Genomic DNA, 269,457 nt, shown 5'->3' on the forward strand with positions numbered 1-269,457 from the left:
GAGAAAATAACAAACACCCGAGTATCTGCAACCTAGAAGTGGGTTCTCACCAGAACTTGACCATATTGGCAACCTGATCTTAGATATCCAGCCTCCAGAACTATGAAAAATAAATTTTTTGTGTTTGTAAGCCACCCATTCTATATGATACCTTGATATAGAAGCCTGAATTGATTAAGACACTGTCAATATAAGAATGACCAAACCTGAAGAGAATTTTTATGAGTTTATTTGAACCAAAACTATTGCCAGGAAGCAAGATTTCAAATGCTCCTGTTACAGAATTTACCAGGTGACCGAAAAATACACAGGAGCACTTGGAGGTCCAGGGCAAACCCATTGACTGTCAGAGGTTTCACATGCCCGAGTGCAGTGACTCAGGGGCCAGTTCTCCAGATCCTGAGTCAGCCAGTATGGAGGAGGCTTTCTCTTTATACCTTCGGTTTCCTTGTTTCTGACCTGTTTCCTAACTACCAGGCTTTAGTGGTGGCTTCCACAGCCCCTCCTGAGTCAGTCAGAATGGGGAAGTTAGGTTGCATCTAAATGCCTGGTCTGGGTGGCACCAGTGACCTCCCCTGGAGCTAAGCTGTTACATTCTTTGTTTATGGCCCTTTGTAAATTGAGAGTAATTAGGAAAACAGATCTTGCTAGACCAGATTGTGGAGAAAGGGGCAGTGACTTAAGTATGGGCTGTCAAGAATGCACATCAGGTTACTGGCACAGATTTAGATTGCTAGCCCCCCAAAATGCCTGCTTTTCCCCATCACTCCATAGAATTACAGTTTTTCAGGTTTTTTTTAATGCATTTGAAATTAAGAAGGGACCATTAAAAAGATTATATGAAGATGGTAGAAAACAAGGTGGGAATTGAATTACAGGATAGTTAATAAGATTATGTGCTCCTTGGAGTGTGGTTAGCTTATTTCAAAGGTGTGTTAACCTAGATGCACAGAAACAATGGATAGGTCTTGCTTAAGGCAAAGATAAACCTTTTACTAAAAATGTTATATGCCCAAGGTGTAACTACTCACTATGACCTGCCCAGTTAGTAATTTATGATCAGGTAACCTTGTGAGGTTACTTTCCATAAAATTCATTTTTCATCAATTCCCCTTTTAGTCATAAATCAATCTGAAGGATGCATTGATGACCCACCTTTGGTTGGATAGAGTGATCTCACAGCTCTAGGAAGGCTCATTCCTAGTTAAGTCTCAGTATGGATGTTGTCTCATTGAAATAGTAGACATTGAAATTGGCACAATACTATATTCATGGAATGTGAGTTAAGACCAAATTTTTCCCAGGAGCAGAGGAGCAGGTAAATGAAAGGCAGTCAAGTATTATGGCCTTCACTGTGAACAACATACTGGATCATTTCTATCTTCTGAACTATCATGATGCAAGTTTTGCTGTCTTATTTTTCTGTATTTTGCATCTAGTATAACATTTACATAAGCCATAAAAAGAGGATCAATGGTCATACATTTTCAGTAATCATAAACAGTTCGGCTATATGGAGAAACCCAAAGAAGAGGTATAACAATTATTATGACTAATATCATTAGCAGAGAGGTAAAGACAATAAAATAATTTATTTCTGAGTTAAACATCAATCTGTAGGTAAACAGGCCTTGCCAATGTCTTGGGAAAACTGCTACCTCTCAGCTCAGTAGCTTCTCACCCTGGAGGCTTTGATGCCTGTTGTAGGTGAAGGTGACTGTTCCTTCCAAAAAACAACATTTCCAGGTAGCAGTCAATGATCACTAAAGTCTTTGTCTCCTTGGAGCTTGTTGGGAAAGGTAGTGATTACCAATTTGGCATTTTCTTTAAGTGACTTTATACAACCTTGGCAATTGTGTAAGATATCTCTCAATAATTTTAGCTCATAAATTCCTTCATCTGAATTAAGTCCAGCTTAAATGCACTATGATGCCTGAAAGAATACACAGGCCAAAAATGGGGTTTACCAAGAAACCTGGAAACACCAAGTGACCATCTTGGTGAAGAGACAGAAGGGCTAGGTAATCAGGGATGGGACCATAGGAGGAGGAAGTAGAACTGGGGAACCCAGCTAGGCAGGATTGCTAAGGCAACCCAGCTGGGTGGGGAAAGAAGAGTACCCATGGGAGACATGAGCTTTAAAATATATGGATGTTGCTAAAACAGGCAGATTGCAGATAACCAATCATAAGGCAGTGAGGCATATAACCAATCCCAAGGATGTTATTAAGGCAGAATTCTTTGAAATGACCAATCAGGAACTAGCAAAGTATATATCTACCCCTAAACAAAGAAGCACACTCTCTTCTCTGGTGCACTGGGTTCTTGGGTCTCCTGTAGCAGGGGATATGCTCCCGTGACCACGTGGCTTATGACCACATGGAATTTATGAGACCATATGGGATTCCACACATGGACTGATGGATTTTCATTAGCTTGGATGATGAACTACTACACCTGGCTGCAACAGGGAGCGGAAGCTCTAGACCAGTGGTTCTAAACCTTGGCTGCACATTAGAATCAACTAGGAATCTTTTTAAAATCCTGATTCCTGGGCCTCATCCTCCAGAAATTCTGTTTCTTTGTTACTAATGTTGTGGCCCCACCCCATAAGAAAGAAACAGAATTTCCGGAGGATGAGACCCAGAAATCAGGATTTTAAGAAGATTCCCAGGTGATTCTAATGTGCAGCCAAGGTTGAGAACCATTGCTCTAGACACTGGCCTGTTTTTGAAACCTCAAGCTGCACCTTTTCCAGGACTGGCTTCTCTCAATGAACTTTGCTTCTGCTAACCATATTTGTCCACAAATTTATTTGTCAATTTTACAAGGCAATGAACTTGAACCCAAACACCACATTTTGGTTTCACTGGATTGACCATAGCTTCAACTATTTGTTTAATTTACAACCACTGTTTACCCATTTGACATACTCTAGAGATTTTTCATGGCTTATTTTACAACTAGAGGCCTGGTGCACAAAATTTGTGCGGGGGGGCGGGGGGCTTCCCTCAGCCCAGCCTACACTCTCTTGCAATCCAGGACATCACTCTCATAATCTGGGACTGCTGGCTCCTAATTGCTCTCCTGCCTGCCTGCCTGATCACCCCTAACTGCTTGTCTGCCTACCTGATCACCCCTAACCACCTCTGCCTCAGCCCCTGCACAAAGGACCCAGGCTTCCCTCTTCTGGACAGTCCCAGGCACCTGGGACCCGGGACCCGGGCTGGCTTCGCCCGGGCCCTGGCTTAGTCAGGAAGGATGTCTGGAATGACTTCTGGAAGATGTCCAGTCTATCCGGTCTAATTAGCATATTACCCTTTTATTAGTATAGATGCTTCCCATGTAATAGAAACAAGTTAAGTGCTTCCAAAATGCAATGGTGGAATAGAGATAGGATAGGGATTCCCATTCCAAAAATGGAGAAATAAAGAAGAAGAAAGGGGGGATAGATCCCAAGCAAGTCCAAAACTTCCCAAACCAAGCTCCATGAGATCTTAAGGCTTAAGGATAAACTTTGGCTCAATGTTCTGCCCTCCAGACATAATGAGATAGCAGAGTCACCCCACACATTGGTGGGATAATGGTCATGCTGTAGCTCTCTGCAGTGGCCCCACCCACCCACATCACAGCTTTCCATTGCAGTGAGGGTCACACCTCCAGGTCTCTGCTGACTGGCCCCATCCCCATGTCTCTGCTGGTAATTGAAGCTGTCAGAGTATGCACTTAGTTGGTTATTAACAAAAGAGAAGGGAGCAAACCTGATTAAGTCAGGAAACAGCAGTTTCACAGGCACCCAGGGTTTAACCGGCATTGTTCTGAACAACATCCTGCCTAGTCAACTAGGCAGGAAAGACAGCTTTACAGCCACCTGGGTGGTAAACAGGTAACCAGCATTGTTCTGCCAGCTTTACAGGGAGAGGGGAAAAGGTCAAGGGGGGATGCCTTCCACTGAGTGCATGTGCAGTAGAAGCCAAGATGGTGCAGAGGGATTCTTTTTACTAAGCACGTGCAGTAGAAACCAAATGAGGAAGTAGAACTATGAGGCATGTGCAATAGGAGACAAAATGGCGAACGTAAATGGGGGAGGACACTTGCTTGGGAAAGTCTGTGAAAAGGATCAGATTGGAGAAAGGCACAAGCCCCCACAAAATCCAGGAAACATATTGGATAAGGGGAGGACACAAGCACACGCTCTGGAAAAGCCAGGAAAGAGATTGGGTAGTTTGAAAGAAAGCTTGCTCTTTCCTGAACCCAAGGAAGTATATGGCAGGTAAGGTAGGCAAAGTGGTGTATTGTACCCCACAAATCACACAAGGATGCCTCAAGAAGTCGAATTAAGGAGCCACATTTATTTCAAAGCCGGGACTATGAGGGGGCAATGCTCTCCAAATCTCGTAGTGCCCTCTTGGCCGAAGCATCAGACTTATATAGGCAAATATCACAAAGGTATTGATTACTTCTTGAGGTTTAGAATGAGGAACCTAGCTTGCAAAAAGCAGTTTGTTACTGAAGTTTAGATTGAGCAGATTAGTTATCTTACAAGGATTAATTATAGTTTCGGGTCTTGGGACCACTGAGTCAACAGAAACACATTATCTGGAGCCATAAGGTCCTGGGACCACTGAGTCAATGGAAACACATTATCTGGAGTCACTGAGGCCATTTAGAGTAATTGTGCTGTCATGGTCTCCAGGTGCAGAGGATTGTGTTTTGAAAGACCAGTGAGATCACTACCAATGGGGGGTATTCAAACCACAATCAATGGAGTATTCAATCGAACGGGATAACTTATATAAGTTCAGAAAATCAAAATAACTTTTCTATTATTTTAGCAAGCAAATAATTACAGAAGCCCAAATCAGCAGGGTTAACATATTAAACAGCAATTTTTACCCAAGCATGGTTGATACCATGCTTCAAAAGAACCCAGCGTGCACCTTCCTTGGAGCATGTGCATGCCCTTCCTTCCCTCGGGCACGTAAGTACTTTTTGCCTTTTTTCTCCTAAACTCTAAGGGTTCTCATGAAACTTGCATGCAGGGAAGTAGCAAGCAGTGGTAGAGGACTCTCCTTTTGCCTCTGTAACTTACTTTCTTGAGTCCATGCAGCCACCAACCTACAGCCTGTCTGCTCTCTCTGCTTCACCAAGAGTGTACTGTCACTTGTCATTTTTTGCTCCAATAAATCTTGCCACTATCACTAGACTACTCTGTGAGCGTCCCTGAAATTCTTTTCCTGCAACATTGCAGAAGAACTGCAGCCTCTGGTAATGTAACCTCACTTTGTAATTGAAGTAGCAGCAGGCAGCCCTAATGATCTCTGAATTACCTCTGGATACTTCTTCTCTTGTTTTGCAGAATATTACATGCTGACAGCAGAATAGTTTTATGGTCCTGTCCTTTAAGTCTAAGAAGTATGACAGTCTTCCTTCACTTTGCTCCTTTTCCTTTATGTTATTTATTTTCAGCTGCAAGTGTCTCCAATAGTATAATTTCATCTCTATTTCTGGCTTTTTTAAGATGGTTGATTAAGAACATGGTTCACGTCTATACTACTATAATAAAACTGTAACTCAGCCACATCCTTAATGTCCTCTTCCAAACATGCTTTCTCATTGTTTTGGTAACAGGCATGTTGAAAATGTCTAAATTATTAAATTCTGGTTTCTTTTTGCTCAACAGCCGCATCTTTAAGTCACTTCTCTCTCCTTACATTTTACTATAAGTAGTCAGGTGGGGACAAGCTAAACCTTTAACACTTTTCTTAGAAATCTCTTCAGTTAAATATCCAATTTCATCTCTTACAAATGCAACATTCCACAAAACACTGCAACACAAACACAATCCAGCCTAATTCTTTCCCACTTTATTACAAGATTTGCCTTTCCTTCAGTTTCTAATAACATATTCCTCATTTCCATCTCAGACCTCATTAGAATGGACTTTACCACATATTTCTACCAACTTCATCTTCATGACCATTTAGGTATTTAAGATTGAGGATTCTATACAGCTCTCTTCTTTCTGAGTCTGCAGGAAAATCCCCTTTAAAAGTCTATTTAAGGCAAAGAAAGCTTTTTCTAATATGCACCTCAAAACTCTTCCAGCTCTATGCATTACTCAGGCCCAAAACCACTTCCTCATTTTTAGGTATTGTTATAAAGCATCTCCATTTCTCAGTACCAAATTCTGTCTTTGTCACTTCAGGCTGCTATATCAAAGTACTATACACTAGGCTGGCTTATAAACAACAACAAATTATTTCTCACAGTGCTGGAAGCTAGACATTTGAGATCAGCATGCCAGCATCATTGAATTGTGCTCCCTCCTGAGCTACAGACTACCAACTTCTCATTGTATTCTCACATGTTGGAGTACATAATAAGGGGATATTAGCAGTTTAGTGGCTCTAATAAGGGTATTCCTTCCTTTAATGAGGTCTCTACCCTCATGTACTCATTTAATTCCAATTACCTCTCAAAGGACCCACCTCCTAACTCTATCACATTGGCCTATAGGGTTTTAACATATGAGTTTTGGGGATATAAAAAAATTTCAGTCCATAACAAATAGAAAAACTTAATTTATTCAGAATGTTACTTTTTCCCAATTTATAGATTCCATGCAATCCCAAACAAAATACCAACAAGTTATTTTGTGATTATTGACAAACTGATTCTGAAGTCTATATAGAGAACCTGCAGACTCAGAATAACAAGCACAATATTGAAGAAAAACAAAGTCAAAGACCTGAAATTACAATGCTTTAACATTTTCTATAAAACCATAGTAATCAAGACAGTGTGCTTCTGATGAAAGAATAGAAAAGTGGATCAATGCAACACAATAAAGAGCCCAGAAACAGACCTACATAAATGTAATTAACTGCTCTTTCACAAAGGAACAAAATCAATATAACAGAGAACAACAATAACAATATATTTTAAAATGAAATATATATATATATATATATATATATATATATATATATATATAATCAGAGAAAACACAGCATTTTCAACAATGGTATTGGGACAACTGGACATTCATGTGCAAATAATGAATCTAGACACAAACTTTATACCCTTTACAAAAATGTAAAAATTGATCATAGACCTAAATGTAAAATGTAAAACTATAAATCTCCTACAAAGTAACATGAGAGAAAATCTATGTGATTTGGGGTATGGTGATGCCTTTTCAGATATAAAACCAAAGGCACAATCCATGAAAAATACAATTGATCATCTGGAATCTTTTAAAATTTAAAACTCATGTTTTGTAAAAGTCACTGTTAAAAAAATTAAAGACAGGTCTCATAATTTCAGAAAATATTTGCATAAGACACCTGATGAAGGACTTTTATTCAAAATATACACAGAACTCTTAAAAGTAATAAGAAAATGAACAACCCAAATTTTTTTAAAATGAACAAAAACTTGAACAAAAACCTCATTGAAGACGACATACAGACAGCAAATAAACATAAAAAATTCAACAACATATGTCATTAGAGAGTTGGATATTAAGACAACCATGTGATACCATTAAACACTTATTAAAATGGCCAAATTCCTAAGGACTAACAACACCAAATTTTTACAAGAATTTACAGCAGGTAAAATTCTCATTCTTTGCTCATGGGCATGGAAAATGATACAGGTACTCTGGTAGACAGTTTCCTACAAAACTAAACAAACACTCTTACTACATGATCCAGCAATCATGCTTCTTAGCATTTACCCAACAGAGTTGAAGACTATGTCCACACTAAAACCTGCACATAGTTTATTATAGCAACCTTATTCATAACTGCCAATATTTGGAAACAACCAAAATGTGCTTCAGGAGGTAAATGGATAAAAAAAATAGTGGTAGAACCAGATGATTAAATATCATTTAGCAGTAATAAAAATAAATGAGCTATTGAGCTATGAAAAGACATAGAAGAAACTTAAATGCATATTACTAATTTTTAAATAAGTCTATCTAAAAAGTCTTCACCCCTTATGATTAAACTAAATGACATCTTGGAAAAGGGAAACTATGGAAACTATGAAAGGATCAATGGTGCCCAGGGATTGAGGGGAAGGAGGGATGAATCAGTAGAGCACAGCAGATTTTTAAGTCATTGAACCTGTTGTGTATAATACTATATTGGTAACTACATGTCATTATACATTTGTCAAAACCCATAGAATATACAACACCAAGTGTGAACCATAATTTGAACTATGGACTTTGGATATAATGCTGTAAACCTAAAATTGTTATAAAAAAAAAACAAGTCTATGAAAAAGTGAAGGCAAAATTAAAATGTTTGTATTCAATAAAAATTAAGCTCATGCAATAGCAGGAAATTCACATTCAAACAATAATAAAAACAATCTTTTAATCAGAAGAAAAATAATTTCAGGTAGAAGCATAAAGAATCATAATGGAAGAACAACGAAAATAGCAAATATATGCTGTTGTGTGCTGAATTGTTTTGTTTTGTTTTTTTCAAAATTTATATGTTAAAGTCCTAGCCCCAAACACCTTAGAATGTGACTATATTTGAAGATAGGGTTTTTACAAAGGTTATTAAGTTAAAATGGGTTTGTTAGACTGTCAGTTGGAATTTAAAAAAATAGAAATATATGCTTCTCACAAGAAGAGTATCTTAAATATAAAGATACAAAAAATAAAAAAGCTGTAAAAAGATACATTGTATAAACACAAAAAAGAAAAATGCATATTTACTCAGATAGGTATGTGCAAAGTAGTATTTAAGGAAAGTAACATTACTAAAAGTAGATATTTAATAATAATAAAATATTTAGAATTAAAAAGATTTAATGGTATGAAATTTGTCTTCACCAAAAGATATACACTCAAGATTTATAAAGCTAAAATAAACAGAACTAAGAGGAAAACTTAAAATTTAGTTTCATATTTTAACACAAATCTCTAAGCTAATAGAACAAGAGTAAAAATATGAGTGGGATACAGAACACATTTACCAAACTTGATACTTGATGTACATAGAATACTTTATCCATCAACTGGAGAATACATTTTTTGTTCAATGTGGAACATTTTGAAGTTGAAAATCTACTGATATTGCCCCAGTGTTAGGCCAAAAAGAAAGTATCTGCTGCTTTGGGGTGAAATGCTCTGAAGATGTTAATTAAATCCATGTGATCTAGTGTGTCATTTAAGGCCACCATTTCCTTGTTTTTTGTTGTGGTGGGGTTTTTTTTGTATGGAAGATTTATCTATTGATGCCAATGGGGTGTTAAAATCCCTTACTATGACTGTATGATTGTCAACCTCTCCCTTTATGCTCATCAAGATTTGTTTATATATTTAGGTGCTCAAGAAGACTTGACTTGGGGTGATACACACACAATATAATATACAGCTGATATATTGTAGAACTGTATACCTGAAACCTGTATAATTTTATTAACCAATGTCTCCCCAATAAATTAAAAAAGAAAGTGTTCACAAACTCTTACAATGCATTTCTAAATAATCACTTATCAAAGGGAAAAAATTAATAAAAATTGAAAAATATTTTAAAATGAAAAACAATAAAAAGGAACATATCAATATTTGCAGTGCAACTAAATCTGTTCAGTGACATTTACCACTTTAAATATATATATGTGTAAAGGGGAAAATAGTAAAAATCAGTTACTTGTTAATTTATCTCAAGAAGTTAGAAAAATATACATAAAGTTAAGCTCAAAGAAAGTAGAAAAAAGAAAATAAGTTAAGAGCAGATATTATAATGGGAAAAAGTATAATAAACTATTAAAGCAAAAGTTTGTTATTTGAGAAGAATAACAAAATTGATAAAAAGTTTTTTAAATGATTTATTAAGAATATAGAGAAAAGGAACATATAACTCTTTTGTTAAAAAACCTTCCTACACTTTCAGGATTTAATAGTTTATTCACTAAAATTTTACAAACTTCTAAATAAAAAGTTACATTAGTCTTATACAAACATCTCCAAAGATTAGAAATAGACATTTTCCAGCTTGTTTTATGAGACAAAAATAAACTTGAGCCCTAGCTGGCTTGGCTCAGTGGATAGAGTGTCGGCCTGCGGACTGAAAGGTCCCAGGTTTTATTCTCAGTCAAGGGCACATGCTTGTGTTGTGGGCTTGATCCCCAGTGTGGGGCGTGCAGGAGGCAGCCAGTCAAGGATTCTCTCTCATCATTGATGTTTCTATCTCTCCCTCTCCCTTCTTCTTTGAAATCAATAAAATAAATATATGAAAAAAATAAACTTGATATAGAAAATTTACAAAAATATTACAGGAAAGAAAATTATAGACCAATCTTTCTTATAAGCATAGATACAAACAACCTAATAAATATTAGGCAATAAAATTCAGGGATAATAAAAGAAAAATACAATAATTAAATGTTAGCATGAAATAAAAGTACTATTCTTTATAGGACACAATTGTGTATGTACAAAATTCTGAATAATCTACAGTTAACTGCTGGAATTAATAAATGCATTTGGTGAGATCACTGAATATAAGGTTAATATAAAATAACTTATATACCAGCAACAATTTAAAAATAACATTAAACAACAGTATCTTTGGGAGTGATGTCAAAAATTCTCTTAGAAAACAATCTTAAAAAAATGATGTGCAAACCTTCTACACACACAAAAAAAAAAATATTATTAAAAGAAATTGAGGAAGACTTAAAACACCAGAGAATATACCATGTACATAGATTGTAAGCATCAATCATGTAAAAATGCCAATTTTACCTAAATTTGATTATATATTTAATGCTATTCAAATAAAAATTCCATAAAGTGTGTTTTTCTTTTTAGAAATTAAGAAGCTGTTTCTAAAATTTATATGAAATATAAAGGATGCAGTGTAGTCATGGCAATCTCAAAGAAAAACAATGTGAAAGACCTCATATTACTCGAGATCAAGAAATTTTAAATGTTACTATGATTGAAATAAAGTGTTAACATTTCAAGAATAGACAAAAAAGGGAGCCAGAATAGGAGTCCAGAAACTGTAATGCTTGCATTATGACAAAGGTGGTATTGCAGAACAATGGACAAAGAAAGAGTCTTTCCATGAAAAGATTTGGAGTAATCTGACTATCTATAAGAAAAAAAACAGATTTTACCTCCATCTCAAACCACACCCAGAAATTAATTTTTGATTTAAATGCGAAAGAAGAAATAGTTAGCATATAGAATACTAGAGGCCCGGTGCACAAAAATTTGTGCACTCGGGGGGTGGGGGGGGGGTCCCTCAGCCCAGCCTGTGCCCTCTTGCAGTCAGGGACCCCTCTGGAGATAATGACCTGCTGGCTTAGGCCTGCTCCCGGGTGGCAGAGGGCAGACTTAATCCCTAGGTGCAGCCCCTGGTCGGGCCCAGAAGAGGGCTGATTGGGGAGTTGGGGCGCCACCCCCTGTCATGCACAGAGCAGGGCGGATTGGGAGGTTGCAATACCACCCTCAGTCACGCTCAGGGTAGGGCCAATTTGGGGGTTGGGGCACCGCCCCCTGTCACACTCAAGGCAGGGTTGATGGGGAGGTTGCGGCGCCACCCCCTGTCACGCACAGAGCAGGCCCAATCAGGGGGGTTGGGGAGCTGCCCCCTGTCACGCACAGAGCAGGGCCGATCAGGGGGTTGGGGCGCCGCCCTCTATCACCCACAGAGCAGGGCCGATCAGGGGGTTGGGGCGCTACCACTCTCACACTCAGGGCAGGGCCAATGGGGAGGTTATGGCTCTACCCCGTCACACACAGAGAGCAGGCCCATGGGATGGGGGGGTTGGGGCGCCGCACCCTGTCACACACAGAGCCGCAGGGCGATCAAGAGGTTGGGGAGCTCCCCCATATCAGGCACAGAGCAGGGCCGATCAGGGGGTTGGGGCGCCTTCCCCTGTCAGCAACAGAGCAGGGCCTATAGGGAGGTTGTGGCCCTGCCCCCTGTCACACACAGAGCCACAGGGAGGCGATCAGGGTGTTTGGGTGCTGCCCCCTGTCATGCTGATCCCGGTGCTGGGAGACCTCGCGGCTCTGCTGATCCCGGTGCTGAGAGGCATATTACCCTTTTACTATATAGAATAGAGGCCTGGTGCATGGGTGGGGGCTGGCTGGTTTGCCCTGAAGGGTGTCCTGGATCAGGGTGGGGTTCCCCACTGGGGTGCCTGGCCAGCCAGCCTGGCTGAGGGGATGATGGCTGTTTGCAACTGGTCACACACCCTTCAGGGTGGGGGTCCCCACTGGGGTGCCTGGCCAGTCTGGGTGAGGGGCTGAGGGCTGTTTTCAGGCTGGGACTGAAGCTCCCAGCTGCTCCTTTTTTATTTTTTTTATTTTTATTCTGAGCCAGCTTTAGCTCTGAGGCTCCAGCTCTTAGGGCTCTGCTCCTGAAAGCAGATATCTGGTTTGTTTCGGTTCTACAATCGGAACTCTGTATCAACTCCAGGTTTGAGATCCCTGCTAGCTGAAAGCTGGTTTCTGGGGTTTTGTTTTGCTTCTATTTTTTGTAACTATGTTTCAAACTGCCAGCTCAGAGGCCTGCAGCGGCAGGCGGGGAACATTGGAGTCCTCCGTCACTGAAGCAAGCAAGCCTCATGTTAGTTTCAAGCTGCCTGGCTGCAGGCCGCCATCTTGGCTGACAGTTAATTTGCATACCACCATGATTAGCCAATGGGAAGGGTAGCGGTCGGACGCCAATTACAATGTTTCTCTTTTATTAGATAGGATAACATAAGACATTATCTTTATGCTTATAGGATAGGAAGATTTCTAAAACTGTATGCAAAAGCATCAGTGATTAATGGGGAAATAATAATAAATTCAGCCACATTAAAATTAGTAACTGTTCAGCTAAGACATCAATAAGGAGTGAAGAGAGAAAAACCATAGAACATTATATCTATATAAATATATCCATATATCTGATAGGGGAAGGGTACATAATAAGAACAGAACCACAGTTGTTTAATGATTATTCACCTTACTAACAATAGATAAGAAGTTTTCTTACAGACCCTGGGAAGCTGGAGGATGAAACAGGGCTGTAAAAAAAAAGACACCTTAGAGCCCAGATGGGTCCATTACTCAGAAAAGAAATACATTTTGAGAACAGACCAAGGATAGGACACACTTTGATTTGGTGGCTGTGCCTGGACCCTGACACCCTTAGGTAGATTTTCTCCAGAACGCTGACCATTCTCTGGTTCCAGGAATGGGCTGAACTGTTTGTAACATCATAGAAGATTAACCACTTAGTTATCGGACTTTGAGCTCCTGAAGGCCAGAATGAGGACACTAGCCCCCTCCTTTCTCTGTTACCCTTGCAGGTCACAGCTGCACAATAGTTATCCTCTCCCTCAACCATATATAATCAGGCAACTGGCAAGGGAGGGTCAGAACAGAATTTCCAGATGACTGACTGCTCTCCCCATACTGCCGGCATTTTTGGAATAAACACTCATATATGATTAATGCTGTTTCTGCTTAATTTGGCTCAAGTAGTGACAGGCAACCTCAGACCTGTTTAGTGTCTGGTATCATATCTACATATATCTAAGTATATTCAGTTGACCCTTGAAAAACATGGATTTGAACTGCACAGGTATTTTCTTTTCCTTGTCATTTTCTTAATAACATTTTCTATAACTTTATTGTAAGAATATAATATTTAATATATGTAATGTACACAATGTCTGCTAGTTGATGGTTTAGGTTATCAATAAGGCTTCTGGTTAATGGTAGGCTATTAGTATTTAAGTTTTTGGGGAGTGAAAAGATATATGCAGATATTTTACTGCATGAGAGATTGGTACTCCTACCCCCTGCATTGCTCAAGGATCAACTATATATAGTTATATCTGCCTAGGTGGAGAGAGAAAATAAATATTATATATTCAGAACAAATATGAGTATAGAAAGAACTCTTCCTAACCAGTAAACTAAAGGCAGACAATTCAATTAAAAAAAAAAAGAAAGAAGACCCAAACAACTACTTCAAATACGAGGATCAGTGTTGCTATTAAACTTATGAAAAGTTTGCCATTTTCATTATTTACCAAAATTGCAAACTAAATCTATAATTATACGTTATTATGGCTAAAATTTATAATGCTAACAATAAAAACATTAATGAAGAGATGAAATAACTGGAAATCTCAAATACTTTTGAAGGTGTCAAAGTTGCTACAATCAAGGAAACTTTTTGCCAATATGTATTAAAGCAGGTATCTTATAATTTTAAGCTCTACAAATATGTATGTTCCCAAAAGAAATTCATCCATATGTCCATAAAATTTGTGTAAATGTTCATAGCTTCAAATTGGAAACAATAAAAATGCACATTAATAGTAGTATAGATGAGCAGATTGTGACATAGTCATAGAACTGAGTGCTACACAGCAGTGACAATGAGCAAAATCTTGCTGCACTCAACAGCAGAGTGAAATGATCCTGAATGACAGAAGCCAGAAATAAATCATTACATGATGCTTTATTCTATTGATATGAATTCCAGAGCAAGCAAAATTAATCTGTGGAGGAGAGGACTGAAAAGAAGGCAAACTTTTCTGGATTACTGATAATGAATGTGTTCATTGTGATGATTCATCAAGTTGTCATCTATACATATAAATGTGCAATATGCTAATCCACCAGACAGTGGAATGACCAGTAGGCTTTGATGTGCACTAACCACCAGGGGGCAGACACTGAACACAGAAGCTGCCCCCAGGCTCCGATCTCCGATGGGGAACGGGGAGCTGGGGATGGGCGGCAGCAGACACTGGTGGCGCCAGGGCCCCAATTGTCCCTCTGGTCGCCCCACACACAGAGTGCAAAAGGTGGCTGCCAGAAGCTGGGGAATATCAGCCCTGATCACAGGCCTAGGACCCTAGCCATGCGTGCATGGGGCTTCTAGTCTTATAATAAAAACTAGAGGCCTGGGTCCCTAGGCTTGGCCTGCAAGATAGGGCTGAAACCAGTTCTCCAACATCCCCTGAGGAGTCCCAGATTGTGAGAAGGTGCAGGCCAGGCCTAGGGACCCCACTGGTGCACAATCGGGGCCGGGGAGGAACGCAGGAGGTTGGCCAGTGGGGAGGGACTGCAGGAGGGCTCCAGGGCATGTTTGACCTGTCTCAGTCCGGATTGGCCGGACCCCAGCAGCAAGCTAACCTACTGGTAGGAGCGTCTACTCCCTGGTAATCAGTGCATGTCATAGTGAGCAGTTGATCGGCCTTAGATATCATTAGCATATTATGCTTTGATTGGTTGAATGACCGACCTGTCGACGGGACACTTAACATATTAGGCTTTTGTCATATAAGATAATTAACTGACAAGGTGAAATGGAATGATGTTGCTCATTTAGTTAAGAACATGTTTTAAAAGGAATTTGGTTTATTTATGTTAGTAAATTGGTCTGCTGTTTGTTAGTAAAGAATTCAGATATTGAGTTCATACTTTCACAAATTCATTTTATAATAAACCTTTATTGAACATCTACTATGTGAACAGTGTTAAATGTTATTTCATTTAATTCTTTCAATAATTCTATAACATGGGCCACATTATTATTTTTAACCATACTTCAGAAAGCTGAAGTATAGTTATTTCAAAACTAGGCTTCTTAGAATCAAAGTTTGGACATTTTATATTTCATGACTAACACGCCCAGGATAATAAGAAGTATAAGAAATAACTGTGAACATTAGTTAAAAGATACTAATATTAACTGAATAATTTGTGAGAGAAAAATATTAAAATGTACTAGATTAATTAATAATTTTATTTACCATTTTAGAGTAAAATGAATAATTAAGTTGAAAACAAACTAATGAAAGGTATAATACAAGGAAAAGTGCAGCCTCTTTCACAGATATCTCTAATTTAGAGAAAACAATCTCTTTATTAACATATTTAGATTTAAGAATTTGATCTTCTGACTAGGGACATAAGATATTAACTAAAGTTTCTCTGAAATGTGTGTGTGTGTGTTTTTATAATCCCAATTTCTGAAGAAAAGAGTTCAATAATGTAACTTTTGAAAGGGAGCTATTGACACTACTTGAGTTATACTGAGACTAAATATTTATAAATGTAAAGGAAATTTGCACATTGGAGGTAAATGTAAAAAGACTTAAGAAAACTGGAATGCTGGAACAGAGTGGCAAGGGTAGAAAAAGAGGATGTAGAGATCCCTCTGTTTCAATCCTCAATACCTACTTAGTCTGTCAAAAGTCTAATACCACTAACACCAAGAAACACTGTCTTAAATAGACTCAAATCCTTCTAAATATATATATCAAATTCTACAGGAAATGAATTTAAATAATTCATTTAGGATTAAGACATGAAAACAACCAACATCCATTTATGATAAAAACTCTAAGAAAACTAGGAATAGAGCTGAACTTCCTCAAATTAATGAAGAATATTTACAAAAAAAAACCCCAAAGCTTACCTCATTCTTAATGGTGAGAGACTGAATGCTTTCTTATTGAGATCATGATGCCCCTTCTCACCACTCCTATTCAGCACTCTGAAAGTTCGAGTTCATGAGATAAGACAAGAAAAGGAAATAAAAGACATATATATATGAAAAAATTTTAAATTGTCTTTGTTTACATATGACACAATTGTATATATAGGAAATTCTAAAGAATCAACAGAAAATATATTGTACTAATGAGCAAATAAAACAATGTTGAAGAATACAAGATTACTATAAAAAGTTATTTCTTTTTGTACATGCCAACAATAAACATTGACATTTAAAATAAAAATATACCATTTACATTAGCACCAAAACCATGAAATAGGTCTATAGCTAACAAAATATGTGAAAGTTCTATATAAGGAAGATGGCAAATCTCTAATGAAGGAAATAAAAGACTTAAGTAAATGGAGAGATATTCCACATTCATAAATAGGAACACTCAGTTATTGAAGATATCAGTTCTTTCCAACTGCATATATAGATTAAAAAATTTTAATTAAATTTTTGGGATGACATTGGTTAATGACAATATTTAGGCTTCAAGTGTACATTTCTATGATACATGATCTGTATATTGCATTGTGTGCGCACCACCCCTAGGCAAATAATCTTCTGTCACTATATATTGACTTCCTTTACCCTTTGTTACTCCCCCACCCATCTCCCCTCTGGCAATCACCACACTGTTTTATTTGTTTTCCTTGTTCATTCATTTGTTGCTTTCAGTTTTATATCCCACATATGAATGAAATCGTGTAGTTCTTATTTTTCTTCTGAGTTATTATGTTTAGCAGGATGTTTTCAAGGCCCATCCATGTTGTTGCAAATGGAAGTATTTCATCTTTTTCTTATGGCTAAGCAGTATTCCATTTTATATATGTACCACATCTTCTTTATCCAATCATCTATCAAAGGACACTTCAGTTATTTCCATGTCTTGGCTACATGAATATTGCTGCAATGATCAGAGATGTGCATATATCTTGGCAAATAAACGTTTTCAATTTTTTTGGATACCCGGAAGAGAGTTTGCTGGGTCAGATTCAATACAATGATCATCAAAATCCCAGAAAAATACCAAAACAATAGCAAAAACAATCTTGAAAAATAGCAGCCAATTTGAAGCTATTACTGATTTTAAAACATATTACACAACTATTGCATTTAAAACAGCTGTGATGGCATAAAAATAGAAACACAGACTAAAAGACTAAAGAGAGAACCAGAAATGAACTCTTGCAATATGTGTGCAAATGATCTTAAACAAAGGTGCTAACACCATACATTTGGGAAAGGAAAGTCTCTTTATTAACCTAAAAATAAAAGGCCAAAGTGAGAGACAACAAACATTTATTTGAGATCAATATGAATAGCTATTTGGGAATCACTGATTCAGGCAAATACCCAATTAGTGTTCAAATTAGGAGACAAAGGCAAATGGTATTTATGAGAAAGACAAGGAAAACAATCCTATATAATAAAAGTGTAATATGCAAATTGACCAAACGGTGGAACAACCAGTTGGGGGAGGGGGCGTGGGACGAGCAAGCCGGTGAGCAAGGGTGCCAGGCCAGACAAGGCACATGCCAGTGGGCAGAGGGAGGGGATGTCGATGTGGGAGAGGGGGGGAGGCGGCAGCGACCAGTGGCGGCGGAGGGGCAATGGGGGAGGGGGCAGAGCTGCGCCACCGCAGATGCTGTCCCCTGTTTGGCCACCTGGTCACCTCCTACAGAGGGAGGCCAGACTGCAGCCTAGGAGGCCGTCAGTAGGACATCCCCTGACGTCTCCCAGATTGTGAGAGGATGCAGGCCAGTCTGAGGGACACCTCCCGAGTGCATGAAATTTCATGCCCCAGGCCTCTAGTTACATCAATAAAGGTAAGGCATTTCTATTGGTGCAGATAAACTAACATAATGGGACAAATTTTAAATGTTTTCAATTTTCGGTCCTGCAGTAATCAGTCTGTTAGTCATAATATCTGTTTTATTTCTATCTTTGTGAATAGATTATTTGAGACTTAATGTTACTTTAAGCCCAGCCCAAAGGTTATTTTTCCCTCTTTAAATATTCCAAAGACTTGAGGCATAAGTCATGCAAGGCATTTCCTCTGGCATGGTATCTCCAACTTCATTTTAACAGTGGTTCTGTTCATATTATTTTTTATGTCTTTAACAAATGGTGCTGGAAAAACTGCATATCCACTTGTCAAAGATTGCACCTTACATCATGCACAAAATTAAATCAAAATACATTAAAGACCTAAACATTACTGTAGACCTAAAACTATAAAACTCCTACAAAAACAAAAAATCAAACAACAACAACAAAAAAAACCAGAAAAATGCTTCGTGGCATTAACTTACCAAAGATTTATTGCCCATGGCACCAAAAGCAAAAATAGGATGACATCAAATTAAAAAACTTTTGTGCATTAATCAACAGAGTGAAAAGGCAGCCAGTGGAAGGGGAGAGAGTATTTGAAAATCATATATCTGATAAAAGATTAATATTTAAAATATATGGAAGCTCTCACAATTCAACAACAATAACAAAAACAACCCCCAAAAATAAATGGACAAAAACTCAAATTTATTCAAATAAGATATACAATTCATTAAAAGGCATATAAAAAGATGCTCAACATCACTAATCTATAAAGAGATGAAAATAAAAACCACCATAAAATATTACATTATACCCATTAGAATAGCCAATTAACATAAAAACAGAAAATAAGTGTTGGCAAAGATGTAGAGAAATTATAACTCTTGTGTATTGTTGTTGAGATTGTAAAATGATGTAGTCACTATGGAAAGCATTATGGAGGTTTCTAAAAAAAATTAAAAATTAAATTACCATATGACCCAGAAATCCCACTTCTGTGTGTATCTCTGAGAGAATTGAAAGTAGGATCTGGAAGAGATATTTACATATCATGTTCACTGAAATATGATTCAAAATAGCCAAGAAGTGGAAGCAATTCAAATGTCCATCTTGGTGTATGCATACAATGGAATGTTATTCAGCCTTTAAAAACTAGGAAATCCTTTCACATGTTACACCATGGACAAACCTTGAGAACATTATGCTAACTGAAATAAGCCAATCACATAAAGATAAAATATTATATTATTCTACTTATATGAGGTAGTCAAACTCACAGAAAAAGACATTAAAATAGTGGTTTCCTGGAACTAGGGGGAGAGGCATTGTGTAATGGGTATAGAATTGCAGTTTTACAAGATGAAAAAGTTCTGGAGATCTGTTAGACAATAATGTAAATGCACTTAGCATTACTGAACTGTATACTTAAATTTTTTTGAAGGGCAGCATTTAGATGAGCAGGAGAGATGGAGGCGGGGCCTCACTCAAAAATAGAACTCATTCCAGGAGTAGAGGTCTACACTTGGAAGAGATCTAAAAAATACAAAACTTTTTCCTGAGCAGCAAGGGGTTTATGCTTCACATCAGGAAACCACAGCCCTTAGATTCTGCACAGGAGAAACCTTCAAAATGCCTGGCTAAAAACCAATGGAGATTATATCCAGGTAAATCATAGAAATGTGAGAAATGGAGAACCCACTCTTATAGAGCTCATACACAGACCCACCTACCCCAGGACCCAGTGCAAAAACATGTATTTGAAAAACATCTAGACCACATGTAAAGGAAGCCTACTTAGTAACCTTAAGGCATCTGCAACAAGGTGAGAAACTGTTGAAAATCTCTTTAGACACAGAAACACTGGCAGGTGACATTTTGTGATCTTATTCTATTTTGCTAATGCTGATGCTGATGGCACCAATTTGGAAAAATTTTTCTAATCAGCTAGAGCTAGTGGGATTGCCTCACTGAGAGCTTCGACCATCCCCACAACACAGAAGCTATGTACATCACAGCCTATTCTGGTGACAGCCTAACCAATCCTCACACTGCGGCTGTGGCATCTCCACTGCAGGCAGGTGCTCACAGGCCACACAGGGGATTCCTCTTGAGCACCTAGCTCTAGTGGCCAGGGGGTATTGTGCTGCTGGCTCCCATGTGACATCTCCTACATAAGGCTGTTTCTTCAAGACTGGAAGACATAGTAGATGTGCCTACTACATGGAGAGCTGGTCAAAATAAGGAAACAAGAGAATATGTTTCAAATGAAACAACAAGAAAAAGCCTCAGAAAGAGACATTAATGAAATGGAGGTAATCAGTTATCTTCCTGATAAAGATTTCAAAGTAATGGTCATAAAGATACTCACCAAATTCAAGAGAAGAATGAATGAGTGAATACATGAATGAATAAACAAGGTGATATCTTTAACAAACAGAAAATATAAGAAAGTTCCAAACAAATGTTACAAAGCTGAAGAACATGGTAACTAAGCTAAAAAAGTAAATTCAGGGGTTCAATAGAATACTTGATGAAGCTGGAGAACGAATCAGTGATCTGGAAAACAAAGTAGTGGAACTCATTCAAAGAAGTAAAAAAAGGAAACTCTGAAGCAACATTGAGTGGATAAACTTCTACATTATAGGTTTCCAAGAAGAATAAGAATAAGAATAAGAATAAGAATAAGAATAAGAATAAGAATAAGAATAAGAATAAGAATAAGAATAAGAATACTGCAAAGGGCCAGAAAACTTATTTGGAGAAATAATGGCTGAAAACTTCCTTAGTCAGGGGAAGGAAACAGCCATCCAGGTCCAGGAAGCCCCTAAAGTTTCAAATAAGATGAATTAATGAAATCAAATATTGGTTGGTTTATATTTTAAGTTACTTTGAAATATTAATATTTGGTATAATGTATTTAGCAAAATAATTTAGTACTAATAAAAAAACCATTGATTACAAAAAAGTTCACACCAAGACACATCATAATTAAAATTGAAAAAATTAAAAAAAAAATAAAGAGAAAATCTCAAAATCAAAAGGAAACAACTTGTTACATACAAGGTATATTCTATAAGGCTATGAGCAGATTTTTTTTAGCATAAATTTTTCAGGCTAGAAGGGAATAGCCAACATATTTCAAGTGCTGGAAGATCAAAACTTTGAATCAAGAGTTCTCTACCAAGCAAGGCTCCTGTTTAGAATTGAAAGAGATTAAGAATTTTCCAGATAAGCAAAAGCTAAAGGAGTTCATCACCTCTTAACTGGCCTTATAAAAAACTAGAGGCCCAGTGGGGTGGGGGTTAGGGGGTCCTCAGTCTGGCCTGTGCCCTCTCACTGTCTGGGACCCCTCGCTCCTTACCGCCCTCCTGCAATGGAGGCAGAAGAGGCTCCTGCCATTGCTGCTGTGCTCGCCAGCTGTGAGCCCGACTTCTGGCTGAGCTGTGCTTCCCCTGTGGGAGCACACTGACCACCAGGGGCAGCTCCTGAATTAAGCATCTGCTCCCTGGTGGTCAGTGCACGTCATAGCAAACGGTCGTTTCACTGTTTGGTTGATTTGCATATTACCCTTTTATTATATAGGGTATTTTAAAAACAAACATAAAAATGTTTTTAAGTGGAAATGAAATGGCACTACTTAAAAACAAGAAAATATATAAAGGGAAAAAATCTCCCTAGAAAAGGTAAATATATAGGAAAGGTAGTAGGTAAATCACTTATAAAGGATGTATAAACCTTAAAATTCAAAAGTAGTAAAATGAACCAAAACTATAATAATTACTTAAGGATTGCATAAAATAAGATGTAAAAAGTGACATAAAAATGTAAAATGTGGGGCAGTGTGTAAAAATTTAAAGTTGTGGAATGTGTTAAAATTTAAGTTGTCATCAACTTAAAACAGACAGTTATATACATTGGGTGCTATATGAGAACCTCACAGTAACTACAAAGTAAAAACGTATAATACACAAAAAAAATGATAAAGGAGTCTAAACATAACACTTAAGTAAGCCATTAAACCACAAAAGAAGAGAGAAAAGGACAAAGAAAGAAACAGAGAGGAACTATAAAAACAGTAAGAAAACAATTAACAAAATGACAATGAGCACATACCTTTCAATAATTACTTTAAATGTTAATTAATTAAATTCACTATTAAAAAGACATAGAGTAGTTGAATGGATTAAAAAACAAGATCTACCTATATGCTGCCTATAAGAGACTCACTTCAGAAGTAAGAATACATATGAACTGATAGTGAAAAGATAAAGATATTTGATGCAAAAAAGCTGGTATAAGTATAATAACATAAAAAATAGACTTTAACACAAAGACTATAATAAAAGACTAAAAGGGCATTATGTAATAATAAAGTGGTCAATACAGCAAGAAGATGTAACATTTATATATTTAGATGTATACAACATAGAGGCACTAGAATACATAAAGCAGATAATAACATGCCTAAAGGGGAAATTGACAATATTACAATAATAAGAGACTTAAACACCCTACTTACATCAATGGGTACAAAAGCAGCAAAATACACATTCTTCTCAAGTACACATAGAACATTCTCCAGGATAGATCCAATGTTAGTTCAGAAGACATCTCAATAAATTAAAAATGATTGAAGTCATATCAAGCATTTCTCTGAACACTCAATGGTATAAAACTGGAAATTAATTAGAAAAAAACTCGAAAAACAACAATATTGTGGAGATTCAACTACAATTCTGAGCAATCAATGTGTCAACAAAGTAATCAAAGAAAAAAAGAGACCAAGGAAAATCCCCAGAAATATGATATAAAATTTAAAGGATGCAGCAAAAGCAGTTCTAAGAGGGAAGTTCATAACAATATAAACCTAACTCAAGAAACAAGAAAATGTTTAAATAAATAAATTTTACATTAAAAAACTAGAAAAGGAACAAATAGAAATCAATGTTAGTATAAAGAAGGAAATAACATGCATACCTCATTTTATTGTGCTTTGTTTTGTTGCACTCTTCAGATATTGCATTTTTTATAAACGGAAAGTTTATAGCAATTCTGCATTCAGCAAGTCTAACAGTGCCATTTTCCCAACAGCATCTGCATACTTTGTGTCTCTGTGCCATATTTTGGTTATTCTCACAATATTTCAAACTTTTTCATCATTATTATACTTGTTATGGTGATCTGTGATCAGTAATTTTTGATGTTACTATTGTAATTGTTTTGGGATACCACAAACCATCCCCATATAATACATCAAATTTAATAGATAAATGTCATATATGTTGTGAATCTTCTACCAACTGGCCATCCTCCCATCTTTCTCCCTCTCCCTGGGCTTCCCAAATCACCGAGATACAACAATATTGAAATTAGGCCAATTAATAACCCTACAATGGCCTCTAAGTGTTCCAGTAAAAGTTGATCATCTCTCACGTGATATCCAAAGCTAGAAATGATTAAGCTCCGTGAGGAAGACATGTTGACAGCTGAGATAGGCTGAAAGCTAGGCTTCATGCCAAACAGTTAACCAAGTTGTGAATGCAAAGGAAAATTTCTTGAAGGAAGGAAATTAAAAGTGCTACTCGAGTGAACACATGTATGATAAGAGAGCAAAACAGCCTTATTGCTGATATGGAGAAAGTTTTAGTGGTCTGGATAGATCCAACCAGCTACATTTTCTTACGCTAATACCTAATCCAGATCAAGGCTCTAACTCTTCAATTTTATGAAGGCTGCAGAAGAAAAGTTTCAAGCAGGCAGAGGTTGATTCATGAGATTTAAGAAAAGAAGCCATCTACATAACACAAGTTCAAGGTGAAGCAGCAAGTGCTGCTAGAGAAGCTGCAACAAATTATTCAGAACATTTCGCTAAGATAATTAATGAAGGTAGCTGCACTAAACAACAGTTTTTCACTGTAGACAAAATAGCTTTATATTAGAACAATATGCCATTTTGACTTCCATAGCTAGAAAGGAGAAGTCAATGCCTAACTTTTAAGCTTCAGAGGACAAGGCTGACTGACTCTCTTGTTAGGGGCTAATGCACCTGGTTACTTTAAGTTGAAACCAACACTCATTTACCATTCTGAAAATCCTAGAGCCCTTAAAATTGTGCTAAATCTACTCTGCGTGTGCTGTTTAATAGAACAACATAGCATGGATGATAGCACATACAAAGGTTTGCTGAATATTTTAAACCCATTCTTGAGACCTACTTCAAAATAGTACTGTTCATTGACAATACAACTTGTTACCCAAGAGCTCTGATGGAGATCTACAAGATTAATGTTGTCTGTGACAGGACATCCATTCTGTAACCCGTAGATTAAGGAGTAATTTCAACTTTCTAGTTTTACTATTTACAAAATACATTTTGTAAAGCTATATCTGCCATTGACAGTGATTCCTTTGATGGATTTGAGCAAAAGAAATTGAAACCTTCTGGAAATGATTCACCAATCTAGATGCCATTAAGAATATTCATGATTTATGAGAAGAGGTCAAGATATAAACATTAGCAGGAGTTTTGAAGAAGTTGATTCCAACCCTCATGGATGACTTTGAGAGATTCAAGACTTTAGTGGAGGAGATAACTGTAGAAGTGTTAGAAATAGCAAAATAAATAAAATTAGAAGCAGAACCTGAAGATATGACTGAAATACTACAGTGTCATGATAAAATTTTAATAAATGAGAAGTGCCTTCCTATGAATGAGAAAAGAAAGAGGTTTCTTAAGATGGCATTCTCTGCTCATAAAGATACTGTGAAGATTGTTGAAATTATAAAATATTTACAATATATAAATTTAGTTTGTAAAGCAGTGGCAGGGTTTGATACATTGATTCCAATTTTGAAAGGAGTTTTACTGTGACTAAAGTGCTATCAAACAGCATCACATGCTATAGAGAAATAATTTATAAAAGGAAGAGTCAATTGGTGCAGCAAACATCATTATCTTATTTTAAGATTTATATGTGGAAAGAGAAATTTTATTTTGTCCTTTTAGAGAAAGAAGTAGCATTTTGGATCAGTTTATTGTCTGAGTAATGCTTTGAGTGTAATTTATGGAAAGCAAGCTATCTTCCTTTTGAAAATTTGACATCAAGAAAAACAAAATAGATAGCTGTAGCTAGCATATTTGTAGACTGAAGAAGAAAGGTTGGACAAAGGAGCAGTGCTTGAAGAGAGCAAATTGAACTTTGTCTCCTACTACCAGTAAATGGTTTCTCTCTGCACTAGTGTGAGCATCTTTGATTGTAGTGATGTTCCTAGGGAATTCATATAATATTTTCTATACATAAGCTTTCTTGAAACATTCATAATGTTACATAAATGGAGCAACCTGTCATTGATGTTTACCTAGTTCCCATCTTAGGGTTTTTCTTAGAGAATTTTTTTAAGTTCCAGAGACAAGCATTACTTAAAAAATTAGGAGGAATTTCTCATTCTGAAGTGTAACTTGGGGAAAGTAATTTTTCTGAGGCAAGGTGGGTAATGTCTATAGGAGTCTTCTTTTAAAAAAGTTAAAATCATTGAAATGCTAACCATATAGAAACACACAGAGAGAAATTAATAATAGTAAATAGTTTATCACTAGTGAAGAGTGCCCCTTTACTAAGGCGGTAAATTTGTGCCGGGAAAGAATGAATTTCACATCTATGGTTATGGTAGAGAGAGAAAAGCAGCAGAAGCTCATTGACCTTTAGAGTGAGCATCAAAACATGAAAGTTCTCATGATTTGTTATGTTTTTAAATTAGTAATGGAAAATTCATGTGATTGATTTGTCTACAGAACTAGCAAGGGAGTAGCACAATAGTAGGAGTTATATTGAAAAAAGAGAGAATAGAGAATGTTATAACATGCATTTGCAGAGAAAGTTGGTAAACACAAACCTAGATGAAGCAATATTTAAATACTTTCCATGATATTTTCACTGCCTTTCTTAATTCACTGTTGAATCATTTTGAAGTTGCTAATTCCCCTTCAGGGCTGGTATTTCTGTTTTGCTCACTTATAAGGCAGATCATGCTTGCCTGCCAAGGATGTCAGACTATGTGTTAGAATGTTAAATTGACATTTAAAAAATTATTTAAAAAATAATTAGCAAACTAACATATTTTGACACATCAGTTAAGAAAAGAGTCTTTTCTGGAAGGGGAGACAGCTCCTACTTAGGAAAATAATGAGATTTTTCAGTTTCACATTTTAATGCTATCCAATGTTCCTTTTAAATGACTTCAGCTTATCAATAAATGAGACTGTGATTCAAAAGAATCTACCATACAAATTTCAAACTTAGATAAGCATGCCATACAACAAGTGTAATAAAATTCAGTTAGAAAAAGATCAGGTGTTGCTGGGGGTTGGTAGAGGAAGGATGGAAAGCTGGGCACAGAAGATTTTTAGGGCAGTGAAATTCTGTATAATGCCATAATGGTGGATACATGTCTTATACCTTTGCCCAAACCCATAGAATGTGCATCAAGAGTGAACCCTAATGTAAACTATGGGCTCTGGGTGATAATGATGTGTCAATGTAGGTTCATAGATAATAACAAATGTACCACTGTGGTGGGGATGTTGATAATAGGGGAGGTTGTGCATGTGAGAGGCAGGGGGTCAATGGGGAATCTCTGTACCTTCTGCTCAATTTTGCTGTAAACCTAAAACTTCTCTAAAAATATAAAGTCTATTTAAAAAAAAAGGACGAGGGGCCTCAAGTCTCTTCTCCCCACCCCCACTTCTCTCCTCCCTTTGGAGGTCCTGATGCCACCAAACATCCTTCAAGGGCTGCATCGTGAACAGAATAAAAGCCACTGGCCCTCACAAGAGAACAATCTCTTCTGTGAATAACCCCAAAGCATCGTCTGAAGTCCACACCAGATGTGGGATGCAGCTCTCTTATAACCCTTCTGCATTTTTTCCCTTGCTCTTCTCCCCCCAAATACAGGATTCTATCTCCTAGAGAGGGACCCATCCAAGCATAGCCTCACCTGAAACCTCTCAGGTCATAAAGAGCTCACATCACTTGAATGTGCTGCAGCCTCAGGGTTCCTCCCCAGGTCCAGACAGTGGCCGGGCCCACCACTGCATGGGAAAAGGTGTCTAGAGACAGAACATGGCCAGAATGGCTTTGTTTGAGACCCAGAGTCCTACACCTTCCACACTTGGAAAGGAAAATGGAAGAGAAAGAATAAGGGAGTCATCTGGACTCCATCTCCCTATACTGCAGGCATTTTTATTTCATTTGAAGTTCTAAAATTCCCTTATCTCAGCAGTCAGTACAATGTGGGTCCCCAGGAGACATTTAACAAAGGCACATTGAATAAAGAATTGTGAGGCCTTCAGGGACAAAGCTTCCTCATTAGCTGGGAAGTCACTGAACGTGGTATAACAGTTACAATAAGTGATTCAAAAGCCAGGAGAGAGGAAATGTCTTCTGAGCCTCCTAAGCAATGACCCAGGGGTGAGAAATTGTCTGGGAGAAACTAGATTGAGGACACACTCCTTGTCGTTTGGAACCCTTGGGGGCTTCATAACCTCTTCTGGGTCCCAGGATAGCAATTGATAATCTGAGAAATATTTCCTACAACTTAATCTTATTCATCGGTATTACCAGTATTGGGGAGGGGGGCAGGCAATGGCTCAGAACATCTCAATTACTAATGTTTAGCTTTAAAGTGAGTTATACTCCCTGGATGGTTGTGACAAATAGAATATAGGAGAACAGAGGCTGCATCAATTCTGGCTAGAGGCTTACTGTTTCAGCAGTTTTCTTTTCCTGCCTCTTTGGAATGGTGTTCTCAAGACACTGCTACGCTGTCAGAAATTCACACCATGTGGAGAGGCCACATGTAGGTGCTTGGGTCCACAGCCCAGCCGAACCTCCTGTCAACTGACACTGTCAGCTGTGGCCATGAGGGCACCATTTTGGACATCCAGCCCAGTCGAGCCTTCAAATGACTCCAGTCCCAGCTATCATCTGAGAGATCCTGACAGAGAAGGGCCTACTGAGTCCAGTCAACCCACAGAAACGTAAGAGGTGTGTTCATTTGCTGGAGCTGCCTTATCCTAGTACCACAAACTGCGTGGCTTAAAGGGACAGAAATTCTCTCACAATTCTAGAGGTTAGAAGTCTGAAATTAAGGTGTAGGCAGGGCTACAATTCCTCTTAAATTTCTAGGAGAGGATCCTTCCTTATCTCTTCCAGCTTCTGATGGCCCCATGCATTCCTTTGTTTCATTGCAGCATCACTCTAATCTCTGCCTCCATTTTCACATGGCCTTCTTCCCTCTGCGTGTCTCTGTGTCCAAATTTTCCTCTTCCTTTAAGGACATCAGTTTTATTGGATCTGAGCCCACCCAAGTGAACGCATCTTAACTTGATGGCATCTGCAAAGATCTTATTTTCAAAATGTTATATTCATAGGTACTGGTGGTTAGGACATGTCTTTTGTGGGGGGACTCAATGTAACCCATAACAAGAGGTAATAATAAATTGTTGTAAGCTTCTTAGTTTTGGAGAAGTGTGTTCTGCATCAAGAGAAAACAGAACAGTGGTTGACACTCCTTCAGTACATACTTGGTACATAAGCTGGATGTTTAAGGGAAGCCAGTCTATGGTTAAAAAGAGGATATGAAAAAATATAAACAGATGTTTGTTTGACTTGGTTTTTAAAAAATTCAGTTAGAAAAATGGACACTTGACAGATGGTGGTATAGTTTCTGCAGAGTAATTTTCACTTTCCTTCCTGTCTGCTATTTAAATGGTATACTTTCTGAAAGCCCCATTGTGACAGCTTTACTTATCCATACTTTTTTTCTAAAAGAAATATTTCTATTTAGAATGCAGCCCTAGAAGAGTGGAGAATGAGAGCTCTTTGTTTTCCATTTGAAAAAAATTATTATTCACTTTTAAAAAGTGCACATTCTTTGCAACACTGTAAAGAATGATACAAAATTACCTCATTTATCATTAACAGAAAATATCTGAGAAAAATGATTAATATAGAAATAATGAAAATGCATCATATATTGACAACATAAATCCTTTATTTAGTAAAAGTGGCTGTGGGTAGAAATACTAAGTAGTTGGTATTCAGTCCTAACATGGTTCTCATTTTTGGTTATTGGGTTTAAATAATGAAAATAAAAATAAGCTAGAAAATTAAATTAGTTGCTTGGATACACCACAATTTTAGATGTTTTCCTTTGGGAGAAAGGCTAATTGAAAATTTTAACTTCTACTCTATTCCCAATACAGTCATTACTGGAACAAAATAACTAGCAATATTTTTATCTAATTAATAACCTAGATGAGCAAATAGAACTATTGCATTGAATGCACTCTTAAGTATAAAACATGGTTTTTTTTTCCATTTAGTTATGTTTATATAAATATCCTAAAGTATCAAGTAGTGTTTTTTTAATATATTTTATTGATTTTTTACAGAGAGGAAGGGAGAGGAATAAAGTTAGAAACATTGATGAGAGAGAAACATCGATCAGCTGCCTCCTGCACACCCCCTACTGGGATACATGCCCTTGACTGGAATCACAACCTGGGACCACAACCAAAGCACATGCCCTTGAGTGGAATCAAACCCGGGACCCTTCAGTCCGTAGGCAGACACTCTATCCACTGAGCCAAACCGGTCAGGGCTCAAGTAGTTTTGTAGGGCTATTAAATATTCCATCATCAAACAAAATGACAAAGACACAATTCAGGTAGGTATCCTATCTAATAAAAGAGAAACATAGTAATTAGCCATATGTCCGCTACCCTTCCCATTGTCTAATCAGGGCGATATGCAAATTAACTGCCAGCCAAGATGGCGGCCGGCAGCCAGGCAGCGTGAAGCAAACATGAGGCTTGCTTCCTTCAGTGACGGAGGACTCCAACGTTCCCTGCCTGTCGCTGCCGGCCTCTGAGCTTGCAGTTTGAAACATTGTTAAAAATATAGAAGCTAAACAAAACCCCAGAAACCTGCTTTTATCCAGCCGGGATCTCAGAGCTGGAGTTGAAACAGTGTTTCGATTATAGAACCCAAACAAACCAGATACCTGCTTTCAGCAGCTGAGGCCTAAGAGCTGGAGCCAAGCCTCAGAGCTAAAGCTGGCCCAGAATAAAAAAAAAAAAAGAAAGAAAAAAAGGAGCGGTGGGGAGCTTCACTCACCTGCCAGCCTGAAAATAGCCCTCAGCCCCTCACCCAGACTGGCCAGGCACACCAGTGGGGACCCCCACCCTGAAGGGTGTGTGACCAGCTGCAAACAGCCATCATCCCCTCAACCAGGCTGGCCAGGCACCCCAGTAGGGACCCCCATCCTGATCCAGGACACCCTTCAGGGCAAACCAGCCGGCCCCCACACATGCACCAGGCCTCTATCCTATATAGTAAAAGGGTAATATGTCTCCCAGCACCAGGATCAGCGGAGCCGCAAGACTTCCCGGCACCGGACCAGCGTGACAGGGGGCAGTGCCCAAACCCCCTGATCGCCCTGTGGCTCTGTGTGTGACAGGGGGCGGGGCCACAACCTCCCTATCCGCCCTGCTCTGTTCGTGACAGGAGAAGGCGCCTCAACCCCCTGATCAGCCCTGCTCTGTGCCAGATCGGTGGGTGCTCCCCAACCCCCTGATCGCCCTGTGGTTCTGTGGGTGATAGAGGGTGGTGCCCCAACTCCTCTATCGGCCCTACTCTGTGAGTGACGGGGGGAGCTCCCCAACCCCCTGAACGATCCTGTTCTGTGCCTGACAGGGTACGGAGCCCCAACCCCCCTGATGGGCCCTGCTCTGTGAGTGACAGGGGGCAGCACCCCAACCCCTTGATTGGCCCTGCTCTGTGCATGACAGGGGGTGGTGCCGCAACACCCCCATCGACCCTGCCTTGAGTGTGACAGGGGCCGGTGCCCCAAGCCCCCAATAGGCCCTACCCTGAGCATGACTGAGGGTGGCATCGCAACCTCCCAATCCGCCCTGCTCTGTGCATGACAGGGGGCGGTGCCCGAACTCCCCAGTCAGCCCTGCTCTGAGTCCGACCAGGGGCTGCGGGGCAGGCACCTAGGGATTGGGCTTGCCCTCTGCCACCTGGGAGCAGGCCTAAGCCAGCAGGTCCTTATCTCCCAAGATGGCACAGGCCAGACTGAGGGACGCCCCATTCCCCCCCGAGTGCACATATTTTTGTGCACCAGGCCTCTAGTCTATAATAATAAAAGCATAATATGCTAATTAGACTGGACATCCTTCAGGACGACCTTCTGGACAAAGCCAAGGCTGTGAGAGAAGCCTGGGTTCTGAGTGCCTGCCGGTGGCCAGAGGGAAGACCTTGTCCAGGGTGCCTGCTGGTGGCGAGATGGAAGCCCGGGTCCCACATGCCAGAGGGAAAGCAGCCCTCAGCTGGAGGAAGAAAGGCCTACTCTTGCATGAATTTTGTGCATTAGGCCTCTAGTTAGATTATATACTCACAGGAAAGAACCATCCTCTTACTTTTTTTCTTATGATCTGTTAATCTTATTTAAATTAAAATGTCTGCATATAGAGACAAAACACCCATAATCTGCACTGGAAATTGTTCTTGTTGACATCATGGGAGGAATGACTCAAGGATGTTAGGTTTGGTAATGAAGGTGATTGTCCTAGATGCATGTACTTATTACTAATACAAGGTTTTAGATACATGTTGAATGCTGTGTGGACAAAGCCACAGTGGGCAGGGGCTGCAGCAGAGAACCCCAGCCATGGCAGTGGCGGGCGGGTAACTGGGCCAAGGCCCTTCCACTAATTTCGTGCATTGGGCCTCTAGTCAATAATAAAAAACCACCCAACAAACAAAAGTCCAAGACCAGATGGCTTCACTTGTGAATTCTACCAAACATTCAAAGATGATATAACACCTATCTTTCTCAAACTCCTCCAAAATATTGAAGAGAAAGGAATGCTTCCAAACTCCCTTTATGAGGTTAGTGTTATTCTTGATAACAAAACCAGGCAAGGACACCACACAAAAAAAGGAAAATTATAGGCCAATATCCTTGATAAACATAAAAATCCTCAACAAAATATTAGCAAACCACATTTAACAAAACATTAAATGGACCATTTATCATGATCTAGTGCAATGTATTCCAGAATTGCATGTATGGTTCAGTATTCACAAATCAATCAATGTGATACACCACATTAACAAATGAAAGATAAAAATCATATGGCCATGAATAGATGCAGAAAAGACATTTGATAAAATTAAACATTCATTAATGATAAAAACTGTCATCAATGTAATAAAGGTCACAGCTAACATGATATGCAATAGTTAAAAGTTGAAAGGTGTTTTTTTCATGTTTTACTTTGACACCAGCAGTAGCAATAAGTTTTTGGATCTGCCTCTAAAATCAAAAATAAATGGGTGGAGCTACCTAAAACTAAAAAGCTTTTCAGAGCAAAGAAAACTACCAGAGTGAAAGACAATCTATTGAATGGGAAAATATTTACAAATAATATATGTAATAAGGGGTTAATATCCAAATTGTATAAAGACCTCATACAACTCAATAGCAAAAAGTAAACAAACAAACAAATAATCCAATTAAAAAATGGGCAGAAGATCTGAATAGACTTTTTTTTTAAAGAAAACATAAAGATGGCCACAATAAAAACATTAAAAAAAATGCTCAGCCTCACTAATTATCAGGAAAATACAAACTGCAATATGATTTCACCTCATACCTGTCAGAATGGCTATTATAAAAAAAGACACGAAACAGTGTGTTGGTGAGGATGTGGTAAAAAGAAAACCCTGCGGATTTTTTGATGGAAATGTAAATGGTAAAGTTACTATGAAAAACAGCATGGAGGTTCCTTAAAAAAATTAAACATAAAACTACAATATAATACAGTAATTCTACTTCTGTGTATTCATCTGGAGAAAACAAAAACATTAATTTGAAAAGGTATATGAACCCCTATGCTCATTGCAGCATTATTTACAATAGCCAAGATATGGAAACAACCTAAGTATACATCAATGGATGAATGGATAAAGAATATATGATAGGACCTGGGAGCTCACCTAGAAATGCAGCCCATCCTTTCTATTTGGAGCTGCCTTTTATCATGGAAAAGTTAAAAACTTTGCTGCTGAAACCAGAATTGCCAGCCCTTTGAAGATCCTCAGTTCTTTTGCATATCACTAAGCCCTTTGAAGATCCCCAGCCCTATGCTTACCTGTTTACTGCCCATTTGGCAAACCCTTTGGTTATTTCCCTATGTAATCTTTGTCCTTTTATCCAATACTAGAGGCCTGGTGCATGAAATTCATGCACAGGTGCAGTTGTTAGGCCTGGCCAGAAATTGAAGCTCAAGCATCTGGTGTGGAAGGGCAGGTCCAAGCTGACCTTTGGGCCCTGGGAAGCACCTGGGCCCCCAGGCCCCTGAGAAACCCCCTCTGCCTGAGTCACAGCCCCCAAGTCCCCATGCAAAGATGCAGTGGGTGTGGCCAGATGCTGCAGGTCAGGGCATAGCGAGGGCCTCTGGGCCACCCAGTGGTTCTGCATAGAAGCCAGGTGGGCAGCGCGCTCTCTCCTGGGCAGGCTTGCAGACCAACTCTTGCGTGAACCCACAGGAGCCTGACTGGCCTCTGCGGTGCTGGTGGCTGCGACCTGGCTCACCCAGAAGAGGCCATGCGGGTATGGGGCAGGTATCTCACAGGCACCTGGCACCTGTGTTTGGGGGCTTTCCCAGAGCACGAGCCCTGGCGTCCTGGAGAAGGGTAGCAGAAGGAGTGAGAGCGAGCTCAGTGGACACCCCACATTCTCACCACACCTTTGTCCCCATTACTCCCGCCACTAGGTTGCCTGCCAGAGGTCGCAGCCCCACAGCAGGGTGCTGCGGGACCTTGGTTGCCACCACCCACCCCTAATTCCCTGTCCCAGCCCAGGACCCAGCCCTTATCAGGTGATAAGCGCCTGCTGGCTGCTGGTCGCCATCTGCAGGAAGATCAATCAGGGCCGGGCCCCCATCCGGATCCCTGAGTCACCACCACTGCCGCTGGTCGCAGCTCGCACCCATCTTGGCCTGGTGCCACCCACTCACCTGCTCCATCATCCCTCTACAGTCCCACTCTCATCAGGACCCATCGGGGCCAGCAGTACCTCCACTGCCACCCACTGCCAGTGCCGCATCCTCGACACCCACCATGTTCTGTGCTACCCCCTTGGTCAGTGCACGTCATAATGAGCGGTTGAACTCTTGGTCAAACTCCTGGTTGAGGGGACAATTTGCATATTAGATTTTTATTATATAGGATAAGCAGCTGGTTTATGGAGGAATACAGAGCAGATTTTGGTGGATGACCTGCCACTCTTCTATATTACTGGCAGAATTGGAATAAATGCTCATATATGATTCAAAAAAATATGTTACAAAATTAACACCAATAAATCTATGGCCTTTTTATACACCAATAATGAACTCACAGAAAGAGAAACAAAAAAACCCCAATCCCATTTACCATTGCACCAAAAAAATTAAGATACCTAGGAATAAACTTAACTAAGGATGCAAAAGACCTGTATTCAGGAAACTACAGTACATTGAAAAAAAAGATAGAGGAAAACATAAACAAATGGAAGAAAATATCGTGTTCATGAATTGGTAGAATCAATATCATTAAAATGTCCATACTACCCAAAGCAATCTACAGATTCAATGCAATCCCCATTAAAATACCAATGGCATATTTCAAAGACCTAGAACGAACTCTCCAGAAATTCATCTGGAATAAAAAAAGACTCTGAATAGCCACAGCAATCCTGAGAAAGAAGAACAAAGTTGGAGGAATCACAATACCAAATATCAAGCTATATTTCCAAGCCACGGTTCTCAAAACTGCCTGGTTCTTGCACAAGAACAGACATATAGACCAATGGAACAGAACAGAGAACACAGAAATCGATCCAAGCCATTATGCTCAATAAATATTTAACAAAGTAGGCAAGAGCATACAATGGAGTCCAGACAGTCTCTTCAATAAATGGTGTTGGGAAATTTGGACAGATACATGCAAAAAAATGAAACTAGATCACCAACTTACACCATACACAAAAACAAACTCAAAATGGTTAGAGGACTTAAATGTAAGGAAACCATAAAAATCCTACAAGACTCCATAGGCAGCAAAATAGCAGACATATGTCATAGTAATATATTTACCAACACAGCTCCTAGGGCAATGGAGACTAAGAAAATAAACAAATGGGACTACATCAAAATAAAAAGCTTCTTCACAGCAAAAGAAACCATCAACAAAACAACAAGAAAGCCCACTACATGGGAGAACATATTTGCCAATGATATTTCCAATAAGGGTTTAATCTCCAAAATTTACAGGAAACTCATACAACTTAACAAAAGGAAGATAAATGATCCAATCAAAAAATGGGCAAAGGATCTAAATAGACACTTTTTGAAAGAGGACACACAGAAGTCCCAGAGACATACGAAAACATGCTCAAAGTCACTAATCATGCGAGAGATGCAAATCAAAACAACAATGAGATACTATCTTATAACTATCAGAATAGCTATCATCAACAAATTAACAAATGGCAAGTACTGGCTAGGATGTGGAGAAAAAGGATCCCTCCTGTACTGCTGGTGGGAATGCAGACTGATGCAGCCACTGTGGAAGACAGTATGGAGTTTCCTCAAAAAACTAAAAATGGAACTGCCATTTGACCCAGTGATTTCACTTCTAGGAATATATACCAAGAAACCAGAAACACCAATCAGAAAGGATACATGCACCCCTATGTCCATAGCAGCACAATTTACAATAGCTAAGATTTGTAAATATCCTAAGTGCCCATCAACAGATGAGTGGATTAAAAAATGGTGGTACATCTACACAATGGAATACTATGCTGCCATAAAAAAGAAGGAACTTTTACATTTGCAACAGCATGGATGGAATTGGAGAGCATTATGCTAAGCAAAATAAGCCAGTTGGAGAAAGATAAATATCACATGATCTCACTCATATGTGGGATATAATGATCAACATAATTTGATGAACAAGAATAGATCCAAAAACAAATGGCAGGGGATGAGGGAGTTAGAGAGCAACCAAAGGACTTGTATTCATGCATATTAGCATAACCAATGGACACAGACACTGGGGCGGTGGGGGCTTGCCCGTGATGGCAATGGCTTGAGGGGGGGGTCAACTGGGGGAAAAGGAGACTATGTAAAACTTTAGACAATAAAAATAAATCAATAAATCAATCAATAAATAAATGAAAAAAATTAGAAAAAAAGAATATGTGATAGATATAAATCACATATGCCACTAATATGTGATATATGAATACAGTATTACTAGCCATAAAAAAGAATGAAATCTTGCCTTTTGCAACAACCTGAATGGACCTTGATGGTATTATGCTTCATAAAATAAGTCAGACAGAAAAAGACAATACCAATACTGTATGATTTCACTTATATGTGGAATCTATAACACACACAAAAATAACAAACAAAATAGAATCAAACTCATAGATACAGAGAACATATTTGTAGTTGCCAGAGAACAGGGAATTTTGGGGTGGGTGAAATGTGTGAAGGGGGTCAAGAGGTACAAACTTGTAGTTATAAAATAAATGTCATAAGCATGTAATGTACTGCATACTGACTATAGTCAATAAAAGTACGTTGCATTCAGGGTGGGGAAAAAGAAGATTTATAGTTGTAAGTACAGAAAACACAGTTTATTTCTGTATAATTATTATTTCCCATACAAACATGCCAGAAGCCGGTCCATCCTTGCTGCTTGACACAGTCACTGCAGGAAAGAAACATCTGCACAGCATATATTTCAAGGGACCTGGCGTATATAGCATACTGTTCTTAATATGTTTGCTCCCCTTAGCACTGTGTGTTTTAACCAAGGTCACCTCTCCTAGAAAGGTTGTTTCCCCAGGTAGGAATTTTTCCCTGAAGTCAGGGAGGGGATGAAACTCCTTAACTAAGTGCCAGGCGGGTAGTTAATCACTACAAACAATCATGCTTAAGCTACATAACCTTTACTCCCTGGAATGGAGATAAGAAACGCCCTAGCCTTTGTAATAGAAATTGACAGGATTAAAATCAACTGGTATAAATACGGATGTAACAAGACAATAAACAGCAGAGCCTCTCTGGAGATCAAGACCAGAACTTGGCTGGAGATCCTGGCTAGGCTGCTGATCAACTGAACGCTGTCTCCGTGTCATTCCTTCTTCGCCGACTCCGTCCACACCTTTGGGGACCCCTGGACCTGCTGGGGTTGGACCCCGGCATCTGGCGCCCGAACAGGGTTCCCTTAGGTAAGTCCCCCTGTACTTGGGACAGATAGGACTGCACCGTAGGGTGCTTCAGACCCCCCCTATAGAGGATAAGTAGGGTAAGCGGGTAGTTAGTACAGAACTTAGATTGACAAGATGGGTCATACTGAGTCTAAAGAAAAAAGACTCTGTATTAATCTTTTAACGCATATGCTTACTAGCAGAATTGGAGTTGAGGTTACTCCCAGTGAGACAGAAAGTTTTATAGAAGAAGTATGTCAATGGCTTCCAGAGGATGGAACTGTTAATTTAAAAACTTGGGTTGAAGTAGGAAAGCAATTAAAGAAACACCATGGATCTGAGGAGGTCCTGCCATGTTTCTTTTCCCTCTGGGATTCAATCTGTGACACCTTGGCACCAGAGGCAAAAATGGTTGAACTTTCTCAAAATTTAAATAGTCCCTCGGCTCCACCCAAAGAGGATACATCATCATTGTCTTCAGCTCAATCTAAAAGCAATTTATCTATGCCTACTGATCGGGAGGAGAATAAATATCATAAACATGACCATTGGTCCTTTCCAGTCAGTAGAGAGGAGAGTGGCCCTCCCATTCAAAACAGGCTCCCCAAATTAGAAAGGAAGCCTAAACCAGGTCCTGTGGCTCCTAGGAGCTCCATGTCTAAATTTCAAAGGGCGATAAGAGAAGCTGAAGCTAATGGAGATCTTGAATTCTCACTCTGCTTCCCAGTTACATATGAGAATGAGTCTGGTGGGAATAGAAACCCCACCTTGGAGCCTATACCTTACAAAGTACTTAAAGAATTAAAATTGGCCTCCTCTGAATATGGACCTCTAGCTCCTTACACACAAACCTTGGTAGAAACCCTAGCCAGTAAATGGATGACTCCTTATGATTGGTCACAGGTTTGTAAATCCTGTCTCTCAGGAGGCGATTACTTATTATGGAAAACTGAATATGATGATCTTGCTAAGAAAGCTGTAGCCACTAGCGAAAAAACCAGAAAAGGAATAACCCTAGACATGATATTAGGAGAAGGTGATTTTAACACGGCTGAGGAGCAAATGAATATGCCCACAGAGGCACTTACCAAAGTAACCAGTTGTGCAGTAAGTGCCTGGAAATCCCTACCTTGTACAGCAGGAAAAACAACCACCCTTACAGAGGTTAAACAGAAGGTCGAGGAACCATATCAGGATTTCCTTTCTCGCCTCATGCAGGCAGTCAAGAGAGTAATCAATAACAAAGAGGCAGCCGATATCCTTTTTTTTTTTTTTTTAGCTTTTTCTTTTTATTTATTTATTTTTTTAATTAAATCTTTATTGTTCAGATTATTACATTTGTTCCTCTTTCCCCCCCCCCCCCATAACTCCCCTCCTCCCAGTTCCCACCCCACCCTCCGCCCTCACTCCCCACCCACTGTCTTCATCCATAGGTGCACGATTTTTGTCCAGTCTCTTCCCGAATCTCCCACACCCCTTTCCCCCGCAAGAATAGTCAGTCCATTCCCTTTCTATGTCCCTGATTCTATTATAATCACCAGTTCATTCTGTTCATCAGATTATTTATTCACTTGATTCTTAGATTCACTTGTTGATAGATGCATATTTGTTGTTCATAATTTGTATCTTTACCTTTTTCTTCCTCTTCCTCTTCTTAAAGGATACCTTTCAGCATTTCATATAATCCTGGTTTGCTGGTGATGAACTCCTTTAGCTTTTCCTTATCTGTGAAGCTCTTTATCTGACCTTCAATTCTGAATGATAGCTTTGCTGGATAAATTAATCTTGATTGTAGGTTCTTGGTATTCATCACTTTGAATATTTCTTGCCATTCCCTTCTGGCCTGCAAAGTTTCTGTTGAGAAATCAGCTGACAGTCGTATGGGTATTCCCTTGTAGGTAACTCGGTTTCTTTCTCTTGCTGCTTTTAAGATTCTCTCTTTGTCTTTTGCTCTTGGCATTTTAATTATGATGTGTCTTGGTGTGGTCCTCTTTGGATTCCTTTTGTTTGGGGTTCTCCGCGCTTCTTGGACCTGTAAGTCCATTTCTTTCACCAGGTGGGGGAAGTTTTCTGTCATTATTTCTTCAAATAGGTTTTCAATATCTTGCTCTCTCTCATCTTCTGGCACCCCTATAATTCTGATGTTGTTACGCTTGAAGCTGTCCCAGAGGCTCCTTACACTATCCTCGCATTTTTGGATTCTTTTTTCATTTTGCTTTTCTCGTTGGGTGTTTTTTGCTTCCTCGCATTTCAAATCATTGACTTGATTCTTGCACTCCTCTGGTCTGCTGTCGGGAGTCTGTATAATATTCGTTATTTCAGTCCGTGTATGCTTAATTTCTAGTTGGTTCCCCAATATAACATCGAGGGTCTTATTAGTTTTCTTGTAGATCTCATTAAGTTTATCGGCAGCTTCTAAACAGTTCTTGAGAGACCTTAAAAGTGTGGTTCTGAACTCTATATCTTCCTTTGACAATTTTGTCCTGTTTCTTTGTCTCCGCATTTTGTTATGCTTCCTTGGTGCACCCCCTAGTGGTCTTTGTTCGCAGTCTTATAGTTAAACCTTGATTGTTGTAGCTAATCCCAGGGAGGGTTTGACCTCCAGGCCAAGTGGCTATGAGAATCAGCTGTGTCAGCAGTGAGAGAACTTCTGTCCTCTAGGGAGGTGCTAATCTAGCCTTTGCCTGAGGCTATCCAGCAAATGCCTCTCTGCAGGGTTTGGGTAGGGCGGGTCGCACAGGATCAACAGGGTGGGCCGGAGAGAGCAGTTATGGCAGCTCTCAGTCCTGTCCCCAGGGGCTCTGCCTCTCTGAGTCCCAGCACCCGCTGCAAAGCTGGGAGAGAAAGCTGCACTCGCTTCTCCCGCTTCTCCCGTTTGAGTCTGGGTCCCTAAAGACTCGCCTGTATCTGGAGCTCAGAGTCTGCGACTCCCTCCCGATTGAAAAGGCCAACCGCGCCCTCCACCGCCAGCCTGCTCCGCACACTCCGCACCTCAGAATTTGACTTCAGCACTGCGCCTCCTCTGAGTGTCCGTATGCATTTCTCTTTCCTCCTAGTTGTAGGACTTCCACTCAGCCAGCGTTCCTGTGGTTCTGGGTGATGTCCCTTCCGTCTTTTAGTTTTACTTTTGAAGTAGTTGTTCAAAGCAGCAAACTCCGGCATTAACCTATGCCGCCATCTTGGTTCTCCGGCAGCCGATATCCTAATCAAACAACTGGCTTTTGAAAATGCTAATAATACCTGTCAGGCTTTATTAAGGCCGATTCGCAGAACAGGAACTATAAATGATTTTATAAAACAGTGTGCTGATGTAAGTCCAGCATTTATACAGGGTGTAGCTATAGCTGCAGCTCTCAAAGGGGAGACATACCCTCAATATGTACAGGCTATAGGACAAGCCAGCAATAATACAGGTAATAAAAGAAATATGAACTGCTACTCTTGTGGCTTATCTGGGCACTTTAGCAGAGAATGCCCAAATAAAAATAATAATAATACTCAGGCCAGATGGCAAGCTCCTCGACAGCCTGGAAATAGATTAGGGAATAATATTAATCCTCCAAAAACCGTTTGTCCCCGATGTCAGAAAGGATTCCATTGGGCAAAGGAATGTAGATCAAAATACCATAAAAATGGTCGGCCTTTAAACTCTACAAATAGCTCCCAAGGAGGTTATATCCCATCACCTCAATTGGGAAACTTGAGAAGGGGCCAGCCCCAGGCCCCTGCAATAATAGGGGCATCAACCTTCAACCGCTCTGCAAATTTCGATCAGTCAGTGACCTCTTCAGGGCAACCCCAGGCAGTGCAGGATTGGACCTCCACTCAACCACCCACGCAATACTAACCCCAGACTCGCCAGTAGCAGCCATTCCTACAGCAGTGTCTGGGCCGCTGCCTGAGGGAACCGTAGGTTTAATATTGGGGCGGAGCTCCACCTCCTTACAGGGGATCTTAGTCATCCCAGGAGTTGTTGATGCAGACTACACAGGAGAAATACAGATTTTACTTTCCCCACCCACCACAACTATACAGATTCAGCCCAACCAGAGAATTGCCCAATTAATCCTGTTACCAATACATAAAATAGGGACAGCTGTTACCCAGGAAGCTAGAGGGGCCGGAGGCTTTGGATCTAGCGATGCAGCATTTTGGATACAAGAAATCCATGCTACTAGACCTACAAAAATTTTACAAATTCAGGGAAAACCAATTGAAGGTCTTTTGGATACAGGAGCAGATGTTTCCTGCATAGCAGGGAAGGATTGGCCCTCTTCATGGCCCACGCACACCACCTCCACTTCCCTAGTAGGACTAGGCAAGGCATCTAATGTAAAAAAGAGTTCTCAGATTTTAACTTGGGCTGATGAAGATCAACATTCAGGAACATTCTGTCCCTATGTAATTACGACTATCCCCTTTACATTATGGGGAAGAGATATCTTGTCTCAAATGGGAGTTGTATTATATAGCCCCAGTGATAGAGTAACATCACATGCTAGACACGAGATTTAATCCAGGAAAGGGATTAGGAAAGGAAAGTAATACCTCACACTCCTCGACAGGATCTGTAATTGGGGCCATTGCCCTTAGGACTGCTGATCCCATAGTCTGGAAATCGTCACAACCAGTATGGGTTGAGCAATGGCCCTTAACATCTGAGAAAATATCAGCAGCCCGACAATTAATTGATCAGCAATTAGCAGAGGGACATATAGAGCCATCAAATAGTCCCTGGAACACACCGATATTTGTAATAAGAAAGAAATCAGGCAAGTGGAGACTTTTGCAAGATCTAAGAGCCATAAATGCCACCATGGAAGATATGGGCTCCTTACAACCTGGATTGCCCTCCCCTGTGGCAATTCCACAGGAGTATTGCGTTGTTGTTATTGACTTACAGGATTGTTTTTTCACTATACCTCTTCACCCAGCTGATTGTCAAAGATTCGCATTCAGCATACCATCAGAAAACTTTAAACAGCCTTATCAGAGATACCAATGGAAGGTTCTCCCACAAGGGATGAAAAATAGTCCTACAGTATGTCAAAAGTTTGTAGATCAGGCATTGCAAGTTATTAGAAAGAAATTTTCAGATCTATATCTTATTCATTATATGGATGATATTTTACTAGCTCATAAAGATCGGGCTACTTTACAGGAAATTCTTACTCAGACCATCCTTGCTTTAGAAGAACATGGTCTAAAAATAGCCCCAGAAAAGATTCAGACTGAACCTTCTTTTTCATACTTAGGCAGAATATTACATACCTCTACTATCACCCATCAGCCTCTACAATTAAGAAAAGATCATTTAAACACATTGAATGATTATCAGAAACTATTAGGTGATATCAACTGGGTCAGGCCATATCTAAAAATAACCACTCTTGACTTAAAACCTCTATTTGACATTTTAAAGGGAGATTCTAACCCTAAGTCTCCCCGACAATTAACTGTAGAAGGAGAAAAGGCTATAGCAAAAATAGAACAGGCCATCAATAAACAGCAACTACAGTATCTAGATTATTCCAAATCTTGGGCCTTAATTATTCTAGCCACTAAATATACTCCTACAGGATGCTTGTGGCAGGAAGGACCATTAGAATGGATACATTTACCTGTCACTCCTAGGAAGATTGTACCACCCTATCCCTCCCTAGTGGCCACTCTCATTATCAAAGGTAGACGACGCAGTATCGAACTCTTTGGAAGAGAAGTTACTGAGATAATAATACCTTATAAAAGAGAACAATTAGACACACTATTACAATTTGAAGAAGAGTGGCAAATAGCTATAGGTAACTTCCCAGGGCAAATTTTACATCATTTGCCAAGATCACCTATATTGCAATTTCTCTCCCTACATCCGTTCATATTTCCTATTAAATGTTCAAAAGAACCATTATCACCTCCTGCCTCCTTAGTATTCACAGATGGTTCCTCTAATGGTAGGGCAGTAACAATCATTGACTCAATAACCCATGTTCAACAAACTCTAGAGACGTCAGCTCAGAGAACAGAGCTTTTGGCAGTCATTTATGCTTTTGAACAATTGCAACAGGTTCCCTTTAACTTGTACACTGACTCTCAATATATAGTTAAATTATTTCCTCATATTGAGACCGCCTCTCTCCCACAAGGAAGAACAGCCATTTTCTCTTTGTTAACTCAGCTACAAACTTGCATTCACAAACGAGAAAAGGCTTTCTATATTGGACATATTAGAGCTCATTCCTGCCTACCAGGACCCTTAAGCGAAGGAAATTATCAGGCGGATTTACTAACTTGCCCAGTAGTTTGTACAGCTCTAGAAGAAGCCCGGCAGTCTCATGCCATTCACCATCAAAATGCTTCTGCTCTCCGTCTATATTATCGCATATCTAGAGAAGCTGCTCGAAGTATTGTGCGTGACTGTGGCCATTGTCCTACTCATTTTCCTAGCCCTGCTACTGGAGTTAATCCAAGAGGACTTAGACCCTGTGACTTATGGCAGATGGATATTACTCATGTCCCATCTTTTGGCAAACTTTGCTATGTGCATGTTTGTATTGATACCTTTTCTCATGTTATCCTTGCTTCTGCACGTACAGGAGAAGCCTTTAAAGATGTAAGTCAACATCTATTCCAATGCTTTTCCTACCTAGGAATACCAAGGGCACTTAAAACTGACAATGGGCCTGCCTATACCTCTAGAGCTTTTAAAAACTTATGCTCTACATTCGGCATCGCACATACTACAGGAATACCCTACAATCCTCAAGGCCAAGCAATAGTAGAAAGGGCTCACCAAACTTTAAAAACACAAATTAAAAAATTACAAGAAAATGAGTTTAAATATTCCTCTCCTCATCATGTTCTACAACATGCTCAATTTGTAATTAATATACTAAATGTAGATTCTGAGGGAAATTCCCCGATGTACAGGCATTGGAACCCTGATCTATCTAAACCTAAAGCCCTCGTCAAATGGAGACACTTGCTTACAGGAGCCTGGAAGGGACCTGATGTACTTTTAACCCAGGGGAGAGGATATGCTTGTATATTTCCACAGGACGCAGACTCACCTGTGTGGATTCCAGACCGTCTAGTCCAACCTTATGTCTCACCGCCCGCCATCTCTGCCTCATCATAGCACACCTGACCAGTGCCCGTCTGCAGCAGATGTGCAGCCCTGAGCTGGAACTATCTGTCCATTGGGAGGATCACATGTGCCTCCTTTTTGTCTTTCCACATGTCCCAGCTTTGCCCCACATCTTCCCTTTTTCCTTTTTTTAAAAATCTAACTACTTGTTTGCTGGTTCTTTGGCCTTTCTCCTTCTTTCCTGAACACAGCCTTTTCTAGAATCTCCCTACCCTACTGTTCCAGGAAGGGCACCTCCCTTTTCTGCCATGACTAGGGGGTGTCTAGTATATGTCCCATACATGGAGTTGTCTTGTGCCAAGAGCCTGACATCCTGGGCTGAGAAAGCCGTTCCAGGACTCTCCTTTGTCCTGTATTGGCGCCTCTTACCCTTGTGCCAAGAGGGACCCTCTTCTTACAATCCAATTGCCCATAAGCTGTTGCCTGAGCTCTCTGTTCATGCTGAGGTTGAAGCCTCATGGTGGCTGGTACCATGGATCTGTCTCTGGCCCAATGGCATAAGCTGGGCCCTCTCTAGAGAAGAAACCCGAGTTCCCTATGATCAATGCCAGAGCCCCGCCAGCAAGCGAGGGAATCCAAAGGCAGTTGCTGGGCATGGAGGCCAGAGGGACATAGGCTATCAAGGAGACAAAACTGAACCTCACATCACCCTACTTGGCCCAGAGATGGCTGGTAGTCAACGACGGGTAAGACTCCACAGGGTGGGGCAACCTAAGACAGGCACAGTCGGGGGCCAGTAGGAGAAAACTTGGGGTGCAACAAAGGTGGGGCACAGACCCCCCTCCCCAGTGGTGCAGGGGCTTGAACACTCGCCCCTTCTGAGGAAAGTCTCCTGTCCCCATGGCTGCTTCCTGCTTCCCATGCCCAGCTCAGATCGGGACCCAGGTAAAGACAGAGACTGGCTGACAGCAGCTGCCCTCTCACTGCAACAGGACTTGTTTCCCATTTCTACCTGGGACCACAGGGAAAGGGGAAGCTGAAGGAAAGGGCTGTGTCAGGATGCTGCCTTCTTCCCTTTCTTCTCCTTCTTTTTTCTAAACACTTCCATGCCTTGTAGTTCTTTTGCTTTCTCTTTTTCCACTACCCTCCATTTTCCATATCAGCTGGATCCAGAGGGCACAGCTTACTCCTCCTCGGACATCGACACCACCATCAACCACGGCCCTGATGGACCCTTTGATGCAGTCCTTCAACTTGCAGACGCTTCGGGAAGCCTGTCGCCAGTGACGCCGCCCGCTAGCCAGACCAACAAAGACAATCAAACCAATAACTTGAGGACAGCTGAAATCCCTTGACTGAAGAGGCTGGCAACCTTCTACAGGAATGGGGCTCCTTCTGCGCTCCATCCACTATGTTTATAGCTATGCTCACTATCATTGCTTGCCACTCTTCTTCCGAGACTTAAATGGCCCAATCTGAGAGGTGGCCACTGATTTGCATGTGTGAGCATTTAAAAAATAAAAAAGGGGGAATTTGCCGGAAGCCGGTCCATCCTTGCTGCTTGACACAGTCACTGCAGGAAAGAAACATCTGCACAGCATATGTTTCAAGGGACCTGGCGTATATAGCATACTGTTCTTAATATGTTTGCTCCCCTTAGCACTGTGTGTTTTAACCAAGGTCACCTCTCCTAGAAAGGTTGTTTCCCCAGGTAGGAATTTTCCCTGAAGTCAGGGAGGGGATGAAACTCCTTAACTAAGTGCCAGGCGGGTAGTTAATCACTACAAACAATCATGCTTAAGCTACATAATCTTTACTCCCTGGAATGGAGATAAGAAACGCCCTAGCCTTTGTAATAGAAATTGACAGGATTAAAATCAACAGGTATAAATACCGATGTAACAAGACAATAAACAGCAGACCCTCTCTGGAGATCGAGACCAGAACTTGGCTGGAGATCCTGGCTGGAGATCCTGGCTAGGCTGCTGATCAACTGAACGTTGTCTCTGTGTCATTCCTTCTTCGCCGACTCCGTCCACACCTTTGGGGACCCCTGGACCTGCTGGAGTTGGACCCCGGCACAAACAACTGTAAACCTATGTTTGTCCCATCCTGTATTTGAAAATTGCTCACATAGTAAATCTTAAAAGTTCTCATCATAAGAAAATCCTATCTAATAATAGACAAACATGGTAATTGACCATACCTTCGATACACCTCCAATTGGCTAATCAGCACACTATGCCTGCCCCAGGGCAGTATCCAGACCTGCCCTGTGTGGGGCGGGGTGGGTGGGGCGGGTGGCAGCACTATCTGAGTGGCCACCCAACCCAGCCCAGGATCCAGGCCTGCCATCTGCAACCGGGGGAGACGGGACAGACAGCACGGGATTGGGCGTGCCATCTGCCACCAGGGTAGTGGGCCTAAGCCAGCACATTGTTATCTCCTTAGGGGTTCCAGACTGTGAGAGGGCACAGGTTGGGCTGAGGGACCCCGCCTGCCAGTGCACAAATTATTGTGCACCAGGCTTCTAGTACAATTATAATTTCACTAGAGGCCCAGTGCAAGAATTTGTGCATGGGTGGGGTCCAGCTGGCCCACCAGGTTGGGAGGGGGGCGATCAGGGGCCTGGCCAGCCAGGGGAGAGGTTGGCCAGGCGGCCCCGCATCCCATCAGAGTGAGGGGCGTAGATTGAGGCTGGGCCAGCTGGGGGGAGGGGTTGCAGGAGGCTGGCCACTGTCCCCACCCCCAATCGGGCTGATTGGCTGGCCACAGTGAGCATCATAGCAACCAGTCATTCCTGCTGTTCCAGTCATTTCGGTCACTGGCTTTTTATATATGTAGATATGGTGACAGGTGATAACTAGACTTATTGTGATGTTCATTTTGCAGTATATACAAATATTGAATCACTAGAGGCCCGGTGAACAAAATTCATACATGGGGGAGGGTGTGTGTCCCTCAACCCAGCCTGCACCCTCTCCAATCTGGGACCCCTCGAGGGATGTCTGACTGCCCAGTTAGGGCCTAAATGGGCAGTCAGACATCCCTCTCACAACCCAGGACAGCTGGCTCCCAACTGCTCGCCTGCCTGCCTGCCTAGTTGCCTGCCCCCTTACCACTTCCCTGCCAGGCTGATCGACACCTAACTGCTCCCCCATCAGCCCGATTGCCCCCAACTGTCCTCCCCTGCTGGCCTGGTCACCCCTAACTGCCCTCCCCTGTCAGCCTGGTCGCCCCTAACTGCCCTCCCCTGTTGGCCTGGTCGCCGCTAACTGTCCTCTGTTGCAGGTCTATTCACCCCCAACTGCCCTCCCCTGCTGGCCTGGTCCCCCCCAACTGCCCTCCCCTGCTGGCCATCTTGTGGTGGCCATCTTGTGTCCACATGGGGGTGGCCATCTTGTGTGTTGGAGTGATGGTCAATTTGCATATTACCTCTTTATTATATAGGATATGTCATACAACTGGTATGTTATATGTCAATTGTATATCAATTTAAAAAGGAGAGAAAAAAACTTAAATATACAGGTATCCACACTTTTGTCATACAAATAAGGGAAGAGCAGTATTACACTACTGCATGAGACTAAGTACTAAGTAATGTTCAATTGAGAAATATAAACATAGAAACATTTATCTCCTGAAAAGATATCTGAAGGCAGAGGTTGGCTCAGCAGATGGAACATTGGCACAGCCTTTGACATTAAAACCATAGCAAAATAATCAGCAACTTGTATATTTTGTTCTCCTTTCCATCAAAATAACACAAAAGGAACTTTTGTTATCACTGAGCAGGTGAACCAAAGTCTTGAGCCACATTCCTCTAACCATTACATAAATAATGACAATAATTAACCTCTATTTTGTTTAAAAGAGTATCTATGGAAAAAATTGTTTGAAAGTTTTCCATTAATTTTTTGAGAGAGTGGGGGGGGGGGGGTGAGGAGACACAGAGAGAGAGAAACAATGAATCTAAAACCCAAGTAGGTGCCTTTGCTCTGGAATTGAACCCAAGACCCTTCAGTGTACTTGCCAATGCTTTAACCAGTAAGCCATGCTAGCCAAGGCAGATTGCTTGAATTTTGACTAAGAGTATTTTGAATTTATAGATTCAATTAAGGGAAAATTATATCTTAATATATAACCTATCCAATCCATAACCAAATATATCTTTCCATTTATTATATATATTTTTATTTCTTTTCAATATATTGTAGTTTTTATGCATACAGATCCAGCACATAATTTGTTAAATTTATAGTTAACAAATTTATTTTCTACATTATTGTAAGTGGTATTGATTTTTAAATTTTAAATTTAAATTGTTCATTGCTAATATAGAGAAAAACAGATAATTGACTTTTAAATATTGATTTTGTATTTTGGGATCTTGTTAAACTTACTTGTTAATTCAAGGATTTTTCTGTAGATTTTTTTTTCTACAAACAGAAATATATTATCTGTGAATAAAGTTGTTTTATTTCTTTCTAAGTTAAAAAACGAAATCTCTATTTAAACCTTTTGCCCTATTTTAATTGGGTTATTTGTCATTTTTTTTGGAGTTTATTATGCAGGATGTTTATTAAACAGTGCCCATGGGATAAACAGTTGTAGAGAAGAGAGGGTGGAAGCAGAAGTGATTAAAGAAGTTAACTTCAATGCAGGCCCAATAGTATGTGTGGCCAGCTCCATGGAGAGGTCTGGAGGATATAGGTCCCTGCTGGGGTCCAACCCCAGCAGGTCCAGGGGTCCCCAAAGGTGTGGACGGAGTCTGCGAAGACTATCCACCCTCTTCCTACAGTGGAGTCCTTTCCATCCCGAGAGTGGGGCTTACCTAGGGGTCCCTGTTCAGGCGCCAGATGCTGGGGTCCAACCCCAGCAGGTCCAGGGGTCCCCAAAGGTGTGGACAGAGTTGGCGAAGAAGGAATGACATGGAGACAGCATTCAGTTGATCAGCAGCCTAGCCAGGATCTCTAGCCAGGATCTCCAGCCAAGTTCTGGCCTGGATCTCCAGCGAAGTTCTGGTTAGGATCTCCAGCCAGGTTCTGTGTCCATGTTCTCTTGCTAGGTTCTCCAGGTTCTCCAGCCAGGTTCTGTAGCCATGTTCCCTCGCTAGGTTCTCCAGCCAGGTTCTGTCCAGGTTCTCCAGCCAGGTTCAGTCACCAGGTTCTAGTCAGGTTCTCTTGCCATGTTCTATCCAGGTTCTGTAGCCAGGTTCTGTCTCTAGGGTCTTCAGCCAGGTTCTCTCGCTAGGTTCTGTCTCTAGGTTCTGTTGCCAGTTTCTGTCCAGGATCTTTTGCCATGTTCTGTCTCTAGGTTCTGTCTCTAGGTTCTGTGTCCAGTTTCTGTCCAGGATCTTTTGCCATGTTCTCTCCAGCGAAGTTCCTCTGTCTCTAGGTTCTGTGTAGGTTCTGTGTCTAGGTTCTGTTGGTTGTCATTTTATTAGTGAGTTGTAATGTTTTTTTTATACATTATACATAAAAGTCCTTTATCAGATAAATGATTTGCAAATATTGTCCCCCATTCTCTGGATTATCTTTCAAATTTATTGATGTTAACATTTAAGACATAAAAAGTTTTAATTTTGATTAAGTACAATTAACCCTTTTCTCTTTTCTTTTGTAGTCTGTGCTTTTGGTGTTGTATCTAAAAAACTCTGCCTAATGCAAGATAATGAAGATTTCACTTATGGTTTCCTTCTAAGAGTTTTATATTTTAACCTTTTAAATTTAAGCCTTTTATCCATTTTGAGGGTTTTTTTTTTCTTGTGTGAAGAAAGGGTCCAATTTCATTATTTTGAAATACTTTATTATTTTATGAGTTCCAAGCACTGTTCTTTCCCACATTGAATATTCTTGACATCTTTGTTGATGACCAGTTGACTATAAATGCAAGGCTTTATATTTGAAATCCCAATTCTATATCCAGATGTCTATATGGCTATATATCTATATAAGTCTACATATATCTATATATCTATACATCTATATGTATACATCTATATATCTATACATCTATATAATCTGTCTAATATATATATAGTCCATTCACTTGACACATAAATTAACCATCACAAGTTCATCCTTTGTCAACTTTAAACACATATACATCTCTTTAACAACAGTTAATCTCCAAAAAAGACAATAACTTGTTTATAATTACATCTTACATGATACAATTATAGTACATGCAACCAAAAATGTTCTAAATCCTTCCTGAGAAGAAGAAGGAAAGTTCTTTACTAATATTACTCTTTTCTTTGATATGAAATACCTTAAATACTGTGATGTAAAATAAACAATACTTAAATACTAAGATATAGAATCAACATGTCCTACTGTTATATAACAAGAGAATTAAGATGAAGGAGAATGAAGACATTGTATATTATATATACACACACATTCACATATATTCAGAGCAAAATATGGCAATCATAGTCCTCATTTCTGTAACTGGTTATATGGTCCTAGCTGGTGTTTGTAACTACCTTCTACTACCCATTATGTATTATTTCTTTTTCCTTCAGCAAGCATCTCAGTCTTTTTACCTAATAAAGTGCCCCAAACTTTATTCCTGAAGGGTCTGGGAAATTACTAGTCCTGGTTTATTGGGTTGTTGTAGTTTTCCATTGACCTTAATCACTGGGACTCAAAATTCTAAGAGACACCCTAAAGCAGCGGTTCTCAACCTGTGGGTCACGACCCCTTTGGCGGTCGAACGACCCTTTCATGGGGGTCGCTTAAGACCATCCTGCATATCAGATATTTACATTACGATTCATAACAGTAACAACATTACAATTATGAAGTAGCAATGAAAATAATTTTATGGTTGGGTTACAACATGAGGAACTGTATTTAAAGGGCCAGAAGGTTGAGAACCACTGCTCTAAAGTATGTTCTGTATTTCAGACTTTCTCTTGCTTACTTCCAATGTGGAGTAGTGGTATATTTTACCCTTGATAGTCATGTTCAATTACCAAACCAGCACAGTAATGCCATTCTTTGCCTCTTGATTCAAAGGCATAAAGAAGCTCCTTTATATGTCAGACTGAACTTCCCATTTATTGGAATCATTGTTTTGTCTCCTGGTAGAAACATTTCTCCTTTTGGTTTCTAGGTCATGAGAGTACTAGTATGTGATCAAGGAAATACAAAGCAAAAATTTTGCTAGTGCATCATTAGGGGTAACAGTGAGTGGTTCCTGATCCTGTGAATCTTGGCTATTGGCAAAATAGTGTCATATACAGGATGTTGACTTAGATCACATATATCCTTCTGGAGAACTTTGTCCCAGTCCTGTGAGGTATTGCCATCAAACATAATTATAACTGAGTCTTCAAAGGCCATTCCACTTTTCCATCAAGTCAACTGCTTCAGGATTATGGGGAAAATTGTGAGTGAATTCCATGAACATGGACCTGTTGCTGCACTTCTTTTGCTGTGGAAAAAAAAAATTCTTTCATCAGAAATAATAATGTGTGGAATACTGTGATGGTGAATAAGGCAATCTGGGTGAAGCATTGTGTCCAGAGAAGGTGAAAGCATATCCAGAATGTTTACTCTAGTTAATACGGAATGCTACTCCTTCACAATGGAAGCAGTCCATTGCAATTGACTTGCCACCGTATCAGGAATTCAGTGTTGGTCTCTGCTCTTGGCAGATTGGGCACTCAGTGGTGGCTGTCGTCAGATTGGCCTTTGTGAATGAAAGTCAATATTGATAATCCCACGTGTAACCTCTATTCCTGCCACTATGTTCATAGACCCCTATGTTCATAGCATCATTATTTACAATAGCTAAGTTTCAGAAACAAGCCAAGTGCCCATCAGTAGATGAGAGGATTAAAAAAAACAACAACTGTGGTACATTTACACCATGGAATACTATGCATCTGTGAAAAAGAAAGATATCTTACCCTTTGAGACAGCATGAAGGATCAGGAGAGTATTATGCTAAGTAAAATAAACCAGTCAAAGAAAGACAAGTATCACATGATGTCACTTATATGTGGAATATAATGACCAAAATATAGTGACAAACAAAATAGACCCAGAGACATTGAAGCTTGTAACAGATTGACATATTTCAGAGGAAAGTGGGGGGGAGCGGGAAGAGATTAAACAAAGAACATATATGCATATATGCATAATCCATGGTCACAGACTATAGTGTGGTGAAGGACTGGGGAGGGGTCAGGAGCAGCGTAGAGGGGATCCATGAGGTAAAAAGGGGGCATATGTAATATTTTCAACTGAAATTATGCAAAATATGTTCTCTGATAATCATGAAATAAAATTAGATATGAATAACAAAAGGAAAATTGGGAATTAAAAAATATTTACAAATTAAACCACACTTTCTTAAATAACCAACAGGTGAAAAAAATCATAGGGAAAATTAAAATATTCTTTGAGATAAATGACAACACAAAGAACACATATAGAATCACCTAAAGCAGAGTTTTGTAGGATACTTAAATGCTTACATAGATAAAGAAAAAAATACCACAAATTAATAACCTAAACATGCTGGTTAAGACACTAAAAAACAAGAGTAAACTAAACATAAAGAAAGCAGAAGGAAGGAAATAATAAAACTTAATGAGGAAGTAAAGGAAAACAAGGGAAAAATACAATGGACAAAATAAGTGAAACCAAAAACTGGTCCTTAGATAGCTAAAAAAAAGTCAGAAGACTGACATTACTGAAGTTATAAGTAAAAGAGAAAAATACTATGAACAACTTTGCTAACAAATTAGTATTCTAGAAGAAATGAAGAAACAAATGGCTTGAATTTGAAATAAAAATGAAAACTTCCCACTAAGAAAACCTAAGCCTAGATGGCTTTACTGGTAAAGTGTACCAAATATTTAAAGAAGAGTTAACTGTAATCTTTCACAAAATCTTCCAAAAATAGATGGGAAGGTAAAACTTTTGCAACTCGTGTTATGAGGCCACTATTACCCTAAAACCAAATTTTATACAAAGATATTACCAAAAAATGAAAAATACAGACAAAAACCCCTTTTAAATATAGACACAAAAATCTCTATCAAATATTATCAACCATAACTCAGCAATATATACAAAGGATTATACACCAAGACAAAATAGGATTTATCTCAGAAATATTAGGATGATTTAACATACAAAAATCAGTCACAATATAATATAAGTAGATTAAATAATCAAAGCTCCATAATTATCTCAATAGCTGCAAATAAAGCATCTGACAAAATCCAACACTCTTTCATGGTAAAAACACTCAATAATTTAGGATTTTAAAGGACCTTCCTTAGCTTGGTAAAAGGCATCCTGGAAAAACCTACAGTTGATCCTGAAAAACTGGATCCTTGTCCCCTAAACTCTACCCTTACTACTTCTATTCAACATTGTAACATTATAGTAGATTTTCTAGCTAGAACATTAGGGGAAAAACTTAAAGGTATCAGCAATAGAAAGGAAGAAATTAGGAAGAAATTAGTCTATCTCTATTTGCAGATGATATAATCTTGTGCATACAAAATTCTGTCTTCTGCTAAAAATAAATTATTAAAAAAACATTCAGCAAGGTTTCAGGATAAAAGATCAATATATAAAAATGAATTATAGCCGAAAACGGTTTGGCTCAGTGGATAGAGCGTCGGCCTGCGGACTGAAAGGTCCCAGGTTCGATTCCGGTCAAGGGCATGTACCTGAGTTGCGGGCATATCCCCAGTAGGAGATGTGCAGGAGGCAGCTGATCGATGTTTCTCTCTCATCGACGTTTCTAACTCTCTATCTCTCTCCCTTCCTCTCTGTAAAAAATCAATAAAATATATTTATAAAAAAAATGAATTATATTTCTATACTCTAGCATTGAACAATCAGAATATTAAATTATTAAAACAATTTACAATAGCATCCAAGATAATAAAATACTCAGGAAGAAATTTAACATAAAAAGTATAAGACCTGCACAATGACATCATTGAAAAAAATGCAAGGGCCCAGATAAAGAGCATAATATCGGTGATGGTTCATTTTGTCAAGGGTGCCTAGATAAATCATTATTTCTGATTGTGTTTGTGTTGGCTGCATGAGATTACCATTTAAATTGGTGGATTTAGTCAAGTAAATTTCCCTCCACAATGTAGGTAGGCATTATCCAATCTGTTGAGATTGGAGAGAACAAAAGGTGGGGGAAGGAAGAAATGGCTGCTTTTTGCTTCCTGCCTGCTTGCTTGAGTTGGGATATCTCATCTCATCTCTGGCCCTCAGACAGGAATTTAACTCAGCAGCTCCCTTGGTTCTCAGGCTGCTGAGTAAGCTGCTCGGCCACTGAGACCATATGACCCAGCAAATCCATTAGTGCTTGTAGGGTTAGTGGCAGAGAGGAATGCTGTTTTTTGTCTTTGATAGGCCCCTATAGGTGGATCATAGCAGGACTTTAGGATTTTGGAGATATGCTGGTTTGGTGGTATTGTACTCATGTAGCCTTTTGTTGTTGTTGTTTTGTTTGTTTTGTTTTGTTTTGTTTTTGTGGGGATCCCTTTTTCTTCCCTTTTAGTTTTAAATGATAGCCTTCCTGGATAGAGTGGTCTTGGGTTCAGATATTTTTTTTGTTTTGTTTTAATATATTTTTATTGATTTCAGAGAGGAAGAGAGAGAGACAGAAACATCAATGATGAGAGAAAATCATTTATTAGCTGCCTCCTACACCCCCCATTGGGGATCGAGCCTGCAACTCAGGCATGTGCCCTTGACTGCAATCGAACCTGGGACCCTTCAGTCCACAGGCCAATACTCTATCCACTGGGCTAAACCAGCTAGGTCTCAGGTCCTTGTTTTGCATTACTTTGAATACTTCATGATAATCCCATCCGGCCAACAGTGTTTCTCTTGAGAAATCGTGTGACATTCTAATGGGCAGTCCCTTGTAGGTAACTTTCTGTCTCTCTTATGCATCTTTTAAGATTTTTTCTTTGTCTTTAACGTTTGTCATTTTGATTATGATGTGTCTTGGTATGGGCCTCTTTGGGTTCATCTTCATTGGAACTCTCTCTGCTTCCTGAACTTGTGTGATTTTTTCTGTACCAGTTTAGGGAAGTTTTCTGTCATGATTTCTTCAAACAGGTTCTCTATTCCTTGCTCACTTTCTTCTCCTTCTGGTTAGCCTATGATGAGGATATTATTATATTTCTTTGAAATTCTAAGTTCCTTGAGCATCTTTATAACCATTACTTTAAACTCTATATCTGATCATTTGCTTGCCTTTATTTCATTTAACTCTTTTTCTGGAGTTTTGTCCTTTTCTTTCATTTGGAGGTTGTTTCTTGTCTCCCCAGTTTTGCTGTCTCTTTGTATTTGTTTCTAATATATTAGAGCAATCCTGCTATGCCTCCCAATCTTTGAGGGTTGGCCTTATGTTGTGTTTTGTGAGACCCAGTGGTGCAATCTCTTAGATATCCTGAGCTGGGTAATCTAGGAATGACCTTTGTATGAGTTATTTGGACACTCCTGTTGTAATTGGGTCTTGAATGTTGTCCCATTGAGGATCACCCCTGACCATATTGCGCAAGCTGTTGTGCATGTGCTAGCAGAACAAAACAAAAACATACATAAGACCCCTACAATAACAACAAAAGCAACCACAAAAGAAGAGAGAATTATGAAGGAGAAAAGAGAACAATAATAGAAGAAAAAAAAAAGAAACTACAAGGAGAAAAAAAGAGAAGGAAGGGGAATATGAAAGGGCAGAGATGAAAGAAAGGAAATAAGAATAAAGAATAGGGAAGAAAAATGGTATAAAAGAAAAGAGGAAGAAAATAAGTATGAAAAGGAAAGTAGAGGAGAAAGCATCAGAAAGATAAAAGAAAAAATAGAATCAGAAATGGAAAGGGAAAATTTAGATCTAGGAAAGAAAAAAGAGACACAGAAATAACAACATATCAGTAAAGAAGATAAGGAAGATAAAGAAAAAAATAAAGTGGTGTTCATCACAGCAGAGTTTAGTGCATCTTGGGAGCTCCCTTTCGATTTTGCTCTTCTGATGACTGAAGTTGACTGTTTTGCCACTTCTAGACCTCTCGGGAGGTATTTAGGTGCTAACCATGGTCAGAAACTTCCTCCTTTGGCTCTCAGAAACCTGTTTAAAGATCCAAGCAATTCACAGTCTGTGTGTTTCTCCACAGGACTTGGCTGCATGCAGGAGGGGCCAAGGTGCACTCTAATGCCAATTTGTTAGCAGCATGGGGCCCAGTGATGGGTCAGCAAACTTCCCTGTGTTCCCTGGGTTCAGTCTGTGCCTACCTTCACCTGCCAGCCAGCTGTCAATCTTAATCTCTCAAAAGTCTGTTTCTGCCTTAGCTGGTTTGGCTCAGTGGATAGAGCATCAGACTGCAGACCAAAGGGTTCCAGGTTTGATTCCATTCAAGGGCACATGCCTGGGTTGCAGGCTCTGTCCAATGTGCAGGAGGCAGCCAATCAATGATTTCCTCTCATCATTGATGTTTCTATCTCTCTCTTCCTCTCTGAAATAAAAAACATATTTTTTAAAAAGTCTGTTTCTGAAAGGGCTTTAGGCAAGTTGGGAGTCTAAACCTCTGGGTCTCCCGTAAGGGGGAAATGCCATTCAGATTTTCAGATTTCAGGTAAAGTGATGGGTGTGTTTCTATGTCCCAGAGCTACTCCTCTGAGAGTCACCCAGAACATTTCCCTGTCCTTGGTTAGGCGGAGATCTTTGTATGCAGTCCAGTGGGATCAGCTGTAAACCTGGAATTTCTATCAGTTCTCCAGTGAGGGGAAAGCACCAGTCAGGTTCATGAATTAGTGGAGCAGTCAGCTTCACCCCCACATCAGAGACTGATGCTTCCTGAGACTGTTCAAACCCCTAGTCTTGGCCTCTCCAGCTGTTTCCTCTGCAAAGGTCAAGAGGCAGGGTGTGGCAGGCAGGGCTCTGCAGAGTGTGGAGGGCTGTACCATCTAGGGCAGGGTTTTTCCCTTTCCTGAGCTGTGGCTTCTGGAATTGCCCAGCACTTCTCAGGTAAAATGGCTGTTTTGCTTGGGGGGGGGTGCAACCAAATGCAGGTCTCCTGGCTGACTTTTCCATGCCTCCCCCCAATGTCTCTACCTCAGCCTCACCTCAAACACTTTCAGTTTGCACCACCCTTCCTCCCCTGAAGCCTCAGGTGAGTAGCTGCAAACAAAAACCCTGTGCTCTGTTGTGTGTGTGTGTGTGTGTGTGTGTGTGTGTGTGTGTGTGTGTATTTAACAAAACAAAACAAAACAAAACAAAACAAAACAAAACTGCAGCTTTAACTCTGACCAGCTCCAGACTCCCCAATGGTCAGAAGCCCTGCTACCTTTTATGGCTGGATGTTATATGCACTGCTGGTTTCAGCTCTTCTGCTCTGGGCTATGGATCCAGGCCTCAGTCTTCTCAGGGAAACAACCCCCTTGTAGCTGAGAGATCCCTCTTCACTTTCAGCCTGCTGCTTGTGAAAGCTGTGTCAGCCCCTCTCGTGACCTGCCCCTTCCTACCAGTCTCCACGGGCTTTCTGTCCTTTGTTGATATAAATCTCCTCCTCGACTGGACCTCAGTTGGTAATTCTGGGTGAATGTTCCCCAATTTAGTTGTATTTCCAGTCTGGCTCTGGGGGGAGGTGTAAGAAAGGTCTGTCAACTTGACCACCATCTTCTCCCTCCTCAGTCATTTTAAATTTATTGAGGCTTATTTTATGGTTCAGCTTATGGCTTATCATGGAGAATGTTCCATGTGTATTTGAGAAGATTGTGTATACTATTGTTGACCTCTTTGCCAAAGAAAAGGAGAAAATCAGGTAAGCTGCAAGAGAAAAAAAAGCTCAAGTTCAAAGGAAACCCATTAAGATTAACAGCTGACTTCTCTTAAGAAACAATAGAGACTAGAAAACATGGGATGGCATACTGAAAGGGCTGGGGGAATAAATCAACCAAGAATCTCAGTTCCTTGATTTCCTTCAAATATCAAAGAAAGTAGTATAGTATCATGGATTTTTGTTTCTAACATTTCTGTCTCAAAGAATATTTCAATAGTAAATTTTATACTTCCAGCCCCATAGCTTCTTGCCATGTGACTACCTTGCTCTCCTTTTATTCTCTCACCTCCAGACCTACTCAAATATCAAAATTTCTTCCTTTTTACTATACAGAGTAATTTGGATTTTCTTTTGGCCATTTTGGTCAATAGTCAGCATGTCCCGAGAGTTCTTCAACAATAAAAATTACCTTATCAATTTATTTTGCCTCCATAACAGAAAATCTATCAACAGATAATTTTTTTCCTCTTCTTTGAATTGTTATAAATAAATTACCCTTATTACCACCCCATAACTAACTTCAAACTTCTAAGCTCAGATATTGTTGGGAGGTCCAAAATCCAACTTTAAGATTTTATTTAAAAACCTGTCTGCAATTCATTTCTCAGACAATTTCTTTCTTGTTATGTAGTTTCTCCACACTCAAGAACCTATATCAGTAGTTCTAACCTGTGGGTCACGACCCCTTTGGGGGTCGAATGACCCTTTCACAGGGGTCTCCTAAGACCATTGGAAAACACATATATAATTACATATTGCTTTTGTGATTAATCACTATGCTTTAATTATGTTCAATTTGTAACAATGAAAATACATCCTGCATATCAGATATTTACATTATGATTCATAACAGTAGCAAAATTACAGTTATGAAGTAGCAACAAAAATAATTTTATGGTTGGGGGTCACCACAACCTGAGGAACTGTATTAAATGGTCGTGGCATTAGGAAGGTTGAGAACCACTGACCTATAGCCTTCCCATATTCTGATAAGCTACAGTAACAATTTAAAAAGTCCATGTTCTCATCATTAATTTTTTAAGAATATTTAAGGTTATCCATATCTGAGAACAAAATTATTTTTTTAAATATTAAATATCAGGTTATCCCTAGAAATTATTATCCCTGGAGAGATATATACAGAAGAACTTCATACTCCACCCTCTTGAAAGTAGCAGCTAACATTATTAACTAAGCCTCTGATTCAAAAACTAAACATGTGCCTATTCAGTGGATGGATAAACTAACCAAACATAGGAATTCTACATTGTTATCTGGTATTTTTATTGTTTCATTGAGTGTGTTTAAATTTTATTTCATGTTAAATGCCTCACCATCAAAAAGAATAAAGAAATATTAGGAATAATGAATAAATATTGTGTGTATAACTTATGAGTCTCAAGTTCTGACTGAATCTTACCCTTAATAGTAGCTAACAGATACAATTATTAAGAAATTATATGTCAGGCACTGGGCTATCGTCTCACCATGTGTTATCTCATTTAATCAACATTAAAACATGAGGTGGGTGCTGTTTTTAACTCATTTTGCAGTTGAGAAAACTGAAGCAAAGAAAATGAGGCATTGGAACAAAACTTGCATCAGAGCATCAACTAGAACTTAGGTCTTTCTGCCTCCAAACCTATGCTCCTAATCTACATAATAAACTGCCTTTCCTTTTAACGTCCCTGGGGTCATTTATCCCTCTTCCTTAATGGCTCAGTCTAATTCTAGTTCTATGATTCTTTCTGAGTTTGAGGTAACTCAGTTGTCCAGTCTAGTTCCAAGTGGAGTGAGTCCTTTCCATGTTTGCCCTTTTCAACTACTACAGAATATAACATTTCTGCAGTATTTCAGTACATAACAGAGACACTATGCTTCAATAAAGAATAATAGAACAGGCTCAGAAATCTACCACTTGTATATCAAATCTACCTTGACTCTTTTCTTTTTTTGTAAATAAAATTTTATTACAATACCACCATGCTGATTAATTTACATATTATATATGCCTTCTTTCATACTGCAATGGCAGGGGTGAATAGTTGTAACAGAGACCATATGACTCAAAAAATTTAAAAAATTACTATTTTTCCCATTTAAATAACTTTGCATATCATTGCATTGAATTCATGCTCCTTTTAGAAATGTAGTCAATACATATTCTAAAGAAATAAAATTGAACACATTGTACTTATTTTTTAATTACATTTTTATCAGTGGTAACAAATAACATTTATTGTTGTCTGACATATAGGCAGGAATTTTTCATATTTAGTTAAAGATAAAGTCTAAGAAATCCAGGGAGAAATGTGCTGTCATTTTGATGCCTACAATATTCTCTTGTCAGCAAACATGAATTATTATATTTGGGATCTACATGCAATTAATTCAATTTAACTGATATTTATTGAGTCTGTAGTATATATAATTCGCAAGAAGTTTAGTACTTCACCATTCAAATAGAACTGAAAAGACTGAAAATTCCATCAACTATTTGGTCTTTTAGTTGTTTTATTCTCTCGTTCCATGTCAATCCCCGCCCCTTTCTAATATAATATTCTAGATTTAACTTTTGACATTATATAAACAGTTTAATTTATCTCCCAATACTAAACATGACTATTCATGTCTAGCTAAGTTGAAATAAAGTAGAAAGGCATATTTTTGGCTGTAAATATAATCTAGTTTTTACATTCTACTTTACTTCTTAAAATGCCTGTTACATATTTGGTAGGTTACTTCCCTACTTTTATAATATTAATGTTGCCATCATCCAATATACAGTATATTGTAATACTGAATTTAGTTAGTTTATTCACTCCCCTTCATCCAACTATACCCTATTATTTAGCAACTCATAACATTTCTTCCTCTACACTACGTTTAAGGTCCAACTTTTTTTTTCTTAGTCACTAATCACATCTAAAAACCATACTGAGAAAGGTCTGCATATTAGTTAGGATAGGATAGGCTATACCGTAATAAGCAACAACTCCAAATTCTCAGCAGCTTAACACACATTCATGCAGTGTTCTGTGAGGTTGAGTAACTTCTCAGGGAATTTTAATAATTTAGACTGTTTTGATCTTGTGGTCTCACCGCCTCAACATGAATGCTTTGATGAAACACTAGAAGTAGCAATTAGTTACTACCTGAAAGCTTAAGGCAGAGCTAGACTCATGACCCTGCCTAATTGCAAGGGAGAATAGAAATGTTATTCTCCCATCCACTAAAATAAGAAGACAATCTAAACTAATAAAAGACAAAGATGCTAATTGACTGTACCTTTGCTATACCCTAAGCCAGTGATGGTGAACCTATGACATGCATGTCAGAGGTGACATGCGAACTCATTTTTTTGGTTGATTTTTCTTTGATAAATGGCATTTAAATATATAAAATAAATATCAAAAATATACATCTTTGTTTTACTATAGTTGCAAATATCAAAAAATTTCTATATGTGACATGGCACCAGAGTTAAGTTAGGGTTTTTCAAAATGCTGACACGCTGAGCTCAAAAGGTTCGCCATCACTGCCCTAAGCCATGCCCACCAGCCAATCAGAGCGACTATATGCAAATTAACCCAACCAAGATGGCAGCTGGCAGCCACGGAGCTGGAGCAAACAGGAGGCTTGGTTGCCTGGGCAATGGAGGAAGCCAAGCTTGCCACCAGCTCTAAGCTGGCTGTGGCCTCCACTAATGGCAACAAAGTTTCAATTATAGAAGACAAATAAATCCCAGATACCTGCTTCCAGCCAGCCTCCATTGGGAGCTTGGGTGGCTGGGGGTTGTGGCCAGCCTGCAAACAGCCATCAGCCAATCACCCAGGCTGGCCACACCCTCATGGGGTGAGGGTCCCCGCTTGGGGGCTTGGCCAGCCTGAAAACTGCCATCAGCCACTCACCCAGGCTGGCCAGGCACCACAGGGGGCACCCCCACCCTGAAGGGGGTATGGCCAGCCTGAAAATGGCCCTCATCCCCTCACCCAGGATGTTCAGGCACCCCAGTGGGGACCCCCACACTGAAGGGGCTGTGGCCAGCCTGCAAACAGCCATCAGCCCCTCACCCAGGCTGGCCAGGCACTTCTATATAATAAAAGGGTAATATGCAAATTGACCCTAACAGCAGAACGACTGGGAATGACTGGTCACTATGACACACACTGACCACCAGGGAGCAGATGCTCAGTGCAGGAGCTGCCCCCTGGTGGTCATTGCGCTCTTGCAGGGGGAGCTCTGCTCAGCCACAAGCCAGGCTGATGGCTGCCAGTACAGCGGTGGTGGTGGGAGCCTCTCCTGCATCCTCAGCAGCACTTAGGATGTCTGACTGCAGCTTAGGCCTGCTCCCCGCTGGCAAGTGGACATCCCCTGAGGGTTCCCGGGCTGCTAGAGGGATGTCTGACTGCCAGCTTAGGCCCAATCCCCCAGGGAGTGGGCCTAAGCCAGCAGGTGGTCATCCCTCGAGGGGCCCCAGACTGCAAGAGGGCACAGGCTGGGCTGAGGGACACCCCCAATTGCACAAATTTTTGTGCCCTGGGCCTCTAGTTCTATATAATAAAAGCCTAATATACTAAGTGTCCAGTCATCTGTTCAACCAATCAAAGCATAATATGCTAATGATGTGCTAAGGCCTCTCAACTGCTCGCTATGATGTGCACTGACCACCAGGGGGCAGATGCTCTGACCAGTAGGTTAGCTTGCTGCTGGGGTCTTGCTGATTGGGACTGAGCAAGATGGACCAGACATGCCCTGGAGTCCTCCCGCAGTCCCTCCTCGGCTGGCCAACCTCCCGCATCCATCCCTGGCCCTGATCATGCACCAGTGGGGTCCCTCACCCTGGCCTGCACCCTCTCACAATCCGGGGCCCCTTGGGGGATGTCAAAGAGCTGATTTCAGCTTGGTCCCGTAGGCAAGGCCGAGGGACCCCACTGGTGCACGAATTTGTGCACCGGGCCTCTAGTTATATATGAGTGAGTATAAGAAATAGCTGCTCTTCCTTTGCATTCACACATTTTATTTAATTAAAAACATACATTTGCCTTGGCTGGTGTGGTTCAGTTCATTGAGCATCGTCCCAAGCACTGAGAAGTCCCAGGTTCAATTCCTAGTCAGGGCACATGCTTGGGTTGCAGGCTTGATCCCCGGTTGGGGTGTATGGAGGAGGCAGCCAATTGCTGTTTCTCTCTCATTGATGTTTCTCTCTCTATCTATATGCTTCTCCATTCCTCGCTCTCTAAAAGTCAATTAAGACATATTTCAAAAAATTTGAAATAAAAACATGCATTTTTAACTAAATCTTTTGGGCTGGCATATGTGAAAATGAGGGACAAGGGCATTTCAGGTGTATGGAACAGAATGTTCAAAGGCACAGAGGAGAAAAAAGAATGGCATATGAATAGGAAATATGGGTAGAATACAGATATCGAATAAAATATGTACAGATTTGGCAAGTGATATGATGGGAAATAATGGGGAACATAACTTTTATCATTGCCTTGTTTTAGAAGCTAATATATTCCCAGTATAATATTTATGATCATTCAACAAATAATCTCTTTTCTAAATATTTTGAAGAAAAAATGTAACTAACAATTTCATATGCATCATTGCATATTTACAATAATTAGTAGTAAGTCCTTTTCTATTTCATCCCTACAAATTTAATCTTTTTAATTTAACTTTCAAAGGGGAAGAAATGTAGCTCACACAAAAGGAAAATATGGGCATCAAATAGTATAGAAATTATTAGGTTTTTTTCAGATTGTCCTACTCCATCTCTTATTTGCAGTATGAACTCTGGCAAATTTATTAAAATTCTCTATCATTCAGTTTCTTCATTTGTAAAATAAAAATGCTAATAAAACTAACTCGAAGAGATATTGTGGAAATTAAATTAGTTAATACATGTAAGTCTTAGAATATCGCCTCACACATAGCAAGTACTTAATCAATGCTAGTTAATGGCATTGTCATTATTCTATTTTCTACATGAAATCACCATTGCTAGCTTATCAATTTTAAAATCATTTGCTATGGCTGGCTTACTTTTGTTATTTAGTTACAACCCTCAAAGCCATGACAAATCTGCCAATTTTATTGCCTGAACATATTTTCCCTTTTTATAATTTTCAAAGTCAGTGTTTCCTAAATCGTGGGTTATGGTTCATCAGCATCAGGATCACTTGAGATACTTGCTAAAATTTCAAACTTATGGTTGCCAGATGGAAGGGGGTGAAAAAGGTGAAGGGATTAAGAAGTACAAATTGGCAGGTACAAAATAGTTATGAGGATATAAAGTACAGCATAGGGAATACAGTTAATAATATTGTAATAATCATGTATAGTGTCAAGTGGGTACTGGAAATATCAAGAGGAACAGTTCATAAGTTATATCAATGTCTAAGCACTATGCTATACACCTAAAATTAATATAATATTGAATGTCAACTGTAATTGAAAAAAATTAAAAACAGAAACAACAAAGAAATACAGATTCCTGAGCCTGAGCCCAATGCTATTAAATCAGTGTCTTGAGTGTAGGGTACAGACAATTGATTTTGAAATTGATTCCAAATGTGTTTTTAATGTGCACTCAATTTTGAAAACTACTGCTCCAATAACTTACGAGTAAATCATTAGAAATGGAAGTGTAAGATTCTGAAGATAGTAGAACAATAAGCTTCCATGCTATTTTCTTATAATAGAAAAGAACACTTTTCTAGAAAACTGCCTTGTTCTTCTAATCAAAATTCTTGTAAAAATTTATTTCTTATAGGAAATGATGAGTGGTGAAGGAGTGTAAATGAGGGAGAAAAAGATAAGATGTTTATGGAATATCATGGTGAGGTATTTCTCTATTTTGATGGTTGTTTATGGAGACTGGGTGTCTCCTAGTAGAGACTAATAGTACTACTTGCCAAAACTGGAAGCATTTTGAGGCATCTGGGGAGCAAGAAGGGAGTAGGCAGGTAAGTTAAAAAAAATCATTGTTGGTTCAAGAATTCAGCTGTGCTCAGGAGGTAAAACAAATAAGCAAACAACAGACTTTTCATGTCACATAACATTGGCATTATCATATTATGTCTAATTCTCTTTTTTAAATCCCATATTTTATATTTAAAATGTCAGGCTCATATTTTTAAATGGATGGGCCTGGAGAACATTATGCTAAGTGAAATAAGCCAGTTGGAGAAAGATAACTATCACATGATCTCACTCATTTGTGGAATATAATGAACAACATAAACTGATGAATAAAAATAGACCCAGAGACATAGAAGCATCGAACAGACCATCAAACTTCAGAGGGAAGGCAGGGAGGGTGGGAGTGAGGAAGGGTAAGAGATCAACCCAAGGACTTGTATGCATGCATATGAGCACAACCAATGTACACAGGCACTAGGGGGGTGAGGGTATGTGCTGAAGGTGGGAGTGGTTGGGAAGAGTTCTATGGGGGAAAAAGGAGACATATGTAATACTTTAAACATTAAAAAATTTAAATTAAAAATATTATGGAACACTAGTGGCCTAGTGCATGAAATTCATGCATGGCACGGGGGGGGGGGGTGTCCCTCAGCCTGGCCTGCACCCTCTCCAATCTGGGACCCCTCCAGGGATGTCCGACTGCCTGTTTAGACCGGATGTAAACCAGCAGTCGGACATCCCTATTGCAATCCGGGACTGCTGGCTCCTAACCGCTCACCTGCCTGCCTGTCTCATTGCCCCTAACCCCTCTGCCTGCCAGTCTGCTCACCCCCAACTGCCCCCCCAATGGCCTGCTCACCCCCAACTGGCCCCCCCTGCTGGCCTGCTCACTCCCAACTGCCCCCCACCGCTGGCCTAATCACCCCCAACGGCCTTCCCCACTGGCCTGATAACCCACAACTGCAATCACTTCGTAGCCCGTAATCGCCTCTACCTTGGCCCTGCCACCATGGCTTTGTCCAGAAGAACATCCAGAAGGTCTCCTGGAAGGTATCCCAGTTTGACTAGCATATTAGCCTTTTATTAGTATAGATAGAGGCCTGGTGCACGGGTGGGGGCAGGCTGGTTTTCCTAAAGGGTGTCCTGGATCAGGACGGGGGTTCCCTTGTGGGGCGGAGCAGTTTGGAAAAGGGACCTGTGGTGGTTTTCAGGCTGGCCACACCCCCATTGGGGTGGAGGTCCCTACTGGGAACAGTGCTGGCCTGGGCAAGGGGCTTTGGCAGTTTGCAGGCCAGCCATACTCCCTGTAGGGTGGGGGTCCCTGCTGGGGTGCCTGGCCAGCCTGGGCGAGGAGCTGATGGCTGTTTGAAGGTTGGCCATGACCCCCAGCAGGTACCCTCACCCCATGGGGGTTTGGCCAGCCTGCGTAAGGGGCTGATGGCTGTTTTCAGGCTGGCCACACACCCCCAGAGGGGACCCTCACCCCATGGGGGCATGGCCAGCCTGGGTGAAGGGCTGAGGGCCAATTGCAGGCCCCTTCATTGGCGGCTAGCCCTGGCAACCCAAGCCTCCCATGCGCTCCGGCCTGTTCCATGTCCGCTGCCCACAGGCCCCTCTTTTGGCGGCCAGCCAAGGCGAGTGGGAAGCTTGGCTTCCTCTATCGCTGGGGGCAACCCAAGCCTTCTGCCGGCTCTGGTTGGCTCTGTGGCCACCGAAATCTTTGTCCTGCTAATTTGCATACTCACTCCTGATTGGCCGGTGAGCATTGCAAAGTGACGGTCAATTTAGATATTTCTCTTTTATTAGTGTAGATTTTTTTCTGCCTTTATTTTTTCCCCTTTATTGAATAAGATATTACAAATGTGTCTTTATCCCCTCAATGTCCCCTCATCCCCCCAATCCTGCCCTCACCCTCACCCCCTGTTGTCGACATCCATCACTTATGCTTACATGTATGCATACAAGTCCTTTGGTTGATCTTTCCCCCTTACCCCCACCCTCCACTGCTTTCCCTCCAAGTTTTGAGCATCTGATCGATGCTTCTCTGTTTCTACATCTGTTTTTGTTCATTGGTTTACGTTGTTCATTATAATCCACAGATGAGTGAGAGCATGTCATATTTATCTTTCTCTGACTGACTTATTTCACTTAGCATAATGCTCTCCAGCTCCATCCATGCTGTTGCAATATGTTTTTGTTTCACCTAATGAGTGAGAGAGACAGAAAGAGAAATAACATGATAGCAAAAAAGCAACAGCAGTACCTAAAATATATATATTGACCCTTTGTGTTTCCTACCTGTGGGGTTTGAAGGATATTGTTTATATAAGCTACATATCAAATTTCTAATATTAGTTTTCACATACATAAAATAAGGATTACAGAGAAACATATCTTGGTGATTTTATGTAAGGGACTGGAAAATCAACACTAATAAAAGAGAAAAATGGTAATTGGCGTACGAGCTACCCTTTTCATTGGCTAATCAGGGCTATATGCAAATTAACTACCAACTAAGATTGGCAGTTAACTGCCAACAACATGGCGGTTAATTTGCATATGTAGGCACAATGCAGGGAGGCGAAAGGGAAAGCAAGAAGAAGCCCCCTGCCACTGACAGTGATTGGAAACCCAGGGGGGAGCTAAGAGCTGGGGGGCAGGGCAAAGGCGGCCCCATGATCAGAGAATCAGGCGCCTTTGCCGCCCTGGCCAGTGATAGCAGGAAGTAGGGGTGGAGCCAGCGATGGGAGCTGGGCATGGTCGAAGCTGGCAGTCCCAGGAGCTAGGGGTCCCTTGCCTGGGCCTAAAGCGGAGCCCACGATCGCAGGGCCGCTGCCGCTGCGGGTCCCTGCTGCCCGGGCCGGACGCCTCAGCCAGAGGCGTCAGGCCTGGGCAAGGGGCCGATCCTGCGATTGGAGGGTGATGGGGGTCAATGCCTGAGGGCTCCCAGTATGTGAGAGGGGGCAGGCTGGGCTGAGGGACACTCCCCCACACACACACCCAGTGCACGAATTTTGTGCACCGGGCCTCTAGTAGAAATATAACCTTGGTTTACAAATATACTCATATCTTTTCTCACCCATTTTATGTGGCCTTTGTTTACTACTCATCCCCTGTATAATGGTGGTCTGAACACAGTTCTGGCCTCAATCATACATCACTTGAACTATTGCAATAACTTCTTAATTGATTACCTTGCCATCGGCCTCTCATTTCTCTAGTATATCTCTACAATGTCATTGCTTTTATATTGTTAACTCACATATCCACTTCTGTCATTACTCCAATTGAAAACCTCCAATGTGTTTCTGCTGCCTAATAAGTGAAGTCCAGATTCCATAGCAGAATATTAAAGGCCCTGCATGCATCCCACAAACCAAGCCAAATTTTCTAAATATGCCATACATTTTAAGACTTACTTTCTCTATTTTAATCATTTTAACCTAGAATGATTTTTATCTAATTTTCTAAGAATTTAAAATTTATTCATATTTTAAATTTTAGTTATAATGAGAGCATAATATAGCATTTTATACTTAATCTAATAAAAAGTAACCATCCTCTCTTTTGAGCTAATATGGTATTTATTTTAATGCGTTTTACTATATTTAAGGCTTTTGCCCCATCTATACATACAAAGAGGTAATATGCTAATTGTCCCTTATGGTGTCCCAGTAACAACCAATTTTCATATTGACAGAGCAGCAGGTGCACCCGCAGCAGGGGGACTTGCATGAGGCTCACTTCCCTGACCCCGGCGCCAGAGTCCTCTTTTTCTCCTGGGTGTAAATGCCTGACAAAAGCCCCTGCGACACCGTGCCCTGTCTGAGCGCACTCTGCCCAGAGATGCCACCAACCCCCCCCCCCCCGAGATTGGGGAACCTGAGGGACAACACCCACATGGAAAAAGGCCAGTTCTTGGGGCACGGTTGGCAGATGCCAACCGAAGAGGTGCGTGCATCTGTGGTGACCCCTGGGAGGGGTCGCGGACACAAATCGAGAGGGTGTGAACCCAACACCATGAAGGAAGGGCCCGGGTGTGACAACAGAGAGTGCACAGGCGACCTTCACACCATAGGGAAGCTGCCAGGGATTTCTCCAGCTGTCCATTCATTCATCTGCCAGGTCTGACCCGGATGGGAGTTTGCATCCTGGGTGGAACGTCCCCCAAGGACAAGCCAGGCCCTACCATGCCTGCACAAGCATGCCTCTCGCCTGCAAATTCCAGAGGGGAGCGGACAGAGAGCCGCTCAAGGCTGGGAGTGGGCATGCTGTGGGGCAGGAAAGGCCTCTGAGCCCCCCCCCAGCGCCACCCTTCAGCACTCAATGGGAGAAAAGCCTTGCACACACGTAATGCAGCGGTCCGGATGATGGACGCTGGCCCGGGCCAGCTGGACGCTCCCCCAATTAGGAGGGGGGAGGTGCGGGCCATGGTAGGCAAGTCATCGCTTGGCCCCTCAAGCTGGTGTGAGAGGGGCTCGAGTGCCCATACAGAGGTGGCTACAGGTCCCAGAGAGGAAAGCAGTCAGTACTAAGGCCGAAAAGCAAAAATTTTTAATTAGCCTGTAAAAAGAGTAAAAGAGTGAGGGAAGTTGGGGAAGAAGGAAAGGAGGAAGGGAAGAACTTTATAAAGGAGTCAGTAGAGAACAGAGTTAAAGAAGGAAAGAGGATGTATGAGTGAACTGTAGGAGCTATAATGAAAATCAAATATTGTTGAGTACTGGGGACAGATTTTAAAAGTAGGAGTCAGAAAGGAAAAAGATAAATGATTAGTGAATAATTAGGCAGGTAGATAGATAGATATTTAAAAAGTGGAAGTAGAGAAGAATGTATGGGAAAGGTAGGATGAGAGAGAAAGAGGGAGGGAAGAAAAGTTTTAAAAGGGGGGCTGGTAGAGCTTAAAAGGAGAATGGGAAGAAGGACGAAATGGGGCAGGGGGCAAAGAAGGTCTGAGGGAGGAAGTGAAGAAAAAAATTAAGGTGGGAAGGAAGGAAAATGGAATGGAGGGAAGGGGTAAAGATAAAGGAAAGAAGGAATATGGGGAGGGAGGGAGGGTAGGAGAAAGATGGGAAGAAGGATGATGGAACAGAAGTAGGAAATAAGTAGGAAAGAATAGTTTACAAATGATGAATCAGTAGGAAAAAGTGTTACATAAAGGAGAGAGAAAAATTGTGTGAGAGGGAGAAGCCAATAAGGAAGTCAAATACAATTGTGTGTGAAGAGGATTTTTTTTAAAAGTTAATAGGGGTGACCAGGCTGGCAGGGGAGGGCAGTTAGGGGGATCAGGCCAGCAGAGGAGAGAAGTTAGGGGGATCAGGCCAGTAGGCAGAGTGGTTAGGGCAGGCAGGCAGGTGAGCAGTTAGGAGCCAGAGGGCCCAGATTTCGAGAGGGATGTCAGTTTAAGCCTGATCTCTGTGAGGGCTTCCGCATTGGAGAGGGTACAGGTCGGGCTGAGGGACCCCCTGCCCCAGGGCACAAATTTCATGCACTGGGCCTCTAATAAAGTATAAAATACATGATGATAGCTACCTTGACCTATTTATTTACATTCCTTGGCAACATCTTATATGTGTTAGTTGAAGGAATTATTCTAGACTATATTTGGTCTGAAGAAAAGGGACATTTGCAGAGGAATCTTGAAATCTCAATCCAAAAAGATGTGATTGTCTCCATCTGAGTCTTCACCTTGTTGGTTTGGGGGGGGGGGAATCCAATGTGCTTTTCTTTCTTTTTTTTTTCTATATGCTTTTAAAAAAGAAATTCTCCACTTCAGATATAGCTAGGTCTATTGAAAGTAAAACTTGCCCTGGGTAGATAAACATCACCTTTCTCTAAGATAAGTATATGCTCTGTGAGTAAAAAAAAAAAAAAGCTAAGTCAATTTTATTGAAGAATTCCCAGAGTTCAAGGTACTCAGTGAGAAGTGAGAAAGTAGTGACCACAGTCACACTGAAATAGTTCATCTCTTAGCTCACCACAAAGGGAAACATTTAAATGAAGCAGAAAAAATAGAAACAGAAATTTAAACCAAATAATAAGGTCTGTTTGGATCATTGCAATGTTCATTAGTAATTAGCTTAGCTTTCCTTATTCTTTCTTTAACACTTGGACTTAATTTATCTTTATTCTAAACAGGTACCAACATTATATTTGCAATAAGTGTGGACATTGTAGAGTTGAGATACATTTTTTATAATCTCAGTCTTATGTAGAATTTTTTATAAAAATTAAGACCTTTAATCTAAAACATTAAGAAAACAGAATTTTAGAAGTCAAAACGTTATTTACTGTTGGGAAAATATCTTTGTCCTTATCACAGAATCTAAAATATGTATATAAGATTAAGATTACATGCCCTTTTTGCTACAACAATTCAAAAGGTCTTTGAAGTGATTGTTTCTTAATTTATTCAAATTCAAGTTTGTTCTGCACTGTTATGCAGATGTAAAGATTTTAAAAGAAATTATAATGGATAATTCTGCTGCACTTGAAGAAAACTAAGTATTCACCAATATGTTTTCAGTTTAACTACAACACTAATACAGAAGTTTAAGCATTTAAAGCATCTGCTTCTATTAGTAACTATTCACAATTCAAATTATTGTTAATGTATTCATAAATGACATGACCACACTGAAATATTGCTCTTTAGTGAAGTTGCTAAAATAATAAGATCAGCATTATTGCCATTAGGAAATATTACTTTAATAAAAGTAAGCATAAATGAAGCAATTATTTGACCTAAAATAGAAATTGTTTTTAATATTTATCAGTACTATTTTAAAGATTTTATAGTTTTCATTTTATGAACTTAAGTTTAAGGAAGTATGCTAAATTCTAGTGCCTCAGAAATTGTATTTACTTGTTACTTTTTGCATGTTGGCCTTTGTCTTTTGCTGTTGTAATATAATTGATTATGTTATTAATGGAAGCCTAAATTAACCATTTAAAAACATTGGTTACGTCATTAATGCATTTTAGACCACTTGTATGCAAATTTACTGATTTTTAAGTTAGCTTTCCCACTACATAGTAAGTTATCTACACTAATTAAACAGAAATATGTAAATTGACTGTCACTACACAACATCCACCAGCCAATGAGGAACGAGTATGCAAATTAGCAGAACAAATATGGCGGAGGCCACAGAGCCAGCTGGAGCAGGCGTGAGGCTGGAGTCACTCCTGGCGATGGAGAAAGCCAGGCTTCCCGCCCTCCCTGGCCAGCCTCTGAAGGAGGGGCATGTGGGTGGCAGCCATGGAGCTGGCCTGAGTGCCGGAGGCTTAGGCCACCTGGGCTGGCCGCCAAGGGAGGGGCCTGAAAATGGCCCTCATCCCCGTACCCAGATGGCCATGCCCCCCAGTGGGGACCCCCACCCCAGTGGGGGTATGGCCGGCCTACAAACCACTACAGGCCCCTTGCCCAAACCGCCCCACCCCCAAGGGAATCACCACTCTGATCTGGGACACCCTTCAGGGCAAACCAGCCGGCCCCCACCCATGCACCAGGCCACTATCTAAACTAATAAAAGGGTAATATGCTAATTAGACTGGGAGACCTTCCAGGAGACCTTCTGATGTTCTTTGGGACAAAGCCATGGTGGTGGGGCTGAGGTAGAGGTGGTTAGGAGCCAAGAGGGGAGGGCAGATGTGGGTGATCAGGCCAGGATGGGCATGAATTTCGTGCACCAGGCCATTAGTTTTTCAATATGTTCTTAATTCATTTTGTTATTCTATGTGAAAGACAGTAGCATATAAAGTTGCAAAAACTATCAATTGATCCATAGAATAGATACAACTTCTTTGTGTGCAGAAAGAATTTCCATACCCTGCTTTCTTTCATTAGTGAGTGTACTCTGATGGTAATTTAGATAAAGCACTACATCAAAGAATAGGGGTAGAGTGCTTTTTGAGAGCAACCATAGGAAAGTTCATTAATAACATCTTCCAGGTTACCTATTCTTCCTGAATATCCCCAATTATTACTAGAAGGCCTGTATTTGAAAATGGAAAAAAAAAAAGATAAGTTTAGCAAGTTTGATGATGGCAAGGACTGTATTGGATCATTAGCAATTTTTAGATTGGAATGGCTGAAGGAATAAGTAGAAGGTGAGCAAACGGAATAAAGCTAAGTAAAGGTGAATAAATCTAATCTTCATTGTGTGGGATTTTTTTAAAAAATAAAGCTTATATATGGGAAAATATATTCGTGTCAATGGACTGGAGGTCCCTACAAGGTTAGAGAACAAAGGTAATAACTATAATAAAGCTAACAATCTTTAGAAGAAGGAGGTTACATATTCCAGTTTGAGGGTTGTTTAGTTTTAGGCATGGCTATGGGGAAGGGTGGCTGTAATGGAGTAAAATCCATATGAATATTTAAATTAGGGATAAAAATGAAATGGTTTGAGACAGAGATGACAGTCTGGTAAATAAAAACAATTTTAAAAATTACTGGCACATTCTTCTATGGAATAGTTGAAAGCACAGCAGCAATATGTATAAAGTGAAAAATTAACCTGCTTTTCTAGTTAAGATAAATGTATCATGATTATTGTCTTCCTTCAATGCACAAATGCATTACATGAAATTCTCCTCATTCTTTCCTAGCACTAGCTATATCACCATCAATGCTTACAACTATGAAGAAGGCAATTAGTCTATGTATACTGAAATAAATTTTAGAAAAATGATTAGCAAGTCAGTAGCTTATAGTGTAAATCCCTTGAGTAAGTTATACCAACCATTTTAGGTAGTTTACACAACCTGTAAGTTCAATGTATTTAATAGCCTTTGAACCTTAATCCCTTAAAATTCAAATATATCAGATTAGTTTGACTTAAAATGCAAGATGTATGTTAAAGAAGTACTTTGTTCAAATCAAATGTTCAATGATAGTAATTTAATAGAAAATATGAAAATATCACATTTAAAAATTTTTTAGTGTACATTAACCAACCCAAATAACTAGTTATTTTAATAATGTTTCTTGATTTATCGTTTTTCATGTGTCTATCATGAATTGTGTTGTGTCATAATGACAACTAAGAAAATGTAGGAAATAATAACATGCTGTTACAAAAATAGCACTGGATTATATGTCTGAGACCTTTATTCTTTTTTTAATTCTTTATTGTTTAAAGTATTACATGAGTCTCCTTTTTCCCCCATTGACCTCTCCCTTGTCTCCTCCTCCCCCAAGCACAAGCCCTCACCCCCATGACTGTCAGTGTCCATTGGTTTTTCTCATATGCATGCATACAAGTCCTTTGGTTGACCTCTTACCCCCTTGCCTCCCGCCTTCCCTCATAGGGTGTACAGTTTGTTCCATGCTTCTATGTCTCTGATTCTATTTTTGTTCATCAGTTTATGTTGCTCATTATATTCCACAAATGAGTGAGATTATCTGATACTTATTTCTCTGACTGGCTTATTTCGCTTAGCATAATGCTCTCCAGGTCCATCCATGCTTTTTTACAGCAGCGTAGTATTCCATTGTGTAGATGTACCACAGGTTTCTAATCCACTTGTCTGATGATGGGCACTTAGGTTGTTTACAAATCTTAGCAACTGTAAATTGTGCTGCTATGAACATAGGGGTGCATATATCCTTTCTGGTTGGTGATTCTAGTTTCTTGGGATATATTCCTAGAAGTGGGATCACTGCGTCAAATGGCAGTTCCATTTTTAGTTTTTTGAGAAGACTACACACTGTTCTCCACAGAGGCTGCAGCAGTCTGCATTCCCAACAGCAGTGCAAGAGGGTTCCTTTTTCTCCACATCCTCGCCAGCACTTTTCAGTTGTTGATGATAGCCATTCTGACAGGTGTGAGATGATACCTCATTGTCGTTTTGATTTGCATGACTTTAAGCATGTTTTCATATGTCACTTGGATTCTGTATGTCCTTGAGACATTTATTCTTGTTTAAGATCAAATTTTATCTCACCACACAATAACTAACATTGCTTTCCGGAAGCTTAATTTTATTATCTGCAAAATAAGTTAATTTGACACATGGGATAACGTCTGACATTCTATGACTCAAAGTTTCTTTTGAAAATATCTCTCATTCATTTCACTTTTGCCTTTTGTCTCATTTGGCTATTCTTCCTCCCCAATGCCACAGTCAATGTAACCACAAATGTGGCTGCAAACTATCGTCCACCATGGTATCTATCCTATGTTCAAGACCACTGTTGCCCATTCCACTCTTCCAAGATCAGGGGATGGAGAATGTGGAGAATGACATATTATTAGGACTGACTTTCTTTCTCAGAAATCTTCAAATCAGAATATATATATATATATATATATATATATATATATATATATATATTATCTAATAAAAGAGAAACAAGGTAATTAGCTGTACCTCCGCTACAATTCTCATTGGCAAATCAGGGCGATATGCAAATTAACTGCCAGCCAAGATGGCGGCCGGCAGTCAGGCAGCTTGAAGCGAACATGAGGCTTGCTTGCTTCAGTGACGGAGGAAACTAACGTTCCCTGCCTGCCGCTGCCGGCCTCTGAGCTTGCAGTTTGAAACAGTGTTACAAATATAGAAGCTAAATAAAACCCCAGAAACCTGCTTTTAGCCAGCTGGGATCTCAGAGCTGGAGTTGAAACAGTGTTTCGATTATAGAACCCAAACAAACAAGATACCTGCTTTCAGCAGCGGAGGCCTCAGAGCTGGAGCCAAGCCTCAGAGTTAAAGCTGGCCCAGAATAAAAAGAAAAAAAAAGAAAAAAAGGAGCAGTTGGAAGCTTCAGTCACCTGCCAGCCTGAAAACAGCCCTCAGCCCCTCACCCAGGCTGGCCAGGCACCCAAGTGGGACACCCACCCTGATCCAGGACACCCTTCAGGGCAAACCAGCCGGCTCCCACCTGTGCACAAGACCTCTATCCTATATAGTAAAAGGGTAATAAACCTCCCAGCACCTGGAGCAGCGGAGCAGCGAGGCCTCCCGGCACCAGGATTAGCATAACAGGGGGCAGCCCCCAAATCCCCTGATCACCTTGTGGCTCTGTGTGTGACAGGGGGCAGGGCCACAACCTCCCTATCCGCCCTGCTCTGTTTGTGACAGGGGAAGGTGCCCCAACCCCCTGATCAGCCCTGCTCTGTGCCTGATAGGAGGGAGCACCCCAACCCCCTGATTGTCCTGCGGCTCTGTGTGTGACAGGGTGTGGCGCCCCAACCCCCTGATTGGCACTGCTCTGTGTGTGACAGGGTGCGGCGCCCCAACCCCACCCCACGGGTCCTGCTGTGTGTGACAGGGTAGAGCCATAACCTCCCCATCGGCCCTGCCCTGAGTGTGACAGTGGCAGCGCCCCAACCCCCTGATCGGCCCTGCTCTGTGGGTGATAGAGGGTGGAGCCCCTACCCTCCCCCCCAACAGGCCCTGCTCTGTGTGTGAGGGGGTAGAGCCATAACCGCCCCATCGGCCCTTCCCTGAATGTGACAAGGTGCAGCGCACCAACCTCCTGATCCGCCCTGCTCTGTGTGTGATAGGGGGTGGTCCCCCAACTACCCTATTGGCCCTACTCTGTGAGTGATGAGGGGAGCTCCCCAACCCCCTTATGGGCCCTGCTTTGTGTGTGACAGGGTACGGAGCCCCAACCCCCTGATGGGCCCTTCTCTGTGCTTGACAGGGGATGGCACAGCAACTTCCCCATCGACCCTGCCTTGAGTGTGACAGGGGGTGGTGCCCCAATCCTCAAATTATCCCTACCCTGAGCATGACTGAAGGAGGCATCGCACCCTCCTTCTCTGTGCATGACAGGGAGTGGCACCCCAACTCCCCAATCAGCTCTGCTCTGAGCCCGACCAGGGGCTGCACCTAGGGATTGGGCCTGCCCTCTGCCACCTGGCAGCAGGCCCAAGCCAACAGGTCATTATCTCCCGAGGGGTTCCAGACTGCGAGAGGGCACAGGCTATATATATATTATTTCCTTGATATAACCTCAACACTTTAAAGATTTATCTTTTCTTCAGACCTCAAATTATTTGGCTAATATAAATTATTATTAACTGCCTTTTACATAAGCAAATGTTAGAAACTGCTTTCCATTCCATTACCAGGCAGGTCATTGAAGATTAAACAAACAACCTGGTTTTATTCTGTGATTTAATACTTTTAAAGCCAAAGTGAAATATAGAAGCCAAAATACAAGGACAGAAATTGGAAAGATACACTACATCAGCGGTTCTCAATTTGTGGGTCGCGACCTATTTGGGGGTCGAAAAACCCTTTCACAGGGGTCGCCTAAGACCATTGGAAAACACATATATAATTACATATTGTTTTGTGATTAATCACTATGCTTTAATCATGTTTAATTTGTAACAATGAAAATACATCCTGCATATCAGATATTTACATTACGATTCATAACAGTAGCAAAATTACAGTTATGAAGTAACAACGAAAATAATTTTATGGTTGGGGGTCACCACAACATGAGGAACTGTATTAAAGGGTCTTGGCATTGGGAAGGTTTAGAACCACTGTCCTACATGGTAAGATGTCTAAGCAATGAAGCATATGTCATTCTTAACAGGCAGAAAATGAGAAGCCTTTATCATAACAGCTTTCTATCAATTACATTAAATCTGACCACAAAATGCCCTCTAGTTTCAGAGGCTTATAGTACCTGTGAGTTTTACATAAATATAAGCTATTACATAAAAATTTAGAACTTAAAGGTAAATGTCAGATTTTGGCTATTCTTCTCTTCAACAAATGCCTCAATTTTGTAAATACAATTATAACAGAGTATATGTGAAATTTTTTATCAGATATTCCACAAAAGTTGGTTTCAGGGGAAATATGAATAAGAAAGTGTTTTTTTGTTACATATTTTTGGGATAAACAATACAGGATTGCTGAAGAAAATGAGAAAAGTTTGGGATTACTGTATTAGATAATTCAAAAAATAATGTTCTCCACAATGGCTGACACATGTGAGATGGTACCTCATTGTTGTTTTTAATTCTTTATTTATTAAGGTACTAGAGGTCCGGTGCACAAAAATTTGTGCACTCGGTGGGGGAGGGGGGTCCCTCAGCCCAGCCTGTGCCCTCTCACAGTCTGGGACCCCTCGGGAGAAAACGACCTGCGGGCTTAGGCCTGCTCCCAGGTGGCAGAGGGCAGGCCCAATCCCTAGGTGCAGCCCCTGGTCGGGCTCAGAGCAGGGCTGATTGGGGAGTTGGGGCGCCACCCCCTGTCATGAACAGAGCAGGGCGGATCAGGATGTTGCAATGCCACCCTCAGTCATGCTCAGGGTAGGGCCGATTGGGGGGTTGGGGCACCGCCCCCTGTCAAACTCAAGGCAGGGTCGATGGGGAGGTTGCGGCACCACCCCCTGTCATGCAAGGAGCAGGGCCAATCAGGGGGGTTGGGGCATCATACGCTGTCACGCACAGAGTAGGGCCCATCAGGGCATTGGGGAGCTCCCCCATATCCTGCACAGAGCAGGGCCGATCAGGGGGTTGAGGAGCTCCCCACTGTCACTCACAGAGTAGGGTCGATAGGGGAGTTGGGGCACTGCCTCCTGTCACACACAGAGCAGGGTGGATCAGGGGGTTGGGGCACCACACCCTGTCACACACAGAGCAGGGCCGATCATGGCTTGGGGCGCCACACCCTGTCACACACAGAACCTCAGGGCAATCAGGGAGTTGGTGAGCTCCCCCCTATCAGGCACAGAGCAGGGCTGATCAGGGGGCTGGGGCACCTTCCCCTGTCACAAACAGAGCAGGGCGAATAGGGAGGTTGTGGCCCTGCCCCCTGTCATACACAGAGCTGCAAGGCGATCAGGGGTTTTGGGGGCTGCCCCCTGTCACGCTGATCCCAGTGCCGGGAGGCCTTGCGGCTCCACTGATCCCGGTGCTGGGAGGCATATTACCCTTTTACTATATAGGATAGAGGCCTGGTGTGTGTGGGGGGGGCAGCTGGTTTGCCCTGAAGGGTTTCCTGGATCAGGGTGAGGGTCCCCACTGGGGTGCCTGGCCAGCCTGGATGAGGAGATGATGGCTGTTTGCAGCTGGTCACACACCCTTCAGGGTGGGGGTCCCACTGGGGTGCCTGGCCAGTCTGGGTGAGGGGCTGAGGGCTGTTTTCAGGCTGGTGGGTGACTGAAGCTCCCAACTGCGCTCCTTTTTTTCTTTATTTTTTATTCTGGGCCAGCTTTAGCTCTGAGGCTTGGCTCCAACTCTTAGGCCTTGGCTGCTGAAAGCAGGTATCTGGTTTGTTTGGGTTCTATAATCAAAACACTGTTTCAACTCCAGCTCTGAGATCCTGGCTTGCTGAAAGCAGGTTTCTGGGATTTTGTTTAGCTTCTATATTTGTAACAATGTTTCAAACTACAAGCTCAGAGGCCAGCAGCAGCAAGCAGGGAACATTGGAGTCCTCCGTCACTGAAGCAAGCAAGCCTCATGTTCGCTTCAAGCTGCCTGGCTGCTGGCCGCCATCTTGGCTGGCAATTAATTTGCATATCGCTCTGATTAGCCATTTGGAAGGGTAGCGGAGTGACACCAATTTGCATGTTTCTCTTTTATTAGTGTAGATTACATATGTGTCCTTGTCTCTCCTTCCCCCCTGCCCCTGCTCATGCCCTCACCCTCCTGAATTCTGTGTCCATTGGTTAGGCTTATATGTATGCATACAAGTCCTTTGGTTGATCTCTCCCCCTTACACCCACCCTCCCCTACTTCCCGCGGAGGTTTGACAATCTGATGCTTCTCTGTCTCTGGATCTGTTTTTGTTCATCAGTTTATGTTGTTCATTATAATCCACAAATGAGTGAGATCACATGATATTTATCTTTCTCTGACTGGTTTATTTCACTTAGCATAATGCTCTCCAGTTCCATCCATGCTGTTGCAAATGGTAGGAATTCATTCCTTTTTACACCAGCATAGTATTCCATTGTATAGATGTACCACAGTTTTGTAATCCACTCATCTGTTGATGGGCACTCAGGCTGTTTCCAAATCTTAGCTATTATAAATTGTGCTGCTATGAACATAGGGGTGCGTATATCCTTTCTGATTGCTGTTTCTGGTGTCTTGGGATACATTCCTAGAAGTTAGTCACTGGGTCAAATGGGAGTGCCATTTTTAACATTTTGAGGAAACTCCATATTGTTCACATTGGCTGCATCAGTCTGCATTCCTACCAGCAGTGTATGAGGGCTCATTTTTCTTTACATCCTTGCCAGCACTTGTCATTTGTTGATTTTTTTTTTTTGATGATAACCATTCTGACAGGTGTGAGATGGTCCCTCATTGTTGTTTTGATTTGCATCTCTTGGATTATTAGTAACTTTGAGCAAGTTTTCATATGTCTCTTGGCCTTCTGTATGTCATCTTTTGAAAAGTATCTATTTAGGCCCTGACCAGTTTGGCTCAGTGGATAGATCGTCGGCCTGTGGACTGAGGGGTCCTGGGTTTGAGTCCAGTCAAGGGCATGTACCTTGGTTTCTGGCACATTCCCAGCAGAGGGTGTGCAGGGGGCAGCTGATAATTTTTCTCTCTCATTGATGTTCCTAACTCTCTATCCCTGTCCCTTCCTCTCTGTAAAAAATCAATAAATTATAATTTTTTTTAAAAAAAGTAAAGTATCTACTTAGGTCTGTTGCCCATTTTTGATTGGGTTGCTTATCTTCCCTTTGTTAAGTTGTTTGAGTTTCCTGTAAATGTTGGAGATTAAACCCTTATCGGAGATAACATTGGAAAATAAGTTATCCCATGCAGTGGGTTTTCTTGTTTTTTGTTTGTTGTTGATGGTTCCTTTTGCTGTGCAGAAACTTTTTATTGTGATGTGGTCCCTTTTGTTTATTTTATCTTTAGTTTCCATTGCCGTAAGAGCTGTATCAGTGAAGATATTGCTTGGGCATATGTCTGATATTTTGCTGCCTGTGGATTCCTCTATGATTTTTATGGTTTCTCATCTTATGTTTAAGTCCTTTATCCATTTGGAGTATATTTTTGTGTATGATGTAAGTTGGTTGTCTAGTTTTTGCATGTATCTGTCCAGTTTTCCCAACACCATTTATTGAAGAGATTGTCTTGACTCCATTGTCTGGTCTTACCTCTTTTGTCAAATATTAATTGAGCATAGTGGGTTGGGTCGATTTCTGGGTTCTGTATTCTATTCCATTGGTCTGTATGTCTGTACTTGTGCCAGTACCAGGCAGTTTTGAGAACAGTGGCTTTGTAATACAGCTTGATATCTGGTATTGAGAACCCTCCTACTTTGTTCTTCTTTCTCAGTATTGCTGTGCCTATTCAGGGTCTTTTTTATTTCAGATGAATTTTTGGAGAGTTTGTTCTAGGTCTGTGAAATATGCCATTGGTATTTTTAATGGGGAGTGCATTGAATCTATAGATTTCTTTGGGTAGTATGGACATTTTAATGATGTTGATTCTACCAGTCCATGAACACGGTATATTCTTCCATCTGTTTATGTCTTCCTCTATCTCTTTTTTCAATGTTCTGCAGTTTTCCAAGTACAGGTCTCTTACCTCCTTGGTTAATTTTATTCCTAGTTATCTTAATTTTTTTGGTGTGATGGTAAATGGGATTGCTTTTTTTAAATCTGTCTTTCTGTAAGCTCACTATTGGCGTATAAAAATGCAATAGATTTCTGGGCATTGATTTTGTATCCTGCTTCATTGCCGAATTCATTTATTAAGTTTAGTAATATTTTGATGGAATATTTAGGGTTTTCTATGTACAGTATCATACCATCTGTGAATAATGACAGTTTCACATCTTCTTTTCCAATTTGGATACTTTTTGTTTCTTCTTGTCTAATTGCTATGGCTAGCAATTCCAGTACTATGTCGAAAAGGAGTGGTGAGAGTCGGCATCACTGTCTTGTTCCTGTTATTAGGTGAAATGGTTTAAGTTTTTGCCCATTGAGTATGATGTTGGCTGAAGGTTGTTGTATAAGGTTTTTATTATGTTGAGGAATGATCCCTCTATTCCCACTTTGCTAATGGTTTTTGTCAAGGAAGGGTGTTGGATTTTGTCAAATGCTTTTTCTGCATCAATTTATATGACTATGTGATTTTTATCTCTCAATTTATTTGATGTGTCAGGTTTACTGCTTTGAAGATATTGTACCAACCTTGCACCCCTGGGATAAATCCTACTTGGTAATGGTGTATGAACTTTCTGATGCAATGCTGAATTCGATATGCTAGAATTTTGTAGAGGAATGTTCTATGTAGTGGTATGTTCATGAGGGATATTGGCCTGTAATTCTCTTTCATTGTGTTGTCTTTGTCTGGTTTTGGTATGAGGGTGATGCTGGCTTCATAAAATGAGCTTGGAAGTGTTCCTTTATCTTGAATTTTTTGGAATAGTCTGAGGAGGATAGGTTTATTTCTTCTTTGAATGTTTGGTAAAACTCCCCTTTGAAGCTTTCGGGCCCTGGGCTTTTGTTTGCTGGAAGCTTTTTGATGACTGCTTCAATTTTCATCATAGTTATCAGCCTATTGAGATTTTTAGATTCTTCTTGACTGAGTTTTGGAATGTTGTATTTTTCTAGGAATATGTCCATTTCATCTAGGTTGTCTAGTTTGTTGGAAGAGAGTGGTTGATAGTATTTTTTAACTAATCCTTTGTATTTCTGTGGGGTCTGATGTTATTTCACCTCTTTCATTTCTGGTTTTATTTATTTGGGTCTTCTTTCTTTGATTCTTGGTGAGACTGGCTAGAGGTTCATCAATCTTATTTATCCTTTCAAAGAACAAGCTCTTGGTTTCATTGATCTTTTGTATTGTTGTTTTGTTCTCTATGTCATTTATTTCTGCTCTAATCTTTATTATCTCCTTCCTTCTGCTCACTCTGGGCTTTTCTTGTTGCTTTATTTCTAATTCTTTAAGTGGTAGAGTTAGATGATTTATTACCATTTTTTCTTGTGTGTTTTTTTTTTTTTTTAATAGGCCTGTGGAGCTGTAAACTTCCCTCTCAAGACTGCTTTCACTGTGTCCCATAGATTTTGGTTTGTTGTTTTTATATTGTCATTCATTTCCACGATGTTTTTTTAAAATTTCTTCTTTGATCTCTTTGGTAACCCAATCATTGTTTAATTGCATGCTATTCAGCTTCCAAGTGTTTGAAATTTTTTGATTGTTTTTATTGTAGTTTATTTCTAATATTATGCCATTGTGGTCTGAGAAGATGCTTGATATGATTTCAATCTTCTTGAATTTGGAGAGATTTTGCCTGTGACCCAATATGTGATCTATCTTTGAAAATGTCCCATGTGCACTTGAAACTAATGTAGTGGCTTTGGGGTTGAATGTTCTGAAGATGTCAATTATTTCAAACAGATCTAGTGAGTCATTTAGGATTGATGTTTCTTTGATGATTTTTTGTCTATTGGATTTATCCAGTGATGTCAGTGGGTATTAAATCCACATCTAAGATTGCATTGTTGTCAATCTCTCCCTTAATATCTTCCAGGAATTTTTTTTATGTATTTGGGTACTCCTGCACTGGGTGCATGTATGTTTACCAGAGTTATATCCTCTTGTATCGATCCCTTTAGTATTATGAACTGGCCTTCCTTATCCCTTTTTTATGGCTTTCACTTTGAGGTATATTTTGTCATATATAAGTATTGCTACCCCAGCTTTTTTTTTTTCATTTCCATTTGCCTGAAAGATTTTTTCCATCCCTTCACTTTCAGTCGGTGTGAGTCCCTTGTTCTGAGGTGGGTCTCTTGTAGACTGTATATATATGGGTCATGTTTTTCTATCCATTCAGCCACTGATGTCTTTTGATTGGAGCATTTAGTCTGTTTACATTTAAAGTAATTATTGACTAGAGGCCCAGTGCATGAAATTCATGCACAGAGGGGGGTTTCCTCAGCCCAGTCTGTAGCCTCTAACAATCTGGGTCCACTGTCTCCTAACTCCTCACCTGCCTGCCTGCCTGCCTGATAGCCCCTTAGTGCCTCTGTCTGCCTGCCTGATCTCCCTTAACTGCCCTCCCCTGCCATCCTGGTTGCCTTCAATTATCTTCCCCTGCTGACCTGATCTCACCCACAACTACCCTCCCCTGCAGGCTTGATCTAGCCACCAACCGCACTCCTCTGCTGGCCAATTTGGTTCTGATTAGTCAGTTTCTATGCCAGCATCAGAATCTCCCCATCCTAGGCAGCCATTGGCTCCCAACAGCACCCAGATTTGGTTCTGATTGGTCAGTTTCTATGCCAGTCAGCTTGAGAAGCTCCACCTTCTAAGCAGCCATTGGTTCTTCACAGCATCCACATTTGGTTCTGGTTGGTTGGTTCCTGTGCCAGTCAACATCAAAAGTTCTACCTCCTAGACATCCATTGGTTCTTCACAGTGCCCACATTTGGTTCTGATATGTCAGTTTCTGTGCCAGTCAACATCAAAAGCTGCACCTCCTAGACAGCCATTGGTTCTTCACATACCCCACATTTGGCTCCGATGGGTCAGTTCCTATGCCAGTCAGCATCTCCGGGCCTATCCTCTGGCCTGGTCAGAGAGGCGGGCTGAACAATAGTCCCCAATGAGGCCGGGAGAGAAATAAATGCCCAGCTGCTGGTGAAACTGAGAAAAAAAGAGGGAGAGAAAGAGAGAGGCAAGTACTGAACAACAGCTGACACTGAGGCTGTGGATTACACCCTGACTCTCTCTCTCTCTGGGTCTCAGCCACCTGGACAATCAGTGCTGTGCTACTAGACTGCAGCAGGGCAGTCAGTGCAGGGTCCCTACGGCAACCGAGCACTGACTGAAGGACTTCCGGGTTGGTCAGCCTTCAGTCGTGATCGGTTGTTACAACCCTGGCATTTTACATATTAGGATAGGTACTTGTTTGTAGCCATTTTTATTTTTTGTGCCTGTGTTCCCCCTTCCTTTTTTATTTCTTCTTTTTACACCAGTCCTTTTAGCATTTATTGCATTCCTGGCTTGGTGGTGATAAACTCCCTTAGCCTTTTTTTTTGCCTGTGAAGCTTCTTATTTCCCCTTCAATTTTGAAAGATAGCTTGGTGGATAGAGTTATCTTGGATTCAGTCCCTTGTTTTGCCTAGCTTTGTAAACTTTTTCCATCCTTTCTGGCCTGATGTGTTTCTGTTAAGAAATCATTTGATAATCTAATGGGAGATCCCTTATACATAACTTTCTGACTCTCTCTTGCAGCCTTTAAGATTCTGTCTTTATGCTGCACTTTTGCCACTTTATTATAACACTAGGGGCCCGGTGCACGAAATTCGTGCACTGGGTGTGTGGGGGGAGAGTGTCCCTCAGCCCAGCCTGCCCCCTCTCACATACTGGGAGCCCTCAGGCGTTGACCCCCATCACCCTCCAATCGCAGGATCGGCCCCTTGCCCAGGCCTGACGCCTCTGCCAGAGGTGTCAGGCTTGGACAGGGGACCCCCATATCCCCCCAATCACTGGCTCTGGCCCCCGCCCAGGCCTGAGGCCTCTGGCCCAGGAATCATGCCTGGGCAGGGGACCCTCATTTCCCTCTGATCGCTTGCTCCACCCCCCGCCCAAGCCTGATGCCTCTGACCCAGGCTTCAGGCCTGGGCAAGGGGACCATCATATCCCCCCAATCCCCGGCTCAGCCCCCCACCCAGGCCTGATGCCTCGGCCAGGGGAGTTGACCCTCATCACCCTCCGATCACCAATCACCGTATCGGCCCCTTGACCAGGCCTGAGGCCTCCGGCAGAGGTGGGGACCCCCAGCTCCCCGCGGTTGCAGGCTCCGCCCTTACCCAGGCCTAATGCCTCTGGCTGAGGCGTCCAGCTTGGGCAGCGGGGACCCGCAGCTGCAGCGGCCCCGCGATCATGGGCTTTGCTTTAGGCCCAGGCAAGGGACCCCTAGCTCCTGGGACTGCCAGCTTCGACCATGCCCAGCTCCCATCGCTGGCTCCACCCCTACTTCCTGCTATCACTGGCCAGGGCGGCAAAGGCGCCTGATTCTCCGATCATGGCTGGGGGGCAGGGCAAAGGTGGCCCCAGGGCCGCCTTTGCCCTGCCCCCCAGCTCTTAGCTCCCCCCTGGGTTTCCGATCACTGTCAGTGGCAGGGGGCTTCTTCCTGCTTTCCCTTTCGCCTCCCTGCATTGTGCCTACATATGCAAATTAACCGCCATCTTGTTGGCAGTTAATTTGCATATAGCCCTGATTAGCCAATGAAAAGGGTATCGTCGTACGCCAATTACCATTTTTCTCTTTTATTAGTGTAGATGCTCAGTGTGGGTCTTAAGTTCATCTTGTTTAGGTCTCTCTGTGCTTGTGTGACTTTTTCTTCCCCACATCAGGGAAGTTTTCTGACATTATTTCTTCAAATAGGTTTTCTCACCCTTGTTCCTCTTCCTGATGTACTGGCACCCCTATTATTTATAGTTGCTTCATTTCATGTTGTCCTAAAGCTTTTTTTAAGCTCTCCTCCTGTCTTTTAATTTTTTTTCTCCACTTGCAGTTCAGTTTGAGTGTATTTTGCTTCCCTGTTTTCTAATTTGCTCATTTGGTCCTCTGCTTCTCCTCATCTACTGTTGAAAACTCCGGTAGTGTTTTTTTGGTTTTTTATTGCAGATATGTCACTCTTTATTTCTTCTTGATTCTTACCACATTGTATGCAGGAAACGTATTAGTACATTTTACTTATACGTTTTACGTTGACTGGTAGTAGAGCGCGGGACACGTATTAATACGTTTTTTATAGACTAGTGGTAGAATGTGGGTAACGTATAAATACATAAACTAAAGTTATCGTAATTTTACTGAACATTGCCATTTGTGCAAAAAATTAGCAAAAAATGGCCCATGCCACCTGTTAGCGCGAGATAAAAACTACCCACAAACAATGTGTTACATAAGTTTTTGATACTTTCATCCATCTGGTTTATGAACTGTATGACCCTTATTCTGAATTCTTTTTCTGACATATTGCATGCCTCGATTTCACTTAGTTCCTTTTCTGGTGATTCATACTTTTCTTTCATTTGGGTGTTTGTCTCCCAATTTTTGCTCTCACCAAAGGTTCTAAGTGTTGAGTTGTGTGGGGGCTGCTCTTCAGGCGGCAGCAGCTCCTTGGGCGGTGGCTTCTCCTGGGGTGGTTGCAGCAGTGGCTGCTTCACAGTTGGCAGTGATTCCTCTGGTGTGTGCTGATCGCATGGCTGCTTGCAGCAGTTGTGGCTCCTTTGGCTGGTGGGGGTGGGCTGCTCACATGGCTACTGCTCCTTGGACAGGGACAGGCTGCTCATGAGGCTGCTGCTCCTTGGATGGGGGTAGAATGCCCACGCAGCCGCTCCTCCTTAGATGGGTGTTGGCTGCTTATATATCTGCTGCTCATGTGGTCATGGCACCTTCTGCTAACGCATTGTGCGAGCCAGAGGAGAGTGTGCTTCGGAACTCACAGGAGCCATTGCCTGGGGTGGCTGGCATCTCAGTAATTGTGGGACAACAGCCAAAGCAGCAGGTCTCTGGAGGGCGTGACTGTAGAGTCCTAGGTTGTGTCTGAGGGCACCCTGTGTGGAATTGAGGCTGGGCTCCCAGTCACAGCAGCTCTCCCCTTCAAGAAGGCACAGTTTCTGCAGTAGAGTCAGCCACTAAGGCAATGTTTGCAATGGTAGCAGAGGTCGCCTAGTTAGGCAAGCCTGGTTAGCCTGCCCCCGAAGGTTCTGCTGGATCTAACTGTCCCTTAGTCACACACAAAGACACCCCACATGTCCACACACTCCCCTTTCACTCCCTCACTCATTCATGCTCTCTCCCTCATTGCCGCCATCTTCCCGCCTCTATAGTTGGGTCTGGATATTGACCCATTCGTGGATAGACTCTCCTCTCTGGGTGTCTGGTTATATAGCTCACTCTCTACCACATTGACTAAACAGGACAAAATACAACTCGACAAGACATGACAAAAGGGAATAAAAAAAATAAGAAAAAGGAAAAAAATTAAATATATATATATATATATATATATATATATATATATATAGAGAGAGAGAGAGAGAGAGAGAGAGAGAGAGAGAGAAAACACCACAGAACAAACAGATAAACCAATAAATGCAAACACCAAACACCCAGAAAAGGGGTTGGGGGCAGAATCTGTAGAGGCCAAGCTTATGTACAGAAAGTAAGGTTAAGGAATTGGATGAATATGGGGAGGACCTCAGTTCAGTATAGGGGAGGTAGAAAGAGGATGAGTGGATAAGAAGAAAGAGAAAGAGAAAGAAGAAAAAATAAAAATAAAAGAATTTTAAAAAATTAATTTAAAAAATAAGATAAAATTAAAAAATAAAATTAAATTAAAAAGAATGATAAAAAATGTGAAAAGAAATAAAAATGAAGAAACAAAGGAACAAAGAGAAAAAAAGAAAAAAGTGATAACAAAATAATAATAAAATTTAAAAAAATGAAAAAATGAATTGTTGTTTGTTTCTGCCGAGTTTTAATGCCCCGTGGAGGCTGGTTTATTATCCTACTCTTCTATACTGTCTGCCACTTCTCAGTTTTCTGTTAGATTGTTGAGTTTCCAAGCAGTCCACTGCTCCTCTGTTTGTGTCTATCTCCACAGCCTTGAGTGCCAGCTGGTGGGACCAATCTTACCATTTTAACCTGTCTGCCCACTGTCAATCTTAATCTCTCAAGCAGCTGTTTCTGACAGGGCTATAGTTGGGAATGTTGCCATAACGCTTACCATGACTGAATAACCTCTCTTCAGCCCAGTCCCTGAGAGCTCTCAGGAATTATTCAGATTTTTTTTGTTGTTGTTATAACACTCAGGGTGTAGTCTGGGTGTGGCTGTATTGGTTGCCTGGAGACTGCAGGGAGGAGCTATCTCTTCAGGATAAAATAGCTGCTTAGGTCCGGAGTGTCAGGTATGTCCCAGTACCAGACTCCTGGCCACCTCTCCCCAACCTGCTCTTCTCAACAGCCTTTCCCCAGACTCCACAAGCCTGCAACTCCACCTGAACCACAGCCATGGGTGAGTGCTTGTATTTGAAAGGTCCTATGAACTGGGTTTAGTGAATGAAAGCAAAGACCAAAAAGAGGGGAAAGAGCTCCACCACTGCGAGCCCCTCTCCCCCTGGCACAGCAAAGCTTGGGCAGTTGTTCAGGCTGCCCCCTCTGGGCTCAGCCTCTCGTAGCTGTGGGCTTAGATCTAGAATCCCCTGCTGCCCGCAGCCCTGTGGACTTCCTTTCCAAAGTCAGATGTTACACCTGTCCCAAGGGATGTAACCTTGGTGCCATGCAGCTTCCTTCCAACCCTCTGAACTTAGAGGTCCCACAAATCTCTCCAGCCCAGATCCCTGATTTTACCCTTCTTCAGGCATCCTCTGCCCTTCTCAGCTGCGAATTATCTAACCAGCTGTGTCTACTTTGCCAATTTGGGGTGGATGTTATTTGATTTAGTTGCTCCTTTTATCTGCCCCAGGACAAGGCTCAGGACACGTCTGCCTATTCCGCCACCATTTTGTCTCTACAAAATAATCTTTTAAAGGAAATTGGAATGATAAATGATCAGGGTCAGTGATGTTATTAAACTTTAGAAATAAAGGTTAGAATCGTTTAAGTGATGTTTGTTAAAATAAAAAAATTTCTGTTTAAAGTCATTTTTGCCCATTCTTACAATGAAGAAAACTAAGTTCAGCTTTACATTTGAGTTACTATGGCTGCATGAGAGCTAGTAACGTCTCTTGTTTATCAATATCTACTGGCATACAGACATTTAAAATGTTTCTCAAGTAAATGAGGGAAAGAAGGAACATAGAAATAAGTGCTAATTTTCTGGAGGACAACTTGGAATGTAAGCTACTGTACATAAAATAGAAGTTATAAGGCCATAAGTGAAAGAAAAGGGCCTTAGTAATAAAGCTGTTGAAATCCAAATTAAGTCTATAGTTCAGGGGTCCTCAAATTATGGCCCATGGGCCACATGCAAATACAAATATTGTATTTGTTCCTGTTTTGTTTTTTTACTTCAAAATAAGATATGTGCAGTGTGCATAGGAATTTGTTCATAGTTTTTTTTTTAAACTATAGTCCAGCCCTCCAACGGTCTGAGGGACAGTGAACTGGCCCCATGTTTAAAAAGTTTGAGGACCCCTACAGTATAGTTAATAGTGTGGTACCAATGTTAATTTCTTATTTTTGGAAAATGTACCATGGCTATGTAAGAAGTTAACATTAACATATCGATCAGGATGGCAGAGTAAGTGAATGCTATGGAAGCCTCTTCCCATGACCACTTCAAAATGAACAACTAAATTATAGAACAACGAGGGGCCCAGTGCACGAAATTCGTGCACTGGGTGTGGGAGGAGGGAGTGTCCCTCAGCCCAGCCTGCCCCCTCTCACATACTGGGAGCCCTCAGGCGTTGACCCCCATCACCCTCCAATCGCAGGATCGGCCCCTTGCCCAGGCTTGACGCCTCTGACAGAGGTGTCAGGCCTGGGCAGGGGACCCTCATTTCCCCCCATCACTGGTTCTGCCCCCAGCCCAGGCCTGATGCCTCTGGCCCAGGCATCAGGCCTGGGCAGGGGACCCCCAGACCCCTCTGATTGCTGGCTCTGCCCCTTGCCCAGGCCTGATGCCTCAGCCAGAGGCATAGACCCCCATCACCTTCTGATCACCTGATCGGCCCCTTGACCCGGCCTGACGCCTCCGCCAGAAGTGTCAGGCTTGGACAGGGGACCCCCATCTCCCCCCGATCACTGGCTCTGGCCCCTGCCCAGGTCTGAGGCCTCTGGCCCAGGAATCATGCCTGGGCAGGGGACCCCCATCTCCCTCTGATCGCTTGCTCCACCCCCCGCCCAAGCCTGACGCCTCTGACCCAGGCTTCAGGCCTGGGCAAGGGGACCATCATATCCCCCCAATCCCCGGCCCCGCCCCCCGCCCAGGCCTGATGCCTCGGCCAGAGGAGTTGACCCTCATCACCCTCCGATCACCAATCACCGGATCGGCCCCTTGACCAGGCCTGAGGCCTCCGGCAGATGTGTCAGGCCTGGGCAGGGGACCCCCAGCTCCCCGCGGTTGCAGGCTCTGCCCCTGCTCAGGCCTAACGCCTCTGGCCTAGGCGTCCGGCCCGGGCAGCGGGGACCCATAGCTGCAGCGGCCCCACGATCGTGGGCTTTGCTTTAGGCCCAGGCAAGGGACCCCTAGCTCCCAGGACTACCAGCTTCGACCGTGCCCAGCTCCCACCGCTGGCTCCACCCCTACTTCCTGCTATCACTGGCCAGGGCGGCAAAGGCGCCTGATTCTCCGATCATGGCTGGGGGGCAGGGCAAAGGCGGCCCCAGGGCCGCCTTTGCCCTGCCCCCCAGCTCTTAGCTCCCCCCTGGGTTTCCGATCACTGTCAGTGGCAGGGGGCTTCTTCCTGCTTTCCCTTTCGCCTCCCTGCATTGTGCCTACATATGCAAATTAACCGCCATCTTGTTGGCAGTTAACTGCCAATCATATTTGGCAGTTAATTTGCATATAGCCCTGATTAGCCAATGAAAAGGGTATCGTCGTACGCCAATTACCATTTTTCTCTTTTATTAGTGTAGATTAATCTGGAGAACCATCTGAAGACTATTTGAATAGAAGTCCTATAACTAAAGATATAAAGAAGTCCTGTCAATACTGGTAGGAGGGGCGAAGATGCAAAAGAGGGGCTGGTCACACTCACTCGTGGCAGTAGAGAATCAAGAGAGACATCACAGCTGCAGAGGTCTGACCAGAGGAGCTAGGGGTCCCAGTCCCATACTGGGTTCCCCAGCCTGAAGCACCAGTGCTAAGAAAGAGAGCTCCCACATCTGGCTGTGAAAATGATTGGGGGTTTCATCTGTCTGGGAGAAGTGGAAGGCTGCTAGAAATCCAGACATCCTCTTAAAGAGCCCATGCACAGGCACTTTCCCTAGGCCAGTGGTTCTCAACCTGTGGGTCGCGACCCCTTTGGCGGTCGAACGACCCTTTCACAGGAGTCGCCTAAGGCCATCCTGCATATCAGATAATTACATTACGATTCATAACAGTAGCAACATTACAGTTATGAAGTAGCAACAAAAATAATTTTATGGTTGGGTCACAACATGAGGAACTGTAGTTAAAGGGCCAGAAGGTTGAGAACCACTGCCCTAGGCTCTGCTGGAGGGATGACAACTCAGGAAGTGCTAGAAACATACAGGTAGGAACAGAATTGTGTGGCTTCAGGGCAAGGGCTGGAGGGACAGACACCATAATCCCTCTATTAAGCCCTCTTTCCATACAGCCAACAGGCAGGTGCCATCTTTCCTATATTGAGCCCTAGCCCTGCATGGCCAAATCCGAATCTGCATTAGCCTGTGAACTCAGCTAACTCTTCCCTGATAACTCCCTGAGGCCCGGCCCGACCCAAAACCAATACAAAATAATATTGTATGTCAACTGCAATTGAAAAAAAGAGAGATGTTAACATTAGGGGGAAATACATAAAAGGTGTACACAAACTTTGACTTTGCAACTTTTCTGTATATCTAATTTTCAAAAAAAATAAAAAGTTTAACATTAAAATAAATTTGAGATATTTCTTGCCTTAAAAATGTACAAGTGTGCACTGAAGACATATAAGGTAACAAATAATAGGCGTTTTAATATCCAGGCATTCCTTACTTTATAAAGTAGTGTGACAAGTCTGAAAATGATTGTGCAATTTGAAACTATGGAAAACAACTATAATAATTAGTGAAATTCACAATTGTTCCATGACCTCTTACTTGTTTTGTCAAAATATAAAATCTCTCTTACTATTAATTTAGTATACACAAAAATAAAAGTAGTAAAACTATTATTTACTTCACTATTACTTAAAACATTAGAAATATTGATAAATATATCTTTGTAAGAAAATTTATGAAGAGTGGTTTCAACTGTGCTTGTATCCATCTCATTTTATAACTAGTAATACAGATTCAGCATCTTTTGACGCTTTAGTGAATTGTTTACTCCTTTCTAAGTTTGGATCAGCTTTCAACATTTTATCCTACAAGCTTTCAATGCTGCCAAATATCTGTGAGAGTTCCTTTAATGCAAAGTTTTGACTGGTGTTATTTCCTCTGGGTCATCTTCATTCTTTTTGTTGCAACCACTTTCCTCATTTATGTCAATAAGTTCACCTTCACTAAGCTCCTCCAGCTGCCTATCTAGAGTCTTTCTGGCAGTAGCAATGTACTGGTATTTTGACGAAAAGTGCTGCTGAAAGTTATCATATACTTCAGGAAGCTTACGGTGAACATGCTCCATCTCAAGATACTTGTGAACGCTGGTTTGAACACTTTAAAAGTGATGATTTCGATGTGAGAGACAAAGAACACCCAGGACAACCGAAAAAGTTTGAAGACCAACAATTACAAGCATTATTGGATAAAGATGTGTGTCAAACTCAAAAACAACTTGCAGGAAGATTAAACGTTGTTCAGCAAACAATTTACAGTTGTTCACAAGCAATGGGAAAGATTTTAAAGGAAGGAAATGGATGCCACATCAACTGAACAAAAGACAAATGGAAAACCGAAAAGTCATCAGTAAAATGATGCTTCAATGACACTAAAGAAAGTCTTTTTTGCAACGAATTGTGACTGGCGATGAAAAGTGGATTAATTTTGAGAATCCCAAATGCACAAAATCATGGGTTGATCCAAGTCAACCATCAACATCGACTGCAAGGCCAAATCGCTTCAGAAAGAAGACAATGCTCTGCGTTTGGTGGGATCATGAAGGTGTGGTGTATTATAAGCTTCTAAGAGCAGGTGAAACCGTTAATACTGATCACTACCAACAACAAATAATCAATTTGAACCACGCTGTGATCATAAAATGACCAGAATGGGCCAGAAGACACGGCAAAGTAATTTTGCTTCATCACACACTTCACACACTTCAAAACCAGTTAAAGACACCAGTTAAAAGCCCTTGCCTGGGAAGTATTAACCCACCCGCTGTATTCACCAGACCTTGCTCCTTCATATTAGCCCTTGTTCTGATCCATGGCACATGCACTTTCTGAGCAGCACTTCAAAACGTACGAAGAAGTGGAAAACTGGGTCTCTGAATGGTTTGCATCAAAACAAGAAAAGTTCTATTGGGACAGTATCCACAAATTACCTGAAAGATGGGGAAATGTGTAGCTAGCGATGGACATTACTTTGAATAAAGTGCTTTTGATGTTTCTCTTGAAATTACCATGTTTTCTTTGATTACAAAATCCGCCATTATTAACCGGTACACTTGGTAAGTGAAGAACTCACCAATTCAAGCTCTACTTGCTTCAGCTCCCCAACCAAAACCTCCAACATTTAGAGTCTAAAGTTTAGACTCATCTTTCATGCCCACCTTTCGTCTCCTTTATCACCAAACCCAAACCCACATAGACATACAATCTCTTACAAAAACTTCAATTATCTTATGCCTGGATCATTCCATTCTACCTTAGTCTCATGGGTCTTGTGTTCCTTCATAATTCCTAAACTGCCTTATACAATATAAATATTTCTTTTGGAAAATATCATTTCAACAACAAAAATCATGCTTGCTGGAATTTTATAATTTTAAGAATTTTAAAGTAAAATAAAAATTCCTACACCAACTCTCTACCAAGTAATGATTTATATTTTCTGCTATTTTCAGTCCTCACAAGCAAACTTATTAAAAAACACTTTAATTAATAAATATTTTAAAATAATATAATAATGAATAACTGGTTACTGAGCACTTACTATTCATCATTTTTAGATGCACAGTATGTAAATATGGTTCCTATACAAAATTAGTTTCCATTAATAACCCAGCATATCACTTCACTTTTTCAAGAGAGGTTAGATTTAGCTCCTTTAAGTAAATTCTCAAGTATGTGTCTTACTAGTTAACTATCAAAGATCATTATTAATTCAGGAAATCCTTACTTCCCACAGTTCTTATGTGTACAAATTTCTATTACCACAGTGTGCTATGTGTCTGTAGCTTTATTGAGATATAATTCAAATTCCATAAAATCCACTGATTTAAAGTATATAATTCAAGAAATTTTAGTGTATTCAAGTTGTACAACTATCACCACAATCTAAATACAGAATATCTTCATCACCCCCAAAAAACCCCACGTCCATTGGCTGCCGTTTCTTATTTACCCTCACCTCTCAACCTAGATAATCGCTAATCAATTTTTTTTAGTGTATGGAATCATACAATATGTGGTCATATGTGACTGGCTAAATTTACTTAACACACTATTTTTTAATATTCATCCATGTATCATGTATCTGAGCTCATTAATTTTATTGCCAAACAGCATTGCATTTTATAGAGATATTTTATTTTGTATATCCATTCATTAGGGATTGGACATTCTGGTTGTTTCCACATTTGCCTATTATGAATAACGCTGCTAAGAAAATTATTGTACAAGTCTTTGTGTTTTATCATGATGTATTAACTGAAATTCATACAGTACAAACATTTTAGCTAGCTTTTCAGTCCAAAAATTACTACATAAATAACAGGGGCAGGTCATGGTCAGTGACCAATCACATCACTTCTTGCAAAGTCTGTGGATTCTCGCTCACTGCCCATGTCTCTAGCTGACACATAGCAGCAAAGCATGTAGTTGTGTTGACTCCTGTCATGAAACAATAAACCCTTGTGGTAATCAATAAAAATAGATAATCAAAAGAGGAAATTGACCAATAAAGATGAAAGTGTAGCAAAAAACACATAAACTGGTAACACTGGAAGTGAAATTAGAATCAACCATAAATAGAGTTATACAATAAATAGCTTACTGTGAGAGTGTTTATTAGTACAGGTTCACACATAGCAATAGGAATTAAGAATTAAAAAAAAATACTTGTTCCTTGCTTTGTATTTAGGCAGACATGCATGGCAATCAGCTTATATGTGAAGAATATGATTCTTTACACCTAAATCTGTGGCCTGTTATAAATCCTCATATAGAAATGCCAGTTAATTTGTTTTTACTTGGTATTATCTGAGTTCAGCTCCTAGAAAAGAAGTTCGATTTTTAAAAAGTCTAGATTCTTTTGATTATAATATCTTATTCAGTTAGAAGTACCTGAACATTTTTTTAAACTTTTTTTCTTAATAGAGTCATAGAATACAGTCTGAGAAGTTTGCGTGAATATACTTTGATAGATCTTTGCCTTTATCACAAATATTTCATATTTCAGTTTCTATTAAAATACTTGAAATCCTTGATTGGATATTTAACAGCTTTCTTCATTTGAATGTTTAGCCACAAAGAATGATGCTTATCTCATGTGCTGAAAGAAATTATAGATGAATACTTAGCTGAAAAATATTGCGGGTGTTATATCAGCAATATTTTTTTTTGCACTTGGAAGACCAAGGAGATTAAATTTTTATGTTAATACATTTTTTAAATGAAACTGACCCTATAATAAAATTTGTTACTGACTAAAATAAAATAGCTTCATTTCTCCAATATTAAAAGTTCAGTGAAAGACAGTTGGAGAGAATATTAAAAGAATGAGTGATGAAAATAATTTGCTTCACAGCAAAATTTACGTTTGTCTTTGTTTCTCAAGATGAATAGAAGACCATCTATGATTCCAGTTCAAAAATTAAAACATAACAGACGAAAGTACATGGCAGACACAGAAAACATTTTAGTTGTATAGTTTGTGTCTGTATAGGAGATTGTATTTTATTTCATTCTTTTCTTTTTGTATCTATTGGTTAATTCTTGCATTTTTAATGTAACTGTTTCATAAATTCTTGACCTTTTTTTTTTTTTATAAAAAAAAGACTGTTCTAATTGTCATTGCTGCTTATCACAATACCCCAAAACTCAACACAATCATATTTTTTTCTGCTATTGGATATGTAAATTGGTCAACTCTTGCTGGGGACAACTCATTTGTATTCCATGCGGCATTAGGTAGGGCATCTCCACAGGAACTGGAGGATCCTTTTCCAAGTTGGATCCCAAATATGCTGGCAAGCTGCTGGTGGCTGGTGCTGGGAGTTCCTCTCTATGTGGCTTGTGCTTCTTCACATAATTGTCTTTAATTTCCAAGAGAAATCATCTCCCGACACAGGAAGTAGAATGATAATGAGAAAATAAAATGGAATATGCATTGATAAGAGAATCACTTAAAATAGAGTCAGGAGGCTATTAAGGTAATGGGCCCAGTGCACATCTTGTGCCCCAGTTCTCAGAGCTGCTATTAAGTAGCTGAACTTGTTGCTCAGCTCAGCTCAAAACATCCTGGAACAACTGCTACATGGATAGGTATGGACTTTGCTTCCTCCCTTGTTTGCATATTAGAACTAACCTGTCCCTGTGAACCTAGCCTACAACCCTTCATTTGCATGTAAGACAACATTTTGTGTTTTTTGCCCTCAAAAACCCTGCCTATTCTTGTTCTCCCCAGAGTGTGGTTTGCGTTACTGCACGAATCTACATCTCTCAGGTTGCAATCCTAATGCTCAAATAAATGCCTATTCTTTATTACGGTCTAAACCTCTTCTTTGTTTAACATTATATTGTAGGTTTCTTAAGGCTTCAGCCTAGAAAATAGCAAAGTATCACCATGGTTGTATTCTGCTTGTCAAGCAATCACAAAATTCAGATGCAAGGAGAGGATACATAAACACCATCTTTGTTTCACAGGAGTTTCAAAAAATTTATAGCCATGTTTCAAAACCACCACAGACTTAGGGAAAAATTTATAGTAAAAAAAATAGAACCTGTCTGTGAGGTAATCTATTACAGATTGTTGTCCTAAGTTAAATATTTTAATATTTCATCTTAAAACCACATGTCCAGAGTTTAGCTAACCTACTCCATGGTATTGCTGCCTCTACATCCAGTTTGCTTGGCCAAGTGGAGTGCAGGGACCTTGAAATGACACCAGTTCCTTTATGCAAGCACATGCTCTGGATAGCAGCCCACAGAGTCACAAGCAAATGTTTCCCTATACCCCCTGTGGTCAACAGTCTTTTCTAATTCCCAGCATTGTGTGCCTTATGTGTCTTTTAGATAAGACCCATGGGACTTACAAAAAGCCAACTCTTTTGGTTTGAATGGATCAATTCAGCTCTAGCCTGTAATGCCACATACTCCACACAGGGACCCTGATAAAGGCCTGTGCAGCAAACCTCTCTCTCTCTCTCTCTCTCTCTCTCTCTCTCTCTCTCTCTCTCTCTCCTCTGCCTTCGTATCCCTGTGTGGAGTATGTGGTATACCTTGAGGAGTGCTGTGTACTTATCCCAGGATTTGTAAATGATAAACTTTTCTATTTTAAATTTCCTTTGTAGTCCCATTTGTTTATTTTCTCCTTAGTTTCCTCTTTCCTAGGAGATGTATCCATAAACATATTGCTATAAGAGATGTCTGAGATTTTGCTGCCTATGATTGCTGCCTATGGTTTCTTCGAGGATTTTTATGGTTTCCCAACTTACATTTAAATATTTTATCCATTTTGAGTTTTTTCTTGTGTATGGTGTAAGTTGATAATATGGTTTCATTTTTGTGCATATATCTGTCCAATTTTCCCAGCACTGCTTATTGAAGAGACTGTCTTGCCTCCATTGTAAGCTTTTGCCTTCTTTGTCAAATATTAATTGAGTGTAATTGCTTGGTTCAGTTTCTGGGATCTCTGCTCTGTTCCACTAATCAGTATGTCTGTTTTTGTGCCAGTACCAGGCTGTTTTGATTACAGTAGTTTTGTAGTATAACTTGATATCTGGTATTGTGGTTCCTCCAACGTTGCTCTTCTTTCTAAAGATTGCTGCAGATATTCAGGGTCTTTTTTAATTCCATACAAATTTTTGGAGTATTTGTTCTAGATCTGTGAAATATGCCATTGGTATTTTAATAGGGATTGCATTGAATCTGTAGATTGCCTTGGGTAGTATGGACATTTTAATGATGCTGATTCTACTAATCCATGAACATGGTATATTCTTCCACTTTTTTATATCTTCTTATATCTCTTTTTTCAATGTCCTGTAGTTTTCCAAGTATAACTCTTTTACCTCCTTGGTTAAGTTTATTCATAAGTATCTTAATTTATTTGATGCAATGGTAAATGGGATTGTTGGTTTAATTTCTATTTCTGTGAATTCATTATTAATGTATAAAAAAAGCCATCAATTTTTGAGTGTTAATTTTGTATCCTGCTAAATTGCCAAATTCCTTTATTAAATCTAGTAGGGTTGTTTTTTTCTTTTTTTTGGTGGAGTCTTTAGGATTTTCTACGTACAATTCATGTTATCTGTGAATAATGAGAGTTTTTCTTCCCCCTTTTTAATTTGGATGTCTTTTATTTCTTCTTGTCTGATCGCTGTGGCTAGGACTTGCAGTACTATCTTGTTCCTGTTCTTACTCCTGTTTTTATGGGAAATAGTTTTAGTTTTTGCCCACTGAGTATAATGTTCATTGTAGGTTGTCATATATGGCCTTTATCATGTTGAGATATGCTCCCTCTATGCCCACTTTGCTGAGAGATTTTATCAAAAATGGGTGTTGGATTTTGTTGAATGCTTTGTCTGTGTCTGCACAGCAAAAGAAACCATCAACAAAATTAAAATGGAGCCCACTGTATGGGAGAACATATTTGGCAATGATACATATGATAAGGGGTTAATTTCCAAAATATATAAAGTACTCATACAATTTAACAAAAGGAAGACAAACAATCCAATTAAAAAATGGGCAAACGACATAAATACACACTTCTCCAAAGTGGACATACTGATGGCCAAGAGACATATGAAAAAATGCTCAAAGTCACTGATCATCAAAGAGATGCAAATCAAAACAACAATGAGGTAGCACCTTACACCTGTCAGAATGGCTACTATCAACAAATGACAAGTGCTGGTGAGGATGTGGAGAAAAGGGAACCCCAGTACACTGCTGGTGGGAATGCAGACTGGTGCAGCCACTGTGGAAACAGTATGGAGTTTTCTCAAAAATTAAAAATGGAACTACAATTTGACCCAGTGATCCCACTTCTAGGAATATATCTTAAGAAACCTGAAACACCAATCAGAAAGAATGTATGCAACCCTATGTTCATAGCAACACAATTTACAATAGCAGCCCAAGTGCCCATCACTAGATGAGTAGGTAAAAAAGCTGTGGTACATTTACACCATGGAGTACTATGCAGCAGTAAAAGAGAAGAATCTCTTACCCCTTGAGACAGCATGGGGGACCTGGAGAGTATCATGCTAAGTGAAATAAGTCAGTCAGAGAAAGACAATTATCACATGATCTCTCTCATATGCGGAATCTAAGTAACAAAATAAACTGATGAACAGAGTGGATCCAGAGACATGGAAGCATGGAACAGAGTGTGGAATCTCAAATGGAAGGCAGAGGAGGGTGGGTAGGTGAGAAGTAATCAACCAAAGACCTTGTATGCATATACGCATGGCCCATGGACACAGACAATAGGGTGCGAAGCCTGGGGCGGAGTGCAGGTTTAGGCTGGAATGAGTCAATGGGGGAAAAAGTGGGACATATGTAATACTTTCAACAATAAATATTTTAAAAATAAATAAATATATTTCTTTTGTGGTCTTTTGTTGAACCATCGCTCACCATTCAGTATTTTGCATCATATTCTCCACTTAACAAATGTTAATTTAACAAAGTTACAACAGTGCAGTTATAACCTAGTTAATTTTTACTCAAGTATTATTTTGTAGGGTAATATCACATATAAATATGAATAATCTCCAAATATGCAGATACCAATATACTCTCAAGTCTATATATACAAAATCCTAAGGGACCAGCTGACCGGTAGCTATGATGCGCACTGACCACCAGGGGGCAGATGCTCAATGGAGGAGAGGAAACCACAGGCATGGAAAGATGGAACAGACTGATGAATCTCAGAGGGAAGTGAGGGGAAGAGGGGAGGGTGGAAAGAGATTAACCAAAGATCTTATATGCATACTAGAGGCCCAGTGCACGGCTGGGGTCCCTCAGCCTGGCATGCGGGGATCGGGCGGAAACTAGCTCTCCAACATCCCCTGAGGGATCCCGGATTGCGAGAGGGTGCAGGCCAGGCCAGGGGACCCCACCGGTGCATGAATCCATGCACCAGGTCTCTAGTATTATTATACTTGCTAATGGTTAAAGTGACAAATTAATTCAAGTCAATGTACAATTTAAGTGTAACACCTATGTAATGAAGGTCTGTTTATGCAGCTGGAGTAGGTGACACAATTGGAGCTGTGCCTAAAATATAGTACTCTGTCACGGACTCTGATCATTCTACCATTAGTCATTTGGTTGATTTCAATATCTCCAAAAGCTCTCTCAAAAAGTAGAGATGTCAACTGAAACACTATAATTTTTTTAAATATATATTTATTGATTTCAGAAAGGAAGGGAGAGGGAGAGAGAGATAGAAACATCAATGATGAGAGAGAATCCTTGATCAGCTGCCTCCTGCACACCCGCTACTGGGGATCGAGCCTGCAACCCAGGCATGTGCCCTTGGCCAGAATCGAACCTGGGACCCTTCAGTCTGCAGGCTGACGCTTTATCCACTAAGCCAAGCCGGCTAGGGTGAAACTTTATAATTAATTTTCTAATAAGTCATCTGTCATATGAAAGATATTATTAAGACACAGGACATATAATTTGTTAAAATTTAATAGGAGGAAGGAGTTATCAAATGTTAGCATACTGCCCAAAGATAGCAGAATATAGCCAGAATATATACAGCATAATTAGGGTAACCATTTTATTTATCATTCAAACTGGGATAGTCTTGAGGGTGAAGGAGGATACTGCCTGGGTGACATACTGAAGCACAAGGCTTTAAGTAGGACTGTACAAGGAAAACAGAATGTTATGGTTTCACTAAGCATAATGCTTTAGAGCACAAGCTTTAGAATGAGAAGAAAGTGAATTTAAACCATGGTTCTGCTTCTTAAAAGTTATGTAATTGTTAGTATGGTGTTTAGTCTTTCAAATCTTCAGGGTTTTTTAAAATTCATTTTTATTGATTTCATTGAGGAAGGAGAGGGATAGAAACATTAATGATGAGAGAGAATCATCGATTGGTTGCCTACCACATGTACTCTGAACTGGGTCAGGGATTAAGCCTGCCACCGAGGTACCTGCCCTTGACTGGAACTGAACCATGGCCATTCAGTCACTGATCTCTCTACTCTCTACTCACTGATCTCAACCGGATAGGGCTCTTCCCATTTTTTTTTAATATCTAAAGTGGGATAAAAATGCCTACATAAAAGATTTGTTGTGAACATTAATAGAAGAACAGAGCTTAGCACATGGTATTTAATAAATGATGTTATTTATTAAAATTTTGCTGCTACTGTTTTTATTAATGTCAATGTTGTTATTGTTTTCAAGCAGTTGACAATCTGCATTATATCGAGGTATAAAATTAGCATGCTTGAAATTATTAAATGTCATAAATTCAGTAGTAATCTGATCCTTCATTCATCTGTGGTTGAGTTGAGACTGTTTTTATTTTGTTGTTTGTGTGTGTGTGTGTGTTTAAAATACATTTCTACTGATTTTAGAGAGGAAGGGAGAGGAAGAGAGAGATAGAAAGATCAATGCTGAGAGAGATTCACTGATGGGCTGCCTCCTGCATGTCCCCTACTGGGGATCAAGCTAGAAACCCAGATATGTACCCTGACCAGGAATTGAACTGTAACATCCTGGTTCACAAGTCGACACTCAACCACTGAGCCACATTGGCCTGACAAGATCATATTCTTATAGTGACAAACACTAGCTTCAGTGGAAGCTTCTCTGGATCAACTCCTAGTGATTTGCTAGACTTTCATCTGGGAAGTCAGACTACATATAATTCAGAACAAATTGAGAAAGTTACAATAAATAACCTTCTCCCAGTCTAAGAGTTAAGAAATATAACAAAGGAATGAGATAGTTGTCAAACTCAACCTTTATTGGATACATCCTAATTTTAAAACCCAATATGATATAGACTTTGCTACCTTTTCACAAGCAATGTTGAGCTCCTATAAGTTTCCCACATGGACTATCTGCTCCCAAGGACTTGCCAAACGGAGGGAGAGAGGAGAAAAGTACTCTGAAGACAAATCTCTTCCAAAAGAGAGAGAAGGGGAAGGAGGCAGGATATGTAGGCCAAGTTTCTTCTTGCAAACTCACTAATCAGATAAGTCTTTATCTCTTTAAGGCGGAGTAAGGGGTAAAAAGAGGCCAGAGATGACACACTGTTTCTCTTTATATGGAAGGAATAGAGAGAATGTTTTTCCACCCAAGAACTAGTTTCAAATCTTTTCATAGACCTGTACTGCAGAATACCTCTAATCAACACTAATAAAAGAGAAAAATGGTAATTGGCGTACGGCGATACCCTTTTCATTAGCTAATCAGGGTTATATGCAAATTAACTGCCAACTAAGATTGGCAGTTAACTGCCAACTAAGATTGGCAGTTAACTGCCAACAAGATGGCAGTTAATTTGCATATGTAGGCACAATGCAGGGAGGCGAAAAGGAAAGCAGGAAGAAGCCCCCTGCCACTGACAGTGATCGGAAACCCAGGGGGGAGCAAAGAGCTGGGGGGCAGGGCAAAGGCGGCCCTGGGGCCACCTTTGCCCTGCCCCCCAGCCATGATCGGAGATTGGGGGGATATGATGGTCCCCTTGCCCAGGCCTGAAGCCTGGGTCAGAGGCGTCAGGCTTGGGCGGGGGGTGGAGCAAGCGATCAGAGGGAGATGGGGGTCCCCTGCCCAGGCATGATTCCTGGGCCAGAGGCCTCAGGCCTGGGCGGGGGCCAGAGCCAGTGATCGGGGGGAGATGGGGGTCCCCTGTCCAAGCCTGACACCTCTGGCGGAGGCGTCAGGCCTGGGCAAGGGGCCGATCAGGCGATCGGAGGGTGATGGGGGTCTACGCCTCTGGCCGAGGCATCAGCCTGGGCAAGGGCCAGAGCCAACAATCGGAGGGGTCCGGGGGTCCCCTGCCCAGGCCTGATGCCTGGGCCAGAGGCATCAGGCCTGGGCTGGGGGCAGAACCAGTGATGGGGGGAAATGAGGGTCCTCTGCCCAGGCCTGACACCTCTGTCAGAGGCGTCAGGCCTGGGCAAGGGGCCGATCCTGCGATTGGAGGGTGATGGGGGTCAATGCCTGAGGGCTCCCAGTATGTGAGAGGGGTCAGGCTGGGCTGAGGGACACTCCCCCGCCACACACACCCAGTGCACGAATTTCGTGCACCGGGCCCCTAGTCCTATCTAATAAAACAGAAAAATGGTAATTGGTGTACAACGATACCCTTTTCATTGGCTAATCAGGGCTATATGCAAATTAACTGCCAACTATGATTGGCAGTTAACTGCCAACTAAGATTGGCAGTTAACTGACAACAAGATGGCGGTTAATTTGCATATGTAGGCACAATGCAGGGAGGCAAAAGGGAAAGCAGGAAGAAGCCCCCTGCCACTGACAGTGATCAGAAACCCAGGGGGGAGCTAAGAGCTGGGGGGCAGGGCAAAGGCAGCCCTGGGGCCGCCTTTGCCCTGCCCCCCAGCCATGATCAGAGAATCAGGTGCCTTTGCCGTCCTGGCCAGTGATAGCAGGAAGTAGGGGTGGAGCCAGCGATGGGAGCTGGGCACGGTGGAAGCTGGCAGTCCCGGGAGCTAGGGGTCCCTTGCCTGGGCCTAAAGCGGAGCCCACGATCGTGGGGCCGCTGCAGCTGCGGGTCCACGCTGCCCGGGCCGGATGCCTCAGCCAGAGGCGTTAGGCCTGGGCAGGGGCGGAGCCTGCAACCACGGGGAGCTGGGGGGTCCCCTGCCCAGGCCTGACACCTCTGCCGGAGGCCTCAGGCCTGGTCAAGGGGCCGATCCGGTGATTGGTGATCGGAGGGTGATGAGGGTCAACTCCTCTGGCCGAGGCATCAGGCCTGGGTGGGGGGCGGAGCCGGGGATTGGGGGGATATGATGGTCCCCTTGCCCAGGCCTGAAGCCTGGGTCAGAGGCGTCAGGCTTGGGCGGGGGGTGGAGCAAGCGATCAGAGGGAGATGGGGGTCCCCTGCCCCGGCATGATTCCTGGGCCAGAGGCCTGAGGCCTGGGCGGGGGCCAGAGCCAGTGATCAGGGGGAGATGGGGGTCCCCTGTCCAAGCCTGACACCTCTGGCGGAGGCGTCAGGCCTGGGCAAGGGGCCGATCAGGCGATCGGAGGGTGATGGGGGTCTACGCCTCTGGCCGAGGCATCAGGCCTGGGCTAGGAGCAGAACCAGTGATGGGGGGAAATGAGGGTCCCCTGCCTAGGCCTGACGCCTCTGTCAGAGGCGTCAGGCCTGGGCAAGGGGCCGATCCTGAGATTGGAGGGTGATGGGGGTCAACGCCTGAGGGCTCCCAGTATGTGAGAGGGGGCAGGCTGGGCTGAGGGACACCCCCCCCCCACACACACACACCCAGTGCACGAATTTCGTGCACCGGGCCCCTAGTTTTTATATATAAAAAACATAAAAATAATCACAATTTTAACAGTATTACATCACTATTGCAATAATTATCTTTAAACATATCCTTATTCCCTCTTGATCATTTTCAAGATGTAGAATTTCTAGACATCCTTTTAGTGCTTTTATATATTTTAGCAGATTATTAGTGTGAAGATAGCTTGAGCCCCCCTGTAAGGGCAGCTTAACCCATTCTCTGCAGTAACAGGCTGTTTGCTTATCTATCGATACTCAGCCTAGCCCCCGCTTGCTGCACCCTGCAGACCCACATCCTGGAACAAGGAGTTTGCAGAGGCTTTGAACCAAAACCAAGCCCCCAGGTGTTATCAGCTAGGCCAGTGGTCGGCAAACTCATTAGTCAACAGAGCCAAACATCAACAGTACAACGATTGAAATTTCTTTTGAGAGCCAAATTTTTTAAACTTAAACTATATAGGTAGGTACATTGTTATTAACTTAATTAGGGTACTCCTAAGTCTTAGGAAGAGCCACACTCAAGGGGCCAAAGAGCCGCATGTGGCTCGTGAGGCGCAGTTTGCTAACCACGGAAGGGAACTGTTATAACCTACTTTTCAGCAAAATAGCTTTTAGAAAAACCCACACAAAGACCAGGAAGCAAGAAACAGAACCTGGGGCTATATAAGACTGGGTTCAGCAGGATAAAATTGCTCAGCTTTTGGGAACTGATACCCTGAGCCAGCAGCATTGCTTTTGGAATGAAGGTGAATTTCTGCATCTTCTGAGTGCTTGGTGGTCTGTCTTCCCATCTCTGGTTACTTTGCTGTAACATTAGCAGCTTACGTTTTTTATTTTTTATTTTTTATTTGCTTCTTTGTGATGTGTGGAAGTCCATTTGAGTTCTATTTTACTCTCAAGTTAGTTGCATTTTTATGATTGTTTCTTGGAATTTTTTATCAAGCAAATTACTTACCTCCATTTCATTAGAAGTTTGTTTGGTGTTTTTTTTTTTCAGGTGTTTTCCTTGTTCCTTCATTTGGGGCATAGTCTCTGTCTCCCCATTTTGTTTGACATTCTGCATTTGTTCCTACGAGTTAGATTAAATAGCTATCTCTCCCAGTCTTGAAAAAGTGGCCTGTGTGTAGACCAGATACCAGATGGTTTTGGTAGGCAGGTTGTAGTTAGGATGGGCACATGTGGCACCTGGGGTGCTGTCTGTCCTGGAGGAGCAGTTTGTGGGCAGCGCAGCCTTGTGTGCATGAGTGTGTGGTAGCTCTGCTGTGCTGGCTGTCAGCCTGATGTGTGCACACTTCCTTGCCCTTCTGATTCCTACAGGGCTGTCTGGTGTGTATGCGACACACCCTGTTGCTTTCATTGCCTGTTGCTTGAGCCAGGTCTGGGCAGCCCTGCCCTGAGTGAGTGTGTCACGGTGCATGTTAGTTCTGCACTTTCCCTGAACAAGGCAGCACTTTTCTGGTTCTACCCTAAATCCAGGCAGGATAGACCCATGTGTTCTGCTTCTACACCTCTCCATGGGGACAGCATTGTATACACTTACAGCAATGCCCATTGGTCCCACACTTCTCTAGATGGGGTAGCCCTGTGTGCAGGTACTGAAAGGAGTTAGAAGCAGAATTAGGCAGACGGGGTATGGAGTGGAAGGAGTAATGGTGGAGCTAGCTGAAACCACAAAATGTTTTTTTTTCTTTTTTTTATTGCTTAAAGTATTACAAAGAGTATTACATATGTCTCCTTTCCCCCCCCCCCCCCGCCCTTGACAATCCCCTGGCCTCCCCTACCCCCCAGTGTCTTATGTCCATTGGTTATGCTTATATGCATGCATACAAGTCCTTCAGTTGATCTCTTACCCACCCCCCTCCTGCCCTCCCACCCTCCCCGGCCTTCCTGCTGTAGTTTGACAGTCTGTTCGAGGCAGCTCTGCCTCTGTATCTATTTTTGTTCATAAGTTTATAATGGTCATTTTTATCCAGAAATGAGTGAGATCATGTGATATTTTTCCTTCATTGACTGGCTTATTTCACTTAGCATAATGCTCTCCAGTTCCATCCATGACGTTGCAAATGGTAAGAGTTCCTTCTTTTTTACAGCAGCATAGTATTCCATCGTGTAGATGTACCACTGTTTTCTAATCCATTCATCTACTGATGGGCACTTAGGCTATTTCCAGATCTTAGCTATGGTGAATTGTGCTGCTATGAACATAGGGGTGCATATATCCTTTCTGACTGGTATTTCTGGTTTCTTGGGATATATTCCTAGAAGTGGGATCACAGGGTCAAATGGGAGTTCCGTTTTTAGTTTTTGAGGAAACTCCATACTGTCTTCCATAGTGGCTGCACCAGTCTGCATTCCCACCAGCAGTGCACGAGTGTTCCTTTTTCTCCACATCCTCTCCAGCACTTGTCGATGGTTGAATTATTGATGATAACCATTCTGACAGGTGTGAGATGGTACCTCATTGTTGTTTTGATTTGCATCTCTCGGATGATTAGCGACTTTGAGCATGTTTTCATATGTCTTTTGGCTTTCTGAATGTCCTCTTTTAAAAGGTGTCTATTTAGGTCCTTTGCCCATTTTTGGATTGGATTGTTTATCTTCCTTTTGTTGAGTTGTATGAGTTCCCTATAAATGTTGGAGGTTAAACCTTTATCAGTGATAGCATTGGCAAATATGTTCTCCCATGTAGTGGGCTTTCTTATTGTTTTGTTGATGGTTTCTTTTGCTGTGCAGAAACTCTTTATTTTGATGTAGTCCCATTTGTTTATTTTCTCTTTAGTTTCCAATGCCTAGGATCTGTATCGGTGAAGAAATTGCTTCAGCATATGTCTGAGATTTTGTTGCCTTTGGATTTTTCTAGTATTTTTATGGTTTCCCGTCGTATATTTAAGTCCTTTATCCATTTTGAGTTTATTTTTGTGTATGGTGTAAGTTGGTGGTCTAGTTTCATTTTTTTGCATGTATCTGTCCAATTTTCCCAACACCATTTATTGAAGAGACTATCTTGACTCCATTGTATGTTCTTGCCTCCTTTGTCAAATATTAATTGAGCGTATTGGTTGGGGCTGATTTCTGGGCTCTCTATTCTATTCCATTGATCTATATGTCTGTTCTTTCGCCAGTACCAGGCAGTTTTGTGACCAGTGGCTTTGTAATACAGCTTGATATCTGGTATTGAGATCCCACCTACTTTGTTCTTTCTCAGGATTGCTGCAGCTATTCGGGGTCATTTTTTATTCCAGATGAATTTTTGGAGAGTTCGTTTTAGGTCTGTGAAATATGCCATTGGTATTTTAATGGGAAGTGCGTTGAATTTATAGATTGCTTTGGGCAGTATGGACATTTTAATGATGTTGATTCTACCAATCCAAGAGCATGGTATGTTCTTCCATCTCTTTATGTCTTCCTCTATCTCTTTTTTCAACGTCCTGTAGTTTTCTGAGTAGAGGTCTTTTACCTCTTTAGTTAAGTTTATTCCTAGGTAGCTTAATTTTTTTTGGTGCTATGGTAAATGGGATTGCTTTTTTAGTCTCTCTTTCAGCAAATTCACTATTGCTGTATAGAAATGCCACAGATTTCTTGGCATTAATTTTGTATCCTGCTACATTGCCGAATTCTTTATTAAGTCTAATAGTTTTTTGATGGAGTCTTTAGGGTTTTTTAAGTATAATATCATGTCATCTGCAAATAAGGACAGATTTACTTCTTCTTTTCCAATTTGGATGCTTTTTATTTCTTCTTCTTGTCTAATTGCAATGGCTAATACTTCCAGTACTATGTCGAACAGGAGTGGTGAGAGTGAGCATCCCTGTCTTGTTCCTGTTCTTAGGGGAAATGGTGTTAGTTTTTGTCCATTGAGTATGATGTTGGCTGTGGGTTTGTCATATATGGCTTTTATTATGTTGAGGTATGAACCTTCAATTCCCACCTTGCTGAGAGTTTTTATCAAAAATGGGTGTTGAATTTTGTCAAATGCTTTTTCTGCATCAATTGATATGACTCTGTGTTTTTTTTTCTTTCAATTTGTTTACGTGATATATCACGTTTATTGATTTGCGGATATTGTACCATCCTTGCATCCCTGGGATAAATCCTACTTGGTCATGGTGTATGATCTTTCTGATGTACTGCTGGATCCGATTTGCTAAGATTTTGTTGAGGATTTGGGCATCTATGTTCATCAGAGATATTGGCCTGTAATTCTCTTTCATTGTGTTGTCTTTACCTGGTTTTGGTATTAGGGTGATGCTGGCTTCATAGAATGAGCTTGGAAGTGTTCCTTCCTCTTGAATTTTTTTGTATTAGTCTGAGGATAGGTTTTAGTTCTTCCTTGAATGTTTGGTAAAACTCCCCTGTGAAGCCGTCTGGTCCTGGGCTTTTGTTTGCTGGAAGCTTTTTGATGACTTCTTCGATTTCTTCCATAGTTATTGGCCTATTGAGATTTTTAGAATCTTCCTGATTAAGTTTTGGAATGTTGTATTTTTCTAGGAATATGTCCATTTCCTCCAGGTTGTCTAGTTTGTTGGAGTAGAGTTGTCCATAGTATTTTTTAACAATCATTTGTATTTCTGTGGGATCTGTTGTTATTTTGCCTCTATCATTTCTGATTTTGTTGATTTGTGTCCTTTCTCTTTGCTTCTTGGTGAGCCTGGCTAGAGGTTTGTCAATCTTGTTTATCCTTTCAAAGAACCAGCTCTTGGTTTCAATGATTTTCTGTATTGTTTTTTTGGTCTCTATGTCATTTATTTCTGCTCTAATCTTTATTATCTCCTTCCTTCTGCTCACTCTGTGGTTTTCTTGTTGCTCTCGTTCTAATTCTTTAAGTGGTAGAGTTAGATGATTTATTACCATTTTTTCTTGTTTTTTGAGATAGGCCTGTAGAGCTATAAACTTCCCTCTCAGGACTGCTTTCATTGTGTCCCATAGGTTTTGGATTGTTGTGTTTTCATTGTCATAGTTTCCAGGATGTTTTTAATTTCTTCTTTGATCTCATTGGTAACCCAGTCAATATTTAATAACATGCTATTCAGCTTCCAAGTGTTTGAGTATTTTGAGTTGTTTTTATTGTAGTTTATTTCTAATATTATGCCATCGTGGTCTGAGAAGATGCTTGGTATGATTTCAATCTTCTTGAATTTGGGGAGACTTTGTTTGTGAACCAATATGTGGTCTATTTTTGAAGATGTCCCATGAGCACTTTAGAAGAACGTATATTTTGTGGCTTTGGGGTGAAGTGTTCTGAAGATGTCAATTAAGTCCATCTGATCTAGTGAGTTATTTAAGATTGCTGTTTCTTTGCTGAGTTTTTGTCTAGCGGATTTATCCAGTGATGTCAGTGGTGTATTAAAGTCCCCTACTGAAACCACAAAATGTTTTGCAGAAATGCAGGATAGCAGAAAAACAAGGTGTTTTGAAACAAGGAAGTTTATCTTTCAAGTGCAAAATAAAATGTTGCAAAAAGGCCAGGAACTAATCAGAGAGCAGCACAGATAGACAAAGAGCGGGCCTTTAGCAGATATATGGGGAAGGGCAGAATGCTTCAGGGGCATTTAGATCCCCTCCCTGAGCTGGGAGCCTGTGTTTGTTTGCAATAAACTCCTGCCTTGTTTGAATTCCTCTGGTCTGCGGCTTCATTCTTTGATTCCGCGAGACACCCGGGAAGAATTCTTGCTCACTGGTTCCGGTATCAGTACCACAGCACTTTGCCAATTCTGCATTATCTCTGGGCAGGGGAGCCCCAAGTGTTCGAACAGTCCAGTCGGTGTGTGCCTACTGGTTAGAATTAGATCAATCTCCAGGTAGAGGGACCCCACGTGCATGCGCTGTGGTGCCCTCCTTTTCCTGCTAGAGCTAGCTCCAGGAGGGGTGCCTGAAAAATGCTATGGTGTCCCTGCAGGTAGACTAAGAACTTGGATAGAGCTCCTGCCCTCTATGCAAGCGCAGGGAAATGTAAACAATGGTACTCACTGCTTCTCTCGTCCTAGGGAGCTCCCTTAGTTCCCTGAGAGCTCTTGTGGACTCACAACCTTCCTTTCTCTCTCTCTCTCTCTCTCTCTCTCTCTCTCTCTCTCTCTCTCAGAAGCTGTTCAATTGTCCCTCATTTGTCTCTCAGGAGTAATTGCTCTAAATATAGGTGCATTTGCCATGTGTTCTTGGGAGGGGGAGGACTCAGCATCCTCCTACATCCTAAATTGGAACTGCTTCTAATTTTGTTTAATCCTAAATAATCTTTGTCTTTCTTAGAGTTTTAAATAGTTCATCCTTTGGTTTAATTTATATTTTAAAATCATTATAACTTGTTTTTCTTCTGTAATCCATTTTCATATATTTTTTTGTATATGATATGAGGTAAAGATGAAGCTTTGTGTGTATCTGTGTGTGTATTTCATTGTTATAGCACCATTTATTGAACAAACCTGTTCCCCATTGACGTACCTTTATACCATTGCTGAAGATCACTTTACCATATACAAATGTGGTTATTTAGGGGTTTGTAAATCTAATCCACAGATCTCCATTTTTAAACTTTTCATCCGATGTCCTGTGTTCATGGATGGACGACCTAATATCTGTAAGATGGAAATACTCCTCAAATTGATCTCCAGAATCAGTGTCATTCCTGTCAAAATCCTAGCTGCCATTTTTGTAAAAATTGAAAATTTGATCCTGAAATTTATATGAAAATGTAAGAGATAGATAACAAAGATAAACTTGAAAAAGAACAAATAGCTGGAAGGTTCATTCCTCCCCCACTTTAAAGCTTACTACAAAAGTATGATAATCAAGACTTGCGGTATTGATATAAAGATACACACATATTTCAATAAACTCTTCTTGAGATTTCAATTATAAACCTTCACAATTACAGTCAATTAGTTTTTGACAAGGACCAATACATTTCAATAGGGGAAAGGATAGACTTCTAAACAAGCGATTCTAGGACAATGGGATATCAATATGACAAGAATAAATTTGAACCCTTTTCTCACATTGTACACAAAAATTAACTCAAAACAGATAACCTTTATATAATAATCTAAACCTTAATATAATATTCTAAATGTATAAAATTCATAAAATATATAGTGTTAATCTTTGTTTTCTTTTCTTTTTATAAAAATCTTTGTTTTCCTAAAATAAAACAATACTTTTTTTTTTCTTTTTTGGAAAGGACTCCCAAAGCAGAAGCAGGGAAAATAAAAATAACACAAGCTGTACTTCATTAAAATTGTAAAATTTATGCTTTAAAATTTTTGTGCTTTGAAATGCACAAAATGATGATAGTCAACACATAGATTAGTAGAAAGAACTTGCAAATTATGTATCTGATGAATCTCTAGTATATAAAATATAAAAAAAGACACTTTCAATTTGATAATTAAGGGACAAATAGCATAGTTTAAAGGGAAAAGTATTTGAAAGGATATTTTTCAACTAACATATACAAATGGCCAGTAAGCACATGGAAAGATTATCAAATTATCCACTAGGAAAATGCAAATTAAAACCTCATGGGATATCACTTTATAGCCAGTATGATAGCTAATTATAATAAATCAAGCCAGTGAGAAATTTAGAAAGGATGTGGAGAAATTAGAGTCCTTATACATTGCTGGTGGGAATGTAAAATAATTTTTTTCATTTTAGAAAACAGTCTGCAAGTTTCTCAGAAAGTTAAATGTAGAGTTACCATATTATTCACTGCTGGGTATATAACAAACAAAATTGAAAATGTACATCTGTACAAAATTTTGTATATGAATATTCATAGCAACACTATTCAGAATAATGAAAAAGTGGGATTAACCCAAATATCTATCAACTGATGAATTAAAAAACAAAAATATGGAATACATGTATTACAGAATCTTTCAGCTATAGAAATAAGTGAAGTGCCTGTACATACTGCCAAGTTGGTGAACCTTAACATAACACTAAATAAAAGAAGACACAAAATACCACATAATGTCTATTATATTTATATGAAATTTTCAGAATAGGCAAATCCATAGAGAAGGAAAGTACTAGTAGATTAGTGCTTGCCAGGGTTTGGGAGACTGAGACAAATGGAGATTAACTATTATGGGTATACTTTTTATGAGGGTTGATGAAATGTTCTGGATTTAGAGAATGCAGATGTTTTAACAATCTAGTGAACATATTAAAAAACACTGAATTTTGCACTTTAAAATGGGAATTATATCTCAATTAAAATTAAAAAAAAACAGAAAATTAGGAGATAATCCTCACTCAAATAATTCTATAATTTTTTTCTGGAATAATTTTCCTTTTATCAGACCTAAACTGTCACATATGTGATAAATTACTTTTTTTTCAAGGTAAAATTCCATCTATATCAAGTTATATTAATTTTTACATATATATGTATCTACCTGTGATAACACTTTCTTTAAAAAATATTTTTATTGATTTCAGATAGGAAGGGAGCGGGAGAGAGAGATAGAAACATCAATGATGAGAGAGAATCATTAATTGGCTGTCTCCTGCACACTTCCTATTGGAGATCGAGCCTGCAACCAGGGCATGTGCCTTTGACTGGAATCCAACCCCAGGACCCTTCAGTCCACAGGCCAAAACTCTATCCACTGAACAAAACTGGCTAGAGCGATAACACCTTTCCATTTCCGCAGTCAGTATCTGATATGTGTGGTAGCCATCATCAATTTTATAGTTATTAATTTTGTAAAGCAAAGGATAAATTTCATAATGAGATACTTTTCATGGGCTTTGACTTTTTGTAATCCTAATGTATAAAAGCCCAGGGTCAAGGCTGACCAACCCGGAAGTCCTTCAGAAGGCGCTGGGTTGCCTGGCTACCCAGCACTGACTGCCCAGGGGGCTGAGACCCAGAGTGAGAGGCAGGGTCTGATTTGCAGCTTCAGTGGCAGCTGTTGATCAGTACTTGCCTCTCTCTTTCTCTCCCTCTTTTTCCAGGCTTCAGCAGCAGCTGGGCATTTCTTTCTCTCCCAGCCTCCAAGGGGCTGCTGTTCAGCCTGCCTTTCTGATCAGGCCCTAAGATAGGCCTGGAGATACTGACTGGCATATGAACCAATCAGAACCAAATGTGGGTGCTGTGAAGAACCAATGGCTGTCTAGGAGGCGGAGCTTTTGCCATTGATAGGCATAGGAACCAACCAATCAGAACTAAATGTGGGTGCTATGAAGAACCAATGGCTGTCTAGGAGGCAGAGCTTCTGACGTTGAATGGTGTAGACACCAACCAATCAGAACCAAATGTAGGTGCTCTGAGGAACCAATGGCTGCCTAGGAGGTGGAGCTTTTGACACTGACTGGCATAGAAATCGACCAATCAGTACCAAATCTGGGTGTTGTGAAGAACCAATGGCTGCCTAGCAGGTGGAGCTTTTGATGCTGACTGGCATAGAAACCAACCAATCAGAACCAAATTGGCCAGCAGGGGAGGGCAGTTGGGGGCATCCAGGCCAGCAAGGGAGGGCTGTTAGGGGTGATCAGCAGGCAGGCAAGTGAGCAGTTAGGAGCCAACAGTCCCAGATTGTGAGAGGGATGTCCAACTGCTGGTCCACAGGGATCAGGCCTAAACCAGCATTCGGACATCCCCCAAAGGGTCCCCAATTGGAGAGGGTGCAGGCTGGGCTGAGGGAACCCCCCCTCTCTGTGCACAAATTTCGTGCACTGGGCCTCTAGTATTTTAATAATATTTGCATTGTAATCATTCTATTTTCAATATGGGGAGAAAAGGCACAATACTATGTAAAATCATAAATGAACCAAACTAACCTCAATAAGTGTTGATATAAAAAAATTATGTTAAATGAATTTATATGTGTGAGCCATGCTATGAACAATTTTGAAAAAAGATAAATTTTAGGGAAAAAGTCTGGTTGGGAAATTTTTTTTAGTCAACATTTTAAAAATCAACCTAAACATTAGCAAATTGCTTGTAATAATACTAGAAAAAAGAAATTTCTCCAGTTGTGTAAGACATTGTATTATTCTTTTAGACCACTTAATCATACTGTATTTTATGGAATTATTAACAAAACTAATGTTGTTAAGGTGGTTCCTTAAAAAAATCAATATATCATACGGTTTCTGTGATGATTAAATGAATAGGGTATGTAAAGCTCTGAGAATACTACCTTAAAAAATATTAACTATAATCTTTCTCCAAGTATGTGAGCTCCTGATAGCACAGACTTTGATTCATTGCCTTTTCTCCAGTGCCTAGAAAAGTGCATGGCACTTGAAAGGCAGTCAATAAATATTCATTATGATGTTGAATGAAGAAATGGTCTTAATCTCCTGTATATCACCAAGGCTTATAAAAGTATTTCCAGAAAGGATACTTAATGTGAATTGAGTTTTTCAATACAGTTTTCATCTCTTAAAACAAAGCTACAATTCACTGATTTTACTTTGTCCTGACAATTAAGAGAATCAAGTCCCTGTGGTCAAATTAAATATTTTTCAAGAATTACCTTTAACCTTTGGAAAACACACAATAGTGGCGTTCTCTCAGACATTTTCCAGGCTGTAGCTCTGAAGTGATTAAAAGGTGACTTTGCCTGCATTGTCAAATTGGTCACCTCTAGTAACAAGTACTAAAAAACAAATTCTAAACAATAATCACCTTTCTTCTTTCATCCATTTTAACTAGGAATATGTTTTACAAAAGATAGCATTACCAACCCTACATCTGTTCCTGCCACTCCGTGATTAACAATGTGATTCTCAATATATTGAGGGAGCAAGGTTTGGTAGTGGGTTAGTAATTTCACAACACAATAAAAATAGCCCAACCAGTGTGGCTCAATGGTTGAGTGCTGACCTATGATCCAGAAGGTCATGGTTCAATTCCTGGTCAAGGCACATGCCCAGGTTGTGTCTGGATCCCAAGTAGGGGGTGTACAGGAGGCAGTTGACCAATCAATGATTCTCTCTCATCATTGATGTTTCTATCTCTCTCTCCCTCTCCCTTCCTCTTTGAAATCAATAAAATATATTTTAAAAAATAACATAAAAATAAGCTGTTAGTTGTCCTCTGAGCAGTAAGAAGAATGACAGTAAATATCAAAGTTAAGTAACTCAATTGACAATAGCACTTCTTTTAGTTTTAATACCAGGCATAAATCTGCCAAGTGGAAAAATAGCCACATTGCACAATAAGTGAATTTTGACTCATCAGATTGTTTTTCTCTCAGCCTTTGATGGTGTGTTGTCTAAAAGGAAAGCAAAATGGTTGATCAGAATGGCTTGGTGTTTCAGAAATCTGAAGAGCTCGAGGCAAAAACTTAATAGAAAAATTATTGCACTTTTGCTGTGTTCCTGATCAAAGGTGCCTTCTCTGTGGACTGCTTCTTTATCATCACCTGATATCACATTTTTAATCCACATCTGCTGTCAACAAACTACAATCAGGCCTTTCAGTTTTAGAAAATGGTTTTTTGAAATTCTGCACATATTTGTTGTATTAACAAAATCTAAGATATGTTATGCCAGAGAATCTAGCAGGGTATTGTGCACATAGTAGGCATTTGGAAGCAACACGCCATGGTAAAGGGCAGTGAACTAAGACACATTTCTATTACAAATGGCTTTATATGCTCTTAGACAAGACAGTCTGTCACCTCATTGAACATTTGTTCCTAATAATCTGTAACATGGATCTGATATTTTCTTTACAGGTTTGATGTAAAATGGCAAGTGAGATAATTTATTGGAATGCTCTTTGAGGAATTTTAGAAATATAAAATGATAAGTAGTAATTATTATTGAAAAGTTAATTTGATTCATTTTCTAATCCTGAAATAAACATAATTATTCTGATTTAAAGTACTTATTTACAGTTGAAGATAATTTAAATATCTCTATTTAAATGTTTTAAGTTACTATTTAGAAATAATTTTAGATTGAAAAGTAGCAAAAATAGCAGAGGTTTTCTAATGCCCTTACCTAATTTCCCTTATGTTAACATCTTACATAACTATAGTACACTTTTATAAGCCAGGAAATGAAACTTGGTATAATACTATTAACTAATCTACAGACCTTATTTTACCAATTTTTTCCTAATACCTTTATCTGGTTTGAGATCTAATCTAGCGTTTTACACATTATATCTATTTAGTAGTTATGTCTATTTAGTCTCCTTCAATCTTGGTCAGTCCCTCAGTCTTTCTTTGTTTTTTGTAACTTGACACTTTTCAAAAAGAATATTGGTGGATTATTTTGTAGAGTACTCTTTTATATGAGTGTGTCTGTTTTGTTTTTCAATGATTAGACTAAGTTATTTTTAGTAAAAATACGGCAGTCACCCCAGCTAACCTGTCATTGATTTCTATTTACACCTTACCCAGGAATGTCACACTTATGTCTCCCTCCAGATGCCTGTCTCACCTTAGATTTAAAGGCACATGATTGCTCTGTCACCTCAAAAGTTGAACAGGTTAAAAAATACATCTTTTTAATTGTAATGTTGGAAGAAGTGATTTTTCCAGTTACATCCTCAGGTAGAAACTGAAAGCACCCCTGGTTATTCCCTGCAGTTTATGCTCTCTTTATACAGAAAATTGTTTTTTGTTTTGACTTTCCAGAATTAGTGTGAATTTTATATCAACCCAATGCCTCACTGCTAGCTCCTTCATCTTTTTTTTCCCAGTTTTTCTTGGTCTGCCTTTGCTTGCTATAAAGCCTTTCAGTGGAGAGATGTGCAATAGATTATAAATGAAATTTTCATGATTTTCCCATTTGACTTAAGTTATGTTTAAATTTCTCTGTCTTCAAGTTATTATGAGTATATAGTCTTTGTGTTGATTTATTTTCATTCCCCTTTCTTAATGTTCCTAATATCTGCTATGTATATTATTCTTTTTAGTACCTGGAAGTCCATTTTGTGTATATATTTGCATTACTATATCTTAACACTAACAAACTCTAATCTATTAATATTCCAAAGTGAAGTATGTGTTTTTCAGATGAGAGGTTTGTAAGTGCTATGGGATAATAGGCAAAAAGAATGTGTTAAATTTTGTATCAATTCAATCATAGTGCCTCATGGGTTCTGAGAATATTTGCAAGTCTTGACCTATATTTTCAATGCAAATTTACAAAGTTGACTATTGCTTCCATTAAATGAAGATCATTCAGATTGTATGATGAGCTTAATAGTTCTTCTATTATGTTCTCTGATGTGCAGAGAACACTTTTGTCCTGATTCATCTTAGTGTTATCACAATCCATTATTACCATTCATTGTTTTAAATCTAAAATTATCTATAATAATTTTGCATGTAAGTGAATATGTACCAAAATTTCTAGGACAGTATCTTCATGGGAATTTTTAAAAATGCTCTGAATTCCAAATAGTCATTCCTTGTCATTGATTGTTATCAAAGCAATTGACCAAAAAATGTCAACTATTCATCTTTGAGAAGGTAACAATTTTATAATTTAACAAAGACACTAGAAAAATACAATTCAGGATACTAATTTAACTGAAACTAAGTTGTGATATGTTTATTATAAATGATTCAGTGATATAAACAGCAAAATGTATTATCTCTATTGTTACAAAATAATTAAGAAGGCAATTTAGGTGATACAAACAAATGTTAACACTTCATAAAGTAGACAATTTCTAGTTGCTGAACTGCAAAATGGGGCAGGAGGCAACAAGCTTTTATAGGGCAAAGAATAAAGGACAAGGAAGAGAAAAATAGAAAATATTGGTTTTGTTGGGGCCACATAGACAACCTTTTTGGGGGGATGAGAAAGCACAGAGTTGGCTTGATGTCTGGGGATTGGCTGACTTGCTATAATGCATTTCTGATCAAGCAGAGCATTTACAGGTACACAAAAGTTATCTTAGTTTTTTGTGTGTTTTTTATATGGCACCTCAGGCAGGAATGGCTTCATGTTCAGCCTAGAAAGCTGTTTCTACAATTGCCCATGTTAATCTTCCTCTTGACCAGTAAAGAGGTTTGATAGAAACGATTAATCTTAGCGTGACTCCAAGTTACTATTGCCTGTTTTTTGGGTCTCACTGTAGTATTCACACTGCATCAGGCTCATATTCTTGGAGCTGGTAATCTTCTGTTCTCTTTTGTCATTAAGTAAAGGAAAGACCATCTGTCAGCTGGTCAATGACTGCTCCCATGCATTTAAAACTTTCAAGAAAATACAGCATAATAGGGAGAGACACAACAATTAATAACAAACCCATGGTTTGAAGAGTGCTATTGAGTCAAGGTTCCTATAATCCAAACCAGCTAAAATTAAATAAGTCAAGAAGTGTTCCTGAAGAGGAGGATACTTCTATTCAACCGGTTGACATGTTTATGAATTTCATGTAATTGTCTGTATCTTGACTTTTCCTGAAGTGTTTACCTTGTAACCTTGTTCCAGAGAAACGAAGGCATTGGAAAACAGGGAGACGTTTGTGATGAGGAGGAAAAACTACAGGATCTTCAATTTTATAGCAAATCCAACAGTTGGTTGGAGGTTGTATTACCCTCTTTTGTAATTGCCTTAGATATGAGAACAATGGCATTAACTTTGTAGGACAGAGCAAGACAAAAGGTGGCCAAAAGAATGATAAAGACTTTCATTGTGTAACAAGGAAATGAATGGTCAGAAAAAGGAGAAATAGAAACATTATTGAATGGACATCTTAGGAGGAAGCAGCCTGCCTCCATGTTGATTACTTCTTTCCCTAGTCAATTTGATTTTGAGGCATTTACACAGGGCCAGATGCCAGATGGAGTTTTCTTCAGTTGTGAAAATGCACCCAAGACTCAACACCTTGTAATTTGACAACATTGTCACTGGTAAAGTCCTTTACATGAATCTGACTTTGGCAATATTATGAGAGTAAAACAATAACTGTACATGAATGACAAAAGACTTAAAAATACCTATGGTTAAAGACCTAATAAGAGTTCTTTATAATGGAATGGACAAGACAATTTGATTATTTCTGAGACATAAAACATTTTAAGATAACTAGAATTATGACGAATAACATTATGTTAGGACATAGATATTTAGTTTTGGAACACATATATTAATAACATATACTTATATAAACATAGCCTAAAGAATATTTATCAACTCTTATTTGACAATACTTTCCATTTAATTTACTACATCAAATAAACCTAGTTCATTTAACACGTTAGGCACCAAGCCTATTTTGTCTTCCTTTCTGTTAAGCCCACGATATCCGATTTCACCTGTATGCTGGAGGCCCGAGACTGTTGAGGTCCAGACAAAAAGTATAGTGTCATTCACCGGTGACTGACATGGCGTTTAATGTGTTAATATTTTTTTTTTTTTTAAAAAGGAAAGACAACAAGTCTTTTGAGATGTTCCAGGGATCTCTGGAAAATTCCAGAGTTAATTCAAGGTCAAAAATACTTCATTTAGTATTTGAGTTTTTGGTGAAGATTGTAAAAAATATCAATTTAAGAAAAGTGACAAAGACTTTAAAAGCAAATATAAAAAGTTACATAGGTTAAAATACATTAATAACCTAGCTCTGTTAATATTGAATAGATTGATTTTTCATAAGTAATCAAAGACCAGAAAAGAGGCAACTGAACCATAGCAAATTATTTAAGTAAGACAATTTTTTTTATTTCCAAGCAGAGTTCATAGGAGGCAAAGAACTCAACAAAAAAAGGTAAAGAAAAACCTTTTTTACAAAATCTAAATTAAAAAAAAATTGTCCATTTAACAGAGAGAAGAGCAAAATATAATTTTGTACCAGTGTACTTTTGATACCAAAACTCAATTTTGTCCACTTTTATTAAAAATAATTGGCATAAATCACAGTATAATTTAAGGCATACAGCATGGTGGTTTGATGTACATATATTTTGAAATAATTGTAATAGGTTCAGCTAACATTCATAATCTCATGTAAATACAATAAAAAGAAAAAAGAATAAAAATTTTTGTGATGAGAATGCTTAAGATTTTTATGCTTAACAACTTTTTAATGTCATATAGCAGTGTTAACTATAGTCATTATTTAGTACATCACATCCCTAGTATTTATTTATCTCATAAATGAACATTTGTGCTTTCGACCACCTCCATTCAATTCCCCCGACCACCACCCACCCCAAACCTCTGCCTCTGGTAACTGCAAGTCTAATATTTTTTTCAATAATTTTTTTTAGATTTTTAAAATGAGATCATACAGTATATGTCCTTTTTGGTCAGTTATTCCACTCAGCATAATAGAATGGTTCAACATACACCAGTCAATGTGATATAGCCATTAGTAGACTTAAAGAATAATATGATCATATCAATAGACAGAAAAAGCATTTGAAAAAAGTTAATATCCATTCATGATAAAATCTCTTTACAAATTAGACATAGGAAGAACATATCACAACATAAAGGAAATATATGGCAAGCCCATAACTAACACCATACTGAATGCTGAAAGATTGAATGAATTTCTCTTAAGATCTCATTTTCACCACTACTATTCAACATAGTACTAAGAGTCATAGCTAGTGAAATCAGGCAAGAATATATATATATATATATATATATATATATATATATATATATATATATATATACATATATATATATATATATATATATTAAAAAAGGAATAAGTAAAATTTTCTCCATTTGCAGATGACATGATTTTTAAAATGGTTAGATCTAATAAATAAGTTTAGTATATTTATGGGATACAAAATTAATATACAAATTGTCATTTCTACACACTGACAATAAATTTTCTAAAAAATAAATTATCAGCCTCATTTAAAATAGTGTCAAAAACAATAAAATACTTAAGAATTGCCCTAGCCAGTTTGGCTCACTAGATAGTGCGTCGGCCTGGGAACTGAGGGGTCCCAGGTTTGATTCCGGTCAAGGGCATGTACCTTGGTTGCGGGCACATCCCCAGTAGGGGGTGTGTAGGAGGCAGCTGGTCGATGCTTCTCTCTCATTGATGTTTCTAACTCTCTATCCCTCTCCCTTCCTCTCTGTAAAAAATCAATAAAATATATAATTTTTAAAAAATAATAAAGTTAACCAAGGAAGTGAAAGATCTCTCCTCTGAAAATTATAAGACATTGATGAAAGAAATCAAAGAAGACACATATAAATGAAAGGTATCACTTGTTTATGAATTGGAAAGATTAATATTGCTAAGATTCCAATGGCCTTTTTAACAGAAGTGGAAAAATAATACTAAAATTTATATGTAATCACAAATTATCTATAATAATAAGAGCATAATATGCTAATTAAACAAGACGACCTTCTGGACGAAGCCACAGTGACGGAGGCTGAGGAAGAGGCAGCCACGGCCACAGCGGCGGCCAAGCCCCTGGCATGAATTACATGCATCAGGCCTCTAGTTCTTAATAGCCAAATAAATACTGAGAAAGAAGAACAAAGCAGAAGGCATCACACTTCCTGACTTTAAGCTATACTATAAAGTTATAGTAATTAGAACAGTATGGTACTGGTATAAAAATAGACAAACAGACCAACAGAACAGAATTGAGAGCCCAAGCATATCCAGTCACCTAATATTTGACAAGGGGGGCAAAACTAATTTTTGTAAAACTTAAATCTGTCCCAATCTTAGCAGATCTGAACAAGATGTAACTATAGTAAACAAAAACATTGATAAAGACCAATTTGAGGGTTATAAAAACCATATGTAACTGAATTACTAAAAAATAACAGCAAGTAACATGAATGCTGAGTTAGTGATTAAGTGGTTGAAGGGCATCTTTAGAATGAGGATAGAAAATAGATTAACTTTAGTCTTTTGTCTGTCATGTATGTGTTAAACTCTTTAGAGTGATCACTAAGACCATAAGATTAGAATGAATAACTTTCAAATCAGAGGGGAGGGCACACTAAATTACTTCATTAGTAGTTAAAAAAGGAAAAACCTATAATAAATAGAAATAATAAATGATACATATCAAATAAGAATTGATAAATAATAATTAGAACATGTAAGATTTTTAAAGATGCTATTGATAAGAACAATCCAAAAATCAAGTATAAAACAATAACAAAAGTTGTGAAAAACCATCAAGAGAAAATTCTGAAATTATTGTAGGACCTAAATAAATCCTAAGACATATTTACATAAGACTTTTAAAAACTGATTTTGCGAACCAAGATGGTGGCATAGGTACACACCTGTACTTGCTGCCTCGCAAAACCACATCAAAACTACAACTAAAAGACAAAATGGATATCATCCAGAACCACGTGAAGGCTGGATGAGTGGAAGTTCTACAACTAGAAGGAAAGAGAAAAGCTCATTGAGACTGGTAGGAGATACAGAGGTGTGGAAGTGTGAAGGTATGCAGGCCCCCCATGAAATGGGCTGGCAACTGGGTGCACTGTTCTCTTTTTCAATCTGGAGGGAGATAAAAGCTCCCAATTGCATTGAACTCCAGTTCTGGGCAAGACTCTGGGGACCTAGACTCATATGGGGAGAAACTGGACTGTCTGGCACCGGGCTGGAACACAAGGGTGGCTTTCTCTCAGAGGTGCTCACAGCAATCATTGCTCCTGTATGGGGGCAAAAAATGCAGAGAAACGGGGACCTCTCCAGTGCAGGGCTGACTGGCAGCCATTGCTGTTTGCTCTGCCCTAGTGATTCCCTGAGACCCTGCCCCACCCAATTTATAGCCCCACCCAAGCTGTGCGCAGAGGCTTTTGCATATAAATGGCCAATGCTCTCTCCACCTATATATAAATAACATATATAAACCTAAAAAACTGCAGCTGGGTCAGAGAGCCCCAGAGCTTCCAAAAGAAGGCCTAAGGCTTGACAGCAGCCTGCCTTGCTTCACAGCTGGGCCTGGTCTGGGCACCTCCAAACCCCAAACAAAGAGGAGGAACCTGAAGATGTCTGTAGTTCTTGCTGGGTGGCCTCAGGCAGTGGCTGACTTTGCACCTCCTTGAAGATCAGCCAGTGTACCCAGGGGTCAGAGTGAGACCATACCAGATTAAAACTCTTCACATCCATAAGAGACACACTCAAGGGGAAGACTCAGTGAACACCAAAGCCCCACTGAAGCAAGTCCTGCCCCATAAGGATGTCTCCAGAACAGCAGTCCTCCCATTGTAGACACAGCTGGTCCTCACAGCCAATTGGCCTGGTGGTCAATTCCTCCCAGTGATACCAATAGCAATCAAGGCTTAACTACAATAAGACTGTGCACACAGCCCACAGAGGGGTGCACCAAGAGGGTCCACCTCAGATAATTAGGGAGGCTGAGCCACTGGGCCTTATAGGACACCTAGCACACAAAGAAACTCTATCAACACAGGGAAGCAGCCAAAATGCAGAGCCAAAGAAACAGTTCACAAATGACAGAAATGGAGGAATGCAAACTACTGGATATAGAGTTCAAAACCACGGCTATAAGGTTACTCAAGAATCTTCTAGAAGCCTCCCAGAAATTTAGTGAGACCCTCAAGGATATGAAAAAGGACCAATTAGAAATTAAGCATACACTGACTGAAATAAAGAATAATATACAGAGATCCAACAACAGACTAGAGCAAGGGTGGGCAAACTTTTTGACTTGAGGGCCACAATGGGTTCTTAAACTGGACCGGAGGGCCGGAACAAAAGCATGGATGGAGTGTTTGTGTGAACTATTATAAATTCAAAGTAAACATCATTACATAAAAGGGTACAGTCTTTTTTTTCAATAGTTTTATTCATTTCAAACGGGCCGGATCCAGCCCACGGGCCGTAGTTTGCCCACAGCTGGACTAGAGGATCCCAAGAATCAAATCAAAGATTTGAAATACAAAGAAGCAAAAAACACCCAACCAGAAAAGCAAAAAGAAAAAAGAATCCCAAAATATGAAGATAGTGTAAGGAGCCTCTGAGACAACTTCAAGCACACCAACATCTGAATTATGGGGGTGCCAGAAGAAGAGAGAGGGCAAGATATTGAAAACCTATTTGAAGAAATAATGTCAGAAAACTTCCCCTACCTGGTGAAAGAAATAGACTTACAAGTCCAGGAAGCACAGAGAACCACAAACAAGAGGAATCCAAAGAGGACCACACCAAGACACATCATAATTAAAATGCCAAGGGCAAAAGACAAAGAGAGAATCTTAAAAGCAGCAAGAGAAAAACAGTTAGTTACCTACAAGGGAGTACCCATACGACTGTCAGCTGATTTCTCAACAGAAACTATGCAGGCCAGAAGGGAGTGGTAAGAAATATTCAAAGTGATGAATAGCAAGAACCTACAACCAAGATTACTCTACTCAGCAAAGCTATCATTTAGAATTGAAGGTCAGATAAAGAGTTTCACAGACAAAAAAAAGCTAAAGAAGTTTATCACCACCAAACTAGTATATGAAATTCTGAAGGGTATTATTTAAGAGGAAGAAGAAGAAAAAGAAAAAGATAAAAATTATGAACAACAAAGTGACAACAAATACATATCTATCAACAAGTGAATCTAAAAATCAAGTGAATAAAAAATCTGATGAACAGAATAATCTGATGAATATAATAGAACAAGGAGCATATAAAGGGAGTGGACTGACAATTCTTGGGGGGAAGGGGGTGTGGGGGGTGCAGGAAGAGACTGGACAAAAATCGTACACCTATGGATGAGGACAGTGGAGGGGGTGGGTAAGGGCATGAGGTGGGTGGGAACTGGGTGGAGGGGATCTATGGGGGGAAAAAGAAGAACAACTGTAATAATCTGAACAATGACTTATTTTAAAAAATAAAATAAATAAAAACTGATTTTGCAAATTAAAAGTTGAAGAAATCAGATAGTTGAAAAATAAAAGCAGAGTAAATGTAAATGGTGCGCAATAATTAAACTTTCCAAAACTTAATATTGTAACAACTTAGAAGTCATGTTAGTGTAAAAATGGTGCAGGAATACACAAATAGATGAATCATGTAAAGAGCCTAGGAAAAAAAATCTCATTTATATATGGGACTCTATGTCAAAGATTTAGATTTACAAATGTGGATTAAAATGGGCAGCATACTAAACCTGACAAGCTCAAAGGAAGCCTGCACAGTGGACCTTACAAACTTAGAGATAGAAAGTTACCGTATAGGATGGTCTGAAATTAAAACTTTCTAACTAAAAGCAGTTCATGGTAGGTAGTCATGCCCTAGGGCAGTATTTTTCCCTGACAAAGGTTAATCTTTGCCTTAACTGAGCCTGTCTGTCTTTTGCATATCTTTGGAATGTCAAAGTAATTTTTCTTTCCTGGACCCCTCAAAGCACAGGTACTGCACTGCAGAGACCACAAATCTGCCATTCTCTGGAACATTTTCTCAATCGGTGCAGGTTTTACTTACCGGCAATTGTCAGTTTGGCTCAAATAAACTCACAAAAATTCTCTACAGTCTTGAATGTTTCTTACATTGACACAAATGACAAGGGAACTAATGACCATTTATTTAATGGTGCTACAAAAATTAGATAACATATATTTTTAAAAGTAAAATAATATTTTAAACTTACACTACAAACAAAATTAAATTTTAGATAAAAACATAACATAAAATTAAGAATTATAATAATCACTAGAAAAAAAATATGAAAGAATATAAATGAATACCTGTATGACTATGAAATAGAGAAGAGTTTCCTGACCAAGGCCAAAAAATACAGTCTCTGAATAGATTAGATTTCATTAAAATGGTAAATTAGATTTCATTAAAATTTAAAATATGGTGTGGTAATATACATCATAATAGTTAAAAGGTAAACCACAAATGGGAAAGCCTAATTTGATATCCATACGCTATCAGCAAAGGGTAAGATTAAAACAAGTAAAAAAATGAGAAAATGTTGTGAACAGCCAATTCACTTAGGAGAAATCCTACATTCAAATTGGTGGAACCATATTAGAACATAATTTAGTAGTACCTACTACAGTGAAAACAGCATACCGTAGAATCCAACATGTACATTTCTACTTGTCACATATATCCTATCTAATAATAGACAAACATGGTAATTAACCGTAGCTCTGACACGCTTCCATTGGCTAATCAGGGCGATATGCAAATTAACCGCCAACCAAGATGGTGGCCGGCAGCCAGGCAGCTGAAGCAAACAGGAGTCTTGCTTGCTCCAGTGATGGAGGAAGCCAAGGTTCCCCGCCTGCCACTGCCAGCCTCTGAGCTTGCACTCTAAGAAACAATGTTGCAATTATAGAAGTTAAACAAAACCCAGAAACCTGCTTTCAGCCAGCCGGACTTCAGCCAGCAGGATTGCAACAGTGTTTCAATTATAGAACCCAAACAAACCCAGATCCCTGCTTTGAACAGCCGAGGTCTCAGAGCTTCACCCAGGCCTCAGAGCTAAAGCCAGCTCTCAGCTCCAGTGACAGCCATAGAAGGTAAATAAATCCCAGAATAAAAAAAGAAAAAAGAAAAAAAGGAGAAGTTGGGAGCTTCAGTTGCCCGCCAGCCTGAAAACAGCCTTTAACCCCTCACCCAGACTGGCCAGGCACCCCAGTGGGGACCCCCACCCTGAAGAGGGTGTGAACAGCTGCAAACAGCCATCATCCCCTCATCCAGGCTGGCCAGGCACTCAAGCGGGAACCCCCACCCTGAAGGGGGTGCGGGCAGCCTAAAAACGGCCCTCATCCCCTTGCCCAGACTGTCCAGGCACCCCAGTGGGGACCCCCACCCTGAAGCAATAAGATGGCAGGCCTAATTTGGATACTGAAGGCGGGCGGGGGGCAGCACTTGAGACTGTCTGCAGTCCAGGACCGGATCTGTGACCCTGCCAGGTGGGGGGCAGTGCTTGAGGCGGTCCGCAGTCTGGGACCCAGATCCGTGACCCTGCCAGGCAGGAGGCAGTGTTTGAGGCCCGGGACAGTCTGACTGCGGTCCCGGGACCCAGATCTATGACCCTGCTGGGCGGGAGGCAGGGCTTAAGGCTGTCTGCAGTCCTGGTACCCGGATCCATGACCCTTCCTGGTGGGGCAGCAGCTCGCACAGGGGCGGATCAGCCGGGGTTGGGCAGAGCAGGAGGCCTGGCTTCCACCCAACCCCCGTCACTCTGGGCAGGTGAGCAGCGCAGAGAGCCTTTAGACAGGGGAGGCAGGCCGGCGGAGGGAGGCCTGTACTCCCCACATGGTGGTGGTGACAGCTGTGAGCACACCAAGCTGAGCCTGCAGGCTGAGCTGAAGTAGCGCCTGCAGGCCATCAGCGCCCAGGAGTGGCTGCACAAGATCCGCCTCCTGGCCCAGAAGGTGCAGGGTCACAGGGACAGCCACCGTGGCAGGCCAGACTGATGTCCTCCTGGCCGCACCACTGGGGTTTGTGGATCTGCAAAGCCAGAGGCCTCCTGTGTGCACATCCCCCCTGGTGTGCGAACATCCCCCAGCACACTGTCACCCTCCTGCGCCTGCAACAGTTTCAAACCAAGGCATGCACAAGTTCTCCCCGCCTCTCCACCGCACTTCCATCAACCCAGCATGCCTAACACCCCCAGAGGATGTGCACACATCCCCTCTGATGCACTCCCGTCCTTTGGAGAATGTCTGGGTGTTCTGGGTGCTGAGCGTGGGTGCCTGTGAGATGACAGTGAGAGGGCAGAGTGGTGATGCCTTGTTCCCATGGAGGCCAGTGCAGCTATGAGATCACCTCTAGGGGTAGGGGGTTAATGCAGGTGCTGAGGCAGGAGCAGATGCAGACAGACACACCTGGTGGGTGCGGGCGGCCCTCGCTGAGGTGCCTTCGGTCAGTGTTCAAGATCAAGAACCCAGACGTGGAGAGGAATTCCGTCCTCTCAGTGAAACAGTGGGATAGCCTGGGCGACTGTAGAGGAGGAATGTGCACTTTGGGTGCCAGCACCCATGAGCAAAGGCTGCCCTGACTGAGCCTCGCTTGCTTGGGGCCTAGCGCACTCCTGCCTGGCAGCAGGTGACAGGACGTGCTTTTCCAAATTAATGAGAGAAAATGTTGATTCTCCTGCTGCCCACGAAGGTGGAAAGTGAAGTGGGGAGACTTGTGGGGAGTGAGTGAGGTTTCCTGTCTGGGGGTTCCAAATCTGCTGTTGGTTTCTTTCACCGCTGACTAGAGATATACAGGGTGTCCCCCCCAAAATGTATACACACTTTGAATACCTACTAATTCCAATGGTTTTAAGCATAAGAAAGAAACAATAATGGAGCTGTTATCTGTTAAAAGTGTGGGCACAAACAGGTAGTTGGACATTCCCTGAGAGGTCACAGATTGGAGAGGGTGAAGGCCAGACTGAGGGGCCCTTTTCTTCCCCCCCCCCACCCCAGTGCACGAATTTCGTGCACCGGGCTACTAGTTTATAGATAAAATTATATTCATTATAAAAAGTGTTTTTATTTATTTACATATTTTAAAAATATTGATATTGTGGAAAATATCACATATGTCCCCTTCTTTCTTCCATTGACCCCTTCTAGCCCATCCCCACCTCCCACCCTAAGCATCTACAACCCTATTGTCTATGTCCATGGGTTGTGCATATATACATAGAAGTTCTTTGGTTGATCTACTCCCTCCCTCCCTCCACACACACACCTTCCCTCTGAGATTCTGCAGTCTGTTCCATGCTTCTATGTCTCTGGATCTATTTTTTTCAAATTTATGTTGTTCACTAGATTCCATATATGAATGAGATCATGTGATACTTGTCTTTCTCTGACTGGCTTATTTCATTACACTGTTTTTAAAAGAAAAAAATTAAATAACCTCTCTTCCTCAGTAGTAGAATCATATGTAACCTTTATGTTATTCCAAAAACATAATAGTTTATAGTGATAAAATTAATGACTTAGATTCAGCTTTCACATTTGTTATAATAAAAATTTCTCAAAATTATATTGCTAAGCCAGGACACTGTGGAGAATGTTTTAGCAGTCATATTAAGTGTGACATTCCCCCAGCCCCAATTACTGGCAGAAGAAAATAAATTATATCTTAAGGAAAATTTTACCAGCTTATGTTTGCAGTAGGCCCACAGGTTAAAATTCAGTGATAATACCACAATTCAAAAAAATCAAGATACTTGAGAAAAGAAGCTACTATGAGTGAGTCAGCAGAAACAAAAAGCAACAGCTTTGGGTACCAAATTGTTCAAACATTGGCATTTTCATATATGGATTATAGAGTTGCTTCATAGAAACAAAAGAATGTAATTGCAAAAATAAGCAAGCAAAAAACGAATCGGAATAAACTGGCACATTTTAGAACCTATAAGTAGGAAATATAATCATTAAAATAACTTAAAAGTAAATTGATAAATTAAACAGCAGACACAACACAGCTGAAGATAAAGCTAGTAAATTAAAAGATATATCATTCTGGCCAGTGTGGCTCAGTTGGTTGGGCATCGTCCTGTGCACCCAGGAGTTGCCAGGTCCATTCTGAATCAGGGCACATGCCTATGTTTTGGAATTGGTCCCTAGGAAGGGGCATGCAGAAGGCATCTGAACAATATTCTGATCTCATATCGATCTCCCTCTCCCTCTCCCTTCCTTTCTCTCTAAAAATCAATAAAAATTATTTAATAAAAAAAAATATATACCTATAGAAATTATCCAGATTCATTCACAGAGTGATAAAGGGGTGGTACACATAAAAAAAAAGACATTGAATTGCTTCTCAGCCTTTTGGCTAAGATCTAGTGTAGCATCTGTTCTTATCATTTTAATATCTGATACATCCTCTATCTGAGGACATTATATTAAACTAGAGGCCTGGTGCACAAATTTGTGCACCAGTAGGGTCCCTTGGCCTGCCCTGCAAGATCGGGCCAAAACCAGCTCTCTGACATTCCCCCAAGGGTTCCCGGATTGCGAGAGGGCACAGGCCAGGCTGTGGGACCCCACCAGTGCACAATCAGGGCCAGGGAGGGACTTGGGAAGTTGGCCAGTCAGGGAGGGACCATGGGAGGGCTCCAGAGTGTGTCTGGCCCATCTCGCTCAGCCCCAATCAGCCAGACCCCAGTAGCAAGCTAACCTACCAGTCGGAGTGTCTGACCCTGGTGGTCAGTGCACATCATAGCGACTGGTTGACCAGTTGACTGTCTGCCCCCTGGTGGTCAGTGCACATCATAGTGAGCAGTAGAGTGGCCTTAGCATATCATTAGCATATTAGGCTTTGATTGGTTGAATGGCTGACCAGTCGACCAGACACTTAGCATACTAGGTTTTTATTATATAAGATGTACTTTTGGAATAGGGAAATGGAATAGGAGCTTGCTCCATCCACTGCATGCATCAACCGGGTACTGCAGTACCTCTGGGAATGGTGCACAAAAAAAAAAAAAAAAAGGACATTGGTAAATATGGATCATTGAATGAGAAGGTTTAATATATCTTACCAGAGTTTCTGAAGGGGGAATTATAGAAGACAAAGAGCAGCAATACTAGAAAAGATAATGATTATGATTTTTTTTATAGCTGATGAAAATTCTAAATCTATAAATCCTACAAGAATGTTATATCCCAAGTGAAATTTTAAAATCTATAAGTGGAATTACAGATTCAACAATCAAAGACAAGATTTTACAGCAATAAGGGAGAAAGGTAAACAAAGGAAGACAATTATACTGACAGTAACTTCTCACCACCAACTAAAAAAAGTAATAAAATAGCAGAATAATAGCTTCAAAAGAGTTGAAACAAAGTAACTTTTAAATTTGAATTGTATGCTCAGAAACACTTTCTTCCAAGTATGAGGTTCTACTAAATACAATTGCAGATAAATAATAAAGTTGAGAAATTTCCACCAAGAGACTTGATTAAACAAAGTACATCTGAAAATGAGGGAGAACTATCTCAGAAGAATAATATGAGATTTAAAAAGGGATAGAGAGTAAATAAAATGGCATATGTGTACAAATTTGTACAAATATTGTTAGCAAAGATAATGATGAAGAGGAAGAGGAGGATGACAAAACTCATAATAATGTATAATTAGTTAGGTTAAAAAAAGATAGGTATAAAAACCATGAACAATAATAATAGTTTGGAAGAGGTCATTAGAGTTAAAACATTTTGAAGTTATAGTAACCAAATAATGTTCTGTGTTTAGAGTATTTAAAAGCTATATAAATTTGGACATTTTAAAATTAAATGAAAATTACAAGGGCAATCATTAAAGAAAGAAAATTGTATGCATCAGTGTATAAATTGAATGAAGAGAAAAGGGAATAAAAAACAAAAAGAAAAGCAAGACAATCAGAAATAGGCAAGGAAAGATATAAAGAATGAATAGAACTAAAAAGTAGAATAAATATACATTAAAAAGTAAAATTAGAGAAACAAATACATTTCTAATTAGACAACTATCACAAGATAAATTATAAATTGTTAGAATAAACTTTTTGTTTCATCCAAACTGACAATCTTATATGTTATGTGCCAGAGAAACACTTAAAGCATAAGTTCTCAGAAAGAATAAAATAGAAAAAGAATGCAAAGAGATGTTTCAGACAAATACTAAACAACAGAAAGGTGAGATTGTTATCTATACTAATAAAAGGGTAATATGCTGATTAGGGTGGACGTCCATCCAGACAAAGCCATGGAGGCTGCTCAGGCAGCCATGGACTCAGGCAGCTGCAAGGCCTGGGGTAGGTAGGATAGGATACAATGGGAGGGGATAAGGAAGGAGAGGGAGAGAAAGTCAGGCCTGCATGCAGATAGGCCTAGAGGAGAAACAGAAATACAGAAAGGGAATGAGAAAAAAATGCAGGAATGTGTCCCTTATGTATGTGAGGAGTTGAAATCTATGGTTTGTTGGGTTAGGCTGCAAAAGCGCAGGTGGTTCCTTTTGTGCCACTGGCACAGCCTGGGCTGGGATGTAAATTGAGTAGGGCGGGGTCTCCGGGAATCACCAGGGCGGAGCAAAGAGCAATGGAGTCTCCGTGACTCTGTGTCTCCAGGTCCCTGAGTGCCCAGGAGCAGATCTGCGAGAAAGCCACCCTCACTCTCCAACCCACTGTAAGGCCGTCCGCCTCTCCCCGTAGGGGTCTGGGACCTCAGAATCCTACCCCAAACAAGCTCAGTGGATTCAAAAGTTTGTAACCCCTTCCGATTGAAAAAAAAAAACAAACGCTTCTTGAGTGTGTCCCTTATGGATGCGAGGAGTGGAAAAAGGAAGGAAACGTGGGGCTGCACGCGGGAGGGGGTGGCGACCGTGGGGGGCGGATCAGGTGCGCCTGGTGAGGGGTGGGCACAGGCAGCGCCAAGCAGGGAGCCCCGCCCAGATGCAGGTGGAGGGATGGTGGCCCCCACCCCACCCCCCCCACCTCCCCCCGCGTGGGCTGTTGGCAGGGAGGTGCCCCCGGGTCCCAAGACAGAAGGGCAGACTGGTCCTAGGCCTTCTGGGCGGAGACACTCCTGCTTCTCGGCAGTAGCGCCCAGGGCTGTGCAGGCCTCAGCCACCTTCACTGGGCCAGGCGTCCTGTGCTGGGAAGGGAGGTGCAGCTTAGCTAGGCACAGTCAGACACTAAGAAGGGTACCCCTTTTGCCCCCGAGGGCTGGACCCCAAAGACACTGGCCAGGGTTAGGTTGGTGGCGCCTTAAGTGTAGTTTGTTGATTGGAAGTTGGGGCATCCCAGGCAGGGAATGGGAGGAGGATGGCAGCAGGGAGGCCGGGGAAGGGGGGTGTGGCAAAGGCCTGGCCAGGGCTGGGCCCTGAGCTGGGGGTTAATGCCCCGCCCCGAATGGAAGGACGCTTTAATATCAAAATGCACTCAGGCGGGGCTGGAAGCAGGCCCCAGAGAGGAAAGGGGAAGGTTTAAAAGAAAAACCAGTGAACATGGTGGGGGAGTGCCGGGGGGTGGGGGGGGGGGGGGTGGGGTAATAATAGGCAAGGAGGGAGGGAGGCAGGGTTCAGGCTCCTAAGGGAAAGGCAAATGAGTGGGAGGGTGGGAGGAGTAAGAAGGAGAGATGTGGGGAATGAAGGGAGAGAAGGGAGGAGAGAGGGGGGAAGAAGGGCTGTAGGAGGTTCACAGGGAGGGAGGGAAAGAAAGCAGGAAAGAGAAGGATGCTAAAATGGGGTGAGGGCAGGAAAATAGTTAAATAAAAAGAAGAAACAGAATGTGAGAGTGAGGGGAGTTTAAAAGGAGGAGTTAGTAAGAAAATTAAGTACACGGTGATTTTTTTAAAATATATTTTTATTGAGTGTGATTTTTAAGTGGAGAATTCAGTACTAAGACAGGATGAAAAGCATAGAAAGAGAGAGAGAAGAAAGTATTTTTTTAAATTATCCTTAAAAAGAGTAAAAGAGTGAGGGAAGAGGGGGGAGGATGGGCAAGAGGGGAAGGAGGGAGGGAAGAACTTTAAAAAGGAGTCAGTAGAGAGCAGAGTTAAAGAAGAAAAGAGGATGTATGAGTGAACTGCAGGAGCTATAATGAAAATCAAGTATAGTTGTGTACTGGGGACAGATTTTAAAACTAGGAGTCAGAAAAGAAAAAAGATAAATGATAGTGAATAATTAGGCAGGTAGATAGATAGATATTAAAAAAATGGAAGTAAGTGGAGAAGAATGTATGGGAAAGGTAGGATGAGAGAGAAAGAAGGATGGAAGAAAAGTTTTAAAAGGGGGGCTGGTAGAGCTTAAAAGGAGAATGGGAAGAAGGAATAAATGAGGGAGGGAGCAAAGAAGGTCTAAGGGAGGAAGTGAAGAAAAAAATTAAGGTGGGAAGGAAGGAAAAGGGAAGGGAGGGCAGGGGTAAAGATAAAGGAAAGAAGGAATGTGGGGAGGGAGGGAGGGTAGGAGAAATATGGGAAGGATGATGGAACGGAAGTAGGAAATAAGGAGGAAAGAAAAGTTTATAAATGATGAGTCAGTAGGAAAAAGTGTTACATAAAGGAGAGAGAAAAATTGTGTGAGAGGGAGAAGCCAATAAGGAAGTCAAATACAATTGTGTGTGAAGGGGATGAGATTTAAAAAAAAAAAGTTAATAAAATACAATAAAGATAGCTAAGTAAGTGTGTGGATAAATAGATAGATAGACACATGCACAGGTAGATAGAACTGATTTGAAACAGGAGAAAACAGTAAATAGTAAAAGTAGAGAGAAAAGGAAAGAGGAGAAATGAAAAATGTTAAAAGTGATCAGTAAAAAGAGTGTAAAAGAAGGGATGGGATGGAATAAGGCAGAGAAGGGAAGGGGAGGGAAGAGTAACAAGAGGGACAAGGGATAGAGAAAAAGAAGTTTTAAAAGGAGAGCAGAAAAGAAAATACTTTTTTTTTAAATGAGAGAGAGAATGTGTGCAAGAGAAATTTTAAAAAGGATGAGCCAGGAAAAAGAGACAATAGAAGGAATAAATGAGAAGCTTAAGGAGAGGAGTCAGTAAGAAAAGAATTCAGTTCAATGGGATGATGAGACTGTAATCATCTGCCTCTGGGATAATAAGTCACTTTAGCAGCTATCTTGCTACCTCTACCTACAATCTTTAACTTATACTTCCAGTAGAAAGTTTCAGGTATGCTTCTTAAACAGTGGCCACCTCAAATGCTTTTTGAAAAAAGAAAATATAAAAGAAATTATTGTGAAATAGACTTATCTATACTAATAAAAGGGTAATATGCTAATTAGACCGGACATCTTCCGGACAAAGCCACAGTGGCAGTGGCCGAGGCAGAGGCAGTTAGGGGCAATCAGGTCAACAGGGGAGCACTTAGGGGGTGATGAGGCCAGCAGGAGATCTGGCCTAAGCTGGCAGTCTGACATTCCCCAAGGGGTCCCAGATTGGAGAGGGTGCAGGCTGGGCTGAGGGACACCCCCCCCCCTCTGAGCATGAATTTCATGCACCGGGCCTCTAGTCCTATATAATGAAAGGGCAATATGCAAATTGACCGAACCTGGGAATGACCAGTTGCTATGATGCACACTGACCACCAGAGGCCAAGCACAGTGGCCCACCTCCATGGCTGCAGTTGGACATCCCCTGAGGGCTCCCAGACTGTGAAAGGATGCAGGCTTGGCTGAAGGACACCCCCCTACACCCCCCAGTGCATGAATATTGTGCACCAGGCCTCTAGTAGTGATATAAAACAAAATTACCTTATGAGGAAATTCTAAAAATAGCAATTGTATCCACATAAGAATAACAGTTTTCTTTCACCAGGAATATATAACATTTTAAACAAAACAAAATAGCCCTCAAAATATATAAAGCAAAAACTGATATAATTATAGGGAGAAATTGACAAAAGACTAATATTACCTCAATTACTATAAATTGATTTTGTGCTAGGCAAAAAATGAAATCTTTATTAGAAAACATGAGAAGTTGGTAGAACAGTTTAATTAATGTTAAATGTACAGAAATAGATTTTCTTTGCAATAATGAGAAATGTAATCATAACAATTATGTAAACATTTGTAATAAATCTTTTAAACATCTAAGATTAATTTAAAAAAATTTAAGGGCAATATAAATTAGAAAACAAAATAAAATCTATCATTTTTCTGGAAGGGAAATTTAATATAACATACATATCATTCCCAAATCAGTATCAAGATTAAGTGCGATTTCTGTAGTAATACTTTTATGATGTGGGGATTAAATTTGGGATATCAATAAAGATATTTAAAAATTCACATTGAAGGCATAACCTTGGAAAAGAAAAATAGGGAGAGGTACTTTCCTTGTCAGATGTTAAAATTTACTACAATGTAGCTGTTAGCAGACCAATACAAATGGCACAGTAATAAATAAATAAAACAAAAAATCTAAAAAATTCATTAATTGACCCAATTCATTAGAAATAGCTCAATTCACTTAACATCTCAGAAGAATTAGGAGCATACAGTGGATAATATCAGGAAAATGGTGACATTTCTACCATGTCCCCCCACCACTAACATCAATTTGATCAATTATTTGCATATGAAAAACGTTCATAAGAGCTAGGGATTATAAGTGAGGGATTAAAGCACATAGATGAAGCATGGAAACAAGAAAATGAGGAAGTCAAAAAATAGAACATTCACATAACCCCTACTACTGCTCCCCCAAGCCTAGACAGCTGAATGTGTACAACAAGCATTTCAAATTTAAAGGCTAACGGGGGCCAAATAAACAAGGTTTAAGTTTATGGGGGCCGCAAAAAAACAAAAGCTTCAATTTTCATAGTGTAAGGCAACTTGCCAGTGGTTGGCAAACTGCGGCTCGCGAGCCACATGCGGCTCTTTGGCCCCTTGAGTGTGGCTCTTCCTAAGCCTTAGGAGTACCCTAATGAAGTTAATAACAATGTACCTACCTATATAGTTTAAGTTTAAAAAATTTGGCTCTCAAAAGAAATTTCAATCGTTGTACTGTTGATGTTTGGCTCTGTTCACTAATGAGTTTGCGGACCACTGTCTACCAGGTGTCTAACAGTTAGACACCTCAAACCTGCATTCTGACTCATATGCTTACAAGCCCATAATTAACCCCCTCCCCTCTTGGGCCTTAGCCTTGAAAAACCTGTTACCCAACACCCTTCCCAGCTGTGACCTAGCCTTGAAAAATCTGTTTCCCTGAATACTTACCTTGCAGGGGCCATAAATCATGCCCAGCCCCCATAAGAGGGCCAACTGTGGGCACCAGCTGGGGCCTTTGATTGTAACCTCACCTCCCCCTTACCACCATCATAGGGGGGCTGCAAAAGCCCACAAAAAGCCCGGAACTGTGAACAAAGAACTTAGTGCCCTTTATAAGATCAGAGGCCGCTGAGATCAGCGCTCAGCTTTGGGAACCAATTCTCCTGTGCCACAGCACTGGTGATCCTGCAATGAAGTTCCTTTTCTGAATCTCCCAAGTGCCTGGTTGTGTGTCCTCCAGTCGACTGGTAATTTCTGCAACAATAGAAACGTAGTTTTATTTCAATAGAGACATGTTGAATACAAAGGGCCGAAATAAATGAGTAATCATTAACATAAAATAATAGAACATTTTAATAAAAATTAATATTTTTTCTTGAACATTAACTTACCAGACACTGAATAACTCTACAAATTAATAAGTGTAATGCAAATAATCCCATTTTTCTTGTCCTCCAAAAGTGAAATATTTCCTGTTGTGCATACCAAACAAGTCAGTCCCAGACTAATGACGTGGCAATCGGCTGCTAAAAATTCACTGCTAGTATTAGTGGAGAGAAATGGTGCGCCTGCATGTAAGGTGAATAAGGGAAAGGAATGCAACACTATTATAGTAATTAGTCATTAGCAAACATTGTAGCTCATTATTAATAACTAGAGGCCTGGTGATCAATAACATGATCTGGTGATCAGGGCTGATCAGGGCCTTCCTTCTCCCGGCTGCCAGCTCCCATTGTCCTAAATGACTTCTGTGATCCAGGCTCCCAGCAGGCTGCAAAGTACAGTTCCCATGGCTAAACTTCATGTCAGCTCCTGTGGCTTCAGGCTCCCAAGGAATGCTTAGAAACCCAGGCTCCAGGGGTCAGTTGTAAACCCAGGGTCATAGTAGAGCCCAACACCTTCATCCAGGCTTTAGATTTACTCATCCCAGCACCAAGCTGCCCATGTCCCCAGCAGCAAGCCTTCCCAGCAACATCACTATATTGCTGACTCAGAATCCCTGGGCAGAATGACTGGTAAAAGACTTTGCCTGCTGAAACCAGTATTTACAGACTGAGAAGGGTGCCTACTGTACATCCACAAATGTGCTAATACCAATGCAAGGCCAAAAAGATCATGAATAGTCATAAAACATGACACCATCAAAGGAAACTAATTAAATTCCAATGACTAACCCTAAATAAATGAAGATATATGAACTGTGTGACAAGAATAATCCTCTTAAGGAAATTCAATAAATTACAAGAGAACACAGACAACTAAATAAAATTAGGAAAAGAATGCATAAACGAAATGAGATGAATAAGAAAGCACAAACCATTAAGAAAAAAACGTTTAGAAATCCTAGAGTTGAAGACAACAATGATTCAACTGAGGAATTTAATTGTGAACTTCAACATCAGATAGGACAAAGCAGAAGACAGAATTAATGAATTAAAAAACAGGTCTTTTGAAATCAAACACTCTGAGAAGCATAAAGAAAATAAATTTAAAAATGAAGAAAGCTTACATGGATTATGTAATACTATTAAAAGAAACAATTTATGCATTATTATGATTCCAGAAAAAGAAGAGAGAAGGAGCAAAATGTTTACTTTAAAAATTATAGCTGAGAACTTCTTAATTCTGAAGAGAGATTTAGCTATTCAAGTTAATGAATCTAATTTGTCACCCCAAAATAATTGTCTTCAAGACAAATTACAATAAAACTGTCTAATATTAAAGACAAAGAGAATTTTAAAACCAGAAAAAAAACCCTTACATATAAAGGAACAGCCATAGGCTTTCAGCAAATTTCTTATTAGAAAACTTATAGGCAAAGAAAAAATGAGATTATATATACAAAGTGCTTTAAAGAACTGCAAAACTATAATACTATACCTCACCAAGTTGTCTTCCAGAATTTAAAAAAAGCAATAGTTCTTACGCAAAGAACAAATTAAGTCCAAAGAAAGCAGAAGGAAGAAAATAACAAGAATCAGAGAATAAATGAATAAAATAGAGAGGAAAAAAAAAACAGTAGAAAAGATGAGTAAAACAAAGTTGTTTTTTGAAAAGATAAAATTGACAATCTTTCAGCTAGACTAACTCAGAAAAAAAGAGAGAAGACAAATTCATAAATAAAGTCAGAAGTGGAAGAGGAGACCTTGCAAATACAAGACAAATACAAAGGATGATACGAGATTACTGTGAACAATTGTATGTTAACAAATTGGATAATCTAGAAGAATTGACTAAACTTCTAAAAACATACAAGCTACAAAATCTGTATTATGAAGAAATACAAAATCAACAGACAAATTATGAGTAACTCTTACCTTTTACTGGAGTGTAACATCACTTAAAAGTCACATTTATTGAAATTCACAAGGCATGTTTCCAAATTTATACACTTATAACTATACTGCGATAAAAATAAAAAATTTTAGTAACATTCAGATACCTCTCAATTGTTCTCTCCTAGCAAACACGTACCAAAATTTGGAGAGACTTTGCCTGTGTCCCAATATGTAGTCTATCTTTGAAAATGTCCCATGTGTACTTGAGAAGCATGTATATTTTGCAGCTTTGGGGTGAAATACTCTGAAGATGTCAATTAAGTCCATCTGATCTAGTGATTCATTTAGGATTGCTGTTTCTTTGTTGATCCTTTGTCTAGAGGATTTATCCAGTGGTGTCAATGGGCTATTAAAGCTACCTACTGTGATCATATTGCAGTTGATCTCTCCCTTGATATCTTCCATAAGTTTTTTTATTCATTTGGATACTCCGGAATTGGGAGCATATATGTTTATCAGAGTTATATCCCCTTGTTGTATCAATCCCTTTAGTATTATGAAGTGGTCTTCCTTATCTCTTGTTATGGCCTTCACTTTGAAGTCTATTTTGTCAGATATAAGTATTGCTACCCCAGCTTTTTTTTCATTTCCATTTACCTGAAAGATATTTTTCCCTCCCTTCACTCTCAGTCTGTGTGAGTCCCTTGTTCTGAGGTGGGTCTCTTGTAGACAGCATATGTATGGGTCATGTTTTCTTATCCATTCAGCCACTCGATGTCTTTTGATTGGAGCATTTAATCCATTTACGTTTAAGGTTATTATTGATAGGTACTTCTTTTTCGCCATTTTTATTCTTGTGCCTGTGTTCCCTCTTGCCTTTCTATTTCTTCTTTTTATAGCAGTCCCTTTAGCATTTCTTGCATTGCTGGCTTGGTAGTGATACACTCCCTTAGCCTTTTTTTTTTTTTTTTGTCTGTGAAGCTCCTGATTTCCTGTTCAATTTTTAAAAAATATATTTTATTAATTTTTTACAGAGAGGAAGGGAGAGGGATAGAGAGTTAGAAACATCAACGAGAGAGAAACATCGATCAGCTGCCTCCTGCACACTCCTTACTGGGTATGTGCCCTCAACCAAGGTACATGCCCTTGACCGGAATCGAACCTGGGACCCTTGAGTCCACAGGCCAACACTCTATCCACTAAGCCAAACCGGTTAGGGCCCTTTCAATTTTTTAAAAAATATATTTTTATTGATTTCAGAGAGGAAGGGAGAGGGAGAGAGATAGAAACTCAATGATGAGAGAGAATCATTGATCGCCTGCCTCCTGCATGCCCCACACTGGGGATCGAGCCAACAACCCAGGCATGTGCCCTGACTGGGAATTGAGCTATGACATCCTGATTTATAGGTAGACATTCAACAATTGAGCCACGCCAACCAGGCTCCCCTTCGATTTTTATTATTTTTTTTTACTTTTTAAAATATATTTTATTGATTTTTTACAGAGAGGAAGGGAGAGGGATAGAGAGTTAGAAACACCAATGAGAGAGAAACATCGATCAGCTGCCTTCTGCACACTCCCTACTGGGGATGTGCCCGCAACGAAGGTACATGCCTTGACCGGAATCGAACCTGCGACCCTTGAGTCTGAAGGCCAATGCTCTATCCACTGAGCCAAACCAGTTAGGGTTTCCCTTCAATTTTTAATGATAGCCTTGCTGGATAGAGTATTCTTGGATTCAGTTCCTTGCTTTGCATCACTTTTTATACTCCATTCCTTTCTGGCCTGATGTGTTTCTGTTGAGAAATCATTTGATAGTCTACTGGAAGTTTCCTTGTAGATAAGTTTCTTCTCTCTCTTACAGCCCTTAAGATTCTTTCTTTGTCATTAATGTTTGCCATTGTAATCATGTCATGTCTTGGTGTGGGTCTTTTTGGTTTCATCTTGTTTGGGACTCTCAGTGTTTGTGTGACATTTTTTCCCCCAAATCAGGGAAGTTTTTTGTCATTATTTCTTCAAATAGGTTTTCTAATCCTTGCTCCTTTTCTTGTCATTCTGGAACCCCTATTATACATATGTTACTTTGTTTCATGTTGTCCAAAAACTCCCTTAGGCTTTCCTCCTGCTTTCTAATTTTTTTCTCCAATTGCTATTCAGATTGGGTGTGTTTTTCTGCCCTGCCTTCTAATTTGCTAATTCGTTCCTCCACTTCTTCTAGTCTACTGTTGAAACCCTCCATTGTATTTTTTAATGTAGCTATATCTTTTTTTAAAAAAAATTCCTGTTGGTTTTTACATAAGTTGTTGATTTTCTCATCTAGTTGGTTTAGAAGCTATATAACCCTTAGTCTAAATTCTTTTTCTGACATATTCCTTGCCTCTTTTTCATTTAGTTACTCATCCGATGACTCCTTTTCTTTCCTTTGGGAGTTTTTTTTTTTTTATCTCCCCATTTTTGCTCTCACAGAAGAGTCCAAGCACTTAAAAGCGTGGGGCCTGGGGCCGATGCCTCGGGCTTGGCAGGCAGGGGACTCAGTCTGAGGCTCACAGGCAGGATGCACAGGGCTGGGGTGATGCCGTGGTCTTGGTGGGCAGGGAGCACAGCCTGAGCTTGTCTGCTGGATGTGCAGGGCCAGGGCCAACACTGTGGGCTTGGTGGGAGGGGAGCGTAGTTCGAGACTCACTGGTGGAACATGCAGTGCCCAGGACCAACATGGTGGGCCAGTGGCAGGGAAGCGCACTCCGGGACCCACAGGAGCCCACAGTTGAGGAGATTGGAGTCCCAGGGTCTGTGGGTCTGCAGCTGAGTCAGCAGGTCTTTGGACATAGTGGCTGTAGGGTCTGGGATGGTGTCTGAGGCCAGTCTGGCTGGTGGTGAGGCTGGGTTTCTAGTCACAGCAGCTCTTCCCTTCAAGATTGCATGGTTTCTGTTGAGCTGGCCACCCCAGGAGTGATTAATTTCAGCAGTAGCAGGGACTCTCCATCTAGGAGAGTCTGGTCCGCTAGCCCCTGAGAGTCCTGCAGGCTCTAACTGTCCCTCACTCACAACCATATTCGCCACAAACATCCACAAACTCCCCTTTTGCTCCTTCACTCACACTCTTTTCCTCACTGACGTCCTGCTGGCCACCATCTTCTGTCATCCTGTCTGGCTTCTTTTACTAAACATTGAATAATTGAGATTCATCCAAGTTGTTGCCAATACTGATAGATTCTTTATTTACAATGTTTAAAATATTTCATTGCATGAATGTATTAATTTATTTAACTATTAATTCAACTATTTATTAACATCTGGATTGTTTACAGTTTGGGGGCTATTATTGCCACTATGAACATTTTTGTACATATCTTTTGACATATATAACATATATATATATATATATATATATATATATATATATATATATACTTTTTTTTAAAGTGTATACCTATGAGGTAAATAAGGGTCATATGATAGGGGTATATTAAACTTCAGTAAATAAAATCAAACAATTTTCCAAAGTAGTTGTACCAATATACATTATAAAAATAAATTCATGTGAATGTCAGATAATCCAAATGCTTGCTCATCTTTGACAATGCCTATCAATTTCATTTTAGTGCTTTTTAAAGTATGTAGTGATATTTCATTGTAATTTCAATTTGAATTTTCTTGATGTCTAAATATAGTTGAGTACTTTTTATTATTTGTATTGATCTTGCGTATTCATTCTTTTTTGAAATGCCTATTCAAATATTTGTCCATTTATGTTTTTTCTTAATGATTTATATTAATTATATGTTCTCCATGAAGTACTTCTGTCAAATACAGTTATTTCATATATCTCTTTCCACCTTAAATATTTATCTGGCACCTTCTACTTTGATAGTCCTGGCTTGTTTTTCTAAACTTGCTATGGTGTTTTTCAATTATGCACTTATTTTCCTTCATAGTTTTTATGCTCTGCGTTTTCTATAACCCAGATTAAAGAAAATATTTGTGCTTTTACAGAATTATTGTTTTGAATTTCACATTTAAATCTACAATTTATCTGCAATTGGTTTTTGCACGTGGTGTGAGGTATACGTAAATATTCGTTGTTTTCCTTATTAATATGACATTCAACTGACCTTGCACTATTTATTGAAGACAATTTTCTTTCTCCCTTTGCACTAGAGGAGACCTTTTCCAGAAATTAGGTGATCATTGAGTGTAGAATTTCAACTTAGAAGTTATTTTCTTTTAGCTCATTAAAAATCTCATCCTATTGCATTTTGGCTTCCATCATTACTGTTAAAGATTCACCTGTCAGTTTTATTATCTCTTCTTTAAAGTTTATGTGCCATTCTTTTTTATTTTTATTTTTTAAAATATATTTTATTGATTTTCTTACAGAAAGGAAGGGAGAGCGATAGAGAATTAGAGACATCGATGAGAGAGAAACTTCGATCAGCTGCCTCCTGCACAACCCCTACTGGGGCTGTGCCCGCAATCAAGGCACATGCCCTTGACCAGAATCGAACCTGGGACCTTTCAGTCCACAGGCCGATCCTCTATCCACTGAGCCAAACCGATCAAGGCTGTGCCTTTCTTTTAATTGCAGTTGCTTTTAAGATTTCCTCATCTTTGATTTTCAACAGTTTATAAACATGTGTCTGATTTAAATTTTCTTTGGAATAATACTGCTCTGGGCTATTTGATCATTTTTAATTTATGGCCTGATATAATTCATCAGTTTTGGAAATATCCCAAGCCGTATTTTCTTTAGTGTTGTTTTGATTATTCTCTCTCTTTCTTGACTGCCAGTTATGAATAATATACTTTTTTTCACCATGTTCCCTGTAGTTATTATTTTCATGTTTGCATGTTAAGTCCTTTTTCCTTTTCATGCTTCAGTATTAACATTTCCCCCCACTTTCCAGTTTACTAATCATTTCTTCTGCCATATCGAATTAGCTCATGAAATAAACCTTTTGAATTTTTAATTTGCAGTTATTTTATTTTTCCTTTTAATCTTCATGCTCCTCTTTTACAGAGATTCTAGGTCTTTGGTGAAATTTAGCATTTTTTTCTATTTTCATAGGTATATTAATTATAGATATTTTCAATATTTATAGTTACTCCAGTTTATCAATCAAATATTTTCTTTTTTTGTTCTCTTTTCCCTTGGATGTCAGTATTTGGGCCTGTTTTTAGAATGCTTGGAAATGTTTTATTAATGCTTGTATAAAAAGTGCAGAGGCTTTGGTTAATTTTATCTTATCTAAGGAAATTTAATTTTGGTATAGTAAGCAAATAAATAGAGTACTAGAAAATCACCCTGATCCAGTTGGGGATAGGGTTTAGGTTTTGTTGTCTTTTTTTTTTCTTTTCGTTATCTTGCACCTAGAGTTTATATTCTTCTTGTGATCTCAACTATAAACCTTAAATATTTATCTTGCACCTTCTACTTTGATAGTTCTGAAATGAAATACCCTTCTTTTCAGCACTCTAAGACCTTAACAACTAGATCAAGGTATGAAACCATTGTTCAGGATTTTATGGTACTAGCTACTGCCTTAAACATGGTTTATGGAAATTCTGCCCTCTGTACAGGCAGTTGAGGAATTGGAGAACACCCTTAGGAAAACATTGCAAGCAGTCTTTCAAATGTATTTCTCTGGATGCCACTCCTTCACCTCAAATATTGGTATCCTTGGCAGTCCCTGAACTATAAATTCTGTGCCCAAGCCAGGTAAGCCTGCAAGCCCTCTGCAATTGCTTTCTGCTCAGTCTTTATTCCTCATGATGAGAATTGGCAAATTCCTGAGGGAAAAACACTGAAACTCATTGAACATTGTCCACATAGGTACCAGACTGACCTAATTAAAACAAAGGATAGATCATGCCACTTTACTTGTTTAAAACCTTCAAATCATGTTTCATTACAACCAGATAAAAGCCATGTCTTAAAGCCTCTGCATCATCTGTTGGCAACGAGTCTCTATTACTATTACTATTCTTCCACTCATTTACCACACTTTAACCACATTGAGCTTTTCCCTTCAAGGCTACATAGTTTTTGTTCCTTCTTTGTGGAATACATTTTTCCTAGATTGTCTTATGATTTTCTTCTCATCTTATGGTCTCAAATATCACTTCCTCAGAGTCCTTCCCTGACCTAACCTAACTAACAGCTTTTCCCTGTGCCATCTCTATTATGTTATCTTATTTTATCTCTTTAATAGATTTATCTCTACCAGAACTTAATCCACTAATTTGTTAGTGTGTCTAATGCCTGTCTCCCAGGCCAAAACCAAAGTTCCTAAAGAACAGCAACTCTATTTCATTGCCTTATCCCATAGAATAGAACCTGGTTAGGCCCTCAACAAATGCCTGTTAACTGACAAGATGAAACTTCAGTATAGTGGCAAGTGAGTAGTTTATTCAACAAAATGATTGGCTGTCAAAATAAAACAAAGTTAGAAATTTAAGTGAAAGAGTATGTAAAATTAAATTATAAACGGATAAAATACTAGTAGCGAATGAAAACATCACCACAATTTAAAAGAATATTTATACAATTTCAGGAAAGGCTGAAAGGATACATTCTTATGTAGATAGAAAGTATATACTTTGTAAAGGAAAAAAATAAGCAGATTTAAATGTATTAAATATTGTTAAAATGTATGTCCAAGGAGTTAATAAAGAAGGCCAAAGGGAAAAGATAGATTGGGAGAAAACATTTGCAGTGCCTATATGCGGAAACAAAGGTTTATTGTCCCTAGAACAAAAGAAGGTGTTATAATTGATAAGAAGTAGACAACCAGTAGAAAAATTGATTAAGTGTAAGATCAGATAATTCACAGATGGAAAATTCAAATTCACAACAAATATATGGAAAGATTACCAGCTTTTACTTTATAGTTGATAAAATACCAATCAAAATGACAAGATACTATTTCACATTCTCAGATTAGCAAAAAATTAAAAGAGGGTAGGTAGGGCTGGGAGGGAAGGGGTAAAGTGGGGAAAATGGGAGATATCTGTAATACTATCAATAATAAAAATATATTTTAAAAGTTGACAACTTCTAATATTGACAGTTTTTTGAAAACAGGTACCCCCATACATTCTAGAAGGGCCTGAAAATAAGTAATGTCTTTTTTGATGTAAAATAATTGGAAAGGACTCATTAACTTAAAGTAACACTCCCTCTGGTTCCCAAATCTTATGTTTAGGAATATACTGTATAAAAATCAAAGAATTAATATGTAGAACAATATTTCTTGTATGATTATTTAAAGATATAAAAACTGGAAACAACCCAAATATCTTAGTAGGGGAAAGGTTGAAAATATTATAGTAGACTTAATAAAATATTTTACAGTTAATATAAATTACACATGAAGTCTGAATATATTGACCAACAGAAGGTATCTGTGATAGAGTTTTAATTGGAAAATGTAATATAATGGGTATTATATAATTTATATAATTTTGTACAAAATAAAAGCAAATATATATGTTCATATATGTTTTTGAATGTAGAAATCTCTTGGTGATATTATATAAAGGGAAATTATTTACCTTTATTCATGTAAAATCAACGTCCAAACCTGTAGAGAATTCTTATAAGTTCATTTGAACCAAACTGTCAACATATGCTCAAATCCTCTAGAGAATAAAAGTTTGCAACTTCTTTTATGCATTTGAAATTAAGAAAGTAACAGGGAAGATAACAAGGAGGTGAGAGAAAGCAAGATGGGGGTTGGATTACAAGGATGTTAAGATTATGTGCTCTCTTGAGAGTGGTTAGGACTTCTTTAAAAGGTGTACACAGAAAATTATATACCCAGAAAAGTGGACACAGTTTGCTTAAGGTAAGATAACCTTTTAATAAACAAGTTATATGCCTGGAGCATTACTACCAATATGACCTGCCCATTTAGAAATTTATGATCAGATCACTCTATGAGTTTACTTTCAATAGAATCCCTTTCTTCATCCTCACCTTCATATATATATTGCTTTACTTGCTATAATGAGCCTTTAATGCTTTCATAATAAAAACAATAACATAAATATAATCTTAGAATTTTTAATATTTGTATTCCTGAAAACTGAGGTCTTTTTCTGATCCACTATTTTGGAAGAAATTAATTTTCTCAACAATCTTCTACAAAGTGGCTACTACGCTTAGGGTGCCATAACAAAGTACCATAGATTGGGTAGCTTAACTACAAAAAACATATTGTTTCACAGTTATAGAGGTTGGGAAGTTCAAGATCAAGGTGATGATCAATTTTATTGTTTGTGAGTACTCTTTTCTCCGTTTGCAGATAGCTGCATTCTGGTTGTATCCTCACATGGCAGAGGGAGAGTTCGGCATGTCTTCTTCTTATTATTAGGTAACTAGCCCTATTTGAATTATGGACACACCCTTATGACCTCATTTAACCTTTATCATCTCCTCAAAGACCCTGTCTCTCAATACAGTCACATTGGAGCTGAGAGCTTCCACATATAATTTTCTGAGAACACACAGACATTTACTTCATAACACTCATCCAGTACGAACTTCTCCCCCTCACTACTTTAATACCTCTGATTCAAAAGCAAAACCTACCTAAATTTCCAAATCCCTTATACAAAGAACATATTCAAATATACAGGAATTAATGAGTAGGAAATGTTGGAAATTATAGATACAACCTACTCTGGTAGCTTCAAAGGTAACTCTTTTCTTGCTAAATTACTGGGAACGACTGAGCATCAGTTTTCATTTGTCTCCAGCTCTTTTCAGGACAGAATGAAAAATATATTGTTTAACAATAAACTTCTGATAAACTTTCTAATAAACATCCATTATAATGAAATAAGTTCATTATACTGTATTGATCCCTATATAACCAAGTGAAGCATGATCAGCTGAGTATTGAAATACATATCCCCCAAGCCATGAGAATTTAGTGACACAGCAGGCACTTGTCTTTCCAGTAGTCACTGCTCAGAATAGAGCATTGATGTTTGGCAACAGTGGGTGTTGCTATTAATAGCAGCTTTCTTCCAGGAAGAAAGATGATTGAAAGAAATCATTCTCAACTACATGAAGTGAAGCGATTTTTAAGAGCAATGTACAGGAATTTACTCATGTGACTCATTAATATTAATGGACTTGATGCAGCACTTTGTAAAAGTATCCTAGAGAGTTTACAAAGAGGCACTATTTGGCTTTATATACATGGTTCGATTACAAATCATAAAGGGTATTAGAGTTATTTGTAAAAGAAAAGCAGTCTTACAATTCTAATACTTTATCGTTTTTAATATAATATGCTTTTGTTGATTTGAGAGAGGGATGGAGAGTGAGAGAGAAACATTGATCTACTGGGGATTGAGATTGAAACCAGTGCATGTGCCCCAACTGGGAATGGAACCAGTGACCCCTTGATGCACAGGACAATACTCAACCAGGGCGGATATTTTATCTTTTGCTACATAAAATGATATACTAATTAGAAGTAATGCCTCTGTCAATGGTATCTTGATTGGGAATTATGAGGTAGTAAGATATAATATTTTTTTAAAATGAAGAATACAGATTTAGGGGTTTTAGATTCTGTATTTTCTTATGTGAAGAAAATGTACAAATGAGGGCTTATCATCTTTTTCTGAAATGTTGAGCTCAAAGCTCCCATGTGCAACAATTAGGCAAGGATGATTTAATCAAATTATCTTTTGGCTAAACCTGTCTGACATTTCAAGCAAACAAAAAAGGAATAAAAATATTACCTACTATATTGATAAATACAGGCATATCTGGAAAATAAGTGAAAATATAATTGAATTCACAGTTTGTTCCAAAGACTGTATTTAAGCAGAAGTTTTAGCAATGAATTGGGTCACGTGTGGAAAATGAAGCAGCCGAAGAGTTGTTCAGTTAAATATGCAAGACTTGAGTGAATTGATAACTTGGACAAAATATTTTTTCTTCTTCTTCTTCTTCTATAATAGCTATTCTGTGTAATTTTTTCTTTGTTGTAACACAAGTTTCATCAAAAATAATAAAATGTGCACTAAAGAATTTAAATGTTATTTAAAAAATATTTTTTAGAACTATGTGTCAGCAAGAGTTACTTAGTTGTGGTTCCTCCAAAATCATTACACATTCTCCCTCTTACACACTGTTTTGTAGTTTAGTGAATGACTCAGATATAAAAACAGATCATTTACAATATGTTGCTGGTAGAGGTATTTACATAGGGCTGGGGAGATCAAACAATGAGAGGAAGGGGAAAGAGGTAAGAAACGTGAAATGAATCTTCTAGGCTGAATAGTAGTTACCCTGGTCTACCAAATGGGTTTGGGATGAGTTAAGAGGGCATTTCAAAGACGGATATGTGTAGAAAAGCAGAGTAGATAAGAACATGCTGGTTCCCAATCTAACTTAATCCAAATATTTGCTAAACAGGAAAATAAAGCTTGTTTTTAATTCTTAAACTGTCTAATTCAGCAATAGAATATTTTCTCAGGTTAAGCTGAAAACTGGAAAACATTGACTTTTTGAAATTCATTTACTCTTCTCTGCTGCTGTTACTAACTGCACTCTCATTTTATACTGATTTTCTATTTGTATTTCCTGCCTTATTTTCTCTCCTATTCCTTAAGCATTGATAACTCCTTAACATTATCATTTAATTTTAATTATTTCTTCTATGTTTCCCATAAAAATATTTGCCTGAGTCTTGCTAATTTTTCATATAATAACACAAAGTTTCCCTTAGAGGGCTTATTCATTAAAAAATGTAATTTTAACCAAATGTGTTTCATTATGTGCAGTGTTTTACTTTACCTATTTATCTTTATACTAGAGGCTCAATGCATGAAATTCATGCAAGGGGCTCGGCCCTCACAGCCCTGGCTTCATCCAGAAGGTCATCCAGAAGGTCGTTCAGCCGTCAGTCTAATTAGCATATTACACTTTTATTATTATAGATTTTAGTTGAATTTCATTTATTCACCTGAGGTTTGAAGCTGAAGCTACTCTTTATGATAAATGTTTTATTTTCTGTTGCTTGGTTTTTGTCTAGATTTTTTTTATCTGCCACTTGTGTAGAATACAACTGCACTTATGATTCAGTTCTGTCTTTATATAACTTTTCTACTACTTATTGAAAAACTTGTCCTGAGCAAAGTTGAAAAGAGTATTAATCTACTATTGAGTTTCTTTCTCAGTCCTTTACTTAATAAAATAAAGCCTAGAAATCACTGAAGTGATATTTCACTGTGGCTTTAATTTGCATTTCTGTGATGATTAATGATATTGAACATCTTTTTATATGTCTGTTGGCCATCTATATGTCCTCTTTGGAGAAGTGTCTTTTCAGAACCTCTGTCCATTTCTTAATTGGATTTTTAATTTTTTTGGTGCTAAGTTGTATGAGTTTCTTACACATTTTGAATATTAACCCCTTATTGGACATATCAGTTGCAAACATCTCTCATTCAATAGGTTGACTTTTTGTTTTGTTAATGATTCTATGTGTTTGTTATTATGCCAATACCATGTTATTTGAATTACTATAGTTTTGTAATTTAGTTTCCAATCAAGAAGTGTGATACCTTCAACTTTGTTCTTTCTCAAAATTGATTTGGCTATTTGAAATCTTTTGTAGTTTATATAAATTTTAAGATTGCTTTTTCTATTAAAAATAGAATTGCCATTGCCATTTGGATAGGAAATGAATTGAATTGAATCTGTGGATTGCTTTGGGCAGTATGGAAATTTTCACAATATTGATTCTTAAAATCCATGAGCATGGAATATTTTTTAATTTATTTGTGCCTTTGACAAATGTTTGCCCCAATTTCTTATTGTCTTTGTGTACAGATGCCTCACCTCCTTCATTAAGTTTATTCCTAGATATTTTTTTCTTTTCAATGCAATTGTAAATGGAATTGTTTTCTTAATTTCTTTTTCTAACAATTAGTTGTTAGTGTGTAGAAATGCAAGTGATTTTATATATTGATTTATCTTTTATTCCATAACTTTACTGAATTTTTCAAATTATTTCTCAGTTTTTAGTGGATTATTTAGAGGTTCTATATATAACATGTCTTGTGCAAATAGAGACAGTTTTACTTTTTTCCAATTTTAATGCCTCTTTTATTTTCTGATTGATCCAGCTAGGACATCTATCCTAACTAATAAAGAAAGAATGTTAATTAACTGTCACTCCCTTACGAAATGATGACACCCACAGCCAATAAAGAGGGAATGTGCTAATTGACTGCCACACCCTCAAAGATGGTGGCTCCCACAGCCCCCCCAGGACGGCAGGCACGGGGCATGGCTGGGCCCACCCCCAGGCAGGTCCAGCCGCTCTGCACGCCTGCCTCTGCAGTTCCCCAGTCCCCTCAGCCTCCCAGCCTCCCATGGCCAGCCTGAGGTGCAGACAAGCCTCGGATGGCAGCTGCCCAGCTGTCCAGGGCCAGCCCAAGGTACAGGCAAGTCTTGGATGTAGGCTTCCCAGCCGCCCAGGGCCAGCCCAAGCACAGGCAAGCCACTGATGGTGACTGCCCAGCTGCCCAGGGATGCCTGAGGCTCAGGTAACCAGTGTTGGCTGAGGCTTGTGCTGCCGGCAGTGGCAGCAGCAGAGGTGTGATGGGGGTGTCGCCTTCCCCTGATTGCCGAGTCACCTCCTGCCCCTGAATGCTCCCAGACTGTGAGAGGGGTCAGGCTGGGCTGAAGGATCCCCCCCTCCAGTGCATGAATTTTCATGCACTGGGCCCTCTAGTGTTAAATAAAAGTGGTGAGAGTGGGCATCTCTGTCTTATTCCTGATTTAGAGGAAACACTTTCAGCTTTTCACCATTGAGTATGATGTTAGTTGTGGGTTTCAGGGTGTTTAATTCATGTTCATTCATGTTGGCTCATATTATCTAGCATATGTGTTCAATATGAAGCACATTGTTTTTATTTTTAAAAAGGGAGAGAGAGAAGATTTGGGGTTATTTTTATAATCTAAATAGCTTTTATTATTATTTTATTTTTGTTAATCCTCACCTGAGGGTATTTTTCCTTTGATTTTTAGAGAGTGGAAGGGAAGGGGAGAGATAGAGAGGGGGAAACATTGATGTAAGAGAGACACATTGATTTGTTGCCTTCCACACAAGCCCTGAATGGGCCTGGGATTGAGACTGCAACCAAGGTTCATGCCCTGGATAGGAATTGAACCCACAACCCTTCAGTCCCTGGACAAATGCTCTATCCACTGAACCAAACAGGCTAGGGCTAAATAATTTTTTATTGAGGTATCATTGGTTTCTAAAATTATGTTTCAGGTGTACAACATTAAAATTTGGCATATGTATACACTGCAGCATGTTAAAATTTTGTAGGCATAGTGAACCACTTTAATTATTTAGAATAAATTTTATGCTAGTGTAGGATACTGTGTACAAGTCAAATTCTCAGATGCCAGCCAATGATCAATCTAGTAAACAAATATTGTTTAAAAATAGCAGTCTCAGTTATATCATGTTACCTCTTCACATTATTCAAAAGAAGAAAGGCTAAAAAAAATCAGTGAGCTAGCAAACATCTAAAACATTAGAGAAAAGCAGCAAAGTAAGCACACAAAATAAAGACATTAGAAGATATAATGAAGAAGAAGAAAAATAAAAACAGAGGGTCAACTTAGCCAGTTCTTTAAAATAATATCAATACACCTATAGCTAAAAAGGGTGAAAAAGGTGTAAAGTCACAAGAAACAAATCTCTGATTAAAAGAGGGGATATTACTAAAAGATGTATATGCATGAGAATGTTTTTCAGATATTATTATGCACTACTATGCCATACAATTTAAAGTATGAATAACAGAAAATTTTCTAATAAAAGTAGCATAAGATTCTTTCTGCCACCATTTTGGTTCCCAGTTCCCTGCACAAAAGATGTGGTGAAACCACAGAAACCATCCCTGCCACCAAGCAGGAGTTGCCACAGCCTCAGGCTGGGCAGGGTCTGGAACGGAATCTGACAGCATGAATCAGTACCAGAGCTCCAGGCACAAGATTCCACACAGCAAGCCCAGCTGGTGGCAGCAGCTGACATCAATGAAGAACCTGTCAGTGAAACAAAACAGAGCCCGAGTGAAAAGAAGGCACAGAAGGCTATGTCCTAACTGACTCTTCAACAGGTTACAGGTGTTATTAGGGTCGCTATATAGAAATCTAAGAATATCCTCTTTGTCATCACAAAACCAGATGTCTACAAGAAGCCAGCTTCAAATACCTACCTAGTTTTTGGGGAAGCCAAGGTAAAGGATTTACCTCAGCAATCACAGCTAGAAGCTGCTGAGATATTCAAAGTTCAAGGTGAAGCTGTCTCAATCATTCAATAAAACACAGGCTCCAACTGTACAAGAGGAGAGTGAAGAGGAAGAGATTGATGAAGCAGGTGTGTGCAAGTTAAGGTCATAGAATTGTTCATGTCACAAGAAATGTGTCAAGAGCAAAGGCAGTCCAAGCACAGAAGAACAACAGTAATAATATTGTAAATGCTACTATGAAATTAGCAATGTAACCATGTAAAAACCAGGACCTTTTTTTGGTGTTTTAGAAGAATTACTGAAGCTTGGTTTGAAATTTGTAATGCTTCTATCATTAATGGCTTCTTGTGAGGTGAAAAAAAAATAGCATAAGGAAAAACATAAATAGCTACTAAAAACATTAAATCGGTCATCAAAATCCTTTGGAAAAAGAAACTCCAGACCAAGATGGATTTAATTGTTAAATCTACTAAACATTTAAGGGATAGATAATGGTAAATGCAGAAATTATAAATAAAATCTTAGCAAAACAAAAAAGGCTAATATATTCAAGCTAATTCACTTTATTTCTGGAATAAAAAGTGTTAACAATTGAAAATCACTATATATTTTACTACATTAAGAGAAAGAAATAGAAAAAAAATGTTATCACTTTAACAAGTGCAGAAAATGCATTTGATAAAATCCAGCATCTGTTTAGAAAAAATATATATATTTAAACTAGAAATAGAAGGGAACTTTCTTCATCTAATATTAAGAGGTATCTACAAATCATCCTACAGCAAACAACATACCATATTGTGAAATGATGAAAAATACTGCATTGGGGAGAAACCAAGATGGCGGCATAGGTAAACACTGAAAATTGCTGCCTCACACAACCACTTCAAAAATACAACTGAAAGACAAAACGGACATCATCCAGAACCACAGTAAGGCTGGCTGAGTGGAAATTCTACAACTAGAAGGAAAGAGAAAAGCACACTGAGACTCAAAGGAGGTGAGGAAGTAAAGTGCAGAGGTACGGAGGCACATGTGGAAAGGGCTGGCAACTGAGGACACGGTTGTCTTTTTCAATCTGGAGGGAGTCTCAAGCTCCCGCTCTGAACTCCAGTTCGGGCGAGTCTCTGGGGACCCAGACTCATACGAGGAGAAACTGAACTGTCTGGCAGTGGGTGGAACTCGAGGGCAGCTTTCTCTCAGAGGTGCTTGCAGCGATTACTGCGACATTGAGACCCACCAGGGCCTCCTAGGGTAGGACTGAGGAGCAGCCATAGCCGCTTGCTTAGCCCTGTTGATTCCCTGAGACCCTGCCCCTCCCAAGCTGCTAGCAGAGGCTTTTGCCTATGAATGCCCTGGCCCTTTGCAATCTAAAATTACCTAACAAACTGCAGCTAGGTCAGAGAGACCCAGAACATCCAAAAGAAGACCCAAGGCCCCACAGCAGCTTGCATTGCTTCACAGCTGGGCCTCATCTGGGCACCTCCAAATCCCAAACAAAGAAGAGGAATCTGCATATTTCTCCTTAGCTCCTGCTGGGTAGCCTCAGGGAGAGGCTAAATTAGCACCTCCTTAAAGATCCAAGTGCCAGTGTACCCATTGGTCAGAGTGGAACCATCCAGATTACAACTCCTCAGATCCATAAGGGACACATTCAGGGGGCAGACTCAGTGAGCACCAAAGCCCCACTGAAGCAAGTCTTTCTCCATAAGGGTGTCCCCAGTGCAGAAGTTCTCCCACCATAGACACAGCTGATTCTCACAGCCAATTGGCCTGGAGGTCAATTCCTCCCAGTGATAACAACTACAATCAAGGCTTACCTACAAGAAGACTGTGCACACAGCCCACAAAGGTGTGCACCAAAAGTGTCCACCTCGTAATTGGGGAGGCTGAGCTACTGGGCCCTATAGAGCACCTTTCACAGATAGCCACCCTGTCAACACAGGGATGCAGCCAAAATGCAGAGACAAATAAATAGGTCACAAATGACAGAAATGGAGGAAAGCAAACTACTGGATATAGAGTTCAAAACCACAGTTATAAGGTTTTTCAAGAATTTTCTATAAACCACCAATAAATTTAATGAGACCTTCAATAAATCTAGTGAGACCCTGGAGGATATGAAAAAGGACCAAATATACATTAAACATAGACTGACTGAAATAAAGAATATTATACGGAGGTCCAACAGCAGACTAGAGGATTGAAAGAATCAAGTCAAAGATTTGAAGTATGAAGAAGTAAAAAACACACAACTGGAAAAAAAAAAAAAGAATCCAAAAATATGAAGAGTTTTGGAGCCTCTGGGATAACTTCAAGCAAAACAACATCTGAATTATAGGGGTGCCAGAAGAAGAGAGAGAGCAAGATATTGAAAACCTATTTGAAGAAATAATGTCAGAAAACTTCCCCTACCTAGTGAAAGAAATAGACTTACAAGTCCAAGAAGCACAGAGAACCCCAAACAAAAGGAGTCCAAAGAGGATCACACCAAGACACATCATAATTAACATGCCAAGAGAAAAAGACAAAGAAAGAATCTTAAAAGCAGCAAGAGAAAAATAGTCAGTTACCTACAAGGGAGTACCCATAAGATTGTCAGCTGATTTCTCAACAGAAACTATGCAGGCCAGAAGGGAGTGGCAAGAAATATTCAAAGTGATGAATACCAAGAACCTACAACCAAGATTACTTTACCCAGCAAAGCTATCATTCAGAATAGAAGGTCAGATAAAGAGCTTCACTGATAAGGAAAAGCTAAAGGAGTTCATTACCACCACAGCAGGATTATATGAAATGCTGAAAGGTATTCTTTAAGAAGAGGAAAACGAAGAAAAAGGTACAGATAAAAATTATGAACAAGTACATATCTATCAACAAGTGAATCTAAAAATGAAGTGAATAAAAAATGTGATGAACAGAATAAACTGGTGAATATAACAGAATAGGGGCATAGAAAGGGAGTAGACTGACAATTCTCGGGGGAAAAGGGGTGTGGGAGGTGCAGGAAGAGACTGAACCAAAATCGTACACCTATGGATGAGGACAGTGGGGGTATGGGGGGAAGGGCAGGGGGTGGGGTGGGAACCAAGTAGAGGGGAGCTATGGGGGGAAAAAGAGGAACAACTGTAATAATCTGAACAATAGTAATTTTTTAAAAAGCAGGCACAAGTGTATGTATCTCATAAAGTATCCACAACATTCTGCTAACTGCTGCAAAAGCAGACTGCAGTACTGTTGACAAAGTTACTCTTTCTAACCAAGTAAAAAACCAAAAACCATTCAGAATGCATCCCCTCCCTCTTCTTTCCCAAGAAAGAGAACAACTATCATCAATGGCAAGTGACAGTTATGGAAGCAACACCAAGAGCCAGCTTCACTCTCAGGAGAGAATGCTGCATCTCCTCCTCATGGTTTCAGGTGCTCTACACATTTAGAGAAACTTCTCTAGTAAAAAACTATAGAAATGATCCCTGGAAGTATAGTCTTAATATTGGCATTATTGCCTCGGCCAAGTCTACCACAGCCGCATACTTTACAGTCATGGTGAGATAGTTTCCCTAGTTCTGATTCCATTGGCAAAGAGAAAGCTTTCCAGTATGTATAATCCTCCAGATAGTATCACTCAACAATGATTTTAACACTTAGGTGGAAATTAAATATCCAAAGTTCTTTTAAAAAGGCCACTTCATTAACATAATACTGAACGACAGCCAATCACAATCTATGCTGTGTAAGCCCAGGAGGTACCACTCAGTTCCGGTGAGGCAGCCCCGCCCCTGGGAGCTACCGGAAAGGGCGGGCTTTTTCTTTCTTAGAATCGAGCTGCTTCCTGTGATTGGTGAAACGTGCTGTGATGGCTGTCCTGAGTTTGACTTTCAAACGCGGGTGGATTTGAGACTGGTCGCCATGGCTGGGGTGGGGAGGGCAACTGCAGCTGGGACCCAGCGCTGGGAGACACAATCTTTTGGTTTGTGTGTCATGTTTGCACCATCTGTTCACACTTTCTGAGTTCTTAAATGTCGTTGGTGTTTTAACATAAAAAAAAGAAAAAGTAAAAATTCATTGGAGATGCACCTCCTAATGAGATGAATAAACTATGTTTCAGTTAGTTCAAAAAAAAAAAAAGAAAAAGAAAAATACTGCATTCGCATTTAGAATGAGACAAAGATGCCCATTAAATCTACTTTCATCTAATATTGTTCTGGAGGTACCACCCATTATGTTAAGGCAAAAATAAATAAATAAATAAAAATGATCATGTTTAGAAAGAAAGAAATGAAAGTATAATATGCCTATGATATGCTTGTGTACATTGAAAACATTTTAAAAGCTCAGATAAATTATTAGAATTAATAATTAATATTTTTATCTAAGTTCACATAACTTATATAAGAGCATGACCTGTAACAAAGTATTAGCAAAGAAAAAAAGAATTGAGATTAATAAACTTGCTAACACACACACACACACACACACACACACACACACACACACATATATATATATATATATACTTATTTATAAACATGTAGATAGGTAGATAGATAGATAAACAGATAAGCTGGAGGAGACAGAGCACAGATATAGTTATTGGGAGTGTAGTACAAGAGCAACAGGAATCCAATAACAAAACTCCATGAAAGCAGAGATAATGGTCTCCTTGTGCCGGAAGCCAGTCCATCCTTGCTGCTTGACACAGTCGCTGCAGGGAAGAAACATCTGCACAGCATATGTTTCAAGGGACCTGGTGTATATGGCATACTGTTCTTAATATGTTTGCTCCCCTTCTTGGTGCTATGTGTTTTAACCAAGGTCACCTCTCCAAGAAAGGTTGTTTCCCCAGGTAGGGATTTTTCCCTGAAGTTAGGGAGGGAATAAAACCCCTTAACTAAGTGCCAGGAGGGTAGCGAATCACTTTAAGAACGATCACGCTTAAGCTACATAATCTTTACTCCCTGGAATGGAGATAAGAAACGCCCTAACCTTTGGAATAGAAATTGATAGGATTAAAATCAACTGGTATAAATACAGATGTAACAAGACAATAACACATACAACCTGGCTGGAGATCCTGGCTAGAGAACCTGGCTAGGCTGCTGATCAACTGAACGCTGTCTCCGTGTCATTCCTTCTTCGCCAACTCCGTCCACACCTTTGGGAACCTCTGGACCTGCTGGGGCATGACCCCAACATTGTTGGTTCACTCCTATATTCTCAGTGTGTAGCACATTGTAGTGACTCAATAAATGTTTGCTGAATGGATAAATAAATGCTCCGACAATGAGATGTGTAAACAGGAGTCCTGATATGTGCCTCAGAGGAGCTAAATTAAAATTACAGGTAGGAAGTAAATGGATCCAGAGCTAATGATGACAGGACAATAAAGACAGGAAAACAGAATGGTCATTCTAGGAAAAATATTTAAGTCAACTTGTATCCCTTAGACTTGATTAAGAATAAGTAATCAAATTTCTAAATATAATGTTCTATTGAAGACATTAACCAATATTGTTTCTTTATCATATCAACTCAATTATTTATTATCAATCAATTCAGTTATGTGGACTCTGCTTGCATGTTGAGTATAGGAGATTAAAAAAGAAAGACTCCATCTGAAACTTACACTTCAGTGACCGCACTGACCAATCTAGATAGACAATTTGATATTATTTATGGATTACTGGTTTTGACACAAATATATGTTCACACATTTTAAGAATAAAGTATAATTTTTGTACCTTGTAATTAAAGTATAGTGCCTGATTAAAGTTGAAAGTTAAAATACAGATAAGAAAATGTTGTTAAATATGATTTGTGCATGAAATCATTGATATGCTTTCTGTGGTATTATCTCTAGAATTTGTCTATCAGGGTTTGAGATTTCATAGGAATATAAAAGTTAATATTCTCTTAAGAAACATAACACTAGGTAAAAGAAATGATAGTATAATGATGTTTGTCATTAATTATGTATCTAAGAAAAGGTCATCTATCTTTAAATATTTTAAATATCAGAAATAAAAAGTATTATGAGAAATCCTACTTTCTTTCCTCTCATTTGCATTCTTATTTGACATTAAGGGGTTTTATCGACTTAATAATTGCTTTAATCTATCATTCAAGACTTTGTTTCTCAATTATTGCTCTATTTCATTTGAGATTTTATTAAAATTTAAAAATTGTTGAAATGAAATTTAGATTTTTAGTTGAGGAGTTACTAAAAACATGCACCGCACTTAGTACTAAAAATGGTTTCCTTTGCCTAATTTCATTACCAAAAGTTGTGGAAATATCATTGTATTTACTTACTGTTTGTATCAAGAAGCTATATTTTAAATCATTAATTTAAGTTTAAAGGGAAATATAAAGTAAATCATTTAAATCTACTGCTAGAAATAAGATTCCTGCTCTTTTAAGCCACATTTATACCTTCTCATTCTAAGATTTGAACTAGCAGACTTTGGTTAAAATATCTGGCAGGTTTTTCAGCTTGGATGTAAGCCAGAAGGCCAGCAGCTGTGTTCATCCTTGGTTGAGCAAGACATAGTATTGGAGCCCACAAGCTGAGAACAGAGGAGTGTACAACAGGGAAAGCAAGGCAGAATCATAGCTAATTAGAATTCCTCTAGGCTTTATCAACAGGTCTGCAAAATACAGTAATTAAACTAGGACTGGGAAAACATGTCACTTTGATGTTTTAGAGATGATGCAAACTAGTTAAAATTATCCAGTTCAAACACAATCACTTAAAATCTTTAAAATGAGACACACAATGTGTATTTGGCTCCTGTGATTTTTGTAACTACTGAAATCAAAGCCAGGACTAATTTAATTTTTCAGTAAAGAATATCATGGGTTTATTTCCTGACTTGTTTCGGTTCAGATGTTTTCTAGACCCCCAAAAAGCAGAAAAAAATGAAATATATTAATATCTCAATATTTTAAAATATCAAGATCTATCCTGTACATGTAATAGATGGAATCGTCATCTCTGAAATAAATTCATTTGAACATATTTGAAAGTTCAAGCCTTTTTGTTAGTAAAATTCAGCAAAAGAATGTGTCCATAAATACTTTAATAGTTTTATTTTTAGAATCTGATAGTGAATTGAATGTAAAAATGAAAGGAAAAAAAAACTTTCAAAATATGTCTCTACTTCTTTTTTCACCAAACCTTTTTTATTAAGTTTATTGACCTGACATCTGTTAATAATATTACATAAGTTTTTAAAAAATATGTTTTCATTGATTTTTTTAGAGAGAGAGGAAGGAAGAGGAATAGAGAGATAGAGACATCAAAGATGAGAGAGAAACATTGATCTGCTGCCTCCTGCACGCCACACTGGGGATCGAGGCGGCAATCCTGACATGTGTCCTGACTGGGAATTAAACCATGACCTCCTGGTTCATGTGCCAATGCTCAACTGCTGAGCCACACCAGCCGGGGTAAGTTTTAATATACAATTCTATAATACATCATCTGTATATTGTATTCTGTGTTTACCAAAAAAAATCTAGTGTCCTTCTGTCACCTTAAATTTGACACCCTTTACCCTCTTCGTCCTCCCCCCATACCTTTTCCCTCTGGTAACCACCCTTCTTTGCCCCTATCTAATAGTTTGTTTGTTTTGTTTGTTCCTTTGTTGGTTTCTGTTTTATATCCACATATGAGTGAAATCATATTCTTATTCTTTTCCATCTGACTTATTTTACTTAGCATGATACTCTCAGGAGGATGTAGTACGTATACAAAACGGAATACTACTCAGCCACAATAAAGAATGAAATACTGCCATTTGTGACAACCTGGATGAGAGTATCATGCCTCTAGCTTTAAGTGCTGGTTAACTTGATATGAGAAGAACGACAGAATAAACATGATGCTTTTAACGTATGCCTTTGCAGAGCAGGGAAAACAGCAATGTGACAAAGACAGAATGTTTATGCTTTTTACTTATTGGATTAAAGTAGTTATGCCAATTTTTAAATTTCTTTTAAAATGAATCTCCCATACATTAATAATTGTGTGTGTGTGTGTTTAATACATAAAAACAAACAGCCGTTAATGGCACTTGTCAGGAAAGAAAAAATAAAAGTTTTGGCTAAGCTCAAGTACGACCTTTTGCATTTATTTGTTTTAATTTGTGAAAAGTGACTGAGCTTATTCTTTGTTTTGAAACACAAAATATAAAAATTCAAGTATACCATTGTTATTGAAAAGTACCAGAGAAAGTAAAGTAAAACATTGTAAGTCAAAGCATCCTAAGTTGGGGACTGTCTATATATACATATAGAGAGACCCAAAATGTGGAGTGTTCAGGCCAAGTTTGTTGTCTCACCACAATTGAAGAATGAAGTCATGGACAAAAATGATTAATGGAACCAAAGTTTATTGGGAGAGGCCAGTCCTGAAAAAGGTATATCTGGGGTTCCAGGAGCAGCCCAGTGTCCTGAGCTTCCTTTCCATGTTCCAGTCAAGAGTAGGCCAAGCTAATTAAAGTCTAATAGTCCATGTGTGGAGGCCCACATGGCCATAAGCCATGTGAGCACAGGGATGTGCTCCCCCGCCACAGGAATGAACATCAGGAACCCATTGCATGCTGAGGAGAAGAGAGATAGTGAAAGGAAGTGCACACCTTTTAATTTGGGGGTGGAGACAGCCTTTCCAGCTCCTGATTGATCTTTTAAAAAAATTTTGTCTTAACCACATCCTTGGGATTGGTTTATATGCCTTACTGCCTTGTGATTGGTTATCTGCACGCTGTCTGTCTTAGCAAGATCCATACATTTTAAAGTTTACGCGCACCCATCCTTCCCTGTCCAGATTGGGTATCCCAGAAACTCCACATAGTTGTGTTCTTGGGTTTCATTTTTCTTACCTATAGTTCCGCCCCTATCTACCTAGCTTCTTTCTGTCTCCTCAATATTGTAATATATAATATATAATATTTACTATCCTTTTTTTCTACCTTTCAACTATATTATTATATTTTAAGTTTTTTATTGTAAATAGAGGCCCAGTGCATCAATTTGTGCACCGGTGGGGTCCCTCAGCCTGGCCTACGCGGATTGGGCAGAAACGGCCCATGCACGGATTCATCCAAGGCATGTCTGGCCCATCTCATCCAGTCCCGAATGGCAGGACACTAGCAGCAAGCTAACGGCTGAATGAATGCTCAGAAACTTAGCATATTAGGCTCTTATTATATAGGTTAGCATATATCTGAATTTTAAACTCCAGTTTGAGTGCCTCTGTCTTTTAATGTGTGATTCTACTCTGTTTACATTTACCATGTTTATTATATACATCTTCACATTCCTATATTTAATAATTTCTATTTTCCTTAAATAATTTTGCTTATATCTCCCTCTTTCTTTCCAATTCCTACTATTATTTTCTCAGTGTTTGTACCTCATATTTCTATTATTTAAGTTGTAATTAAAAAAATCTTTTTTATTACATTTATTGGAGTGAGTTTGGTTAATCTGTCTACACTAATAAAAGACAAAGATGCTAATTGACCGTACTTTTGCTATTCCCCAAGCCACGCCCACCAGCCAATCAGAGCAACTATTTGCAAATTAAACCAACCAAGATGGCTGCCAGCAGCCACAGAGCTGGAGCAAGCAGGAGGCTTGGTTGCCTGGGTGATGGAGGAAGACAAGCTTCCTGCTTGCCATGAGCCAGCTGTGGCCTCTGCTCATGGCAACAAAGTTTCAATTATAGAAGACAAATAAATACCAGATACCTGCTTCCAGCCAGCCTCCCCTGGGAGCTTGGGTGGCTGGGGGCCGTGGCCAGCCTGCAAACAGCCATCAGCCCCTCACTCAGGCTGGCCACACCCTCATGGGGTGAGGGTCCCCGCTGGGGGGCTTAGCCAGCCTGAAAATGGCCCTCAGCCCCTCACCCAGACTGGCCAGTCACCCCAGCAGGACCCCCCACACTGAAGGGGCTGTGGCCAGCCTGCAAACAGCCATCAGCCCCTCAACCAGGCTGGCTAGGCATCCCAGGGGGGACCCCTACCCTGAAGGGGCTGTGGCCAGCCTGCAAACAGCCATCATCCCCTCACCCAGGATAGCCAGGCACTTGTATATAATAAAAGGGTAATATGCAAATTGACCCTAACAGCAGAACGACTGGGAATGACTGGTCACTATGACACACACTGACCACCAGGGGGCAGATGCTCAATGCAGGAGCTGCCCCCTGGTAGTCAGTGCACTCCCACAGGGGGTGCTCTGCTCAACCACAAGCCAGACTGATGGCTGCCACTATAGCGGTGGTGGTAGGAGCCTCTCCCGCCTCCTCAGCAGTGTTAAGGATGTCCGACTGCAGCTTAGGCCTGCTCCATGCTGGCAAGTGGACATCCCTGAGGGTTCCCGGGCTGCCAGAGGGATGTCAGACTGCCAGGTTAAGCCCAATCCCCCGGGGAGTGGGCCTCAGGCAGCAGGTGGCCATCCTCCGAGGGGTCCCAGACTGTGAGAGGGCACAGGTAGGGCTGAGGGACCCCCCTGAGTGCACAAATTTTTGTGCACTGGGCCTCTAGTCCTACATAATAAAAGAGAAACATGCAAATTAGCCATTCCTCTGCTATGCTCAAGCCACGCCCACCAGCCATGCCCACCATCCAATCCGAGTGACTATGCAAATTATCTGACAAAGAGGGTGGTTAATTTGCATACGCAGGTTTCAAGCGCCCCAGGAGGCAATGGCAGCCATGGCCGTGGGTTCCAGGGACTTTCGCGGGCCCTGGGAGGCGAGGGTGTAGCCACACCAATGGGCTCCAGGGACTTTCGCTGGTTGGGGAAGAGTGGCCGCCCACGCCTAGCCACTCCCACGGACTCCTGGGACCTTGCCAGTGGAGAGCAAGAGGTTTGGAGGACTTGGCAGAGCAGGAGACAGCTGGACATAGAGCAGAACGAGAGAGAGGGTGGCTTGGAGGGTGCGGCTCCCTCTGTCACCCCAGCTTCCTGATCACAGCTGTGGAAGCTGACAGCAGAGTGGAGGAAGTCCCACCCCCACAGAATCAGCCAGAATCAGCCATTGGTCAGACAGCTCTCAGTGGCCTGATAGCCAGGACACTCATTCACCTGCATCTCAGACCGTGACAGTGGAGAGGTGGGACTATGCCTAAAGAACAACTGTTGATACAATGTAGCTTTGCAGCCAAAAGATGCCAGCGTTATTGACAGAAAGTGTCTGCAGAGCAGCATTCATTTGCTCTTGAAAGAAGGCGGCACCTGCGACAAGATGTTTCTGAACACCAGCTACTGGGAAAACGTCACTCTGATGCTGAAAAACATGGCTGTCATCGACAGAAAATGTCTAAAGACCAACGTGCCTTTGAAGTTGAAAGAAGGCAGTGGCGACAACAGAATATGTTGAGAGAACAGTCATCAACAAGTACTACCAATACTGGTAGGAACTGCCTTCTCAGGGAAAATGGAGTACATGAAGATGCAATCCTCGAACATAGTTGTGGTGGAATGACTGTTCGATGTGAATTTTGCCTAGCCCTAAATTTTTCTGATGAAAAACCATCCGATGGGAAATTTACTCGATGTTGTAGCAAAGGGAAAGTCTGTCCAAATGATATACATTTTCTAGATTACCTGGCATATTTAAAAAGATTAATGACAAATGAAGATTCTGACAGTAAAAATGTCATGGGAAATATTCGTTCCATAAATAATTCATTTGCTTTTGCTTCCATGGGTGCAAATATTGCATCGCCATCACAATATGGGCCATACTGTTTTAGAATACATGGACAAGTTTATTATCGTACTGGAACTTTACATCCTTCCGATGGTATTTCTCAGAAGTTTGCTCAACTCTATATTGTGGATACAGACGAAGCTACAAGTAAAAGATTAGCAATGCCAGGAAACCAGCGCTGCTCAGAAAGACTCAACAACCTCACGCATGAAATAAATGAATTAACAAAATCATACAAGATGCTACATGAGGTAGAAAAGGAAGCCCAATATGAAGCAGCAGCAAAAGGTATTGCTCCCACAGAGGTAACAATGGTGATTAAATACTATCATAACAGTGACCCAGGTAGATATAATTCTCCCCATGTAACCGAGGTTGCTGTCATATTCAGGAATGAAGATGGAGAACCTCCTTTTGAAAAGGACTTGCTCATTCATTATAAACCAGATCCCAATAATCCAAATGCCACTAAAATGAAACAAATCAATATCCTGTTTCCTACATTAGATGCAATGACATATCCTGTTCTTTTTCCACTTGTTGAAAAAGGCTGGGCAACAGATATTGCATTAAGACTCAGAGACAATAGTGTAATCGACAATAATACTAGACAAAATGTAAGGGCACGAGTTACACAAGTGCAGTATTATGGATTTCATCTCTCTGTGCGGGACACGTTCAATCTTATTTTAAATGCAGGAAAATTAACTCGACATTTTATCATGGATTCGTATTTAAAAATAGAGACCAATCGGATAAATTTCATCAAAGCAAACCAATGTAAGTTGAGAGTTGCAAAATATAGTGGTTTGATGGATTATCTCAAATCTAGATCTGAAAATGACAATGTGCCAATTGGTAAAATGATAATACTTCCATCATCTTCTGAGGGTAGTCCCAGAAATATGCAGCAGCGATATAAGGATGATATGGCAATTGTAACAAGGTATGGCAAGCCTGATTTATTCATAACCATGACATGCAACCCCAAATGGGCAGATATTATAAACAATTTACAATGCTGGCAAAGTTGAAAACAGACCTGACTTGGTAGCCAGAGTTTTTAATATTAAGCTGAATGTTCTTTTAAATGATATCTGTAAATCCCATTTATTTGGCACAGTAATAGCTAAAATTCATGTCATTGAATTTCAGAAATGTGGACTGCCTCACGCTAACATATTATTGATATTAGATAGTGAGTCCAAATTATGTTCCTCTAATTAATTCCCTTTCAATGTGCATGAATTTCATGCACTGGGCTACTAGTATATCCTATCTAATAATAGACAAACAGGGTAATTGATTGTACCTTCGCTATGCCTCCCATTGGCTAATCAGCATGATATGCAAATTAAACCCCAACAAAGATGGCGGTTAATTTGCATACATAGGCACCCAGGGGCTATAGGCTATTGCAGCCTGCAATCAGAGCATTAGGTCTGGGCATGGGCGGAGCCGGGATGGTGGGGAGCAGGAGTGGGGCCCACGATAGTGGGGAGCTGGGGGTCCCCTGCCCAGGCCTAATGCCTTGGCCACAGGCATTAGGCCTGGGCATGGGCGGAGCAGGAGATTGAAGAGAGCTGTGGGTCCCCTGCCCAGGCCTAATGCCTCCGCCAGAGGCATTAGGTTTTGGCAGGGGCAGTGCCGGCAATCACGGGTAGCAGGGGCGGAGCCAGCGATGGTGGGACCTGGAGGTCCCCTGCCCAGGCCTAATGCCTTTGCCAGAGGCGTTAGGCCTGGGCAGGGGAGGAGCCTGAGATTGCGGGGAGCAGAGGGTCCCCTGAACATGGTATTAGGCATGGATAGGGGCGGAGTCAGCAATCACGGGGAGATGGGTGTCCCCTGACCAGGCCTAATGCCTGGGCCACAGGCATTAGGCCTGGGCAGGGGCAGAGCAGGAGATCGCAGAGAGCTGGGGTTCCCCTGCCCAGGCCTAAGGCCTTGGCCAGAGGTATTAGGCCTGTGCAGGGACGGAGCCAGCGATTGTGGTGAGCAGGGAGGGAGCTGGCGATGGCGGGGAGCAGGGGCAGAGCCAGCGATCATGGGGAGCAGGGGCTGAGCCGAGGATTGAGGGAGCTGAAGGTCCCCTGCCCAGGGCTAATGACTCGACCAGAGGAATTAGGCCTGGGCAGGGGCCAAGCCGGCAATTGGTGTGAACTACAGAGGAAACACCTTTTCTGACTGCTCATTGGCTTAGCTCCCTCTATGCCACTGGTAATATTCTTAGTAACTTGGGTAATAAGAATCCAAATAGGTGATCTAGGGTTTTTTATCACACTCCTGGAGAAAAAAAAGGAAGGTCCGCTGCTGGAGGGTTAAGAAATGTCATATCCTGCCCTAGCTAGTTTGGCTCAGTGGATAATGCCTTGGCCTGCTCACTGCTGGGTCTGGGTTCAATTCTGACTAAAGTCATGTACCTATGTTGCAGGCTCCTCCCTGGCCTGGGCCCAGGTCAGGGCTCATGCAGGAGGCAACGACTCAAAGTGTTCCTCTCACTTTGATGTTTCTCTCTGTCTTTCCCTTTCTCTTCCACATTCTCTAAAAATCAATGGAAACATATCCTCAGGTGAGGAGAAAGAAAGAAAGAAAGAAAGAAAGAAAGAAAGAAAGAAAGAAAGAAAGAAAGAAAGAAAGAAAGAAAGAAAGAAAGAAAGAAAGAAAGAAAGGAAGAAATGTCATATCCTATGAAAGACACATCTTGAAAATGCCTAAAGAAAGTTGTCATTTTTTTCATGGTAAAGGGACTGGAGTCCTTGTTGATTAAAACACCTTGGTGGCTGCGGTGACTGGCAGTGGCTGCAACAGTGGGGTGATGGGGCTGGTGCCTTCCCCTGATCAGCCCAGTTGCTTCCCACAAAGGGAGGCCAGACTGTGGCTTAGGCCCACTCCGCAAGGGGAGCAGGGAGCAAGGAGTAGGACATCCCCTGAGGGCTCCCAGTATGTGATAGGGGGCAAGCTGGGCTGAGGGACACCCACCTCCTCCAGTGCACAAATTTTTGTGCACCAGGACTCTAGTATCCTATCTAATAAAAGAGAAACATGGTAATTAGCCGTACCTCTGCTACCCTTCCCATTGGCTAATCAGGGCGATATGCAAATTAACTGCCAGCCAAGATGGCGGCCAGAAACCAGGAAGCTTGAAGTAAACATGAGGCTTGCTTGCTTCAGTGACAGAGGACGCCAACGTTCCCTGCCTGCCGCTGCCGGCCTCTGAGCTTGCAGTTTGAAACATTGTTACAAATATAGAAGCTAAACAAAACCCCAGAAACCTGATTTAAGCCAGCTGGGATATCAGAGCTGGAGTTGAAACAGTGTTTCGATTATAGAACCCAAACAAACCAGATACCTGCTTTCAGCAGTGGAGGCCTAAGAGCTGGAGCCAAGCCTCAGAGCTAAAGCTGGCCCAGAATAAAAAAAAAAAAAAGAAAAAAAGGAGCGGTTGGGAGCTTCAGTCACCCACCAGCCTGAAAACAGCCCTCAGCCCCTCACCCAGACTGGCCAGGCAACCCAGTGGGGACCCGCACCCTGATCCAGGACACCCTTCAGGGCAAACCAGCTGGCCCCCACCCATGCACCAGGCCTCTATCCTATATAGTAAATGGGTAATATGCCTCCCAGCACCGGGATCAGCGGAGCCGTGAGGCCTTCCAGCACTGGGATCAATGTGACAAGGGACAGTGCCCAAACCCCCTGATTGCCCTGCGTCTCTATGTGTGACAGGGGGCAGGGCCACAACCTCCCTGTCCACCCTGCTCTGTTCGTGACAGGGGAAGGCGCCCCAACCCCCTGATCAGCCCTGCTCTGTACCTGATAGGGGGGAGCTCCCCAACCCCCTGATCGCCCTGTGGCTCTGTGTGTGACAGGGTGTGGCACCCCAGCACCCCCCCCCTCACGGGCCCTGCTCTGTGTGTGACGGGGTAGAGCCATAACCTCCCCATCGGCCCTGCTCTGTGTGTGACAGGGGGCGGTGCCCCAACTCACCTATCAGCCCTACTCTGTGAGTAACAGGGGGGAGCTCCCCAACCCAATGATCGACCTTGCTCTATGCATGTCAGGGTACGGAGCCCCAACCCCCCTGATGCGCCCTGCTCTGTGAGTGACAGGGGGCAGAGCCCCAACCCCCCCAATCGGCCCTACCCTGAGTGTGACTGAGGGTGGCATCGCAACCTCCTGATCCGTCCTGCTCTTTGCATGACAGGGGGCGGCGCCCCAACTCCCCAATCAGCCCTGCTCTGAGCCCGACCAGGGGCTGCACCTAGGGATTGGGCCTGCCCTCTGCCACTCGGGAGCAGGCCTAAGCCAGCAGGTCATTATCTCCCGAGGGGTCCCAGACTGCAAGAGGGCACAGGCCGGGCTGAGGGACCCCCCTCCCCCCCGAGTGCACAAATTTTTGTGCACCGGGCCTCTAGTATATATATAAAAGCTTAAGCGACCATTTGACCTGTAGCTATGACACACACTGACCACCAGGGGGCAGACGCTCAATGCACAGGCATGGAAACATGGAACTGACTGATGAATCTCAGAGGGAAGCAGGGAGTGGGCAAGGTGAGAAGAGATTAACCAAATATCTTATATGCAAAGTAGAGGTCTGGTGCATGGATTTGTGCACTGGTGGGGTCCCTCAGCCTGGCCTCCGACATCCCTCGAGGGGTCCCAGATTGCGAGAGGGCACAGGCCAGGCTGAGGGACCCCACAGGTGCACAAATCCATGCACTGGGCCTCTAGTAAGATTATATAAATTTCAAGTGTACAGTATTATAATAAATCATCTATCATTATGTGCTCATCACTCAAAGTTTAGTCTTCTTCCATCAACATTTGACCCTCTTTACCCTCTTCTTCCTTCCCCTAACCCCCTCCACATCTGGTAGCCCCCATATTGTTGTCTGGGTCAATAAATATTTTATTTGTCTATTTTATTTATTCAGTAGTTTCCTTCTATTTTATATCCCACATATGAGTAACCCTGCTGGTTTTTTTATCTCCATTTGATCAGTATTTTTTTACTTTAAATATATTTTTTATTGATTTTTTACAGAGAAGAAGGGAAAGGGATAGAGAGAAACATCGATGAGAGAGAAACATCGATCAGCACATCGCCTACTGGGGATTGAGTCTTCAACCAAGATACATGACCTTGATGGGATCAAACCTAGGACCCTTCAGTCTGCAACCCAATGCTCTACCCATGAGCCAAACCAGTTAAGGCTGATCAGTATTTTAATATTCTTTGAACTTGATAAAGAATTAGGGCACACTTTAACTTTCCTCTATCTTATCTCTTTTATGCTACTGTATATTACTTTAGTCTTACTTTATTTCTCCCTTTAACAAAAGAATATATTTGTACTCAGTCACTATTTTTAGTATGTACATGTACAGTCACTATTAATAAAGTTTACTCAATTATTTTACAATATTCTTTGGTTATAATTGCTTTTTGCAAGCATTCTTCCCTATGAGTTTATTTTTCTTCTTACTGAAATATATTCCAAAAGTTTTCACTAAAATATGAAAATGTCCTTAGTTCACCTCACTATTGAAAGGTAATTTGTCTAGATACCAAATATAGGTTAGCAATCATTTTATCTCTACACTGGGACAGTCTAATGATCAGTCTAATGTTTTATGTGACAGTCAGACCAGTACTGTTTCTTTGTAGATATTCTGTGTAGATATTTATTGTATTAGTAACTAAAAAAATAAGGTTATTTTATCCCAGAATTCTTGTAAGTATCAATTTGTGTTTATATATCATGGTCAGGATATTACTTATCTCTCTTTTTTATTTAAAACATTTATTTTATTCTTATTGAGGTAAAACTTATATTCTGGCAAATGAATAGATTTTACCATGTAAGTTGGTGAGCTTTTCCAAATGTACCCATGTAACCAACAGAAACTTTGAAAATACATAACATTTCAATAACTCCAGAAACTTTCTTCATGTTCTTTCTAGTCACTTCTTACTAACTCATAGGAAAACACAGTTCTGATCACTGTTACCCAAAATTATTTTCCTATTCTATAAATTTATTTAAAAGTAATAATAAAATATCTGCTATTTTGTGCCCACCTTCTTTTGTTCAGCATGTTGGTGAGATATATCCACGCTATTTCATGTATTAGTAATTTGTTCTTTTGTTGTTTCAGTTGAGTAATATTTTATTGTATAAAAATATCAAAAGTTGTAATTCCATCTTCTTTAGATGAACAATTGGGTTGTTTCAAATGTTTTTCCTGTTAATAAAGTTTGATTAAAATGCTTTGTAAGTCTTTTGTTAAGCATGTGTTTTCATTTGTTTTGTGTAAGTTCCTAAAAGGAGAATTTCCACATCATATGCTAGGTATATGTTTTAAATTGTAAGATATTATAAATTAGTGTTCCCAAAGTGGCTGAACCATTTTACATTCTCATCAGTGATATGTGAGAGTTTAGTTGCTCCACATCCCCACCAGTATCTTGTATGTCATTATGTTTTGTTTTTATTGTTTAATAATTCTGATATTTGAGTAATTTGCCTTTTATTGTAGAATTAATTTCATTTTCCTGAAAACTAAAGATGTTGAGTACCTATTCCTGTACTTATTAGGTATTCATATATTGTTTGTGCTTTTTCAATTATTTTGAACATCTTTATTGATTTGTCTTTTTATTATTGAGTTGTAAGAATTTCTTTCTATGCACAGGCAAGACACACACATTCTATAAACAAATTTGCTTTTGAGTTGCCTTTTCATTTTTTTTTACTAGTTATTATTAATAATTCCAATTTATCATATATCCTTTATAGTTATGGTTTCTTGTGTACTATATAAGAAGCTTTGGATAATCCCAAGGTGGCAAAATTGTGCTCCTATGTATACCTCTAGAAAAGTGATTATATATATATATATATATATATATATATATATATATATATATATATATATAAATTTCCGAGAGGAAAGAAGAGGGAGAGAGAGAGAGAAAGATCAATGATGACAGAATCATTGATAGGCGGTCTCCTGCAGGCCCCCTACTGGGGATTGAGCCCAAAACCCAGGTATGTGCCCTGACCAGGAATCAAACTGTGACCTCCTGGTTCATAGGTTGATGCTCAACCTCTGAGCCACATCAGCCAGGAGAAAAGTAATTGTTTTAAGTTTTAGGTTTAGTAATAAGATCTTTCTTGAAATATTTTTGTGTACAAAGTGAGGAAAAGTTTTAGGTTCATTTTTTCCCCAAGTGATTATTGATTTCATAAAAAATATTAAAGGCTGCCCCTTTCCACATTGAATACTTTTAGCACTTCGCTGACTATGAATATAAATTTACTCTAAATTTACAAGTATATTTCTGGACTTTATTATTTCCCAATGGATATCCCATATCATGCCTGGTCTTAGGCTTATACTATAGCATCTATTTTTTTTTAAAGTTCGTAGTGACATTTCCTTTTTAAAAAATGTATGTGTTTATTTATTTTGAGAGAGAGCGAGAGAGAACATTGATTTGTTGTTCTACTTATTTATGCATTAATTAGTTGATTCCTGTATTGCCCTGACCAGGGATTAAGCCCACAACCTTGGCATATTGGAATGATGCTCTAACCAAGTGAGCAACCCGGCCAGGGCCCCACATCATCTTGATTACAGTAGACATATAAGGACTGGTTAGTCAAATAATTAAAAGCTAAGAAACAACAATGAAAGCATCAATATACATTGATGTGAGTTGCTAGGAATACCTAAGCTAGGATATCTCTAAATAAAAATAAAAAACATTAAGAGTACTAATTATATTAGAAGACACTTATGAACATTAAAATTTAAAAAATAATTTTTATTTATCAATTACAGTTGAAATGGAATGTTATATTAGTTTAAGGTGCACAAAACAGTGATTAGATATTTATAAACTTGTTAAGTGATCACTCTGATAAGTCTACTACCCATCTAACACCATACATAGTTAATACAAAATTATTGACTATATTCCCTATGCTGTACTATTGTTTTTTAGATTCCACATAGTACTGAAATCATATGGCATTTTAGCAGTGTCACCTCAATAAATTCAATAAAAAAAGCAAACAAACAAAAAACTCTGTTCAAAACAAGCTTTGTAATGTCAACCATGGAAACCAACAAGTCTTCTTTCATTTATTTTGTATATTTGAATTTCATGTACTTTTAATTAAAAAATGATTTTCTAGTGTTAACATTAAAAAATGCTATAATCTATTTCAAAGCTCTTTATGTTAAATGTAAGAATACATTTAGTGAGGCAAAATTACATTAACAAGGACATCCAACTAGTTAGTGCCAGAACTAGAACTAAAACACAGATAATCTGACTCTCAGCAACTTCAGGCTGGCTACTTTACCCAGCACTGGATTAATATTTCACTCTCAAGTCATTCTAATTTTAGTTCTCTAGTTAAGAAGATAAGTTAAGTTGCATATGAACATAATTTTAATGAACTAATCATGGGTCCTCACACATTCAGTCAACCAACAAGACCTACACATTTAGGTGCATAGTTATGAGTTTGGGGATTCATGTTGGTAAAGAAAAGAACATAAACTTTTGTCCCCAACATATCTAGGTCGGTTTGAGTCCCAGTTATACCACCGACTCAGTATATAATTTAAGCACAATAGTTAAATTTTTGAGCTTCATTTTACTCATCTGGAAAAGGAGAATAATAATATCATCTTCCAAATGGGGTTGCTTGGAAAATTAAATAAAATATACAGAAGTACCTAATAGTTTCTGGCACAAATTTTTTGTCAATAAATGTTTTCTTTTCACTACTTCTTTCTGTCTTTTGCATTTGTATTTACATGAATTTACAGATGCTTACATATTTGTAAATATGATATTTATAAATATATATGTATATATTTATCAAACTTAAACATGTGCTTTTTCTACATACAAAGAATTCAGATCCATCAATAAACAACAATGTGCAAGAGATTATTTTGGTTGTTAATGTTTCACACATCACAGTCAAGGCTTAGACTAGTTACTACTTTCCATTTATAACACCTAGAATTATCTTAAGCTAACAAATACTTATTCTTCATAATATAAATACAACTAGAATTCTACTTTGTGTGTTTGATAATTAGACTACCTGTCTTGCGAATGTTACCCACTATTCAGTTTTGTTTTTATGCTGTAATTTGTGTGACAATAGATAAATATAAGTTAAAAATAAAGAAACCTTGAAGGGAAAGAACTTTTTTTATAACCAGATTTTTCAGCTTATTCTGAATCCTTGTTCTGCTTCTTTCTATTAGTTCAGTTTGTGCTGCAAAAATAATCCTAGTTTCAAGATAAAATACGTATATAATACTTCTTACAGAGTTTCTTTATTTCCACTCTTATGCTCAACTATCAGCAGGTATTATGTATCATTTAATAACTAGTATGAAATAAAACAACTGCCCAGCTTCCATGCTTTAAAACAAAGTTTGCAATTCTTACCCTCTGGTGTCACCTATTGGTTAGATGTTAAAATTACAAGTACTCTTTCATATGAATAATCTCAAAAGTATCTGCCTTCGCAGTTTTACTTTCCTAAGGTAATACTGTTTAATTGCATTGTTTTAAATTAAAGCTTTTCAACTTACTTACTTTTGAATGTTTAATATGCTGCCCAAATCTCTAATCCACAGAAGATAATATTATTCATAAATGGTCCAACGGAGGGATCAATTGTATTACAATTTTGAACCCACTGAAAACTGTCAGACATTACATAGACTTGTCATTTTACTCTCCATTATCATATAGTAAAGTGCAATCCAAATAAAGCAATATATCTGTGAGTATTAGGTGAAAATATAAAATATACTTACTTTGAATTCTGTATTAGTGTCATGTTGTGTGTTAAAATATTTGTTTTATGCATCCCTCAACTTAAATCAAAAGAAATTACTTTAAGTCAAATGAGGCCAAAACTGATTTTTTAAAAAAGAATCACCCATTACACATGTAATGTCCAAAATTGTTGATTACACATACATACATATAAATAGTTTTCCAGTACTGGAACAACTCCTCAGAATAACAAAATATCTTTTGAAGGGATGCTTTGGAAGAGATTGAGTATGCATGATAGATCTGTTTATTATACTATTTTATATTCTTTTCTTGTAGGGCTTCAGAGAAAAGCTATTGTACATAGAAATAAAAAATAAAAAATTATTGTTACAGATGACGCATTTTAGAAAAGGCTGATAAATCACTATGTATATGGCTCACTATGTTTGTATATTATTAGCATACTAATAATAGTAATTATTCATTGTCCTGAGATAAAATCCCTTTTTCTCTAGTACTTACAGTATACTACTCTGTGCTTTTATATTCTATATTCAGAATATCTGGTTCTTAGTTTTGAAACCTTGAGGCTTTCAAAATATGTCACTGGTTCAACAGATGAATTAATTAAATAGTAAGCTCTAGATCAGAGGTTCTCAACCTGTGAGTCGCGACCCCTTTGGGGGTTGAATGATTCTTTCACAGGGGTCGCCTAAGACCATCGGAAAACACATATATAATTACATATTGTTTTTGTGATTAATCACTATGCTTTAATTATGTTCAATTTGTAACAATGAAAATACATCCTGCATATCAGATATTTACATTATGATTCATAACAGTAGCAACATTACAGTTATGAAGTAGCAATGAAAATAATTTTATGGTTGGGGGTCACCACAACATGAGGAACTGTATTAAAGGGTCGCAGCATTAGGAAGGTTGAGAACCACTGCTCTAGATGAAGGCAAATTTACCATAGATCTCCAAATCTTGTTGTCTAAATAAAACTGAAAAATACAATGGAGATTTTCCCTTGCACAAAATTTATTAGTCATTTTATTGTCATTTAATTCCTTTATTTTGGAGTCGATCATTGCTTATGACATTTATTTTACTTTCTTGAGAGATAACTATTTTTATTTTCAGGTCTCAGAAACTGGTTTCATTACCATTGGTCACTCAATAAATTAATATATAGGCAAGATTCTGTTAAACAACAGGTGTGTTATAAGGAAAGAATCATTAAACTGTGGATAAGCTCGCCAAGGGATTAGTTCTTATGCTTATTTATATTCAAATACAGGGGTAACTATTTCAACTCTACACTCTCTAATTTTCTCTGTCTGTCCTTATTGGCTAGTGCTTTAGTTACTGTTCGGTTGACATCTTCCTCTAGAGCACTATTTATGTGAGGCCATTGATTACAGGTTTTCAAATGTAATTCTGACACTATCTAGAATTAGGTCAAATTTCACAGGTTGAAGACACATCCCCCCACAGACTCCTCTCCCTTCAGACACCAGCCACAAGCTCCAGGGTTTCCAGGTTTCCTGAACTTCTGCCAAGCTGGCTACAAATGTGAGGATTCCCACTGCCCTGTAGGTTTTGTTTTGTTTTATAAGAGGGTGGATAATTTATTTATTTGTACTATTTTTTGTGTGTGTTTCAATTACAGTGTTAGTTTCATATGTACAGCAAAGTAGCTAGATTTTAAAAAGTCACGTACTTTACAGAGTTGCCCTCCTGCTGTTTCAAAAACCCATCTGGCCCCAAAATATTTATCTCGATATTATTGACTATAGTCCTATGCTGTAATGTACATCTCTGTGGCTATTTTGTAACTACTCATTTGTACTGCTTAATCTCTTTACTTTTTCACCCAGCCCCCAAACCCCTCCCCTCTGACAGCTGTCAGTCTGTTCTCTGTATCTATGAGTCTGTTTTTATTTTGTTTGTTGATTTGATAATTTGCTAGGGCACTGTAGGATTCAATATAAATAACAAAGACTTCCTGTCACTCAGAAAATTCTAAGTTTAGTGCTCCCTTCTAGGAATCAGTCCAAAGACCAAATTCTTTATTATAAAACAGGTTTCTACCAGTTTGTTTCCTGTATCTATGAGTCTGTTTTGTTTTGCTTTCATTTATTTTGTTTTTTAAATTCCACATATAAGTGAAATTATACAGTATCTGTTTTTCTCTGACTTATTTCACTTAGCATAATACCATCTAGGTCAATCCATGTTGTCACAAATGGCAAGATTTCATTCTTCTTATAGCTGAGTAATATCTTATCATCTATATCTATATCTATATCTATATCTATATCTATATCTATATCTATATCTATATCTACATCTATCTCTCTCTATATATATACACACACACATATATACACATTTTCTTTATATATTCATCTATTGATAAATACTTAGGTTGCTTTTATATCTTGGCTATTATAAATAATTTTGCAATAAACATAGGGATACATACATGTTTTTAAATTAGTGTTTAGAAGTGAAATTGCTGGATTGTATGGTAGGTCTATTTTTAACTTTTTGATAAAAAAATAAACAGTGCAACTTTATTAAAATGCTGAGTTTATTTTCACATGTATATTTTTGTCTCCCCACCATTGCCATTTGTCTGACCACCACTACTACTATGTCTTATAACATTCCATACATACTTAAAGCCAAGCAAAGGGTGGAGTTCCATCTTTAAAAACTAAACACGCATTTTGGACAACACATTCTTGGCCCTGGAAACTGAGTGTTTATCAGACACGGTAGGGAAGTTCTCACTCTGCATTATAAGAGGGACAGTCAGATATCAACTGTTACAGAAATGAAATAAAATGCAAAATTTTAACCCATAAGTGTCTGTAGACACAAGCAGCGAACCTTCCCCTATGCCACGCACGTCTATAAAAAAAAAAAAAGTTTTCCCTAAGTGGCAGCCCTGGACACAGATACCAGGGGGTTGAGGGCATGAGTGGGGGGGTGGGGGTAATGGGGGGGGATAAGGACACATATGTAATACCTTAATCAAAAAGAAAAAAAGAAAAAATAAAATCATTTTTTGTGAGAATTGTCAGCTGAACATATCCAAGAACACCCCAATGGTGAGTTATATATTTATTGTTATAATATTCATTGAAAATTGATTTCTTTAAATTAAATTCAAAATATCGTGGCGTGTGGGGATGGTTTCTGTTTTGGACGCGTGGTAGTTAAGTGGTTAATAAACTGTTCAAACTTTTAAAGAGACTTCCTCCACTGCCAGAGATCTTGAATAGCCTCCTGCTCAGTTATCCAGAAACAATTATTCACATAATTGATGAGCTTGGCTTCTTCTTTGGGAAGAGAACCATGTTTTTCTATACTTGCTTGCATTTTTTTCTTTAATATCTTCTGCAGAACTACTTTTGTTTTGTTTTGTTTTGTTTGTTTAAGGATTCTTGACCTTTTGATCTTGGTGTTAATGGTTTTGAGTCTTTTTCATTCTGGTTTGATTTTGCATATTTGGCTGGTGTATCTCAGATTTCTTTACTGGAGCTTTTTCTTCAGCTTCCTCATCCTCAAAATCATCATCATTGTTGTCCTCATCATCTTCAGCAGCAGCAAGTTTTACTTTTGTTTCTGTGTAAACTTACTACCACTTCCAGGGTTAAAACACTTTCCAAATACACTTAGGAGTTTCACTTCATCCTCCTCTTCATCTTCTGACTCTGCATCTTCTTCCCCCAGCTACTAAGCGCTGTCCACTAACCACACTGACCCACATTTCAACCATAAGACCACAGGTGGTGTTATTTCAAAGTCACCAAGGGAAACCATTGGCTGTACAAACATTTTCAAAGTTGACGATGTTACTTTAATTGGACTGCCTTCATAATTCATTGTTTCTACTTCAACAATGTGCAATTCATCCTTTGCACCAATCCCTAAACTGGCTGTTCTTTTTCAAAAAAATATTTTTATTGATTTCAGAGAGGAAAGGAGAAGGAGAGAGAGATATAAACATCACTATTGCCAAAACCGGTTTGGCTCAGTGGATAGAGCGTCGGCCTGCGGACTGAAAGGTCCCGGGTTCGATTCCGGTCGAGGGCATGTACCTGGGTTGCGGGCACATCCCCAGTAGGAGATGTGCAGGAGGCAGCTGATTGATGTTTCTCTCTCATCGATGTTTCTAACTTTCTATCTCTCTTCCTTCCTCTCTGTAAAAAATCAATAAAATATATTTTTAAAAAAAAAATCACTGATGAGAGAGAATCATTGATCGGCTGCCTCCTGCACACCCCACACTGGGGATTGAACCTGCAACCCGGGCATGTGCCCTTGACTGGATTTAGACCTAGGACCCTTCAGTCCGCAGGCTAACTCTCAATCCACTGAGCCAAACCAGCTAGAACTAAAGTGAATGTTCTTAAAGATAATTAGTGCTCATTTTCATCATTATCCACCTTAAACTGATAATCTTTGTTGGCCTTTAGTTCACAACCAAAAAGATAGTTCTGGGGCCTCAGGGAGCTCATGTCCATGTCCATCAAATGTTCCATGGGGTGGTGGCAGACACGTAGGTGGGAGAGAAGGCAGACAAAGATAAACTACTTCTGTTCCACAGAAGAGACACAAAGGCTGGAATCATACAAAGGACTATTTTTAATATTTTGAGGACCCACCATACTCTTTATGATAGTGGCTGCACCATTTTACTTTCCCAAGTACAATGAATGAGGGTTCTATTTTCATCACATCCTTGCTAACATTTGTTATTTTGCTGTTTGATAATAGGCATTCTGACTATTGGTAGGTGATATTTCATATTGGTTTTCATTTTCATTTCCCTAATAATTAGTAATGTTAAACATCTTTTTGTTCACCTGTTGGCCATCTGTGTGTTTTCTTTTGGAAATATGTCTATTAAAGTCCTTTGCTTATTTTTAATTGGATTATTGTTATAATAAGTTTTGTAAGTTCTTTATATATTTTGGATATTAACCCCGTATCAAATATATTATTTGAAAATATCTTCTCCCATTAAGTAGGTTGTCTTTTTGTTTTGTTGCTGGCTTCCTTCACTGTGCACAAGCTTCTTAGTTTAATGCAGTTCTATTTGTTTATTATTGCTTTTGTTGCCCTTGCCTGAGGAGACTGATCCAAAAAAAATATTTCTAAGTCTAATGTGAAAAAATGTCCTGCCTATGTTTTCTTCTATGAATTTGTAGTTTCAAGTTTAACTTTTAAGTCTTTAATCCATTTTGATTTTTTTTTTGTCATTGTGCAAGTTAGTGATCCGATTTCATTCTTTTGCCTGTAGCTGTCCAGTTTTCCCAGCACCATTTCATTGAAAAGACTGTTTTCCCCTTTGTATATTCTTGCCTCTTTTGCCTTATTAATTGATAATATATTCATGGATTTATTTCTGGGCTCTCTATTTTATTTCATAGATCTATGTGTCTGTTTTAGTGTCAGTACCTTATTGTTTTGATTACTATAGTTTGAAGTATAGCTTAAAATCAGGGAGTGTGATATTTCCAGCTTTGTACTTCTTTCTTAAGATTGCTTTGTCTCTTGCAGTAGTTCTCAACGTTCTGGCCCTTTAAATATAGTTCCTCATGTTGTGACCCAACCATAAAATTATTTTCGTTGCTACTTCATAACTGTAATATTGCTACTGTTATGAATCATAATGTAAATATCTGATATACAGGATGGTTTTAGGCGACCCTTGTGAAAGGGTCGCTCAACCACCAAAGGGGTCGCGACCCACAGGTTGAGAACTGCTGCTTTAGAGTCTTTTGTGGTTCCATACACATTTTAGAATACTTTGTTCTAGTTCTGTTAAATATACCATTGTTATTTTGATGGTCATTGCATTGAATCTGTAGATTGCTTTGGGTAGTATTTTAACAATATGAATTATTTCAATCATAGAGCATTGTACACCTTTTTATTAATTTTTTCAGTGTGTTATAGTCTTCAGATTATAAGTCTTTTCTCTCCTTGGTTAAACTTATTCCTAGATATTTTATTCATTTTGATGAAGTTAGTAAATAAGATTGTTTTCTTAGTTTCTCTTTCTGATAGCTCATTATTATTATTATAGAAAAGCAACCAATATCTGTGTATTAATTGTGTATCCTGCAACTTTACTGAATTCATTCATTAGTTCTAATAAAGTTTTTGTTAAGTTTTTAAGGTTTTCTATATATATAGTATCATGTACTCTGCAAATAATGTCTGTTTTATTTCTTCCTTTCCAATTTAGATGCCTTTTGATTTTTTATTGCTTAATTGCTGTGTCTAGAACTTCCAATACTGTTTTTTAAAAGTAGCAAGAGTGGAGAGAAACCAAGATGGCGGCATAGGTAAACACCAGAGATTGCTGCCTCGTACAACCACTTCAAAAATACAACTAAAAGACGGAACGAACATCACCCAGAACCACAGGAAGGCTGGCTGAGGGGAAATTCTACAACTAGAAGGAAAGAAAAAAGCATACCAAGACTCAGAGGAGGTGCAGTGTGGAAAATACAAAGGTGCGGAGGTGCGTGTGGAGCGGGCTGGCGGCAGAGGGTGCGGTTGTCTGTTTCAATCCGGAGCAAGTCTCAGGCTCTGAGGTCCAGTTCCTGGTGAGTCTGTGAGGACCCAGACTCAAACGGGAGAAGCGGGACTGTCTGGCATCAGTCGGAACACGAGGGCAGCTTTCTCTCTGAGGTTTGCAGCGGTTGCTGGCACTCTGAGAGGCAGAGCCTCTGGGGACAGGACTAAGAGCAGCCATAACTGCTTCTCCACCCTCCCTGTTGATCCCCTGGGACCCACCTCGCCCAAGCCCTGCACAGAGGCCTTTGCGGGATAGCCTTAGGCAACGGCTAGATTAGCACCTCCCTAGAGGACAGAAGTTCTCCCACTGCAGACACAGCTGATTCTCACAGCCAGTGGGCCTGGAGGTCAAATCCCCCCCCCCAGTATTACCGACAACAATCAAGGCTTAACTACAAGAAGACTGCGCACAAAGACCACAAGGGGGTGCACCAAGAAAGCATAAAAAATGTGGAGACAAAGAAACAGGACAAAAATGACAGAAATGCAGGATATAGAGTTCAAAACCACACTTTTAAGGTCTCTCAAGAACTGTCTAGAAGCCGCCGATAAACTTAGTAAGGCCTTCGAAAAGACTGGTGAGACCGCCTATAAATATAGTGAGATCCTCAAGAAATCTAATGAGACCCTCGATGTTGTGATAAAGAACCAACTAGAAATTAAGCATACACTGACTGAAATAAAGACTATTATACAGATTCCCAACAGCAGACCAGAGGAGTGCAAGAATCAAATCAAAGATTTGAAATGCGAAGGAGCAAAAAACACCCAACCGGAAAAGCAAAATGAAAAAAGAATCCGAAAATACGAAGATAGTGTAAGGAGACTCTGGGACAGCTTCAAGCGTACCAACATCAGAATTATAGGGGTGCCAGAAGATGAGAGAGAGCAAGATATTGAAAACCTATTTGAAGAAATAATGACAGAAAACTTCCCCCACCTGGTGAAAGAAATAGACTTCCAAGTCCAGGAAGCGCAGAGAACCCCAAACAAAAGGAATCCAAAGAGGATCACACCAAGACACATCATAATTAAAATGCCAAGAGCAAAAGACAAAGAGAGAATCTTAAAAGCAGCAAGAGAAAAACAGTTAGTTACCTGCAAGGGAGTTCCCATAAGAGTGTCAGCTGATTTCTCACCAGAAACTTTGCAGGCCAGAAGGGAGTGGCAAGAAATATTCAAAGTGATGAATAGCAAGAACCTACAACCAAGATTACTTTATCCAGCAAAGCTATCATTCAGAATTGAAGGTCAGATAAAGAGCTTCACAGATAAGGAAAAGCTAAAGGAGTTCATCAGCACCAAACCAGTATTATATGAAATGCTGAAAGGTATCCTTTAAGAAGAGGAAGAGGAAGAAAAAGGTAAAGATACAAATTATGAACAACAAATACGCATCTATCAACAAGTGAATCTAAGAATCAAGTGAATAAATAATCTGATGAACAGAATGAACTGGTGATTATAATAGAATCAGGGACATAGAAAGGGAATGGACTGACTATTCTTCGGGGGGAAAGGGATGTGGGAGATGCGGGAAGAGACTGGACAAAAATCGTGCACAATGGGTGGGGAGTGAGGGCGGAGGGTGGGGTGGGAACTGGGAGGAGGGGAGTCATGGGGGGGGAAGAGGAACAAATGTAATAATCTGAACAATAAAGATTTATTTTTTTAAAAATATATTTTATTGATTTTTTACAGAGAGGAAGGGAGAGATATAGAGAGTCAGAAACATCGATGAGAGAGAAACATCGATCAGCTGCCTCCTGCACATCTCCTACTGGGGATATGCCCGCAACCCAGGTACATGCCCTTGACCGGAATCGAACCTGGGACCTTTCAGTCCACAGGCCGATGCTCTATCTACTGAGCCAAACCGGTTTCGGCCAACAATAAAGATTGAATTAAAAGTAGCAAGAGTGGACCTCCTTACCTTATTCCTGATCTTAGAAGTAAAACGTATAGTTTTTCACTGTTAAGTATGATATTAGCTGTGGTTTGTCATATATGGTCTTTATTATATTGAGGTATATTTTTTCTTTACTTACTTTTTTGAGATTTATTTATTATAAATGGATGTTGAATTTTTAGTCTATTGAGATGATCATATGATTTGTATCATTTGTTTTGTTAGTGTGGTGTATCATCATAATGAATGATTTGCAGATGTTGAACTTCCTTGTATCCCTGGAATAAATCTCACTTGATAATGGCATACAATTCTTTTAATGCATTTTTAAATTTTATTTGCCAATATTTTTTTGAGAAATTTTGGATTCATATTTATTGGGGCTATTGGCTTGTAATTTTGAGTGGGCAGTGTCTTTGTCTGGTTTTCGCATCAGGGTAATGTTGGCCTAGTAAAATGGGATTGGAAGCATTCCTTCCTCCTCAGTTTTATTAAAAAATTTGAAAAGAATAGGTATTAACTCTTCTTTAACTATTGGTATAGTTTACATTTGAAGCCATCTGCTATAATATTTTATATCTGATAACATGCTCTCATGAACTTCATTTCATGTGATTCCTTTAAAAATCCTATGGGGACATAAATATCTTTTAAAATGATGTCAAACCGTATTCTGATTGTCTTTGCTTGACACACACACACAAGGCATTTAAGAAATATTTATGAAACATTTTAATGATTAATAAAATAATGCTTAGCCATGACCTGCCCATGGACCAAGTCAAACAGCTGTCAAGTAGTGGAGCTAGGACTGGAAGCCAGGTCTCCCACAGCCAGACCAAGATTAAAGCAAGCTTCTGTTTGGCTACTTTCTTTGTATTTTTTTGTTTTGTTATATTGTTATGCCCAGATTTCAAAATCCCCAAAGACAGACCACTAGTGAGCCAAGTCCGATGCAAAAGCAAAGAGTCTTTATTCAAGCCCAAACTTGGCCCCGCTAGCCTCCTTACCGACGCAATGGCAGGATGAGAGAGAGAGCCAGCCCCAAGAGAACAAAGATTATAGGGCCAGTCATTTGGGTGGGCTTAGGTGAGTGACGTGGGTGACAGAGATTGGTCAGTTTCAGGTCAGGGTTTTATTCCAGGGTTTTTCAGCAGGGTCTTACGGCACAATGGTCAGGAAGTGACCAACACATTCCTAGGCTTGAGCCATACCCCACTACTTCCTGATTGGTCAAGAGCGACGTATAAGGAGCATTCTGTGGTATGGCCTAATTTGGACCTTAGCTGTGTTCTTGGAACTTCATTGGTCCACTCAGGTGGTGGTTGGAGGAGTCAGGACATTTCTGGCATTCCTGCGGTTACTCCCAGTAGGGAGGTCAGGTTGAGGACCCAGCTTTACAAGATGGAGGATAATCAGTCCTGCTTTGTCCTTTCAATATCTGCTGGATTACAGCACAAGCAACAAAAAACAACTCTGACCGATTTAGCAAAAAAGGATAGGGCTAGTCACAGAAAAGCTAAAATACCTGAGCCAGAAAGCAAGAGATCATCACATATCTGGGCAGGAACAAAACAAGGGTATGCTCCTGGGACCCAGTGTCAGGATGGTTAGTATGTACTTCAAAATAGGCCATTCTTGGATGCTATAGTCACCATTCAGAGTCCCAGGAAAGAGTCTGATGGGCTTATGACGCAGCTGGGTCAACCCCTGGTCAGGGAAGTTGTCTGGTCATGAGTCTCTTAATTGATATTCACAAAATAATATTGGGTATACAAGGGCAAATGATTTCTCAAATAAAATCAGTACCAAAACTAGGGGAGGGAAGGTATTGCTAGGCAAAAAAGAACAGATGTCATGGATAAATTAACTGCATTCTTCTAATTAAATATTGGTGTATTTGGTCTGAATATTTTCAAGAATATTTAACAAAAAGGTGGAAAGGCTACTACAGCCTTGTGCAACATCACAGGCTTTCTTTCATTCATGTATCTTGCACCATTCTCCTAGGGCCTGTGAATGGTGCCCGCTCAGATTGTACAGGCCAAGAGTTAGCCTGGCCATCTCCCAAATCCAGGTTGTAGAGCTGTGTCATTTTAAGGGGTCATTCAGATTTTATCTTGGGTGCCAGATTTTATTCTTAAGTACTATATTAAACGTCAGCAGTGATGGGAATTGTATTTCCTTATGGAGGTACTCTTGATGTATTTATCTCAGAAAGCTCAAATACTAAACTCATTCATGCTAAACTGAAAGATTTTATAGGACATTCTCCTGACTGAACCCTTTGTAGCATAATCAATTGCTTTCATATAATGGAAATATTTACATGCGTGCTTAATGTTAATTAAGCTTTATGTAACTTCAATCTGAGGACTTAGTTGGCAAACCTATAACCCGTGTCTTAAAAAGAAACTTTATTGAAGTATGTTATACATACAATAAAATGTGCCCCTTTAAGTGTATAATTCTTTTAGTTTTGACAAAAGAATATGCTTCTGTAACACCACTACAAACAAGATGTAAAACATTCTGTCATCCCCCTCAATTTTTATGCCCCTTGCAATCAACCTCCCTCAAGTAAACACTGATATAACTTTTATCACTTTAGATTCGTTTTGCCTCTTTTAGAAGTTCATATTAAATGGAATTCTACTGTATGTTGACTTTTCTGTCTTACTCTTTTTATTCAAAATAATGTTTTTGAGATTCATCTAGGTTATTGTACGTATCAACAGTTTGGATTGCCAAGAAGTTTCTTATTATATGATTATGCCACACTTTGTTTATCCATTAACCTGTTGATGAAAATTTGCACTGTTTCTGGTTTTAGGCTACTATGAATACAGCTACTGTAAAATTTGTGTACCAGTGAGAAGAAAAATGGTTTTATTATCTATGTTTTCTTTTATATGACACAACATAGTATAGTTATGGAAATTGCCTTTGAATCCAAAGTATCTGCATTCTATTTCACTGTTACACAAGCAATTTTACTGTTCGATAAGCTGACTCTCACAGCTTATAGAACAGTAATATACTCAATATTCCCAATTTTAAATGAGAGAACTGACATTATCCAAAATGTTATCTAAATTCTTATTTTAACTTCTTCTTGCTTTATAAAACTTTCTCAAGTCATGCTATTCAAAACTAACCATTTTCTTCTTCATTTACCCAAGTTTTTTATTTATAGCACTGATATAATTAATTCACATGAAAAATTACCTACAATTAAATTATGTGAACATACATTTTCCTTTAGCAATTTGTGACATTTGGGTAGCTCATATTCCCAGTTTGTAGCACAATGTTGTGTATATTAGTTATAAAATGAATGTTCAATAAATCCAGGGTATGGCTCACTCATCCTAGTTCTGAATGCACTACAAAAAATTCAAATTGGATAAAAATAAATATCTGTACACATATGCTAAATAAGCATTTTAATACTCAAACAATTGATAAATTTTTTAAAAAGTTAACTATTTTTGCTTTACTATGCCTGAGAGTACATAGGCCCCAAAAAATGAAACACAGTAACCAGTGAGATAACATTGAAGTCTCAATAGAGAAATAATACATTTAAAGAAAGAAAATTATAGCAAAACTAGATTAAATGATTTGTATGTTTGTTTTTAAATATATTATTATTGATTTCAGACAGGAAGGGAGAGGGAGAGAGAGAGAAACATCGATGATGAGAGAGAATAATTGATTGGCTGCCTCCTCCATGCCCTACACTGGGGATCGAGCCTGCAACATGGACATGTGCCCTGACCAGGAATTGAACCGTGACCTCCTGGTTCATAAATCAATGCTCAACCACTGAGCAACACTGGCCAGGATACATTAAATGTTTTATAAAAAACAGCACAAAGGTGTACAAAATATATTAAAAATTAAAATTTGTATAAAAAGACAAATGGAATACTATGTGGCTATTAAAAATGAAGGATCTCTAATGAACAAAATCTAATGAATAAAATAAACTGATGAACAAAATAGATGCAGAGACATAGAACCATGAACAGACTGGTGAATTTCAAAGGGAAGGTGGAGGTTGGGGGTTTGGGGTGGGGGAGATTAACTGGGGAACTTATATTCATATATGCATAGCCCATGGACACAGACTATAGTGTGGTGAAGGCTTGGGAGGGCTGGGTGCAGGAAGAAGGGGTTCTATGGGGGGGGGGACAACAACACAAAAGAGGACATCTGTAATACTTTCAACAATAGAGATTTTAAAAAAAAGAGAACGGGGAAGAAAATGGCAGCCAAATAGGCAGAAGTGTTGTGCACCTCCTCCTGGAGCCAGGCCAGAAAAGCAACTAAATTGGAGAACACCCACCCAGAATTAAAAAATTAGACAGCTGAGAAGACAATTTTCAATAAGGGAGGGCAGAGGACGCCTAGAGAATGCCGCTTGTCAGCCATAACCTGTGTGGAACCACCACTGTGCCCTGGCAGTTAGTGGTACAGTACCTCCTGGAAGACTCCAAGATGTCTGCAGTGAGCACTCGCCAGAGTGACCTCCCACACCAGGCCTCCTCACCAGTCGGCCAGGACCCAGTGTCCCAGGATCCAGCAGTGAGTGCAAGCCAGGGGGACTTGCCAGCACTCTGGGCTCCAGAACCGTGCTGCTAGTTTGACTAAGAGCCATCTGGTGTCTGCTTCATCCAGAGGCTCAGAACCTTCTTGCGAGGGCGACCTGGAGCAACCCACTGTGCACCCTAGTATGGGCCACAGGAGAGTGCGGACTGTGCAACCCAGAGAAACATGCCCCCACTCCACCCTGGGCCTAGGACGCTCACCCCTGGAGTAACTCAGCCCATACCCGACTCCAAGCCACAGGAGAGCCCTGACTATGCTATCGAGAGCAACCCACACCCACTCCACCCCAGGCCCTGGGACAGTCTTGCTGATGTTACCCAGAACAACCCAGCATGTGGCTAACTCTGGGCCACGGAGAGCACTGCTGGGGAAACCCAGAACAATCCAGCATGCCCAGCCAGGGGCACACAGGGCCTCACTGCAAGTGTGATGCCAGAGGAACCTAGGGTGCCATCCTGCCACAGGTAACAGGGCCACACAGTTAACTGCATGCCAGCGGGCTCTGGGTCCTCACAGGCAGTTGCACACCAGAGGAACTGTGCACATGCTCCCACCAACCCAAGCATCTGAAGTGTACAACTGAGGAACCAGATCTGTGGGAAAAGAAGATACAACTCAGAGCAGAGATTATAAAGGTGTGAGACTCAAGGCAGACCCAGCCTCTAGGTTAATGATTTCTGGACCATTGGCCTAATAGGGTTTTCAACCTCTCAAACCCCAAGCAGGGTGCCCAGGGCCAGAAAGAGACAGCAAAAATGGGGAGACAGCAAAAATGGGGAGACAAAGAAGCAACCCTCAAAGGAAAGAAAAGAAGGAATAGCCAGACAATGAACTAAATAAAATGGAGGCAAGCAATATGTCAGAGAAAGAATTCAGAGTAAGGGTCATAATGTATCTAAACTGGCTAGATGAGAAAATCAACAGCATATGTAAGAATCCAAGAGGAAATGAAGAATTTTATAGATACAGTATAAACACAAGAAGACTAGTAGACTAGAATCAGAGGGCCGAATCAGCGAGTTAGAAGATAGGGTAGAAAAACACACTCAATCTGAACAGCAATTGGGAAAAAAAATTAAAAAGCAGGAGGAGAATTTAAGGGAGCTTTGGGACAACTTGAAATAAAGCAACACCCGCACAATAGGGGTGCCAGAAGGTCAATAAAAGGAACAAGGAATAGAAAACCTAATTGATAAAATAGTGACAGAAAACTTCTCTGACTTGGGGAGGAAAAAAGTTACACAAGCACAGAGTCCCAAAAAATTGAACCCAAAAAACATACACCAAGACACGTTATAATTACAATGGCAAACGTTAATAACAAAGAAAGAATCTTAAGAGCTACAAGAGAGAGAGGAAGTTACCTACAAGGGACCTCCCATTAGACTGTCAACTGATTTCTCAACAGAAACGCATCAAGCCAGAAGGGAATGGAATGAAGTATACAAACTGATGCAAAGCAAGGGACTGAATCTAAGAATACTTTATCCAGAAAGGCTATCAATCAACATTGAAGGTGAAATCAGGAGCTTTGCAGACAAAAAAAATAAAAGCTAAGGGAGTTTATTACCACGAAGCCAGCAATGCAAGAAATGCTAAAGGGATTTTGTAAAAAGAAGAAATAGGGAAGAAGGAACACAGGCATAAAGAATAAAAATGGCAACAAGCAAATGCCTATCAATAATAACCTTAAAGGTAAATGGATTAAATACTCCAATCAAAAGACATAGGGTGGATGAATGAATAAGAAAACATGACAGATATATCTGCTGTCTACAAGAGATCCACCTCAGAACAAAGGACTCAGACTGATGGTGAAGGGATGGGGAAAAAAACATTTTCAGGCGAATGGAAATGAAAAAAAAAAAGCTGGGGTAGCAATACTTATATCTGACAAATTAGACCTCAAAGTGAAGGCTATAACAAGAGATAAGGAAGGCCACTTCATAATACTAAAGGGAAAAATTCAACAAGAGGATATAACTCTGGTAAACATGTGTCCACCCAATACAGGAGCATCCAAATACACACACACACACACACAAAAAAAAACTTTTGGAACATATCAAGGGAGAGATTGACAGTAATACAGTCATAGTAGGGGACTTTAATACCCCATTAACAACAGTGAGTAAATCCTTTAAACAAAAAATCAGCAAAGAAACATCAATCCTAAATGACTCACTAGATCAGATGGAATTAATTGACATCTTCAGAACATTTCACCCCAAAGCTACAGAATATACATTCTTCTCAAGTGCACATAGGATATTTTCAAAGGTAGACCACATACTGGGACACAAGCAAAGTCTCTTCAAATTTAAGAAGATAGAAACAATATTAAGCATTTTCTCAGATCACAATGGCATAAAATTAGAAATCAACTAAAATAAAAACAATAAAAAAATCAAACACTTGGAGGCTAAATTGCATACTATTAAACAATGATTGTGTTGCCAAAGAAATCAAAGAAGAAATAAAAAGCATCCTGAAAACAAATGACAATGAAAACACAACAATCCAAAATCTATGGGACACAGTGAAAGCAGTCCTGAGAGGGAAGTTCATAGCTCTACAGAACTACCTCAAAAAAACAAACAAAGAAAAACAAAAAAACAACACAAGAAAATCTGGTTATAATGATCTAACCCTACAACTTAAAGAATTAGAAAGAGAGTAACAAGAAAATCCCAGAGTAAGCAGAAGGTAGGAAATAACAAAGTTCACAACAAAAATAAATGATATAGATACAAAAACAAAACAAAACACCAAAGATCAATAGACTCATGGCCCAGTTTCAGAGCCTTGATGAAATCAAAGAGGAAGAAGATGCTTCTGGGTCACAAAGGGGCTTCAGAAGTCATTATTGGAAATGAAGAAGTTAAGAAGAACAGTCACGAAACAGACCAAGTTTGAATTCCTGAGAGAACAAGTTGGGAACTTCATTGACAGTATGGTGAGAGAATACCTTCTTCCTCCAGAGACACAGCTTCTGCACAAGGTGGTGTACTTCGCTGCCCACACCCTTCATGAGCACTTCATTGCTGCTCCTCGCATGGCCCTCCACACTGCACTCGACAACCCCTATTATTATCTCAAGAATGAAGCACTGAAAAGTGAAGAAGGCTGCATTCCAAATGTTACCCCAGACATCTGCATAGCATTAAACTGCACCTCGAGTGCAGCAGGCTAATCAACCTTCTGGACTGGTCAGAGGCATTTGCATCAGTTGTGACAGTGGCTGAAAAAACAGATGCCAATTCTATAACCTCAGAAGAAAGGGATGGTATTATCCGTGCTCGGATCATTAGAGCTGTTTCTGAACTAGAACTTCCAGGATTTGTAAAACCTACGTGGCAAGGTTAACCTGGGGAGGCTGCTAGAAAGCAAATGAATGAACCCAGAAGGATCAAATTTATCTTAAGAGAAAAGAGAGACCAGTCATACTTACATACCACTAGATGACAAATGTATAATCCCCATGTGATGTTTAACCAGAAAGTTGACTGTTAATCCCAAACAGAACTATATCAAAACACTTTCGGCATACTTTAGAATCCCATGCTTACATTGTAACTGAAAACTTTCTCATATTATCACTGTATTTTCATATTAATAAAATGTTCTTGAACATAGTATATAAATGTAATAAATTCCTTTATTCAGGAGTATAGAGTATTTGCAGTTGATTTAATAGTACTCATTCCTGCTTCAAGACATTTTGGAGACAAATGGGAAAGTCTGAGTAAGGACTGGATGTTAAATTAGGGGAGTATTATTTTAAGTGAGATAATAGTTTCTAGTTACATAGGAGTCTTAGAAGCTGCGGCATGTATGTTCTTTTAAATAGTTAAATATAAACATATAAACAAATATGGTATAAAAACTGTTCACTTGAACTGTATTATTTATTGACTGTTCTTTTAGCTTGAATGTTTTCTGATTTAAAAAGTGGGAACAAAGAAAAAAAAGATCATTAGAACCAAGAGCTGGTTCTTTGAAAGGATAAACAAGATTGATGAATCTCTAGACAGGTTCACCAAGAAGTAAAGAGAGAGAACTCAAATAAACAAAATCAGAAATGAAAGAGGTGAAATAACAGCTGACCCAACATAAATGCAAAGGATTCTAAAAAAAAAATACTATGAACAACTCTATTTCAAAAAACTGGACAACTTAGACAAAATGGACATATTCATAGAGAAATACAATCTTCCAAAATTCAATCAGGAAGAATCAGAAAATCTGAATAGGCCAATGACTACTGAGGAAATTGAAGCAGTAATCAAAAAACTTCCAGCAAACAAAACCCCTGATCTGGATGGCTTCACAGGGGAGTTTTACGAAACATTCAAAAAATAATTAAAACCTACCCTTCTCAGACTATTCCAAAAAGTCCAAGAGCACACTTCCAAGCTCTTTCTACGAAGCCAGCATTACAAAAATCCCAAAACCAGATAAAGATGCTACAATATATATGATGAACATAGATGCTAAAAATCCTCAACAAAATATTAGCAAATCGCATCCAGCAATACATCCAAAAAGTCATACACAATGACCAAGTGGGATTTACTCTGGGGATTCAGGGCTGGTACAATATCCATAAATCAATAAATGTGATACATCACATAATCACATAAACAAATTGAAAGACAAAAAAACACATGATCATATCAACTGATGCAAAAAAAGCCTTTGACAAAATCCAACACCCTTTCTTGATAACTCAGCAAAGTGGGAATACAGGGATCATTCCTCAACATAATAAAAACCTTATATGAAAAACCTATAGCCAACATCATACTCAATGGACAAAAACTAAAACCATTTCACCTAAGAACAGGAAGGAACAAGGCAGGGATTCCCACTTTCACTACTCCTGTTCAACATAGTATTGAAAGTGATAGCCACAATGATCAGAAAGAAGAAATAAAACATATCCAAATTGGAAAAGAAGAAGTAAAACTGTCATTTTTCACAGATGACATGATATTGTACATGCTCAAAGTCACTAATCATCTGAGAGATGCAAATCAAAACAACAATGAGGTTCCACCTCACACCTGTCAGAATGGCTACCATCAAACCTAAAGATTGCATCAAAAACCTACTAGATTTAATCAATAAATTTGGCACCATAGTAGGATACAAAATCAACACCCAGAAATCGATGGCATTTTTATACACAAGTAATGAACTCATATAAAGAGAAACAAACAAACAAAAAATCCCATTTACCAAGGCAACAAAAAAACTAAGATACCATTTGCAACAGTATGGATGGACCTGGAGAACATTATGCTAAGCGAAATAAACCAGTCAGAGAAGGATAGGTATCACATGATCTCACTCATTTGTGGAATATAATGAGCAAGTAAACTGATGAACAAAAATAGATCCAGAGACAGAGAAACATCACACAGGCTGTCAAACCTCAGAGGGCAGGCACAGGGTGGGGGGGGGTGAGGGGTAAGAAATCAACCAAAGGACTTGTAGACATGCATATGAGCATAACCAATGAACACAGATAGTGGGGGGGGGGAGGGCATGTGCTAGGGGGTGGGAGTGGCCGGGGAGAGATCAATGGGAGAAAAAGGAGACATGTAATATTTTCAACAATAAAGAATTTAAATTAAAGAAAAGATTTTTTAAAAATAAAGCCAATCAGAGAAAGACAAATACCATATGATCTCACTGATATGTGGAATCTAAAGAACAAAATAAACTGACTAACAAAATAGGTCCAGAGGCATGGAGGCATGGAACAGCCTGACAGCTGTCAGAGGGGAGGGGATGCGTGGGAAGAGATTAACCAAAGAAAATATATGTATATATGCATAGCTCATGAACACAGACACTAAGATGGTGAAAGCCTCGTGAGCGGGAGGGGGGGGAGCATAGGGGAGGGCAAATTGGGGACATCTGCAATACTATCAACAATAAAAAAGAAATTTAAAAAAGGACAAATGATTGATGAGATATGTTTCAAAATGGAAATATTAGTACCCTTTAAATATATTCAAACATTTAATGAACATCACAGTAAAATTCAATTATATAATTCTGAAACAGTTATTATAAAGCACATCTGAAGGAATACATAGTGAAATTATTGACGAATATTTTAAAGTAAAAAATTAACTGGGAAAAAATTTTCTCAGATATTAAAATGAGATAATATCATTAAACCCTATAACTATGATAGGGATATTGCATAAACAGAAGTCTATCATAATGTGGTATTATGACAGCATAAGAAATACATTAGTTTTGTCCCCTCCTTTCAACCAACAAAAATGTGACATCTATTTATGAACAGAGATGCCCATGTGGGAGTTGTGGGACCTGGCACAACGCTCCAAGGAACGTAGGAGGAGGTGCACGCACACCAGTGCGTTGGTAGGAGATACACTTCAGCGGCCGCTGTGGAGCTGTAAGACGCTGTGCGCCAGGAAAGCCCTTTGTTGACTTGCCCCAAAGTGCTTGAAAAATACTGACTTGATTGGTCACCTGTATTAAGCACCTTAACTTCTATTGCGTAAAAAACTCTCCCCTTTACCCTCTTTTGTTTTTGATGTCACAATTTGTCTTTTTTTCTATTGTGCTCATTAATAAATTCTAGTAAAATAGAGACATTTTTGATGCTCTTGTCCTTTAACTTTTATTCTATAGTTAAGCGGTTAACACATAATCATTTACAATATAGAGTTTTCTAAATTTGATTATACTTACCTTTATCAAAGTGCTTATAAAAATGCATTGGGTGAACTTTGCTGTGTTTTCTGTATCTAAACTGCTTTTATTTGTAATTATGTTTTTTAAGACTATTGCGAAAATATTTTTTAACAATTCTACTTGATTCTTTCTTATAGTTTTCATCTCTCTTTTGTAATTACCTACGTGATCTAACATGGTGTCGAGCCTTTCCATTAGAACCTTTTAATTATTTATCATAGTTCTTTTAATTTCTTGTTCAATAGTTTCAACATCTTTGTCATATGTCTGATTCTGATACTATGATGCTTTGTTTAATAAGAATGTGTCTTTTCTTACCTTTTTATGAGTTTCAAGATTTTTGTTGTCATTGAAAGGGTGATGTGTTGTTTAGGACAGTAAATATTGAGGGACATAATTGTTATGATTTAAGATGAGCATGTCTTCCTTCTGCGAGGGCTCTTGTATTTGATTTCATTAATCCAGTTAGTAGTTGGGCTGGGTTTGAAATTAATTGTTGCTATACTTACCCTCAGTCCAGCAGAAGTTTCAAATTCCTCTTGTGCTAGTTTGTGTTAAGAGTGTGGGTTGACCTGGCCAATTTGGCTCATTGGTTAGAGCAGTGGTTCTCAACCTTGGCTGCACATTAGAATCACCTGGGAATCTTTTTAAAATCCTGATTTCTGGGCCTCATCCTCTGGAAATTCTGTTTCTTTGTTATGGGGTGGGGCCACAACATTAGTAACAAAGATGTATCTCTCTCTACCAATAGATGTATCTTTCTCACATCAATGTTTCTCTCTCCCTGCCCATCCCCTTCACTCTCTCTCAGAAAACTTAATGGGAAAAATATCCTCCAGTGAAGGTTTAAAAAAAAAGTGTGGGTAGTTTGCCGGTGGTTTTTCCTAAATGTCCGCTCCCACCTTGTTTTTGGTTCTCTCCATTTGGCTTTGGGTCTATTCCACTTTCACTAATGCCCAGAAAGAATCTGTCTCTGTCATGTCTTCCAGCTGCATTCCACTATTATTTTTTTCTGTGTGTTTATTAGCATTGGAGGCAACAGTGATGTTCTTATTAAACTTAAGCCTTAATCAAATTTAAGCAGGTGCTATAAACCTGGATTTGGGGAGTGTGGCTTTCGGAAGAATGTTCCTGCCTCACATGCTAACATAATGCTGAGTGAACACATTTCCCTGCTCTTCCTCCTGGGATAAAGCTGTTTTACTTTCTGTTCTCCTCTGCTTACTGAAGTGATTTCTACCAGTCACCTTAGACTACAGTTTTTGTTTTTCTTCCCCAGATTATTGTTTTTGTTTTATAGGGAAAATGGAGGGGAGAGGTTTGAGCTGAATATTAGAAGTGGCTTTCCAAGACATCCCCTGGAAATTATTTTTAAGATTCTTTCTAACATTTCCTGCCAGAACCTAATGGAGTTGCTGGGAGGAAAAGCTGCAAGAGAGAATGAATCTTTCTATTTCAATGGCCAGCAGGGCTTCACGCGGTCTATGCCTACCTAGGACGGAGCATTTTGTTAACACTTTTCTGGCTAACTCTTCTCATTGGTTTATGGGGCTTCTGTCCCAGATATACACATACTAATGGCCTGTGTCTCCCTATATTTTGAGTTATTTGATTGCCCTATAGCCTCACTTCTCTGATGGATTCAAGACAAATACTTAATTTCCCAAATGTTCAGCTTTCTTCATGTTGTATTCATGAGACTGATACTCTTTCCATCACTACATTTCTGGGCTGAAACAGAAGTGATAACATATTTTAATTTCCAAGATTTCAAAATCATGAGAACCAATTTGGAAACAAGTTTGGAAGTGCTATGGAATGTCATCCGAGTTCACATGTTGACTTGTGGGATGGAATGCAGCAATATTGAGAACTTGGCTGCCAGAAGCCAATTCCAGCATGTCAGCAAGGGCTGAGTCATATGGGAATGGCTAAAAGGCATTTCCCCAAACCTGAAAAGGATGATTGCTTACTGCCAGACAGCTGAGGGCACCTTAATCTACATGTTATTGCCTCCTACTGGCTAAACACCTGAACAGCTGTAGACAAATTCTTCCAATTTGACAATGGATTCTGTAGGAAACCCTATCCTTTGATGTGTATATTTCTACCTTGCCTTAGAACAGTGATGGCGAACTTTTTGAGCTCAGCGTGTCAGCATTTTGAAAAACCCTAACTTAACTCTGGTGCCATGTCACAAATAGAAATTTTTTTATATTTGCAACCATAGTAAAACAAAGATGTATATTTTTGATATTTATTTTATATATTTAAATGCCATTTAACAAAGAAAAATAAACCAAAAAAAAATGAGTTCGCTTGTCACCTCTGACACGCGTGTCATAGGTTCACCATCACTGCCTTAGGACAAATTGTGTTAATTAAAGCAAGGAGTCCTGAGACAAGGAGAACTTAGTTCCTTTAGCTAAGTCTTCTCTGACTCCCTAATGCCTTTCAAAATTATGTTTCATCTCTGGACTCTTAATTACGCACAGCACTTCTCCAGATTTCTGCACCCTTCTAGATGCCGGATCAAGACTTGGCACTAGGTCAGCGGTTCTCAACTTGTGGGTCGCGACCCCTTTGGGGGTCGAACGACCCTTCACAGGGGTCGCCTAAGACCATCGGAAAACACATATATAATTACATATTGTTTTTGTGATTAATCACTATGCTTTAATTATGTTCAATTTGTAACAATGAAATTGGGGGTCACCACAACATGAGGAACTGTATTAAAGGGTCGCGGCGCTGCATTAGGAAGGTTGAGAACCACTGGCCTAGGTACAGGTGGGGCAAATGTAGCTTTGTTCTAAGGATGATTATTATGGATGTCTGCTGTTGATTTGTTTATATTTAGAAGGCAGAGAAATATTTATTTCTGTTTGGAATTAGATAGTGATCTTGAACAATACCTCTGGGTTACTCTGGAAGAACTGAATTGAATGCAAGCAAAATGCAAAATAGAAGCATTGTGATCAGTAAAGGTTAACATACTATGGTCGATGGGCCAAATCCAGGTCTTCTTTTGCATGGCATTTTAGCGAAGAAGATTTTTTATTTTTATTTATTTTTTACTTTTTTGTTAATCCTCACCTGAGGATATTTTTCAATTGATTTTTTAGGAAGAATGGGAAAGAGAGGGAAAGGCAGAGGGAAACATCGATGTGAGAGAAACACATCAATTGTTTGCCTCCTGCACTGGGGCCCGGGCGGGGGAGGAGCCTGCAACCAAGGTACATGCCCTTGACCAGAATTGAACTCAGGGCAGGCCAACGCTCTATCCACTGAGCCAAACTGGCCAGGATGAGAACATTTTTTAAAAAACATTTTTTAAAGTCTTCAAAAAAAAATGAAACAAGAAATATGTGTCTGGCAAAGACTAAATACTAAAATACTTACTATCTGACCATTTACAGAGAAAGTTTGCCAAATGTATATAATGTTTGTTTATGTCTCACATGTGAACTTTAATTCTTCTCCTGAGGTTGAAATAGAACAACCCCAAATAAAAGAATGATCACAGAGTTGGCACCCAGTAAAGTTTATAGCATGGTTATGCCATTTGAAAAAGACTGTACATTTATAATTAAAAACCAATGAAAATGAGAACATCAGCAAGAGGGTGAAGTAGGAGGTCTCCTACTTGTATCCTCCCTCAGCAACAATAATTTGGCAGCCATGTATGGACAAAGGTGCCTTTGTGGGAGCTTGGGGATCCAGGTAGAAAACTGTAAAAGCCCAGTGATGTCCCAGACTGAAGAGGCCAGATTTTAGTCATTTCAAAATAGAGCTGAGCTGCCATTACAGAGGAACTGCCTTCCATGTTTTGCTTCTTGAACATTTGGAATAAAGATTCTGATTTTTTTCTCATACTAATCTTGAGACATATTTTGACTCTCAAACATAGGACTCACAATTACAACATCTACAACATATTTCTGTTGAGAACAGGAGGTAATGAGAAAAGAAATATTTTTATCATGGTCAGAGAAGAGGCACTTACATCCGGTCAGCTCTACATTGAGTTATGTAAAACATGAAAAACAATATACTGTTAATCATCTCCAATTGGTGTAGCCAATATATAAGCAGAATCTTTGACCAAATATATTTTCTGTTTGTTAAAATATCCATCCTTTGGACCCCCAAAACTACCCTTATGTCTTCTGTTTTCCAGATCCTATATCATTGTTTTAACATTTCTTTCACATATCTCTAAACATCTACAGAATTTGTCAGATCCTGTTCAAACTTTTTGGGTTTGTGCTTAAAGAAAGAAATTTTACCCCAAGGGATATCAGATCCTAATAAGGTTGCTCTCTAACCTGTCCCTCTGTCCTGTTTTCCCTTCTACCTACCATTTCCTCTTCCCCTTCACAGATATCAGACTTACTTATGACATACATAAATAGGTTGCAGTAAATTTTAAATTTTAAATATAAATTATTATATTTAATTTTTACGTGACCTTAGTCTATTTTCATGATGCTTAAAAATGAAAAAGATTATGTATGACTGCTTCAGAATGCAGTAGAATCTCAGATATCCTGTAATCAACTAAAGAAAGAGTATTTTTTTTCTTTTTTTTAAAATATATTTTATTGATTTTTTACAGAGAGGAAGGGAGAGAGATAGACAGTTAGAAACATCGATGAGAGAGAAACATCGATCAGCCGCCTCCTGCACATCCCCTACCAGGGATGTGTCCGCAACCCAGGTACATGCCCTTGACCGGAATCGAACCTGGGACCTTTCAGTCCGCAGGCCGACGCTCTATCCACTGAGCCAAACCGGTTCCGGCAAGAGTATTTCTTTAAATCACATAATGTACAGAAAAATTGAAATCTACAAATAATATTGCTTGCAGTGAGCACTTCTAATTGCTATAGAAAATGCATTGTTGAGAATTAGAGACAATAGGTTTGTTTTTGTCTCTGGATAAAATAGCACACTCAAATTATATGTCTGTTTTCCTTTATATATGGGAACATGATGGGGAGGCTGAAAAGAGGAGAGTAAATTTCCATTTGCCACACTTAAAGAGACAAAAATAGTAAGGTACTTGAACATTCCTTCTGAAAGTCTACATTTTATTTTATTTTCAAAATATATATTTTTATTGATTTCAGAGAGGAAAGGAGAGGGAGAGAGAGATAGAAACATCAATGATGAGGAAGAATCATTGATCAGCTGCCTCCTGCACACCCGCTACTGAGGTCTGAGCCCACAACCAGAGCATGTGCCCTGACCAGGAATTGAACAGTGAGCTCCTAGATCATGACTCAACGCTCAACCACTGAGCTACACTGGCTGGGCTGAAAGTCTAAATTTTAAAATTATGCTTTTCTTCTATTTGTTACTTCTAAAATGAGCTTAATTTTAATAATCTGAGATGTGGTAATTTTTTTTTATTATGAAAGAAGTACATAACTAGATCCTGAGAAACCTGAGGTAAGGGGTGATTTGACAGGGTGATTAATAGATACTGCCAAGCAGTTCTCTCGGTTATACCTTTTCCTATTGTGCTATTGTCTTGTGCCTTTATTATTTATAAGGTTATCATTTACTTGGCTTTAATTTGGATGCCAGGATTCTGACACATTATACTTATTGCTCCTCTATTTCTAATAAAAATTCTATTACACTTTTTACATAAACAGAAAATTTATTGCACGGTTTATTACCAGGTTAGCACTTCAACTCTAGACGGAATGTATACATAGAGCTTTAAAATAAGATGGGACAATCTTTACAAAATGAATTACTTTCTATTTATGATCTAGAGACTCATTTTTCTTAATTATTTTTGATTTTTTTCCCATTATAGCTCTATTTTACATTTTCAGAGAACCAAAATTTTTAACTAGTTTCCTTTAAAATGGATGTAAATTCTGAAAGGTGACTTCCCTGTAATTATTTCTGTCACCTGGAAAAAAAAAAAAAGGTGTTGTTCAGAATGTCACAAATCATTAAGAAAAACAGTTTATGCATACTTGATTCTACCAGGAGCAATGCGTCTTTTATGAATAACTCCCTGTAGATATTGAGTAAATCTCAGAGTTAAATTTGCAGGTCTACATTGGTAATAACAGGTTTGGGTGCCATGTGCAGTGGGCAAAAACAAAGAAAAGCAAACTTTTTGAAATAATAACATGTTGAATTGACGTTTAAATCTATTAAGATGTCATAGTACCAGCTGGCAAATTCTACAGAAATTGAATTTAAGGAGAGGGGTAGTATAAAGGAGTATTTTGTGATTATTGTCTTAGTTTTGTGTGATATATATATGTGTATGTGTGTGTATATATGTGTATATATGTATATATATATATATATATATATATAATATTTAAAAAGATGTGACACAAATCAATAAAGGATCATTTACTAGACTTCTTAGAGGTTTTCTATTTTTAAGCTATCTACATTCACATTATAGGAAGTTGACCAGATATCTGTAGATTATATTTTATGAAGTAATTTTTAAAATATTCTATCTGGTAATTTTCTTTTTGCATACAGTTTATTGTTTTGTATTTTTAAAATAGCAGTATTAGATTTTAGAGTGAATAAATGATTATAATTCAGGATTTTAAAAACATTTTCTTGCTATGAAGCTGCATGGATATCAAATTGACCTTCCATTTCCACTGCATTTAATGAGTTTATCTCTAACTAAATGTGACTGGGCTTGTTACTTAAGAAGCACATTCTCATGAACATATCAAATGTCCCAATTCCTTCCCAAATAAAATAAAAGTTAGCATTGCCAACTTAGCAGTGGTAAACAGAAAATGAGTGCATATATAACTTTAGTAGATACTAGAAAATAGTTTCTTTTAGTTTTTGTAGGTCTATTTCTAAGCAATAATATTCTAAAAATTTGTTTATCAAATACCAATTAAAAAATAAAACACCTCAAGCTGCCTACAAAGTTGAAAACATTTACTCATCACTTGTTTTTTTCTTTTACTGGACTTATTGGTAGGGAGAGGAGAATCAGTCATACTCAGTGTTTCAGCTAAAATGCTATCAAAAGACAGAGGTTTTTGCTCTTTGGCCCAGTTTATATCTTTTGAATTTCAGATTTTGATGTTACTCTTAATCCTGCTGATTAAGATGACAAAAATTCAAGATTGTTCACACTAGTTCTTTACATGTCTTATGTATATTTATTTTTAGATTTCAAACAATTAGTTTCCCCTTTATTCTTGAAGGGGGGTACTAACATAGAGGAAAGAAATTCCTGCATTTAACATTCAGAAACTGTTTATTATTCTCTTTGATTTTGATCCTCCTTGAAAGATAAACCAAGAAGAATGTTTATTTATTATGATGATTTACAAATACTTGCACATAGATGTTACGTAGTATCTCTTATTCAGTTAATCATTTTACAACTAAATTGAATAATCCACTCCTGAATTCATTGATTGTTTTACTAAGTTTAAATTACTTCAGCTAATTTATAGTAATTTGGTCGATCCCCAAAATTGTTTGGGTTATAATATTATTGTTGAAAAAGTATGAAAACTGTACATTTACCTACTTTAAATAAACAAAAACAAATAAAAATAACTTGGGCAGAGAAATGGCTTTAATTTGTCAGTTTACATCAATAAATATTAAAAGACTATGCAATTTCACCACTCCAATTTTAGGCAACATCACTCCAATTTTAGGCAACATTTCAAAGTAAGGAAAGATCCTATACAACATGTTTGACAGAAGCAGATTGAAAGAAGCATCTGCTCAATCACTTCACCCTCCATACTTAACAGCACACTGAAAAATATATGCTGCATTTAAATAAAATACAAACTTTAAGGTATTACGAATGTAGAAATCAAAGATTTTCTGCCAATTATAACCTGGTATTGCAACTATCCCCATGGTCACCATTATGAAACAAGAATAACATGGAATATTAAGAAGAGGATAAGCAAAACTTGAATCTTAATAGAAAAAAAAATCCAGTTCAGGGACCATTCCCTGTTTTTCAGCTAAGAGTTTCATTTGGGTCTTGGTAAGAGGTGCTGGATTCAAATATCAATTATAATAAAAGCCCACCATATTGTATTTGTAGTTTGTATAAATTTTCATAGTTACATAGATAATTAATAGTTCAAGGTTTGGGAATTTTAGGATGTTCTCTGATAGAGTTTTTATCAAGTGGAGGAGATGTGGTGAGAGTATACCGATTATGTTTATTTAATTCTGCTTTTCTTCCATTCAAAGTGTAAATTTGATGTCTTTAGATGACTGGATTACATAGTTTGTAATATTGAAAATAATTAGCATATTTTGTTTTCAATTTGCATCCAAATTACACATATTATCTGACTTCTCATAACAGCTCTGTGAAATAAGAGTTAAGCTATACATAGGCAATTGCTATGGCTAGTATGTGTTATAACGAGTTTTTCACTTCATAGACCACTAATGTCTTTCCTGTTAAAACCATACTTATAAAACTACTTATTTATCATTAATTTTAATTGATCTCAGAGAAAAGAAGGGAGAGAGAGAGAAACATTGTTCCATTGTTTCCAACACTCACTGGACTGGGCATTGAATCTGCAACCTGGGACCATGGGAGGTTGGCCTGCTGTGGGAGGTTGGCTGTGGGAGCACACTGACCACCTGGCTGGCTGGGGGGAGAGGCCTCACCCATGCACAAATTCATGCACTGGGCCTCTAGTATGTCTATAAATGTCTTGTTCAGATATTTTATCAAAGGCATGAAAACACACAACACAAAGTTATATGGAAGGATGACTTGGTACTCATACATTTTTTCATGTTTAAATAATTTTGAAACAGATTGTCAAACTGCAGCGGGAAGGCCGCGGAGGGGTGGGGGGCAGGAGGGAGGGGGGTAAGAGATCAACCAAAGGACTTGTATGCATGCATATAAGCATAACCAATGGACATAAGACACTGGGGGGTAGGGGAGGCCAGGGGATTGTCAAGGGCGGGGGGAAAAAAGGGACACATATGTAATACCCTTTGTAAGACTGCAAGCAATAAAATAAAATAAAATAAAATAAAATAAAATAAAATAAAATAAAATAAAATAAATAATTTTGAAATGGGAAAATCTTATTGATATTTCTCCACAAATTTCCTTTTGATTATAACATATCAAACTTACCATATAAAGACTTTTAAACAACTATCTTAAGGCCACTCAAGCAAATAAAGGAAGACATGGAGAACAACAGGAAACCAACACATGGACAAAATATGAATATCAGCAAAGATACAAATTATAAAAAGAAGCAAAAAAGAATTTCTGGAGCTGGAAAGTACAATAACCATAATGAAATATTTTACTATAGAGGTTAAAATGCTTTAAGCAAGACAAAGAAATAATCAGCAAGCATGAAGATAGGACAACTGAAGTTTTTAAATTTGAGGAAAAGAAAGAAAACAGATAATGAAAAGTGAACAGAATTTAAATTAACTGTGGGACACCACCGAGCAGATCAGCATAAACATTATGAGAATACCAGAGGGAAAAGAGAGAAAAAAGGGGTAGAAAGAATATTTAAAATTAAAATGGCTCTAGATCAGCGGTTCTCAACCTGTGGGTCACGACCCCTTTGGGGGTCGAATGACCCTTTCATAGGGGTCGCCTAAGACCATCGGAAAACACATATATAATTACATATTGTTCTTGTGATTAATCACTATGCTTTAATTATGTTCAATTTGTAACAATGAAATTGGGGGTCACCACAACATGAGGAACTGTATTAAAGGGTTGCAGCATTAGGAAGGTTGAGAACCACTGCTCTAGACCATGTAAGAAACTAGAAGTCATCATTCCAACCTAACAATAAGTAAAAGGCTAGTCAAACTGATAAATCAACAACTCATCTTGTATTTGTCAGAAAAGGAAGGTTACAAAGCAAACCTCAGCCTTCAAAATAGGATAGATCAACAGACAAAGAATCAAAGCTTACCAAAGCAGAAACCCATAGGCACAAATCTTCATGGGAATCAGTGCTAAGCTACACAAAACTGAACTATGACACATTGCTGAGGGCTCAGCATAGGTAAGTGTGAGACAAAAACTCCAGGAAGACCCAGTTATTGGGAGACCCCCACACTTTTATTAGTTTTACCTCTAAGGGCTCAACCCCTTTTTTGCGGTGACTACTGAAGAAAATACCCTCACTTTTCTGGAACGAAGAGAGGAAAATGAACTGTTTTTGAAATATGCCAGAGAATCCTGTCCTTCTTAAAAATGTCTGTTCTGAGGAGAAACTATTGGAACTAGAGATGAACTTACCTGGAAGAAGAGAAATACTCAACTTCAGCCCCTTCTAGACTTTTACTTAGATGAAGGGAATAAGGAAAATACTAACTAAAACTCACACTACCCAAACTGTCCCATTGAAGGTGGGGAACCTAAAAGCATATGTGAAGTTCATACTTAAGAGAAACAGTTTCACTAAAAGATTGATACCTAACCATATAGGACTATAGAATGTTTTCCCTCTCCCCCTAAACCAGTGGTTGGCAAACTGTGGCTGGCGAACCACATGCAGCTCTTTGGCCCCTTGAGTGTGGCTCTTCCACAAAATACCACGTGCAGGCACGCATGTACAGTGCGATTGAAACTTGGTGGCCCATGAGCAGAAGTCGGTATTTTGTGGAAGAGACACACTCAAGAGGCCAAAGAGCCGCATGTGGCTCGCGAGCCGCAGTTTGCCGACCACTGCAACCTATCATCATATTACTGAAGGCCTAGGTATAACAATTCTTTTTACACAGCACATCATGTCTGGCTATTAAGAAATAGTTAGAAGACATACTAAAAGGCAAACAACAAACAAATAATAAAAAACACACACCACAATTTGAAGAGGTAGAACAAACATTAAAACCAGACTCAGATATGACAGGGGTGTTGGAATTAGTAGGCCAAAGATTTAAAACACCTATAATTAAAATACTAAGGGCTCTAATAGATGAAGTAGATAGCATGAAACAATGTAACAATCAAAGATGGGCCGTATACACAGAGGTGAAAATTTTAAGAAACAAAAAATGATGGAGATCTGAAACACTGTTACACTGTAAGTTATAAGTAAACTAGAAATGGCAGAGTAATGAATCTCTAAGTTTGAGGATATCTCAATAAAATCACAAATGCTGACAATCAAAGAAAAGAGAGTGACGAAAAAGAAAAAGACAACAAAATATCCAACAACGAGACAACTACAAAATGTGTGAAATACACATAATAAGAACCACCCCCCCCCAAAAAAAAATGAAGAAAGAAAAGGGAACACAATAACTTTAAAACAATAACAACTGAGAATTTTCCCAAATTAATGTCAAACAACAAACTACAGTTTCAGGAATCCCAAAGGACACTGAGCAGGCTAAACTCAGAAAAAGTGCAATAAGTATATCATTTTCAACTATGGAAAAATCAAAAATTTGAAACCAGAGAGAAAAACACCTTACCTATAGAGAAACAAATATAACAAACTAGAGTCCTGGTGCACAAAATTCGTGTACAGGGTGTGTGGGAGTCCCTCAGCCCTGCCTGCCCTCGGGGGACTGGGCCTAAACCGGTAGTCAAACATCCCTCTAGCAATCCGGGATGCTGCATGCACCAGTGACCATACTTTCATACAGGTGAAAGGCATTTTGTTGTATGGGCAACTACATTTTTTTGCCCTGATTATAAAAAGTAGTACATAACATGATCCTTCTGAGGCAGTAGTACCATTTTCCCCATCTTATGGGTGGAAAAACTGAAGCAGAGAGAAGTTAAGTAATTGGCTTTGTCACACAGTTATAAGTGTCAGAATCAGTGCTGACCACAAAATGTGCAAGCCAGAGTCCATGCATGTCATCACTGCATCATCCTGTTTTTTTCAGTGTTAGAGTAGCCTTGCCAGGTTTTAATTTTTAAATCTCAGAGACTGTTCCCAATATATAGGGTAGGGTCCCTAGGCCTGGCTGGAAATCATGGCCTATCTGCTGGACAACTGGTGGGTGGGGCGATCGGAGGGCCCCCGCTGGCACCCACCTTGGCTGGCTTCCTGGTGCCACATGCTGGCCAGCCTTGCTCCCCAATCACCACTACCAGTTGCCTCCCTCTCTGGGGACAGCTCCGGTGTTGAGTTTCTGCTCCCTGGTGGTCAGTGTGCATCATAGTGACCGGTCGTTCTGCTAGTCGTTCCGCCATTTGGTCGATTTGCATATTAGGGTTTTACTATATACTAGGGGCCCGGTGCACGAAATTCGTACACTGGGTGTGGGGGGGGGGGAGTGTCCCTCAGCCCAGCCTGCCCCCTCTCACATACTGGGAGCCCTCAGGCGTTGACCCCCATCACGCTCCAATCACAGGATCGGCCCCTTGCCCAGGCCTGATGTGCCGGGGTCCAACCCCAGCAGGTCCAGGGGTCCCCAAAGGTGTGGACGGAGTCGGCGAAGAAGGAATGACACGGAGACAGCGTTCAGTTGATCAGCAGCCTAGCCAGGATCTCCAGCCAAGTTCTGGTCTTGATCTCCAGAGAGGCTCTGCTGTTTATTGTCTTGTTACATCCGTATTTATACCAGTTGATTTTAATCCTGTCAATTTCTATTACAAAGGTTAGGGCGTTTCTTATCTCCATTCCAGGGAGTAAAGATTATGTAGCTTAAGCATGATTGTTTGTAGTGATTAACTACCCGCCTGGCACTTAGTTAAGGAGTTTCATCCCCTCCCTGACTTCAGGGAAAAATTCCTACCTGGGGAAACAACCTTTCTAGGAGAGGCATCCCCTCCCTGACTTCAGGGAAAAATTCCTACCTGGGGAAACAACCTTTCTCGGAGAGGTGACCTTGGTTAAAACACACAGCGCTAAGGGGAGCAAACATATTAAGAACAGTATGCTATATACGCCAGGTCCCTTGAAACATATGCTGTGCAGATGTTTCTTTCCTGCAGCGACTGTGTCGGGCAGCAAGGATGGACCGGCTTCCGGCAAATTCCCCCTTTTTTATTTTTTAAATGCTCACGCATGCAAATCAGTGGCCACCTCTCAGATTGGGCCATCTAAGTCTCGGAAGAAGAGTGGCAAGCAATGATAGTGAGCATAGCTATAAACATAGTGGATGGAGCGCAGAAGGAGCCCCATTCCTGTAGAAGGTTGCCAGCCTCTTCAGTCAAGGGATTTCAGCTGTCCTCAAGTTATTGGTTTGATTGTCTTTGTTGGTCTGGCTAGTGGGCGGCGTCACTGGCGACAGGCTTCCTGAAGCGTCTGCAAGTTGAAGGACTGCATCAAAGGGTCCATCAGGGCCGTGGTTGATGGTGGTGTCGATGTCCGAGGAGGAGTAAGCTGTGCCCTCTGGATCCAGCTGATATGGAAAATGGAGGGTAGTAGAAAAAGAAGAGAAAGCAAAAGAACTACAAGGCATGGAAGTGTTTAGAAAAAAGAGGGAGAAGAAAGGGAAGAAGGCAGCATCCTGACACAGCCCTTTCCTTCAGCTTCCCCTTTCCCTGTGGTCCCAGGTAGAAATGGGAAACAAGTCCTGTTGCAGTGAGAAGGCAGCTGCTGTCAGCCAGTCTCTGTCTTTACCTGGGTCCCGATCTGAGCTGGGCATGGGAAGCAGGAAGCAGCCATGGGGACAGGAGACCTTCCTCAGAAGGGGCGAGTGTTCAAGCCCCTGCACCATTGGGGAGGGGGGTCTGTGCCCCACCTTTGTTGCACCCCAAGTTTTCTCCTACTGGCCCCCGACTGTGCCTGTCTTAGGTTGCCCCACCCTGTGGAGTCTTACCCGTCGTTGACTACCAGCCATCTCTGGGCCAAGTAGGGTGATGTGAGGTTCAGTTTTGTCTCCTTGATAGCCTATGTCCCTCTGGCCTCCATGCCCAGCAACTGCCTTTGGATTCCCTCGCTTGCTGGCGGGGCTCTGGCATTGATCATAGGGAACTCAGGTTTCTTCTCTAGAGAGGGCCCAGCTTACGCCATTGGGCCAGAGACAGATCCATGGTACCAGCCACCATGAGGCTTCAACCTCAGCATGAACAGAGAGCTCAGGCAACAGCTTATGGGCAATTGGATTGTAAGAAGAGGGTCCCTCTTGGCACAAGGGTAAGAGGCGCCAATACAGGACAAAGGAGAGTCCTGGAACAGGGCTTTCTCAGCCCAGGATGTCAGGCTCTTGGCACAAGACAACTCCATGTATGGGACATATACCAGACACCCCCTAGTTATGGCAGAAAAGGGAGGTGCCCTTCCTGGAACAGTAGGGTAGGGAGATTCTAGAAAAGGCTGTGTTCAGGAAAGAAGGAGACAGGCCAAAGAACCAGCAAACAAGTAGTTAGATTTTTAAAAAAAGGAAAAAGGAAAGGAGATGTGGGGCAAAGCTGAGACATGTGGAAAGACAAAAAGGAGGCACATGTGATCCTCCCAATGGACAGATTGTTCCAGCTCAGGGCTGCACATCTGCTGCAGACGGGCACTGGTCAGGTGTGCTATGATGAGGCAGAGATGGCGGGCGGTGAGACATAAGGTCGGACTAGACGGTCTGGAATCCACACAGGTGAGTCTGCGTCCTGTGGAAATATACAAGCATATCCTCTCCCCTGGGTTAAAAGTACATCAGGTCCCTTCCAGGCTCCTGTAAGCAAGTCTTTCCATTTGACAAGGGCTTTAGGTTTAGTTAGATCAGGGTTCCAATGCCTGTACATCGGGGAATTTCCCTCAGAATCTACATTTAGTATATTAATTACAAATTGAGCATGTTGTAGAACATGATGAGGAGAGGAATATTTAAACTCATTTTCTTGTAATTTTTTAATTTGTGTTTTTAAAGTTTGGTGAGCCCTTTCTACTATTGCTTGGCCTTGAGGATTGTAGGGTATTCCTGTAGTATGTGCGATGCCGAATGTAGAGCATAAGTTTTTAAAAGCTCTAGAGGTATAGGCAGGCCCATTGTCAGTTTTAAGTGCCCTTGGTATTCCTAGGTAGGAAAAGCATTGGAATAGATGTTGACTTACATCTTTAAAGGCTTCTCCTGTATGTGCAGAAGCAAGGATAACATGAGAAAAGGTATCAATACAAACATGCACATAGCAAAGTTTGCCAAAAGATGGGACATGAGTAATATCCATCTGCCATAAGTCACAGGGTCTAAGTCCTCTTGGATTAACTCCAGTAGCAGGGCTAGGAAAATGAGTAGGACAATGGCCGCAGTCACGCACAATACTTCGAGCAGCTTCTCTAGATATGCGATAATATAGACGGAGAGCAGAAGCATTTTGATGGTGAATGGCATGAGACCGCCGGGCTTCTTCTAGAGCTGTACAAACTACTGGGCGAGTTAGTAAATCCGCCTGATAATTTCCTTCGCTTAAGGGTCCTGGTAGGCAGGAATGAGCTCTAATATGTCCAATATAGAAAGCCTTTTCTCGTTTGTGAATGCAAGTTTGTAGCTGAGTTAACAAAGAGAAAATGGCTGTTCTTCCTTGTGGGAGAGAGGCGGTCTCAATATGAGGAAATAATTTAACTATATATTGAGAGTCAGTGTACAAGTTAAAGGGAACCTGTTGCAATTGTTCAAAAGCATAAATGACTGCCAAAAGCTCTGTTCTCTGAGCTGACGTCTCTAGAGTTTGTTGAACATGGGTTATTGAGTCAATGATTGTTACTGCCCTACCATTAGAGGAACCATCTGTGAATACTAAGGAGGCAGGAGGTGATAATGGTTCTTTTGAACATTTAATAGGAAATATAAATGGATGTAGGGAGAGAAATTGCAATATAGGTGATCTTGGCAAATGATGTAAAATTTGCCCTGGGAAGTTACCTATAGCTATTTGCCACTCTTCTTCAAATTGTAATAGTGTGTCTAATTGTTCTCTTTTATAAGGTATTATTATCTCAGTAACTTCTCTTCCAAAGAGTTCGATACTGCGTCGTCTACCTTTGATAATGAGAGTGGCCACTAGGGAGGGATAGGGTGGTACAATCTTCCTAGGAGTGACAGGTAAATGTATCCATTCTAATGGTCCTTCCTGCCACAAGCATCCTGTAGGAGTATATTTAGTGGCTAGAATAATTAAGGCCCAAGATTTGGAATAATCTAGATACTGTAGTTGCTGTTTATTGATGGCCTGTTCTATTTTTGCTATAGCCTTTTCTCCTTCTACAGTTAATTGTCGGGGAGACTTAGGGTTAGAATCTCCCTTTAAAATGTCAAATAGAGGTTTTAAGTCAAGAGTGGTTATTTTTAGATATGGCCTGACCCAGTTGATATCACCTAATAGTTTCTGATAATCATTCAATGTGTTTAAATGATCTTTTCTTAATTGTAGAGGCTGATGGGTGATAGTAGAGGTATGTAATATTCTGCCTAAGTATGAAAAAGAAGGTTCAGTCTGAATCTTTTCTGGGGCTATTTTTAGACCATGTTCTTCTAAAGCAAGGATGGTCTGAGTAAGAATTTCCTGTAAAGTAGCCCGATCTTTATGAGCTAGTAAAATATCATCCATATAATGAATAAGATATAGATCTGAAAATTTCTTTCTAATAACTTGCAATGCCTGATCTACAAACTTTTGACATACTGTAGGACTATTTTTCATCCCTTGTGGGAGAACCTTCCATTGGTATCTCTGATAAGGCTGTTTAAAGTTTTCTGATGGTATGCTGAATGCGAATCTTTGACAATCAGCTGGGTGAAGAGGTATAGTGAAAAAACAATCCTGTAAGTCAATAACAACAACACAGTACTCCTGTGGAATTGCCACAGGGGAGGGCAATCCAGGTTGTAAGGAGCCCATATCTTCCATGGTGGCATTTATGGCTCTTAGATCTTGCAAAAGTCTCCACTTGCCTGATTTCTTTCTTATTACAAATATGGGTGTGTTCCAGGGACTATTTGATGGCTCTATATGTCCCTCTGCTAATTGCTGATCAATTAATTGTCGGGCTGCTGATATTTTCTCAGATGTTAAGGGCCATTGCTCAACCCATACTGGTTGTGACGATTTCCAGACTATGGGATCAGCAGTCCTAAGGGCAATGGCCCCAATTACAGATCCTGTTGAGGAGTGTGAGGTATTACTTTCCTTTCCTAATCCCTTTCCTGGATTAAATCTCGTGTCTAGCATCTGTGATGTTACTCTATCACTGGGGCTATATAATACAACTCCCATTTGAGACAAGATATCTCTTCCCCATAATGTAAAGGGGATAGTCATAATTACATAGGGACAGAATGTTCCTGAATGTTGATCTTCATCAGCCCAAGTTAGAATCTGAGAACTCTTTTTTACATTAGATGCCTTGCCTAGTCCTACTAGGGAAGTGGAGGTGGTGTGCATGGGCCATGAAGAGGGCCAATCCTTCCCTGCTATGCAGGAAACATCTGCTCCTGTATCCAAAAGACCTTCAATTGGTTTTCCCTGAATTTGTAAAATTTTTGTAGGTCTAGTAGCATGGATTTCTTGTATCCAAAATGCTGCATCGCTAGATCCAAAGCCTCCGGCCCCTCTAGCTTCCTGGGTAACAGCTGTCCCTATTTTATGTATTGGTAACAGGATTAATTGGGCAATTCTCTGGTTGGGCTGAATCTGTATAGTTGTGGTGGGTGGAGAAAGTAAAATCTGTATTTCTCCTGTGTAGTCTGCATCAACAACTCCTGGGATGACTAAGATCCCCTGTAAGGAGGTGGAGCTCCGCCCTAATATTAAACCTACAGTTCCCTCAGGCAGCGGCCCAGACACTCCTGTAGGAATGGCTACTACTGGTGAGTCTGGGGTTAGTATTGCATGGGTGGTTGAGTAGAGGTCCAATCCTGCACTGCCTGGGGTTGCCCTGAAGAGGTCACTGACTGATCGAAATTTGCAGAGGGGTTGAAGGTTGATGCCCCTATTATTGCAGGGGCCTGGGGCTGGCCCCTTCTCAAGTTTCCCAATTGAGGTGATGGGATATAACCTCCTTGGGAACTATTTGTAGAGTTTAAAGGCCGACCATTTTTATGGTATTTTGATCTACATTCCTTTGCCCAATGGAATCCTTTCTGACATCGGGGGCAAATGGTTTTTGGAGGATTAATATTATTCCCTAATCTATTTCCAGGCTGTCGAGGAGCTTGCCATCTGGCCTGAGTATTATTATTATTATTTTTATTTGAGCATTCTCTGCTAAAGTGCCCAGATAAGCCACAAGAGTAGCAGTTCATATTTCTTTTATTACCTATATTATTGCTGGCTTGTCCTATAGCCTGTACATATTGAGGGTATGTCTCCCCTTTGAGAGCTGCAGCTATAGCTACACCCTGTATAAATGCTGGACTTACATCAGCACACTGTTTTATAAAATCATTTATAGTTCCTGTTCTGCGAATCGGCCTTAATAAAGCCTGACAGGTATTATTAGCATTTTCAAAAGCCAGTTGTTTGATTAGGATATCGGCTGCCTCTTTGTTATTGATTACTCTCTTGACTGCCTGCATGAGGCGAGAAAGGAAATCCTGATATGGTTCCTCGACCTTCTGTTTAACCTCTGTAAGGGTGGTTGTTTTTCCTGCTGTACACGGTAGGGATTTCCAGGCACTTACTGCACAACTGGTTACTTTGGTAAGTGCCTCTGTGGGCATATTCATTTGCTCCTCAGCCGTGTTAAAATCACCTTCTCCTAATATCATGTCTAGGGTTATTCCTTTTCTGGTTTTTCCGCTAGTGGCTACAGCTTTCTTAGCAAGATCATCATATTCAGTTTTCCATAATAAGTAATCGCCTCCTGAGAGACAGGATTTACAAACCTGTGACCAATCATAAGGAGTCATCCATTTACTGGCTAGGGTTTCTACCAAGGTTTGTGTGTAAGGAGCTAGAGGTCCATATTCAGAGCAGGCCAATTTTAATTCTTTAAGTACTTTGTAAGGTATAGGCTCCAAGGTGGGGTTTCTATTCCCACCAGACTCATTCTCATATGTAACTGGGAAGCAGAGTGAGAATTCAAGATCTCCATTAGCTTCAGCTTCTCTTATCGCCCTTTGAAATTTAGACATGGAGCTCCTAGGAGCCACAGGACCTGGTTTAGGCTTCCTTTCTAATTTGGGGAGCCTGTTTTGAATGGGAGGGCCACTCTCCTCTCTACTGACTGGAAAGGACCAATGGTCATGTTTATGATATTTATTCTCCTCCCGATCAGTAGGCATAGCTAAATTGCTTTTAGATTGAGCTGAAGACAATGATGATGTATCCTCTCTGGGTGGAGCCGAGGGACTATTTAAATTTTGAGAAAGTTCAACCGTTTTTGCCTCTGGTGCCAAGGTGTCACAGATTGAATCCCAGAGGGAAAAGAAACATGGCAGGACCGCCTCAGATTCATGGTGTTTCTTTAATTGCTTTCCTACTTCAACCCAAGTTTTTAAATTAACAGTTCCATCCTCTGGAAGCCATTGACATACTTCTTCTATAAAACTTTCTGTCTCACTGGGAGTAACCTCAACTCCAATTCTGCTAGTAAGCATATGCGTTAAAAGATTAATACAGAGTCTTTTTTCTTTAGACTCAGTATGACCCATCCTGTCAATCTAAGTTCTGTACTAACTACCCGCTTACCCTACTTATCCTCTATAGGGGGGGTCTGAAGCACCCTACGGTGCAGTCCTATCCGTCCCAAGTACAGGGGGACTTACCTAAGGGAACCCTGTTCGGGCGCCAGATGCCGGGGTCCAACCCCAGCAGGTCCAGGGGTCCCCAAAGGTGTGGACGGAGTCGGCGAAGAAGGAATGACACGGAGACAGCGTTCAGTTGATCAGCAGCCTAGCCAGGATCTCCAGCCAAGTTCTGGTCTTGATCTCCAGAGAGGCTCTGCTGTTTATTGTCTTGTTACATCCGTATTTATACCAGTTGATTTTAATCCTGTCAATTTCTATTACAAAGGTTAGGGCGTTTCTTATCTCCATTCCAGGGAGTAAAGATTATGTAGCTTAAGCATGATTGTTTGTAGTGATTAACTACCCGCCTGGCACTTAGTTAAGGAGTTTCATCCCCTCCCTGACTTCAGGGAAAAATTCCTACCTGGGGAAACAACCTTTCTCGGAGAGGTGACCTTGGTTAAAACACACAGCGCTAAGGGGAGCAAACATATTAAGAACAGTATGCTATATACGCCAGGTCCCTTGAAACATATGCTGTGCAGATGTTTCTTTCCTGCAGCGACTGTGTCGGGCAGCAAGGATGGACCGGCTTCCGGCACTGATGCTTCTGGCTGAGGCGTCCGGCCCGGGCATCAGGGACCCGCAGTGGCAGCGGCCCCGCGATCGTGGGCTTCGCTTTAGGCCCAGGCAAGGGACCCCTAGCTCCTGGGACTGCCAGCTTCGACCGTGCCCAGCTCCCATCGCTGGCTCCACCCCTACTTCCTGCTATCACTGGCCAGGGCAGCAAAGGCACCTGATTCTCTGATCATGGCTGGGGGGCAGGGCAAAGGCGGCCCCAGGGCCGCCTTTGCCCTGCCCCCCAGCTCTTAGCTCCCCCCTGGGTTTCCTATCACTGTCAGTGGCAGGGGGCTTCTTCCTGCTTTCCCTTTCGCCGCCCTGCATTGTGCCTACATATGCAAATTAACCACCATCTTGTTGGCAGTTAACTGCCAATCTTAGTTGGCAGTTAATTTGCATATAGCCCTGATTAGCCAATGAAAAGGGTATCGTCATACGCCAATTACCATTTTTCTCTTTTATTAGTGTTGATGAGGATTGTTAAGTGAAAAGGATGTGCTAGGATAACAGAATAGCTTCCCAGACACAAGGGGCTTTCACAATCACCCACAGCGTCTTCTTCATGATCCTTCATTAGCTACTCAACAGAAACTCTGGGGATAGAATGAGAGAATGGTAAGAACCTTTATCAGTGATGCAGGCTTGTAGGACAGAGGCAGAATGAGACAATACTCTGAATTGTATGTGTTTGAGGTTGCCATTTTGAAAATGGTTACATCTTAATTCAATGGTATATATGAATTTGGATTTACAGATGTAAATTCTAAAGAAAAATTTAGTTTTTAAAAATCTATAATGATAAAAGGGTAATATGCTAATTACTGGTAGACCAGATGTCCTTCTGGACATCATTCCAGACGTCCTTCCTGACAAAGCTGGGGCCTGAGGGAAGCCAGCCCAGGTCCCGGGTGCCTGTGGGCAGCCCAAGGGAAGCAGCCTAGGTCCTGGGTGCCTGCCAGCAGCCGGAGGAGGGAAGCAGCCTGGGTTCCAGGTGCCTGCAGGTGGCCAGAGGGAAGCTAGTGCCAGCAACCGGGGGAAGGAAGGCCTACCCTTGCATGAATTTTTGTGCATCAGGCCTCTAGTTATATATACAATACCTTTAGTTTTCTAAAAGCTGTGAAGTGGATGTGGTGAATAGACTTTAAGGTGGGCCCATTGAGGCCAAACACCTTGTCCACCCCCTAAAGAACCTGCTCCCCTTTTGTGTGAGTAAAATGTATGACTTCCTCTGACAAATAGAATATGGTAAAAATGATGGTATGTCATGCTTGTAACGTTCTATTATATAAGGTTCATTATTGCTAGCAGATTTGCTCTCTCTATATTGCTGACTTTGAAAAAGCAAGGTGCCATGACTTTTATAATTGATAGAAAATGGGTTCTTCCAACAATCTGAGGAAATGTGAGAGCTGGTCTTTATCCAGTTGAATCTCTTATAAGGACCCTGCTCTGGCTGACACCTTGCATGCAGCCTTGTGAGACTCAAAGAAGATGTCCCAGCTAAGCTATATCTGAACTACTGGCCAGTATAAAAAGTGATATAATAAATGTGTATTATGTAAGCCTTTAAGTTTAAGGTAATTTGTTATGCAGCTTTGAAAATTAATACTGTGAGTCTGGCGCTTATTAGCGAACATATATTAAATATGCAGAAGGCCTTGCCGAAATATAGAACATTTGAAAGACTAAAGATATTGTAGCTGAGAGTACTTTCTAAAAGGAAGAGTGCTTCTATGACAAATTATTATATTTTTGCTTGATAACATACATTATTCAATTGAGAGAGGTCCTTTATGGTCTTGTCAGCAGAGTAGGAAAATAAAATTTCAGCACCTTTGTGAAGCAAAGTTAAAACTCCTGAAACTTAGTTTTTAATAAATGTTGTCTTTCAGGGATCATTATACCCTCACAAAATATTTCAAATGGTTCTTCTTAACACTTTAATAAAAACTTTATTGAATTCTTCTAAGAATCACACAGCATTCTAAATTATAAAGCTTATATTTTTTCAATTATAAATTATAATTAAAATGATAAATTATGTATAATTGTATATTATGATTATATGATATAAATTATAAAGCTCATATGTATTTTTAAGACCACATGGAGGTGGGTTTTAAGGATTTCCAAGTTTGATGATTCACATAGTAAAAAACAAGTACCCTGCAGAATTATAAAACAATGAGTGGACTGATAATACCTTTTGAAAACACACCATACTTTCAATTACATGTCAAAATTAAGAGATACTTTCAGAGGTAATACACTCTTTATATTTGCAGTTTATTTTTATTCACAAAAGGCATTACCTAACTTAACCATCTATCTTCTCTATCTAATATTCATGGCACTGTAAATATTTTAAAAATCATCTAGCCCTAGCCGGTTTGGTTTAGTGCAGTGGTCGGCAAACTGCGGCCCCTTGACTGTGTCTCTTCCACAAAATACCACGTGCGGGCGTGCACGTACAGTGCAACTGAAACTTCGTGGCCACTCTCAACGGGCCAAAGATCCGCATGTGGCTCACAAGCCACAGTTTGCCGACCAGTGGTTTAGTGGATAGAATGTCGGCCTGCGGACTAAAGGGTCTGGGTTTTATCCCAGTCAGGGGCAAGGACCTAAATTTCAGGCTCCTCCCTGACTCAGGCCCTGATCGGGGGAACCTGTTTCTCTCACATCTATATTTCTATCTTTCCCCCTTTATTCTACTCTCTCTAAAAATCAATGGAAAAACATCCTCGGGTGAGGATTAAAAAATCCTCAAACTCAGTACAAAATAATTTATAGTTTCCGAAGGTAAAACATCTCTCATGGTTAAAAACGTGGTGTGATGTTTAAAGACAATTGCAAAGAAGAGGTTCCTTAAATATTGTCAATATCATCAAAGTAGCTATATTAATAAAATAGTTAATTTAGTTGTTTCAACTTTAAACTTATAGCTCACTAAGTTGTTCATATTTTTATGGCATTAAATCTTTCAGAATCTCATGAAGTATTTTCTAGTATTATCCCCAATCCATATATGAAGAAACTAATTTAGAGTGATCACATGACTTTCCTGAAGTTTCAGTGCAGTAAAACAGTTCTTTTAAGAGCACTTACAGTGTTCTTTCCACAATGCCTCTAAATTCATTTTACAACAACTGGTGAAATTATGTTAAGTCAAAAGTTATTTGATTTCAGTCATACTTGGATTGTTGTGTGGCTTTGGGCAATAACAATAATAATAACAAGACTAACAACATTTATAAAGCACTTCCAGGCATTGTTTTAATTGCTTTACATATGGTAACTCATTTAGTCTTCACTATAAATACATGAAATAACATATATTTTTTATCATCTCCATTTTATAGATGATAAACTGAAGCACAAAGAGGTTAAAAAACTTGCCCAAGGTAATAAAGCCAATAAGTCATGGCTTTTGTTATAGTCAATTTCCAGGACATATAGTTTATCCCAATATTATACTTTACTACATAAGTCTTAATTGTCTCAACTGGAAAATAGGGATAAAGACTCCATAAACTATTGAAAAAGGGGACATAAATATCTTCATTTAATCTGCTAAATTCCCAGGACCTGGAACATCATAAATGTTTAGTAAATGTTAGCTTCCTTCCTCTCAAACATTGAATTTGACACTAACAGGAACAGAATAAATTATTTGGTAATCTTGAAAGATCTCATATACTCTAAAGTAGATCTTTTACTTGAGTATCATAATGTTGTTCTTACTTTCTGAAAATCTGGAAATGTTCCTCAAACACTGATGTTGTTGGTCCATGAACCATAGTTAGAATAGTGAGGCATTAGGCCACAAATATAAGTAGTTTTCTTCCACAATGACATTAACATTACTTCATCTTAAAACGAATAACAAGTGTGACCCTCTAGGGTTGAAAGAAGTAGAGGACAGGGAAGCTTCAAGAAGGTACAGGGGTAGCATATTCTTAGACTCTGGAACAGAGAGCTTAGGCTTTAGATAATAGGAATCTGACTAGAGAGAAATCTTGAGATTTAGAGAAAGGTCAAAATGGAGAATGTCAAACTGAATGTCCTTCACCTTTTTGTCTGTTAAAAATTTCCACTTTTGGTTGGAGAGTAGGATATCAATGAGATATTCTGTATTGCCAAAGAGGAGCACAGTGCTTCAGAAATACCCATATAAAAAGGAATCCCCTCTTCTTTATTTTGGGTTCTTTTCAGCACAAGAGCAATCTTCTATCTGCTGGGCTTAATGAGCGCTTCATAAAAGACTTTTTAAAGATTTCTCCAAGAAATGACTTTATACCTATTATAAAAATGGGAAGCTATTGAAAATATTCTATATAGGCAATTAATTTGTCACAATGTCTAAAAAACAAAAAAACACCCTATGAAATCAGTATGACAAAAAAGCATTTGAATCAAGAGATTAGAGAATGCTTATTTATATTAATTCTTCATTTGAAGGGTAAACATGAAATGTATAAGTGGTTTGAAAACATTGCTCCAATAAAAACAAATATCCATACTATTATCCTTTTATATAAAATGGTACTAATAATGTTCAACCAATTGTAGTGTGAGAATCCCTTCCCTAATGTTAAAAAATTGCAATTTAATATTGCAAAAGACTTAGATGTATATTAAAAGCCAAAAACTATCTCAAACCCAGTACAAAATTTAATTCATATCAATTTTTGCTCAAGACATATGAAACTGGAAAATGTAGAGTTCAATTTGTCTAGTAAAATATAAAGTGGCAATCATATTTAGGAGATATATTGTTAAAAGATAAACTGAGGCAATAAAAAAATGTAAGAGTTTATTTGAACAAAAATCAGCTTGAATTGGGCAACCTCAAACAGGAAGTGGCTAGGAGTACTCACCAAACAGCAGCTCAGAAAGAGACTTTATTTATAGAGAAAAGGCAGAAGGAATCAGGAAATTATTAACTGGCCATAGCTTAAAGCCTAGTTTGCTGTTTGTTAATGGTCATCCTTAGGTTTTAATGTATTAACCTTGAGACATTTGCAGGATTACATTTTGGTTTGCTTAAGTATGCCACTACAGCATTAGAGCTACCTCAGTTTAAAGGCCTCTTCGTTTAACTAATTTAATAATTCCCGCATCTTTGTCTTCCTCTCATACATAAGTGATTTACCAGAAATTTAATATTATCACCATTCCCAGTTACCATCAGAGTTAAGTGTCTCTTATCTCATTGTGAAACTCACAGGTTATGAGTTTCGGTGGAAGAATTGTTTTGTGTTCAACTCACTGTTCATCCAGTTTCTATTTCTCCAAGTGTCGGATATCAAGTGAGATCATCTGCAGCACTGCTGATGGCAGTGAACATGCCTAAGACCTTTGAGAGAACACAGCACACCAGGGAGACTACAATGATGACTACTGGGAAGATTATACCAAGAGACTGGAATATTCTACTTGGCAAGGGCACCCATGAACCAAACCAGTTGATATCAACTAAATAAAAAATATACCTGAAGGGACATCAAACAGTCTTAGCCAAGTTGTTGTTTGTTAATTCCTTGTATTTGTCAGAGGTGTTGATCTAGGTATAGGAGGGGCTGTTTGCTATGGTAAAGACTCCTCTTAGTTTAGCCAATAAGTAATCTAAAGAAATTCTAATATCTAAAACCACTATAGCAATAAAGCCTAGAGACTTTTATTGTGTAGCAATAGGCTTAGCAATAGATTAAGGGATAATTGCCAAAGTTAAGAAGTGTCCTCCCATGTATTAACAGAGAGAAAAAAGCAAATAATGAAAAGGCAAAAGGAATAAACTCTTTTATATTTAAACTAGAAGCCTGTTGCATGAAGATTCGCGCAATAGGCCTTCCTTCCCCTGGCTGCTGGCACCAGTTTTCCTCCAGCACCCGAGACCCAGGCCTTTGATCCAGAAGCAATGGAGAAGCCAAGCCTCTTCAGTCTTCAGTCTTCAGTCTTCAGTCTTCAGTCTTCACTCCGGCCAGAACCTTCAGTCTTCGCTCAGTGCCTGGGTATGCAAATTAACGGCCATCTTTGTTGGGTTAATTTGCATACTTGCTCTGATTGGCTGGTGGGCATAGCAGAGTGACACCAATTTGCATGTTTCTCTTTTATTATTGTAGATAAGTCTTGATCTGTGATCTTAGGAGAGCTGTCCACCTTAATATGTCATCTTATTTTGGGGAGGAACCTCCCTTGTCAATTTTAATTTTAGACCTCCAATTAATGCAAAGTTACAAGTGTTAGTGGGAGCTTTTTTAAGTTTGGAAATGTGAATCCAAGGTTCAAGTCCCTCAAGTTTGTCCACTGTCTGGGTATTGAAGAGGACCTGCTATGGTTCCTTTCAAAGAGGTTCAAAGACAAGTTTTGTTCTTAGTGATTCCAAATAAAAAGGGTGGTATAAAGTTGGAAAAGTTATTTTGGAGAGTCATAGCCAGATATTTGAGGAAACTAGAACAATGAGAGATCAAGACCAGTTTACAGGTATTTAGGAAAACCTCAAAGACAATGAACAGAACTACAATCTGATATCCAGAGCTATGTAATGGTTTTCTGCTGAAACATTTTTTCCTTTACAATCACTTTTATTTCTATTAATGATGGTCACAATAAGACTTATTTATTTGCAAAATACATCTATTCTTATTAAATTTGGTCTAATATTTTGTGCAAGTGCAGCAAGAATGGGGATTGGCTATATAGGTTCTTTTAAAGTGTTCTTTGCTGGAACTTTTCATAAGGAATCTTACATTGGACTTTCCAGGCTAAGAAGACAAGCAAAGGACTTGCAATCAGACTCTGTCTGGAATACCTATAGATTTATGTTAACTCCTCTTTCCTTGTTTTCTTTAAGTCCCTGGATTTGCTGAGAAATGACCTTCCTTACTTGCCTGGTAAGGCTGCCAGGAGCTCTGTGAGCAAGCTACTAGACTTGGTTTTTGAAAAGATTTATTAGCTCTATAAAGCCAACCTTAGTTCTTTCAAACTGTCTGATAAGATCTTATTTTATGTATATTCTCAAATATGGCATTTCTGTCAAAACCTTGGTAATATAACTAATCCTTCCAATTGTGTCCTAGTATAAGAAGAATAGAAATATTTCTTATTTAACATATCTAAAATAACTACAGTATACCACTATGAAATTTAGAATATTCAATAAATTTCTGAATTTCAAAAGAATCTGATGGGGATAAAAAAATAAATATTTCAATTCTGTTTACAAAGGTATACTCCCTTTTTAAAATTAGTGTAAGTCATAGATAGAAAAAAAAGTTTCTAAATCTGGGAAACAAACCATGAGAAACTAGCAATGTTTCAAAGAGAGAGTTATAAAAAAGTATAAACATTCACATCAGTTCATTCAATTACATATTATCAATTCCTGTTCTGCCTGAATACAGTTCTTCCATTAGTTCTTGGAATGCTTACCCAGTTCAGCTGTATGATCTTGTTATTGGAAGCTTATATTCTAGAGCACTTGTCTCAGTCCTTTCCTTGAATCATTCTAAAGATAAAACACTTTTGTAAAAGCATCAGAGTACAATAACTATCTGTACAGGCAAAACGTTGTAAAAATTGGCCATGGCTAAAGATCTGTTGAGTATTCATTTGATAAGAAAATGTAGTAGCTATTTCTGCAATGTGCATCAATTTAAAATAATTGGACAATGAAAGTATTGACAGGTTTCTGTGAACTTCAATGAATTTTGGGGATACCTGTATTAGTAGCATATACCACACACATGTAAGCTAAAAAAATTTCTCATAACTTCTTGTTTGACAATGCTTTCTACATAATTTAATATGCCAAATAAATCTAATTAGTTTAACATCTCTCTTTTACAAAGTAAAAGACAAATTCTTTGAGATTTTTCCAGAGGCCCTCTGGGAAATCTCAAAGTTACTTTGAAGTTAGAAAAGACTCCATTTAGAATTTGATTTTGGAAAGTTGTCAAAATGTTGAAAGGTTTAAACATCTGACTAAATAAGATCATAGACCATTAGAAAATAATACTCAAGGATCTATTTAACCAAAGAGACAATAGAAGATTTAAAGGCAAATAGAGAAGGTTACACAGTTGTGAATAAAACTTAGCTCTTCTAATACTGAGAAGACTCAGTTTGCCCAAGAAATGAAAGTCCTTATAAAGACAATAGTAAGCACAGAAAATTATTTTACTAAGACACAAAATATTTGCTTTTCAGGCAGATTATTTAAAAGGTAAAGAAAAGCATTTCACAATCTCTTATCAAAGAGCATACCAATAGTCTAAAAAAAATTGTCCTGTTAACGGAGAAAAAAATTCTAATTTTCATCAGTGTACTTTTGATATTAAGATTCATTAAAAATTAAATAAATTTATTCCTATCTTAGCTATTTTAACAAGACCTAAAATTAATTTCCCAAGATTTCCTTTCCATGGCCCTTCTATTTATTCTAGTTTTTCTCCTTTTTTATTCTGGTAAAACCAGCTCATACTACTTTAAAAACAAAAATATTCTCTATTTTTTTTAAACAAAGAACACTGTCTACATACCTTTTCTTATTCAAAAAATTCATATTCTGCTTTTTTTTGGCCTACTTTAATTGGGAAAATATAATATTTGTAAAACTAGTTTCTTGGGAAAACACAACTTTAATAAAGTCTTGATTTGAATAATCTTGTTTTCTGTTGATTCTTTTCTTTGCAGAGATGGCTTGTTATTTCTGCCAGTTGGATGATTCATACATATCTATCGAGCTGATGAATATGCTGTGGATCCAAAGAGGTAAGCATATGATTCCTTGTGCTTTGAAATAGCTGTTGAAAGACAAACCCTCCTGCCCCAATATTTTTTGACTAACTATAGGCATGAACTTTTGGATCTATGAGGGCTGTATCCTTTGTACACTCTGTGAATGCATTTTGCTTCCTTGGTTAAGCTGTAAAAAAGGCTTTTGTGCTTGAGTCACTATTGAAATTATACTGTCACTGACTAGACAATTGATACTTGTAATAAAAAAATACTACAAATTAAAAAGTTTTCAGAGAGCTCTCATATTGTTAGCCATTAAGACTCCCTAAGATGAGAGGACAGAAATTAGAATTAAAAATAAAAATCCACTCAGAACCTCCATTTCAGATATTTTCAAATATTGTAAAAAAAATTAGGACATTGGAAGAACAATTGTTCAACACTTAGGAAGAAAAGAAAAAAGAACAAAATGTAAAAGAAATATAACTAGTCTTAAGCTTTTAAATTTCTTATTTGAGCTACATGACTCTTACAAATGTTAATACAAATGTTAGGTTAATTAACAAGAGAATTGGAAGAGACAAAAGAGAAAATTAAGAGATTTCCCAACAAGGTGGAAAAGTTTAAAAGATTATTGAGATACTAGAGGGCTGATGCACAAAGATTCGTGCAATAGGCCTTCCTTCCCCTGGCTGCCGGCACCGCCTTCGCTCCAGCCCAGAGTTGCCTTCTGCATTTGCGCGCTGCCCAGAGGCCCGGAGCAGCCAGGGCAGGGTGGAACACCTGTGTTGTCACCATGTCAAGGATGCAAGCATCCTGGCCTGACCACCGCCATCTTTGTGTTGCCAATTTGCATATTCCCTCCTTATTGGCTGTGGGCACCGCCATCTTTGTTTTGAAGTGATGGTCAATTTGTATATTCCATCTTTATTAGATAGGATAAGAGGATAAGAACTGGTATATTTTAACAGGTTTTAAATAATTTAATAACTGATCAAAAGTTGACAAAATTGGAAGCTGGTTTTTCAAAATCTAATAGAAAAATTTTAAAAATGTTAAATTAGGCCTTACCCAGTTTGGCTAGTAGATATATGGTTGGCCTGAGGACTGAAGGGTTCCAGGTTTGATTCCAATCAAGGGCACATGCCCAGGTTGCGGGCTCAATCCCTAGTAAGGAGCGTGTAGGAGGCAGCTGATATGTATCAATGATTCTTTCTCTTCATTGATGTTTCTATCTCTCTCTCCCTCTCTCTTCTCTGAAATCAATAAAAACATATTTTTTAAAAAATGTGTAATTATAAATGTAAACACAGACCATACTCCATGAAGCTGAGGAAACTGAAGGAAAAAAATTGAAAAAGTACATCTTTAAAACACAAGCTGATGAGATCTCCATGCCTACCTAGCCTTCCCTCTTTCCCCTTGCTCCTATTTTTCACCCAGTGTGAATCAGTGGTTGAGTGTCAACCCATGAACCAGGAGGTCACAGTTTCATTCCCAGTGAGGCACATGCCTGGGTTGCAGGCTCCATCCCCAGTGTGGGGCAGGCAGGAGGCAGTCAATCAATGATTCTCTCTCACCTTTGATGTTTCTCTCTCTCCCTCTCCCTTCCCCTCTGAAATCAATAAAAATATATATTTAAAAATATTGTGTCTTCTCTATAATTAGTAATTCTATTAACATTTTGATCTTTGCGTTTGTATCTTTTATATGTGATATGATTTTTTTCTACCTCTAGATTGTATTGGTTTGTAGTATGTGATAGAATTAAAGGAATTAAGCACTTATATAAGTTAAAAAATATAATAACTAACCAAAATACATTTCAGGAACATATTGATGATGATGCCAAATTTCCGTTTGGCATGTGAGGAACAGCCACCCCATGATCCCCTGAGGAGCAGTCACTGCCAGTGACTGCCAAGGAGCAACTGCCACGCAACCACACAAGGAGAGTCCACCCCGTGAGCAGCCACTGCCCCACGACCACCTGAGGAGCAGGCACCACCAGTGACCACGTGACCCGCCACCAAGCCCACCACTGCAGCCACAAGCCCCCTATGACTAGACACCTAGATCTTTTGGTGAGAGCAAAAATGGGGAGATAGAACAACCTTCAAAGGAAAGAAAAGGGATAGTCAGAAAATGAACTCAATGAAACAGAGGCATGAAATTTGTCAGAAAAATAATTCAGAGTAAGAGTCATATAGTTCATAACCAGGTGCATGAGGAAATTAACAACCTATGTAAGAATCAGGAGGAAATAAAGAGTGATATATCTACAATAAAACACAATATGGGACCTTTCAACAGTAGACTAGGAGAAGCGGCGGACTGAATCAGCAAATTAGAAGACAGGGAAGCAAAACACACCCAATCTGAAGTGCAATTGGAGAAAAAAATCAAGACAGGAGGAGAGCCTGAGGGAGATTTGGGACAACATGAAACAAAGCAACATACATATAATAGGGATGCCAGAATGCCCAAATTTCTGGTCGGGTCTGTGTTTGTTGTCTCACAAAATTGAAGAATGAGTTTGCAGACAAAAATGATTAGTGGAAGCAAAGTTTATGGATAGATAGATGGACTCCCTGCAGCAGGGAGCAGCAGGAAGGGCGCCCAAGAGGGTTACCAGTGAAGCTACTTTGTCTCAGGTTCCAAAGTCCCATATCTCTTGAGGCAGTCCTGGAAAAGGTACAGCTGGGGTTTCAGGAGAGCCAAAGCAGGCCAGTGTCCAGAGCTCCTGTTCCATGTTGCAGTGGGATGTAGGTCAGCATGCAAGCTAATGAAATTCCATCAGTCCACGTGTGGAATCCCACATGGCCATAAGCCACGTGGGCACAGGGGAGCATATCCCCTGCCACAGGAACCCAGTGCACCAGAGAGAGAAGAGAGAAGCAAGTGCTTCTTCGTCTAGAGGTAGATACATGTTTTGCTAGCTCCTGATTGGTCCTTTCAAAGAATTCTGCCTTAGCAACATCCATACATTTCAAAACTAACATCTCCCTGGCAGGCCCTTCTTTCCCTGCCCAGCTAGGTTGCCTTAGTAACTCCCACCAACTGGGCTCAGTGGTAGGTTACTTTGCCTCTGTGGTACAGTCAGCAAGCTCTATTCTGCCCATGTCTGCAACATTCCATCTCCCAATTCCTTCCCTGTCCCTGTCCCTGACTGCCTAGCTTCCTTCTACCTCCTCAATATGATCTGAAAAAATATTTTATATTAGAGTTGGTTTAAGTTTGATTTGATTAAGTAGACATGTCTTTTAGAGTTGTTAGGATTGCATATGAAAGGTGGTATGCTGGCACGCTAAATAGTGATGGTGAATAAAGATAAATTGAATTTGTTTAAAGAAAAGGGGATTGGAAATGGGGATATCCAAAGGGAAGGGCTACAGAGCATTGAGCCAAAGAGTATTTGGTCCATGATGGCAGCAAAAAGATACTTAGGGCAGAGGAACAAGGAAAGGCATAGAAGAAGCAACAGGAGAGCCTAGGCGGGCTGCTCTGGCTCACTGGGAAGTCAGAGTAAAGGGGGCCTTGGAGACAGGTTCAGGGGGTGAGCCTGGAAGGAGCTGCCACCACCCATTGCTCCGCTGGTTGCAAGTCTCCTGGGGTCCCTTAGAGATTGGGGTATATATGCCTGTGGAGGAATGGCATGTGCATGCTCCCCTGATAGGGAGGGTGCACTAGGTCCTTTGTCACATGTGTGTTTATGTCTTTATTGCAGGTGGAAATCTTAGGGGCAGTCTCAGAGGAGGTGTGCTCTTTCAGGGTGGTGGTCTCCACTGACTGGTCAGTGCCAGGGCAGAGGGTCATTAGTCAATGTAGTTGGTCCTGAGGCACCCACAGTGTTACTTGTCTGGTTTTGCTGCTTTTCTTGGCCTCGAGCTGAAATACAACTAAGGCTTAGATGTTATCTTTAGGGAGGAAAAGATCAAGGGGTCTAAATAGCCTGACCAGCGATATGAACAATCAGGGTCCAAACTGCATGACAAGTGTTATGAAAGTGGAGGATGGGTTACCCTGGGCAAGGTTCTGATTTTCCCAGTTTTGCCATTTGCTAGGTATCCAGGGCTTTCTGCCCTGGTGAGTTTCTGTATCTGGCCCATCATCCTTGCTCTGCTCATGTCTGTCTAACAGTATATATTTTTGTTTTACCTGGCTTTATAAAAATATGTTCAGATTATCTCAATGATAAAGTTAGTCAAGAAAATAGCTTGGATAATAATTGACTTTGAAAATCTCATGCAGTTTTACAAACTACTAAAATGAATAGGGGTAAATAAGTTTTTTTAGGTAAATTTATTTTTAGCAATAATTATATATATATATAGTTGGAATTCGTTTTCTAGATGTCTGGTAACTTGAAAGTTTGAAGTTTTGCTGACTACATTGGATGATAGTGTTGGCATATGTAGCTAGTTAGTCATAAAAAAGAAAGGGAGTAAATTTACCTGTCATGTATGTTGTGCTCTTCCTCAACTACCTATAAGTTGCATACTTCCTTTGAAATCTCAAACCCCTATCCCACTTTTCTCCTGTGTCCAAAGTGACATATATACTCAATTTTTCCTCACTGTCTTTGGAATTTTCATGCTTATGTGAGTTGCATATGAGCATGTGTTATAATTTGATTTTCTTTTGTAACTCTGTCTTTGTTAATTTGATTATTATCCCAGCTAGAGGAACATAGATGGTGGGAGGAATAAGACTTTCTAAAATCATTTTTTAAATTGATTTCAGAGAGGAAGGGAGAGGGAGAGAGAGATAGAAACATCAATGATGAAAGAAAATCATTGTTTGGTTGCCTCCTGCAAGCCACACACTGGGGATCGAGCCTGCAACCCAGCCATGTGCCCTGACTGGGTATTGAACCATGACTTCCTAGTTCCTAAGTCAAAGATCAACCACTGAGCCATGCCAGCTGGGCGGAATAGTATTTTTTTTTTAACTTTTACAGGAGGTTCTGGGATTTGGCTTTAAACTGTTTTTAGAGCCACATTTTTGTTCTTGTAAAAACTTGATTTGTAGAAAAAGCTTTTAATTTCTTGAATAATTGAGTTGCTGTCAAGAGGCTGACACTCCCTTCCAACAAAATAATTACCCATTTGCTTACTTGTAGCAGGGAGAAAATCTGTAGGATGGGAAACGAAAGATTTTTATTTTCTGGATTTAAAGATGTGCATCTTTGGAACGTTTCAGTAAATCCTTCCACAACACCTTCAGAGTGTGGTGTTCTTGGTTTTTTTTTTCCCCCTTTTGGGTGCATCGTTTCATTTTAGTTTAAGAAGGAACTAAAACAAAGATAAACATGTTTTTAAAGTATTAGGTTCTTTTTTTTTTTAATTGTGATTTTATTGTTTTATTTTTTTTCCATCTATATGAAATTTTATTTATTTTTTTTAATTAAATCTTTATTGTTCAGATTATTACATTTGTTCCTCTTTTTCCCCCCCCATAACTCCCCTCCTCCCAGTTCCCGCCCCACCCTCCGCCCTCACTCCCCACCCACTGTCCTTATCCATAGGTGCACGATTTTTGTCCAGTCTCTTCCCACATCTCCCACACCCTTTTCCCCCCCAACAATAGTCAGTCCATTCCCTTTCTATGTCCCTGATTCTATTATAATCAACAGTTCATTCTGATCATCAGATTATTTATTCACTTGATTCTTAGATTCACTTGTTGATAGATGCATATTTGTTGTTCATAATTTGTATCTTTACCTTTTTCTTCCTCTTCCTCTTCTTAAAGGATACCTTTCAGCATTTCATATAATCCTGGTTTGGTGGTGATGAACTCCTTTAGCTTTTCCTTATCTGTGAAGCTCTTTATCTGACCTTCAATTCTGAATGATAGCTTTGCTGGATAAAGTAATCTTGGTTGTAGGTTCTTGGTATTCATCACTTCGAATATTTCTTGCCACTCCCTTCTGGCCTGCAAAGTTTCTGTTGAGAAATCAGCTGACAGTCGTATGGGTATTCCCTTGTAGGTAACTGAGTTTCTTTCTCTTGCTGTTTTTAAGATTCTCTCTTTATCTTTTGCTCTTGGCATTTTAATTATGATGTGTCTTGGTGTGGTCCTCTTTGGATTCCTTTTGTTTGGGGTTCTCCGCGCTTCTTGGACCTGTAAGTCCATTAAAAAATATGGAACGCTTCACGAATTTGCGTGTCATCCTTGCTCAGGGGCCATGCTAATCTTCTCTGTATCGTTCTAATTTTAGTATATGTGCTGCCGAAGCGAGCACAGTATTAGGTTCTAAATATCAACTTCCAATGTGTGTAACTTTCAAACATCTTGTCAGGTTTCAGCTGGGATAAACTATAAATATTCCTGGGAGTAGTAAACAACCTTCATAGATGCAAGAGGCATTCCCAAAGAGGGTGAAAGAGATACTACCCATCCAAGATCTAAGATAAGAGCCATTCTCAAAGATACTCAAAAGATATAAAGCCTTAGAACATTCCTTTTGAGATATGGAAATAGTTGATAAGACCCTCGCTGCAAATGGAGTACAACTCACATTTCTGTTCATCCATATCTACCCACAAATGGGGTGCAATCCACATCTTTGTCCAGCCATACTTTTGGGGCCTCCAACCTGATGATTGCTAATCCAAATTCTCATCACACACAAAAATGAAACAGGTGAGAAGGCTGTAACTGTCTCTGGGAAAGAAAACATTTACAGTGGGGCCTTGACTTACGAGTGTCCCGACTAACGAGTTTGTTGAGATATCAGCTGTCTCTCGGCTGATTTTTTGCATTGAGTTGATAGAGTAATTTGAGTTAATGAGCTCATTAACGAGCTCGATCTCGGAACAAATTAAACTCATAAGTCAAGGCCCCACTGTATAACTAATGAGTACCAAAAAACAAATTCACAAGTCACCTTTTAAAGCTCTAATTCTAACAAACTTCTTTTCCTATTAATCTGAATTTGAAAAGGAAATGGCAACAATGAAATTTTACCTTCTCTCTCAACCAGGCACCATAGATAGAGATCTAGATAACTGACTTTGGTAAGAATTCTCACCTTTTGCTGGATTCTGCCAGTTTTCTCAAAATCTTGTCTGTAGGCTGTTCCAGCAGGTCTCATGCTGACCACCAGAAACTAAAGAAGAGGAAAAATAATTTTTTCTCTATCCTTTTACAGAAAGCATGTCAAACTCACAGCCCACAGGCTGCATGTGGCCCACAACAAATATTTTTGCGGCCCAGCCAATATAACGGTATGTAAGAAACATTTTAATAAAAATTTCATAACTTAATTTTTACAATATCCTGTTATACATCTATATATATATATATATATATATATATATATATATATATATATATATAAAACCCTAATATGCAAATAGACCAAACGGTGGAACAACCAAACAACCAAACAACTGGTCACTATGATGTGTGCTGACCACCAGGGGGTGCACAGAACACAGCGGGCATCGACCATGGTGGGATGGTGGAGCAGGTGAGCCGGGGCGCCAGACCAAGGCAGGGCACCAGTTGCTGTCATTAGGGTGAGCCTCTGTTGGTTACTGAAAATTCTTTGCTCCCATGTGCCACGGTCCTGCCTGGCACTCGTACTTGCTGCTGGCACTGGCCCCACTTGCACACACTGCCAGCACCCGGCACTGGCCCTAATTACTCCATGCCATCAGTGGGTGCTAGCAGCATCTGCCGGTCTGATCACCCCTCAGAGCTTCTCCATCTCCCTCTGCTCCTGAGGGGTGATCGGGGCCAGAGTTGCCTCTCACACTCTCTGCCTGCAATGGCCCCGCTCACACCCGCTGCTGGCACCAGAGCTGTCAGCGAGTGTGAGCAGCAACTGCTGGCTCCGATCACCCCTGAGGGCTTCTCCACCTCCCCCTGCTCTTGAGAGGCAATCGGGCCAGCAGCCACCACTAAAACCCGCTGAAGGCACTGGTCCTGCTTGCACCCACTGCTGGCGCCAGCCCCAATCACTCTGCTCCATCAGTGGGTGTGAGTGGGGCCAGTGCCATTAGCACATGGGAGTGGCAGCAATGGGAGGGGGGCTGCCAGCAGACCGGACCGACTGAGGACTGCAGTGGGAGGGGCCAGGCAGGGGCATGGAGGATGAACCAAGACCCGCCCCTGTGCCCACCGCAGCCTCATGGCCCACAGTTCCTTTCAAGGTGCACGAATGTGTGCACTGGACCCCTAGTAATTATTAATAACGAACTACGTTAGCTAATGACTGATTACTATAATTGTGTTGCATTCATTTCCCTTACACACCTTATGCACAGGCGCACCATTTCTATCCACTAATACTAGCAGTGAATATTTTAGCAGCCAATTGCCAAGTCATTAGTCTTGGACTGACTTGTTTGGTGTGCACTACAGGAGCTATTTTTCTTTCGTAGAACAAGAAAAATAGATTTATTTGCGTTATGCTTATTAATTTCTGCAGTTATTCAGTGTCTGGTAAGTTAATGTTCAAGAAAAAAGATTTATTTTTATTAAAATGTTCTATTATTTTATGTTAACGATGACTCATTTATTTCAGCCCTTTGTATTCAGCATCTCTATCAAAAAAAAAAACCTATGTTTCTATGAAAATTGAAGCTTTTGTTTTTTGCGGCCCACGTAAACTGAAACCTTGTTTATTTGGCCCGTGGTAGCCTTTCAGTTTGACATGCTTACTTTACAGTAATTGCTATGCTAAGACTCCTTTTTCTATAAGGCATCTTGGAAATGGGTAAGCTTATCTAGGTAAAAGATTCTCCACTGTGGCCACAGTAATTCAAAATGACTTAAGGATAACCTGCTTGTTCATCCTTAAAAGAAAAAACTTTCACCTGAGGCCCCACACTACACCTGGTCCAGTTTAAGTCAGACCCAGTCAAACCTTGGACCTAGTCTAGTTTTTAAGTCAGATCCAATCTAACTCTGGCTGGATCTGGACTCAGTCTGGAGACGAAGTTCTCAGATAAAGTCTGACAACTCAACACAAAGGTGGCAGAACTGGGATCCAAAGGGATTTACTGTACCCGGGACCTCCAGAAGCAGCTAGAGCAGTGGTTCTCAACCTTGGCTGCACATGAGAATCACCTGGGAATCTTTTTAAAATCCTGATTTCTGGGCCTCATCCTCCGGAAATTCTGTTTCTTTGTTATGGGGTGAGGCCACAACATTAGTAACAAAGAAACAGAGTTTCCGGAGGATGAGGTCCAGAAATCAGGATTTTAAAAAGATTCCCAGGTGATTCTAATGTGCAGCCAAGGTTGAGAACCACTGAGCTGGAGAGCAGTGAGCTCAAGGGGCTCATCGGGTTACTTCCCCTGCTTGTTCCTTGCTCTTGGGGGCCACAGGTGGTCTACTTCAGTTTCCTTTTCTGATCAAAAGTCCCTCTTATAACCACAACTGTTAAAAGATAAACTGAGGCTTATTAAACATTGTACAAGTTTATTTGGTTGAGCAGCACCAACAGGAGCTCTGGCAGAGGCTCTTAGAGAAAAAAGGAGAACGCAAAGGAAGAAAATGATTGTTTGAGTATAACTAGTTTAAAGCCTCATTGACTTTTTGTGATTTGTTGCCCCCAGGTTTTAATTCTGTAGCCTTGAGTCATTTGTAGACATAGATTTTGGTTTGCTTATGGAGGCTGCTGCGGCAGTAGGGCCACCTCAGTCTAAAGGCCTCCCTGTTTAACTATTATATATATATATATATATATATATATATATATATATATATATATATATATATATTAGACATGCCTCGTTTTATTGTGCTTTACTTAATTTAGTGCGGGGCCTAAAAAAATAATACTTTTCCTCCCATTTTCTAAGTTTCTATAACTGGGCTAATAAATTAACAGAGACAGAGTAACAGAACATCAAATTTTTAATGGGTGCGCACAGAGACTTCACTTAAGCATGAACATTCCAAACACAGTGAGGCAAAACTGGCTATATATGACATTTTGGACAAAGGATAAAAGGGAACAGGGTCTTAGATTTTAAAAGTGAAAGGGAACACACATGGAAGATATATTTTTGCTAAGCAACATAAGAAACGATGGGACTCGGAGGGAGAGGGGATCTAGCCAATAGGCGTGGAGTCCTCTGTGGAATGCTATGGTGACTGTGCTGAGGTTTCTTTCCTAAAGCAGGAATTTCCACCTGAATCTCTTAGGCGAAAGAGGATGAAGGGTCAAAGGTATTTTCTGCACCATTTAAAAAAATAACCAGCTTAAGATCAATATCCCAAAAGGCAGCTTTAGCGTGATAAAAACTCCAGTCCCCTGCAGCATTATTGCATTTTATAGAAATTGAAGGTAAGATCCTTCCCTAGAAAAAAAATTACAACTTGCTTTGTTATCAGATGATGGTTTGCATTTTTTAGCAATAAAGTATTTTTTTTTAATTAAGGATGTACATAGACATAATGCTATTGCACACTCAATAGACTACAGTATAGTGTAAACATAAGTTTTATATACACTGGGAAACCAAAAAATTGATGTAAGTCCTTTCATTTGTGGGATTTGCTCTATTGCAGTGGTCTTGAACCAAACCTGCAATATTTCTGAGGCATGCCATGCCCATATGTATATATGCCCATATGTATATGTAAATATATATATATTTTTTTATATTAGTTTTATATTTTTTAATATAGTTTTATATTAAAGGTAAAAGAGCTTTTGTTTCTACCAGGAAAATCATTTTTGCAATAGTTTTTTTAATATTTGGAAATGGAAAAGAAGAATGATATAATTCAAATGGCCATTAGATGGAGCTGTTTCTCCTTAGAAATCATTATACAGACACATCTTTTATTTGGCTGATCAGAAAAAATAAGAATAGCTTTAAAATGCCATAAAGTAGTAATAGGTTTTTGAAACATTAATTCTTAGTACAGCTAAAACAGAAAAATAATAAAAACTCACTTCAAACCTGCTTAAGTTCTCACTAGCCTCTAAGGAAACAGTCTAAATTGAAACCAACGCAGTGCTGCTGTTTGGTACATGGACAAGTCGGTTTCAGAGCTCATATCATTTTGAAGGTTTTATAGAGTAAACAGAAGAAAGTGTTATATGAGTGCCATCTTTACCATTGGGAAGCTAATAAAGTTATCTGTTCTAATTTTTAATTTGAAAGAGTATTCAAGAGAAAGTGCCATAATTTTAAAGAGACAAAAACACATTTTTGGGTGATCAAATTTTTAAAGGCATAAGCATACATTTGGGACATAACATGATCTCCAGCCAACTGATTATTAGATGAAACAGACAAAATTGTAACTAAATGAGGAAGAAAAATGTTAGAAAAAAATCTGTGCCAATTATGAGCACTTATCTAAAGATTTACGGTTCATTATATATTAATTATCTTGAGGCTTTTGAAACGATTGACATTCTGGAAGAGGCTACATTAGAAACAATACTGTGAATATTTTCTTAGTTTGATTTCCTATTGTACAAGCGCAGAAAGAAGCACCTTAATTGCAGTCTTGTATTCGTTTTTTTTTTTCCTGAGAAGAATAAAAGTGTTTTTCAAGCAAAGCATGATAAAAATTCCTAAAAATATTCAATCTTTTACTTTCTGCAATACATAAAATTGGCATGCATGCCTGTGCATATACAGAGAGAGCTATTGAATATTTTTGAACAATGTGACCTGAGTGTTATTTCAGAAAAAAAAAAAAAAAAAACCCTGGTGGCAGTCTGTAGATTGACTAGAATGAGGAAATACTGTGAACAGCAAGATTACTTAAGATACCGTTCCTATAGTTTAAATGAGAGATCACGAATGCCTGACAGTGAATCATAGTGAGTAAGAATGAGAAAAAGGAGAGATACAAGCCATTAAGGTAAGAATTGTTATTAATATACTGAGCTGGTAGGAGATCATCTGCAAATAGAATTTCTATTGACTTAAAATAAGCAATTTATTATTATTTGAGATGAGTAATGCATCAAAGAAAGAATAATACATTACAGAAAAATAAATTTTGAGGAAAATAGTTTCATATTAATAATCTAAAGGGCTAAAAGCAAACAAAATAGTGTTCTATTGTGCTGTTTATTATGTCTCTATCACAATAGAATAAAACTAGAACCAATTAAAGTGGTTCTGAGGTATTCACAGTTCCAGCCCAAACAAGCATTTGATTTTAACTTGAAAAAAAATTTTCTATTTAAAGAAGCCTCTTTAAAAGGAAATTCACAAAGTTCATGTAACCGTCCTTCCATTTATGTTTATCATATCTCTTTAGCAACTCATCCTTTATATATGCCCACATGTGGGATGGTAATCTTTTTATTCTAATGGATTTTGATCTTTATGTGCTAATAATTTCTCAGTTTTTATGTTCTCCTTTTCTCTTTCTAAATCTGCTTTAAAAATAAGGATAAAAAAGACTCCATCTTTGTTGACTCATTTAGCCCAGCATAAATTTAGTTATTGACAGATCAATTAAAACATATTTATATGGTGGTAGTCATATATTATCAAACAGTACTTCACCATAAGAGATAATCTTTATTTTAAACAATACAAGTCATTTGTTCTGTTGAATTTATATTTTAAAATATACACATTTTATGAATTGAAGATTATCATACAAATTTTAGTCTATAGACTATAGTCATATAATATAAATTATCCAGATAGTGGGTAAAATAAAAATCAGTGATCTGTATATAATATCTAAATTCTTCCAGCTGTGAAAATTTAGGGTAATGTTGTGAGAGTATGAAGGTGTAATTACAGTCATGTGAAAGTATGTGCACAAATCATTCTGCTTCTATGGGAGATTTCTAAATGTACCTGCAGAAATGCAGCATATAGCCGATGAGAAATAAGGTACATTTTCATTCTTATCCAGGGTAATCCCCACTACTACCTGTCCCCTAACCCAATGCAGTTTATCCTTAAGATTGCAGTAGGAAGTTTGTTCTACTTACTCAACGTGTAAATCTAAAGCTTAGGTTCTTTCAAACTTCTGGTTAGACATTATACAGGAGCACAAAAAACAATGGTGAACACCCTTAGGCAGGCAGGGAGAGAGAGAGAGAGAGAGAGAGAGAGAGAGAGAGAGAGAGAGAGAGGTTATAGGCCCTGCTGGCTAAGTGTTTAAGTACAATGCCTCTGCCCATTTGTAAACACATTCCAATAATGATGCAATCAAATGTGCACTCTTTCCTTTTAAGGATAATGAGAAACTTTCCTTTTCTTGTCAATAAACATCTGCAAAAATATAGTTAAAGCATCTGGGTTTTTACTGAATATTAGCAACATTCATCCAGATGTTTTAGTATCTTGAAGAGAAAGGCATAAAAGCTAGAAGCTGCATCAGCAGCTTCAGAATAAAATAAGTTTAGGGGATGGAAGACGAGAAGGGACCAGTTATAAGAGAGCCTGCTATTTGGGAAAGAAATGCCAACCAATTACTAACCAAATTATGCAATTTAACCTATAAATGAATTTCAAAGAAATACAGTTTATACATGTCAAGAAAGCCCATTAGTTTCATTAATCAGTAATTTTAGCTAAAACAAATTTGATTTTTATGAGGAAAACTTTCAAGAATTTTTAAGTTAACATAATATTGATTTCTGAAAGTTGTTTGGGTTTGTCATTTTTATTTTAGAAGAACTGCTTATTTTCTTTAATTTAGGCTGAGACAAAAGTTGTAAGTTATGGGAACATATATGTACTTCAGTTGTCCTAGGACTAGGTGGTAGATTATTCAGCACTCATGATGGCAATAAAACATGCTTCTTTCTTTCTATGTGAATTAAGCAGTTTTGTCACCATTGCAGGAAATAATTTCCATTTCAATAAAAAGCACCTACCTTTTGATGCTGAGATCCAAGATGAAATACTGAAAGATGCACACATTTACATTTCTTTCATATACTCTCTAGCCCTAACTTTCCATGAACTTACTTTAACCTGCAAAACTAAGGGTTTTACCACTACTTGAAAGACCTTTCTCTTTCATTTTTCTGTTACATAGAATAAATTTATTGCCTTTTAAGAAATAATTGACAAATTTCCAGGCTTTTCTCTGATTTAATCCATCTGCTTAAAATTGCCAATTTTTAACCAGTTGTAATGTATAATCCAACAACACACACACACACACATCCATTGTTCTCAGACATGTGGAGAAATGCTTAATAATAGGACATTGTCTAAGTAAATTGTGATACATTTATGTAAAGAAATAATATCCAGCCAACAAGAAAGGTACTAGAAAGTATAATTCTCCTCAGAGAAATCATTAAGAAATTACAAATATTGACTGCTTTAGGAAAAAAAGTATATAAGTTCTTGCAGGAAAAATATTCAGAAATGATGTATGTTCATGTTAAACATTGAATTTCTTTGAGTCATAGAATTTGAGTATTTTTTGTATTTTCTTTCTTATGAATCTATGCATTTTCTAATTTTTCTATAGTAAATATGCATTTTTATATAATTAAAAAACAAATATTTGATTAGAAATCTTGTAGTGTGACTTTAACAATATATACTTCAAGAGGGGCTGGTTCTAGGAAGTAGAAACACATGACTGAGTAAAATGCTTCTACATGTGATTTGTATTTGAAAAGAGAAAATTGAAATTTGAACGGGGCTTTTAATTTATTTAGTTCTCTTATAATTGCTTAGAAAACAGAGACATTCTTAATTTAGGAAAAATGACAGAAGCCATTCAGTAAGATAAATGTTCCTATTTTTGGTAAACATCATATATGATCTTACATACGCTAATACCTGCAGAGTGTTGTTTTCACCCAAATTTGAGTAAATGTTGCAAACAGCTAATATAATGGAGGGCTGACAGCCTTTTTTTTCTTTTTTTTTTCAGATAGCTGCAAATATTATATATGATGTACAATAAATATCCAAACTCTTTTTTGAAAGTTTTACTTATAATATACATTTTATATGAGAGGGAAGATTGGTACAGTGTTCATATTTTTCTCTTTAAATATATTTTAAAACTGATTTTAGAGAAGAAAGGAGAGGGAGAGAAAGAGAAACAGGGATGAGAAAGATAGATCGACTGCCTTGTGCACACCCCCAACTGAGGATGGAGCCTACAACCAGGCATGTGCCCTGACCCGGGAGTCTAACTGGCAACCTTTCAGTGTACTGAAGGATGCCCAACCAACTGAGCCACAATGGCCAGGCAGGGCTCATTTTTAAGTCAAGGATCAAAATCATGTTAATTTGAAGGACTTTTTTATTCAAATTTACAATAAGAAGTCATTTTGGAAGCTACATTTTAATATGTTTTTATTAATTTCAGAGAGGGAAGGAGAGGGAGAGAGAGAGAGAGAAACATCAATGATGAGAGATAACCATCAATCGGCTGCCTCCTGCATGCCCCCTATTGAGCATGTGCCCGGACCTGGAATAGAACCATGATCTCCTGGTTCATGGGTCAAAGCTTGAACACCAAGCCACACCAGCGGGGTTGGAAGCTACATTTTAAACTTTGGAATCAAATTGTTTCGTTTTTGGAAGAATAATGTATATACAATGTTATGTTAAATAATTTTTTTTTTCTAATTTGGTGCCAAAAACACCCCTCAGATATTTGGCTGAATAAAAATTTTAATAGTGTGAAAATACATGTTTTATTGAATGTCTTAAATTCATTCTGGGAGTTGCATAATGGTGCTCTTTACCAATTAAACTTGCAAACTAGTTGCAAGAGATCATTTGGTGAGTTAGAAGATAAACATGGTAAGCTGCAAATGAACTCCATATAGGCAAAATTAGCTTTACTAATAGGTTGATACTAATGAAATATACTTTAAGAAGTAAAATTTTCATATATACACATTTATAATAAGCAAAGAAAAATATCTTTTCACTCACCTTTCTTAATCTGCTGTTCCAAAAAACAAGAGTTTAATTGGAAATGCCTCTAAAATGCAAATGACTAATATTAGATCTTTTCCTGACACAGATGGAAGGGCATCAACTGCCTGACGTTTAATAGTAGTACCTGTAAAAGAGGAAAAGGATGCCAAAATAGCAGACTATCAAAATACTAGTACAGCTATTACTATTACTACTACATCTACATCTACTACTATTACTATTACAACTAATAGTTACACTACTAATGCTTATTATAATAATGTCTATAAATTGCTGTGTGTGTTCCATGTACAAATCAGTTCCAATAAATTATCTCATTTAATTTTAATAGTACTATGTAATAAATGCCGCTATTCCCATTTCATAAAAAGGAACTCACAAAGGTTAAATGAATTGCTCCAGGTAACACAGCTAATACACAGTATAGCTTATACCTCAAAACCCAGGTTCAACATAAAACTGTAACCACAGCTTTTTTTCCATTTTGCAACAAACTTCACAGAGTCTGATAAAGAGCTGCTTTGGATATATTAAAATATCATCAATGCCTACCTGGTTCTGTAATAATTTTATTTCATCTGAACTATTTCCCTGAACTAACAGTTTGTTATTTGTAAATAAATATTTATGCATTTACAGTAAACAATTTGAGTAACTGTACTCTGTACACATGTTAGATGGAGAATCAGGAAAGACCAAGCTTAAAGTACACTTGTGCTAACCCCGGCTGATATGGCTCAATTGGTTGGATGTTGTTCCGTGCACCAAAGTGTTCCCTCTTCAATCCAGGTCAAGGCACATGCCCAGGTTGTGGGCTCGATCCCTGATTGGGGATGTGCAGGAGGCATGTGCAAGAGGTAGCTAATCGATATTCCATTCTCACATCAATGTTTCTCTCATTCTCTCTCTCTCTCCCTTCCTCTCTCTCTAAGAATCAATTTTTTAAAAAGTACCCTTGTGCGATAAACAAATTAGGTGCTATTGGGATATAAAAACAAGTGTACATTCTAATTTCAAGAGACATATGGCTTAAAACTATTTTTTTTTTGTCAGTGAACAGTTTCCTTTATTCAAGAACCTGGACACATGCATGTAATTGCAGGGTCACCCGGCACCTCGCCCTTTGGAACATGTGAATGAGCGTCCCCAGCAACAGCGGCCAGCGGTGCATCTGCTGCCACCCCAGCATCCAGCACAAATGACTCCACCCGCCTGCCCGCCCACGGGAGATGCTGCGACCAACAGCACAAGGTGCGTCTGTCTGTCTGTCTGCTGTGATGTGAGCCAGGGAGCCTGTTCCACGCGCTCTGCTCTCAACTGGAGGCAGCGCCGGGCTGGTCCACAGGAGCCCCATCAGACTTGAACCAGGTGGTTCTGCCTTGAGCACGTGGCCCCATCCTGTCTGGCTGCCAAGCACTGAGCTCTCAACTTCCCCACTCGGCCCTGTGCCGGCTCCTACCTCCTGCCGTCAGACGCATGCAGGCCACAATCGGGGGCCAGCCAGGACCATCCCCACCGCCTCTCCATGGCGCTCACCACCGGGAGGCTCCAAACTGGCGGGTGGGTGCCGTGGGGGCCATGGACCCCGGGGCTGCGTGGAACAGTCACAGAGTCAGCCGCCCCGCACCCGGAAATTAAGACTATTTTTTAAATTTAATAGATAAGACATATACTCTTTACTATGTGCCAGACACTATTTTAATTATATCATAATTTATATAATAAATAATATTATGTTTTATATTTTTACTAGAGGCCCGGTGCACAAAAATTTGTGCACTTGGGAGGGGGATGCCTCAGCCCAGTCTGGGACCCCTCTGGGGATGACCACCTGCTGGCTTAGGCCTGCTCCCCAGGGGATTTGGCCTAAGATGGCAATCAGACATCCCTCTAGCAGCCCGGCAGCCCTCGGGGGATGTCCACTTGCCAGCGGGGAGCAGACCTAAGCTGCAGTCAGACATCCTTAGCGCTGCTGAGGAGGCAGCAACCTGGCTTGTGGCTGAGCAGAGCTCCCCCCAGTGAGAGCACACTGACCACCAGAGGGCAGCTCCTGCATTAAGCATCTGCCCCCTGGTGGTCAGTGTGTGTCATAGTGACCAATCATTCCCAGTCTTTCTGCTGTTAGGGTCAGTTTGCATATTACCCTTTTACTATATAGGATAGAGGCCTGGTGCACAAGTGGGGGCCAGCTGGTTTGCCCTGAAGGGTGTCCCAGATCAGGGTGGGGGTCCTGCTTGGGTGCCTGGCCAGCCTGGGTGAGGGGCTGATGGCTGTTTGCAGCTGGTCACACCCCTTTCAGAGTGGGGGTCCCCACAGGGGTGCCTGGCCAGCCTGGATGAGGGGCTGATGGCTGTTTTCAGGCTGGCCACAACCCCTTTAGGGTGGGGATCCCCACTGGGGTGCCTGGCCAGTCTGGATGAGGGGCTGAGGGCTGTTTTCAGGCTGGCCTGCGACTGAAGCTCCCAGCCTCTCCATTTTTTCATTCTGGGATTTACCTTCTATAATTGAAACTCTGTTGCCTTCACTGGTGCTCCCAGCTCTGAGGCCTCGGCTGGCTGAACGCAGGTATCTGGGGTTTGTTTAGCTTCTATAATTGAAACTTTGTTGCTTTTGGAGCTGTTGCTTTCAGAGCTCAGAGCCGGCCACAGCAGGCGGGGAATCTTGGCTTCCTCCATCACTGGAGCAAGCAAACATCCTGCTCACTTCAGCTGCGTGGCTGCCGGCCTCCATCTTTGTTAGAAGTTAATTTGCATATCTTGCTGATTAGCCAATAGGAAGGGTAGCAGAGGTACGGTTAATTACCCTTTTTGTCTTTTTTTAGATAGGATAAAAATAAATGAATTACTAAAAGTATTTAATACAACTATGTTGCATTTGGTTACATGTGAATTCCCCAGAATAACTCTACACACTACATGCTATTAACATATATATTTTACAAATAAGGAAACTGGTACATAGAGAGGAAAGTAATTTGCCTATAATAACAAAACTAGTAAGTAATAGGCTGGAAATAAAACCCACAAAGTTTGAATTCATGGTTGTGTGCTTTATTGGGGGTTTATGTTCCTACCCAATGAGTGCTGATTAAGCTGTAATCAGTGCCTGTGATGCTCTATAGAAGCAAGAGAAAGCATGTGAGAATTACAAAATTTCCCAAACTTAGGAAAAGGCATAGTGTGGTAACAAATGGTTAACACAACTGGTTTTACATCTGTTCAAAAGTTAACAACTATTTAGTGGTGTTGGGAAATACAAGTAAAAACAACATCTTTCCCTAACAGCTGTATTATCGAGAAAGCCTTAAAACGGAATGTGATGTGCTGCACAGGCAATCCCAAAAGGTTGAATCTCATCCTCTTACTAGTAGATACTTCAGCAGATACAACCTATTATGTATGTAATAGAGGTCTGGTGCGTGAAATTTGTGCAAGGGGGTTCCCTCATCCTGGTCTGCACCCTCTCCAATCTGGGACCCCTTGGAGGATGTCTGACTGCCAGTTTAGGCCCAACCCCACAATCTGGGACCTCTGGATCCTAACCACTCACCTGCCTGCCTGCCTGATCACCCCTAACTGCCCTCCCCTGCTGGCCTGATCCCCCCTAACTGTTCTCCCCTGCTGGCCTGATCACCCCTAACTGCCGCTGCCTCAGCCCCCGCCACTGTGGCTTTGTCCAAAAGGAAGGCAGGGTGACCAGAAGATGTCCAGTTGACCCAGTCTAATTAGCATATTAACCTTTTTATAGGTATAGATTTCAAGATGAACAATAGCTAGTCTTCAAATAAAAGGACTTGGTACCTTTTGGTGCACAGTTTGTTCTAACTTTATCATGGTAATTGGGGAGACCCCCTGTGTTGGAATTATCCAGAAGAGAAACAAACTTCTCATTGCAAATTGGAGTAAAGCACCTACTGAAGAAGTGCTCTTACTCTCTCAGGATCTAGAAGATAGGTGCTCTATATCCCCGGATATTTTCATTTTACAAAGTTGATTCCTGGGCCTTTGAGAAAACATTCCTGAGTTGAGAGACTGGCAAGAAGCTTATTTAATAATTATAAAGATTTATATACATTTGAAAAGACAGAGAAATAATTTCTGAAACAAAAAAGAAGGGAGGGGTACTGAATAAAGTCTGTTCCCTTACTTTCAGCAGAGACAATTAAGCCACTTATTTTTAATTTATATCTGATCTTAGAGTGGAGACATTTTTTTAAGCCAACTAATCAGTGCTTATCCCTCTCTTCTGACAGTCAATCAGGGATAGCCTCATTCTGATGAACATCCCATGAAATGTCAACCAATCAATAATGGTTTCACCCACACCTGAAACCTATATTATCATGTTGACCAATGTCACCCCAATAAATTTAATACAAAAATAACAGTTTTACCGGAATAAGCACATTTCTATAGATGATGACAACCTAATCACATCTCTGATTATACCTCAATTACTGTATTCAATGCTTTTTAAAAGCCCTACACAATAGTAGCAATTTTTATTACTACAATAAATAATAAATCTAGCTTTGCATTGTTTTCAGATACTGAGTGATGATCTCATCATTCTTGGACATATGGTATACAAAACATAAATGATGAGAAATAATTTTAGCTTACATTTTCTTGTTTTTCAAAATTACTGAAGTGAATCTTTAGATCCCAAAAGAGTAATACATGTGGCGGTACCAGAGAGTTTTAAGAACTAATGGAGAAAGACAATTCAGTTTATGAAGCCAGAATAACATTAATATCAAAACTTTAAGATGAATTAAAAACTTATAAGTACATCTTATTTTTGCCTGTAGTAGGAAATTATATATAGTAGTAACAAATAAAATCTAGCAGTATATTTTTAAATTTTTTATTTTTAATTATTTTCAATTACAGTTTATATTCAATATTACTTTGTATTAGTGTCAGGTATATAGCATAGTGATTAGACAATCATATACATACAAAGTGATCACCCTGATATTTCAAGAAGCCACCTGGCATTGTGCACAGTTATTATAATACTAGAGACCCAGTGCACAAAATTTGTGTATGGTGGGGGGTGGGGGAATCCCACAGCCTGGCCTGTGCCCTCTTGCAGTCCGGGACCCCTCAGAGGATGTCTGCCTGCCGGCTTAGGCCCGTTCCTTACTACCCACCTGCTTGTTGCTCCTTACCACTTGGCTCACTGCTTCTTAGCTCTGACACAGAGGCTCCCACCACCGCTGCTGCACTCACCAGCCTTGAGCCTGGCTTCTGGCTTAACGGCGCTCCCCCTGTGGGAGCGCACTGACCACCAAGGAGCAACTCCTGCAATGAGCATCTGCCCACTGATGGTCAGTGCGCACCATAGCAACTGGTCATTCTGGTCATTCCGCTGTAATGGTCACTTAGGCTTTTATTATATAGACTAGAGGCCCAGTGCACGAAATTCATGCATGGGGGAAGGGGGGCCCCTCAGCCTGACATGTACCCTCTGTCACATTCTGGGATACCGGCCGCTCCGGGCTTAGGCATGGGCCTACAGGCTTGGGGTGTCCTGGCTCCTGAGGACGCCTGTCCTGGGGACACAGGCCTTTTGGCGCTGATGTGCACACAAGCAGCCACAGAGCAAGAAACTCCGCCAGTGCCCAAGCAAGCACTCCAGTGGGGCAGGTGCTTCCCCCGCATAGCCATGGCAACATGGAGGTAAGCTCCAGGCCCCGCCACCGGCTTCCACACGTGCCACCCCTACCCCGGCGCCCCGGCGCCCCGGCGCCTTCGTGCATGCGCCAGCCACGCGGGAGTTTGACCAGCATCCACACACACCACCCCGACCCCAGTTCCCTGGTGCCCGTGCATGCGCAAGCAACCAAGGGCAGGAACTTCCCCTGCATCGCCATGGCAATATATGCAAATTAACCCGCTATCTTTGTCATGTTAATTTGCATACTCACTCTGATTGGCTGGTGAGCATAGTGGAGGGACGGTTAATTTACAGGTTTCTCTTTTATTATGTAGAACTAGGGTCCCTAGGCATGGCTGGCGGTCAGGGCCAATCTGTGGGGTGATTGGAGGGGCACCCACCTTGGCTAGCCTGGGGCCTACGGGCTAGGGGCAGCTTCTGCATTGAGCCTCTGCTCCCTGGTGGTCAGTGCGTGTCATAGCAACTGGTCATTCTACTGGTCATTCTGCCATTTGGTTAATTTGCATATTGGGCTTTTATCATATAGGATAGAACAATTCACTTAGATCAAATAGGCCTCTCCTACCTTCCCTTGGTCATACAAATGATGATCCATATCATAACATGTTACCAAATCTGATATGTATCCCTGTATAAACTTCTGTATATTGTGGAAATAGAGTTTGAAAAAGTAGAGTAGCCATTCCTAATAATAATTCTAATAAAATAGCAGAGGTTAAACTTTTTAGTGATATCACTAGTGCTGGCATAAAGAGGGCAAAGCTTGTCAGTATTATTTAACATTGTACTGAAGCTTTTTTTAAAAAAATGCCATTTTCAAATAAATTATAGATTAAGTAAAGATCCAAATATTAGTCTTAAAAATCAATATAAAAACACACATGTATAAGCTGCGAGAGATGGTAAAGAGATTTCTTAAGCAATATCAGAATTTAGAAGCTTCCTAAACTACATATTTAAGGGATCAATGGGGGAAAAAGTGGACATATGTAATAATTTCAACAATAAAGATTTAAAAAAAGATTAAAACAGTTGTGTGGCAAATGTTATAATAAAAAACACTGAATTTGGAAAAATATAAATGTAATGCAGATGACAAATAGTTAATATCTGTAAAAAGTGAGTCTTAGAGATCCACTAGGAAAAACTTCATTTTATAGTAAAGTTAACAGATTATATAACTAAAGATATTGTAGATGAAAAAAATCTAAATGGCTAGAAGAACACATGAAAAGATTCCCATACTGAGTAAAGTGTTGGGAAATGTAAGTTAAAATAACAAAATTTTCTCTCTCCTTTTGTCTCACTAGCAAAAATTGAAAGAGCGATATCACCAGTTCCTGTCACACATCTTGATAAATGCGTAATCTTTTAAATTGCTGATAGTAATATAAAGTGCTGCAGTCATTTTTGAGAACCATCTAAAAATATGTATTAAGTTAAAATGCATGTACTTTTTGACCCAACAATTCCAGTTTTTGGAAACCAACAAATAAAAATAAAGTCAGAATGTATGGAAATCACACATATATAAATATACTAGAGGCCCGATGCACAAAAATTCATGCAAGAGTAGGACTTCCTTCCCCCTGCTGGTGGCACTGACTTCCCTCCGGCACCCAGGACCCGGGCTTCCCTCCTCTGGCTGCTGGCAGGCACTGAGGAACCAGGCTGCTTCCCTCCGGCCCCGGCTTTGTCCAGAAGGATGCCCGGAAGGATGCCCGGTCTAATTAGCATATTACCCTTTTTTATTATAGATATTGCAGCATTGTGCATGCTGGCAAAAAATCAGAAACAGAGCAAATGTCCAATAACAGAAGGGTTACTGAGTATATTATATCCACAGTGTACAACATAACACAGTTTTTAAAAATAATAATTTAGAATTCCTCTTGGATTGGGGTTGATATAGATTAATAAAGAACTGTAACAGGAAAGGGCCAGCAAAAAGAAAATAAGGCAATCAAATAAAATGTAGACTGCTTTAAAAGAAAAATAAGCATAACTATATTTAGTGTTTTGTAAAATGTATATATGATTAAATAGCATCAAAAAATTTTAAAAGGACATTATATTATTTTCCTGCAATCTAGCCAATGAGCACAAATTTTGCAGCTTAAAAGAACATAAATTTATTAGCTCAGTTTCCAGAGGTCAGGATTTCTGGCATGGCTAAATAGTCCTCTGATGAGGGTCTCACAAGGCTGAAATTAAGGTGTTAATGAGGTTGTGTTTTTTGCTGAAGTTCACTCTCAGATATTTTTATTTCCCAGTATTGCACACATTTTATTTTGTTTTCTGTAAGAAACATTTGGGTTTGGGGGACTAATGGGTTCATACCAACATATGGGTACAAAATAATGTAGACTGGATTAGCTTACATTTTAACACGTTTGCTCACATTTTGAGGGCTTACAAACAACTTTAAAAGAATTCCAATGCACTTTTGGTTATTATGTATTGAATGTAAGTGATTTGAGGTTTTGGGACAATTTTGACAAATATTTTTTAAATATTTTTTTAAAAGAGACAAAATTATATAATGTAGTCACTGGAGTGACTATCCCATTACCTTAGTCGTTTTCTATTGGCTAGACATAAGTCACAGGCTCTGCCTGTGCTCATGAGCAGGGGATTATTCAAAAGTAGGACTCACTGATGGTCATTTTACTTTATTTTAAATATATTTTTATTGATTTCAGAGAGGAAAGAAGAGGGAGAGAGAGATAGAAACATCAATGACGAGATAGAATCATCCATCGGCTGCCCCCTGCACACCCCACACTGGGGATCGTGTGCCCTGACCAGAAATTGAACTGTGACCCCCTGGTTCATAGGTTGACACTCAACCACTGAGCCACGCCGGCCGGACACTAACATCCACGTTAGGTGTGTTTGACACAGTTTTGAATCCTGAGAAAAGTTTATTGATTGCATTTTACAATCTGAAGTCATTGGAGAATTTACAGTGGTTTGAGGATTGGTTGATTGAAAAGTAAAGAAAGTTCTTAGATTTACTCCTGTTTCAAGTTTGACTTTCCATTTTCCAATAAAAGCAGGATATATTACTCAACTTTCCCATTGAATGAAAATAAAAATAAATCTGAATAAAACATTTAAACATTCCTTAAAGTATTGAATGTGTAAATTACTCCCAGTAGAGAAAGATACATACCATAAGGTTTCACATATATGTGGAATCCAAAAACTAAACAAAGAAAACAAAAACAAGCTTATATAAACAGAGACTACAGGGATGGTTACCAGAGGGAAGGGGTGAGTGGAATGGTTGAAAGGAGAAGGGAAATATAGTCAACAATATTGTAATAAGGTTACATGGTGACAGATGAATACTAGAATTAGGGGGATTGGTACTGGACAGGGGCCTGCGTGGAGCAGGTCTGCCTCAGGCCTGCCTGTAGTGTGTGGGTTCTTAACTTGGTGTAGGAAATATTTCACAACAGGAGTCCAGATGGGTTTGAGAGTATGTTTCTTAAAACTGGGGTCAGAGAAACAACAGGGTCTCCCCTCCACAGTGCTCTGTTCTGGCTTTCTAGAAATGTTACAGGAAAGAAGTGAGCCAAGGCGGGGCTGCTGTTAGCTCACTGGGAAGTCAGAGAAAAAGCGGGCCATGGAGACAAGATGAGGGGGTGAGCCCTGGTCAAGTTGCAGCTGCCCACTGCCCCCCTGGTTGCAAGCCTTGTGGGGACCCTTAGAAATGAAATGTTCAAGTCCTGGAAGGGGCATGAGCATGCTCTAGTAGAGCGAGCCCGCATTGAGTCTTTGTCTTGAGGGCTTTTTATCCTTTTTTTTTTTTTTTCTGAAGGGGAGAATCTTAGGGAAGGGTTTCAGAATATTCATCAACTTTCAGGGTGCATTTAAAAAATATATATATATTTTATTGATTTTTTACAGAGAGGAAGGGAGAGAGATAGTCAGAAACATCGATGAGAGAGAAACATCGGTCAGCTGCCTCCTGCACACTCCCTACTCGGGATGTACCCGCAACCAATGTACATGCCCTTAATGCAATGGTTCTCAACCTTCCTGATGCCGCGACCCTTTAATACAGTTCCTCATGTTGTGGTGAGCCCCAACCATAAAATTATTTTCGTTGCTACTTCATAACTGTAATGTTGCTACTGTTATGAATCGTAATGTAAATATCTGATATGCAGGATGTATTTAGGCGACTCCTGTGAAAGGGTCATTCGACTCCCAAAGGGGTCGCGACCTACAGGTTGAGAACCGCTGCCTTAATGGGAATCAAAACTGGGACCCTTGAGTCTGCAGGCTACGCTCTATACAATGAGCCAAACCAGTTAGGGAAAGGGTGCACTTTTAATATTCGCATGCATAAAAAAAAATGAGTGTATGAGAAAGTTTTGGATTGCTTTTTGGTTTGGTCTGTTTTAGTTTTCTCTTAGGTCTGTCTGGCTTTATTGGGAGTTTTGTTATTTCTTCCCAACTTCATCTGTCCTTGGGTTTCACTGGCATAAATGGCATTAATTGGGTCTTTGTTCTGTATTCCCAGGCCAGGGTGATTTAAGCTATATATTCTGTGGTTAGGAAGGAGAGGTATAAACCATTTGCTCTTGTATCCTTGGTTATGGGAGATAAGGTCTTGCAATTGACAAGCTGGCTGCAAGCTGCCCAAACTGTTTGGCTTTGTTTAATTTTCTTGTCTCAGTTTCCCCATTCCACTTGCTCAGGAATTTTCCTAGCTTCTTACTATCCTGATCACATTGTATGATACAAAATGTTGAATCACTATATTGTATACCTGAAACTAATATAACCAATATAAGATTATGTACCAACTTTACTTAAATGAAAATATGTATTTTTTAAAAAGTACACACAGGAGCTCTCAGATCAATTTTTTAATGCAAGATTTCAACAAGGACAGTAAATACTATGATAGTGTTTCTAGTAGCCATATAGAAAAAAAATAAAATAAAGCAAAAAGCCCCCTCAAAAATCTCCATAACAAATTTAACTCAGATTGTAGGAAATCCTCGCACATAATCTCTTTTGTTGTTGTTGTTAATCCTCACCAGAGGATATTTTTTCCATTTTACTTTAGAGAGAGTAGAAGGGAAGGGAGTAGGGGGAGAAAGATAGAGAGAGAGAGAGAAAATCGATATGAGAGAGGCACATCGATTGTCTCCCACACCCACCCTGACCAGGGATGGCTATCAAACCTGCAATCCAGCTATTTGCCCTTGACCAGCTATTGAACCCGAGACACTTCGGTTCATGAGCTGACACTCCAACCACTAAGCAACACAGGCCAGGGTTTCACACATAATCTTGAAAGGTGATAAGTAGAAATAAAGTTAACAGAAAATTAAGAAAATAAGTCAATATATGCAAGATTGGACAGATATTACAGAGACCAGGGATAGATCTGAGAAACTTCAGATATTTTAACTACTAAACACACATTTTAAAACAACTATATGTCAAATGTGTTAATGACTAGTCATATTTTCTCTTTATGATGTCATAGGAATATCACATTTCTTACTCTCCCTTGAATTTAAATTGGAGCCATGTGACTAGTTCTTGCCAAAGGCTTGTAGGTAGCAGTACTGTATGCCATATTGAATCCTACCCATTAAAACCTATTTAGAGGTTATTCTTTTTATTTTATTTTTAAACTTTATCTCTATTGTTTGAATATATTTATTGGGGTGACATTGGTTAATAAATTATATAGGTTTCAGGTATACAATTCTACAATATATCATCTGTATATTGTAGTGTATTTACCACCCCAAGTCAAGTTTCCTTCCATTACTATTTATCCCCCCCTTTACCTTATTATGCCATCCCCTACACCAGTGATGGCGAACCTATGACACTCATTTTTTTTGGCTGATTTTTCTTTGTTAAATGGCATTTAAAGATATAAAATAAATATCAAAAATATAAGTCTTTGTTTTACTATGGTTGCAAATATCAAAAAATTTCTATATGTGACACAGCACCAGAGTTAAGTTAGGGTTTTTCAAAATGCTGACACTCCGAGCTCAAAAGGTTCGCCATCACTGCCCTACACCCTTCCCTCTGGTAATCATCGTATTGTTGTCCTTGTCCAGGAGTCCTTTCTTTTCTTTGCTTAATCCCTTCCTCCTTCTCACTCAGCTCTCAACCACCTCCCCTCTGACAGTGTCAGTCTGTTCTCTGTATCCATGAGTCTCAACTTCATTAGTTTATTTTGTTCATTAAATTCAATTTATAAATGAAATCATATTGGAATTGTCTTTCTCTGACCGGCTAATTTCACTTAGCAGAATACTCTCCAGGTCCATCTATGCTGTCACAAAAGGTAAGATTTTCTTCTATGGCTGAGTAGTATCCCATTGTGTAAATGTACAACAGCTTTTTGTCCACTCATTTATTGATGGGCTCTTGGGCTCCTTCCAAATCTTGGTACAATAACAGTGCAATGATCATAGGGCTGCATATATTCTTCCGAATTAGTGTTTCAGTTTTCTTTGGATATATTCTCAGAAGTGAAATTGCTAGGGCATAAGGCAGTTCCATTTTTAATTTTTTGAGGTAACTGCATACTGCTTTCCCCAGTGGTTGCACCAGTCTGCATTCCCACCAGCAGTGCACAAGGGTTCCCTTTTCTCCACATCCTTGTGGACACGGTGTTGTTTGTTGATTTATTGATGATAGCCATTCTGACTGACAAATGGGAGTTGATATCTCATTGTGGTTTTAATTTACATTTCTTTGATGATTAATGATGATGAGCATCCTTTCATATGTCTATTAGCCATCTACATGTCCTCTTTGGAGAATTATCTATTCAGATCCTTTGCCCATTTCTTAATTGGATTGTTTGGCAGGTTTACTTGGTATTGGGTTTTATAAATTCCTTATAAATTTTGGATTTTAAGCCCTTATCAGATGAGTTAGTGAATACTAGTATGCCCTCCCATTCAGTAGGTTGTCTTTTCAGTTTCTGTTGCTATGCAAAAAGTTTTAAGTTTTATGTAGTCCCATTTGTTTATTTTTCTTTTATTTCCTTTGCCTGAAGCGATATAGCAGAAAAAATATTGCTATGAGAAATGTCTAATATATTTTTAAAATATATCTTTTATTGATTTCAGAGAGGAATGGAGAGGGAGTGAGAGTTAGAAACATCAATGATGAGACAGAATCATTGATTGGCTGCCTCCTGCATGTCCCCTACTGGGGATGGAGCCTGCAACTGGGGCATGTGCCCTTGACCTGAATCGAACCTGGGATCCTTCAGTCTGTAAGCCAATGCTCTATCCACTGAGCCAAACAAGCTAGAGCAAATGTCTGATATTTTACTGCCTATGTTTTCTTCTAGGATTTTCATGGTTTTTGGTTTTGAGTATAATATTTAAGTCTTTAATCTATTTTGAGTATATTCTTGTGTATGGTGGTCTAGTTTCATTTTTTGCATGTATCTGTCCAATATTCCCAACAACATTTATTGAATATTCTGTAATTATCCTACTGTATGTTTTGGCCTCATTTGTCAAATATTAATTGACTATAAAGGTTTGGGCTTAATTCTGGGCTTTCTATTCTGTTCCATTGATCTATATGCCTGTTTTTATGCCAGTACTATGCTGGTTTGATTATTATGGCCTTATAATTTGATATCAAGTAGTGTGATTCCTCTAAGTTGGTTCTTTCTGAAGATTGTTGTGGTTATTCTGGGTCTTTTGTGGTTCCATATACATTTTTGGAATATTTGTTCTAGTTCTGTGAAAAAAATGCCATTGGTATGTTGACAGGAATTGCATTGAATCTATAGATTGCTTTGGATATTATGGACATTTTAATGATGTTATTCTGCCTATCCATGAATACAGTGTATGCTTCCACTTAGAGATTATTCTTTTCATGTTTTTCTCAGATCCTTAAGCCTAAAAGAGAATAATATTGCAAGGACAGAGTCAGGATATGTAGACATTCACAATATCTGCAATAAAAATTATTTTTTATTATAAATAAACTTTTATTAAGTTAGGACACTGAGATTTTGGATTGGTTGTTACAGCTGTAGTTGCCCTAACTAATATAAAATTAGAATATTCAAGTGGTGTGTTTATATAATAAAACTTTAAACTCTGTATATTGACCTAGTGTTCAGGCAATAGAAAATGAGATAAGTTATATCTGAGACTGGAAACATGGAGATAATATTAGGCATGGCAGAACACTGGGTAAAAATGTCACCTGGTTTAACATTGAGACATTATGAGGTGCCTAATGAACTTACAGCTTTAGGCAAAGACTTTGAAAGACTCAGAACATTTGCCTCTTAGTTATTATTAGAATATTACATATTCCTGGCTGCCCTTAACAATCTATTATGAGAAGAAGATTATCTTGGAAATGAATAGGAAGCTTTGCAAGCTGGAGTAAAAGAATATGTAGAAAATCCAGAAATTTTGGGATTTTTCAAAGGTAGGAAATAAAACTGAGAGATAGATTTTAATAGGTATTTAGAATGCCTGAGTAGAGAGCTCCAAGGATCTGTCTCTCCAGTAAAGCAATAATTAAGTTGGCAAAAATTATCAGAGTCAACTTTTTGAGACTCTGGAATCTAATCATTAATCTTGATTTGAAAAAAACACACACAACTTACAGCACCCAGTGGAGTGCTTTGTAAAGAAAAAAGCTACTACATTTCAGAAAAAAAGAGTGTGCAATGCATTTTGTTTATTCAACTATCCCCCAATCCCCATGTCAGAGGGGCAATCGCGGGGATAGCAATTCATATGTCTGATATAGTAGCTTGCTGATGCCAGAGCAGAAATATTGAACTTGTTCTAAAAGAATTGTAGTTATGCATTTCTGCCTGTGCTGTACTGCCTTGAAGTATCAGTTAATTGGCTTGCCTTTGTTTGACAACCCTCCAATTTTTTCAAGGCTGGAGAAGCTTTCTGGGAAGCATATGTTGCAAGCATTTAAAATCATATACTAGCAGAAGCTGCCTGGGCAAGGGCCAGCAGATGGGGCAAGCAAAAGACAAAACAAAAAAGCCTAGGATGAAATAGTCTTGGGAAGGAGATATGTGGGAAATAAGGGATTTGAAAAGCTCCATTGTATACTGGGAAATGCAAAAGAGAACACATATGCTTGGGGCTACAGGATTTTCATGAAAGACTTGAGCAGAACCTAATCTTTTATTCTGGTTGATTGTTAGGGTTCACATAAACAGGAATTGAACCCTAAAGTAGAATTTTAAAGTCCTAGATAAGAATAGAAAGAACCAACTTGCAAAGACAAGAAAAATGTTTTTGTTTCATTTTGTTCTGTTTGCTGTTTCTTGAAATTTTCTTACTTAGGCTCCAGGAGTTTAATGCAATCTCTATAAAATTGCTAGCTGATCACAAAGCTAACAGAAGAGAGAATTAAGTGATCATACATGAAAAAGTATACAATATTTACAACCTTAGTTTAGAAAAATTCACTAAATAATCAATTATTCCAACAACAAAGAGCATAAGAAATCTTGGGGAAAGGGGAGAATTTGATGTGCAAAGTAGCAACACCTGAATTGTAATATACAAAATGTCAACTTTTTAATAAGACATTTTAAAGTATGCAAAGAAATAAGGAAGTAAGCCCAATTTATAGAAAAATGGGAAAAAATGTAATATAAACTGTTTCACAGAAAGTACTAAAAGGAGTTTAAAGACAGGAAAGTCAGTATCAGGGAAAAGGGGTCCATGGGGGAGGAAGGCATACATTCACAGAAGATACAGGAATGTTGCAAGATAAGGGGTAAAGGAAGAGGGGGGCCCAGGTTGGGCTTTGAGTTTTGAAAGTGATATCCTGCAGGAAAGTGGCCAATTAGGAGAGCGAGGGGGATATAAAATAAGGCAGGGTCCAATTAGAAAGTATCATGTTCAGACAAAGGGCTGCCAGCCTTCATAAACCCAGAGACAAAGAAAATCAGGGACTAAACTAGATTATTTTCCCATTAGAGCAGGTTTTTCCCATTTGAGGAAAACGCCCAGAGGGTTCCCTTTGGGGACCCCTCTCCAGGGGGAGTCTGTATACACTTGTCATTAACTTCTACACAGTTGCTTAAAAATCTTTTAGTCTGCAAATTTTATTCTTCAAACTTTGTAAGACAAGAACCCACAGGGAGCCCTAGCTGGTTTTGCTCAGTGGATAGAGCATCAGCCTGTCGAGTGAAGGGTCCCAGGTTCAATTCTGGTCAAGGGCACATGCCCAGGGTGCGGGCTTGATCCCCAGTAGGGGGCATGCAGGAGGCAGCCGATTGATGAATCTCTCTCATCTTTGATGTTTCTATCTCTCCCTCTCCATTCCTCTCTGATATCAATAAAAATATATTTTAAAAAAAGACCCACAGGGGGAGTCTGCTCACCAAACTCCATGTGACAGTACAGACATTAGATATACTAGGCAAAGTATATCTGCATATTTAAACACTGTTTTAAATATGCATAGGAGCTAAAAGAAATTTTTACTAAAGAACTAAAGGAAGCCAGGACAGTTATGTCTCACCAATTAGAGAATAACAATAAAGAGAAATAAATTGTTAAATAAACTACATAAAAATTCCAGAACTAAAAAGTACAATAGCTGAAATAGAAAATTTACTAGAAGGATTTGAAAACAGATTAGAGCTGGTAGAACTGGCAGAAGAATCAGTAAACTTGTGGAAAAGTCAATTAAAAGTATTCTGTCTGAGTTTCAGAAAAAAAAGAAAAAAGAAATAGAGTCAAAAAACTTGTGGGATGTTATTAAACATACTAATATACACATTAGGAAAGTCTCTGTAAAAAGAGGTGGTAAAGTAAGGGACAGAAAAAAATATTTGAAGAATTAATGGCCAGAAATTTTCCAAATAACATGCAAGGCATGACTGCATATCCAAGATCTCAACCAACTATAAGTAGGACAAACTCAAAAAGGTCCACACTGAAACACACTACAATCAAACTGTCCAAAGCAAAAGACCAAGAGAGTCTTGCAAGCTGCAAGTGATAAGTGACTCATCACATATAAGTGATTTTCAATAAGCTTAAGAGCCTATTTTTCATTGAAGCCAAGAAACCAGAAGGCAGTTGGATGATATTGTTTAAGTGTTCTTCTTACTGAAATGAAAGTACTTTACACAGTAACTCAAAACCATATGAATAAATAATGAACTCCTAACATGGATGGATCTTGAGAGTATTATGCAAAGTAAGAAAAAAAAGTCAGGTGGAAAGTATAAGAACCATATGATTTCAATCATATGTGGAGTATAAAGCAGAAAGAAACAAATGAACAAAAACAAACAAACTTATAGACACAGACAATAGTATGGTGGTTTCCAGACTTGAAGGGGGTGGGGGGGGGAGGATGAAGTGTATAAAGGAGGTCAAATATATGGTGATGGAAAGAGACTAGAGTTTGGGTGGTGAGATTACAATGCAATATGCAGATGATGCATTTATTATAAAGCTATACACCTGAATCATATACTATCATTAACCAATGTTACCCTAATAAATTTAATTAAAAAATAAGAAATTAAAAAACTTTAGTAAAGGTCAAGTGTAGGTAAATATTAGAGCCACTATTATAGTATTTTATGGTTTGTAACTCTACTTTTTCCCCATATATTAAAAAAATAAAATAATAATAGTCTATCTATATTAATGAGCACAGATGTATAAAAGTTATTTATGATAGCAACAACATAAAGGGGAGAACAGAACTGTATTACAGCAATGATTTTGTGTACTAATGAATATAAGTTGTTATACATTCCAATCAGTTTATTATAAATATAAGATGACAATAGTTATTTCCACTAAGAAAATAACTCCAAAATATAAAGAAATGAAAGGAATAAACAGGCTACTTTAGAAAAAACTGTAACATCAAACAAAAAAGAAGGTGGTATTTAAAGAATTGAGTAACAAAAAAAATCATAAAACATAGAAAACCAGCATTTTGTTGACCTTAAGTCAAAAACTGTTCCACAAGACAAAAAAGGTCATTAAATGTTAATGGAAGTGTTAATTAATAAAGAATTCTATATAACAAAAAGCTAATAGGCAAATGGTCGTCACGCCCACACCCTCACACCATCACACCATCAAGCCACAATGGCTCAGACACTCAACACTGGGGAGAGAGGAATGGGGACCAGCCAGGCTGCAGCCCGGGAGAGGGACAAGCCTCCTGCCCCATGGTCTAGGGCTCCAGTGGCTGTGCCTGTGGCTGTGGCACAGGAGAGGGACAAACCACCCGCCTGGTGGTCCTGGGTTCCTGCAGCTGCAGCCCAGGCAAAGCTGCTTGCCCATGGTCCCCTGCGGCTTCAGCCGGCCCTGGGTGAAGCTTGCCCGGGTCCTGGGTGCCTGCTATTGGCCAGAGGAGGGAAACCTGGGTCTTGGGTACAGGGTATGGCAGAGGTGGTTAGGGGTGATCAGGCCAGCAGGGGAGCAGTTATGGGCAATCAGGCCAGTAGGGGATCAGTTAGGGACAATCAGGCAGGCTCAAAGAGGTGGTTAGGGGCGATCAGGCAGACAGGCAGAGGGGTTAGTAGTGATCAAGCAGGAAGGCAGGTGATTAGTTAGGAGCCAGCAGTCCTGGATTGCGAGAAGCAATAGGACATCCCCCAAGGGGTCCTGGATTGGAAAGGGTGCAGGCCAGGCTGAGGGACCCCACCCTTAATGCACAAGTTTTGTGCACCAGGCTTCTAGTCCTATCTAATAAAAGAGAAACATGGTAATTGGTGTAAGACCACTACCCTTCCCATTGGCTAATCAGGGCAATATGCAAATTAACTGCCAGCCAAGATGGCGGCCGGCAGCCAGGCAACTTGAAACTAACATGAGGCTTGCTTGCTTCAGTGACGGAGGACTCCAACGTTCCCCGCCTGCCGTTGCAGGCCTCTGAGATGCAACTCTAAGCAACTATGTAACAAATATAGAAGCTAAACAAAACCCCAGAAACCTGCTTTAGTCCCCTGGGCTTCAGCCAGCAGGATTGCAATATTGTAAGCAAAGGCCAGAAACCTACTTTCAACAGCGGAGGCCTAAGAGCTGGAGCAAAGCCTCAAAGCTAAAGCAGGCCCAGAATAAAAAATAAAAAAAATAAAAAAAGGAGCTGTTGGGAGCTTCAGTCACCCCCAGCCTGAAAAGAGCCCTCAGCCCCTCACCCAGACTGGCCAGGCACCCCAGTGGGGACCCCCACCCTGAAGGGTGTGTGACCAGCTGCAAAGAGCCATCATCCCCTTATCCAGGCTGGCCAGGCACCCCAGTGGGGACCCCCACCCTGAAGGATGTGTGACAAGCTGTAAACAGCCCTCAGCCCCTCACCCAGGCTGTCCAGGCACCCCAGTGGGGACCCCCACCCTGATCCAGGACACCCTCCAGGCCAAACCAGCCGGCACCCACCCGTGCACCAGGCCTCTACCCTATACAGTAAAAGGGTAATATGCCTCCCAGCACAGGGACCAGTGGAGCCGCAAGGCCTCGTGGCACTGGGATCAGCATGACAGGGGCAGCACCCAAACCCTCTGATCACCTATGGCTCTGTGTGTGACAGGGGGGCGGGGACACAACCTTCCTGTCCGCCCTACTCTGTTCATGACAGGGGAAGGCGCCCCAACCCCCTGATCAGCCCTGCTCTGTGCCTGATAAGGGGGAGCTCCCCAACCCCCTGATCGCCCTGCGGCTCTGTGTGACAGGGTGTGGCGCCCCAACCCCCTGATCAGCCCTGCTCTGTGTGTGACAGGGTGTGGCGCCCCAAACCCCCACCCCCACAGGCCCTGCTCTGTGTGTGACGGAGTAGAACCATAACCTCCCCATCGGCCCTGTCCTGAGTGTGACAGTGGCGGCGCCCCAACCCCCGATCAGCCCTGCTCTGTGGGTGATAGAGGGCCGTGCCCCAACCCCCTGATTGGCCCTGCTCTGTGCTTGACAGGGGGTGGCGCCTCAACCTCCCCATCGACCCTGCCTTGAGTGTGACAGGGGACGGTGCCCCAACCCCCCAATCGGCCCTACCCTGAGCGTGACTGAGGGTGGCATCACAACCTCCCGATCGCCCTGCTCTGTGCATGACAGGGGGTGGCGCCCCAACTCCCCAATCAGCCCTGCTCTGAGCCTGACCAGGAGCTGCACCTAAGGATTGGGCCTGCCCTCTGCCACCCAGGAGCAGGCCTAAGCCAGCAGGTCGTTATCTCCCGAGGGGTCCCAGACTGCGAGAGGGCACAGGCCGGGCTGAGGGATCCCCCTCTCCCCCCGAGTGCACAAATTTTTGTGCACCGGGCCTCTAGTATACTATAAAAGTATATGCACTAAGCCACAAAGTTCCAGAATATATAAAGCAAATATGCCAGAATGAAGGGAAAAATAGTACTTCAAAAATCATTAGAAACATTAATATCCAGCTATCAAATATAGAACAAAAAGAAATATAGGACTGAACAACACCATAAACTACATCTAATAGACTTTAACAGAACGCTTCTACCAATAAGAAAATCCACATTTTTCTCACTTATTCATAGAACATTCTAAAAAAAAAAGACCATATGTTAAGCCACAAAACACATTCAATAAATTTAAAATTATTGAAACAATTGAATGAATTATCTTATTGGAGCACATGAAATGAAGTTAGAAATCAGTAATAGAGGAAAAACTGTATAATTCACAAATATGTGGAAATTAAACAGCCTACACTTAAACAAACAATGGGTCAAAGAATAAATCCCAAGATATACTAGAAAAGAAATATTATAAATGATGGGGGAAAAAAACAATATACCAAAATTAATGGAAAGCAGTGAAAACAGTGTTTATAGATAAATTTATAGCAGCAAATGATTACTATAAAAACCATTATATCAGTAACTTAACTTCACACCTTAAGGAATTAGAAAAAGAAAGACATACTAATCATAAAAGTGGCAATAGGATAAAAACAATCAAGATTATAGCAGAGATAAAATATAAAATGAAAAGACACTAGAGATAATCAACAAAATCAATAGCTGGTTCTTGGAAAAGGTATAACAAATTGAAAAATAGTTAAGTAGTCTGGCTAAGGAAAAAACAGGGGAGATTAAAATTAGTAGAATCATAAATAGAAGAGACATTATTACCAACCTTAAAGGAATAATACTATCCTATATAATAAAAGTGTAATATGCAAATAGACCAAACAGCAGAGTAACCAAACCAGTCAAAGCGTAATATTGTAATGATATGCTAAAGCTGTTCAATCACTCTTTATGACATGCACTGACCACCAGGCGGCAGATGCTCCAACTGGTAGGTTAGCTTGTTGCTGGGGTCCGGCCCATCAGGATTGAGCAAGATGGGCCAGACACACCCTGGAGCCCTCCCGCTCTCCCTCCCTGGCTCGATCGTGTACCAGTGGAGTTCCTCAGCCTGGCCTGCACCCTCTCGCAATCGGGGACCCCTTGGGGGATGTTGGAGAGTTGGTTTCAGCCCAATCCTACAGGCGACTCCCCTTGGGAGGGTGCCAGGCACAGGGCTCATGGCTGGCGAGCGCTGCTGTGACAGCGCAAGCCTGTCCAGATGGGGATTGATTGGGTGCAAGCCTGCAGCAGGCACAGTGGGGCCAGGATGAGCGGGAGCAGCAGGTAGGAGCTGCAGGTGGTGTTGGACTGCTTGTTTCGGCCCAATCCCTACAGGCCACCAAGAGGGACCCCACCCATGCACAAATTTGTGCACCGGGACTCTAGTTTTAAAATAATAATATGAATAAATGTATACTAACAAATTAGATAACCTAAATGAAATAAACAAATTCATAGAAGACACAAATGCCAAAACTGACTTAAGAACAGAAAATCTGAACAGACCTTATGATCATTTAAAAGTTTGCATTGGTAATGAAAAACTTCCCAACAAAGGCAAGTTTAGAACCAGGAGTCTTTACTGTTAAATTCTTGCAAACATTTGACAAAAAACTCATGTCAATCCAACTAAACCTCTTCCAAGAATTAGAAGAGGTGGGAATATTTTCTAACGTATTTTGTATTTTATGAAGTAAGCCTTACCCTGCTACCAAGGGGAATAAAGAAAGAAAGAAAAAAAAACAAACAACTAAACCTAAAAGGATTACATGCCATGAGCAAGAATAATTCATTTTTACTAGAGGCCCAATGCAGGAAATTCGTGCAAAGGGCTCAGTCCTCGCAGACCTGGCTGCCTCAGCCCTCGCAGCCCCAGTTTCATCCGGAAGGTCGTCTGGATGGTCATTTTGCTGTTTAATCTAATTAAAATATTAGCTCTTTATTAAATAGGATAATAAAAGGGTGGATCAAGAAAAGTAATACATGCACAGCATTACTAGAATAGAGTGGAAAAATATGGGATGATCTCAATAGATGCAAAAAATTATTTTGCATAATTTAACATGCTTTTATAATAAAAATATTCAGAAAACTAGGAACAGAATAGACATTGCTCAGCATAACTAGATAAAGAACACTTGCATAAAGTCTACAGCTTATATTATGTTCAATTCTAAAATAACAAAAGCATTCACCTTAAGATCAGGAAAAAGACAAGTATGTCCATTTTCACACTGCTATTCTACATTGTACTGAAAGTCCTAACCAAAGCAATTAGAGATGAAATAGAAATAAAAGCCAACTAAGAAGAATAAAAATCATCTAAATTTGTAAAGGAAGAACCAAAGCTATCTCTATTTGTAGATGGCATGATCTTATATGTAGAAAATACTACAGTAGCTATAGAGAAACTGAGTGAATAAACAAATTCAGCAAAGTTGCAGAATACAAAAATCAACCTGAAAAGTTAAGATGTATTTCTATACATTAGCAATGAACAATTTGAAAGGGAGGTAAGAAAACAATCCCATTAGTAATGACATATAAAAAGAATAAATACTTAGAAAATAAATTTAAACAACTAGGTGTAAGACTTCTACACTGAACTACAAAACATTGCTGAACATTGCTGGAAAAAACTAAATACCCGAATAAATAGAATGACATCCCATGTTTATGAATCAGATAACAACATTGCTAATCAATATCCCCTAAAGCAATTTAAAGACTCAATACAATCCTTATCAAAATACCAATAGCTTTTTTTTATTCAAAAATTCTAAAAATTGATCCTCAAATTCATATGGAACTGCAAAGTGCCCCCACATAGCCAAAACAATTTTAATGAAGAAAAAGAGGATTCAGACTCCTTGATTACAATACATACTACAAAGCTAAATTAAAGAACAGTGTGAATAAAAATCTCTATATAGGCCAGTATAGTAATATGTCCAGAAGTATATACAAACATCTATGGCCTGTTGATTTTTGACAGTGGTGTGGTGCCAGATTATGTAATGGAAGAGAACATCCTCTTCAACAAATTATGCTGGGAATAACTGGATAACCACATGCAAAATAACAAAGTTAGACCCCTATCACATTCTGCATATAAAAATAAAATAAAAATGAGTCAGCAACTTAAATTTATGAGCTAAAACTAATTACATCCATAGAAGAAAACATACTATTAAATCTTTTTGATAGATTTGCCAATGGATTCTTAGACTTGACATCAAAAGTACAAGCAGCAAAAGAAAACAGAAATATTGGGCTTCATAAAATTAAAAACTCTTGTGCATCAAAGGACATTATCAATGATGTAAAAACACACATAGAAAATATTTGTAAATCATATATCAGATAAAGGATAGTATCCAGAATATGTAAACAATACTTACAACTCAACCAACAAATAATAATAATAAAGGGGGGAAAAATAAGCTAATTAAATATAGGCAACGACTTGAATAGCTATTTCGTCCAAGAATGTATGTAAATGGCCAATATGTACATGAAAATATATTCAATATCACTGGTGTTTTAAAAATGTAAATCAAAAGCACAATGAGGCCCAGTGCACAAAAATTTGTGCACTTGGGAGGGTCCCTCAGCCCGACCTGTGCCATCTCACAGTCTGGGACCCCTCAGGGAATGACCACCTGCTGGCTTAGGCCTGCTCCCTGGGGGATTGGGCCTAAGCTGGCAGACAGACACCCCTCTGGCAGCCCGGCAGCCCTTGGGGGATGTCCACTTGCCAGCGGGGAGCAGGCCTAAGCTGCAGTCAGATATCCTTAGTGCTGCTGAGGAGGCAGGAGAGGCTCCCACCACCACCGCTGTATTGGCAGCCATCAGCCTGGCTTGTGGCTGAGCAGAGCTCCCCCTGTGGGAGCGCACTGACCACCAGGGGGCAGCTCCTGCATTGAGCATCTGCCCCCTGGTGGTCAGTGTGTGTCATAGTGACCAGTCATTCCCAGTCGTTCTGCTGTTAGGGTCAATTTTCATATTACCCTTTTATTATATACAAGTGCCTGGCTATCCTGGGTGAGTGGCTGATGGCTGTTTGCAGGCTGGCCACAGCCCCTTCAGGGTGGGGGTCCCCACTGGGGTGCCTAGCCATCCTGGGTGAGGGGCTGAGGGCCATTTGCAGGCTGTCCATGCCCGTTCAGGGTGAGGGATCCTGCTGGGGTGCCTGGCCAGCCTGGGTGAGGGGCTGAGGGCCATTTTCAGGCTGGCCAAGTCCCCCAGCAGGGAGCCTCACCAACATGAGGGTGTGGCCAGACTGGGTGAGGGACTGATGTCTGTTTGCAGGCTGGCCACGGCCCTCAGCCACCCAAGCTCCCAGTGGAGGCTGGTTGGAAGCAGGTATCTGAGATTTATTTGTCTTCTACAATTGAAACTTTGTTGCCATGAGCAGCGGCACAGCCGGTTCAGGGCCGGCGGGAAGCTTGGCTTCCTCCATCGCCTGGGAAACCAAGCCTCCCACTTGCTCCAGCTCCGTGGCTGCCGGCTGCCATCTTGGTTGGGTTAATTTGCAAATAGTCATTCTGATTCGCTGGTGGGCATGGCTTGAGGCATAGTGAAGGTATGGTCAATTAGCATCTTTGTCTATTATTAGTGTATATATATATATGAAAAATAAAAATAAATGTCCACAAAGATAGTTGTACACAAATGTTTATAGCATAGCAGCATTATTCATAGTAGCCAAAACATGGAAACAACCCAATATCCATCAATGGGTGAATAAATTGTGGTACAATTTATATAGCAGGATATTATATAGGTACAATAAGATATTATTCAGCCATTAAAAAGAAAGAGATAACATAGGCAATAGGGTAGTGAAGGCCTTGAGAGGTGGATAGGGGCTTGGAGAAGGGGGGCATAAGGGGGAAAAGTGGGAAGCATCTGTAATACTATGAACAATAAAAAAGAAAGATATTTATAAATGCTACAACTTGGATGAATATCAAAATATGATAAGTGAAAGAAACCAAACATGAATTGTCACATATTTCATGATTCCATTATATGATATACTAGAGTCCTGGTGCACGAAATTTGTGCATGGGGAGGGGGTTCCCTTAGCCTAGCCTGCACCCTCTAGCAATCCAGGAATCCTTGGGCAGGCAGGTAACAGAGTGGTTAGGGACAATCAGGCAGGCAGACTCCCTCCTCCCAACAGTGGATTCTGTGAGGAATATGGCTCCCTCCTCCTTCTTGTCATGGTCCAGTTTGAAGGCTGGCCACATCCCCAAAAGCACGAGACCCAGAGTTCCGCAGCACCCTGGCGGCCCAGGACCCACAGACCCTTCCTGCCTGGGGTTATAGACCCTTCTCGCTGCCTCCGCGCCTTGGATGCCCAGGGCTCACAGACCCTTCCTGCCTGCGTGCCTTGGCAGCCTTGGGCCCACAGATCTCTCCCACTGCCATGCCCCAGAGGCCCAGAGCCCACAGACCTTTCCCACCTGCGTGCCTCAGCAGCCCAGGGTTAAAGACCCTTCTCACCACAGCCACTGCTGCTGCAGTGCCTCCAATGTCCAGGGCTCACAGATCCTTGTTGCTGCCGCTGCATTTCGGAGGCCCAGAGCCCACAGACCCGTCCTGCTTGCATGCCTCAGCAGCCAGGGGCCCACTATTCGCTCGTCCATCCTGGTCGTGACAGCCCAACGCTATTATTAGTATAGATATCTAGAATAGGAAAATCCATAGAGACAGAAAGCAGAAAAGAGATTAACAGGAATTGGGAGAGGGCATAATATGGAGTGATTACCTAAGGGATACAGGCTGTTTTTATGGCATGATGAAAATGTTTGAAGACAAGATTAATCTAATGGTTGCACAATATTTTGAACACTAAGTACCACAGAACTGTGCACAAAATATCACTGAATTGCACACTTTGAAATGATTAAATGTATGTAATTGAATTTCACCTCAAATGATAAAAAAGAAACAAAATAGCACATGTGTGACACCTTAAATGGATACAGTAAAGTTATCTATATATATAAAAAGCCAGCAACCGGAGTGCTGTAAGGACCTGAACGAATGGTCGCTATGACACCCACTGCTGCCAGAGAACCAGCCCAATCAAGGGTGGGGCTGCTGGCCAACTCCTCTGCAGCCCTGCTCCCCTACCCCCCACTGGCCCTGCCTCTGATTGCTCCCCCTATCCTAATAGGGGGTGGGGCTGGCCGGCCAGCCTCCTGCAGCCCCTGTCCCCACCAGCTCTTCCCCTGGTGGGCCCCCACCACCCTGATCAGCCCACAGCCTCTCCCTCCATCCAGCTCCAGCCCCGATCAGCCCTCCCACTCTGATCAGGGGCAGGGCCAAATGGCCAACCACCCATGGCCCTTCCCCCAGACCACTGGCCCCCAATCAGTCCCCCCCCCACCCCATTTGGGGGTGGGACCAGCCAGCCCACCAACCACAGCCCCTCCCCATGGCCAGCCCCACTGCCAATCAGACCCCATCACCTCGATTGGCCCCCCCCACACTGATCAGGGGCAGGGCCATCTGGCCAATAGCCTGCAGCCCCTCCTCCCAGCCGGCCCAGCTCTAATCTGCCAATTAGGACAGGACCGGCAGGACCCCACCCATGCAGGAATTCATGCACTGGGCCTCTAGTATTGAGAATAAATTGATTAACTGTCCCAGTTAAGAAACAAATTCACAGACTATGTAAAACATTTCAACTTCAATTTGTTTATAAAAAGAATAATTAAAGCATAAAGAATATAAAACTTAAAAATAAATAGAAGAAAAATATATATTACATAAGTATTAACATGAAGTTGACTATGCAATTATATTAATTACATGTAATAGATTTTAAAACAAAAAAATACTGGAAAAATGAAGACCCTTTATCATGATCAAAGTTTCACTTAACCAAGAGAAAATAAATTTTAATTTGTGTTCACATATAAACATGGCCTCAAGGAGTAAAACTGATAGTACTAGGAAGATCAATAAACAAATCCACTATCATAACAGATAGAATAAAACATACCAATAAAAAATATAGAAGATTTGACCAAAATGCTAAACTCTCCAATTAAAAAAAAAATTTTATTGATATATTGTATATAAATAATTCTTGTACATTTTGAAATTAAGAAATATGCTACTAGATAACATTGAATTAAAGAACATTTAAATTGAGGATTTGGAAACATTTTAAACTGAACAATAATGAAGATATCATATATCATAACCTATGGAAATTCAAATTTTAGCTTGGAAAACTAGAAAGTTAATATTAGCATCATTTTCACTCTTAAAATAAGGGGGGGAAAACCTGAATAAGCTGCAAATTAATGCCTTTTTTCGACCTTAGAGAGAACTGAGGTTGCAGGACAATTGGCCTGGTATCTGAAGAGGTGCCTCTCAGGACAAAAACAGGTTCTAACCATTTTTTTTTTTTTAGCTGGGACAGGTTCTCCCAATGTAATAAAAGCCAGTGAGAATATTAAACCAGAAGTTTGGGGGGTTTTTTAATTGGTAAATTCTGATTGTGGGCTATTGTGAGATTGTGAAGCCCCTTTTCGCCACAGGCATAGGGGGTTTAGATCTTCTTTTCCTCCAGGAATTCCATCACATACTCACAAAAGATCAAGATCAAGAAAAAGCTTCTCAGAAAAAAAAAACAAGATGGCGGCATAGGTAAACACGGGAAATTGCTGCCTCGCACAACCACTTCAAAAATACAACTAAAAGACAAAACAGACATCATCCAGAACAACAGGAAGGCTGGCTGAGTGGAAATTCTACAACTAGAAGGAAAGAGAAAAGCACACTGAGACTCAGAGGAGGTGCGGAAGTAAAGTGCAGAGGCACGGAGGCGCACGTGGAAAGGGCCGGCAGCTGAGGACACGGTTGTCTTTTTCAGC

The 269,457-nt window shown here is 39.8% G+C and overlaps 3 non-coding genes and 3 pseudogenes across 3 annotated transcripts; 3 read left to right on the top strand and 3 right to left on the bottom strand.

Moving 5' to 3' along the window:
• The first annotated feature begins 58,562 nt into the window (after nt 1-58,562).
• Nucleotides 58,563-155,552, top strand: LOC132223518 (nascent polypeptide-associated complex subunit alpha-like; annotated as a pseudogene).
• LOC132225457 (U2 spliceosomal RNA) lies at nt 131,716-131,920 on the top strand (annotated as a pseudogene).
• LOC132225481 (U2 spliceosomal RNA) lies at nt 132,201-132,382 on the top strand. The gene has a single exon (XR_009450954.1). It is a non-coding gene; the product is annotated as a U2 spliceosomal RNA (small nuclear RNA).
• Nucleotides 155,553-158,519: 2,967 nt separating the features above from the next.
• On the bottom strand, nt 158,520-158,731 carry LOC132225302 (small nucleolar RNA U3). The gene has a single exon (XR_009450832.1). It is a non-coding gene; the product is annotated as a small nucleolar RNA U3 (small nucleolar RNA).
• A 21,320-nt stretch (nt 158,732-180,051) lies between these two features.
• On the bottom strand, nt 180,052-181,352 carry LOC132224251 (nucleophosmin-like; annotated as a pseudogene).
• Nucleotides 181,353-231,786: 50,434 nt separating this feature from the next.
• Nucleotides 231,787-231,893, bottom strand: LOC132225314 (U6 spliceosomal RNA). Its single transcript, XR_009450840.1, has one exon. It is a non-coding gene; the product is annotated as a U6 spliceosomal RNA (small nuclear RNA).
• Nucleotides 231,894-269,457: the final 37,564 nt, after the last annotated feature.

This window comes from Myotis daubentonii, chromosome X (assembly GCF_963259705.1).
Source record: "Myotis daubentonii chromosome X, mMyoDau2.1, whole genome shotgun sequence".
Lineage (NCBI taxonomy): Eukaryota > Metazoa > Chordata > Mammalia > Chiroptera > Vespertilionidae > Myotis > Myotis daubentonii.